Source organism: Hyperoodon ampullatus (assembly GCF_949752795.1).
Source record: "Hyperoodon ampullatus genome assembly, chromosome: 16".
Lineage (NCBI taxonomy): Eukaryota > Metazoa > Chordata > Mammalia > Artiodactyla > Ziphiidae > Hyperoodon > Hyperoodon ampullatus.
This window is the reverse complement of record NC_136929.1, coordinates 27,261,542-27,549,899: the sequence shown is the minus strand read 5'-3', so window position 1 is coordinate 27,549,899 and position 288,358 is coordinate 27,261,542. Positions and strand designations below refer to the sequence as shown.

At 39.2% G+C, this 288,358-nt stretch overlaps 2 protein-coding genes across 4 annotated transcripts; both read left to right on the top strand.

The window, feature by feature from the left end:
- The first annotated feature begins 64,265 nt into the window (after positions 1-64,265).
- SCEL (sciellin) lies at positions 64,266-196,531 on the top strand. The gene is made up of 29 exons (XM_079721556.1): positions 64,266-64,378; positions 79,331-79,392; positions 80,068-80,185; positions 88,955-89,014; positions 92,547-92,615; positions 98,094-98,162; positions 98,766-98,804; positions 99,828-99,908; positions 109,397-109,462; positions 125,897-125,977; positions 128,603-128,668; positions 130,510-130,569; positions 141,622-141,666; positions 143,311-143,370; positions 151,790-151,849; positions 153,020-153,079; positions 157,180-157,239; positions 158,282-158,341; positions 160,883-160,933; positions 161,879-161,941; positions 165,667-165,726; positions 165,873-165,932; positions 180,860-180,922; positions 186,052-186,144; positions 187,110-187,181; positions 189,000-189,074; positions 192,788-192,896; positions 194,922-195,024; positions 196,483-196,531. Exons 2-29 carry the CDS (start codon positions 79,350-79,352, stop codon positions 196,497-196,499), a joined length of 1,863 nt encoding a protein of 620 aa, XP_079577682.1. The 5' UTR covers positions 64,266-64,378; positions 79,331-79,349; the 3' UTR covers positions 196,500-196,531.
- Positions 196,532-221,829: 25,298 nt separating this feature from the next.
- Positions 221,830-274,874, top strand: SLAIN1 (SLAIN motif family member 1; the record flags this gene model as incomplete). Of its 3 annotated transcripts, XM_079721575.1 has the most annotated exons (8): positions 221,830-222,443; positions 236,669-236,808; positions 259,372-259,521; positions 260,758-260,907; positions 263,796-264,137; positions 268,317-268,472; positions 273,204-273,486; positions 274,799-274,874. In XM_079721575.1, the coding sequence occupies 8 exons, from the start codon at positions 221,830-221,832 to the stop codon at positions 274,872-274,874; spliced, it is 1,911 nt and encodes a 636-aa protein (XP_079577701.1). The 3 variants fall into 3 exon arrangements, with proteins under 3 accessions (XP_079577701.1, XP_079577702.1, XP_079577703.1); XM_079721576.1 differs by lacking the exon at positions 259,372-259,521; XM_079721577.1 differs by lacking the exons at positions 221,830-222,443; positions 236,669-236,808; positions 259,372-259,521; positions 263,796-264,137 and having other exon boundaries at positions 260,847-260,907.
- Positions 274,875-288,358: the final 13,484 nt, after the last annotated feature.

Below are 288,358 nucleotides of genomic sequence, written 5' to 3'. Positions count from 1 at the left end.
TGAATTTAAAGGTGAAAGCATTTATAATGCAAGCACAAACTCACTTGGAAGTTTTAGGAAAGTTATTAACATAGAAGGTGAATAAGCCATGAGCGGGGGGCAAGGGCAGGGATGGGTGAGGCAGGACTTTTACTGTTTTTTTAATTAAAAAATTTTTTAATTTGTTTTTTTAATTTTTATTGGAGTATAGTTGATTTACAATGTTGTGTTAGTTTCAGGTGTACAGCCATTACTCGGCCATAAAAAAGAATGAAATAACACCATCTGCAGCAACATGGATGGACCTGAAGATTATCATACTGAGTGAAATAGGTCAGACAGAGAAAGACAAATAGCGTATGATATCACTTATATGTGGAATCTAAAAAAGGGGAACAAATGAACTTATTTACAAAACAGAAATAGAGTTACAGATGTAGAAAATAAATTTATGGTTACCAAGGGGTAAAGGGAGGGAGGGATAAATTGGGAGATTGGGATTGACATATACACACTACTATATATAAAATAGATAACTAGTAAGGACCTACTGCATAGCACAGGGAACTCTACTGAATACTCTGTAATGGCCTATATGAGAAAAGAATCTAAAAAAGAATGGTTATATGTATATGCAGAACTTTTATTGTTAAATGCTTCTCAGGCAGCGTTGATCCTGGCTTTGGACAGATTCCTTAATTATTTTTTCCTCCCAAATCATCTGTTGCAAAATGGAGAGTTTCAAGTGCTCCCAGGAGGTGGTTAGTTCAGTGAGAGTGAATTTCATGGTGGAAAGTCCATGTAACTGGAGTCCACTGAGAGTTATTTCCTTGTGAGTGGTTTGAATTTATTTTGGGTTGGTCTGAGTAAATGTCAAGTGTTTTATCACATGGGTAAAGTGAGCTCTTCTGTGGCACCTCTTATGAAAGCCAGAAATCATGGCAGGGATGGGGCAACTCCTCAATCCTTTATGGGCAATTCACAAGTCCAAACTCTGCTGAAAACTCAAAGACTTTGTTTTCATAGCTTCACTGGTGATAAATTTGGACCTGACTTGATGGGGGACTATTCGTAGTTTTAACTGGTTCTACTTATTATAAATATTTGTACATTTAGCTGTGGAAATAAATATTAGTGTTTGATTACAGTTGCTACCCCAGATCCTGCTGGGATTCTTCCATAATGTAGTATGTGCAACATGTTACTCTAAAAATCAGAACATTTCTGAATTCCCAGACACTTCTGGTTCAAAGGCTTTCAAAAAAGGGATTTAGGTCTATACTACTATAAACATTTTATTACTACTACTAAGTAATGATAATCTTTTATGAAATAAATATTTATTGTATGCACATTATGTGCCAAGCACTGTGCTAAGTGCAGGATATATAATAGCAAGGAAAACATATATAGTCCCTGTTGTCTAGTTGAGGAGACAATCACATGTACAGCCATATAATTACAGATACATATATATGTATGTGTATATTTATATATAATTATATCAGATATATAATTACATATTTGTAATTTTACATATATAAAATATAAATAAATATATAATCACATATATTATATATATTAATATTAAATATATTAATTTATATTATAGGTAACTATTATAGATAATCACATGTACAGCTAAATAATTACTAAATGTGCTAAATAGAGTTCAGGAAAAACTGGGGGAAGTTCTAGTTTAGATTGGTGAATCAAGAAAATATTTGAATGGAAATCTGCACGGTTACTCAGAGGAGGCAGGTAAAGGGGATGGGAAAAACATTCTATCCAGAAGAAACAGGTTGTGCAAAGTTGCAGGGGTAGGAAACATCTTGGCCAGTGTAAAGGGTGGACGAATACCATGTACTTGGTGCATGGCAAGGGATGAGAAACTGAGATGAGATGAAGCTTTAGAAGTAGGCAGAGGCTGGATTATTTGAATGGGCCATGGAAAAGACAAATTTTATTCTATTTGCTGGTGAGTGATATGATCAAATTTAATTTTAAAATTATCATTCTAGGATATCATAGGAATTCTCAGAATGAATTGAAGATGCACAAAATTTTAAGGAAAAAAATTCAGATGACAGATGTTGGAGGTAAGACCAGCATAAAGGAAGTAGAGGTGAAGAGAAAAAGAGTCAAAATTTCATTTGGAGAGAAGCTTGGCAGGGCTTAGTAGTGAATTGGCCATTACTTGGTTGAGGAAGAGACTTGCTGTTTTCTGAGTGAATGGAGGTCTCATTTGCCAAGATGGAGAAGACCGGAAGAGGAATGTGTTGGCTACGACTGGGGTGAGGGGAGGGCAAGAGATCTGTTTTGGACAAGTTAAGTTCGTGATGTTTGGAGGATATCCAAGTGGACATGTCAAGGGGACGTTTAGCTACACAGACCTGGAGCTGAGATCTGCATTTGGAGGCTATTCGTTTGGAAGTTGGAATATAGATGGATTTAAAGCATGGGAATGGATAAAAATATTTAAAGAATGAAGATAGAGAAGAAGGTCAAAGGCTGATCTTCTGCACTGTTGAAGAATTTCCACATTTAAAAATCAGGTAGAAGAGGAAAAGCGAGCAATGGGGAGTGAGAAGGAGTGGCCTAACCATTGGGAGAGGAGCTTGGTGAGTGTGACGTCAAAAAAGCTGGGAGAAAAGAGGTTTCAAGAAGCAAACGCTTAAGAATTGTGAATGCTGCAAAGCGGTAGTAGGGAAGGGTCTAAACAATCTCCTTGTTTGTGACAGCAAGGGGCTATTGGTGGTCTCAGCAAGAGCACTTATGTAACTGGATTGTGGTAGGCCAACCAGTGATGGGGTGGGGAGTTCTTTTCAGAAAAAGAAACAAAATGACAGAGATAGAGGCAGGGACAGAGATGATTTAGAAGATGGAGCTATGGGAGCTTGAGATGGTAGATCTTAATCGGGAATTTATGATGACCGCTTAAGCAAATAGTAAAAAAGGGTTTGGCTTGAGCTGGAGAGTCTGGAGATGGTGATGGCTTCAGACATGGAATGACCTGCATCAGGGGTCTGCAAACTCTGGGCCTCAGGACAAATCTGTTCTTGTAAATGCATGTTACTGGAACACAACCACAGACATTAAAAAAAAAAAAAGAAGAAGAAGAAGAAGATGGAGCTATGAGTGCACGTTTGAAGAAGTAAAGCAGATGCAGAAGATGCCTGGGAGAGGAGAAATCCAAGAAATTGAGGCTTCTACTTATTCCGTATAAGGGTACTAAGGGTTTTATACACTTCAATCCATTTTAATTCTCACAACACCACAAGGAATAAGGATCACAATTGTAACAACTTGTTATATTCCAAATGGCTAGAAAGTCTAATAAGAATGGTCCCAGGCTATATTCCAAATGGCTAGGAAGTCTAATAAGAATGGTCCCAGGGCTTCCCTGGTGGCGCAGTGGTTGAGAGTCCGCCTGCTGATGCAGGGGACGCGGGTTCGTGCCCCGGTCCGGGAGGATCCCACATGCCGCGGAGCGGCTGGGCCCGTGAGCCATGGCCGCTGAGCCTGCGCATCCGGAGCCTGTGCTCTGCAACGGGAGAGGCCACAACAGTGAGAGGCCCGCGTACCGCAAAAAAAAAAAAAAAAGAATGGTCCCAGGCTTAGTCATATCTGTTAGAAATATCCTCGAGTACGAAGTAAAGTGAGATGCTCCTCTGCTGCTCCCTTTGCTTGCCTTCCAGTCACTGCCAAGTTTGCTCTCAGCAGGGCTCACACAGTCTCATCCTCATTTCCCCCTGGTCCTCTGCCCTGTCCCTCAGTCCTGACTTTATGTCACTGTGCTACTTTACTTACCTTAGTTAAGTTCTCTTTGTATTGTATTTTCCCATTCTTGGGAAGCACCCATAAGACCAACAAAAGCTAATATTGATCACTTCTCACAGCACATCTTGGATTTATTCACTTCATTATTAAGTGACTACTGTGTGCTAGGTACTATACTATTGATATATAGTGGTGAACAAGCAGACATGGAGATTACATTCTAATATATATGTATGGATGGGCGGTGCAAATGGCTGGCAAGTGAACCAATACTTTTTTTAAAAAAAGATAATTTCGGGTAATGATGAATTCTATGAAAAAAAATAAATCAGGGCATTGTAATAGAGAACTGAATGTTTCCTTTAGATTGGAAAGTCAGGAAAGTTCTCAATATTATGCTAAAAAGCCCCTCTCTACTGAAGGTGAGGATGGAAGCAGAGAGCCCACCTTGCCCCACGGGATGAAACGAGAAGAGTCTAAGTGAAACAGTGCACCTCAGACTGGAACTTGAACCGACGTGCGGGGACTCAACCCAGCTAAAACCCAGATTGGGACTTGAACCCAGGGTCTTTTCATTAGAATCATTCACCTGGTGTCTGGATTACTGAGGTTCAGAACCTTTGTGTCTCAGCACAGAAGGAATTCAGCGAGAGGCAAAATGGTAGGCAAGAAGTAGGTTTATTAATATAGGACGCTTGTGAGGAATACAGGCGGGCAGGCGAGGGACCTCTGTCCCGAGAACTAGCGGGCTCTGTTCTTATAATCAGAGGAAAGTGGGGAGTGGGGGAAAGACCACCTTCTTCCTCACTCTTTGAGTTGACATCAGGCTTGTATCACTAGCTCCTCCTTCGCATCATGCGGGTGCGTGTTTGACCCTACGAAGTCAAACTAAGACTGTCATGATGCTTATTCAAATCAGCAGAAGGGTGGTAACATGTACTAAAATATGTTAAATCATCTCAGGTTTCAGTATCATGAGGATCTCCTACTTTGGAATGTCACCTTTCCCTTATGTTCCTGTCCTTGGTTCTAAGGATCATTATCTTGCTGGACTTGACCAGCAGGATGCAGGCCTCATTTTTTTCACTTAATGACCTGGGGCATATCTCATGCTTTTATTGATGGCTTTATAGTTAAGTAAGCCTGCTTCCTTCCATGATGTTCCAATAGCTTTCTTGAGCGATCATTAACTTACAGTGGTCTCCACAAGTTCCCTAAGTTTCCTTCTCTATCTATAATCCCCTAGTGGGACTTCTGAAACCACCTGTGCAACTATCCTACTCTATTCCTAGCAAAAGGAGTGAAGGGGAAAGGAACCTGGTCCAGGTACTTCTCCCATTTCAGAGATAAAGATCCAGAGGGCAGAGTTACCTAGGCTACGCAAGCACATTTGACTCAAAAGGGATGACATTAAGATTCCAGCCTCTTTCTAGTTATTCTTTGAACAAAAGCACTAGTTCTAGGCCTACAGTAGTCTCTTGGAAGCCTTGTACAAAGTAACCTACCTGGCTCTGCAAGTGAGGCTATTACTAGCCCTATTATCTTAGAACTAAGTGATGTATGTACAAAGGCACTGTGAATGGTTTGAAGACAGTGGGCAATATCAAATCAAAATTTTCATGACCCTACCATGTCATCATTGTGAAATGTCATTTTTTTAGATAGTTAGGTTTAAAAGTCTGCCAAAGTTCACATAGTCCCTCCCTTCTTTTCTAGGAAGGAATGTGCCTAAATTTTCCCAGGAAAATGGGAGCTCCCTTCAGAGAAATAGGTTGCTCAACCTTGTTTGGTGGCAGCCAGCTCCAGAGAATCACAAAAATTAGGGCAGGATTTTTTTTCATGTCTTACCAAAAGTACTGCATAGAAATTCAAGGCTCTGCACAATGGTCTGTGCTTCACTGTGGCAGAAAAGGATCCAGAAATTGCTATTGCTTGATTGGTGTGACAGTCCCCTCAAGATTCTGACAAGATACCTGAGGTGTACCTTGACCTGTAACTATGGAGCATGGCTTGGGAAAGCATGGGGAGGTACTTCTCCTGATTAGTCTTTCAGCTTGTATCCAGTTTAGGGGACTATAATTGACATTGTCTATACAAAACCAGGAAATAGACTATCTATTTTAAAAGAGAGCTAAGGGAACGAAATGACAATTAAATGGTTAGAAAATAAGATTTATGAGGGAAAATTGAAGAAGATGGGGAGTGATGATGAGAAGGCTGAAGGGATCAGATCCAAGGCTGGTGCTTGTTCCTATTTTCTCCTCATTCCTGAGCAGGACCTCAAGGTCCCTTTGAAAATCCTCTGGCATGTCTCAAGGAATCTCTCCAAGCCCTGCTTCCTACTCCCATCCTGAGCCTCCTTCTTCTCGTCTTCCTCCTCCCTTTCTCCCCCATTTCTTCATACCTGGTTTGTTTCTTCCTACCCAAGCCTTTAGTTAATTGTTTTATTAAGCTGTGCATTTTCTGGGCCTCCACCCTTTTTGTTAAGAACTATTTACCACTCCCATCTAGTGATTAACCAAAGGAAGACTTCCTGTTGGTTTCTGGCACATAGCTTTGCTTACCAAATGTTTTTTTGAATTGAGTATTCACAGTAACTTTGCCAGGGCTATCTTACGTTAGTCTGGAGCTTTGTGAATGAGTGACAGAAAAAGGGAGAAAACAGTAGGTCTCTGTATTCACACCAGTTCCTAGCAGCTTGGTATCCCATTTCAGCTCACGCTGATGAAAATCTATAGAAGAACATTAACTTTCTCAGACTGGTGTATTCGTTGGGACAGGCCAACTGCTCTAATACAGAACTTTAAAGTTTCAAAGTTTCAAATATGGATTAGAAATCCAAAATAAAGTTTACTTGTCACACATATTACAGCCTTCACCTGGTTGGCTGGCTCTACTGGGCAGCTTTACTCCAAGCAGCAGTGTAGGCTCTAGATCCTTTTCGTTATTCTTAGACTTCTCCATTCAATGGGTGCAAGGGGGGAAAAGAGAGAGTATTGTGTGTGTGAGCCCTGGAATACATATATATTACTACTCATACACTGTTCGTTCTATTCATATTACATTGACCAACACCCAGTCGCAGGGCTACATCCAGTGGCGAAGCCGGCTATGACGTGTTGCCCAAAAGTGTGCTTGGGAAGAAAGAAAAATTCATTTGGTGAACAACTAACTAGTTGTTGGCACAGATGCTGTGAGTGAGTCTGTTTCTATTAATTACAAACAGCTCTAACTAAAAGCTAAGAAAAAATACTGCAGCCTCAAAGGGTATATACAAAGTCCTCAAAGATTCTTTCAGTTGGGAAACCATTATACTTTGACATATTGAGTTATGGAAATGGAGTTAAATATATGAAAGTATATTGAAGGTTATAATATACATGGTTGACATAACAGAATTGTAACTCTGCCAATATATTCCATTTTCCCATGGCAAAACAATGATCAGTATTTTAGTGTACACTGAAGACAGTTCAGTCACACTTTGCCATGTTTGCAGGGTGTTTGACCCCTTCGCATTTGTCTCATTTTTCATGTTTTTAAAAGATGAAAAGCTCCTGTGTTTTATCTGCTTACGTGTGTGATCGTGAAAGAACGAATGAACAAATGAAAGAGCAAGGAAGAGGGAAGAGAGAATTTTCCTTATATGCTAAATGGGAAAATCAGGCTTAGTGTATAAACATCCCTGCACTTATTTCGTATGACCATTTCCTGTGCCGTTTTGTTAAACAATTGATCCCATTAAATTTTGAGGGTTTCCTGCCAACTGTGAAAAGCAGGCAGAATTTTATTTCAGTGTTTGTTTTCACACTGGTTTAATAATTTTTCTTTTCTTTTAGTTATACCAGATTATCCCTATGGCTATCAGCATTCAGTCCTAATACAGGAGTGCTATGAGTTCCTGGGTAGAGTACATATTAAAAATAATGAAAGTGCAAGCAACTTCACAAACACAATAACCTGGAGGAGGTTTGGGAAGAAAAGCAGAGCCTGGAGAGAATAAGTAGAAATATAGCTACAAACCAAATAAAAGATCAAAGAGTCCAACTTTTTCCTAAAACATCCAACTTTATAAAACTATCCTCATGGGAGCTACATGGCCCATTCCAGTGGCATTACTGAGTGTGAAGATGGAAGAGACAGGAAGGGCTTCAGAGTAGAACAACAAGTGGTCTGCACTAGCTCCAGCAGATTAGGTTTTGAAAATTCTGTATATATTCAAGAAACTAGAGCTCACTGTCTTTCCATGTAGTCATTCTTTGCTTCCTTCCTCTTGTAGAGAGTACCTCCAATATGAGAGATGCCGTGCTAGACATGACCCAGGCCATACATCCTGTGGAGGAGTATCAGTTCATATTGTCCAGCAGCTCAAGAACCAAGAGGTTGACTATCATTGGTGCAGAGGTTGAATAAGTCATGCTTCAAGACGCCATAGCCTGAGGCAGCACCAACACCTGTGAACAAGGTGGAGACCATCTCTGGAAGCTTTGGGTCTTACCTCTGGATGGAGGTTTAAATTGCACTAGAAGCGAAGTGCCCAGGGAATTGTGTTGGGTGAGTCCCATCCCTTGCTTACCTTCTGTCTTTGCAATCTCATTCATCGGGTCAACATTCATTGAATTACAAATGTGCAAGACAGTCCGGACAATTGAGCAGTGCGTGAGACGCCACTTGGCGTTTTAAGACGTTACAGTAACCATAAGATGCACGGGGCCATCTGAAACATACAGTTAGAAACTACAGGGTTGCATATCTCTCCTGGTGAGATTAAAGAAGCTTCAGAGAGGAATCTCTAGAATCTATTCCACTGCATTTTAACTGGGTGCCCCAAGTCTCAAACTTGCAGGCACTTTAGGATCCGAACTTTCACCCTTACATATGACTAATTTACTTTACAGCCTGCCCTGAAATTTACATAGTGTAGGCTATATTCTTTGCCTGCAGTAGAACCTGATATACAAAACCCCTTTGGTGCTCAGAACCCATGTAGCTTATGAAGGCCTCTTCAGTAATCTTAGGAATCACTACTAAAGATTACCCTGTCTCTTAGGGTAAGTAGAATGACTCCAGTGATTCCAAGTGGCCAAATATTTAAGGCATGCCTGATTCTACTGCTCCCTTGCAAATCTGCTCTGAAGAAGGAAAAGGAAAGGCAAAACCAAGGTCACATAGATAGAGAGGAGTTTAGAATAAAATATAGTCAGAAGAACCATTGTAAGATGGTTTACGTTAGACCAAATGATTTGCTTTTCTTTGCATTCATATGAAAAATACATATTTCCTGACAAAAATATAAGTAAATATGTTCAATATATGAATTGCAGCTATGTTTTAGACAAATAGTTAGAGAAACTGTCTTAGACCTAACTATCACACTTATTCCTTTTTACTGCCAACAAGTTAGGATTAGTCATCTCACCCTGAAGTAACAAGGATGAGGTTATTTCCCATTGTCTCAGCTTGAAGTGCCTAAAATTTTTTCCCCCTAGGAGCCAGGGTGCTGTCCAGGGAAGTCCCAACACCGGCTGGCTGAGCTCTGCTTGAGGAAATCAAATGTGTTCTGTCCTTATTCATTACATTCATGCCTAGAATCCCTAAAGATAGTTTAGTTACTTTTAACCTTTGCAAACTATATTTATAACCACAGTTCCATGGTCAATTGAACAGAAGCTGATTTGGGAAAAGCCTCTTGCATGAGATATCGTGGTATACAGATTTTTTTTCTACTTTAAAATGGCTAAGAGAAAAATTATAGACTGGAAGTAAAGGAAAATATTCTATGCTGAGGACCTTAAAATACTTTTTATCTGTAACATCTAGGATTCTACATAATGCTTAGAATTAATTCCTGTTCATACCCTCCCCACTTCTAGCCCAATTCTCCTTTTGGAAAGATTTTTAAAGAATAAGAACTGAGTGCTTCAGTGTCTGTCACCATTTTATCTGCATTTTCACAAGCATTTTAGCAATTTTGTGAGTCATTTTTTCCTCACCTCCCACAAACAGTGTGGGCTAAATGGAGCTATAGGAATTTTTTTTTTAAGTAATAATTCTGACTTCGGAATCTAAAAAGACATCACTTACATTAAAAACACACGTAGATAGCAAATGATCCACCAGTACAGCTGCCTCTGATTGTTCCATAAGGCTGATGCCAGTGACTTCTGTTTTGGTGTGTTATCCTTGATCTCTTGCTGTTTTGGAAGCAGTGTTAAATCAGAGGGTATTGGGGGACTGACCTCATTGCATCATATATGCTGATTCACTGTCCTACAACTGTTGTCCCTGAGGCACAGGGCAGACTTCGAACTGTTGTCACACTGCCGTGGAAATGTGTGCCAGTAAAAAATCCTTGCAGGCTTGTGTGATATTTTGACTGCTGTTTCCCATTAATGTTACATTAATGCAATCAAGGAGACACTTTGTTCTCTCCCCCACCCCCGCTAAACAATCAAATGCTTTTAAAATCCTGCAAAACAGCTTTCATTTTAAGGTTCTGATCCAGGGACTTGCCTTGCTACATTACCCAGTGTTTTTACTGTCCCCTAGTGGCTGTTTTGAATATCTTTCAAAAAGAGAAATTGTCTTGCCTCTTTACAGTGTCTCAGATAAAAACCTGTGTGCTGGGAGCTGTCCTTAAAAAATGCGATGCTTTCCTCTTTGAAAAGAACAAAAGAATAAAGGATGAATTTTAATCTTTATTTTGCCTTACCTTTGCTGCAGTTTGAAAACCCCAAACCTCTGAAGTGTTAAGTAAATTAACCCATGTCTGTGCAGCTTCCATCACTGAATGCGGTAGTTTAAGAATAGTCATTCTTTGAGGAACAAACTGCTTTTGTCTGTGCCACTCAGTTTAAGGGGAAACTACTTTTGGAATCCTATCCAAGCTCTTCATACTCTAAATGATTTCTGCTGTCCCTTTAATTATCAGCCAGGATGCTTATTTGTAATCACCAGCTTTCAATAATTTAAATAGGTAGTTTTTCAGCCAACTATTTTTATTCAAAATGGGACAAAAGCTAAAATTGCATGTTGAATTTTATCCAGAAGCTGTCTTCTTTTAGTTCGTGCCAACTGACGCAGAGTAATTGTTCATTTTCTTATGACATGTCAGAAGCACATTTTTACTTTATGAATCTAACCAATAATCCAATGCGAAGTCTACAATTTATGTATCAGTTCAGTTGCTTACCAGAACCAACAGGCAGGGCATTTTAAGATTTAATTCAACATACCGAATCGTCCAACATAACCACACCCAAGCTCTGTTATTTTTCAGAGACTTTAAATATTAGCTTTTTACTGTGCATTTGAATTTCAATGAGAATCATCTTGGTAGTTACGTTTTTCACCAATTATAATAAAGATCATTTTTAATAATTTGTCAACATGAATAACACTACTACTTATTATTTCTGTAAGGACCCTAAAAGTCTTTGGTCTAAATTTTCTTTTATACTTTTGTGTACAAAGTGGACTCATTTCTTAATCTCAAAAAGAACTGAATCAGACAGAATCCAGATGCCTTAAGAAAAAAAATTCTCTTGTTTCAAACTTTCTTTTTTGGTCCAATAATGTTTGCCCTCTGGGCCAGCAAAAGAGGTCATTCTGAAAAGTCCCGAAGCTGCAAAATTGCAAAATTGAGAAGCTAGGTTAAAGGTCTTCTGTTCTGTGAAATTCGCTAGATTTTGCCAAGTCCCTGGTTTTGTATTGAAAAAGTTTCAGAGAAAGCTGTGTGTTCCTTTGTCTGGGTCCTTGTTCAGAACACGTCTATGAAGTGGGTAATTGCTATTAGCAAATGCAAATAGAAACAGTTGCCTCAGTGCAGCTCAGCGGTCCTTTTGCCAGTTCCCAGGAGGCCCCTCTACCCACTTTCCTACCGTGGTTTTTCCAAGTCTTCATCCCTCTCTTCAAATCCTCCCCCGAACTCCCTACTCACCATCAGCAGGTTACCTTGGCTGTTACCTCACAGAGGAAATAGATTCTATTTACAGTAACTCCTTCAAGTCCCTTCCACTGAACAAAGACGCCTACCTCTGCAGTCTCAGGAGTGAGGCTGGGGAGAAGGGCAAGGAGACTCCCCTGGTTTTCCAAGACCGATCCCTCCACCTCACTCCTGTCTCCTCGGGGCTCTTGCTCCAACCCGGTCTCTTCTCTCTCATGTATCTTCACTCTCCGACTCGTCACTGACTCGATTCTCTCAGCATATAAACCTGACACGATCTCTTCCAAGTATTGACTTAGGGTCCATGAGAGTCCAAGCGACAGCTCCCAGCTCCCTCCTGAACACAGAGGCTACAGGTGGCTCCTGTGACAGAAGCTGCCATGCTTTCAGTTCTGTGACCCTGCCACCCTGGCCTCAGGGGTCACTGTCACCTACTTAAGAATAGGACCACTATTCTTAAACAATCCCATTCACTGATGGAAGCTCCAGAGACATGGGTTAACTTACTTAACACTTCAGAGGTTTAGGGTTTTCAAACTGCAGCAAAGGTAAGACAAAATAGAGATTAAAATTCATCCTTTATTCTTTTGTTCTTTTCAAAGAGGAAAGCATCGCATTTTTCAAGGACACCTGCCACCCTGGCCTCAGCATTATGATGGGGGCTTTAGCCAAAGGCGGCTCTGATGTGAGAGCCAAAACTACATGGTGTCTGAGTCCTGTTTGAATTCCTGTTTGCACGCAATAGAACATGATTCTGCCTGATTTAACCTCAGCAGGATGCTCACTGGAAGGATGTCCATGGCTCACATATCTATAGGGGCCTAGAGGACCTGGGTTAGAAAAGAGGCAAAAGCCAAGGTGCTCTGAAGAGCTCTGCTGTGCAGAGGACAGCAAGTTATCCAGGAAGAGCAGCGTGTTCACTCAGCAGCTTCTGCTGCTGCTCCTTTGCGGGGGTGGTCTGCAGCTGTGCCTACATTTTTCTGACTGGTTTAGGCCAAGGACAGGCTTGCTCCTGGCCTGGCCTAACTGGGCTGGGTGGGGAGAGAGTGCATTGGCTCATTGGCTACTGTGTGGGAAGTGGGTTCCATCCCTACAGCTACATGCAGTAGGAGATTTCCCCCAAAAGGAGATTGGATTGCTCCCAGGAGTCTGGTGCTGGACAGCCAAAACCAACAACTGGGGGCTATGGATGGTTCTCCAACACAATTGTTACCGAGTCCAAGCTTGAACTGCTCACTGCATAACAGGCCAATAAACTGAGCGACGATGTCATTGGGGCAAGGACTAGGACTTTATTCCAGAAATAAAGACTGAGAAGATGGTGGACTAGTGTCCCAAAGAACCGTCTTACTTGAGTTGGGATTCAGGCTTCTTTTATACTAAAAGGGGTGGGAGTGTGGCTGTTTGCTGCAAACTTCTTGGTGCCAGAATCCTTTGTTCTTGCAGCTGTCCACGTAGGTCTGGTCACAGTGTTTCTATAAACCTCCAGCAAGGCAAATGCTATTCTCTGTTCTGCGATTTTTTTCTCTGTCTATGAATGGAAAAGTGTTATACCTTTAAGGGTCAGAGCCCTGAAAATGGGCTATGCTGTATATTTCAGGATAGAGGCAACATTCTTTTACAAAGGTGCAGAGCCAGCGTGACTAAGCACAGGCAACAGAGCACAGAGGTTACAGCTAAAGGAATAGATCCAATATGGAGTCAGGTTTGTTCTTTTCTGTTACACAATGAGATGCTCTCCTGAAGAGCATGAATAGGAGACGCACATAACAGAGAAGCAGAAAGCAGTAGAAAGAGAGAAGCAATAGCAGAGAGAAGCAAAGATGAGATAGACTCAAAGAGCTGGTGGGGCATAGAGAAGTCGTATCATGAAAATGGTAGACTCATGAGAGTAGATGGGATAGATTGGTGCCCACTCTCAGGAGGTGGTGAGACAACTGGTGACCATAGGTCCTGGGTTGCTTGGGACACTGGAACTGGCTCGATTCTGGAAAAGCATGTAGTATTTCCTAGCTCTTAGGCTTTGGAGTCAGAGAATCATGAGTGTCCCTGAGATTCAAATCCCAGCTTCACCACTGGGTGACCTTGGACATGTTTTTTAACCACTGTATCCTCACTTTCCTCATTGGTAAAAATTGTACCTACGTCATTTAGTAGGGATAACAATAAAATGACAATTCATATAATGACAACGCATAGGCTTAGCATAGTTCATGGTACATTATATGTTAGCTGTTGTTATTACTATTTTATATCTCCCATGATTTTTCAAATGCAATTCTATTCCTATATCTTCATAGGAAATTCTAACTTACCTTTCAAGATCCAGCTAAGATGTTACCTTCTCTGCAAATCCGTCCATGAATTTTCCCCTTGCCCCACGTGGAACTAATAATTCAGGTCAACACTTATTGTATGACTATTATATGCAAGATATAGTGTTTTTCTAGATGCTAGAAATACCAAAGATGTCAAAGACATAGTCTGGTTGCTCAACATCCTATAATCTAAAGGGAGAAATGAAGAAGTAAACACACAATTTTAATATTGATATATTCCAGTAAAAACCATGATAGCACTTTGCTTTGCATTTTCTTCCACCTAAATCATATGTCTATTGCAGCAATTTTGCCATTGTAATCTAGTTATTTGCATGTCTACCTCTCTTAGTAGGCTATGTACTTTTTAAGCTCAAGAATATATCTTTTTCAGCTTTTTATCCCTAGAATATTAGGCACTCAATATGTGTGTTGAATAAAGTATGATTCCATTATGTTTTCACCAAAAAACTTAATTATTGATTTTCAGAGATGTCATTCCCAATGAGTAATTACTATTTAAGAGTAAAAGTTTTATTCTGAAATTCCACAAGTTACTTCCTTACCAAAAACGAAGGTTCAGTCACTATTCAATGTATCACTTCTAATCCGGTTGAAATTTGAATGAGGGGAGGGAAATGTGTCTGGGGATTACTAGGTTGAAGCTTGGGATAAAGCACACATTCCAAGATAAAGCTCCGGGTTCGGGGAGCCATGAGGGGGAGAAGTAGGGCCAGAGGAGCAGTTGAGACAGAGATGGAGCTGGAGAGATATATGATGGGTGGGAGTAGTCCAGGGAGGAGGAGGGAGGAAGGGGAGGACACTCGGAGGTGTCCGCCATGTGTGAGGGGGAAGAGAGTCCAGTGTGACTGGAGCAGAACAAGGGACAGAGCAGAGGCTAGAAAGGCAATGAGGATGAGGGAGAAAGATTTTGATAATTTATTGATTTGGGGAGTTTGTGAAACATTGGTATGTCTAACAAATGCTTGGCGAAGGTTGGATGAATTATGTAATTGTAACAAGGAGGGATGAATGGGAGTGTCAGAATAGTGGTCGCTGGTGTCAGGTGGGAGAGTCATCATCCCAGCTCCAGGTGAGGCAGGATGAGTGCAATAGACAAGGGACAAGGACCCAAGAAGTAGGGCTCAATCTGAATTGTGTCATCCCTTGCCTATGTGAGACCCATACCAAAAATACGTGTGGCTCATCCAGTCACTCATGGGATCATTCATTCACCCATTTAAAATGTCACTTTCTCTGCTTTTGACTTGTTGGATCCATTTTGTCAATGACAATTTCTTTCATCTCTGGGTCTCTGGGTCTTTTTAAGTACAATTTGTGTTTATGGCCAAACATTGTTTGAAAACATAATAAAGCATTATGAGAATGCCAAATAACCAGATTACTTTTTGCTTATGTGACTTAGACTTGGCAATTTTACAATTTTGTTTTATCATCTTTGGCTGATTACCTTGATTAATCAAGCCAAACGGAAACAGAGCCCATTTTAGGTGGGAGCGGAGCATGGGCAAGTGGACTTTGCCAAGGAGAGCTGACAACCTTTTAGGGCTGGAAAGAACATTGCTCAATTTCTTCATTTTGCAAATGTGGAAACTGAACTTAAAGAGGCCACATGACTTGCCAAGGCCATGATGTGGGAATAGCAATAGGAGGCCATATTTCCTCCCCTTAGTTAAATCATTATAGAATCATTGATATCTGGTAGAGACAGTTGAAAAACTCTATTCTCTAGCACTGGGTAAGTGGAGGAGGAATTTTTTAAAAGTTTAAATCAGATTTTATTTACCTGTTCTTCATGTATAATCTCCATTCCAAGAGATGTAGGGCCTATTTTGAGGATCAGTGAGGAATTTGAGGAGGACAATGAAATGATCAGATTTATACTTTAGGAAGTTATTCTAGCAGGAGTATTCTTCAGTACTATAAGTGACTTAAAACACTGTATCTATAAAAACCTTTTCACTGTTTTTTTAAAAAATTAATTCAAGCCAGTTCTTTTACCATGATTCACATTTTGGATGTGTACAAGAAATATATTACCTTTTCTACTATCATATTATTTCCAGATATGGCCATATGTTTCTCCTTGAGTTGACTTGATTTAGATAGTTGAAACTTTTGAGTTGCTTATTATAGTGATGACCTGTTTGGTATAATTCATGCTCAGTGCTCTTTTAGAGCCCTATTTAATATGTACTAATTAATGTACCTGTCACTTTGTAGTCATCAGAGGAGGCTCTCTAGGAATCTCCTTCAAAGTTAGAGTGTGATATACCCTGTACTTACATAGTTTTTGACTTACTGCTATAGGATGAAACATTGCTATTTTGATTTATGAGGTCTGGGATATTAGTTCATTTAATAACTGTGTATGTGGGGGTAAAGCTGTGGGAATAACAGTGGGACAGTGTAATAACAGTGTGGGACAGTTTGGTAGCAAAAAATCACAAACTCACAGTTTTTCATTCTCAGCTCAAGGCACCACTGAAAACCAGTCACTTTCTAAAGTAGCGCTAAATGACAGTTGAAATGTGCACTCAAAGATTTAGCCTCCCAGTTGCTTACATCAATTTTATAACCTTCCCTTGTCTCTTATGTAGAAATTCCACCTTCAACTAACATAGGAGACTAAGCAGAGGTCCCAGCATTGGGTGGAGACCTGTGAGAGGAGCTGGGTTGCTCAGCATTCAAACCGTTAATGCCACTGCAAATCCATTCTGACCCCACCAGTGTGAGCAAGCCCCAGGGGCTTTTACAAAGACAACCTAAAAGAATTGCAAGATTTTATTCACTTATAGTTGCCAAAAACTGGCCGATACACATAGGACTGAATTCCGAGGACTGTTAACCAAGGATGGAGGCACGCGATTTCAATGAAGCAGAATGTTTCACAGTTCGTGCATGCACCTATGTGCAATTCTATATTCAGCTGGCAGTGATTAAAGTTACTTTAGTGATGAAATTTGGGCTCAAAGGTAGCCTAGACATTCCTGGTATAATACAAAGAATAAGAAATTAAGACTTAGAGATGGGAGTGAGTTTCCTGTGTGCAATCCATTCCCATAACTCCCAACTGTGGCCCCGAGTCCTTTCCACAGAGCCATGCGTTGAGAAATTCATCCAAGCCTTTAAGAAAATCTCTATAGAGGCTCTTCTTTTTGGACCTAGAATGCAGTGAAAGGAGACACAGTTGAAATGAGCTCTCTGGTTTTACTTTGATACTAGAATCCCAGAGTGGCAGAAGCCATGTAGCAGCCATGGAGGCAGCTAGGGTTTGCATAGCTGGGGGAGGAAGGAGAGGCTGAGTCAGTGTGATAATCAGGGTGGTCCTATCCCTAGAGATCTCGTATTTGCTAAACACTCATGGGCATTCTAGAAATGAACTATTGGTACAGCACACCGAGAGAGTATTTGATTTGTAAAATAATACCTACATCAACTAAATCCCCAACACTCTAGGTACAGTAATCAGAGGTTCAACTTGAACTACCACATAAGAAAGTGTCAGCCTTTTTACCCAATTTCCAAACATAAATGCTCGGTACTAAAAGAAAGGCTACGTAGTCTTGAAAAAGAATTCACTTTTTCAAGTGTATTATCTCTTCCAGCGTCTTCTGCAAAGGGACCTTCAGCTATTGGGATGACTGGACATTGGGAAAGGGAAATGCCTAGACCTTTCAGGTTTAGTACAACAGTTGCTCTGAGCAACTAGCTCCTGAGGGTCCAGAACCCTGCTGTGACCTATCGGTCAGTGTGAGGGTTTATGGGGATCAGGTAATAAATGGAGTTTTGAGCTGAATCTACATCAGTAGAACCTGGACTCATCTCTGTTACTTTGCTCTGTTCCTGATTTTATGATTGGAATGAAAACCCTCAGCAACTACAAAATCCTTTTGTTGACCCTGACACATGGAAAAAAGGTTATTATGATAAAAAGAGGCCAGTGGAAGCCCCTGGAATTCTTCCTAATGGTTTTCAAAAAATACTTAATTCACTCATTAAACAATTTGTACTGATTGCCTACTCTATGCAGTGGTCATTTATTAGTGAACAAAACAAACAAAAATTTCTGCCTTGATGCAGTAAAAGTCCTGGAGGAAGAACACAAATTAATAAGTGAAATATATGGTATGTCAGGTAGTGCCATGGAAAAAATAAATTGGGTTTGGGGTCGGGGGGAGGGATTGCTTCATTTCTCACAGAGCCAATTAGGGTTAGAATTGAGGGATTGGGGGCTATTGTGGAGGTCCTGGACCTCTTGAGGTGACCAGTGTAAACACAGATTGAGAGAATAATGAAATAATACATGATACAAAATGCAAAAAATAATAAATAAAAAAAACAATTTCACACGGTGGAAGGAATCACAAAATCACCAGCAGGGACTTGAAAGATGCAAGGGTGATGATTCCCTATCCCATCTTCATGTTAAATGTGTCATTGTGGCAGATGCAGGTGGCAGATTGGTGTTGGAGGAAAAAGTATGTTTCTCTAACAAGATTTAAGCTAAGAATGCAACATAGCGAATCCAGCTCATCGTAGGTGATCAGTCAATACCATGTTATGTCTTTGAGTTATCAGCCTACTTGATACTGTGAACGTTTGCATTGATACATTTGATATTAATCTTTTTTTTAACATCTTTATTGGAATATAATTGCTTTACAGTGGTGTGTTAGTTTCTGCTTTATAAGAGTTAAAGTGTTTGGCAGCTCAGCTTGTCTCCATGGAGTGGTGCTAGAGAGTCAAGTGTAATATTTGACAGTGTTTGAATACTATCAGCCATAGCTTGATTGATTGTTATATTGTTTCATGAATGGCTTCCTTTTCTACTGTTTTATCGTCATTAATCAGTGGAGTAACCTGCTGGGTGTTGCTGTCTAAACTGAAATTAAAATCTGTTTGTTCAGGATGGTTTCATGGAAGCTTAGTACAGTAAGAGAAGAATGATTTATGCAGAGGTTTATCTTTCAGCACATTCGTTTTCAGAACCCCCTCAGTTTGATTACATAGAGTGAAGCTTTTGTCCTTGAGCTGGGTAACTTTGGAGTTGATCACAAACATTAAAGTACAAAGAGAAGATTTCCTCCTCTTTAATATAGTTCTTTGCTAACAACATTAAGAAAAATAATGTCAGTTCACTTTTCTGCAGAGTATGACTTGGCTGACTTAAATTATCTATGCTAGTTTTATTTTTGTTATAAAAAGTTTTTTCTTCTGTTATAAAATAAATATATTTATTATAAAAAATCTGGAAAATTCAGAAAAGTGGGAAGGAAATGTACTCATTTTCTGTCAAAAATTTAATTGCATGACAATTTACCACAGGCTTAGTAGCTTGAAACAACATACATTTATTATCTCACAGTTTCTGTGGGTCAAGAGTCTGGGCACAGCTCAGCTGGGTCCTCAGCTCAGAGGCTGCCTTCATGGTGTCACTAGGGACTGTAGTCTCATCTGAGGTTTATGGTATGATTCCAAACCCAAGTGGTTGTTGGCAAAAATTCATTTCCTGCAGCTGTAGAACTCATTGTAGCTTACTTCTTTAAGCCCCAGGAGTTTCTCCTTTCAGGGAAGATCTAGGCCAGCTTTCAAAGGGCTAACCTGATTAGGCCAGGCCCACCCAGGCTCATCTTCCTTTTGATGAACTCAGCTCACTGGTAAGGGGCTTTGATTATCACTGCAAAATCTCTTCACCTTTGCCATATGATGTAACTTAATCATGAGTGAGGTATCCCATCATATTCACAGGTCCAGCTAAGACTCAAGGGGAGACGACTAAAATCATGGGTCATCTTAGAATTCTGCCAGCCACAGCAAAAATATTCAAACAATCTGTAATAACAAACTCAAAATTTTAAGGTATTTCTTTCCTGTGTTTTGTATGTGTGTGTGTGTGTAGAGTATTCTTTACATAAGTGGTATTAAATTTTGCATAACATTTTTCTAAGCTTTATATTATTGAAAGTTTCAAATATACACAAAAGTATAATAAAAAGAAGACTAAATTCCTATGAACCCATCACCCAGCTTCAACATTACCATCATTCTGCAGTGCATAACATCTTGAAGTTTACTCCTTTATCATTAGTATTATCGTTATAGCAATTTTCTCGATTTAGTGAAAAATCTTCAAAACATCATTCATCTATTTATGGAGTTAGCATATTTATTGAATGTTGACTGTATACTAGGGTAGACTACTAAACAAAAGAGATAAGGCCCTGCCTTCAAAGAGCTCATTGTCAAAAAGTGTCTTGCTGGGAAAAAGGCAATTTCAATATAGCATGATGTATATAACTTGTAGTATGAACTGAGATTGCTAAGGGAGGGATAGATACCAAGCCCAGTATTGAGGAGTCATAGGAGGTTTCCTAAAGGGGAAATATATGGCATATCATATGCCATATATATTACTCTAAAATTTTTTTGTTGGCTGTTTCCTTATCTAGAACTTAAGCTTCATGGATCCATGGATTTTTGTCTGTTTCTTTCTTTTTTTTTTTTTTTTGCTGCTGTACATGCAGTGTCTAGATGGTTGTCTGGCACATGGTAGGCAATCAATCAATATTTGAAGGAGAAGTAAGAAACACAGTAATTAGACAAAGGAGAGGAAGCCATAGGGACAGGGGACTGGAGTGCCAGAGATGGTGTTTTCTGAAAAGTACAGAGTATGAGCAAAATTCTAGAGACAACAGAGCAGAGCTATTATTATTATTATTAGCATTAGCATTTTTCTTCCATACAGAATGAATGTCCTATAATTAATTAGTCCCCATTGTTGATTATTTAGTTTAAAATTTCTATTATACAACTATGCATACTTTTGCTTATAAATCTTCTACTTCTTAAGTATTATTTAAATAGACTGGAGTCCAGAAGTGGAATGATTGGGACAATAATATGAGCATTTTAGAGACTTTTGATGAGTGTGTCTGAACCAGGGTTCAGTCAGAGAACAGAACCACAGAGAATAGTAAAAAAGATTTTTAATAAGAAATTAAAAGGCTTACAGAATTTGCGGGGAGAGTCTATGTTGAGCTTCCAGGAATAATTCTCAATTCCACACTCAGAACCAGGCTAGCAAGGGGACTGATGCCTCTTCCAGGAATGGCCAGGAAGCTACCACAGTTGCCATATGCAAAAGCACACTGCGCCAGCTGAAACCCAAGCCAGCAAATGGATGCCCCATATTTGACACCCGCAAAAGAAGTGAAGGAACACTAGCAATTCTCTTCATGCTGTCACTGTAAACCCAAATGCCTCCACATCTATGCTTGCCAAAAGAAATGCGGAAGCAACCTAAATGTCCATTGAAAGATGAATGGATAAAGATGATGTGGTGTATATTTACAATGGAATATTACTCAGCCATAAAAAAGCATGAAATAACGCCATCTACAGCAACATGGATGGGCCTTGTGATTATCATACCAAGCAAAAGAAAGACAAATACCATATGCTATCACTTGTACATGGAATCTAAAAAAAAAAAATAAGATACAAAAGAACTTATTTACAAAAGAGAAATAGACCCAGAGACATAGAAAACAAACTTATGGTTACCAAAGGGAAAGCAGGGGGAGGGATAAACTAGGAGGTTGGGATTAACATATACACACTGCTATATACAAAATAGATAACCAACAAGGACCTACTGTATAGCACAAGGAATTATACTCAATATTTTGTAATAACCTATAAGGGAAAAGAATCTGAAAAAGAATATATATATATGTATAACTGAATCACTGTGCTGTACACCTGAAACTAACACAACATTGTAAGTCATTATACTTAAATCAAAAAAAACAAAAATGCCGAAGCAGCCAAGGATGGCCACTGCCTCATGTCTGCTTTCCAACTCTTACCAAGGGCATAGACTTGTACCAACTTAAATCATATTAGAATCACAGCTATAAGGGAATATGCAAAATGAATTTTCAGTTTTCCGGCTTTGGCAGTTCAGCAGGTTACGAAGCCATTTTAGTGAAGGAGGTAGGAGTGGCTGCTGAGCACCTATCCACCACACCCACCAAAGTAGAGGTCATCAAATTGCTTCTAAAAGAATTATACAGGTCATGGTCCTGTCAGAGAGGGACCCGATATGGGAAAGTGCTGGTTTCATAGCACTGTACCCATAGTTGTGTATGGTTTCCTAAAAACCTCTGTATGAGGTAAAGTTTTGGATGAACTATAGTAGTACCATACTGCTTTTGGCATCGTTTGATTACTCATGAGGTTGATCACTTTCCCAAATATTTGATAACGAGTACTGTTTTGTTTTCTGAAGTGCCTAGTCATCTCTTTGCCATGAATCTATTAGGTTCTCAAAATATTTTTCCTAGTGAATTTGCATATGTACAGGCATACCTCAGAGATATTGTGGGTTTGGTTCTAGACCATTATTGCTTTATTTGTTCACAATAAAGTGAATATCACAATAAAGCAAATCACATGTATTTTGGGGTTCCCAGCGCATATAAAAGTTATAAAAGTCTACACTCTACTGTAGTCTATTAAGTGTGCAATAGCATTGTCTAAAGGAACTCATGTATATACCTTAACTTAAAAATACTTTATTGCTAAAAATTGCTAAACATCGTCTGAGCCTTCAGCAAGTTGTAATCTTTTTGCTGGTAGAGGATCTTGCCTCGATGCTGATGGCTACGGATGATCAGGGTGGTGGTTACTGAAGGTTGGGATGTCTGTGGCAATTTCTTGAAATAAGACAGCAATGAACTATACACATCGATTCACTCTTTCATGAACAATCTCTCTGTCACATGCAATGCTGTTTGATAGCAGTTTACCCACAGTAGAACTTCTTTCAATATTGGAGTCAATCCTCTCAAACCCTGCCACTGCTTTATCAGCTAAGTTTATGTAATATTCTAAATCCTTTGTTGTCATTTCAACAGTCTTCACAGCATCTTCACCAGAAGTAGATTCATCACAAGAAACCACTTTCTTTGCTCATCCATAGGAAATTCTCCTCAGCCATTAAAGTTTTATCCGCAAATAATATCATCTATACACATTTTTCAGATTCCATATATATGTGTTAATAGTGACCTAAATGGGAAGGAAATCCAAAAAAGAGGGGATATATGTATACGTATGGCTGATTCAGTTTGCTGTACAGTAGAAACTAACAGAACATTGTAAAGCAACTATACTCAAATTTAAAAATTTTTTTAAAGTAAAAGGAAATTTTAAAAAAAGTTTTATCAGCGATGGCAGCAATTCAGTCCCATCTTCAGGCTCCACTTCTAATTCTAGTTCTCTTGCTATTTCCACCACATCTGCAGCTACTTCCTCCACTGAAGTCTTGAGCCCCTCAAAGTCATCCATGAGGATTGGACTCAATTTCTTCCAAACTCCCGTAAATGTGGATATTTTGACCTCTTTCCATGAATCATGAAATGTTCTTCATGGCATCTAGAATGGTGAATCCTTTCCAGGAGCTTTTCAATTTATTTTGCCTAGATCCATCAGAGAAATCACTATATATTGCAGCCGTGGCCTTATGAAATGTATTTCTTAAATAATAAGACTTGAAAGTAAAAATTACTGCTTGATCCTTGGGCTACAGAATGGATGTTGTGTTAGCAGACATGAAAACAACATTAATCTCATTGTACATCTCCATCAGAGCTCTTGGGTGACCAGGTGCCTTGTCAACGAGCAGTAGTATTTTGAAAGGAATCTTTTCTTCTGAGTAGTCGTTCTCAACAGTGGGCTTAAAATATTCAATAAACCATGTTGAAAACAGATGTGCTGTCATCCAGACTTTATTGTTCCATTTATAGAGCACAAGCAGAGTAGATTTAGCATAAATCTAAGGGCCCTAAGATTTTTGGAATGGGAAATGAGCACTGGCTTCAACTTCAAGTCATCAGCTGCATTAGTCCCTAACAAGAGACTCAGCCTGTCCTTGGAAGCTTTGAAGCCAGGCACTGACTTCTCCCCTCTAGCTGTGAAAGTCCTAGATGGCATCTTCTTCCGATAGAAGGGTATTTCATCTACATTGAAAATCTGTCATTAATTATCTTCATTAGTTATCTTAGCTAGCACTTCTGGATAACTTGCTTCAGCTTCTACACCAGCCCTTACTGCTTCATCTTGCAGTTTGATGTTATGAAGATGGCTTCTTTCCTTAAACCTCATGAACCAACCTTTGCTGGCTTCAAATTTCCTCCTGCAGCTTCCTCATCTCTCTCAGTCTACATAGATCTGAACACTTAGGGCCTTGCGCTGGATTAGGCTTTGGCTTAAGGGAATGTTGTGGCTGGTTTGACCTTCTACCCAGGCCATTAAAACTCTCTCTGTATCAGCAATAGGCTGTTTCTTATCATTTGTGTGTTCACTGGAGTAGCACATTTAATTTCCTTCAAGAACTTTTCCTTTGCTTTCACAACTTGGCTAACTGACATAAAAGGCCTAGCTTTTGTCCTGTTTTGGCTTCTGACATGCCTTCCTCACTAAGCTTAATCAATCTAGCTTTTTTTCTTTTTAATTTTTTAAAAATAAATTTATTTATTTTATTTATTTACTTTTGGCTGCCTTGGGTCTTTGTTGCTGAATGCAGCCCTTCTCTAGTTGCGTCGAGCGGGGGCTACTCTTTGTTGTGGTGCGTGGGCTTCTCATTGCAGTGGCTTCTCTTGTTGCAGAGCATGGACTCTAGGCACGCGGGCTTCAGTAGTTGCGGCACGAGGGCTCAGTAGTTGTGGCTCACAGGCTCTAGAGCGCAGGCTCAGCAGTTGTGGCGCACGGGCTTAGTTGCTCTGCGGCATGTGGGATCTTCCCAGACCAGGGCTCGAACCCGTGTCCCCTGCATTGGCAGGTGGATTCTTAACCACTGCGCCACCAGGGAAGCCCAATCATCTAGCTTTTGATTTAAAGTGAGTGACATGCAACTCTTTCTTTCACTTGAACAGTTAGAGGCCACTGTAGGGTTATCAATTGCCCTCATTTCAATGTTGTTTTGTCTCAGGGAAAAGGGATGCCTGAGCAGAGGGAGAGAGATGGGGAATGGCTGGTCGATGGAGCAGTCAGAACACACATTTATCAATGAAGTTTGCTGTCTTATGTGGGTGCAGTTCGTGGTGCCCTCCAAACAGTTAGAATGGTAACATCAAAGATCACTGATCACAGATCACCACACAAAATAATAATAATAAAAAAAGTTTGAAATATTGCAAGAATTACCAAAGAGTGAGCAAATGCTGTTGGAAAAATGGCACCAATATACTTGCTCTACACGGGTTCTCTTTACCTCAAACAAGAAATACACAGTAGTATAAATTTTAGTACCTTTAGGTACTACATTTACAAAGTACCGAAATGAGTCCTATTATTTTATTTAGGAATGTCTCATTTACAAGGAACAGATGCACTAAGCTGTCCTATTTAGGACATAATCAGGGATTTCATGGGAATCTGAGAAGAGGAGTAAAATATAGCTGGGAGCTGGATGCCTCTTGTGCATCACATGCTCTCTCTCCACCCCTGTTTCTGAGTCTTTGTCTCTTGTGACTTTCTGCTTCTCTTTGCATGTGTGTTGCCATTTATTATCCTCTCTATGTCTGTACACTAAGCTGCCTTTACGTGAAATCAAATTTGGCTGCAAGGCCACATGGCCTGGGTTTCAGTCTTGCGCTCCCAGCTAGTAGTCTCACTAGTATGTGATCTTTGACAAGTTTCTTAATTCCTGTGAGCCTTGGTATTCTCATCAGTAGATGGTGGGGGGGGGGGGGGGAATTGTTAACCACAGTAATAACTTCATAGGGTAAATAAACTAAGAGTATGCAACACATAGTTAGTACCATATAAATGGTGGCTCTTATTATTTATACATTTGATTTTCATTTCCTCAGAACTTCAGCTTGCCAGTGAACCGTCATGGCTGTCCTGATACTTTCTACAAGATAGCTCTGACCCTGCTGCTAACTCAGTCCCACATTCTCAAGGGAGGAATCTCTTTGGCTCAGTTCATCTTTTTAAGCGGGCCCCCATTGGCATTGGTTCCTAGCAGGCCAGTGGATTGGCTGCCTTTCAGACAAATGCCTTGCTCTGGTCCAATCCCATGTACAGGGGATGGGGGTGGAATCCATGTACACAATATGGCTGCTGTCTCTCACCAGGTATGGTCAATCAGTTTTCCAGTTTCCAACAGAAGAGAGGGTGGGCAATGGACACCATAAAACTTGCACTGGCGAAAGATGTAAGTGAATGTGTTTATGGAAATATTGCTTGAATTTTTAGTGAGTTTTTAGAAATTGAATCATGATTTTCATTGACTGCATAATCTTAAAGATATAACTCATGGACTTCATCTTACCATTATAACATAGACCCTTTAATTCTAGTAAAGGCATGACACCACAGTGTTATAGAAGGAGCACAAAATTTGGAGTCAGGAGATCTGAATGAGTTCTGGTTCCTGCCCTCACCCACTGGTTAGTCCTGGGAAATGCATGATATCTCCCTGAGCATCACTTTCTTCATCTGCAAACAGGGACCAAAAAATCCACCTCACAGAATGTAAAATATCAATTATCGTTATAAATATACCACTTTACAAGGAGTAGCTTCTGTTGATAATGCCTTTCTGAAAGACTCAGCATCAGAACTCAGAAATATAAAGTATGTCATGATTACAATAGATAAAAAATCTTTTTTAATGTCTGTATTTGTCAGATTCAAAAGTCTAGAAGCACAGAGAAAAAAAATCAGTGGTAGAGTGAAGAAAATAATGAAATATAAATGATATGGAAGAATAGCAGCTCAATACTAAGCAGGAAATAATAAATTCCAGAAGTTTCCTTAGATCAAAAACTTGGGCCTCATAAAAAGAAAAGGAAACCATTTCAAAAGTTTTCAATATATTATTGGCTCGGGTATAGCAGGGCTCTCTCTTACCAATCTCATTTTTTAAATTGCAAAATTAACTTACTTTCTCATGTTCATATTGTATGTTAGTAGCTCAAGCATAGTCACACATAGGATTCTGATGGAAGACCAGCTTGTATGAACTGGTTGAGTGTACAAAGAGAGTGATTTCGGTGATACAAATAGCCCCCTTCCCAAAATACTCTTCCAATAGACTGATCAGTTCTGTATTATTGATTTTCCTTGAGAAGACACATTTTAGCTAGGCTAAGGAGTGGCATTTTGTGGAAGATGTAATTATCTGAGAAATGCCAACAATTTTCATTTCACAAATATTCCTGAGGAAATGGGATATATTTGTAGCACAAATTCACATTGAGCCAGACTGCCTGTGTTTGAATTCCAGCTCCAAAATTTACTAGGTCAGCAACTCACACTTTCATCTTTAAAATGGGGATAATAAGGGTACCTTGTAACCACATGCTTCATGGGTTTGAATGAGCAAATATATAAAAAAACTGTATAAGTATCAACTCCTATTATGTTAATGAGATGAGAGAAAAGGTGTGGAAAATGGAATCATATCTTAGTAAGGATGTGTGTGTGTGTAGGTAGCATCCAAAAGACATCATAACATTGCACTGAAAATAGTGCAAGTGTTAGAAAATAATATGAAGAGACAACCCAGAAGGGGGCTGAGTGTCAATTATTAATTTTCCTTCTCTCACAACTTTTCAGAGTATCATCCAGTCACTGATTAAAGCACCTTTACGTTAGCACCTTTGTGGCTGCCAAAGAGAGATTAGTATAAACTTTCTCTCTCGTATAAACTTTCTCTCTCATCTTATGGTCCGGTAACGCTTTTGTTTGTCAGTAGAGGAGTTTTCTGGTTCCTAGTTATTTATTTTCTTCTTTCAGTTCCACTAACATAACAAAACTTTTTGCACTAAGCAATAGGAGTATGCAGGTTGTTCAATGTCTATCTTATGTCTATGTAAGAAAATCTTGTGACTGTGGAAGTTTCGCAAAGAAATAGTGACGGAAGTAATCTGAGAATGTTAATTTCACCACTCAACTTGTATATTCCGTGAGGCAGAATATTAAATGGCTGAAACAGATCATCTGGCAACTGATTTCCCACAGGTTTCCCCTCATTTCTACCATTTTATATGTTGATGGTCACTGTAACCACTTAGCATTAGTACTTTTTTCTTGATGTGACTTTTACAGAGATGACAGCAACAAAGCGAATTACTTAGAGTTGGGTTTGATTTCTACTGTCAATCAAACTCAAGTGCTTTAATAAAGAAAGTTCATTTCTCTCTCTCATTAACGCCTGGATGTAGGCATTCCATGGCTGTGATGGCAGGCTCTCTGCTTCTTGAAGTGCTCAAGGACCCAGGCTTCTATCTTGATGCTCCTCCATCCAGTGTCTCCATTTCTCAAGTCATGCCACCATGTCCCCACCCAGACACTGGGGATGAGGAATTGGAGAAGGGCATGTTCCCATCATTTAAGGACACTTCCTGGTGCTTCATAAAGTATTCTGCTCACATCCCATTGGCCAGACTTAGTCACAGGGCTACGCCTGTCTGTATGGGAAACTGAACTACACTCTTTATTCTGTACAGTGATGTGCCCAGGAAGAAGGGAGACCAGTTATTTTGGGACAAATAGCAGCCTTTGCCATCCTTGGTCTAGGCTGACTATGAGTCAACCTGTAAAATGAGATACAATGTAACATGCACTTAAATGTTCATCTGAGTATTTCAGAGGCATCTCCAATTGCTCAGTTTCTTAAAATATAGTATTTAATTAATTATCGTGAAAGAAGCTCTTCTATTTCAATCAGTGAATAGAAATTCAAGCAGAGAAGATATAATTTTAATGATCTGCTTGGTGTCCTAAACCCATATTTGTTAAATTCCCATAGTGGATTCCCCACAGGATCAGGCGTGTGCCTGACTGAGGATTAATTTCATTCTGAGCTAGAAGAAAATTAGGGAAGAAAATTAGGGAAATGGCATGGACGCTCAGTATCAGGTCACATGCTGTGACTTACCCTCTTAGACCTTTACTTGATTCTAAACTTTGACTTTTTTTAAAAAGAAACAAGCCCTTGCCTTGAACTTCACTAAGTGGGTCCTGTAGGGCCAAAGTTCTCATCATTCCTTTGGGGGGCAGGTGCCCTAAGCCTTTCTCTGAGGTCATATCAGCATCTGTCCCCAGTGTCAACCACATCCAACTCTGTGTTCACTAGAGTTCCCAATACTGTGGGCCTGGTGCTGAGACACTCACTGCCGAACCATTATGCCACTTTGGGCTTCAGGGCACTGCCTAGAGCTTTCTGGACTGCTTTTCCCACTGGGGTGTCTTTATCCTATAGGTTTCTGCTTCCTTATTCTAGCCACTTCCAGAAAGGCTGTGTCTTCATATGCCTAATGATCCAGATGGAAAGTGAAAGGCTTCATGACTCGTTCTAAAGTCCTATTTGCATGATGTAAAAACAAAACAAAACTAAGTACTTATATACTTGTCATTGTAGAGACACAGGCCAAGATGGAAGAGTTAGCAGTGAGAGGACACTGCTTAGGGTAGCTGCAGCTACACATTAAATTTGGAGCTGAGAGATGCACAGTGTAAAAGAATTCCCCACAGGAGCAAACATGCACACTGCCAGAATCCATCATCATGTAAATGAAAATCAGGTACACTTAAGATTATTGGTGATCCAGACCAGGACGAGCAGCATCACTTCCCCCAACAAGCCAGAAATGCCTTCTTGGCTTGACAATGGCTTATGAAAAGAATCCTCTAACTTGCTCTTTACAAATATTCAAAAGAAAATGTACTCCTTTCTTTCAGAAAATGATCTCTCAGGGCATAGTGAATAAGAGCTTTGGCTTTGCATTCTGGCAGATCTCAGGGAATCCTGACTCTCTCAGTAGCCAGCTATGTTACTTTGGGAAACCAGCATTATCTCCTCAAAGCTCAGTTTTCTCATCTCTAAAAATGGGTATAGTAGTAGTACTTATGCAATTATTGTGTAGAGAAAGGAAATAATTCATTTAAATATTTAGTATAATATCTAGGCATTGTATGCCCTTAATAAATATCAGCTTAAAAAAACAGGAGGGCTTCCCTGGTGGCGCAGTGGTTGAGAGTCCGCCTGCCGATGCAGGGGACGCGGGTTCGTGCCCCGATCCCGGAAGATCCCACATGCCGCGGAGCGTCTGGGCCCGCGAGCCATGGCCGCGGAGCCTGTGTGTCCGGAGCCTGTGCTCCGCAACGGGAGAGGCCACGGCAGTGAGAGGCCCGCGTACAGCAAAAAAAAAAAAAAAAAAAAAAAACAGGAAAGATCCCACTGTAACTTCATCGCTGTCTTTAAAATGAGCAGGTGGGGAACCACACATTAAATTTAAAAAAATAGTATGATCCTTCATTGCACTCTAATAAGATGACATGGAAAATCATAATTCTCCCCCCTCCAAGTTTTATCGAGATATAATTGACATACACCTCTGTATAAGTTTAAAGTGTACAGCATAATGGTTTGACTTATATATATCATGAAACCATTACCACAATAAGTTTAGTTAACATCCATAATCTCATATAGATACAAAGAAATAAAAGAAAAAGAAAAAACATTTTTTTCTTGTGGTGAGAACTCTTAGGATCTACGCTCTTAACTTTCATATGTAACGTTAAGCAGTGTTAACTATAGTTATCATGTTGTACATGACATCACTGGTACTAATTTATCTTGTAACTGGAACTTCGTACATTTTGACCACCTTCCTCCAATTCCTTCTCCTCTGAACCCCTGCCTCTGGTAACCACAAATCTGATCCCTTGGAAATATCATGATTCTTAGCATGTTCTACCATTATACTGTACTAAACTCCAATACTGTGGTGTTTATATTCTAGTTTTATGAGTGGTGAGAAGTTGAGGGAATACACCAGGTTCAATAAAGAAACTGGAGGGAGGTGTTCTGGAATATTTGCATGGTTATTATTCCACCTAAACCCCAATTCTAATCTCCAAAATCTTGCTTTAAGCCTGTTGTGATTGCTTTGATTTCTGGTACAACTGGCTGTTACCATACCTGTTTCAAGCTGGTGAAACCTGAAAAGGTCTTGCTTCATTTGACAAAGCAGAGAGATATAGCTCTTACCTGGTATTTCAAACAGGAATCAGGTAAAGCTTTGCCATGCATAGAGCAATCTGTGGACCCATAGATCTGCATTCTCCAAGACTTTAGAAATGCTGAGTCTTCAGCCCCACCCCAAGCCAGCTGACTTAGAATCTGCTTTCTTTCTTTTTTCTTTTTTTAAATTGAAGTATAGTTGATTCACAGTATTGTGTTAGTTTCAAGTATACAGCAAAGTGATTCAGTTATATATATATATATATATATATATATATATTTCAGATTATTTTCCATTCCAGGTTATTACAAGATACTGAATACAATTCCCTGTTCTATATAGTAAATCCTTGTTGCTTATCTATTTTATGTATAGTAGTTTGTATTTGTTAATCCCATAGTCCTAATTTATCCCTCTCCCCTCTTTTCCCCTTTGGTAACCAACCATAAGTTTTTCTTCTATGTCTGTGAGTCTGTTTCTGTTTTTTATGTAGATTCATTTGTATTATTTTTTAGATTCCACACATAAATGATATATAATATTTTTCTTTCTCTGTCTGACTTCCTTCACTTAGTATGATATTCTCTAGGTCCACCCATGCTGCTGCAAAATCCCCAGAGGCATTGTGGTGAAGAATAATTATCATCATGCATTTCGTTTACATTTTAGAAATAGTTATACCAGAGTGATGGACTTCACTATCTGTTTCAACCAATTTGTTAAAAATTGTGTGTTCCCTAATTCTGCCTTCTCTCCCATTCATTAGTCATGACCTTTTGTCTTGGCTTTAGTGAGAAAGTAAAATCACTGTTTAAATTACTATTCCCCATACTTTGCCCCTCATCTTGGCTTGAGCTGGAATAGAAGTAAAGCCTACAAACCTTGGGTTCAGAGAGATGGAGATTAAGTTCCATCTCCACCAACTTACCTCTGTGGAAACTAGAGTAAATCAGTTTTCTCATCTATAATGGGCATAATATTAAATGGTTCTTTCCCCATTTCATCTGTCAATGACTGTCACAGCTTTGGTGTCAGATACAAGGCTCTGTGTGATCAGTACATTTCCTAAGGAACCCTGAGCGGCTAGCTCAGGTTAGCCTATACGTGAGTGAGAATATTTAGAATTTATGCAATTTAAACCTCCTGTTGATTTCAGTCTTTAAGATGAAGATAAAATTTTCAATTTTCATTGCTCAAACCCAAGTTATATTGATTCAACCAAGATTGAGTGCCCTGCATGTACTCAGCACTGCCCTAGTGACAGGGACACCATACTGGGCAAGGCAATGGCAGCCACTACTCTCATGGAGCTTACATTCTAGAAATAACTGCAAACTGTAAATGTGTTTGCAAGATTTTATTATGACATTCCCTTTCTGTTTCAGGCAAATTTCCATAAGGCATGGCTCGCTGCATTTCTACAACTTTTATCTGAGCATCACAAAACACTAAACTTGAAGATAAAAAGATTTTAAAATGCTGCCATTGTTATTATTATCATCATCATCCATAGGATTTATGAGAGCTGTTAAGTTTTGAAACTCAGGGATAAATAAAACACAAGTGTAATATTACTTTTTCAAGGTCATTCTATTACTATATGGAACAATTTAGAGACGTCAAACACTATTGAACTGATACACCCTCAGATTTTAAGGACCCAGAAAAGACTGACTAAATTTATACTCATTCAGCCCTGCAAATAAAAACCAAATGTGCACCAGCACTTAAAGTACATATATTTGGTTTTCACAAAGATTATTCAAATACGTAAAAAAATTGGCATTTATCACTTTGTTTTTTCTATTCTAACAATGGCTGGCTCTTAACTATAATAGACACAAATTACATGTATACATTTAAAAATCAAGTATTACTTCACCAATTACTTTGAGTATATTTACTGGTACCCAATGTTTAAAGTTTGTTTGGAAGAGGCCAGTTACAAGTTCAAGTTCAAACATTATCATTATATCTCAATATCAAACTAACTCTAAAATTATTCCATATGTAAAACATGATTATAACTGGTCACTGGGGTAGCACTTAGAAGATGAGGCTTCCTTCACCTGAAATTTTGCTCCATTTGAAGATGGAGGTGGACAGCAGATGGAAGGGTTCAAGCCTGGGAACTCCCAAAAGGGCTTAATGACACTTGTTATTATCAACAATGAAAATCCCAGACACATTTTCTTTATGGGAAGGTGGTGATGAAGTGTATGCCCTAAATGGTAATACTTCTTTCTCTTTTGTTTCTGAAAGCCTTGACCTTCCTATTGGTGTACTTGAAAGCCAAAGTCAGAAATGGGTTGTTGCCTCCTGTTCTTAATAACAGTGGAAAATGTGCTACTACATGTAATTTGGAAAGTAATTTCCTGAAAAGAATTTAAGTAGGTCTTTAATAATAAGCTTGTTATTCTCAAACCTTCTCGAACCTGACTTACAGCTTCACTTTTTTTTTCTGCCTTCATGGGAGTTAATGGATCTTCTGAGGTTCAGCTGTAGATTTATTCCTGAGAAGTAGGATTGGAATAATTGTGAAATAAAACCCAAACCAGTATATTTTGAAGCCAGGCCACTATATGCAAACTTTTTTTTCTCCTAAAGTAGCGGAAGAATGCATTAATAAAACGAAGTGTTTTTAATTGCTTAATTAGACATCATAATTTTTCTTACTTCGTCTCTCTCTAGTGCCCAAAGTGAAAAGTGCAGGGCGATTTTTCTAGGAAGATATCCAACTCAAAGGAATTTGTTCAATTAAAAAGGAATTGGTACAGGACTGGGGGAAACAGAGACTCCACTCTTGGAGGGCACACACAAAGTGCTGTTCACATAGGAACCCAGGGGAAGGAGCAGTGACCCCAGGGGAGACTGAACCAGACCTACCTGCTAGTGTTGGAGGGTCTCCTGCAGAGGCGGGCGGTGGCTGTGGCTCACCGTGGGGACAAGGACACTAGCAGCATAAGTTCTGGGAAGTACTCCTTGGCGTGAGCCCTCCCAGAGTCTGCTATTAGCCCCACCAAAGAGAGCAGGTAGGCTGCAGTGTTGGGTTCCCTCAGGCCAAACAACCAACAGGGAGGGAACCCAGCCCCACCCATCAGCACTCAAGCGGATTAAAGTTTTACTGAGCTCTGCCCACCAGAGCAGCAGTCAGCTCTACCCACCACCAGTCCCTCCCATTAGGGAACTTGCACAAGCCTCTTAGATAGCCTCATCCACCAGAGGGCAGACAGAAGAAGCAAGAAGAACTACAATCCTGCAGCCTGTGGAACAAAAACCACATTCACAGAAAGATAGACAAGATGAAAAGGCAGAGGGCTATGTACCAGATGAAGGAACAAGATAAAACCCCAGAAAAACAGCTAAATGAAGTGAAGATAGGCATCCTTCCAGAAAAATAATTCAGAATAATGATAGTGAAGATGATCCAGGACCTCGGAAAAAGAATGGAAGCAAAGATCAAGAAGATACATGAAATGTTTAACAAACACCTAGAAGAATTAAAGAACAAACAAACAGAGATGGACAACACAATAACTGAAATGAAAACTACACTAGAAGGAATCAGTAGCAGAATAACTGAGATAGAAGAACGGATAAGTGACCTGGAAGACAGAATGGTGGAATTCACTACTGTGGAACAGAATAAAGAAAAAAGAATGAAAAGAACTGAAGACAGCCTAAGAGAACTCTGGGACAACATTAAATGCAACAACATTCGCATTATAGGGGTCCCAGAGGGAGAAGAGAGAGAGAAAGGATCCAAGAAAATATTTGAATAGATTATAGTCGAAAACTTCCCTAACAAGGGAAAGGAAATAGCCACCCAAGTCCAGGAAGCACAGAGAGTCCCATACAGGATAAACCCAAGGAGAAACACGCCAAGACACGTAGTAATCAAATTGGCAAAAATTAAAGACAAAGAAAAATTATTGAAAGCAGCAAGGGAAAAATGACAAATAACACACAAGGGAACTCCCATAAGGTTAACAGCTGATTTCTCAGCAGAAACTCTACAAGCCAGAAGGGAGTGGCATGATATACTTAAAATGATGAAAGGGAAGAATGTACAACCAAGATTACTCTACCTGGCAAGGATCTCATTCAGATTTGATGGAGAAATCAAAAGCTTTACAGACAAGCAAAAGCTAAGAAAATTCAGCACTACCAAACCAGCTCTACAACAAATGCTAAAGGAACTTCTCTAAGTGGGAAACACAAGAGAAGAAAAGGACCTACAAAAACAGACCCAAAACAATTAAGAAAATGGTCATAGGAACACACATATTGGTAATTACCCTAAACGTGAATGGATTAAATGCTCCAACCAAAAGACACAAGCTTGCTGAATGGATACAAAAACAAGACAAATCTATATGCTGTCTACAAGAGACTCACTTAAGACCTAGGGACACATACAGACAAAGTGAGGGGATGGAAAAAGATATTCCATACAAATGGAAATCAAAAGAAAGCTGGAGTAGCAGTACTCATATCAGATAAAATAGACTTTAAAAAAAAATGTTACAAGAGACAAGGAAGAACACTACATAATGATCAAGGGATCAATCCAAGAAGAAGCTATAACAAAGAAGATATATATAAATATATATGCATCCAACATAGGAGCACTGCAATACATAAGGCTACTGCTAACAACTATAAAAGAGGAAATCAACAGTAACACAATAATAGTGGGGGACTTTAACACCTCACTTACACCAATGGACAGATCATCCAAAATGAAAATAAATAAGGGAACAGAAGCTTTAAATGACACAATAGACCAGGTAGATTTAATTGATATTTATAAGACATTCCATCCAGAAAAAGCAGGTTACACTTTCTTCTCAAGTGTGCATGGAACATTCTCCAGCATACATCACATCTTAGGTCACAAATCAAGCCACAGTAACTTTAAGAAAATTGAAATCACATCAAGCATCTTTTCTGACCACAACGGTATGAGATTAGAAATGAATTATGGGGAAAAAAAGAGGAACAAACACATGGAGGCTAAACAATACGTTACTAAATAACCAAGAGATCACTGAAGAAATCAAAGAGGAAATCAGAAAATACCCAGGTCAAATGACAATGAAAACAAGACAATCCAAAACCTATGGGATGCAGCAAAACAAGTTCTAAGAGGGAATTTTATAGCTATACAAGCCTACCTCAAGAAACAAGAAAAATCTCAAATAAACAATCTAAACTTACACCTAAAGGAACTAGAGAAAGAAGAACAAACAAAACCCAAAGTTAGCAGAAGGAAAGAAATCTTAAAGTTTAGAGCAGAAATAAATGAAATAGGAACAAAGAAAACAATAGGAAGGATCAATAAAACTAAAAGCTGGTTCCTTGAGAAGATAAACAAAGTTGATAAACCATTAGCCAGACTCATCAAGAAAAAGAGGGAGAGGACTCAAATAAATAAAATTAAAAATTAAAAAGGAGAAGTTACAACAGACACCACAGAAATACAAAGGATCCTAAGAGACTTCTACAAGCAACTCTATGCCAACAAAATGGGCAACCTGGAAGAAATGGACAAATTCTTAGAAAGGTATAACCTTCCAAGACTGAACCAGGAAGAAATAAAAAAATGCACAGACCAATCACAAGTAATGAAATTGAAACTGTGATTAAAAATTTCCAACAAACAAAAGTCCAGGACCAGATGGCTTCACAGGTGAATTCTATCAAACATTTAGAGAAGAGCTAACACCCATCCTTCTCAAACTCTTCCAAAAAATTGTGGAGGAAGGAACACTCCCAAACTCATTCTATGAGGCCACCGTCACCCTGATACCAAAACCAGACAAAGATACTACAAAAAAAGAAAATTACAGACCAATATCACTGATGAATATAGATGCAAAAATCCTCAACAAAATACTAGCAAAAAGAATCCAACAGCACACTAAAAGGATCATACACCGTGATCAAGTGGGATTTATCCCAGGGATGCAAGGATTCTTCAATATATGTAAATCAAAAATTGTGATAAACCATATTAACAAATTGAAGAATAAAAACCATATGATCACCTCAATAGATGCAGAAAAAGCTTCTCACAAAACTCAACACTCATTTATGATAAAAACTCTCCAGAAAGTGAGCAGAGGGGGAACCTACCTCAACATAATAAAGGCCATATACGACAAACCCACAGCACACATCATTCTCAATGGTGAAAAATTGAAAACATTTCCTCTAAGATTAGGAACAAGACAAGGATGTCCACTCTCACCACTATTATTCAACATAGTTTTGGAAGTCCTAGCCATGGCAATCAGAGAAGAAAAAGAAATAAAAGGAATACAAATTGGAAAAGAAGAAGTAAAACTGTCACTGTTTGCAGATGACATGATACTATACGTAGAGAATCCTAAAGATGCCACCAGAAAACTACTAGAGCTAATCAATGAATTTGGTAAACTTGCAGGATACAAAATTAATGCACAGAAATCTCTTACATTCCTGTATACTAATGATGAAAAATCTGAAAGAGAAATTAAGGAAACACTCCCATTTACCACTGCAACAAAAAGAATGAAATACCTAGGAATAAACCTACCTAGGGAGACAAAAGACCTGTATGCAGAAAACTATAAGACACTGATGAAAGAAATTAAAGATGATACCAACAGATGGAGAGATATACCATGTTCTTGGATTGGAAGAATCAATATTGTGAAAATGACTATACCACCCAAAGTAATCTATAGATTCAATGCAATCCCTATCAAACGACCAATGGCATTTTTTACAGAACTAAAACAAAAAATCTTAAAATTTGTTTGGAGACACAAAAGACCCGAATAGCCAATGCAGTCTTGAGGGAAGAAAACTGAGTGGGGGGAATCAGGCTCCCTGACTTCAGACTATACTACAAAGCTACAGTAATCAAGACAATATGGTACTGGTACAAAAACAGAAACATAGATCAAGGGGACAAGATAGAAAGCCCAGAGATAAACCCACACGCATATGGTCACCTTATCTTTGATAAAGGAGGCAAGAATATACATGGAGAAAAGACAGCCTCTTCAATAAGTGGTGCTGGGAAAACTGGACAGCTACATGTAAAAGAATGAAATTAGAATACTCCCTAACACCATACACAAAAATAAACTCAAAATGGATTAAAGACCTAAATGTAACGCCAGACACTATCAAACTCTTAGAGGAAAACATAGGCAGACACTCTATGACATAAATCACAGCAAGTTTCTTTTTGACCCACCTCCTAGAGAAATGGAAATAAAAACAAAAATAAACCAATGGGACCTAATGAAACTTAAAATCTTTTGCACAACAAAGGAAACCATAAACAAGACGAAAAGACAACCCTCAGAATGGGAGAAAGTATTTGCAAATGAAGCAACTGACAAAGGATTAATCTCCAAAATTTACAAGCAGATCATGCAGCTCAATATCAAAAAAACAAACAACCCAATCCAAAAATGGGCAGAAGAGCTAAATAAATATTTCTCCAAAGAAGATATACACATGGCCAACAAACACATGAAAGAATGCGCAACATCATTAATAATTAGAGAAATGCAAATCAAAACCACAATGAGATATCACCTCACACCAGTCAGAATGGGCATCATCACAAAATCTAGAAACAATAAATGCTGGAGAGGGTGTGTAGAAAAGGGACCCCTCTTGCACTGTTGGTGGGAATGTAAATTGATACAGCTACTATGGAGAACAGTATGGAGGTTCCTTAAAAAACTACAAATAGAACTACCATATGACCCAGCAATCCCACTACTGGATATATACCCTGAGAAAACCATAATTCAAAAAGAGTCATGTACCACAATGTTCATTGCAGCTCCATTTACAATAGCCAGGACATGGAAGCAACCTAAGTGTCCATCGACAGATGAATGGATAAAGAAGATGTGGCACATATATACAATGGAATATTACTCAGCCATAAAAAAGAAACGAAATTGAGTTATTTGTAGTGAGGTGGATGGACATAGAGTCTGTCATGCAGAGTGAAGTAAGTCAGAAAGAGAAAAACAAATACCATATGCTAACACATATATATGGAATCTTAAAAAAAAAAAAATGGTCATGAAGAACCTAGGGGCAAGATGGGAATAAAGATGCAGACCTAATAAGAGAATGGACTTGAGGACATGAGGAGGGGGAAGGGTAAGCTGGGACAAATTGAGAGAGTGGCATGGACGTATATATACTTCCAAATGTAAAATAGATAGCTAGTGGGAAGCAGCTGCATAGCACAGGGAGATCAGCAACGTGCTTTGTGACCACCTAGAGGGGTGGGATAGGGAGGGTGGGAGGGAGGGAGACGCAATAGGGAAGAGATATGGGGATATATGTATATGGATAACTGATTCACTTTGTTATAAAGCAGAAACTAACACACCATTGTAAAGCAATTATACTCCAATAAGGATGTTTAAAAAAAAATAAAGGGATTGGGAAGATGGACTTTCATGGTTTCTTTTAAAAGTTAGGTGCTGTTGCCACTTTTAGGTTGATGTGTGTACCATAGTCTTTGTTTTTGAAAGTTACTTTGTTTCTCCTCTTGGTATTTTACTTATTTAATTATTTTTAAATGTAATTTTATTTTTGGCTGTGTTAGGTCTTTGTTGCTGCCCATGGGCTTTTTATTTTATTTTATTTTATTTTATTTTTTATTAGTTTCTGCTTTATAACAAAGTGAATCAGTCATACATATACATCTGTTCCCACATCCCTTCCCTCTTGCGTCTCCCTCCCTCCCACCCTCCGTATCCCACCCCTCCAGGCGGTCACAAAGCACCGAGCTGATCTCCCTGTGCTATGCGGCTGCTTCATGGGCTTTTTCTAGTTGTGGCGAGCAGAGGCTACTCTTCGTTGCGGTGCACCGTTGCGGTGCGGGCTTCTCATTGTGGTGGCTTCTCTTGTGGAGCACAGGCTCTAGGTGCGCGGGCTTCAATAGTTGCAGCACAAGGGCTCAGTAGTTGCAGCCTGCCGGCTAGTGTGCAGGCTCAGTAGCTGTGGCTTACAGGCCTAGTTGCTCCACGGCATGTGGGATCTTCCCAGATGTGTGACTGAGCCCCCGTCCCCTGCATTGGCAGGCAGATTCTTAACTACTGTGCCACCAGGGAAGTCCCTGGACCATAGTCTTGAATTCCCTCTATTTCCCTAACTCACCAACTACTGAGCACCTGTTGTCCTGCTAATACTCACGTTTCAAGAGATCAAACATGGGATTATGTTTGTTTCTACATCTTCTACTTGGTGCTGGTAATTTGTCTGAATTTGGTAATGCTACAAATTATAATGATGTGCAGGTATTAAGCTCAAGTTGGAACAATTTTTATCTTATAGGTTAATAAAATCAAATTACTTTATAGCCTTAATACAGTCAGATTTTCACTTTATAATGCTATAACATTATAGTAATTTTTTAAACAGTGAATTGGATTAATATTTGGATTCCAGACATCAAGTACTCCATTTTTGACCCAAAGACAACTATCCTTGTCTTATTTCTGATCATTCTTGAGCATCTGAGGTAATAGATGTCTGTCTTTCCCCCGTCTTAAAAAAAGAAAAATGATCAGTACCATAGCAAGAGCTAGTACTTTGGGGGAGAATTACTAACCGGTTGGTATTCTAAATGAGGAAGACTATGCTTTGTGGTTACTCTGGGCTGGTGCTCTGTAACTGTGATTCAGAGCCACTTAATGTTCCTTTTGGCAGGAGGCCAAATGATATTTTTGTAGTTTTTCTAGGGTTTGGTGATTTCACAGTTTAGACTGGACAACTTCCCACAATGACAGGTCCATTAATCAGAGAATCTAGGCGTGACAACCAGTCAGGGATACATTTGTCCTCTTCTCGGTAAAGAAGGTACTGGACAGGCCAGCAGGGAAACACACAGACGCACTGCGAGCTTGTCAAACCCTCACCTTTTGTGGTCTCACATATATGGCCAGATGCCTCAACTTCATTCTCCTTGCCTCTTCTCCAGCAGATGATAAAATCAGGTGAAACAATAAAATGGCATCGCTCAGATTTCAGCCAATCAGTCCACTAATATGTTTTTAAAGGTCAAGGTAGAACTGTGGTGCTGTAAGCAACATCCTGGGTATTTAGAGTTAGAACAGGGGAGACTAAGATGAAGTAAACCTGGATGAGAAGTTTTCATTGGCCTTATCTTAAAGACACTTGGCAATAATCTTCAAGGAGGGTGTGTGTTTATCTGTTTTGGCATGGCTTTTATTCTAGTGCTTCTGGAGCCCCACATTTTATTCTGGGTAATATTTAATCTGATATCCCTGACAGCTATGCTGAGGCTTCTCAGAGTTCCAAATTATCTAGGCAATTCAGGGAAAAAATTGGGTAATTTGAATTTTTGGCATCAGTTAGAAAAATAATATCCAAACTATTACCTTGCCGTTGAAAATGTTGGTTGTTATGTTGAGACAACCATAAAACAATCTGAACACTGCAAAATTTTGGTTAACTCATTTGTGCAGAACTCAGTGAAGTGAGACTTTAAAAATAAAATCAAATAACAATGAATATTTTATTTGACATAAAAATATTTCAATTCTCTTACCCATTACCACCAACTTCACTTTTTACATGAAAGAACAAGTATGAAAGGCAATAATTTAGTATCTTCAACTATCACTTGAGTATAAACCCAAAATTTAAGATGCAAGTATTCAAGATAAGCTAATTCTTAATATAAAAATATAGCAACCAAGTGCATGAGGTTTGTTTTTTTTAATATTTAGTTGTTTATTTGGCTGCGCAGGGTCTTAGTTGTGGCACGTGGGATCTTTTAGTTGCAGTCCAGTGGCTGAGTCCACACTTCCAATACAGGGGGTCCCGGTTCGATCCCTGGTCAGGGAACTAGATCCCACATGCTGCAACTAAGAGTTTGCATGCCACAACTAAAAATCCCGCATGCTGCAACTAAAGACCCCGCATGCCATGACTAAGGTGCATGAGTTTTGGAAGTACACAAGACTGAAGCTGAAATGCTCTACCACTTACTAGCTGAGAGAACTCTCTGAGGCTAAAAACTATGAAATTAAGTTTTTATTTCTTTCATGCCATTCTGCCTTTCATGTCTAGCAAATGGCCTGACACATAGTAAAAGTTCAAATATACTTTGTGACTGCTTGGGTGTTAAGGTTTTTAAATTTTTTTTTCTGTGCATGAAAATTCTTTCCAACTTAGTGGTCCTTTGCTCTTTTCTGAAGATCAGTTGGGTTCTGCAATGTATTGTATGCTTGAGAAGATGAAGCATCGCTCAGAAATCCGACATCCCTTGCTTCCTGTTTCCTGTGCTCATGCTCGTTGAATGTGCCAATGAAATTTCTTCTGAACCTACTTTCTTACTGATTGGTTAAACGGGGTCAGAAATATATTTAATATTAAAAGTTCTATAACATTTAATAAATGAAGGCACTCTCAGCATTCAGAGCCTATAAAGGGAAGAGTCATTGAAGCTAAGGACCGGTGTGTGTGTGTGTGTGTGTGTGTGTGTGTGTGTGTGTGTGTGTGTGAGACAGAGGGAGAGAGAGAGAGAATTATTGGCAAAGCACTAGTATTTCTTTTAAAATTGACTGTGTTCTCTTTATTCTTTTCATTTTTTCACCACCCCATGAAGAAAAATAGGCAGTTGCACCTTAAATGCATATTGCTAAGTGAAAGAAGCCTGTTTGAAAAGGCCATATACTATGATTCCAACTATATGCCACTCTGAAAGAGGCAAAACTGTAGGGAAAGTAAAAAAATCAATGGTTGCCAGGGGTTTGGCCAGGAGAGGGAGAGTAAAGAGGTGGTGCACGGGGGATTTTTAGGAGAGTGAAACTATTCTTTCTGATGTGTAATGGTAGATGTAAGACATTATGCATTTGTCCAAATCCATAGAGTGGTACAACACAGAGTGTACCCTAATGTAAACTATGGATTTTAGTTAATAATAATCAATATTAGCTCGTCAACTGTAGCAAATGTACCACACTAATGCAAGAGGTTAGTAATAGAGGAGACCCGGGAGGAGGAAAAGGGGGTATATAGGAACTCTGTATTTTCTGCCTAATTTTTCTGTAAAAGTAAAACCTCTCTAAAAAATAAAATCTATTAATTAAAAAATAGCAAGTTTCAAATCTAGAAAAACTCAACTAAAGAAACAGAGAACCTATATTATTTTGGGCTTTAAAACACACCCAGCACAGTCAATTAATTTATCACCCAAGAAGCTGACCTAAATATTGGCAAAGGTTTTTTGTTGTTTTTGATCATTTGCTTTTGTTTTTTAGGAGTTGTAATAAATTTGGAGATCTCTAAAGGTAGAAATTATATTTTATTTTGGCTTTCAAAGAGTGATCTTTTTGCAGTACGTGGGCCTCTCACTGCTATGGCCTCTCCCGTTGTGGAGCACAGGCTCCGTACGCACGGGCTCAGCGGCCATGGCTCACAGGCCCAGACGCTCCGCGGCATATGGGATCCTCCCGGACTGGGGCATGAACCCGTGTCCCCTGCATCGGCAGGCGGACTCTCAACCACTGCGCCACCAGGGAAGCCCTCAATGAGTGATCTTTGAGCCAACTTTAAGATAAACTCTCATAGTTGTGCTAATGCAGACCCTACTGGAATTACCTAGTTTCCTTCTGCATTGTGCAACCCCCTTGCAGTTACAAGGCTGAGAAGATTTTCTGGACTGTTCTCAGTGGCCAGCCCACTGAAACTGAGTTCTGTCTAGCCAGCTCCTAAGTTGTGCTTTCATGGTGGAAACTGCTCTTCCTGAGCCTCCTGGTTTTCTAACTATGGAGTAGCGGCCATGCTCCTGGGCCTGACAACTGGGAAGACACAGAAAATACTGTTCAGGGAGCAAACTTGTGTTGCTCTGACACATGGATCATGTTTTCTATCAGGGCAAAGGATTCACTTTCTCTGCCTCTTTAGGACACTGATCTTGATCCCCTACATTAAGTTGAAGTCCATTTGCTCTAAGGTCCTCAGCCAAATTCTTGTGCCAGTTACTCATTACTTGGAGAATGACCTCTCTCATTCTGAGTACAGCCATGCACCTGTGCTCTGGGGCTGCCTGTCCCTTTTGCTTAGCTGCCTCGATGTTCTGCTCTTAGTTTCTCTCAGCTTTGAATGGAAGAGAGTAGCAGCCTAGATGGACTGGCTTTGATGGGAAGGATGGTTTCCAGGTTGGTCCTCTTGTAGTCCTATGATTTGCAGCATTTCCCTGGCAACCATTTCTGGTAACAGCAGCATAACCTTTTCATGTTGGCCATTTTATAGATTTCATGAAACTAAAGGAATATTATTTAGCTAATAATAATGGCAGGCGTGTGGAATGTTGTCAATAAAATAAACGCTAATATGTGATAATCCCCCAAAAGAGCAAAACGCAGGATTGAGTCACACATTTGTGGCAATCATGTGACACTTAATCTTGTAATCATAAGTTCAGAAGAGTATTTGCTGAGAGAGTTTAGAATTGAATAATGTTTATCAGTTTTCTTTTTTCTGTAAAGATGCCGAAGTAGCTACACGGAAGTCATTCTGTTGAAGGTGCTAGCGTGTTTCGGGCTGTACTGTGCTCTCATGCAAACCTGGAAATATGGAGGAGAGGGGCAAAGTAGAGAGTCTGGTCTGTAGACTGTATTAGTTAGCTGGGCCGCCATAAAAAAGGACCACGGATTGGGTGGCTTAATACATACAACTCTGTTGTATATCAAAGTTAAACATTTGTGTGGGTTTCCTTCTTTGGTATTTGTCCAGTTAATCAATTAATCAATTTATCTATTCCTATACAACACTGGATTAATCACTTCAGCTCTGTAATAAGTTCTTATATCTGGTGAGGCAAGTTATGTACCCCACCACAGCCTTCTTTTTCAGAAAGTTCTTGGGTAGTCTCCTTCATCTATGGATTGATAAGTTCTAGAATCAACTCACTGACTTCCATGGAGAGCTCTGTTGATGTTTTGATTGGAACTACTTGAAATCTATAGCCTATTTGGGGGTAAATTGCTGTCTTTATAATATTAAATTTTCCTACCAGAGAACACAAGATCTGTCTCCATTTTATTCAGGTATTATTTAACATCCTTTCAGAAAGTTTTGTAATTTTCTGCATATCATAATTTTCTTGCATATCACAATGTAGTAAGTGTGGCTCATCAGGTGCATCTTCCTTACTAACCTATATATTTTTGTGAGCTATCATTTTTTTAGCTCTTATAGCTATTAAAACTAAATATTGAAATAAAATAAGTGTAGATCCAGACATTCAAATTATATGCCAATTAATTGAAAAGAATTACAGACTAATATTTTTATTGAAAAAAGTTTTATTTATAAAATAAAATAATTAAAATAGTATTTCTGTTACTCTTTTTTTGTTTCTATTATGTATGTTATGCTTTATAAGGCATATGTGTCAGTTAAATTTCAGCTAAGGAAACAGAAAGGCTGGGAGGATTAAGCTTAAGCAAAGCTGCTAATGGCTTTCAGGAAATCAGGAATTACAGGAAATGGCTGACCATGATTCAGCTACCTGTTCACTGAAATGAAATAATTCACAGGAGGAATACCAGAAGCTTCTGGAAACATCTTTCTTTAAATATATATATTTATTTATTTATTTATTTTTGGCTACGTTGTGTCTTTTGTTGCTGCTCGTAGGCTTTCTCTAGTTGCCGCGAGCGGGGGCTGCTCTTTGTTGCTGTGCCCAGGCTTCTCATTGCAGTGGCTTCTCTTGTTGTAGAGCACAGGCTCTAGGCGCGAGGGCTTCAGTAGTTGTGACACATGGGCTCAGTAGTTGTGGCTCACGGGCTCTAGAGCACAGGCTCAGTAGTTGTGGTGCATGGGCTTAGTTGCTCCGCAGCATGTGGGATCTTCCTGGACCCGGGCTCGAACCCGTGTCCTCTGCATTGGCAGGCAGATTCTTAACCACTGCACCACCAGGGAAGTCCACTTCTGGAAACATCTTTAATCAACCGTCTGCCAACCAGCAGACATGCCTGCTGGTGGCACAGGAACAATAGATTTGTTTCTGCTTCTCTCCCACCTTCCAAGGCTCATGTGAGTATCTCTCACAGGCTAATACAATGCAAAACCCTGCTAACAAGGATTCTGAGAAATGTAGCTCCTAGTCTTCTAGCCCTTGTGAATAAGAGATCTTGGAAGGTGAATAGTGCTGGGTTACCCACAGATAATCCGCACAACACAAGATACACAAAAGTTAAAAAAAGAAGTCAATATAGGTGGTATGTGCTCAAAATACATATTTCCTGGTAGGGATATGAGATCAATTTTTTTGGATGGTACTTCTCTAGTGCCCATCAATTCTAGCGAGTCTTTCACTCTTTTTTTTTTTTTTTTTTTTTTTTTTTGCTATACGTGGGCCTCTCACTGTTCTGGCCTCTCCCGTTGTGGAGCACAGGCTCCGGACACGCAGGCTCAGCGGCCATGGCTCACAGGCCCAGCCGCTCCGCAGCACGTGGGATCCTCCCGGACCGGGGCACAAACCCGTGTCCCCTGCATCGGCAGGCGGACTCTCAATCACTGCGCCACCGGGGAAGCCCGAGTGTCTCACTCTTATCTTCCAATTACTGTCTCTCTAATTCACAGTTCTTCTCCCCGCCATCTTGCTTTTTGGTCACCACCTTCCTCACCATCCAGTAGACTTTTAAGACACACCAATTTCCTTCTCTTCCATCTTGTGAAGGTCCTATGATGTATAGGTTTTCTTTGACTATGAGTACTTTCCTCCTTAAGACTGACCTAGAAAACATGGGCCGTAGATGGTACGGCTGAATGGGCAAAGTTCAAATGTTCTAATAGGGGCTGGGGAGAGGGAAAGGCTATAAACCATTATTCATTAATAATTCTTGCTCTAGCACACACAAGAATAAATGACCACAGACAGCACAGCTTTCTGTCCTGAGGTAACTCTGGTTTAGTCCCAAAGGGCTGATAACATCCCACAGACATTTGGTATGATGTTTTTCTCCCAGCATCCTTCTTGTTTTTTAGTTTGTCTTTCTGGCCTCTGGGAACTGGCCTATTATTTCATCTACCCTTTCCCATGGACAAGTCAGAGAGTCTTCCTTATTGCAAAAAACTAAGTAACAACAACAAAAAACCCTTCAGTGCTCCACCCACTCAATGCTGGCATTCAGGAGGTTCATGCCTAGTTCACAAATGATTCACAGGGCCGTGAAAATTGACTGTCATTGAGAATCAACAAGAGACTCAGCCCTCAGCCCAGGGTGACAGCTCAGCTCACCTCTTCAGTCTCCCCTGATTCTCCCACTCAGCATAAGATTCCTCCCCTCCAACAGAGAAGTAGTTTTACCCCTTTGCAAGCCAACAGAATAACAAAACCTTTACCACCGAATATTGTATTCTGTCCAAAGCAAGCAGAGCCACACATAAAAAATAGGAAGATGCTGACCTCAGGTTGGGTCTAGTAGGAATCCTTGAGATAAAAAGGTGGGAGCTGGAACCTCATTCCTCTCAAGCCTTTGACTTTTCCCATGATGGATGTGGCCTGTGGAAACAAGGTTATAGTAAAAAGGATATTAGTGTTTCTCTGCATGTGCAGTGCCCTTTGGGACTGAAAAAGAACCCTATGCAGGGCTGGTTCTGGGTCTGAGGCCTGTCATCCCTCCTGGGATGTATGAGATATTAGAGTCTCCCTTACTGGGTTCCCAGAATCTACCATGGATGTCAGGAGCTGTTTCAGTGGTATTCCATGGAAGGAAGGAGGGGATAAAATAGAAAAGTAGAAATGGTATTTGTGCATAGCATCCTGTATTAGTTCCATTCTTCACTTGGTTCAGTGCAAGTAATATTTGCCAGGGTAAGTTTTGTTTTGTTATGTTTTAATATTTTAAAAGTATCAGTAGCAGAAGAAGGCTACAGGCATTGTAATGTCAATGTGGACTTCTAGATAAAGACAATATAGTAGTAGGATTTCTTCTAGAGAGGCTGTAGCTAACCCCATGCCCCTGGCTGAGGAACTTGTTCTTTATGCCGTGCCTCATGAGGAAGACACAGCTGCCAAATTCCTCTACACAATCCCCAAAGAATGTCCTTGCTTCTGAGAGTGTATTTACTGGGACCTTGTCAGATTTGGCGGTGAAGGGTGGGTCAGCACACGGGCAGGCTGCATACCTTTCCTGGGAGATCCAGGAAGCTGCTCAGCCACTCACATGGCAGTGGGAACTTGACGTGCAACATTAGAATTTTCTGTGGTTAGGCGTTTGCCCAGAAATATCTGAAGTGCCTCAGTGAGATCCTCTCCATGGTAATTTTTTGTTGTTATTTTTAAGTAACTCTGGTTACCTTCACTAAATGACATCAATGACATAACTCTTAACATTTCTTGATGTGCCTCTGCCATGCTGGCAAATCACACAGTTATGTGAAATATGTTGGCTTTCTTTCCTTCTAATCTTTGTAGCCAACTCAGGAGGTCCCTGAAAGAAGAAACCCTCCCCCATCCCCCCACACTGTTTCTCTGGGCCATGGGCTCTGCAGAGTGAGTGAAAGGGAGAGGAGAGTGTTTAATGCTGCTCTTTTAAACTATGACGCATTGCTTTACTACACCAGTCTTTTACTTCACTGGAGACTCCTACGGGCTGCCTTACCAACTTAACCCCAGTGCTCTGTTTTGTTTTGCTTTCCCTTACTGTTGGAGCAATAAGGATTTGGATGAAAGAGTAAAGGACAGTAGACTATCAAGTAGCTTCATCAGAAACCCACTGGGAATTACTCTTGCTGCAAGACAGAAGTTCGCTCCCATTTAGTTTTTTCATTTGAACCTACCTATTTTAGCAGGGGCAAAATGGGGCTTGATTGGGAGGAAAGGCAGAGAGGGAGTATATGCTTATAGGATTCAGTCATCAGAGGATAATGCATTTTATATGTGCCCCTTTCTAGAGTCTGGGATGAAAATAAAAGTACATAGACCACATAACTTCTCCTTAAGTAACTGGATAAGTAACAGTGGCCTCCATTCATGCAGAGGACACGTGAAGAATATTTGATTCTGTAACATGAACACATCAACTCATAAAACCTTTTCTTTTCAGCTCCTATCTTGCCATTTAGCTTGTGATGGCTTTTATTTGGTGGAGGCTTTAGATGTGACACTTGCCAAATGTTCATAAGGAAATCCATTTATTCCGAAAAGAACTGTGCACTGAATGTCTCTTTATTCCCTCCTACATTTTCAGTACCTACTTGTTTGACAAGGCTTTTGGAAAAACAAAATAGGCAAAGTGGGCGATGCTTAGGGTGATGTTAGGGTGCCAGGAAAGCCCAACTTCCCAAGAGATTCACACATTTTCGCTGTGAAATGAAAGGAAACCCCAGTCTGGGTTTTCAGGGGGCCTTCCGTGGACTCCCAGTGGCTGTGAACAGGGAAATGAGCCCCAGAGCTGCTCCAGGCTTCTAACAGAGTAGGAGGGATACTTATGTGGGTTTTCTCAAGTTGGGATTGTGCAAACAAAGATCAAACACTGACCTTCTCAGCCTTCCTACATGGGGTTGGCCACGGGCCTGTAAACTTCAGGCCCACTCCCTGTTTCTGTGCTGCAGAATTACAGTTATACTGGATAGGCAAGTCTGGTTGTGTGAGTGTTTCTGAGGGGAAAAAATCCTAACCAGCTTGAGTCAGAGGCGATGGTGGAAAGTCTGGTGTTGGCTTCCAAGGACAGAAAATACATGCACTCAAACGGCTTCTTCTCGAGAGCATCATGGAACAGTATGCAGTGGAAAATGGAGTGGGGGACATGTTGCAGCAGCAGGAGTCACAGCAGCAAGGAGCAGAGGGTTAAAAACCCTGGCTCTTCCCCGTACCATTGACTGCTGTGAAACTCCAAGCATGTTGCTTAACGTCTCTGAATCTCAGTTTCTTCATCTGTGAGATGAAGATGATAATAGTACTTTAGAAAGTTGTTCCGAGGGTGAAGTCGGATAAGGTGTAAGTGCTTCGAAGCTTACCTGACATAGTAGGTTGTCAGGAAGTGTTCCATTATTTTGAATAGGCCCTGGTCTCACTTCCACGTAAATGAAGTTGTTGGATCTTTGGCAAGTCATCTGACCATTCAGAACCTCAGTATTCTTGTGTTGAAAATGAGGCTTTGACTAAGCGTTTATGATCTTTTTTCTCGTTTAGCATTTGCCCTCCACAGGGAGAGGACGAAAAAGAAAAAGGATGCTTTTACCATAGCGCTGGCTAGCAGGGAACAGAGGGGGGGCCCAGCACTGACATTTCTGGCTGCTACAGACCATTCTCCCCACGCCTGTTCCTTGGCCATATTGTCTACAGCTGCCTTCTGCTGCCACAGCAGAGCTGAGGTTTGGGATGTGGCCCACGAAGCCTAGAATAAAAGATTTACTCTCTGGCTCTTTAAGAAAAAGATGGCTGACCTCTGGCCATAGACCAAGAGCAATAAGGAGGGCTGATTCTGAGTTGTGTCAGTTACCTTAAGAGTGAAAGCTGTCATAAAATTTTTATTTTGTGTGATGACTTCATACCAGACTTTGTCTCTATCTGTGCTTAAAGCCAAGAAGTATCATATTTTATTTGCTAATGCAAGGTTTGTGAACAAGAATCTGATGGTTTCTTGGAAATTTCCCCAATTGAGAAGAAATGTTTCATAAGATGTACTTTTTTTTGGTAAGTGTCATAATTTAAACAGATAATAACTTTGGAATCATAGATCAGTATTGTGCCTTTTCCATATAAAAATGCATTTAATCAAGTCTTTAGATTACTTTTTAGCCTGCCTTGGGAATTTGATTGGTTTGTTAGTTTAAAATTCCCTCACTTTCTTTACTCTTCTTTGGCTATTAGTAGTAGAACTGACAAAGTCTAGATTTGTTTTTATGGAAGACATCTGAATGAATACACATATATAAGTTCTTTCTTCCTAAAAGAACTGAATACTAAGTAGAGAAAATGGAAAATAAAAAGCAAACCAACAGGAAAAAATATTTAAAAGAGCATGAAATGCATGAAATAAAAAAGCACCTAGAGGTGACCACCTGGAGGGGTGGGATGGGGGGTGGGAGGGAGAAGCAAGAAGGAGGGGATATGGGGATATATATATACTTATAGCTGATTCACTTTGTTATAAAGCGGACACTAACACACCATGGTAAAGCAATTATACTCCAATAAAGATGTTTTTTAAAAAGTAAGAAATGCGAACCTTATTAAAAATAAAAAAAACTAAAATAATCAAATCACAACTATCAAACTTATTGGTCTCTCCCAGTCCTAAGATTCAATTAACCCAAGCATTTGAGAAATTTTCACTTTTGGAACTAACTAATGTAGGAGGATTCGAATCAGTTTTCAATCTAAAGAAAATATATGTTTTCTCAACTTCAATTCAATTAACATTTCTTGAGGACTGAGGTGTATAAGTGACAGTAGTAAGAACTGAAGGAGATACAGACCATCATGAGGAGCATATAGTTCAATGGGAGAGGCAGGAACGTGTCTCAACAACTTCTATCTAAAGCAGAAATGGGAGGATTAGAATAGGGTAACCAAGAAAGAACTCTGGAAATATCCGAGAAACTATAACAGTTCCATTTCCTTGTTTGCTTACAACAGAAACCTTAATAAGATGGAAAATTTATTGAGGGAAATTGGATGGTTCTCAGAATGGAAGGAAGAGTTGATAATGACAAGGTCTTGGAAAGATAGAAATAGAATATCTTTAAGATTCTGCTTCTGGAATAACTGAAGACTCAACAGCTCACAACTGAACAGCCTTCTGCCCTATGACTCAAATTTGCATTCTCAGCAGAGAGCCTTTTTGCTTGGCTTGGATCACATGTCCAACTTTGGTGCTTGTGTGTAGTGCTGATATAGAGCTGGGGAGGGCATAGAGAGGGAAAAGTGGCATTGCATTTTATTTTCCCACTAAAACCATTCGGCAAAGTTTATTGATACCATAAGAAGAAAGAAAGGATACTAAACAGGTAAAAGTTACTGTTGTCCTCTGTAGACATTTGCTAAAAGGAACTGGGGAGGATTTTGGAAGGGAAAGGGCTCAAGTTAGGCGTTGATGAATGAATAGGACTTTTAAAAGTAGATTTGGGGGACTAGGAGAAAGAGGGCATTCCAATCAGAGGGAACAGCTTGAGCAAAGGTATGGAACAAGAAAGAGTCCAAGTATAAATCGTGATCTGAGAATGGGGAGAGGTCCAGTATGTTTGGTGTGTAAGGACATATAGTGAGTAAAATGTGGAGGATGATGGAGAAGGCATGAAATCAGAGTTCCAACTTATGTACAGGGTTGCAAAGATGATTGGTTGAGATAATGGATATGAAAGTGTTTTGTAAACTACAAAGTGCCTTGAAAACTATAAGGATTTTCACATCTATGAATTGTTTCAATTAAAAAAAATTCCTTAGTAAATAGAGTTTTTCAAACTAAAAAAAAAAAAGCAAATTACCTCATGGTATTCTCAGTCACCTAAAACCTCAAGTCTTCTCTCTGTCTCTCCCTCACACACACACACACACATTCCCAAATTATTAAGACCAACTATTTTTAATAAATTTTAATTTAAATGACTTGGGGTTAGGAGAAGAACAGGGTGTTGGCAGGGGGTACTGTAAAATCAAAGCAATAAGAAGATGCACCAATTCCAAAATATTTGAGAATCACTGTTTTCTAGGGACATCATTTACACTATCAGAAATTTTGTTTCAGTGATAGGTAACCCACTAGTTTACAAAAATATTTGGAAATTAAATTTTTTCTAGGATTCTCTGCTCTTTTCTGCAGGATTTATCCTTTGGTTGTGTAGAGTCAAGGAAGTGGGAGATAATTTAAAGCTGAATTGTGAGGAGGAAGGAGAGGAGGAGGACGTGAATAGGAGAGGCTGAAGTATGGTAAGTGGGAGTCTTTCAGATATTGTGTGTAGGGAGGGAACAAGGAAACGATTTGGGAAAACCACGTGGTTTGAGAGACTCAGTAAATCAGAATGTGTAACAGGAAAATAGCAACAGAAACATAAGCATGACTGAGGAAAACAGTTTGGACCACATTTCTCTAGTCTAGTCTATTGAAGGCTGAGTTACTGAGAAGGAAGACCCAGGAGAAAAGAGGGTCTGGGGATTTCATTTTTTTCTCAGGCAGCTTCTATTCCATTTTACCAGGTGTCACATAGCAATGCAAATATATTCAGTTAAGAAACAATCACTGAGAACTGTCTAGGTCAGGCTCATTGTGGACACTAAGGATTCAAAGATAAATAAGCTTGGGCTCCTACCCTCAAGATCCTTCGTTCTAATAGGAAAGACAAACACAGGTAGAGTTATTGACGTGTATGTGTGTGTGTGTAAATATGCATAAACCTAATATATAAGTGCTATACATTTATAAATCTAATATATATGAGCTACATGTACAGCTATAATATATGAATCATATGTGTGTAAATATGAATATATGGAGGTATGTATGTGTGTTTGCATAGGTAATATATACAGCTTACACATGTTTTTCTCAAAGATTCAGCTGGGAACAGATTTCACATGATCATTGCAGCCAATACTCAAGCATCTAGTGATCATTTGAAAACATGCCTAAGTTAACATTGTTTATGTTACTCATGAGTGGAACATAGAAAATGTTTAAAAAATTGCATGTGTTTCTGGCATTTGTTTACAAAATTTTTAAATATAAAATTTTCGATGCAATCCTAAAGATGTCACCTATTTTTAAGAGTATAGATGTTTGGGTATTTATTTACTAAATCAAATAACTATGCATTTGAACTTTTGTTTGCTGAATAAAATTTTTAGTTTTTTAAAGGTGTAAAAATATATGAAATTATAGAGAACTTTGAGAAATTGCAAAAATATGATAGTTGTGGTAGACTGAATAATGTTCCTGCAAAGACATCCATGTTCTAATCCCCGGAGCCTGTGAATATGTTACCTTGCATGGCAAAAGGAACTTTGCCGATATGATTAAATTAAGAGTCTTGAGATGGGGAGATTATCCTAGATTATCTGGGTGGGATCAATGTAATCATGGGTCCTTATGAAATAGAGACAGAGGATCAGAGTCAGACATAGGAGATGGAATGACAGAGCAAGAGGTTAGAATGATGCAAGGAAGGAGTCGTGAACCAAGGGGTGCAGGCAGCCTCTAGAATCTGAAAAAGGTGGACATAGATTCTTCCCTTTCATACTCCAAAAGGAACCAACCCTGCTAACACACTGACTTTAGACTTCTGATCTCCAGAACTGGAAAGTAATAAATTGTGTTGTTTTTAAGCCACTAAATTTGTGGTAATTTGTTATAGCAGCAATAGGAAACTAATACAATAGTAAATGATTAGAGGAAAGATAAAATAGATTTCAAAAAAGAAATGAAACTCTGTCATGATGGATATGGGATACTGAGGGAAGAGAACAATGAGGACAAAGAGAGCGAAATGCCAGCCAATCAAATACAAGAGCAAGTAATGTCATCTAAGAGAAGGGAATTACGGAGTGCTACACTGAACACTGCACAAATGAGGAAACTGAGACAAGAGGAGCTAAATGACTAGCACCAGGTTACACAAGTAGTCGTTGGCAGAGTCTATCTGACACCTAAGACTGTGCTCTTAAGCACTAGCCATACTGCCTCTGCTACTGAGGTCTCCTAGGGGTGTATGTGGTATGCTGGCTACACGTAGTTTATCATATAATGTGTTTCAGTATTGTAATGAAGGCATATACGGAGTTCCTTTGGAGCAGAGAGAAAGAGGGAGGCTGCCTGTGTTTAGGGAGTGGGATGGTAGGAAAATCTTCACAGAGCAAGTTAGGTATTTGCTGGGCCTTTAAAGGTGAATAATCTTTACCAGATACACAAGAAGCAAGGATATTTCTGGTCACAGGAATGGAATTAGGACAAATGTTAAAGGCCTGAACTATACAGTATGTTTGGGCAAAAGCAAGGATTTTGATGAGGTTAGAGCTTAGGGTGCATGGAGGCAAGTGTTGGGAGAGGAGCCTGGAATAGTTGAAAGTCACTTTAAAAAGGCATCTAGACCAACTTTCTGCTTGTGCTATCTGCCCGGGCCAATATGGTACTTCAGATGTGGCTAGTGCAACTGAAGAAACTAATTTTAAATTTTACTTAATTTTATTAATTTAAATTTAAATAACCACACATGGCTAGTGGCTGCTGCATTGAACAACACCGTCTTATATGAATCTAAGGTATTAATTCAAATGATGGGACATGGGGAACTTATGATGGGTTTGAAGCTGGAGAGTGACATGATTGCCTCTGTTCTGGAAAAATAATGTTAAGAGATGATGTATCTTTACTGGGGAGAAAGTTCTGACTTGCTGCGTGCTCTGCCTGTAGCCCACTTCCGAGCAGTTACAAGGCCTAGGGTAGCAGTGCCTTGTTCCGTGCAGTGATACTGCTTTGGTCACAGCTGATTGAGACGGGGTAGGTGTCTGTACAAAGCTGTCCTCGTCTGGCTTACCAGAAGCCACAGGATGGCCTGGTGCAAGAGCTCTACCTGTAGGAACACAGCATGACATGGTGGCTGACAAACTCAAGCAGATGTCTCCCAGAGGATTTAAACTGATACATGCAGGGACTGTGATAAATTGGTAACGTGGTAGAATGAAGAAGCAGGAAGAGAATCAGAGGAAGCGGGACTGAGTCATGGAAGAGAGACTCATAGAGTTGCTATTGGGTGCCCAGAGTTGCACTGGACAAACTAGTGTTGTTTTGCAAAGTTAACCAGTAGGGAATATCATTTAATTTCTAAGAAAGGGTGCTGGCACTCTATCCTGTCTTCCTTACAGCCCCCTGAAACTTTATACTAAACCTCCTGTGCTGTGAGGACTAGTTCCAGCAGGCCTGGAATTAGCCTGATTATTCTACTAAAATAAGAAATAAACATGCACAGCACTGATCTGAAACATACTGATTAATAGCATTGCTTTATAACCCTGTGCCCTAAGAATTTCAGGGTGGTTTGAACCAGCTAATCAACATTGTTTATTGATAACAGTGAGACTGATGATTTGTACCTGGTGAGACCCCAGAACCCCAGGTCACATAGCAGGAATACCTTATGTGACCAGCAAGGTATAAGAAATTCCAGCTGAGATTCCATTTGGGTGACCTATTCACATGTCAGTCATTCTTGATATATAAGAGAAAGTATATCCTGCAAACACCCTTGCAGAGGGAGGACAACTGAGCTTACAAGTGGCTTTGCTGACCCTTTACTGAGACAGCCTTTAGCTGTGATGATCAGCTTTACTTTAATGTGGTTTCTACCAGTGCATCTTTTTCCTGTAATGAACTGTAGATTTATTATTTTTAAAAAATTTTATTGGAGTATAGTTGATTTACAATGTTGTGTTCATTTCTGCTATACAGCAAAGTGAATCAGTTATGCATACACATATATCCACTCTTTTTTAGATTCTTTTCCCGTATAGGTCATTACAGAGTATTGAGTAGAGTTTTAAGCTCCGGAAACCTCAGTCGATGGGAGCGTACTAACAGTTAAAGAGGGGAGAGCCACAGTACCCAAAATGATGATACTTAGAAATCTACATAAATTTGTTTTGTGTAGATTTCTAAATATCGTCATTTTGGGTACTGTGGCTCTTCCCTGTTTAAGTGTTAGTATGCTCCCATCAACTGAGGTTTCCGGAGCTTATCTCTGATCTTTACAACCTGAAAGAGGCTGACTGACTCAGAGGGGACATATTTGAACAATGAAGAGGCCAGTTATCAGGTGCTGGAAATAGTTTTCCCTCAAGATGATGAGGTTCCCAGTCAAATCAGGGGCGATGGGAGTCCAGTGGAAGGGGAAGGTTGGACTGAATTAGGAGGTAGACTTGAGGGTGATGGTCCAGTCACCATTTAATTGGATGAGGATGTGGAATGGAGAGAGGAAAGGAGGAGGCATGGACAATGAAGGTTTCAACCTTGGGTAATAAGTGCAGCTATGGTAATTATGATTTGAGCAATCTCTATAAGATGCGGAGAAATCTTCTCTTGTTTTAAGAGAACAGTGCATGCTGTAGCCTGTAGGTGAATTGAAGAGCCAGTAATATAGCCTTTAGTTCAGCCTATTATATAGTCTATAGTCCAGCTAGAGATTGAAAAATCAGATAAGAAAATCAGATTTATAAAATGGATAAAACAGATTTTTGGCAAACAGTGAATACACCTTGTATAGGAACTGTTATTGTTTATGATTATTATTCCAACGTGCAATCAACAATACTGAGTGCTACTGTGAGTCAGAACTGTGCTACATGTTTAGAATAAAGCTAAATATACAGGCCCCTGATTGCAAGGGGTTGCTTGAGATGTAATACCATGAAATATTTGGCTATGGAGAGACTGATGTAAAATGGAAAGATCGACAGTGAATTGAAGAAAATCAGAAATGATGATCACAAAATTATGAAATAACAATCTGGGTTTTAAAGTAAGGCTGTTTCCATAAAGATATTCACATAAGTATATGAGAAGCTTGATAAAGTATTGGGAGATTTTGGGGCAGTTAAAATATCCAGTGATCATTCTATGCTGATCTCTGATAGTTTGGTAAAGTGATCATAGAAAGTCTGCTCCAAATCTCACTCTTGGCCCTGAGGAACTGATATTGCTGGGCTGCAAAATGGCTGGTTCTGGTGGGTACAGCAACGAGGAGGAAAGTAGCAAAACCTTCAATCGAGGTTTCTCAACTTTTGCACTACTGAGGAGAGTTTGGCGACAAGTCCTACTTACCCAATTACATCGCTGCTCCATCTCTCATTAATTGAACCAGCCATGCCTCAGATTGCCAAACTCTAAATTATATTCATAAGCAGAAATCTGAAAGATGTTAAGAAGAAAATTTAGGAAGGAAGAGTGGTTGGATGACTCATCTCCCTCTTGACCACATAATCATTGTCCTCTGGAACTTCAAAATTCAGTGTCTTGTTTGTAGGTTTTTCTCCTTCATCACTTTAAATATGTCCTGCCACACCCTTCTGGCTTGCAGAGTTTCTACTGAAAGATCAGCTGTTAACGTTATGGGGATTCCCTTGTGTGTTATTTGCTGTTTTTCCCTTGCTGCTTTTAATATGTTTTCTTTGTATTTAATTTTTGACAGTTTGATTAATATGTGTCTTGGCGTGTTTCTCCTTGGATTTATCCTGTATGGGACTCTCTGTGCTACCTGGACTTGATTAACTATTTCCTTTCCCATATTGGGGAAGTTTTCAACTATAATCTCTTCAAATATTTTCTCAGTCCCTTTCTTTTTCTCTTCTTCTTCTGGAACCCCTATAATTCGAATGTTTGTGCGTTTAATGTTGTCCCAGAGGTCTCTAAGACTGTCCTCTGTTCTTTTCATTCTTTTTTCTTTATTCTGCTCTGCGGTAGTTAGATAAATAGTTAGTTCCACTATTTTATCTTCCAGGTCACTTATCCGTTCTTCTGCCTCAGTTATTCTGCTATTGATCCCTTGTAGAGTATTTTTAATTTCATTTATTGTGTTGTTCATCTCTGTTTGTTTGCTCTTTAATTCTTCTATGTCCTTGTTAAATGTTTCTTGTATTTCCTCCATTCTATTTTCAAGATTTTGGATCTTTACTGTCATTATTCTGAATTCTTTTTCAGGTAGACTGCCTATTTCCTCTTCATCTGTTTGGTCTGGTGGGTTTTTGCCTTGCTCCTTCATCTGCTGTGTGTTTCTCTGTCTTCTCATTTTGCTTAACTTACTGTGTTTGGGGTCTCCTTTTCACAGGCTGCAGGTTCATAGTTCCCATTGTTTTTGGTGTCTGTCCCCAGTGGGTAAGGTTGTTTCAGTGGGTTGTGTAGGCTTCCTGGTGGAGGGGACTGGTGCCTGTGTTCTGGTGGATGAGGTTGAATCTTGTCTTTCTGGTGGGAAGGTCCACATCTGGTGGTGTGTTTTGGGGTGTCTATGGACTTATTATGATCGTAGGCAGCCTCTCTGCTAATGGGTGGTGTTGTGTTCCTGTCTTGCTAGTTGTTTGGCGTAGGGTGTCCAGCACTGTAGCTTGCTGGTCATTGAGTGAAGCTGGGTCTTAGTGTTGAGATGGAGATCTATGGGAGATTTTCGCCATTTGGTATTACGTGGAGCTGGGAGGTCTCTTGTGGACCAGTGTCCTGAACTTGGCTCTCCCACCTCAGAGGCACAGCACTGACTCCTGGCTGCAGCACCAAGAGCCTTTCATCCACACGGCCAGGAAGGCAAACAGAAAGTACACAGGGAGGAAGATGAACTGCAGCAAAGCCTTTGTCATATGACAGTGACTTCGTGGGCTCGCCGGGCGCGAGGGCGTGTGTGTGTGGCTTGCCCTCAGCGCCAGTCAGGGGTACTCTATAGGAAAGTGGAGAGAGAGGAGCTCGCGGAGCCGCTCTGCCTCCGCTTCACTGTACACTGCTCCACATACAGTACATGCAGCCTGATGTGGACCATTTTTAAGGTCTTTATTGAATTTTGTTACAATATTGCTTCTGTTTTCTGTTTTGGGTTTTTGCCGTGAGGCATGTGGGATCTTAGCTCCCCGACCAGGGACCGAACCTGCACCCCCTGCATTGGAAGGTGAAGTCTTAACCGCTGGACCACTGGACTGCTAGGGAAGCCCCTATATGACATTTTTAAAAAGGCAAAACCACGTAGACCAGGAGTCCCCAACCTCTGGTACCGCTCCGCGGCCCATTAGGAACCTGGCTGCGCAGCCAGAGGCAGGCGGCAGGTGAGCGAGCAAAGCTTCCTCTGCCGCTCCCCCATCGCTGGCATTACTGCCTGAGCTGCCCCCCATCCTGGTCCGTGGAAAAATTGTCTTCCACCAAACCGGTCCCTGGTGCCAAAGAGATTGGGGACCACTGACATAGATGGCAAAAGGGTCAGTGGTTTCCAGGGGTTGTGGGGAAGGAGGGGTGATTAGGTTGAGAAGAGAGCGTTTTTAGGGCAGTGAAACTATTCTGTATGATAGTAATGGTGGCTACATGTTATTTTACATTCATCAAAACCCATAACATGTTCAGCACCAAGAGTGATGTGCTAATGTAAATTACAGACTTTGAGTGATGATGATGTGTCAGTATAGGTTCATCGATTATAAAAAAGGTACCACACTGGTGAGGGATGTTGATAAATAGGGGAAGCTATGTATCTGGGGGGAGGGGGTATATGTTTTTTTTCTGTACCTTCCTCTCAATTTTTCTATGACCCTAAAACTGCTCTAAAAGTAGTCTATTTGAAAGGAAAAAAGAAAAGAAAACTGGTGAGTTAGATTTACACCATCAGTAAAGGACCTAGATTCTGTAGCAACTGCTGGCCATTCTCCTGTCTGATATTTTGATCTAACACATGTGGGCTGTGGTTTATTATTTTTGATGCTATGAGTGATATAAGCACCTACATACATGCATATATATACACATTTCCTGCTAAAAGCCATTGTACGTTTCTGTCACCTGTTATTCAGGGCTCAGACCTGCTGTAAATTTAGCTCACCCTGTAATCCAGCCATGGTCTCTTGGATAAAGTGCCTATCTCCTTTCTGGCACTTTGGAGAGGCAGTGGACCTTCATATCCAAGAAAGTGAGCTCTGCAGTCAGCCTGCCTATATTGGAATTCTGGACATGTCTAATTCTCAACTGTGTGATCTTAGGCTTTTGTTTTCTGCTCTCTATCATGACCTAACAGCAGTTTCTGTGGTTCCTATAGTGTAAGGTTTTTGTGAGGATTAAATGAAATAACATACGTAAAGCACTAAGCAATGACTGGCCCACACTTAAACTACTGTCGTTGTTGCTTTTATCAGCATCATTATAATCATCATCAGCCTTGCCTAATCTCTTCTGGTTTTTCTGGGCAAGGGTAGTTGCCTGTTAGAGCATGAAGAAGAGTCAGAAAGCCTCAGGAACTCAGGGCTGAGCCCTCCTGGTTCCTCATGAAATTGTCTATAGAGTGCAGGTATGGAGTCCTGATCTCTTCACTGTGACCTGTCCAGGTGGTAAAGAGCCTGATCTCATCCATCTCCCTGCAGCAAGAGAGACGTGGACCTGAGGATGAAGTGATTGCCCATAGTGAATAGTGGATCTGCAGAGATGATGGAATACAGGCTCTCGTGGGGTTTCTCATGGGCTCTCTGTGGGTCTGCATCATGCTGGCACCATCAGTGCGTATTAAGCAACGCACCCGCTCTTGCAGCACTGGCAGTAAGGCAGTAATTCATTAATTCTGGCATCTGTCTACTCCCAGACAAAGAGAAATTGGCTCTGTAATTATCACTCTACTGTTACCGCTTTTGTTGCAACATGTGCATAACATTTATTTTCTCCATCTGGGAGGAAAGTGGGGAGCCCTCTATCTTTCAACCTCTCAAAGTCCCTGCATGACAGATTAGAGAGCTTTGAGATGCTGATTTGTCCTGTTTGTATTTTTTTGCATTTTCAGCATCACTTTTTGAATCTCTCTGGGGTGAGGAGGTATCTTAGTCTGTTTAGGCTGCTATAACAAAATTACACAGACCAGGCAGTTTATAAACAACAGGAATTTGATTCTCCCAGTTCTGGAGGCTGGGAAGTCTGAGATGAGGCTGCCAGCGTGGTTGGATGAGGCTCCGCTTCCTGGTTCATAGCAGCCTGCGTCTTCTCACTTTGTCCTTACGTGGTGGAAGGAGCTAGAAAGCTCGGGGGGGGGGGGGGGGGGCTCTTTTATAAGAACAATAATCCCATTTATGAAGGCTCCACTCTCATGACCTAAGCACTTCCCAAAGGCTCCACTTTCCAACACCATCATCTTTCTTTGCAGGTTAGGATTTCACATAACAGTCTTGAGGGAACACAAACATTCAGACTGTATAACAGGAAGTAACAGTCTTTTAATAGCAATTCTTAAATGAATGTATGACAAGTTCTTAGAACAATGCCTGGCACATGAACAGTGCTATATAAGTATTTGCTATTTTCATTATTATGTGGTAGTAAGTGCTCGTTTCTGGCTGGTTGTTTCATTGGATACATCACAGAGAAAAAGTACTGTCCTGTTTGGGGAGATAGGTTCAGCAAACCCTCCCCCCATCTGAGACCTGTGGCAGACATTGCTAATCAATCGTGTCTCTCTCCTGTGCAAGTTCAAAGTTGCCTTACAAACCTCATCATGTCCCCCCAGGCAGCCAACGTCAAGCAGTCCGCATTGGCACCCACGATAAAACATTTGCCATCACAGCCTAGTAGCTTACATTCTAAAGAGACCTCAAGAACTCCGCCACTCCCAGTGAAATAGGCGTGGTAAAGCCAAGTTATTCTAAGCATGCTCAAGGCTCCCCAGCTCAAGGCCTGAGTGAAACTAAGGCCAAACCTATTTGGCCACCTCCACCCCCCCCCCGTGCACATTCTTGACTGACATCTTTGAACTTTGAGATTCTTAATTTTCAGCAGCCTTTTTGCTGAATGTCTGTTCAGCAATGAGGAGGTCTGAATTTTGCCAAAGTGTTTAGAATTAGCCCTTTTTTGAATCAAAGATTTAGTTCTAAATGGAAAGACACTGACGTGGCTTAGTGGTATGGGTTCCAGTATATAAAATAAAAGAAACCCTCAATTCCATGCAGAAATAATTGTTTGGAAGCTCAAAAGGTTTAAATGTATTTTGGACAGTATATTTTTCTTCATTGCAAAGTAGAAAATTATTTTCTGGTTCTATATTTTATGAAGGATGAAAACATGCATTTAAGCCTTCTATAATATGTTTAATATAACTTACTACTTGTCCCTACAAGCTAGCTCTGAAACTGTTTCAGCCCTTCATTCAGCTAAATGAATGCTGAATGATCGTGAATATAATACTTCTAATTTACTTATTTTTTGAGATGAGACAAGTCACATCTTGGTTTTTCAACTTTCTCATCTGTGATATTGATATCCAACCTCAGTCCAACTGACATTTATGGGCATCACAGAAGTTTAAAACATATTTCTAAAATATCTTGCACACATATAATTCTATGAAAGCACTGAATAAACATATATATATATATATATATATATATATATATATATATATATATATATATATACACACTACTTTTAGAGAACATTTTCCATTTTAGATTTTCAAATTCCTCAGCCCAGAATAAGGGCACATTAAGAAAGGGATGTCCCAGTCCATGACTGCATCCTGCAATTGCCTGAACCTTCTAATCTGAATGTTTCTACATCTTCTTATAGTCCCTTCTGTGACTATAGCTCAGCTGGACTGTGGTTTTTCAGGAGCTGTCTTGAAATGGGGAGGATTTGGTTAATTATTGGTGTGACAGATGAATAAAAATGACCCAGGAAATTCTAATGACTCACTCCTCTCAGCAATGTTCCAGATTCACTAAGCTTCTTTAAAGCCTCCCTGGCTGCTACGGAAGGTACATTTCAGAACCTGTAATAGGAACCTGCACCTAGCGTGGCTCTTCTGCACTGTTCCTTCCTCATCAGAAGCAGATGTCGACCCTGGAGTCTACTGCTGCCCTCAGATGTGAAAGAAGTTTCCAGCATCCTTTTCACATTTTTATAGATGATGAAATCACAAAAAGCTCAAAATTCTTATATTTCAGGATGTACTTTTCCTTTGATAGTTTTACCAGAATTCCATGTGTAGAATTTGTGTAATAGATTCCTTTCATATTTCCTGATCTCAGGGCTCCAAAGGACTTTCCTCTCCTAAGGATCTTGATTCCTACCAGCAGTACATTTCCTGTGTATGTATCTGGGCCCCAGCCTTCCAGTACCATGGGCAGATAGAGATTCCTCCTACCTTAAGTTTTGTGTTTTGTTTTTTAAAAGAGAATCCAAAATAGGTTGGATACTGTGGCACCTCGTGAGGGATAGAATTGTGGGTATTGTTGATGTCAGTTAAAAGGGTGATAACAGGAGTACGTATTTTTGGTCTACCAAGGCCATAAATTACACAAAGAATTCACCAAAGACAGCAGGTCCATGAGTGAGCTGTTTTAATTGAATTGGTATTTGTACAAGGTGACACCCTCTTTCACACCACCCATCTCCTCCCTGTGTGACTCAGCCACTGAGGGAGAAGCCTCTGATCTGTTCATTAACACAGGCAGGTGGAGGTGGAAACTGCACTCAGTAAACTCCAGGTACCCATTAGTTTCAGCTGGATCCACCTGGGGAATCACTGCAGGCTGTTTAGACAAAGAGTCCCGGTTTATCTGCTCAAGAAAGGTAAGTTGAATTATATTTGCAAATGTAAATATCTCTGCTTTATTGCATAACTTTCCCTGTTTTCTTTGCAAGTGATTAAAATTAGAACTTACTCTCTGTCTTTTTTCCAGTGAAATTTTAACAGCTTCCAATGGGCTGTTCTACTTGTCAACAGTTCTGCTGCTCCTTGTTGTGATTTTAGATGGCATTGCTTTTATTTTATTTATTTATTTATTTATTTATTTTGCGGTACGCGGGCCTCTTACTGTTGTGGTCTCTCCCATTGCGGAGCACAGGCTCCGGACGCACAGGCTCAGCGGCCATGGCTCACGGGCCCAGCCGCTCCGCGGCATGTGGGATCTTCCCAGACCGGGGCACGAACCCGTGTCCCCTGCATCGGCAGGCGGACTCTCAACCACTGCGCCACCAGGGAAGCCCTGCTTTTAAATTCTCCACAATTTTACACATTTCCGGGCAACAGAGAAATGAAAGCCTATTTGAGTTTCCATGTAGGAGCTGTCAGCTGGTGAATCTGGTCACACATAAGGATAGCAAATTCTTTAAGTCGAGAGACCAGCACTCACCGGTCTACTTTCTCAAGTGACTGTAAAAACATTTTTTAAAAGGAGCTCCCTGTCTTCACAGATGGTGCTTTTACTGAAATGGTGAACTCCACTCTTTTATAGATAAGAAGTCTTTGCTTTTCTTGACTGCTGAAAGCATTGCAAGTCACTGAGCTGTGAGAGAGAGATGCCCAGTCCTCCACCCTATCTTCCCCAAATAAGAAAATCACATTTCTTGAGTGAATATACCAAGGAATAAGGCAGGGCAGGGCTAACTGAGGGTGCGCAGTTTCCCACAGGGATTCGTGTGCATTTGGCCAACTTTGCTATGTTACATCCTGAGTTCTAACCTACATATTGATTAATGTACATGGGGGCAATTTTCAACCTCTATTCATATCCTAGTCCTGAAAAGCCAGTTTTGGAAGCCCTTTGATAAGAACAGAAAAGTTATTTTAAGCAGGCTTTCCTTTATGATTAATAGCTAAGCTGACTTGTCTGACCTGTGTTTTTTCTCTACCATTTGCATCTGAGATGCAGAGCTGTGGGACTCGAACCCAGGATCTACTCACACTTGCACCCAGCGCTCTCTGTCTTCAGAAAGGCACTTCCCACAGTGTACCTGGCTCTGCTTTCAATTCTAGAGTTTTCATTGCTTCCCATTGCTGAGCAGGTCATGTGCTGTCTCGGAGGCTTTTAGAGCTCAGTTCCCAAAGGTTACTGAGGAATTTTTTAATAATTTGGCTTTCAAACGTGTATAGTAATCAGAAAACTAAATTATACCATTTGTGGATTATAATTTTACTTGTCATAAAATGTGATCAAGTTGAAAACCAGCTTTCTCTTCCACAGTTTATAATGTAGAAATGGTCTTTCTGATATTTGCTGTATTCCAGAATTAAAGTATTGGGAAAATCAATTTGAGAAATCTGTGATATTACATCAGTACAATTTTTAGTAAAACATTTGCTTGATTCTAAATGTCAGGTAGACAGAGAATGCAGATAAAAGGCCAGGATTTTTATTAAACTTTTAGCTTCATGTAGATTAAAAGGGTTAAAATTTAGGTTAGATTCAGCTGACCTAAATTTTCAATTAGAATGGAGCATAGACTTATCTAGTCTAACTCACTAATTTTCTAGGTGAGGACAACAAAACATATACATGTTAAGCAACTTGCCAGGATGATAGTTAGAACCAGATGAGGAGCTTGATCACCTGATTTTGGTCTTACTGAATTTTCTCAATGATTTTTCAAATTTCTTTCACATAAAATATGTGGTAACAATAAATGAGGTTCCCTCTGGCTTTACAAAAGAACTAGAAATGATCCGGAAATAAGAATTTCCTTATCCACTCATACTTGAGAATGTTATTACAGTGCATATAGAATGACTATGACATGAAGAGATACATTTTAAATTTGTAGTTTGTGGAGTCAGTCTTGTTATTTATTATATTCCTAGTTTTTAACCTCAGGAGCGGTCAGCCCCTTTGTAGGAAGGTGAGGTGGTGTGTGTGTAAGTTGTAGATTGTAGGGTGTGAGACATTCAATCGGAGACAGCCTCACCTCGGCTACCAGTCCATAGGGGCTGCTTGCTGGCTGTCTCCTCTATCCACTGGAATCTTGACTGAAACAGCTAGTGATTCATTTTCCTGGAGACTGTGCAAACAAAGCAAAGAGGAGATGTTTTGTTTTGTTTTGTTTTGTTTTTTTTGCGGTACACGGGCCTCTCACTGTTGTGGCCTCTCCTGTTGCGAAGCACAGGCTCCGGATGCGCAGGCTCAGCGGCCATGGCTCACGGGCCCAGCTGCTCCATGCCACGTGGGATCTTCCCAGACCGGGGCACGAACCCGTGTTCCCTGCATCGGCAGGCGGACTCTCAACCACTGCGCCACCAGGGAAGCCCAGAGGAGATGTTTTGAACAATGAAACTCAGACTGTGGAATGAGCCGCATATAATTCACTAAGCAGTCAACTTAAGCAAACATGATTTAACTGATAGTGTCCCTATGATTCGGGCGTTAACTCTAAGCATTCTTTAAGAGTGATGTGATAGAATTCTTGGCCAGCCAGTGGTCCAGGGGAAAGCTTTGTTGGTCCCACACAGTTTGTCTTCTGACATTATCCTGTTCCTAGGCTATTTGTTGATCATGTTTCCTTTTCTCTTGCTGAGAACTTTGAAATAAGGGTTTTATGTATGAATTACTGGATATTTGTCTGCAGTTGCTTGAACTTTACTTTTTAATCAAAAGTCTTTATCAAATATATTTCTTAAGGGTTTCTAGATTACCATTGTAAAAATCCATGTGATTTTAGAATTTGGGAAAGGCCCTTCCTCAAATGCATGCTTTGTCAAATGACAGCTACATTTATTAGATTTGCATTTTATGTTAGTTGCTAAATTTTTAAGGATATGAATCATCCTTTTATTGTGATGATTAATTGGAAGAGTGCTTTTTATAGGTATCCATTAAACAACAACTGGCTTACTTCTAGTTCTGAATACTCATTGTAATTGTATACTTGAGAGCTCTAAGCATCTAAATAATTCATTCTGTATTTCTAGACCCAAGTTTCCCTGACCTAAAATGTGATTGTCTCCTTTGTATGGAACCTTCTGGGAGAAAGTAATGAACTATATAGACCATGCTTTTTTAACTAAAATACACACATCCCAGGAGACTGTGGCAGTATTCCAGAGAATGCTCAGAAGCCACAGGATATGCATGGTACCTCTACACTGAGAGTTAATTTTAAATATTTCAGAGAAAACTGCCCCCCTACAACCTACCCTCCTCTGCCCTCCTTCCCAGTGTTCTCCCTTTTGTCATTAGGTAAATATTTGAAAGGAATCCATACAGAAAAAACCATAGGAGGCTGGAATCCAGATAGACTTGGATATAATTATGACCCCCAATTTGACCAAATGTCACTTGTATGATCATACTTATCTCACAGAACCAGCAAATAAAAAGAAAATTTAGGATTCCTACTGAATTATACATATATATATAATAACATAATATGACATATATTACCATTTCTTTTACACTAGTGCAAAGAGATGTAAAACATCAAGAAAAAAATTTCCATAAGAAAAATGTGGGACCTAGATTAAGAAAATCACAGACGTTTACTATAAGACCTAAAGACTTTCTTGAGTAAAAGCTTCTTTGAGTACTATTCCTAGATGGACAGATTGAATATCATCAATGTCAGCTCTTCCCAAACTATTTTATAGTATTCATGCAATTCCAATCAAAAGTTCTTGTAGAATATTTGTTTTGAAACCAGAGAAAATAATTTTAAAATTTATCTTAAAGAAATGAATAAGTTAGAATAGCTGATAGAATTTCTACAAGAGAAATTAATGAAGGGTGCTTTCATTAGATATTAAAATGTATTAGAAAAAGACAATAACTAAAATAGTTTGTTTCTATTGCAAGAAACTAAAGGCAGATCTATGGAATAGAAGAGACAGCCACGAAGCACATTCTAGAATATATAAGTTTTCTTTATGTGACAAAGGAAAAATCATATATCAATGGGAAAGGGATTCCACCATTACTAAAGTAAATCCATATGGATTAGAGTTTCCATGTAACAATAAAATACATGTTTTAAACTTAGAATAAAACATGTAAATATTTATTAATCTCATTTGTCCAACAAATGTTCCTCTAGAGCTTATTATGTGCCAGATATAATACTAATATTTGGAAATACAACTGTAGAGAAGACGGTCTTGGTTACAACCCTCAAGATTTACAGTGTGTCTGTGTCTGTGTGTGTGTGTTGGGGATGGAAAAAAACTTCAGCCACACAAAAGGCAGTTTGTATTGTACCGTTGTTATAGAGAGGTACTCTTTGCTATCTGAACACTTCCTAGGGCTCAGCCTGGGGAGATGGAGGTGAAGACAGGTTGTGATGGTATCACTGAATGCATCCAGGAGGATATGTAATGAGTGACCTGAAAAATGCATGTGAGTCTTTCCTGAAAGGAGAGTAAGGGTGAGAGGAGGCTCAGAAAGAAGAATGCTTTAGGCATAAAGCATAGAGTGAGCAACAGCCTAAAGGTTATGAAAAGGATGGAGCCCTCAGGAATTGGAATGACTTAGTCCAGCTGAAGCTAGAGTTTGAGTGAGGCGTGGGGAGAAAGGAGGCAGGTGGGTATGGACTTGTAAGTTTTGATAACAATTTGGATTTTATCCTGACAGAAATGAAGGGCCATTGAAGAGTTTTAAGCAAGGTGGTGACTACTTTGGCACTCTTGAGAATGGATTGGGAGAGTAAGTGTAGAGCTTGGTAATATAGGTAGGAAGCTGATAAAATAGTAAGCAGATTATGGCAGCTTGAATTGGTAGTTTGAATATGGACAGAAAGACAATCAAGAGTGATGTAAGAGCAGAGTTGTAGGGCTTGGTGATTGCTTGGATTTTGAGGTCAGAAAGAAGTTTCATGGATGGTCTACATGGATTTCTAAGGAGTGAAAGAATTAATAAGGGGAAAGAAAGGGAATTACAAAATTGGAAGCTGCTGATCAAAAAAAAAAATCAGAGTCAGACGCTAAGTGAAAACTGGGAAAGTAAAAATAAATATTTCTGATATATAAAGAAAGTAAGAAAACAATAAGAAATCCATAATATTAATCAATGGATAATTCACAAAATAAGAAATAAAATAACCAATAAAATTATAAAAATATGCATTTGAGCCAAAATGATTCCACTTTCATCTATTAAATCATTAAAGAGACTAATAAATGATAATTCTAAATGCTGGCCGATGTGTGGACATTCGTAAGCTGCTGGTGTACTATAAACTGGTGTAAGGTTTATGGAAAGAGATTTGACGATAGGGACCGAGAACATTTTAGAAGTTACACCCCTTGGCAAGTAATTTCACTCCTAAGGATCCATCAGAGATGGATGAAAATAATTAGGATGTGGTTTTGTTGGAAAAAACCAAGGAATTATGTTATACTGATAGATAGGCCCATAGGATGAAATATTTTGTAGTTGCAAAGGAAATAATTATTTAAATATTTTTAAATGGCATTGAAAAATGTGTATCAGTAGGCTCTAATAGGCATAATAATAATGATAATAATAATAATAAACAACCCTGGAAGAAAATAACAGTGATTGATGAAAGGTGTCTGAGTTTTTCCTTCTTTGTGCTTTCTATATTTTTCACATTTTCTATTGAGCATAATATAAGGAGAAAGATTTTACCGTGTAAAATTGAGACAAAGAGTGACATGACATGAGCTGCAGCGAATATGAAATATGATAAAGAACATAAGGTAACAGAGTTTTGGTTCATAATCCGTGGTCAAAATTTGGGCTTTTACTCATTTAACAAATGTTTTCAGCTAGAACTAAAAATAGTCCATAAGAGGTTCAAGCAATAGATAATTTTTATTACATAGTATTTTTATTAATGAATATTAGACCATTGTCTTTTATAAAATGAAATTGATCATTGTCCCAGAGAGTACAACTCTTCATGCTAAAACTTGACATTATCTGTTATTCTGCAGAAAAGATTGGTGGTGGAAATAAGGGCAAGTGAGGGCTCATGCTAAAACCGAGAACAAACAGTAAGAGCATTTTATAGTCGATGGTTATCAGACTCAAAATTCATAGCATATAGACAACTGTCTGGCTACAGATTTTATTTGTGCTACATTCTAAACTGTTTCACCATCAGTGAGCAAGTTTTCTAATGCTAAGTGGAGACTGGGAGGCTGTGTGACTAAAGAAATAGCAAATTTCCAACCATCACAGCAGGATAAGTGAGTCGTTCCCAGCCCAATAAGTATTGGATTTCCTTATACACTGTGTATGAAGGCTAAAAATAGTCCATTAATTTAAATGCATTTGTTAACGTTTACACTTTGTGAAGCCCTGTTTATTTTATCCTTACATAATATTTCATGTTCTTTTAGGCGATAATTAATTGTTTGGTGGTTTGTTGTATTTACCTTACAGAAGATAATGCTGCTGTTCATTGACTTGTGATTATAGAGCCTCTCTTATTCTTCTGTTGAAAATGGTTTAATAGCATTTGTCCTTTTTCAGGTTCTAGAATTTTTCCCTGTTACCAGTGATTTCTGGGAAACAAGTACTAGTAGGTATTATCGAACCATGAAGACTTCTTCATATACGAAAGTGAATACCACCAAGCTACATATGTCGTTCTAGACATTTTTGCTGTATTTATTTCCTTATTCTATGTTTGCTTTTTTATACTTTCTATCACTATAGAGGTTTATCTTAGGTAACTATTCATATTTGGTCTTTTCCATAAAAATATCAATTTAGATAAGTCTATTAGAAGCTTGATAAATTAACTGGGAGATTTTGGAGCCATTAAAGTATCCACCTATCACTCTGGGCTGATCTCATGATACTTTGGTAAAATGATCAGAGAAAGTCTGCTCAAATCTCACTCTTGGTTGAGGTCCATCACAGATTTCTATTGCAAAGGAAATGTCATTCTTCTCACCCTTTCTTTTAACCTGGTAACTTTCTACTTGTTGAACCCTTTTTGTTTCCTGGGCTTCTGGGACAGGAACTTTGATGTCAGGTTGATTTGGGCTGGAATCCCAACTGTGCACTGGCTGTGTAGCCTTAGGCAAACTACTCATCCTAAAACCTCTTTCCAGAAAGAACTAATTTTACCCACTGTCCACATTTCCAACTCCTGCCCTACCTTCTGAAAAAGGACTCTGACTTCATTGAAGTCATTCATTATAAAGTTTCACTTAGGTATAGAAGAAGGGTAATCATAGTATCAGCCTTAAGGCATTCTGTGGGTCTTAAATGTGACAATACGTGTAAAATCTAAGCTCAATATGGCTTAACACTATCACACGACCAAATACCAGCAGTGAATTCTTTTCTCTCTTTTTTTCTCTTTTTTTCTCTCATCCTCTTTTTTTTTTTTTTTTTTTTTTTTGCGGTACGCGGGCCTCTCACTGTTGTGGCCTCTCCCATTGCGGAGCACAGGCTCCGGACGCGCAGGCTCAGTGGCCGTGGCTCACGGGCCCAGCCAGTCTGCGGCATGTGGGATCCCCCCGGACCGGGTCACGAACCCGTGTCCCCTGCATCAGCAGGCAGACTCTCAACCACTGCGCCACCAGGGAAGCCCTCATCCTCTATTTTGTTATCCTATTTTCTGCTCTGCATTTTCTTCTCTTCTGTCTTACTCTTCCTATTCTCTTTCATCTCTGCACCACCTCATTCCAGTTTCTTTGCTCACACAATCTTTCTTAAGGAGAGTTAGCAGGGAGTGGTAATATGTAGCAATTAGGTAAGTCGAGAGGCATTTTGTCCTTGGGTGGGAAGGGGAAGAGTGAGACCCACAAAGTCCTTTTTTTTAAAAAATTTTTATTGAAGTATAGTTGATTTACAATGTTGTGTTAGTTTCTGGTATACAGCAAAGTGATTCAGTTATACACACACACACACACACACATATACATATTCTTTTTCATATTCTTTTCCATTATGGTTTATTACAGCATATTGAATATAGTTCCATGTGCTAAACATAGGACCTTGTAAAAAATAAAATAGATAAACAAGGTCCACAAAGCCTTTTTGTCAAGAGGACCCAAAAGATGGAGAAGACTGCAGCTTAGTTGGGACAGGAAGAGCTGGGGCTGACTGGCTAGGGGAGCAGAAGATTACCTAATGGACCTAAACGCTCTTGGGGAAGTGCTGTTATTCAAAATAGAAATTGAGAAGGACATAGGGAGATGAAGAGGATCTGAACGGGGATACATTTAAGAAACAGGAGATGTTTGATAGTTTCAAATGCATCCAAAGAAAACCATGAAACTTGACTGGTTTTGTGATTCAGAATTTAAGGAGAGTAATTTCATCTAAAACCTAAAGACATGTCTTTGGGCAGAGGCTGTAGGCATTGGGTAAAAACCAGCACTTTCTGGTGTTTGGCCACAAAGAGGAAATGAAAGAGGGGCCAGAAGTTGAAAAGGTTTTTTTTTTTCCTGTTTCCATACTGACTTCTGACATCATGATTTCACATCAGAGTTTTCAACTTATGAATTTGGTGCTTTAAAAGGGAAAGGTTTTTGTAGTTCACAGCATAATAGGGACACATCTTTTAATACATCTTTCCTTACAGTATTATACATTTAAAATATAATTGCTAGAAAAAAACACAGTTGCTGGTGTCTGCCATTATTTGGTATATGTACCAGCAACAGCAATTTGAAACCAGATGAGAGTTTCATCTTTCTTGTGAGAAGTTTAAAACTTGATTGGAAGGAAACTGAAGGACAGCACTTAGAAATAAATCTAATTGGCTGAACAGAAGCTATTAAAGTGTCATTATTTGGGTGTTGAGTAGATATGAAACTGAGGATAACCTCAGTCCCTGAAATAAGTAATTTCTTTAAAAAATAATATAAAACTGAGATTTTGCTGCATGTATTTTGTGACATTACCAGTTTGAAAGGTTTCTAATCTCTCATCCACTCTACAGAAGGGTATTTTTTTTTAATGAGAGCATTATTCACAGGGACATATATTGTTGATCCATTTTTATTAACAGTATAGAAAATATCCATATATAAAAAAAGTTGGTTTATATTCTGGTTGGGATGGCAAGTGTTCCACTGCAGTGAAATTTCAGTGGAATTACAGGTTGATGAGAGTGGGGCTTGCACCTTAAATGTTTTAGATTGGAGTTTCTAGAAATGGTTCTGGGGCCACCAAATGGGCTGACATATGGAGATGGTTAGGGTGACATAGCCAATGGGTCCTAAGAAAAACAAAGGAGCAGGTGGTGCTGAGGGAGGTTGCGCACGAGATGGAAGTGAAACCTGTAGATTTGGTGAAAAAATTTTATTTTCCCACACTATTAGTCATTTTCATTAAAAAAAACTCCTGCATACTTATTAAAATATTATCATTTGAAAATAGAATACATTATATTTTGCTGTCTCATTTACCTCGTGCCAGTGGACAGCATGGAGCTAGGAAAGAGTATAAAACATTATCAAGCCATCTAGTAGGGAGATAGATCCAGAGGAGTCCAGTAGGAATAGTACCAGGCCACTCATGGCTTCAGTGTGGCCACGGGAGGGGTGAGGCTCGAGGCTGAGCTGCCCAGGGGTGATGGAGCAGCTGTTTATTACTGCAGCTCCTTCCAGCTCCTCTCCCATTATCTTCCATCTCTCGGAACTCCCGGGCTTTTCCCTGTGTGTCTGGAGTTGGCTATATCACAGGGTACTTTGACCAACATGTAGCACCGTTTACTGAAAAGACCCTGGCATTGCAGTCATATAGACCTAATTGCAGTTCCTGACTGTCACTCCCTGTGTGACGTTAGCCAGTTTATTTAACCTGAGTTTTGTGTTCCTGTAATTAGAGGTAATAATACTCATCTGGAAGGATTAAATAAGCTAATGAGCACTAATCTGTGGCATGATGTGAAACAATAGTAGGAACTAAACATATGATCCTTCTTGCTAGGAACATTGAACACACAGACATGTCACAAGAAATAGTGTTTTACTAATAAAAAAGTCACTAGTATCTTATATTTTGTAGACCACCATGGGCTTTTAGACCTTCTGTTTGTTCCACGATGATCTTGTAACAGGTAGGAAGAGCATTTAGCTTGAGTAACAAAAATATGAAAGAGTAATCTCATGAAGAAACTAGGTTTATTTTCCTCTTGCCAAAAATTAAGAGATGGATCATCTCAACTCTTTGGCGGCTATTTGGCAGCTCCATGAGGAACCAGGCTCCTTCTAACTTCCTGCTCTGCCATTCTTAGTGTGTGACTTTAGTCCCGAGGTTAGTTCATGGTCCAAAGATGGCTGATCTTACCTTCTGCCTAGCAGCCTACTTTCAGAGATGGAAAGGGTGAAGCACAAAAAGCCTGGTCCTTCCCAGGGGCTTTCATGAAAGAGGCAACAAGATAAAACTTGGGTGTCCCAGAGAAAGCAAGTGAGTTCACTGGCAACTATCCCTAGAAAGTATCCCAGAGACACTGGGGTGGAGCCAGTGAGGTGTTTATATGATACCTGAGGCTAGTTATTGGCAGGGAGAAAGTGGTAAGGGCCCTGAGCTTGTTTGGATGTCTTATCTTATGACTCCTTCTGGAGAATACCTGCTACCAAAGGCATGAAAATATTGGACCCTTTAGCAGGGTGCTGGATCTGATTAGAGCCAACCCTAAATATAAGGTGAAGAAGAGATACCTGCTTTTCTCTCTACAACTGCAGGAAGTGCTATCAATCTGGGAGTCCCTGGCAGAGAGGAAAAGACAATGAGCTTTGAGCTAGAAAGCCTCAGATGGAGTCCCAACTTTCCACTCAGCAGCTTCTCGAGCCATGTCTCTGCTAAGTAGGGATTATACTCTTAGAACATAGCCTTGGAAATGAAATGAGATATATTATAATTACTATAAAATCATCTAAGGTATTATTATTGTCTGAGCTCTCCTCCTTACCCAACAGAGCCTAAGGGGGCAGCAGAAGCCTGGCTTGGGAGGAGTACTGAGGATACCAAGGAAAATCTAAAAGACAGCATCCATATAGAATCCTAAATATGTCATCTTTTATGTCTGGCTTCTTTCACTTAGCATGTTTCAAGCTTCATCCATGTTGTAATATGTATCAATGCTTCATTCTTATTTATTGCCAAGTAATATTCCATTGTATGGATCTGCCACATGTTGTGTATCCATTCATCCACTGATGGACATTTGGGTTGTTTCCACTTTTTGGCTATTTTGAATAATGCTGCTATAACCATTCGTGTATACCTTTTTGTATGGACATATGTTTATAAGCAGGGAAATATCAGGACACACACAGAGAAGGCTGCTCTGTGAGGGTTTGTCTGCTGCAATGATTCCTTGAGAAGTTGTCCTGGTTCTCCTGCTGCCAGGCAGTGGGGGCAGAGCTCATGGGACTTCCAGAGATGTCGAGTCAGGCAGGCCCTGCTGTGTACCTTCCCTCTTTCACTCTAATGCCAGGTTACCGGTCCCGTCTTGCAGTGACTCATGACAAATACTACTGCTGGTTGTTGAGGAACGAGTTGGCTTTGGTTTAGAAGCCAGATTCTGCTTGTTGCCACTTGGGCAGGTTACAGCCTCTCCCTGAGCTTCAGTCATGTGTCTTATCTGGGAGATGGAGGTAATAGCTGCTGTGCAGGGTTTATGTGAGAATGAGATAATGCCTGTGAGGTATCCAGTTGAGAACAGGTACTATGGCTATTGGCAATTGCCCCGGGCAGTAGGGCAATTAAAGACACAAAGGGCACAGGTCAGAGACAGGGTAACACAAAGCCCTTTGAATCACTTAGCTATTTTAGAAATCTTTAAACCACTTTTCCCATAAGCACTCTATTAGTTTGCTAGGGCTGATGGACTTCAATAACAGAAATTTGTCGCCTCATAGGTCTGGAGGCTGGAAGTCTAAGATCAAGGTGTCATGAGTTTTGTTTTCTCCTGAGGCCTCTCCCCTCAGTTAGCAGATGGCCACCTTCTTTCTCTCTGTGTCCTCTCATGTCCTTTCGTCTATGCAGACATATCCCTGGTGTCTCTGTGTGTCCAAATTCCTCTTCTTATAAGGTCATGGGACAGATTGGATTAGACCTCACCCTAATGGCCTCATTTTAACTTAATCACTTCTTTAAAAGCCTCACCTCCAACTATAGTCACATTCTGAGGTACTGGGGTGTTAGGAATTTTGAGAGGGACCAAATTCAGCACCTAGTAAGCACCTAGGGAGCATCCACTCTGTCCCACACACTGGAAATAGAGAAGGGACAGTCTTAAGTCTGGCTCACAGGACACTCGGTCTTTTGTGAGAGACAAATAAGCAGATAATTGCAAAATGACTTTTCTCCATTGACCCTTCCCTGTATTTCACGACTGAGTTTGCAATCTCTGCAAGTGTATCACCAGATATACACTCAGCATTCTGCCCACCTCAGAATCCCAGTTCAATCAGCTACGAACCTTCCAGGTCTTTACCAGTTCAGGAAAAGAGTTTATCAGAGCCATTTAGAAACAGGAAGTAGGTTAGCCAAGAACCCAGAGAATCAAGGCCAGACTGAGGTGAAGTGAACAAGTAGTTCAGACTGAAGTTTGCATGCCTCTTTTCCTCCCATTTCTGCCAGAGTTTTAGGGACCTCCAAATACAGTGAGACAGTGGCCACCCCACAATCCCTGGGTGCCCAGGGCCCAAATGCAAGGCCGTTGCATCTCCTTCCCACACCTGACCACATCTCATCTTTACGCTTAACGCTTTCCAAGGTGATAGAAGCATGAAGTTAAGAATTATTGAGCACTTACTCTGTGTTGGCCAGTAATCAGGCACTTTACATATGTCATCGAACCTGATCCTCAAAACAGTCCCAATTCACCTCATTTTACAGATAAAGGAGCTGAACTGCAGCATCCCCAAGGTGACACAGTCAGTAAATAGCACACTGTACATGCAGGTCTTTCTAATTTCACTAAGACCTTCAGACTCTCAGCGGAGCGAACAGCGGCTGGTCTTAGGCTGGTTGTTAGTCTTAGGTTGGGTCCCCTAGAAGCAGTGCCTGGGAGGACTTTGGGTGCCTGTGACGTATGTAGGGTATTCACTCAGAAGAAAGGAGAAAGGGAAGCGGTGGGGGGGCGGGGCGGGAAGAGAAGGAGCTGAGCGACGATGAGCCCCCTGCTAGCCTAGCTTCTGCCATGGTGAGTGCTAAAGCACCAGTCACCTGCAGGACTGGCTCTACATTCCAGGTCACTCAGTCGCTGGCTGCAGGTTCAGTGGATGAGGAGGGTGTGTAACTGGCAGCCCCAGCAAGTAAGGGCAGTTCCCCAGATGAGATGCAGCCGTGAGCCCGTACCGCCGAGCACCAGGCTGGTAAAGTCACCAGCAGCTGCCACCTCTCACCGACTCTAGGAGCACTGATATTCTAAATAAAGGTACTAGGGAAACCATGCCTTGATCCAGAGGAATGCATCTTTACCACTTCAAGTCCTATGGCAAGTTACTGTAGGAGATACGTTTGGACCAGAGGGTGGGAGATGAGGGCTGTAGAATCTCCACGTTATACCTAGAAACTGCTGTCGGGTGATACAGCTGTAAGTCCCAACAGCATTTATAGTTTAACAAAGTGATGTTTGTGTACATTATTCGTTTGATCATCACAACCTTATGAAGTAGACGGCAGGTTTCATTAGCACAGTTTACAGGGAGATTCAGTGGTTCGATCGCAGAACTTTGATGTCATGAAGCTGGATGTAGGATTTGCTTCTGACTTGAGATGGAGGGCCCCTCCAACAGTCCTACACTGTCTGGTGGGATGAAACCTGCAAAAAACATAATGTCCCACCTAGGGTGACCAGCCCAGTCCTGTTTGCCCAGGACTTTTCCAGTTTAAAAACTGAAAGTCCCACATTCAGGGAAACTCAGGGCTGACTTATCCGTTAAGCAGAAAAGGCCACACCTGGGACCCCTTTTAGGGGCCCACAAAAGGGTCCTAATTTTAATTCCTTTTAACAGCAGAAGAAAAAATGAATACGATAACAATAATGAATACGTATTAACAAAGCCAGCCTGGATTGTTATTCATCGTTATACTAACACAGTCATAAAATATTTTTAATTTTGTATGTGTATGCATGTGTGTGCATGTGCTTGTGTGTGAAGGAAAAGGCCATCAAAAGCAAAAGTGCCTAAGACTCAGTGTCGTAATGCAGCTCTCAACGCACCATCATCCCAGGCAAACTGGGAATGAGAATCACCTCAGTCCCTTAGCAGCTTGGCAGTAGCAGTTCGTCACAGCTGAGAATCTTAGGGCTTTCCCACACAAGGCTTACCTAAAACCACCAGTGCTTCCCAAGATCTGTGATTTCCACGCTCTGGCTGCTTCCCTTCTAAACACATGTCAGTTGCCTGGGTTCACTTTGGCTTCCGCAAAGAAGGAGCTGATGAGCCCTCCTGCACATTGTGCTGTAAACTCCATGTCTCCGTCTCCCTGTTGACCTGGCCCAATACTCGTCTTACTTATCTTTTTGTGTCTCCAGCTCCTGGCTCAGTGTCAAGCATTCAATGCATATTTTTTCATTGAATAAATGAGTTAATGACGGCCTGACTCAGCCAACTGCTTGTCCTGTAACACAGGGGACACTAAACACTCCTGGCTTCAGTTTCCTCATCTGTAAAATAAATGCATTGGAATAGATGAACTCTCAGGTTCTTAGGGGTCACTTCATGTATTCATACATATCATGTATTCATTATACCAGATTATGTGACCGCCAATGTCATTGGAAAATGTGTCTCATTAGCAATGAATGAGTCCCTTGTTGATTCTTTGTCGAGTCATTACTGTGTTTTCCCCATCCCCATTTTTCTTTTAGATCCTTACTGGAAGGCAGCATGTCCAATTTTACCTTGAGAAAAACACCTCCCACAGGAAATGGTAATGTAGATGATGTTTCCCTTACTCAGAGAACTTAAAAATCTGGGAAAAACAACTCACAGTTCTTTTTTTTTTTTCATGTAGCTGTGAAATTCTTAGAAGCAACCGTCTAATTTAATTAACATGGCCAAAGTTAGGCTTAAGAAAAAAGTAAGAGTGCTGTAGATTTTACTCATCTAATTGCAATTCAAAGATTTCTTTTAAAAATCAAGTGTGTGTGACCTTCTGTGCTTTTGGCTCCCATGAGATCAAAGAATTAAGTTATTTACAATCAGAAGCACCAGGACTTACTATTGTTCACTAGATACTTCTAAAACAGTCTCGTGTGTCCTTCTGAGGCACATTTCTTTTTGAGCAAAATGGCCAACCCACTAAACCCGGTATTGGTTTTTCCCAGGCCTGTGGTTCTACACTCCCAGGTGTGGGGCAGGGCTTCATGGTGTGCACGAGCAATTTCAGTTGGCACCTGAGCAGTTTTATAAGTTATCTTTGATGATGGGCTGTGGGACTTGTTCTTTCTTGCCAGTGCATCCTACTTTGAAACAGTACTGGATTTGCCAGCCTAGGAGAGTGATGCTGGCCAATCAGATGCTCCTCTCAAGATTTCCAAGTTAATAAACACACACTCAACTCCATGCAACTACATCTCTTGATGTTTCATTTTTCTGTTGATAGATATGAAGAGTACCACTCAGGGGACTATACTGAAGCAACAGGGTTTTCACGATGTGAACAAAAGAAGGACTGTCTTACAGGATAACAGCTGGATAAAGGAACGTCCTAAAGAAGAAAAGTAAGAGTGTGGGTGGGTGGGTGAGTAGAAAGAGCCATTCTCCATTTGGGAAACTAATGGCCATGTGGAAATTGGATACTTTCCTTCTAAAACACTTTGTTGCTTGGCCTCATGTTTGGTAAGATTTAGTAAGCATAAATTCGTTACATCAGATTTTTAAGAATATCTCTACCATTTTTAATATTCACATACCTAAAAGAATATGAATTATTAGTGAGAAAAAAGTAGGATTTTGCTGTTATAAATAGCATAGACATTGGTGCCTACTTGATAATCTGAAAAAAAAAAAGATATTCCAATTTCCAAAAAGGTAATATTTAATTCATGGTAACGTGATTCTGGTGCCTGATGTCAGTTGAAACAAACACAAGTATGATTCCAAGTTTACAAATTTAATAATAATTTATGTAAAATTTCCTTATGTGCAACTAAAGCCGATCAATTCTCAACTCATTTTAGTCCGCACTGGTCGTATACCTCTAGGTATGGAAAGGTGGTAAATGCAGTATCACTTTGTAAGAGAAAACAGTTAACCATCACAAAAGTATTGTCTGCTTTAAGCATTGTTTCTATTAGCTATATGTTTAAAGATCTGAAGACTATTACCCTAAGCATATCACCTCATTGCCAACATAGATTTATAATAGGCATTTGTCCAGCCCAGATATATTTATTATAAATTGTGTATATATATGTATATACAGACATACACATATGCATATGTCTTTGATTCCCTCTTATGTATCCGGCTAGATACTAGGTACTTTACGTATGAAGCATCACTAAATCTCATAACAATCACATGAGGTAGGTATTACATCCTCATTTTTACAGAGGAGTAATCTGAGGCTCAGAGAAGTTAGGTAACTTGTTCAAGAGCACACAGCTATTAAGAGGTGGAGCTGAAAGTAACATGACCCATTATCTTCCCATTACACCAATGGTTCTCCGTCAGGGACAATTTTCTTCCCAGAAATTGTTTGGCAAGGTCAGGAGACATTTTTAAATATCAAAATTGGGGGGGGGGGGGTTGGGTACTCCTGACATCTAGTCAGTAGAAACCAGGAATGCCGCTAAACAACCTACAAGGCAGAGGACACTCCTCACAATGAAAACTTATCAAACCCATAATGTCAACAGCACTGAAGTTGGGAATCCCTGCATTACAGTATACTTTCTCTAAGCTTTCTACTAAACTGTCCATACATGGTTGTTTGAGGAGTGTACTTGTAGCTGTTAAACAAAAATGTCTATTAAATTCTGTTATTAAATCTTATTATTTTAAGGAACTATAGGGTTATTTGGAGACTCACACTAAGTTTTGGAGTTAGCATTCTTAGAAAACAATCACTTCCTTCTATAAAGCAACATTTACTGCTTCTGTTGGAAGCTAATATGGCATTTCTATTTTTCCATGGTGGTAGAATGATATCAAAGGTAGATCACAAATTTTGGGTTGCACAGATTTGCACAGATGTGGGGCGATAGAGATGGCTAAGATAATTTATAGTCAGTAGAAGTGATGGCTTTACGCCAGACGTGCTTCCTTAAAAAGGCCCAGGGAAGCCAGCTTGGCTGGCATGACAGCTGCTGAGTGAAGGGGAAATTGGCTCTGATGCTTTCCCCACGCCCACTGGCCCAGTAGTGGGCTACGTGCTATGTATTTTTCTTCAGGCAAAAATGTGTCTGGTGTCTGCTACTCTCCCACAAGTTTAGGGAGGGGATCCCAAGGAGATGGAGAAGTTCTCTTGGCATCTTCGAGGGTATATATTCGCTGGAATTGTTTCAGTTTCACTGCTCATCTTTCTTTAATTATCTACTGCAGTTCTTTTATAGCTTTATTGTAAGTGGTTCCAGAGTGTTGAGTAATCAGAACCAGGAGAAATGTGCTGTTTCAGGTTTGGTAGGGTTGACATGGAAAGGTTCTGATACTTACTCTCTGCTTTGGCCCAAGGCCAAAGTCTCTACTACATGTTTTGACATTTCCTAAAATTGCCTGCACTTTCAGGTCCACTATACAAAGTAAGGAAGACATAGCTTCGGGATCTTGTGTGAAGTTCTATTGCAGGGTTGACCAGTAGGAAAAGGAAAAGTTTGGAATAAAAAGATCACCCTTGTCACTTGCTAAGTTTTTAGCCTTAGGACAGCCACAGAATCCCTGATCAATTTTCTCATCTGTGAACTGGATATAAGTGTATCCCCTGCCTAATTTATAGGGTTATTTTAAGGACCAAACAGAGCAAACTATATAATCTCATGGTTCAAAAATAGGCTAAATCAAGGGGGCTTCCCTGGTGGCACAGTGCTTCAGAGTCCCCCTGCCGATGCAGGGGACACGGGTTCGTGCCCCGGTCCGGGAAGATCCCACATGCCATGGAGCGGCTGGGCCCGTGAGCCATGGCTGCTGAGCCTGCGCGTCCGGAGCCTGTGCTCCGCAACGGGAGAGGCCACAACAGTGAGAGGCCCACGCCCACGTACCGCAAAAAAAAAAAAAAAAAAAAAATATATATAGGCTAAATCTGAAAAATCAACCTTCTTAACCACAAATATTGGTACTTACTTTCCTACATTTTGTCAAGGGAAACTGTCAAGACCAACAAGTGGAAAAATTTCAGATATAATGGGCTTAATTAAATTGAATAACTTTATTGGAGTATAATTGCTTTACAATGGTGTGTTAGTTTCTGCTGTATCACAAAGTGAATCAGCTATAAGTATACATATATCCCCATATCCCCTCCCTCTTGCATCTCCCTCCCACCCTCCCTATCCCGCCCCTCTAAGTGGTCACATAGCACCGCACTAATCTCCCTGTGCTATGTGGCTGCTTCCCACTAGCTATCTATTTTACATTTGGTACTGTATATATGTCCATGCCACTCTCTCACTTCGTACCAGCTTACCCTTCCCCATCCCCATGTCCTCAAGTCCATTCTCTAGTAGGTCTATGTCTTTATTCCTGTCCTGTCCATAGGTTCTTCATGACCATTTTTTTTTTTTTAGATTCCATATGTATGTGTTAGCAAACGGTATTTGTTTTTCTCTTCCTGATTTACTTCACTCTGTTTGACTGACTCGAGGTCCATCCACCTTACTACGAATAACTCAATTTTGTTCCTTTTTATGGCAGAGTAATATTCCATTGTGTATATGTGCCACTCTTCTTTATCCATTCATCTGTCGATGGACACTTAGGTTGCTTCCATGTCCTTGCTATTGTAAATAGAGCTGCAATGAACATTGTGGTACATGACTCTTTTTGAATTATGGTTTTCTCAGGGTATATGCCCAGTATGGGATTGCTGGGTCGGATGGTAGTTCTATTTTTAGTTTTTTAAGGAACCTCCATACTGTTTTCCAGAGTGGCTGTATCAATTTATATTCCCACCAACAGTTCATGAGGGTTCCCTTTTCTCCACACCCTCTCCAGCATTTATTGTTTGTAGATTTTGTGATGATGCCCATTCTGACGGGTTTGAGGTGATACCACATTGTAGTTTTGATTTGCATTTCTCTAATGATTAGTGATGGTGAGCATCCTTTCATGTGTTTGTTGGCAATTTGTATATCTTCTTTGGAGAAATGTCTATTTAGGTCTTCTGTCCATTTTTGGATTAGGTTGTTTGTTTTTTTGATATTGAGCTTCATGAGCTGCTTGTAAATTTCGGAGATTAATCCTTTGTCAGTTGCTTTGTTTGCAAATATTTTCTCCTATTCTGAGGGTCGTCTTTTCGTCTTGTTTATGGTTCCCTTTGCTGTGCGAAAGCTTCTCAGTCTCATTAGGTCCCATTTGTTTGTTTTTATTTCCCTCTCTCTAACAGGTGTGTCAAAAAGGATCTTGCTCTGATTTATGTCATAGAGTGTTCTGCCTATGTTTTCTTCTAAGAATTTTATAATTTCTGGCCTTACATTTAGGTCTTTAATCCATTTTGAGTGTATTTTTGTGTATGGTGTTAGGGAGTGTTCTAATTTGATTCTTTTACATGTAGCTGTCCAGTTTTCCCAGCACCACTTATTGAAGAGGCTGTCTTTTCTCCATTGTATACTCTTGCCTCCTTTATCAAGATAACGTGACCATATGTGCATGGGTTTATCTCTGGGCTTTCTATCCTGTTCCATTGATCTATCTTTCTGTTTTTGTGCCAGTACCATACTGTCTTGACTTCTGTAGCTTTGTAGTATAGTCTGAAATCAGGGAGCTTGATTCCTCCAGCTCCGTTTTTCTTTCTCAAGATTGCTTTGACTTTTCACGGTCTTTTGTGTTTCCATATAAATTGTGAAATTTTTTGTTCTAGTTCTGTGAAAAATGCCATTGGTAGTTTGATAGGGATTGCATTGAATCTTTAGACTGCTTTGGGTAGTTTAGTCATTTTCACAATGTTGGTTCTTCCAGTCCAGGAACATGGTATATCTCTCCATCTGTTTGTATCATCTTTAATTTCTTTCATCAGTGTCTTATAGTTTTCTGCATACAGGTCTTTTTTCTCCTTAGATAGGTTTATTCCTAGGTATTTTATTCTTTTTGTTGCAAGGGTAAATGGGATTGTTTCCTTAATTTCTCTTTCAGATTTTCATCATTAGTGTATAGGAATGCAAAAGATTTCTTTGCATTAATTTCGTGTCCTGCTACTTTACCAAATTCATTGATTAGCTCTAGTAGTTTTCTTGTAACATCTTTAGGATTCTCTATGTATATTATATAATCTGCAAACAGTGACAGTTTTACTTCTTTTCCAATTTGGATTCCTTTTATTTCTTTTTCTTCTCTGAGTGCTGTGGCTAGGACTTCCAAAACTATGTTGAATAATAGTGGTGAGAGTGGGCAACCTTGTCTTTTTCCTGATCTTAGTGGAAATGGTTTCAGTTTTTCACCACTGAGAATGATGTTGGCTGTGGGTTTGTCATATATGGCATTTATTATGTTTAGGTTAGTTCCCTCTATGCCTACTTTCTGGATGGCTTTTATCATAAATGGGTGTTGAATTTTGTCAAAAGCTTTTTCTGCATCTATTGAGATTATCATATGGTTTTTATCCTTTAATTTGTTAATATTGTTTATCACATTGATTGATTTGCCTATATTGAAGAATCCTTGCATTCCTGGGATAAACCCCACTTGATCGTGGTGTATGATCCTTTTAATGTGCTATTGCATTCTGTTTGCCAGTATTTTGTTGAGGATTTTTGAATCTATATTCATCAGTGATATTGGCCTGTAGTTTTCTTTTTCTTGTGACATCTTTGTCTGGTCTTGGTGTCAGGGTTATGGTGGCCTCATAGAATGAGTTTGGTAGTGTTCCTCCCTCTGCTCTATTTTGGAAGAGTTTGAGAAGGATAGGTGTTAGCTCTTCTCTAAATGTTTGATAGAATTCACCTGTGAAGACATCTGGTCCTGGGCTTTTGTTTGTTGGAAGATTTTTTATCACAGTTTCAACATCAGTGCTTGTGATTGGTCTGTTTATATATTCTTTTTATTCCTGGTTCAGTCTTGGAAGGTTGTCCTTTTCCAAGAATGTGTCCATTTCTTCCAGTTTGTCCATTTTATTTGCATATATTTGCTTGTAGTAATCTCTCATGATCCTTTGTATTTCTGCAGTGTCAGTTGTTCTCATTTTTCATTTCTAATTCAGTTGATTTGAATCTTCTCCCTTTTTTTTCTTGATGAGTCTGGTTAATGGCTTATCAATTTTGTTTATCTTCTCAAAGAACCAGCTTTTAGTTTTATTGATCTTTGCTATTGTTTTCTTCATTTCTTTTTCATTTATTTCTGATCTGCTCTCTATGATTTCTTTCCTTCTGCTAACTTTGGGTTTGTTTTGTTCTTCTTTCTCTAATTGTTTTAGGTGTAAGGTTAGGTTGTTTATTTGAGATGTTTCTTGTTTCTCGAGTTAAGATTGTATTGCTATAAAATCCCTCTTACAACTCCTTTTGCTGCATCCCATAAATTTTGGTTCGTTGTGTTTTTGTTGTCATTTGTTTCAAGGTATTTTTTGATTTCCTATTTGATTTCTTCAGTGATCTCTTGGTTATTTAGTAGTGTAGTGTTTAGCCTCCATGTGTTTGTGGTTTTTACAGTTTTTTTCCTGTAAGTGATCTCTAGTGTTATAGCATTGTGGTCAGAACTGATTCTTGATAGGATTTCAATTTTCTTAAATTTACCAAGGCTTGATTTGTGACCCGAGATATGATCTATCCTGGAGCATGATCCATGAGCACTTGAGAAGAAAGGGTATTCTGTTGTTTTTGGATGAAATGTCCTAAAAATATCAATTAAGTCCATCTTGTCTAATGTGTCATTTAAAGCTTGTGTTTTCTTATTTATTTTCATTTTGGATGATCTGTCCATTGGTGGAAGTGGGGTGTTAAAGTCCCCTACTATGATTGTGTTGCTGTCGATTTCCCCTTTTATGGCTGTTAGCATTTGCCTTATGTACTGAGGTGTTCCTATGTTGGGTGCATAAATATTTACAATTGTTATTTCTTCTTCTTGGATTGATCCCTTGATCGTTATGTAGTGTCCTTCTTTGTCTCTTGTAATAGATTTTATTTTAAAATCTATTTTGACTACTCTGAGTATTGCTACTCCAGCTTTCTTTTGATTTCCATTTGCATGGAATATCTTTTTCCATGCCCTCACTTTCAGTCTGTATGTGTCCCTAGGTCTGAAGTGGGTCTCTTGTAGACAGCATATATACAGGTCTTGTTTTTGTATCCATTCAGCCAGTCTATGTCTCTTGGTTGGAGCATTTTATCCATTTATATTTAAGGTAATTATCGATATGTATGTTCCTATTACCATTTTCATAATTCTTTTGGGTTTGTTATTGTAGGTCTTTTCCTTGTGTTTCATGCCTAGAGAAGTTCCTTTAGTGTTTGTTTTAAAGCTGGTTTGGTAGTGCTGAATTCTCTTAGCTTTTGCTTGTCTGTGAAGATTTTAATTTCTCCATCGAATCTGAATGAGATTTTGTTGGGTAGAGTAATCTTGGTTGTAGGTTTTTCCCTTTCATCACTTTAAATATGTCCTGCCACACTCTTCTGGGTTGCAGAGTTTCTGCTGAAAGATCAGCTGTTTACCTTATAGGGATTCCCTGTATGTTATTTGTTGCTTTACCCTTTCTGCCTTTAATATTTTTTCTTTGTATTTAATTTTTGATAGTTTGATTAATATGTGTCTTGGTGGCTTTCTCTTAGGATTTATCCTGTATGGGACTCTGCACTTCCTGGACTTGATTAACTGTTTCCTTTCCCATATTAGAGAAGTTTTCAAGTATAATCTCTTCAAATATTTTCTCAGTCCCTTTCTTTTTCTCTTCTTCTTCTGGGACCCCTATAATTCAAATGTTGGTGTGTTTAATGTTGTCCCAGAGGTCTCTGAGACTGTCCTCAATTCTTTTCATTCTTTTTTCTTTATTCTGCTCTGCAGTAATTATTTCCACTATTTTATCTTCCATGTCACTTATCCATTCTTCTGCCTCATTTATTCTGCTATTGATTCCTTCCAGAGAATTTTTAATTTCATTTATTGTGTTGTTTGTCATTTTTTGTTTGCTCTTTAGTTCTTCTAGTCCTTGTTAAACATTTGTTGTATTTTGTCCATTCTATTTCCAAGATTTTGGATCATCTTTACTATCATTACTCTGAATTCTTTTTCAGGTAGGCTGTCTATTTCCTTTTCATTTGTTTGGTCTGATGGGTTTTTACCTTTCTCCTTCATCTGCTGCATATTTCTCTGTCTTCTCATTTTGCTTAACTTACTATGTTTTGGAGTCTCCTTTTCACAGGCTGCAGGTTCGTAGTTCCTGTTGTTTTTGGTGTCTGACCCCAGTGGGTAAGGTTGGTTCAATGTGTTTTGTAGGCTTCGTGGTGAAGGGGATGGGTGCCTGTATTCTGATGGATGAGGCTGGATCTTTTCTTTCTGGTGGACAGGACCACATCTGGTGGTATGTTTTGTGGTGTCTGTGAACTTATGATTTAGGCAGCCTCTCTGCTAATAGGTGAGGTTGTGTTCCTGTCTTGCTAGTTGTTTGGCATGGGATGTCCAGCACTGGAGCTTGGTGGTCGTCGAGTGGAGCTGAGTCTTAGCATTGAGATGGAGATCTCAGGGAGAACTCTCGTCAATTGATATTACGAGAGGCCGGGAGGTCTCTGGTGTACCAAAGTCCTGACGTCAGCTCTCCACTTCAGAGGCTCAGGCTGACCCCTGACCAGAACATCCAGACCCTGCTAGTGTTGGTCTCCTGCAGAGGTGGGGGGCAGCTGTGGCTCACCATGGGGACAAGGACAGTGACAGCAGAAGGTCTGGGAAGCAGTCTTTGTCATGAGGCCTCCAGAGTCCTCCAATAGCCCCACCAAAGAACCTGTAGCCTGGGCCTAATTAAATTTAAAACACGTTTGAAAAAACGTTTGCCTTCCTGCAGAAAAGGACTTTTCTAATATATGCAAAGTAGATGGCCGCATGTTCCCACACTGCTGGAGAAAACCCAAAACCAAAAAGCCAAACAACAAACACTCATGCCATTGCTGAATCACATGGAAATCTCATGGGGTAAATTGGAATAATGTTTATTTGTACTGACAACCTTTTTTCTTTTCACCATGCTCTTTCAAGTGGTGGCTGGTTAAAATAAATGCGTCGTTGTGTTTTTACACTCAAAGTAAAATGAATTAACCTTGCCAAACATTGTGAGCTCCTTCATGTCTGCCTTATTTAATGCTTACTAAATACTGTGATAACTTCTCATGTGACTTGATTTTGTTCTTTCTCTGCAGAGATGAAAATCATGGTAGGGTGGTACTCCATGGACGTAACCCCCATGATGCCTCAGACAGGTGGGTGTTCCAGATGAGTTATTCATTAACAGAAACACAAAGACAGTCATTTTTGAGAGTAGACTTGTTCAAGACAGGCTGAATATTTGTGGCTAGCCTCAGGCTTTCCCTGACATTCTGTGCACGTGAAGGAGAATCTGTGATATCATCAGGGGTCTTTACAGGGCAAACTGTGATTTTCCAGCTTCATGCTTCCAGAATACAGCTTGGAGGTGTAGAATAATCAATCCACTGCCTACCCTACCAAGGTGGCCCTCCTGACAGGAAAGGGAAGGGGCTGCCACAGAAACATAGGATGTTTCTGAGCCTTAGAGAAAGGAACCATAAAAGCAAAACAACAGCTAGGTTCACTTGCTTTATGGGACAGTACATTTCTTTTCAAAAACTCCTAGGCTTGTGGAAAACCAGTAAATGATACTCAATGGCAAATAGAGTGACAAATGCAAATTAGTAGGAAAATTCAAACAAAACTCATAAGCGCAATGATGTAAATAATCTAATATTGATGAAATAAATACATAATATTCTTACTAAAGTACATTTACAGTGACACACATACAAACAACCACACCCATCAGAAGAACTTAACTATTTCTCAGACACAAGTTTTATCTGGTCCAGTAGCCAGTGTCTTCCACCAAGACATACTTAGTGATTGTCTTTCATGGTGGGGACTTTAAAAAGTTAAGTAGACACTTGGAATATGTCTATTTTGGAATTTTTATCTGTGAATTTTTCTGAACCATTTAAAAATTGTTCATAATTTTGATGTGTTCTCGGGGTCCTGAGTTTACCCCCCTCTACACAAGTATCTGATTGGTTTTTGGGTTTCCAGCCTTAGCTCATCCAATTGACTGTTCTGTGATTTGGCAGGCTCTCTCCATGCCCTCTCCTTGGTCTTCATGATTTTGAAGCTTACATCCTTGTTCTCTGTTGGCCCTCAACTCACCAAACAAAGGGAACCTAATCATCTGAATCCAGGCACCAGTGAAAAATGCCCCCTTCATTTTATTTGCCTTTCTCTGCAACTATTAAAGAACAAACATTCTTGTTGTAAAGTGTGACCAGGCAAACTAAGCTTCATGCTCTTAGTGTGTTTCAGAATAATGGGACCTTAATGCCGTCTATGCTTACTTTATATTTTAAACTCTATTGGTTACCTGAACCCTTCCTGTTACTGGACAGCATTTTCGCTAAAGCACATCGAGCTTTTATCCTAAGTAACAAAAATCTGCAAGCCTGAGACGTTTCCCCTTTGACCCCTTGACTTGCGTCTCAAACGACATCTTCCTAAAAGGTAGTGTAGGTTATTTATCTCCTTGCATTTGCTCAAATGGATGCCCATGTGACACTTTTCCACCCTTTTGCAGAGGCTGTGTCCACTTTGATGTTCACCCAGTACCACGTTGGAGCACCTACTGTGTGCTGACATTGTGCCAGGTGCTGGGAACACAAAGATGCATAAGACACCGGCCTTGACCTTAAGGAACTCTCACATTTCATGGAAAAAGATGAATACATAAGCACAAATACTCAAATTTACCATGGAAAGTGCTTGTGGAAGTGTGTGCCGGTGCTATGGGAAGGAGGAGAGGGAGTGGCTAACTTTGCCTGAATGAGTGGGAGACCCCACTGAGGATGTGGTCGTTAAGAGGCGCTTCCAGCAGAAGCAATGATATGTCCAAGAGTGCCACACGAGCAGAGACTGAAAACAAAGGAAAAGGAAAATAAATAATAAGTCTCATCACCCTAGAAAACAAGCTTCATAGTGCACACAAACTAGGACATTTTACTGTCCTTCCTCTGCCTGATCATTAAAACATGTCACATGAAGCAGAAGGCAAAAATAGTACCTGTGGAGATGCCCTATGTGAGCCAGTCACTATTCTAAAGTCTGGGGACAAAACAAAATCCCTGCTTTCATATAACTTGCTTCCTAGTTGAAGGTGGTGGAGGGAGAGACTGAAAATAAACAAACACAATATAATATGTCATGTGGTGATAAGTGCCTGGAAGAATAAAGCTGCTAATGAGACATAAAACATTAGCATCTGCAAAAGGGGCTGTTTTCTGGAAGGGAGTCAGGTGGCCCTGCAGCACCTATCTGCACTCATGTATTACACCTGCTGGTGAACCACACTATGATTTCACTCTGAGTTTCTTTAAACATGTGGGGAATTGCATTAGGCTTTTTTTAACCTTATTCTTGCTTTAACTGACACTATTCCTTATACCTCTGTTTGTTCATGTCTATTTATCCTCCAAGATCCAGCTCCACCTGCACCTCATCCTGAAAGCCTTCTGTGATCCCCACCTCTACAAATAAGCTTTCTCAGCTTCAAACTTCCTTGCACTTGACCTGAACCTTTTCTACGACACTGACCACTTGTTGCACTTGGACGTATGTCTGATTTGTCCCTCTAGCTCTATGTGTGTAGGGGTTACAGATAATTCATTCTCGACTTCCTCACAGTCATCAGCACAGTATATCGTTTACCTTCAAATATTTGCTTAATAAAGATATACTACATCAAGTTAAAAATTACATGTTAAATTGTATAGTTTTAGTACTTTTTCTGATTCAATATGTTTGATCTGTCAGCTTCAAGTGATGCTTTGAAATGCAAACTGTGAATCATGGTATAATTCTCCAAAGAGCTTGCTTTCCCTGTATCACATAAAGCTTGCTTTCCCTGTATCACATAAAGCATTAAACAGGCTTTTTTTTTTTTTTTTTTTTTTTTTTTTGCTGATTGATCTGTCTGATCAAGTTATCTCCACTGCTTTGATGATCATCGTTCCTACTCTTGGGCCTTCTATCTTCTTTTCCCTTATTTTCTCGTCTTCTCCCCACTCCTTTTTTTTCCTACTAATCTGTCCACCTTAACTCTCTGCCTCTGTCTCTCCTCTCCCTTCTTCTCCTGGTCTCCCCTCTCTTCTCCTATCCTTCCCATCCATCCTTTCTCTATTCACCCACTGTCTTCTTTTCATTTCTTTCCAGTGTCTCCTGTTTCTCTCTTTTCCTTTTTTTCTTCTCTCTCCCTCCCTCTTTTCTGCCAGCAAGGTCTCTTCTCTCAACCCTGTCCACGGTGCTGAACTTATAATGAAGCAACTTGTATGTAGCTGTTGTGCTGGCTTATGGCTCTGCTGAAACTGCAAACAAAATATAGCTGATTATAAGGGACTGAGTTCCTATTATGTAAAAATCAACAACATTGAAAACACTACATATTAGTTATTAACCATTTTGCATGTTGTGTTACTTGTTTTACATATCCTTATCACCAATTTGAATTTGTTACATTGTATTAGAATAATTGGACCTAGAGAAGAATTATTTTATTAGCATGGGGAATAGGGTTTGCTATATTTTATCCTATCCAAGTCAAAGCCTGGGAAGATTTCGGTACACCAAAACTGTGACGTGTAAATCTCCTACCCGAATAGGACAAAATTTTACCAAATCCATGATAAGTTTTATAACTATTTTTTGTAATTTATTTGATCTTTCTATAATTATTTTTTGCTACAGGAAAACAAATGAGAGGGATGATCCAAAAGCCACAATCAGTTTGTACAGATCTGATGACACTTTGGACAGGTAAGGTGTTTTGAACCACGCAAGCGGAATGCATAACATATGTTAAATCCAGTTTCTTATAAAGCATGAGACATTTAAATGTTTACCAAAGTAAGTTTTGAACCATGATATTTTATCTCCAGGGACAGAAGGACTATAAAGGTTGAATTATCTTCTTCTTCAAAACTCACAAAATCTTGACTTGATATGCCATTTTCCTAAAATCTTGCTAGTAGTAGATCAATAGGAAGAATTCTGAAGAAACTGGTTTGAATATAGGTGGGGTGAGCACTGCATGTGGTCGGTTCAACTTTAAATGGAGAATATAGTTTTTGTGTGTGTGAGTAGCCAGTTCTTGTTCTAACTTTGGTCTTTCCATCCCAGAGGCAGAGAAACAGCAGTTTCTGTATAATTACCTTATGGAGAGACTGTACATTTTTTTTTTTTTATGTTGGGGGTAGGAGTTTAATTAATTTATTTATTTTTGCTGTGTTGGGTCTTCGTTTCTGTGCGAGGGCTTTCTCCAGCTGTGGCAAGCGGGGGCCACTCTTCATCGCGGTGCGCGGGCCTCCCACCATCGCGGCCTCCCCCGTTGCGGAGCACAGGCTCCAGACACGCAGGCTCAGTAGCTGTGGCTCACGGGTGTAGCCGCTCCGCGGCACGTAGGATCCTCCCAGACCAGGGCTCGAACCTGTGTCCCCTGCATTAGCAGGCAGACTCTCAACCACTGCGCCACCAGGGAAGCCCCAAGACTGTACATTTTAATAATACAGTAGTTTTGATCTGCTCTAGGATAAAGACATTAGCTCTTTACTTTAGAAAGTGCAACTACTCTTTCGGCAGTGGAGTCACCATATGGCTGTGGAATGAGTCATTGGCTGAGCCTGTTATTGGCTCAGTCTTAGACAGAGGGAAAAGAAGGGCTCATCCCTATATAGAAAATTGAGGACTATCCATTCAAGTTGAAGTGTAAATGCTAAAAGTCACATTTTAATTTTATATTTGGTAGAGGTGCTTATTAGGCATAAGTAAAGAACAAAGTTAACATGTTATTTGGAATCTAGACATAGTGAGTACCTGAAGCCATTTATAGTTGAAGCCACTCCCTATAGCTAAAGATGTGCTGCTTTTGGAGACAAACATGCCACCCGCTACAATTGAAGCACATATGTTGAAACTTATGGCATCTAATAGATTCTATATTCACACCATGCCTGTGCCAATTAATACAGCAAATGCATGCACTTCTGCACTCTTCATAGCTTTTTTAAAAAATAATTTAATTGATTTATTGAAATCCATCAAAATTAATAGTCTCTACTTTTTGAAAGATACTGTTAAGAGATAAAAATCAAACCAAAGACAAGGAGAAAATATTTGCAAATCATATATCTGATTTTAAAAAAACACACTTGTATCCAGAGTTTATAAAGAACTCTGCAAATAAGAGAGAAGTACTTCCAAACGGCAGAGTAAGGACCTCCAAAAATCCACTCCTCCAGAAAAGTATTAACACTGGAAAAAACTGTCAAAATCAACTTTTTCAGAACTCTGGAAATTAACCAAAGGCTTGAAACAATTAGCTAAGTGTTTATTCAAGAAAAAGAGTTGGCTGTCAGTAAGAACGGCACGAATTGCCACATTTTAAAGCTTCCTGTTCACCTATTCCTCTCCCCAGCTCCATGGTAGCCTTGAAAACCAGCAGTCTTGGAACAACAGTAGTTTCTTCATAGCTTTTTAAGTCAATCTCCGGAATAGCAGACAATCAGCCCTGGTATCCCTAAGGAGGCGACTTCTCTCTTGTAATTAACAACCGTGACAGAAATCAGTTTGTGAGAGGAGTCCTAATACCTCTGCCCGTTCACCTCGGCCTCACAGGCTGTCCTATTACACTGCTAGTTGAGGACGGAAACCCTACTTCTAGGAATGTAATTGCAAGTGAGATAATTATGTCTCAAGAAAGGTAAACATGTGGGAGACCTAAGCCTTTGTAGGCTGTGTGTCTGAAAGCTTTTATCAGGCCAGTCAAGATAGAGCCTTGGAACTTAGAGATACACTAGACCAGGCCTCACAGGCAAGCTAATTGAGTCATTCTCAGCCTCAGCGACAAATTAGAATTACCTAGAGAGCTTTTTAACTCTGCTGATAACTTGGTCCCACCAGCTGTCATCCCCCAAATTCTAATTTAATTAGTCTGAGGTAGGACTCGGACATTTTTTAAAGCTTAGGAAGGGATGCTGATGTGCAGCCAAAATTCAGAGCCACCAACCTAGCCCAAACCTTCATTTTGTAAACTAGAAAATGAGGCCAGAGATTCCCTGCTTTATTTACACAGAGGTTTAGGGGCTCATGTTTGGAAGAAGTATCCTGGTCAGGTCCTTCCGCAGGTCATGTCTGTCTCCCATGAGTGAGCTCCATCTCTGTAAGTGTGGGAACAGATGTGAGGGAGAGAACACAGGAGTCTGTAAAGAAAGGCAAGCCCTCATAACAGGAGTCAGACTCCTATCATGCAGGCCACTCCAAGTGCAAGAGGTGAAATAATTTTGGGAGGTAGATGATCAAATGTATCATGTGTGTGAGTATGTGTGCCATTTCAATACTAACACATATAATAAATGAGTAGGAGAAAAGTACTGACTTTACATTCGGAGAGTTCCCTTTTAACGTATACATCTGTTGGTAAAAATATGAAGTGTTCTAAAGAAATATAAGTAAATAATTGTGTACATGCATACACTATGGCGCAAACCCTGAAGGTGGTTTCTTGACTAATTTGGAAAACCTAGGTTAAGGAGCCCTCTAGCGTTCGGTTATGGAAGTGTTACTTTTCCTTTGGTTGTTTGGATCCTGCTGCTAGTTATATTGTTTAGGTATTTCCTGTCTCTAAGACTGACTCCTATTAATCTCATATCACAACTTGGCAGAAAATTAGTTTCTAAGAGAAGTACAAAGTTAATCTCCCTAAGTAATAAGAAATTGATGAATGCATTGGAATGATGGTTTAGAGTTCTCTCCAATATTGTTTAGACACTGATTCCCCTAGTGGAGTGAAAGAGGTAGTGGAGGTGAAAAATAACAACTGAAGAAAGACATGTTGATTATGAGTGTTGGAACAATTACACTACAGAACCAGGTGTACGACATTGGGGCCTACTGGGAAGACTTTGGAGACAGACTACTTCCCGGCTGTGTGGCCAAGAGAAAGCCACCCACCTTCTCTGAGACTCCATTTCTTCATCTATAAAGCGAAAATAATTACACCTACCTTGTAGGGATGTTCTGAAGAGTAGAGGAAATTGTATAAGTTAAGTGGCAAAGAGTAGTAGGTAGCTATTTTTATTATTATGTGCAGTATTGCCCACATAGATCAACACAGTAGAATTTTGATTAACTTCATTTAACTGTAACCTCAGAACTCTCCTTTATTTAAACCTTGAAGGTGTTTGAAATTAACGCTCTGTTTTCTTTAGATAGATTGTCATTTTCCCTGTACCCGAGTAGCAATTTCCCAAGATTATCTTATATGAGGACCTCACAGACAGCTATAAACGCTCAGTAGTTTCCGCAGAACATTTAAGATTTAAGATTTAGGATTACCTGACATCTTATGGTATTCACAGTGGTTTCCTGCAGAGCTCTTTAAATATAAACACATCAGAGGCTCAGTAGCAATTAGTACAGGGAATTTACTTATAGTCTTTGGCCTAATGATCACCTGAGAGATCATCATGGGTTTTTAATACTTGGATTCATTCTGTACAAGATAATACCTGTATTGTGAACAGTCTATTGAGAATACGGAGCTCTGGAGGATTCCAACCTTTCTTCCTTTTTACATTCAAGAGTTATCAGTTTGTGGCATTACGTACCATAAACAGAAACTATTTGGGGTTGACTCGTAGAATTTTAACGATTAGGGTTATTTACCCAATGTCAAAGTGACATCTAGGAGTTGAAATCATTTTAAAGCTATGACAATTAAGCCATATTATTCTATCATGAATTGTTTTTTTAGAACAAGGCAAGGTTAGTGTCCTTCCCAGGAACAGTTTATAAAGCCCTGTACTAAAGTGGATGATAAAAGTGAAAGTTTAGAGAAAGTTATAGTAGACCCATAGTATGGGATCAACAGAAGAAGCTTGCTGATCTTTTGTTTTCTGGAGCCTAATTTTGCCACATCCTAGCTTTGTGCAAGCCTGCAGAATGCTCCAGAAGACAGCCCCCCGTCTCAGGAAAAGCTTTCCTATCCGGTGTGTGCTTCCTGGCAGGAAGGGACAGAACAGGGCTGTGGTTGTGAGACCCATCTCTGGCCTGCAGACTACAGGACTCCTAGCTTGTCTTAGGACCCGAAGGACAGACAAACACACCTTTTCCAGAACTACCCTCCTGGTGGAGACCTGAGTTTAGAGGGTTTAAAACCTCTGATGGGGCTTCCCTGGTGGCGCAGTGGTTGGGAGTCCGCCTGCCGATGCAGGGGACAAGGGTTCGTGCCCCGGTCTGGGAAGATCCCACATGCTGCAGAGCGGCTGGGCCCGTGAGCCATGGCACTGAGCCTGCGCGTCTGGAGCCTGTGCTCCGCAAGGGGAGAGGCCACAACAGTGAGAGGCCCGCGTACCGCAAAAAAAAAAAAAAAAAACAACCTCTGATGGTCCACAGGGCCTATTAACAAAATGTGTTAGTCAGTGTAAGCAAATTTGCCAGGGTAGAGCAACTCTTGTAACAAGTTCCTTCTCCTGCCTCCGAATCTTGGTCGGTTAGCCCGATAGAAGATGACTGCTCACTCCCCTCAGAGTCCAAAGTGATTGGCTGGAAAATTAGGGGACGACCCTGTTCCATGGAAGGACTCAGGGACCTAGGTTCTTTCCTAGGTTTTAATGCTGCCATCTTCAACCCATGGGCGTCAAAGCCATAGCAGAAGGGGAAGAAAGAGCATGGAGGATCACACAAGAGGTTTTATGATGGGTTTGGGAGTCATGAATAGTATTTCTGCCCACACTCTTTAGTTTAGAATGCAATCATATGGTCCCACCTTAATTGTAATGAAGATTGCAAAATATGGTCTTCCTGTGTGCCCAGGAGGAAAAAAAGAGTTTGACAAGCATATAGCATTGTCTATGCCACAAAACATTTTTTAAAAATTGCTTAAGTCTTCCATTGATTCCTTTTAGTGACATAGAAAGTACTGTCATTGGCTAGATATATTATTAAACAACAATGAATATGAAATAGTTAATGAGTTAAATGCTCAAATGAGTCAGAAAGGCTAGTTGAAAAACATAAACTTTAAAAGTTGCGAACTGTATCAAAATAGCCTCATAAATAGATTTTGTTGTAGCTTTTCTTTTTAATTGCAAAATTTTCTAACATGTAACACCTGAAAAGCAATTGTTTTTACCAGAGAAAGTTTCTGTTCTGAAGTGATTATAGCAAGAACGAGGTCTGAAGGGAGTTTAATAATCTAAATGTTCATCCAGACTTTTGTCTTATTTCTTTATAAAGGATCTCAGACAGAAATGATGCTGCTAAAACATATAAGGCCAATACCCTGGATAACCGACAAACCAATAGGTACTAACTTTGGGAAAGGCTCAAGTAATACAATATTTTTCTAAGTGTTACTTATTTACTTGATATTAAGTAGGATTCTTCAGTCCTGCCTAATATCTTTCTGTAAATTCTCATCCTCTATTTTTTTTTCTCACAAATAATTCTGGCATAAAAACTTTACTCCTGCTCATGGTTAAAGGAAAATAAAGTCTTACTTCTGGCTTCAAAATCAAGAGAGTTCATTGCTTCAGGCAATCATTCTTACCACATTTATGTTTCTGTTTAAGTTATCCTGGTGGCAAGATTATGAAATACATGTAAACGTCAATTTACATTCCTACTGTTAAAGAAAATTACTGAACCCAGCAAACAAAAACACGGGGCTTAAAAGATAATGAATTTTCTAAAGAAAAAAAATTTCTTTTGGAATCTAATACACAAAAGGTAAAAAAATCATGAGATCAACTTTTCAAATTTGTTCAAATGCTGATGCTTTCTTTTTCTTTCTCGCAAATAATGTTAACTTTTAATAATAATAACTCTAAATTCATGGACAATTGCAAATTGATGCAAGAATTCATTCTTTGTTGCTGCTCAAACTTTGCCTTCTTTTTTTCTTACCAGAAACATGTCCACGTTTCGGTCACCAGAAGAGACAAAGATGTATGTACTTTTCTAACTGACATTACATTTTAAGAATAAAGTGTATTTCTTCCTATGTGTCCAAGAAAAATCAGGATATACCGCCCTCAGACCAAAGTTTCATTGTAGTTCAGCCAAGCCCTCATAGCTTTGGCAGAGTTGAATAGTAGAAATATTGAAATGCTCCACAAAATTTCAAGTGTTTTCTGTCTGGACTTTTACACAGAAGGACTTCTCCTCTAACCAAACACCAAAACTTAAGTCATTCTTTTTTTCTTTTCTTTTTTTAAAATCTAGAACCTTTTAATTTTTTCCCTATTCCTATGGCAACTCTTTCTTCTTGCACATTTCACTTGCTCCCAAAACACCCATCGTATCTACAATACAACTTAGTCATGAAATCATGGCTTTGCTAACCATCTATGTAGACAAAATACATTTTCCCTGTACTAACAGTGGTTATAAACAATCAAACTAGGTAGATTTTTGAAAACTTAGTTGGTTTTTAAATTTATATTTACAAATAAAGTAATCTTCACACTGGACTGCACCTCCAGTAGTTGAAAAAGGCCTGAGTGAGTTCCATTTTTTTTTTGAGGGTCTGCATATATTAATAAACGCTAAATAGAGATTTAAAATGGTGTGATTTTTAAATATTTTCTTAAACAAACTAATGCTTTTAATGCAAAAAATTTCAATATGATTCTGTTAGTCACAACATGTACAGGATCAAAAAATATATGTAGGAATCCATAGGACATTGGAATTGATTGGTCTGGGTTTCAGACACACCATGTCATATAATGAATGACTTCTTCATTCAATTCCTACGGTTTTAATTATTTGGATGATAGCCTGGCAGTTTGTAAAATGGTAAACTAAGGAAGAACTTTTTCTGTTGTTGCTCTTTCATGCTCAAGTGAAATATTTTGTGATGGATTCAGAGCAGGTGGGAATATGAGTAGATTATAAGACCTTTCAAAGGTGGGGTAGAGTGGACAAGTTTCAGGAATGTGATCATTGTTTGTTCTTGTGATGAAACAGGCAACCTGGAGGTTTGATCAGTGCAAATGCCACCAACACCCCAGCTTCCAACTCTGCTACTACTCCTGTAAAGAAAAAGAGGTATGATGGGCTCGTTGGGACTACCTCTTGCTGCAGTTCCGTAAGGGATTATTCTTTATTAATTTCTGAACCAAAACATCCACCAAGGCCCCCAGGCAGCGTCCAGAAGTTGCTCTGCCCTTCCTCATTATTCCCTCCTCCCTTCCCAGGGATCCAGTGCCTACTGGCTACTCCTGTCCTCAAACCTCCGTCCTTTCCCTTCCACCCACAATCTCCCTTTCAAATATGCCAGCTTTTTCCCCCCAATTTTATTGAGAAATAACTGACATACAACACTGTGTATGTTTAAGGTGTACAGTGTGATGGTTTGATTTACATATAGTGTGATCACTCCAATAGGTTTAATTGATATCCACCTATCATCTCATATAACATCCTCATGTCAATAAAAAGAAAAGAAAATAATTCTCCTTTTGATGAGAACTCTTAGGATCTATTCTCTTAACAACTTTCCTATATATCATACAGGAGTGTTAACTATAGTCATCATGTTATACTTTACATCCCTAGAACTTAGTTATCTTATAACTCCATTGTCCTTTGTTGAATGATATTTTACATGGATATAAAATAAATTGGTCTAAAGGGCAAAAAACCCAAAAAGGCAAGTTTGTACCTTTTGCCCACCTTCCTCCAATCCACCTGATTCCCCTGCCTCTGGTAACCACAAATCTGATCTCTTTTTCAAGTATGCTGTCTTAGGGTCTTGAATAACCAGGTAATGTTTTGATGACGGAGCTCAGATATTAAAGGGCAAGCTACTTCAGGTAATACATTTTAACAGAGTCCTACTACAGGGAATTCCTGCCCTGTGTGTAATAACTGCAGTGTGGCCAAGTGTCACCATGCTCCTGAAACCAGCCTGCATCTTGGATGCCTCCTCTGCTCTGTGCATTGTGCTACTTCCAAGTACAGAGTCAAAGGTCACGTCTTGAGGCCTCAGTCTGTGTTCTTGTGGTCATTCTTCTTTCAGCTTCCCCTGCGTGGCCTCGCATTTTTGCCTGTGCTAAGTTCCATTTATCTAGTAGGCATGGAAGAGGAGCTAGACTTTGGTGGTGCAATATTCTCCATGTGACAAAATATGAGGGTGGAAGTGATTTTTGCATGTTGAAGAGAACACTGTGCCGGTGAATCATGATGCAAATGGAAAACAAGCATTCGTGAACCTCAGTGCTTTTGAAATTTTCTTATTTTCTTTGCCTGCTCCTAGGACTATGCCTGGTATAGGGTAGCTGCTCAGTGTTTGTTGATGGGCTGTCTGATGGTCATGGTGCTGCTATAGTCCTCCTGGAGAGAAATGGCTGATTCTATTTTCTCCTGCAGTCGGAATTTTGGTTGTATCTACAGTCTCAGAAAATACAATCACCTTTCTTTTAGACCCAAATTTCACATCCCCCCCACTGATTCTTTGTCTGTTAAGAAAGGTTGGAAGGGAAATTTAAGGTCAATTAGTTCAATCTCCTACCCAGTGCAAGAATCTTTCCTCTGACAGGTTAGGCATAATTCAGGACCACTGAAGCCAGCAATACGACTCTCACTTTTGTGATATGCCTTGACTAGCTCTCAGGGATTGCAATGAGCTGAAATCTGCTTTGATTTCCTCCCATCCCACCTTAGTTCAGTCCTGTGATGCCTCAGAGAATAGATCAGCTCCAAGAATTTAAAGGAGTCTCCTGTCCTTATCCCTTACTTTCCTTCTCTAGGCTATATTACTCTCCTCTGAATAGCTTCATTTTTGATCCTTAACGTATTCTTTTTGACAGAGTCCTTAGCTATCTCTACCAATTAAAATTATGTCCTGGTAATGTGAAGACACCTAATTGGATATATATGCATCTATATAAAATTGAGGTTAGCATTGCTGTGGTGTTCATTTATATTTTCAATATTCTTACTTGTCAGAGTTTCCTATTATACAGTATTTCTTTAAAACCGTATTTTGAGTAGAGCACAAGATTGTTGTTATTTTTATTATGAAATGTTTCAGAAATGCAGAAAAATAAAGACAAAGAGAGGTGTTTTGATGATAAGCAACCATGAGCTTACCATCTAGATTCAACAAAAGTTATTATTTTCCAGATTTCCTTCAGACTTTTTTTTTTAACATTTTCATTGGAGTATAATTGCTTTACAATGGTGTGTTTGTTTCTGCTTTATAACAAAGTGAATCAGCTATACATATACATATATCCCCATAACTCTTCCCTCTTGCGTCTCCCTCCCTCCCACCATACCTATCCCACCCCTCTAGGTGGTCACAAGGCACCAGGCTGATCTCCCTGTGCTATGCAGCTGCTTCCCACAAGCTATCAGATTTACACTGGGTAGTGTATACATGTCCATGCCACTCTCTCAAATTGTCCCAGCTTACCCTTCCCCCTGCCCATGTTCTCAAGTCCATTCTCTAGTAGGTCTGTGTCTTTATTCCCGTCCTGCCCATAGGTTCTTCATGACCATTTTTTTTTATTCCATATATATGTGTTAGTATACGGTATATGTTTTGCTCTTTCTGACTTACTTCACTCTGTATGACTGACTCTAGGTCCATCCACCTCACTACAAATAACACAATTTCGTTTCTTTTTTATGGCTGCGTAATATTTCATTGTATATATGTGCCACATCTTCTTTATCCATTCATCTGTCGATGGACACTTAGGTTGCTTCCATGTCCTGGCTATTGTAAATAGAGCTGCAATGAACATTGTGATACGTGACTCTTTTATTTATTTATTTTTTTTTTGCGTTATGTGGGCCTCTCACTGTTGTGGCCTCTCCCGTTGCGGATCACAGGCTCCGGACGCGCAGGCTCAGCAGCCATGGCTCACGGGCCCAGCCGCTCCGCGGCATGTGGGATCTTCCCAGACCGGGGCACGAACCTGTGTCCCCTGCATCGGCAGGCGGACTCTCAACCACTGCGCCACCAGGGAAGCCCTCGTGACTCTTTTTGAATTATGGTTTTCTCAGGGTATATGCCCAGTAGTGGGATTGCTGGGTCATATGGTGGTTCTATTTTTAGTTTTTTAAGGAACGTCCGTACTGTTCTCACAGTGGCTGTATCAATTTACATTCCCACCAAAAGTGCAAGAGGGTTTTCTCCACACCCTCTCCAGCATGTACTGTTTGTACATTTTTTTGATGATGGCCATTCTGACTGGTGTGAGATGATATCTCATTGTAGTTTTGATTTGCATTTCTCTAATGATTAATGATGTTGAGCATTCTTTCATGTGTTTGTTGGCAATCTGTATATCATCTTTGGAGAAATGTCTATGTATGTCTTCTGCCCATTTTTGGATTGGGTTGTTTGTTTTTTTGATGTTGAGTTGCATGAGCAGGTTGTAAATTTTGGAGATTAATCCTTTGTCAGTTGCTTCATTTGCAAATATTTTCTCCCATTCTGAGGGTTGTCTTTTTGTCTTGTTTATGGTTTCCTTTGCTGTGCGAAAGCTTTTAAGTTTCATTAGGTCCCATTTGTTTATTTTTGTTTTAATTTCCATTTCTCTAGGAGGTGGGTCAAAAAGGATCTTGCTGTGATTTATGTCATAAAGTGTTCTGCCTATGTTTTGCTCTAAGAGTTTGATAGTGTCTGGCCTTACATTTACGTCTTTAATCCATTTTGAGTTTATTTTTGTGTATGGTGTTAGGGAGTGTTCTAGTTTCATTCTTTTACATGTAGCTGTCCAGTTTTCCCAGCACCACTTATTGAAGAGGCTTTCTTTTCTCCATTGTATATTCTTGCTTCCTTTATCAAAAATTAGGTGACCATAGGTGCGTGGGTTTATCTCTGGGCTGTCTCTCCTGTTCCATTGATTTACATTTCTGTTTTTGTGCCAGTACCATACTGTCTTGATTACTGTAGCTTTGTAGTATAGTCTGAAATCAGGGAGCCTGATTCCTCCAGGTGCGTTTTTCTTTCTCAAGGTTGCTTTGACTATTCGCAGTCTTTTGTGTTTCCATACAAATTGTGAAGTTTTTTGTTCTAGGTTTGTTCTAGGTCTGAAAAATGCCATTGGTAGTTTGATAGGGATTGCATTGAATCTGTACATTGCTTTGGGTAGTATAGTCATTTTCACAATGTTCATTCTTCCAGTCCAGGAACATGGTATATCTGTCCATCTGTTTGTATCATCTGTAATTCCTTTCATCAGTGTCTTATAGTTTTCTGCAGACCAGTCTTTTGTCTCCTTAGGTAGGTTTATTCCTAGGTATTTTATTCTTTTTTTTGCAATGGTAAATGGGAGTGTTTCCTTAATTTCACTTACAGATTTTTCATCATTAGTGTATAGGAATGAAAGAGATTTGTGTGCATTAATTTTGTATCCTGCTACTTTACCAAATTCATTGATTAGCTCTAGTAGTTTTCTGGTAGCATCTTTAGGATTCTCTATGTATAGTATCATGTCATCTGCAAACAGTGGCTGCTTTACTTCTTCTTTGGATTCCTTTTATTTCTTTTTCTTCTCTGATCGCTGTGGCTAAAGCTTCCAAAAATATGTTGAATAATAGTGGTGAGAGTGGGCAACCTTGTCTTGTTCCTGATCTTAGTGGAAATGGTTTCAGTTGTTCACCACTGAGGAGATGTTGTCTGTGAGTTTGTCATATATGGCCTTTATTATGTTGAGGTAAGTTCCCTCAATGCCTACTTTCTGGAGGGTTTTTATCATAAATGGGTGTTGAATTTTGTCAAAAGATTTTTATGCCTCTATTGAGATGATCATATGGTTTTTATTCTTCAGTTTATTAATGTGGTGTATCACACTGATTGATTTGCATGTATTGAAGAATCCTTGCTTCCTGGGATAAACCCCACTTGATCATGGTGTATTATCCTTTTAATGTGCTATTGCATTCTGTTTGCGAGTATTTTGTTGAGGATATTTTCATCTATGTTCCTCTATGATACTGACCTGTAGTTTGCTTTCTTTGTGACATCTTTGTGTTGTTTTGGTATCAGGGTGATGGTGGCCTCATAGAATGACTTTGGGAGTGTTCCTCCCTCTGCTCTATTTTGGAAGAGTTTGAGAAGGATAGGTGTTAGCTCTTCTGTAAATGTTTGATAGAATTCGCCTGTGAAGCCATCTGGTCCTGGGCTTTTGTTTGTTGGAAGATTTTTAATCACAGTTTCAATTTCAGTGCTTGTGACTGGTCTGTTTATATATTCTATTTCTTCCTGGTTCAGTCTCGGAAGGCTGTGCTTTTCTAAGAATTTGTCCATTTGTCCATTTCTTCCAGGTTGTCCATTTTATTGGTATATAGTTGCTTATATTAATGTCTCACGATCCTTTGTATTTCTGCAGTGTCAGTTGTTACTTCTCCTTTTTCATTTCTAATTCTGTTGGTTTGAGTCTTCTCCCTTGTTTTCTTGATGAGTCTGGCTAATTGGTTATCAATTTTGTTTATCTTCTCAAAGAACCAGCTTTTAGTTTTATTGATCTTTGCTACTGTTTCCTTCATTTCTTTTTCATTTATTTCTCATCTGATCTTTATGATTTCTTTCCTTCTGCTAACTTTGGGGTTCTTTTGTTCTTCTTTCTCTAATTGCTTTAAGTGTATGGTTAGGTTGTTTATTTGAGATGTTTCTTGTTTCTTAAGGTAGGATTGTATTGCTATAAACTTCCTTCTTAGAACTGCTTTTGCTGCATCGTATAGGTTTTGGGTCACTGTGTTTTCATTGTCATTTGTTTCTAGGTATTTTTTGGTATCCTCTTTGATTTCTTTAGTGATCTCTTGGTTATTTACTAGTGTATTGTTTATCCTCCATGTGTTTGTATTTTTTACAAGTTTGTTCCTGTAATTGATATCTAGTCTCATAGTGTTGTGGTTGGAAAAGATATTTGATATGATTTCAATTTTCTTAAATTTACCAAAGCTTGATTTGTGACCCAAGATATGATCTATCCTGGAGAATGTTCCATGAGCACTTGAGAAGAAATTGTATTCTGTTGTTTTTGGATGGAATGTCCTATAAATAACAATTAAGCCCATCTTGTTTAATGTATCATTTAAACCTTGTGTTTGCTTATTTATTTTCATTTTGGATGATCTCTCCATTGGTGAAAGTGGGGTGTTAAGTCCCCTACTATGATTGTGTTACTGTCGATTTCTCCTTTTATGGCTGTTAGCATTTGCCTTATGTATTGAGGTGCTCCTATGTTGGTGCATAAATATTTACAATTGTTATATCTTCTTCTTGGATTGATCCCTTGATCATTATGTAGTGTCCTTCTTTGTCTCTTCTAATAGTCTTCATTTTAAAGTCTGTTTGTCTGCTATGAGAAATGCTACTCCAGCTTTCTTTTGATTGCCATTTGCATGGAATGGCATTTTCCATCCCCTCACTTTAAATCTGTATGTGTCCCTAAGTTTGAAGTGGGTCTATTGTAGACAGAATATATACCGGTCTTGTTTTTGTATCCATTCAGCCAGTCTATGTCTTTTGGTTGGAGCATTTAAACCATTTACATTCAAGGTAATTATTGATATGTATGTTCCTATTAACATTTTCTTAATTGTTTTTGGGGTTTTTTGTAGGTAAAATTTTTCCTTCTCTTGTGTTTCCTGCCTAGGGAAGTTCCTTTAGCTTTTGTTGTAAAGCTGGTTTGGTGGTGCTGAATTCTCTTAGCTTTTGCTTGTCTATAAGGGTTTTAATTTCTCCGTCGGATCTGAATGAGATCCTTGCTGTGTAGGGTAATCTTGGTTTTTCCCTTTCATCACTTTATATATGTCCTGCCATCCCTTCTGTCTTGCAGATTTTCTGCTGAAAGATCAGCTGTTAACCTTATGGGGATTCTCTTGTATGTTATTTGTTGTTTTTCCCTTGCTGCTTTTAATATTTTTTCTTTGTATTTAATTTTTGAAAATTTGATTAATATGTGTCTTGACATGTTTCTCCTTGGATTTATCCTGTGTGGGACTCTCTGTGCTTCCTGGACTTGATTAACTCTTTCCTTTCCCATACTACGGAAGTTTTCAACTATAATCTCTTCAAATATTTTCTCAGTCCCTTTCTTTTTCTCTTCTTCTTCTGGGACCCCTATAATTCGAATGTTGGTGCATTTAATGTTGTCCCAGAGGTCTCTGAGACTGTCCTCAATTCTTTTCATTCTTTTTTCTTTATTCTTCTCTGCAGTAGTTATTTCCACTAGTTTATCTTCCAGGTCACTTATCCATTCTTCTGCCTCAGTTATTCTGCTATTGATTCCTTCTAGAGAATTTTTAATTTCATTTATTATGCTGTTCATCATTGTTTGTTTGCCCTTTGGTTCTTCTAGGTCCTTGTTAAACGTTTCTGGTATTTTCTCCATTCTATTTCCAAGATTTTGGATCATCTTTACTATCATCATTCTGAATTCTTTTTCAGGTGGACTGCCTATTTCCTGTTCATTTGTTTGGTCTGGTGGATTTTTACCTTACTCCTTCATCTGCTGTGTGCTTCTCTGTCTTCTCATTTTGCTTAACTTACTGTGTTTGGGGTCTCCTTTTCCCAGGCTGCAGGTTCGTAGTTCCCACTGTTTTTCACGTCTGCCCCAAGTGGCTAAGGTTGGTTTAGTGGTGGGTGTGTAGGCTTCCTGGTGGAAGGGACTAGTGCCTGTGTTCTGGTGGATGAGGCTGGATCTTGTCTTTCTGGTGGGCAGGTCTGCATCTGGTGTTGTGTTTTGGGGTGTCTGTGACCTTAGTATGATTTTAGGCAGCCTCTGTGCTAATAGATGGTGTTGTGTTCATGTCTTGCTAGTTGTTTGGCAATGGGTTTCCAGCACTGGACCTTGCTGGTCGTTGAGTGGAGCTGGGTCTTGGTGTTGAGATGGAAATTTCTAGGAGATTTTCGCTTTTTGATGTTACGTGGAGCTGGGGGTTCTCTGGTGGACCAGTGTCCTGAACTTGGCTCTCCCACCTCAGAGGCACAGACCTGACGCCCAGTCAGAGCACCAAGACCCTGTCATCCACATGGAAAAAGAGAAAAAGGGAAAAAAATATATATATATATATATATATATATATCGTTGCTCCCAAAGTCCACCTCTTCAATTTGGGATGATTCGTTGTCTATTCAGGTATTCCACAGTTGCAGGGTACATCAAGTTGATTGTGGAGCTTTAATCTTCTGGTCCTGAGGCTTCTGGGAGAGATTTCCCTTTCTCTTCTTTGTTTGCACAGCTCCTAGGGTTCAGCTTTGGATTTTGGCCCGCCCCTGCCTGTAGGTCGCCTGAAGGTGCCTGCTCCCTACTCAGAGAGGATGGGGTTAAGGTAGCATCTGATTAGGGGGCTCTGGCTCACTCAGGCTGCGGGGAGGGAGAGGTACCGAATACGGGGAGAGCCTGCGTGGCAAAGGCCGGCGTGACGTTGCACCAGCCTGAGGCGCACCGTGTGTTCTCCTGGGGAAGTTGTCCCTGGATCACAGGACGCTGGCAGTGGCGGGCTGCACAGGCTCCCGGGAGGGCAGGTGTGGATAGTGACCTGTGCTTGCACACAGGCTTCTCGGTGGCAGCAGCAGCAGCCTTAGCGTCTCATGCCCGTCTCCGGGGTCCGCGTTGATAGCCCCGCCCATCTCTGGAGCTCCTTTAAGCAGCGCTCTTAATCCCCTCTGCTCGCGCACCAGGAAACAAAGAGGCAAGAAAAAGTCTCTTGCCTCTTCGGCAGCTCCAGACTTTTCCCGGACTCCCTCCCGGCCAGCTGTGGTGCACTAACCCCTTCAGGCTGTGTTCACGCAGCCAACCCCAGTCCTCTCCCTGCGCTCCGACCGAAGCCTGAGCCTCAGTTCCCAGCCCCGCCCGCCCCGGCGGGTGAGCAGACAAGCCTCTCGGGCTGGTGAGTGCCGGTCGGCACCGATCCTCTGTGCGGGAATCTCTCCGCTTTGCCCTCCGCTCCCCTGTTGCTGCGCTCTCCTCCGCAGCTCCGAAGCTTCCCCCACCCTCACGCCACCCGCAGTCTCTGCCCGCGAAGGGGCTTCCTAGTGTGTGGAAACCTTTCCTCCTTCACGGCTCCCTCCCACTGGTGCAGGTCCCGTCCCTATTCTTTTGTTTCTGTTTATTCTGTTTTCTTTTGCCCTACCCAGGTACGTGGGGAGTTTCTTGCCTTTTGGGAGGTCTGAGGTCTTCTGCCAGCGTTCAGTAGGTGTTCTGTAGGAGTTCTTCCACGTGTAGATGTATTTCTGATGTAGTTGTGAGGAGGAAGGTGATCTCCATGTCTTACTCTTCCGCCATCTTGAAGCTCTTCCCCCAGATTTGTTTTTAAAGAAATGTCTACATTGTTTGGTGTCAAAGGAAATGGGAAAAGGGGTTTACTATATTCCAAATAGCCTGAAATATAGACAGTTACTTCCTATGGCAGGAAGTAAATAGTTTTCATTTTATTTCCAAGACCTTGTAGGAAAGTCATCTTATTGCCTTTTTAACTGTCAATTTATTTTTAGATTTTCCTGGTAGACATGTGGGTGGGGGTCAAGCCTTTCAAGCACCATGTTTATAATTGATGTCATTTCTTAACAGACAGTCCTGGTTTCCACCGCCCCCTCCAGGTTATAAGGCCGCCCCAAGCACAGGAGCCAGCAGAAGGTAAGGGAAATGTGTCAGAGGTAACTGATATGTCATGTGATGGAAGAATCTGTTAGATATTGACAACGTATAATTGTGGATGCTTTGGAATAAACTGGAGGCAATTTTGTGAACTCTGAGCACTGAATAAGACAGTGCCCAGTGAAAGTGAGGTCAGGATGCAAGTGGCCCTGGTAGGAAATCTGACAAGCTTTGAGGAGTAAGTGCCTGTATTTTTAGTTTGCTAAGCATTGCTGTAACAAAGTACCATAAAGTGGGTAGCTTAAAAGAAATTTATTGTCTTAAAGTTCTGGAGGCTAGAAGTCCAAGATCAAGGTGTCAGCAGGGTTCCTTCTGAGGGTTGTGAGAGGGGATCTGTTCCACCCTTTCTCCTGGCTTCTGGTGTTTTCCTAGCAATCTTTGGCGTTCCCTAGTTTGTGTAGGCACCATCCCAATCTCTGCCTTCATCTTTACATGGTGTTCTCCCTGTGCACGTGTCTGTGTCCAAATTTCCCTTTCTTACAATGACACCAGTCATATCGGATATGGGGCCCAACCACCTCTGGTATGATCTCATCCTAACTTAACTACTTACGTCTGCAATGACCCTATTTCCAAATTAGGTCACATTCTGAGGCACTGAGGGTTAGGACTCCAACACATGAATTTGGAGAGGACATAAGTCAATCCATAAGGGTAGCAGAGGAGAGAACAAACACCAGGTGGTGGCGCTCCAGTGTGCGCTCCTGGTGCACAGCGATTTTGGGCTCTGACGAGCCCAGATGTCTGGATGGGAATAGGTATGGCAAGTTCTTTGTAAACTTTAAGTGACAGATGAGTGGGGGATTTTTGTTTGTTTGTTTGTTTGTTTTTTACTTTTTTGTTGTTGAGAGCAATAGTTACAGGTAAAATTACAGAGCATGAGGAGGACACCTTGTTCTACAATTTCCATGCTGGGAATGTCAACAACTATTTAACTTAATAAATATTTAATAAGTGATTACTGTATGCCAGATATTGTTCTAGGATCTTGGGAGATATCAGTGAACAAAACACGGAGCCTGCATTTGAGCCTTCAAAGAAGTAGACACAAGTGTAGGACTCCCATAATCTATGTCATCACCAACACTCGAAGGAAAATAGGTCTCCAAGCTGGTTTTGCTTTAGGGTATCCAAAATTGTTTTTATGTCATCTACCCCTAGAGTATCTTCACCAAATATTTCCATGTTTAAATGGGCTTTATTGTCCCAGTTCAACAATTGGAAAAGAGTTATGAAACAGTGTGCTTGTTTCATACGAGACTTTTATTTCCAAAAGTTTTCATCTGTTGCACAGGCTTTTAATGTCTCTTTTATTTCCAAATAATAGGAATATTTGGAATAGGAATATTCCAAATAATAGGAATATTTGGAAATAAATGTCTTATAATTTAAGTTGAATCTGTAAGGACATAAATAAATTTTAGTTGACTAAGACACAAAGAGCTCAAGTTGTCTTGTTCATACTTCTGGCTGCATCTGCATGTATGTGTGTGTACATATGTATTTATTATATGTGTATAACATATATATAAAATTATTGAACATGTTGAACAATCACAATTTGGAATTACATTCACCTTTTAAAATATTTTCTTTTAAAACCTGTTCATCTATGGGTGATTTACAATTATATGAATTGCCAAATATGGATTATATTTCTAGTTTAAAACCTGCTTTCTCCTCAGGCTGTGTTTAGCTATTTCTCCATGAGTGATACCTTTCATGGAGCTACCTAAGTGGGAAAATATTAACTACTGGTTTTGCTAGTTACTATTGTAAGATAATACTTTAAGATCCATCCAGTTTTTTCTTGATAGACAGTAACTGACACTTAGAAATATTTATCACTTATTTCCAAAAAATATTTATCACTTATTTCCAAAATAACTTGTTATTTTTATCTTCTATTTATTATTCCATTATTAATGTAAATCATCACCATAATAAGCAATTGTTTATATAACTTTGTAAAGATACAAAAGGATTATTCATGAGCTAACATCTCATGTGTTCAATGCCCATTCAGCTGTGGATCTCTGTTTGCACAGAACTGATAGTGCTTGGCTATATGCCCTTCCGATTTATTCATAGCTGGATGTGATTTACATGGAAGATAAAATAAGTTACAATGCTCCTATTTCTGATTCTTGGATCAGATCCCTAACACCGGAACTAAGGGAGAGGGAAGATTATTGGATAAGGTTGATGAATTTAGATATCCATTCCTTTTTAAGAGTCACAGATTATTAATATAATGGCTAGACTGAAATATGTCTCTTCAAGGATCAGAGCTAATGTCATGCCAAGCTTTCAGGGGAAGGAGAGAATAGTAACAATATAGCAATGCCTTTGATTTCTAAAGTGCTTTTCTTTGGAAGAGCTCAAAGTACAATTTCTGTTTCTCACCTTTAATGTCAGTGCATTCTCAGGGCTGAGAAATAGTCTTTTTAGTAAAAGCTGAAAAATAGAAGCAATTATTAAATGATGAAAGGAAGCACAGTCTTCAAAAAGAGATCTTTGTCCCCAGAAGAACAAAAAGAAAATGAAAATAGGTCAAAAACAGAAATAATGGAGGACTACGATTTTTAATACTCACTAATAGCTCAATGCTAAGCTTATTTCCCTTCAACCTTTGCTTATTCACTGGTCTACTTCTCCCTTCCTCTCCCCTTCTATCTTATGCAAAAGAATTTCCCCTTAATACCAACACTCTCACTCTCATTCCTGTTCTTTGTTTTGTGAACCTTCATTTTTTCCATCACCTAATCTTCCCCAGAGATTTCATTTTCTCCTACACACCCATTCCCAATCATTACAGGAATGGGTCATTTTCCCGAACTTTGTTCCCCCTTGACCTCTCCATGATCTTTGATACCATGGACCATCTCATCCATCCCTCAGTTGTTCCTTTCTTGACTTACGTAGTGTGGAAGAACCAAACTTAGTTGTGTTTGGATTAAAATCTACTACAGGCATGATATAAGCTGTACCCAAAGGGTCTTAAGCTTTTTTATCAACAGAAGAACCCATGATATCACACTGTTATCTATATTTATATGTACATCTATACCTATGACTCTGTAAGTCTGTGTTTATGTCTATATGTATTTCTACATCTACATCTAGAACTATATCTATGTGTAATTCTCTCTATATAATTAACATAAGGTTGGTGAGTTCAACTAGAGCTTAAATGAGCATATTTAATTTTCTAAAATAACCATATCTATAGCTAAAGAAAAAAAAACAATTGTTTTTAATGATTGAGCAAATAAAATGAATATTTACTTCATTGAGTTGGTAGTAAACTTATAAAATTCACAACTAGAAAGGAAACATAATTGAATTATAAGAAGGTCAAAATAAGTATTATGAAATTATATTATACAAACTACATAAAAACTTGGAAAATTATGAAAAAAACATAAAAGAAAAAAGAGAATTAAAATTAAATGCATATCACAAATACAGTAATATAAAAATATGGAAGCTTGGGACAAAAGATAGAGGGATTTATAAAAATGAAAATAATTGTGGTTAAGATTTTTTTTTCACATTTTTAAATTGGATATTTTTTATTAGTTATCTATTTTATACAAATAAGTGTATATATGTCAATCCCAATCTCCCAATTTATACCCCCCCAAAAAAAGCAATTTCTTAAAACAAGTATCATTTTATGTATGAAATACATTAGTCTTGCAATAAGATGGTTAAGATCTGGGAGATCAAACAAAATTTTGGAGTTAAAAGTCAAATATCTTTGAAAGCCTCTTGCTCCCTTTTTGATAAAACAAGATTAAAGAGAGAAGCTGTAATTCATGATAATAAGACATAGCAGGTAAAGTTCTGAGCTTAAATAAAACTTTTTCTAGCTGATTTCATGCTCCTTGGTCATTGGATGTAAATGTTCTCTGATCGTCTCTTCCTTCTCTTATTGAGAAGGGAAACCATCAACATAGTGTTTTGAATGACCAACCTGTGTCAACAAGATTATTTCCTCTGAAATCTTCTTCTCAAATGCCATCAGAACCTGTAATTTCTTTTCATTTTAATCAGGACTGGATCAATCTTTAACGTTATAATTTTTGTTTCTCATTACATTGATCTGTCTCTCCTGCCTATATGATCAAACCCCTGCTTCACTGTTTCCCCCCTCTTCCATGTTCAAATCCCTTTCATCTTAAAAAACAGCCTCTAAAAATTAATAGCCTAAACTTATAAATCTGTTTAGCTGGCACCTTGTGTCTCCATCACAGCCAAATTTCTCAGAAGAGTTGATGACACTGGCCACCTTCATTTTCTGGTTCCTACCATTATTCATGGAAACAACTCTCCTCAAGGTCACTAATGACCTTGCTGATACATTCTTGTTGATATATCCATCCCTATGACTAACTGACCTTTCAAAAGGTGCCACTGGCTATTCATGCCTTTAAAAATCTTGTCTCTCATTGTCTTTTGAAACCATCCTCCTCCCACCAACCCCAATACACTCTTGGGGTATTTTTTGTTGTTTGTTGTTGTTGTTTACAGGTATACCTTGTTTAATTTCACTTTGCTTTATTGTGCTTTGCAGATACTATGTTTTTTACAAATTGAAGTTTTGTGGGGACCCTGTGCATTAGTGCCGTTTTTCCAAAAGCATTTGCTCACTTCATGTCTCTGTGTCACATTTTGATAATTCTCACAATATTTCAAACTTTTTTCTTATTATTATATTTATTATGGTGATCCATGATCAATGATCTTTGATGTTGCTGTTACAAAAAGATTGTGACATGCTGAAGGCTCAGATGATGGTTAGCATTTTTTAGCAATACAGTATTTTTAATTAAGGTGTGTACATCATTTTTTTAGACATAATGCTATATTGCACACTTAATAGACTACAGTATAGTGTAAACATACCTTTGACATGTGTTGGGAAATCAAAAAACTAGTTGTGACTTGCTTTATTGTGATATTCACTTTATTGAAGTGATCTGGAATTGAACCCACAATATCTCTGAGGTGTGCCTACATTTCTCTAGCCATTTTATCTCAGCTGCCTTTGCTACCTCACCATCCTCTACCAAGCCCTTAAATGTTGATGTTCCTAAAGACTTAATATCCCTCTTCTCTTCTTGTTCAGTGCTCTGCCTTCTGACAAGTCATCCATGCCCATGGCTTCAGCGGCCACTTGTATGCTCCTGACTCCTTCGTTTATATCCACTCCACACCTTGTCTCTGAGTTACCTTTGGTTAGTCAACTGCCTATTTGACACCTTCACTTAAATATCCCAAAAGTGTTGCAGACTCAACAGGTTCAAAATGAAATTCATAATTCTCTTCACTAACCTTGTCCTCTATCTCAATAACACTATCCTCCAGTCAACTGATGTCCTTGAAATCTTGAAATCTTTTTTATACCTTTCTTTCCTTAACCACCAATATCCAATCCATCAGCAAATCATGTCAGTTTACCTCCCAAATGCCTCTTGAATCTACATACCTCTCTCCATTTATATCATCATATCTCCCGGGAACTACAACAATAGCTACCTAAATATTCTCCTTTTATTCACCCTGATATCCACTCCCCTAAGCTCTTGCCTACATAGTTGCCAGACTGATATTTTTAGAAGGATAATTGGAACATATCACCCTACTAAATAAAAATATGACTCTTCATTGTTCTTAGAATAAAGACCCAAATCCTTAGCATTAACTACCTGTCCTTACTTCCCTTCCATCCCTCGTCAGTCCCCCTTGCCTTCTGTTCCAGTCACTTAATTTGTGTTAAATGTCCTATACTCCCACCTTCTACAGACCCTTAGCATATAAGGTTTCCTCTGCCCGGTATGCTGTCTTCTCCCCCATCCAGGGCACTATGTTCTTGGGGCCATGTTTTGATCTGATCTCTCTTCAAATTGGCACTTCTGACTGATCTCTGTTCTGTTCTCTCTTCTCCACATTAACTCAGACATTGAGGATGGCAGCTTCTTTTCCTTGATTTGTCCAAATACTATTTGCATTAACGTTTAAATAAAGATATGGGATGATGGGAGTAGCAATACATTGTAAAAGCCCAGACCAAACGATGTAAAATGTAGTTTTAGAAATTCCTGTTTGTAAGTTCTTTGGCCACTCCTGTAATTGACCATTTCTCATTGGTTGACATTTCTCTACAAGCCTGACCCTGTTGCTATTTTGCTCAGCAGCCCCCCTTTTTCTTTCTTCCATCTCTCTTTTTCTCTTTTTCACCTTCCTTTCTTCTTCTCTCCCCTCTAACCCCCACCCCCTAAATTCTTATTAATTACTTATGCCTGGTTGTTTGGTTGTCTTTTGCTGTCCCAGGCTATCCTCAGAGAATCTCCTCCTCACAACCATACACAATGACATATCCACTCTTTGGGAGGTATTATATGCTACCTTTTAAAATAAAATTATTTTCTTTTGTCAAAATAAAATAAACATTCAATCATCCACACTTAAAACAAAACTGTCTCCCTTACTCCCCTTATTCAGTAGTCATTGTAGTGAATTCCAGGGACTTCACGGTGCTGATCAAAGAAAAAGATATGACCACTTGGGGGTGGGCAGTAGCAAACTAAGTGCTTTGACAGGTTTGCATGGAGAGGGAGTCATTCCCAGCATGAAACCTCCCAAAGATAACATCACAGGGGCCATAACCCAAAAGGGGAGGAGGGCAAGGGAACTCCTGAGAGAGAGAAGGATCACAGAGGGAGCCTACATGTCTAGGTGTCCATGCTCAGCAGCGTGGTAGGCCGTTCCTGAGTCAGAGAACTCTGAGGGGAAGCAGCAGCTCGGAGGGTTTTATAGCTCCAAGAGTTGATAATACGGATGCACAGGTAACCATAACACACGATCAGCTGTGTGATCATGAGAAAAGCATCAACATTTTCTGGGAGCTCTGATGTGGTAGGGAGAGCTTCTAACAGAGGATTCAGGGGAAAGATCTGGAAAAAGATGTGGGATTTGGGGGAAGCACAGGAGTTACACAATGCCAGGTTTTCAAGCCCAGGGTGATTTTAAGCGTAATGATGCCACCAACTGAGGTAGGAAGAAATGGGAGTGGAATCGGGAGTACACAATTGGTCGTAAGAAGCTGAATGTGCATTGGTTTGAGCAAGCGGCCTGGGATACTGAAAGGATGTATTTGTGGAGATTAATTTCCAAGCAGTGAAAAACGGGAGAGGTGTTTAGGGGAGAGGTTGGTGCCTGAGATCCAGATTTGGGAATGATTCCAAAGATTTTAAATGTAGTATATTCAAAGAGAGGTTACCTATGGAGAAAATACTAAATGAGAAGAAAATGAAAGTTGAAGCATGATGTTTCTACAAATGCAATGGTAGAGGAGAAACCGGAAAATAACTAGTGCAATTACGTGGTTGAGGTGAGGTGTGATGAGAGGTAGGCAGGGTGAAGGTAGAGGAGGTGGGCGCATTCTACCATCCAAAACCAGCCCAGCCTTCAGAGTCTGGCCTGAATCTTAATTCCTCCACACAGCTTTCTCAGGCCAAAAGGTTGTTTTTAATCCTTTGAACTCAGAATGTTAGTTTATTGTCTGCAACCCTCACTTGGCAATTAATTGTGCATTATCTTGCAACATTACTTTTTGGGGGCATACTCATCAACTAGATGGTATCATCTTATAACCCTTCGACTCATCAATAAATTTAACCATAGTAATTTATCAATAAGTACATATTGGCCTTCCCTGGTGACGCAGTGGTTGAGAGTCTGCCTGCCGATGCAGGGGACATGGGTTTGTGCCCCGATCTGGGAGGATCCCACATGCCGCGGAGCGGCTGGGCCCGTGAGCCATGGCCGCTGAGCCTGCGTGTCCGGAGCTTGTGCTCCGCAACGGGAGAGGCCACAGCAGTGAGAGGCCCGCGTACAGCAAAATAAATAAATAAATAAATAAATAAGTACATATTGATTGATTAATTTTAATACATCTTAATAGGTTCTTTTTAAAAAATCTATTTATTTATTTTCAGCTGTGTTGGGTCTTCGTTGCTGCGCGCGTGCTTTCTCTAGTTGCGGTGAGTGGGGGCTACTCTTCATTGAGGTGTGCCAGCTTCTCACTGCAGTGGCTACTCTTGTTGTAGAGCACGGGCCCTAGGTGCATGGCCTCCAGTAGTTGTGTTGCACGGGCTTAGTTGTTCCACGGCATGTGGGATCTTCCCGGACCAGGGCTCAAACCCGTGTCGCCTGCATTAGCAGGCGGATTCTTAACCACTGCACCACCAGGGAAGCCCAGTACATCTTAGTATTTACAAGATAAGGAGTTTCCCTCGACCCGTTATTGTCTCTCTGTCATTAGGCTTTATTCTCTGTGTTTAAGATATGATGACTGTTTAAACATCCCTCTTTCTCTCTCTTTCCAAAACATTTGTTGAGCACTGACTATGTGCTAACAAAGGACTTTCCTAGAGGCCAGGAATACAAAAATGAGTAAGATCCAGTCCCTATTTCAAGAAACTCAGAGTCTGTCAGGGAGTCATTTTGAGAGAGGAGTGCCACCCATGAAGGCAGGCCCTGACTGAGAGTGGGTCCTGGGGGGTGATAAACACTGAGGTTGACATAGCCACAGAATATGGAGCATGGAGAGGGAGGTAATAGAGGATGTGTTTGGGGTACAGTGGGGTCAAAAGGGGACATGCCTGAGGTACACCTTAAAGAATGAAATAAGAGTAAGCCAGGTGCAGAGGCGAGGTGGGGATGGAGCCACTCCAAGCAGAAAGGAGAGAAGGAACAAAGGTTCTAAGGCCAGAGAGCATGGGCTCTGAGCGTGTGCGCACATGCGAGCTCACACATGCTTGCATCTATTCATGTGTGTAGAACTATGGGATTCCTACCTAAGAGGCATTCTCTGCACTCATCCATGATCAGTTATGTTTAGTGATAGCAGTAAATCCAGTAATTACAAATTCAATGCCATGTAGAAAATGACTTTTTGTGTAAGACATTATGGATAGATATTTGTAATTTGTGATAAGCTTAGGTACCTTTTCAGAAGATTGCTTCTATTTTAAGAGTTAATGCTTTGCTTTTATGTAACTTGAGCTCTGTGTACTAAAGATTCTGAAATATGTATAAAAGAAAATATACATGTCATCAGTACAGAAATTTAGAAGGTCAGAGCCAGTGAAAGTTTTTCCTTTCCCACTTTTCTCATTTTAAGATTTATCAGAAAGCCTGACACAAAGCAGTTTGTCAGCAAGCACTAGTGTGTGTCTTAATTTTCAAGTTCTTAAACTTTTTCTCATCTTTGAGTCTTTCAAAAGAGTGATAACATTTTCCAGGGCTTGAGCCAATGGCGTGGATGATAGGTGCCATTCATGAGAGATGCTCAGTCAAATCACAATAAAATATAGACACAGTATTTCTAGGAAGTTGATATTAAAGTTGCTTCTGATTTCAGAACCCACCTTTCAATATCGGTATTCTGTTTATGGTAAATTCAAGTGCTTCTGATTCTGTATTTAGGTGACTTAGAGATGCAGTGCTTAAATGGCATATGAAGCTCATTTAAGAAACTCACTGAAGCCCAGTTTAGGTAGTTGTTTAACAGACAATATGAATGTTTATGATGTTACCCATTCTAATGATTCAGGAGCAACAGTGAAGCCATCACCACCACCAAAAAACCAATGTGTTTTTTTCTGCAGTCATTTCCAATGACAGAAAAGAAACTATATAATATGTGATAAAATTAAAATAGTGGAAACACACATAGGAAATTATCATATTGTTAAATGTTTGCTACATACTTTCGTAATTTCCCATCCATATTTGTTTCAACCTCTTCTCTTTCAGTGGTTTTCACTTCCACTTAGCTGATTGGTAGATTTGAAGGAGGAAAAGAAATCCTGATTGAGAAGTGGGTTGCCATGGCAACCTTGCACTACAATTATATTTTTCTGTCTGTAGCTATAAACGGTAAAATGTAGCCTTTGTAATTATGCTGCAACATTTTTAACTCTATTGGTACCAAACCTTTTACAAAGTTTGCTGTCACCCTAAATTAAATCATACTATATTAAATTAAATCATACTATATATTTATTTCTATCTCAACAAAACCTATCTAAACAAAAACCTTCTTGTATTAACTAGAATCTGTCATGTAAAAATTAGGAGTCTAATACTCTCAATAAAATGTCAAAGAATAGTGATTTAAAAATCTAATCTGAATCCCTAGAATACACATTATAGACATTCAAAGTAATTAGAACATTAACCTGAGTCAAGGTTTATTATTTTTGAGAAGTCTTGTTTGAATAGAATGAGGAGAAAGCTAATTCAGAATGTGCTGCTATGAATTCTGCAATACTTGAAAATTTCTGTCCCTCTGTGTCTATTGGCAGCTAAAGTTTATTTGAGCTCTTATAGATCCAACCTAAATTATACTAATTTACATTTTATTAACCACAACTGAATCTACACACATTTAGAAAGTGCAGTATATGAATGTTCAAGGTACTTAATCCATAGCAAGTCCTCAGGGCTCTGTGGAACTGAGGATTCCTTGCAATCACTCTGCCTTCCCATGGTCATGCAGTGGTTTACCAGCCACAGATCTGGACCAGTTTCATCCTTTCGTAAATGAAGAAGCAGATTCTTCAGAGAGAATCAGTGTTCTTTCCTGGATCAAATCAAAGTTAGTGGCAAAACTAGTCTAAAACCTAGGTCTCTGGAATTTTAGTCCAGTGCATGCTCAATTGTTGTGGTGTGGCTCATTGAAATGGTCCTTGGCCACTGAAAGTAAGACATTGTTACAGCAATCATTCTTTTGAGTGAAGAATCTAAAGATTCTTTTGAATCTTTAGAATGCCTTGCATTCTGTAAGCTCTTTGAGACCATGGACCACACCACACCTTTTCTAGTCTTTGAATACCCAACTTTGCCTCATATGTTGTTATGTGTCCTAACATTATAACTAGGGCAATTGTGGAACAAGTGCTTTTTGAACTGATGCTTTCTTGGGCAAGGAAATAATACAGGACAACCTATTGGTCTTAGATTTTCACTGGTCATACCTGGAAGAGTATTGGTTTGATACAGTGTGATAGAGGAAAAAACATGGGATTTGACATGAGAAAGACTAGGTTAAAACCTTGGCTGAGTCACTAGCAGTGTGATCCAGGGCAAATTACTCACCTTTTTTTAGACTCAGTGAAAAAAAAAAAACATATACACTCCACAGGATAGATGTGTGCATTGAATAAAATCAAGTATGTGAGAACTTGGCCAAGTTGGCATGTTACTCAAAAAAATATAATTTCCCTCTCCTTTGCCATTGTTGGAATAAAAATTCTATTTGTGGGACACAAAACCTAAGCATGATGGAAAGTGAAAAGAAAACTCACCATCAACTCTTAGAGTCAATTATTCTTTCAACCTTGACCTGTGCTGAGTAATAGAAATGTTCTTCTCAAAGTCAGCCTGGAACAGAAGTCACAGAGCCAAGCATATTTTCCAAAAAAGCCGTAATGCAAAAAAGTGATCTTTGCAGCAGCATATTAAAATGAGGAAATATAAACAAGTTGACAGTGTTATTTCTAGTAGCTCTGGCCTTTGGGCTGCAATCTGCAAGTTTTCACATGTTGCCGGGGAAAGCTGCCTTTTGATTCCTGAAAATTATTCTTTACAACTATAGCCACTAGTGTGGTGTCATTGACCCTGCAAATGTCTTATGGGGTTGAGGGAAAGACAGAGGGGAGAACCAGGGTCGACTCATCCAAGCTTAAACAGTGTGTCTCAAAGTGGTGTTCAAACAGGATCATTCCACATGAATGTCTCTCGTTTTTGTCTCTTCAAAACATTCCGGGCCACAGCTTCCTGCCTCGCTCTCACATTCTAATGCCCCTGCTTGGCATGGCCTCAAGCTCCTGGCACAGCATGAATGACTCCTCTCATTGTCCCCAGGGCCGGGGTTCTGTCATCTGTGGCTGTCACTGCAGAGATGCAAATGAAAGCTCCTTTGAGGTGGATTGCCTTCAGTGTGGACTTGCCCTGGCCCAGGCCAACAGGCATGTAAATGCATCACCCTCAGAAATAAATAAGCTACTCTGCTTTTCCTGGCCTTCACAGCTGCACGCCTACCTTTTCTTTCCCCAAGCCATCTCTTTCCTGTGCACCCAGATCTTCTCTACTCATCTTTGACTCTCAGACACACCCACTCAATATTTACCCACCTCTTTGAGGGCTTAGCCACTTTACATGGAAGAAATTTAGCTTTTTATCAATGTGATTCTGGCATAAGCAAAGTTGGGCACCATCCCTTGTCTCCTTTTTTGTAATCCTCCCTTCCTTCTTGTTGCTGCTCTCCTGCCTGTTTTCAGATATCCAGTGCCTTGTCATTAATAGCGGGCACTGACCACCTTCTTACCCTTTCCTCTATCCCTGGAAGAGAAGCGTATAATCAGCTAATCGACACAGATACATGAAACACACATTATCACTTGAGTGACATTACATTATTCCCAACGCAGGGATATGTTTTGAGAAGGGAAGATGATGGTAATCAATATAAATAAAATAACATCTAATTGTAAAATCTAACATTAGGTTAGAATGGGGCGACTATTTTCCTATAAATTATTTTTTCCAGGCATATCATGTTACTCAATAACTCATCTGAGCGCCCAGCACCTACTAGGTATTAGGTAGTGGAATCAACAATGGACTTCTGTGGGACAGCTAAACTTGAACAGATTTTAAAAGTTTTAGGCCGCTCTTCAGTACCCATTTTCCTCCTTACCAAATAGAATTTCAGCCAATCCCTCCACCTTTCAACACATCTTTCTTGGGCACCAACATCATATATAATCCTAGTACTTGGGATACAACTATCCTTTTAGGGCTTTCAGTCCAGCCAGGGTGGAAACAAAAAAATTCTGTGTAATTCAGAACAGCATGGTATGGGTTGTGAAGAAGGTGTGCTATGGGAAGACGTAGAAATGTATTCACCACAGCGTTGGGTACCACGACAGACAGTAATCCCCAAGATAGAGTCTGAAGGGTAAGGTGAGGATCCAGGTGAAAGGGAGAAGGAGGTATGCCCGAGAGAAGAGAGAATGTGCTGTTGTGGTGACATGGGTTTAGGAAGTGCAAGTGGTTTGGCCCAGCTACAGCTCTGGGTTTGCATGGGACGAGCACAACAGCCACAGCACTTAAACTGAGCCGGGAGGTGCTCTAATGCTTTGCATGCCCTCCTGCTAGCTTCAAAGCCACCATCAACACAAGAACCAGAAGACCCACCAGGCTCTGTGTCCGCTTCTCCACTGCCCATCACCCAGGAACTCACTACCACCCTGCCAGAAAGCTTCAGGACTAATTCCTTCATGTCCCCCATCCCTGTGGCCATGGATCCCCATGGGAACCCCGATCAGATCATTTCTTGTCACCTGGACTATCCCCACAGAGCTCTGTGCATCGCTGAACATGACCCAACCTAACAGCATCCCAACCCCTCAAACCCATCCACTGAACCTTCCTGGATGCATCATTCAGTGTCATCAAAACTCACTCCTCTTCAGGCTCGTCTCTCAGTGAGGGCTGCTTTTCTTCTAATCCCATGTATCACAGGGTCTGGAGGAAGAGGCGGAATCCCGTTTGCTCCATATTGCTCGTTCCTATCAATTTTAACTCCCTCCTCCCTAAAACTCCTCATCCTCTTTGAAGCCATGCCATCATGAGCTTCTCTTCCTCACTGGAGTCATCCGAAGGTCTCTGAGCCACTCACCCTCACTCTGTGGAGACTTTGGCACTGGGTTCATCGTCTCCCACAAACACCCCTCCTGTCATAATGCCTGCTGATTTCCAAATCCATGTAGTGGATCCTTCCCCATCCTGGCCTTTCACTTTCTTGATCTTCTCTCTAGTGATCTTGTCCATTGTCCTACCCCAGCCCCCCCGTAGATCTTGCCCTTGTAAGTAACCACACACACTACAAAACTTCAATTTCAAAGCTTTCCCTTTCTGGCTTCCATTTTCTATCTCCTCACTTTTTATCTACTCTATCCAGCTCAGTCCCTCTAGTCCTCTGATTCCAGTTCTCCAGCCCCACCACAACCACCAATCCATTGACTCCACCGTCTTTCCACAGCTCCTCTCCCCTCATATCCTCAGTTCCCTCCATGTCCGTCTCAGACCCCACGGTCCCTCGCTGGAATCACTTCCTTGTGTACCCCTTCCCTTATCATCATTCTTTGTTTCACTTTCTTGGCTGAATTAGAAACTTCGTTAAATCCAACTCTCTGTTTAGTCCGTTCCTGCTCCTAAAGCCGCTGAACATGGCAAAAGAAAACAACGGCTACTAGCCTTATTTTAATTCCATGAGCCTTAACCTCAACTAAGCCATTGGAGTTGCCCAAAGAGTCCTTGGAAGGCAGCACCGCTGGGGGAGGGCTTATGGAGCCAGACTTCCTGGTTTGGATTTCTCACTCTGCCCCTTACCAGCTGTATCATCATGGGTTATTTATATTCACTTTCCGTGCCTCAGTCTTTTCATCTGTAAAATAGGGAGAAAGAGTACGTATCTCTGGGATTGAAGTGAGGAGCAAATGAGTGAGCTCTCTGTGCTTCCATCCAAGACCAACCTCCCCCCTTGTGCCCTAGGTCTCCTGGTTTCCCAAGTCTAGCAATTTTCTGCTCATTCTCCTGCACCATCAAATTTACTGTCTTAACTGGATCATTCCCATCAACATATCTACATACTCTAGTAACCTTCCTTGACCTATCAACCTTCAGGTAGCGTCCCATTTTTCTCTTCCCTCTTCACTGCAAAATGCCTCAAAAGAAGTATCTACGTCAATGCCTCTGCCTCCCATTTTGCCTTAAATCCACTCCTAGAAGGTTTTTTCACCACTGCTCCATCAAAACTGCTCTTATCAGGGTTAACAATGACCACCATATTGCCAACACCATGGTAACTCCCCACTCTTGTTTTATTTGCTCTGTCCGTAGCATTTGGCATGGCCAAATGCAACTTGACAGATCAAGTGCTTCTTGAAACACTTGTCTCACTTGACTTCCTGGAACCACACCCTCATATTTCTCTTCTTTTATCCTTGGCTACTTCTTTTCAGACTCTTTTACTGTTTCCTTCTCATATTCTTGATGTCCGGACATTGCAGCGGTCAGGGGTCAATGCTTGGCCCTCTTTTCGTCTCTATCTGCACTGACTTCCTTGGTGATCTCACCCAGTTTCAAGGGTTAGATGCCATCTCGAACCTGATGATGCCCATATTTATATGCTCTTCCTCCGATATCCTCATGGCTCATTTTATCACTTCCTTCAGATCTTGGCTCAAATTTCACCTCACAGACAGGTGTTCCCACACCATCACTCTATATTCTCTTACTCTGTTTTATTTTCTTCTTAGTACTTTTCTTCATCTGTCATATATTTGTGTATTGAAAGCCTTTTGAGAACAGGGGAATTATCCACTTTGTAGAGTGCCGTGTGCATAGAAGGCTACCAATAAATGTGTTAAATAAAATCATGATGTCATTCAGTCCTGACAACACCCCAACAATCCTAGTGGAAGAGTTATTACAAATGAAGAAATGGAATCAGTTTAGGCCATTGTCACACAGTTGGCAATTTAGGCAGCCTGACCCCAGAGCCTGCCTGCTCCCTAAGGTGCTGCAGAAGCCAGAGGGGTACAGAGAGTCTAGATCACAGGGGTACTTTTATGGAATTTATCTTGAGGATAATGGGGAACCACTGAGGTGGGAGTTTCAGGGTGGGGGAGTGACGTGCCCTAGGTAAAGTTCTGACTCCATCCCATATATGCCCATAACTGCCTGCTCTAGTTCCTGGGTGATCAAATTATGCCAGCTCAGAGGCTGCCTTCGCATTTTGTTGGAAAGTTTAGGCTGACAGTGTATGTAAGCTTTGCCAGCATCAAACTGGCCTGTGCTGACAATATTTAAGTCAGATTTAGTTAAGAGCTTCAAATCAACTTCACCTTGAGGTCTGTGGAATTAAAAACCTTTCTTGCTGTTTCCATAGCAGCTTGATAGTTGACATAATTCCTAAAGAAGCTTATATGTTAATGCCCAAGAACCACTTACTATGCTATGCACTGCTGCCCCAAAATGTCACAACTTGAGTGAGACAGTCTAGTAAAATATTAAGCTGTTTAAAGAACACATTATGTTTCAAACTATAGTTGGGGAGGACAGGGTTTCCAAAAATCTGATTAAATGAACTTTTAATTTGACTTATTTAAAGTTTAGAGCTCCAAAGATCCTGGCCTTTCAGGTAGCTCATGCACAGGGGTTGTAAGATGCATGAGCTATTTCCATATAGACAATAAATGCGTTTGGTGAATAGATGCTAAAATTTACTGTGTTTCCATGGTGAAATGAACTGCTGTTTCTGTTCTAAAGGGAACCAACTGTTCACCCTCCAATACCTCCAAAGCCCAGTTCTCCTGTTTCATCTCCTAACCAGCTGAGGCGGGATAACAGGTAAGACCTAGCACTCCAGAATTTCTTGCAAAATGAAATTCAAGGGAAATGAAAGCAAATGAATTGTGACTTGTTTTATGCAAAGCATGGGTATGTTTTGTGTGCATATTCACTGAAGAAGCACTTGGAAAGATTTTCTAATTCTATTTGCCCACACAAACGTGTATTTATGTTTGTCTTTGGATACTTATGGCCATTACTTGTCTTATGGAAGTACACTTTCAATATAGAAACTAAACAGTAGTCATGTCCAGGAAGTGGGTAGTTCTTTAGTCTTATTTTAATTGAGACATTTGTAATTTATTTCAAAACTATCACAGATTTTGAAAAAATGTTCTAATTAACTTGTCTCTGAACCAAGAAAAAAGACAGACTTGCTTTTCTACTTTGAATCTCCAGTGCTCTATAATTAATACTTAAAAACAAATTCAGAGATCTGAACATCTTCCCATGTGTTCCTGTTAAACAGTTTAATCGTATCGTATTGAACTGTTTTTCAAGACCTACATGGCACATTTCCATTATTATTGAGAGATTTTAAAAATGGTATCTCAATGAAGACTGAATACATTAGATTTGCTTAATGGCCTGCCTTTGATTCTTTTGTATTTTTACTTTTTTTTTTTTTTTTTTTTTTTTTTTTTTTTTTTTTTTTGTGGTACGCGGGCCTCTCACTGTTGTGGCCTCTCCCGTTGCGGAGCACAGGCTCCGGATGCGCAGGCTCAGCAGCCATGGCTCACAGGCCCAGCCGCTCCGCGGCATATGGGATCCTCCCAGACCGGGGCACGAACCCGTATCCCCTGCATCGGCAGGCGGACTCTCAACCACTGCGCCACCAGGGAGGCCCCTTGTATTTTTACTTTTTGATGGTGATTCTTTTGACAACATGTAAGACAATTTGAGAACTATTCTTTATTAAGAGGGTAACTTCAGCCAGAAAATGCTGATTGGGTGGCAGGGCTATGTAGCTTTAGGCATTCAACCTAATGAGTTAAAAACTCAGGTCTCGGGGGCTTCCCTGTTGGCGCAGTGGTTGAGAGTCCGCCTGCTGATGCAGGGTACACGTGTTCGTGCCCCGGTCCGAGAGGATCCCACATGCCACGGAGCGGTTGGGCCCGTGAGCCATGGCCGCTGAGCCTGCGCGTCTGGAGCCTGTGCTCCGCAACGGGAGAGGCCACAACAGTGAGAGGCCCGTGTACCACAAAAAACAAAACCAAAACCAAAATCCAGGTCTGAATTTCTATTCAGTGAAATTTCACAGTACCTTTGAGATTTTGTCCTTGGGAGGAGAGGATACTTTTTTTTAATGTTAAGAGAATACTTCTTCATTGAATTAATTAAAATATAGGCCAGATTTATAATTTTTAATTTGTGCAATGGTTATAATTATACTCTTAAATATAACTTCTTCTCAGACTTTCTATCTTACATTATTTTTCCTTTTACTTTGATATTACTGAACAATTAAATCTTAATTTGAATAGGATTTTTTAGGGGGCTAAAAAAAGTTGGTGTTAGTACCACCTAAATTCTAAACTAAAACTCGGGACTCTAGAGCAGTGACCTTGTACAGATTCAAAAGAAGCTAGATTCCATGGGAATTGGTCTAATCCATTTTTACTACTCTAATTTATTTCTTCCACAAATGGTCTTAAATATAAAATGAGGACAACTTGCATGTTAAAACCCTGATTACTTTAATCACAGCAAGATGACTTTAATGAAAGAATATGAAAGGGAAGTGTTTCCTATGTAATTAACACATGTCCTCAGGAGTACAAAAAAATAGTTGACTATAATTTCTTGAGAACAAGCAAGAATGTATAAGTAGGCCAAACAGATACTTAGAAAAAGAGCAGAGAAAAGTCTTATATCATAAATTGTAACAGAACCTAGCACTGTAAAATTTAATTCTAACAACTCAATGTGGTCTTTCTCAATGTGGTGGGTGTACTGGAAATATGAAAGTGTTTACCATCTTATCTGAGCAAACATATTTCTTGATAGTATTCAAATGGGATAAACCTTTGAGAAAAAAATCCCTCTGATACCTAACAAAAAATGATTCTTCTTATTGTTTTTTATATTTATTTTATTTATTTATTTTTGGCTGCATTGGGTCTTTGTTGCAGTGTGCAGGCTTCTTACTGAGGTGGCCTCTCCCGTTGCAGAGCACGGGCTCTAGGCACGCGGGCCTCAACAGTTGTGGCATACGGGCTCAGCATTTGTGGCTCACGGCCTCCAGAGTGTGGGCTTCAGTAGCTGTGGCACAGGAGCTCAGCTGCTCCGTGGCATGTGGGATCTTCCCGGACCAGGGCTCGAACCCGTGTCCCCTGCATTGGCAGGCGGACTCTTAACCACTGAGCCACCAGGGAAGCCCCGATTCTTATTATTTAAAAATATTGTATCATTATCTAATAGAGATAAGTGTAAAAATTCTTTATTGATGACTGGAAACTAAACTAAAATGAACATGAACATATTTAGAAGATTTTTATCTCCAGTAGTGCTATTGTTCAAACACACTTTCATCTCTTTGAATGTAAATGTTTTCTCATAAATTTAAATCTAACAGAGAAGTGTTTTCTTACCTAACAGACATTATCTTTAACTTGAAAAATATAGGCAGATATGTCCACCTAAACCAAGTGCATATACAGAAACCAACAGATCTGCTGAAAGAAATACAAGGTACAGTGATCTATATCTATATCTATATATCTATATCTGTGTAATTGTAGATATGATAAAGTATACTTTATTGGAACACAAACATACCTAAAATTAATAATAAAATAGACAAATCAGTTTTCCAGCTGACTTCAATAGTGGGTAATAAATGTTTTTATATGTACCTACAGAATTTTATTCCTTTTGTTTCTATTCTAAGCATTACATTATGAGCAACCAAAATTGTCTGAACATGAAAACAGAATAAACCCCTTAAGACAGGAAAACATCTCTTTATTCCTAGCACTTGTCCCAAGGTTTATGATACAGCTGTTGTTGACGTGTAAGTGAATAGGTGGAAATATAGTTATTTGGCTGAACATCTGCAAAAGCTTTGCTAGAATTGGCTGTATAACAAGATCATATTCAGCTTCACCTGCACCATCAGAAAAAGACTTACAAATTGTGTTGATGCTTTTGAGCAAGGCTTCCTCCTGACAGTGCTAGTTTACGCCTGTTGTCTTGAACATCCCATCCAATTTAGTATTTGTTTTGGATATTTATTTATTTATTTGAAAAACACTATTTTTAAAATTAGTTTTTGAACAATGTTATTTTATAGGTCTATCAATATGATAAACCAATTTTTTATTATGGCTAAAAACCTAACATTAATTTACCATCTTAACCATTATAATAAGCCAATTTTCTTAGACAATTTTTTTTGACTGAAACACATTTTTCAAAGTGCCAAACTTACTTACTTTTTATTTTCTTTATTATCTCCCTTGACTCTCAGGCATGCATCACACACATATCTTACCTTTGGGGAGAGTACCTTGTACCTAGTACCTTAAGGTACAGATCTATCTCAGCGTTTCCCAAACTATGTTCCATGTGCCACAAGATGTCAATGAATGTTTTGTGAAAGAAGCATTTAATTGCCCACATGTTTAGGAAACACAATGGAATAGAGCTCTCTATCATGAACTTCCCAGAACCTTGAGTGTGCTTATACATATTCCAAATCTCTAAAAGTCGGTTATGTTTCCCAAATTTACTTGACTACAAAATTCTATCTTCATGGAACCCTATTAACTTTCTAAGATATCGTTTATGAAGCACAGGTCTTAATTACAGGTAAAGCTATAAGGATTTCCCTTATTATTCCTTTTCATGACCTAGGGAGACCAGAGGGGATTCAAGCTCAGCTACAGTTTTAAATGTACTTTCTTTCCCTTTGGAAACGTAAGAAGACAGATACTTTCACCTCATATAAGGGACTAACTGATCATCTGAATATGTTGCTTAATGCTCCTTGGTTGGTAGAAAAACTTCGGAACATGTTTCTGTGTTTACTTTTGCAGTTAATTGAATTTTCTTTTTCATATCGTTTTTTTTTTTTTTAAATATCCACCCTTTTTTTTTAGATTCTTTTCCCATATAGGCCATTACAGAGTATTGAGTAGAGTTCTCTGTGCTATACAGCAGGTTCTTATTAGTTATCTATTTTATATATAGTAGTGTGTATGTGTCAATCCCAATCTCCCAATTTATCCATATCCTTTTAAGTATATAAATTGTGTACAACCAGTATAAGTCTTTAGGAGAAACTGTAGTTATTTCAGTGAGCAGTAGATGGCAGAGCCAATGCCCAGGTGGAGTGACTGGTGTGTGTGTGTGTGTGTGTGTGTGTGTGTGAATGCCGTGAGCTGACATGACAGACTATTTTGTTATTCAGTTAAACTCAGTAACTCCTGATAACACTTGGAGTTTTGCTTTCTTCACTGAACACAGATAAGACATTTTAGCTCCTTCTAAGGTAGCTCTACTGTCATTGACTTGAGTTTGTTTGTTTGAAGGAGTCAGGATCTTGAAAACATCGTCAAAGAGGCCACTTCATTTCAGAAAGCTGACAAGGGGTGAGAGCTCAAGAGCTTTTGAACTTGCATTTTTCTTCTCTTTTTGTTTCAAATGTTGTTTATCACATATAATTTCAAAGAAGAAAGACTCAGGCTCTCTAGATTCGCGTGGTAATTAGAAATGGGTGGTACTAACATTTATGGACACTCTTCATCCTCTGCTTTCTCTTCTGGTGAGTAATGCTCATCCCGGTCACCATAGTTGTCCATGGTGGTGACCTTACTCCAAACCCTGAGTCCTGTATTTATGTTGCTGACCCAGATCCTTATTTATCTGTCTCCCCAGCACGCCCATTTAGAATATCCTAAGCTATTTTCAACTTCCTCCCCAAATGTGCTATTTCCCGCCTTCTCCCGTTTCTTTCATTTAGGCAAGATCACCTTTCTGGAACCTTTTTTTTTTTTTTTTAACATGCTTATTGGAGTATAATTACTTTACAATGGTGTGTTAGTTTCTGCTTTATAACAAAGTGAATCAGCTATATGTATACATATATCCCCATATCTCTTCCCTCTTGCATCATCCTCCCTCCCACCCTCCCCATCCCACCCCTCTAGGAGGTCACAAAGCACCAAGCTGATCTCCCTGTGCTATAAGGCTACTTCCCACTAGCTATCTATTTTACATTTCGTAGTGTATATATGTCAATGACACTCTCTCACTTTGTGACAGCTTACCCTTCCCCCGCCCCATGTCCTCAAGTCCGTTCTCTACGTATACGTCTCTATTACTGTTCTGCCCCTAGGTACTTCAGTACCATTTTTTTTTTTTATATTCCTTATATATGTGTTAGCATACAGTATTTGTTTTTCTCTTTCTGACTTACTTCACTCTGTATGACAGTCTCTAGGTCCATCCACCTCACTACAAATAACTCAATTTTGTTTCTTTTTAAGGCTGAGTAATATTCCATTGTATATATGTGACACATCTTCTTTATCCATTCATCCAATGATGGACACTTAGGTTGTTTCCATCTCCTGGCTATTGTAAATGGAGCTGCAATGAACATTGTGGTACATGTCTCTTTTTGAATTATGGTTTTCTCAGGCTATATGCCTAGTAGCGGGATTGCTGGGTCATATGGTAGTTCTATTTTAAGTTTTTTAAGGAACCTCCATACTGTTCTCCATAGCGGCTGTACCAATTCACATTCCCACCAGCAGTGCAAGAGTGTTCCCTTTTCTCCACACCTGCTCCAGCATTTATTGTTTCTAGATTTCTTGATGATGGCCATTCTGACCGGTGTGAGATGATATCTCATTGTACTTTTGATTTGCATTTCTCTAATGATTAATGATGTTGAGCATTCTTTCATGTGTTTGTTGGCAGTCTGTATATCTTCTTTGGAGAAATGTCTATTTAGGTCTTCTGCGCATTTTTGGATTGGGTTGTTTGTTTTTTTGCTATTGAGCTGCATGAGCTGCTTATAAATTTTGGAGATTAATCCTTTGTCCATTGCTTCATTTGCAAATATTTTCTCCCATTCTGAGGGTTGTCTTTTCATCTTGTTTATGGTTTCCTTTGCTGTGCAACAGCTTTTAAGTTTCATTAGGTCCCATTTGTTTATTTTTGTTTTTATTTCCATTTCTCTAAGAGGTGGGTCAAAAAGGATCTTGCTGTGATTTATGTCATAGAGTGTTCTGCCTATGTTTTCCTCTAAGAGTTTGATAGTTTCTGGCCTTACATTTAGGTCTTTAATCCATTTTGAGCTTATTTTTGTGTATGGTGTCAGGGAGTGATCTAATCTCATACTTTTACATGTCCCTGTCCAGTTTTCCCAGCACCACTTATTGAAGAGGCTGTCCTTTCTCCACTGTACATTCCTGCCTCCTTTATCAAGATAAGGTGACCATATCTGTGTGGGTTTATCTCTGGGCTTTCTATCCTGTTCCATTGATCTATCTTTCTGTTTTTGTGCCAGTGCCATACTGTCTTGATTACTGTAGCTTTGTAGTATAGTCTGAAGTCAGGGAGCCTGATTCCTCCAGTTCCGTTTTTCGTTATCAACATTGCTTTGGCTATTCGGGGTCTTTTGTTTTTCCAAACAAATTTTGAATTTTTTGCTCTAGTTCTGTGAAAAATGCCAGTGGTAGTTTGATAGGGATGCATTGAATCTGTAGATTGCTTTGGGTAGTATAGTCATTTTCACAATATTGATTCTTCCAATCCAGGAGCATGGTATATCTCTCCATCTATTTGTATCATCTTTAATTTCTTTCATCAGTGTCTTATAATTTTCTGCATACAGGTCTTTTGTCTCCTTAGGTAGGTTTATTCCTAGATATTTTATTCTTTTTGTTGCAATGGTAAATGGGAGTGTTTCCTTAATTTCACTTACAGATTTTTCATCATTAGTGTATAGGAATGCCAGAGATTTCTGTGCATTAATTTTGTATCCTGCTACTTTACCAAATTCATTGATTAGCTCTAGTAGTTTTCTGGTAGCATCTTTAGGATTCTCTATGTATAGTATCATGTCATCTGCAAACAGTGACAGCTTTACTTCTTCCTTTCCAATTTGGATTCCTTTTATTTCCTTTTCTTCTCTGATTGCTGTGGCTAAAACTTCCAAAACTATGTTGAATAAGAGTGGTGAGAGTGGGCAACCTTGTCTTGTTCCTGAGCTTAGTGGAAATGGTTTCAGTTTTTCACCATTGAGGACGATGTTGGCTGTGGGTTTGTCATATATGGCCTTTATTATGTTGAGGAAAGTTCCCTCTATGCCTACTTTCTGCAGGGTTTTTATCATAAATCGGTGTTGAATTTTGTCAAAAGCTTTCTCTGCATCTATTGAGATGATCATATGGCTTTTCTCCTTCAATTTGTTAATATGGTGTATCACGTTGTTTGATTTGCATACATTGAAGAATCCTTGCATTCCTGGAATAAACCCGACTTGATCATGGTGTATGATCCTTTTAATGTGCTGTTGGATTCTGTTTGCTAGTATTTTGTTGAGGATTTTTGCATCTATGTTCTTCAGTGATATTGGTCTGTAGTTTTCTTTCTTTGTGACATCCTTGTCTGGTTTTGGTATCAAGGTGATGGGGGCCTCGTAGAATGAGTTTGGGAGTGTTCCTCCCTCTGCTCTATTTTGGAAGAGTTTGAGAAGGATAGGTGTTAGCTCTTCTGTAAATGTTTGATAGAATTCACCTGTGAAGCCATCTGGTCCTGGGCTTTTGTTTGTTGGAAGATTTTTAATCACAGTCTCAATTTCAGTGCTTGTGATTGGTCTATTCATATTTTCTATTTCTTCCTGGTTCAGTCTTGGAAGTTTGTGCTTTTCTAAGAATTTGTTGATTTCTTCCAGGTTGTCCATTTTATTGGCATATAGTTGCTTGTAGTAATCTTTCATGATCCTTTGTATTTCTGCAGTGTCAGTTGTTATGTCTCCTTTTTCATTTCTAATTCTGTTGATTTGAGTCTTCTCCCTTTTTTTCTTGATGCATATGGCTGATGGTTTATCAATTTTGTTTATCTTCTCAAAGAACCAGCTTTTTAGTTTTATTGATCTTTGCTATCATTTCCTTCATTTCTTTTTCATTTATTTCTGATCTGATCTTTATGATTTCTTTCCTTCTGCTAGCTTTGGATTTGTTTTGTTCTTCTTTCTCTAATTGCTTTAGGTGTAAGTTTAGGTTATTTATTTGAGATGTTTCTTGTTTTTTGAGGTAGGATTGTATTGCCGTAAACTTCCCTCATAGAACTGCTTTTGCTGCATCCCATAGGTTTTGGGTTGTTGTGTTTTCATTGTCATTTGTCTCTAGGTACTTTCTGATTTCCTCTTTCATTCCTTCAGTGATCTCTTGCTTATTTAGTAACGTATTGTTTAGCCTTCATGTGTTTGTGTTTTCTACTTTTTTCCCCCCTGTAACTGATTTCTATTCTCACAGCATTTTGGTCAGAAAGGATACTTGATACGATTTCAGTTTTTTTTAATTTACCAAGGCTTGATTGTGACCCAAGATATGATCTATCCTCGAGAATGTTCCCTGAGCACTTGAGAATAAAGAGTGTTCTGTTGTTTTTGGATGCAATGTGGTATAAATATCAATTAAGTCCATCTTGTTTAATGTATCATTTAAAGCTTGTTTTTCCTTATTTATTTTCATTTTGGGTGATCTGTACATTGGTGAAAGTGGAGTGTTAAAGTCCCCTACTATTATTGCATTACTGGCAATTTCCCCTTTTGTGGCTGTTAGTATTTGCCTTATGTGTTGAGGTGCTCCTATGTTGGGTGCATAAATATTTACAACTGTTATATCTTCTTCTTGGATTGATCCCTTGATCATTATGTAGTATCCTTCTTTGTCTCTTGTAATAGTATAGTCTATATTTTAAAGTTTTTTTTGTCTGATATGAGAATTGCTACTCCAGCTTTCTTTTGATTTCCATTTTCATGGAATATCTTTTTCCATCCCCTCACTTTCAGTCTGTATGTGTCACTACGTCTGAAGTGGGTGTCTTGTAAACAGCATATATATGGGTCTTGTTTTTGCATCCATTCAGCCAGTCTATGTCTTTTGGTTGGAGCATTTATTCCATTTACCTTTAAGGAATTATTGATATGTATGTTCCTATTACCATTTTCTTAATTGTGTTGGGTTTGTTATTTTAGGTCTTTTCCTTCTCTTGTGTTTCCTGCCTAGAGAAGTTCCTTTAGTATTTGTTGTAAAGCTGGTTTGGTGGTGCTGAATTCTCTTAGCTTTTTCTTGTCTATAAATGTTTTAATTTCTCATTCGAATCTGAATCCTTGCTGGGTAGAGTAATCTTGACTGTAGGTTTTTCCCTTTCATCACTTTAAATATGTCCTGCCACACCCTTCTGTGTTGCAGAGTTTCTGCTGAAAGATCAGCTGTTTACCTTTTGGGGATTCCCTTGTATAATATTTGTTGTTTTGCCCTTGCTGTGTTTAATATTTTTTCTTTGTATTTAATTTTTGATAATTTGATTAATATGTACCTTGGTGTGTTTCTCCTTGGATTTATCCTGTGTGGGACTCTCTGCTCCTCCTGGACTTACTGACTATTTCGTTTCACATATTACAGAAGTTGTCAACTATAATCTCTTCAAATATTTTCTCAGTCCCTTTCTTTTCCTCTTCTTCTTCTGGGACCCCTATAATTCGAATGTCAGTGCATTTAATGTTTTTCCAGAACTCTCTCAGACTGTCCTCAATTCTTTTCATGCTTTTTTCTTTATTCTGCTCTGCTGTAGTTATTTCCACTATTTTATCTTCCAGGTCACTTATCCGTTCCTCAGCCCCAGTTATTCTGCTATTGACTCCTTCCAGAGAATTTTTAATTTCATTTATTTTGTTGTTCCTCATTGTTTGTTTGCTCTTTAGTTCTTCTAGGTCCTTGTTAAATGTTTCTTATATTTTCTCCCTCTGTTTCCAAGATTTTGGATCATCTTTACTATCATTACTCTGAATTATTTTTCAGGTAGACTGCCTATTTCCTCTTCATTTGTTTGGTCTGGTGGGTTTTTACCTTGCTCCTTCATCTGTTGTGTATTTCTCTGTCTTCTCATTTTGCTTAACTTACTGTGTTTGGGGTCTCCTTTTCACAGGCTGCAAGTTTGTAGTTCCCGTTGTTTTTGGTGTCTGCCCCCAGTGGGTAACGTTGGTTCAGTGGGTTGTGTAGGATTCCTGGTGAAGGGGACTGGTGCCTGTTTTCTGGTGGATGAGGCTGGATCTTGTCTTTCTGGTGGGCAGGAACGTGTCCGGTGGTGTGTTTTGGGGTGTCTGTGAACTTAGTATCATTTTAGGCAGCCTCTCTGCTAATGGGCGGGGTTATTTTCCTGTCTTGATAGTCATTTGGCATGGGGCATCCAGCAGTGGTTGTTGAGTGGAGCTGGGTCTTAGCATTGAGATGGAGATCTCTGGGAGAGCTCTCCCTTATTGATATTATGTGGGGTCAAGAGGTCACTGTTTGACCAATGTCCTGAACTCGGCTCTCCCACCTCGGAGGCTCAGGCCTGACACCCGGCCGGAGCATCAAGACCCTGTCAGCCACACAGCTCAGAAGAAAAGGGAGAAAAAAAAGGAAAAAAGAAAATAATTAAAATAAAACATTTTTTAATTATTAAAATAAAAAAATTAAAAAGTAATAAAAAAAGGAAAAGAAATGAGCAACCAAACCAATAAACAATTCCACCAATGATAACAAGCACTAAAAACTATTAAAAAAAAAAAAGGACAAATGGAACCCTAGGACAAATGGTAAAAGAAAACCTATACAGAGAAAATCACACAAAGAAGCATACAGATACACACTCACAAAAAGAGAAAAAGGAAAAAAAATATATATATATATAAAATAAAGGAAGAGAGCAACCAAATCAATAAACATATCTACCAATTATAGTAAGCTCTTAATACTAAACTGAGATAAACATAAAACCAGAAAAAAATTAGATGCAGAAAGCAAACCCCAAGTCTACAGTTGCTCCCAAAGTCCACCTCCTCAATTTGGGATGATTCGTTGTCTGTTCAGGTATTCCACAGATGCAACATACATCAGGTTGACTGTGGAGATTTAATCCGCTGCTCCTGAGGCTGCTAGGAGAGATTTCCCTTTCTCTTCTTTGCTCGCACAGCTCCTGGGGTTCAGCCTTGGATTTGGCCCCACCTCTGCGTGTAGGTCGCCTGAGGGCATCTGTTCTTCGCTCAGACAGGACGGGGTTAAAGGAGCAGCTGATTCAGCGGCTCTGGCTCGCTCAGCCTGGGGGGAGGGAGGGGTACGGAGTGCGGGGCGAGCCTGTGGCGGCAGAGGCCGGCATGACGTTGCACCAGCCCGAGGCGCGCCGTGCGTTGTCCCGTGGAAGTTGTCCCTGGATCCCGGGACCCTGGCAGTGGTGGGCTGCACGGGCTCCCGGGAGGGAGGTGTGGAGAGTGACCTGTGCTCGCAGACAGGCTTCTTGGTGGCGGCAGCAGCAGCTTTAGTGTCTCATGCCCATCTCTGGGGTCCGCACTGTTAGCCGCGGCTCGAGCCCGTCTCTGGAGCTCCTTTAAGCGGCGCTCTTAATCCCCTCTCCTCACGCTCCAGGAAACAAAGAGGCAAGAAAAAGTCTCTTGTCTCTTCGGCAGCTCCAGACTTTTTCCCAGACTCCCTCCCAGCTAGCTGTGGCGCACTAACCCCTTCAGGCTGTATTCACACCGCCAACCCCAGTCCTCTCCCTGGGATCCGACCTCTGAAGCCCGAGCCTCTGCTCCCAGCCCCTCCCGCCCCGGCGGGTGAGCACAGAAGCCTCTCAGGCTGGTGGGTGCTGGTCGGCACCGATCCTCTGTGCGGGAGTCTCTCCGCTTTGCCCTCTGCATCCCTGTTGCTGCGCTCTCCTCCGCGGCTCCGAAGCTTCCCCCCCTCTGCCACCCACAGTCTCCGTCTGTGAAGGGGCTTCCTAGTGTGTGGAAACCTTTCCTCCTTCACAGCTCCCTCCCACTGGTGCGGGTCCCGTTCCTATTCTTTTGTCTCTGTTTTTTCTTTTTTCTTTTGCCCTACCCAGGTACGTGGGGAGTTTCTTGCCTTTTGGGAGGTCTGAGGTCTTCTGCCAGCGTTCAGTAGGTGTTCTGTAGGAGTTGTTCCACGTGTAGATGTATTTGTGGGGAGGAAGGTGATCTCCACGTCTTACTCCTCCGCCATCTTGAAGGTCCCCCCAGAATCATTTTTGATTCTTTCACGTCTTGACCCCTTTGTGTAGTATTAGGCACATATGGATTAAATGTCTAAAATGCCCTGCACACCCCCAGAACCTCACCCCAGTTCAAACAGTCATTGGTTCCATCACAGGTAATCAGAATAGGTATCCAGATTGACTTACACTCCTCATCTCTCCCCCCAGTAGACGATTACTACCCATCACTGCCAGAGTTTTCTTTCTATGATTCTGCTGGAAAAGTCACTCCACCTGGCTCCCCATTGCCTGTTCAGTTACGTATAGCCTCATTCAATGCTTTTGTTAACCTGTCTCCAACCTAACATTCCTTAGCAATTTCTGAATTCACCCTTACATTTATCCTACATGCAGTACCAAATCTAATCACTTCCTTTCTGTAGTTTCCGGAGCCTCTGCCTTTGTTTATACCATTCCATCCACATGGTGGCCTTTTCCAACCTCATGGCCACCATATCCATCCATCCAAGTGCTACCCATTTTTCAAGATCCAGATCACATACCATCTCCTCTGTGAAGTCTTCTCTGAGTGATCCAGTGAGATGTGACTTCTGCCTCTCTAAGCTATTAGAGCCCTATTATCCATATTATATAACAACTAATCATATTTGGTATAGTTTCATGGTATTTATGTAAATGTCTCATCTTTGTTATCTCTTTAATCTCTTAGAGCAGATATTTTGTCTTACTCACCATCTATCATCTGCAAAGTCTGACACAATGTTTTGTGCAAAGTAGAAGTGTTTATATAGTAGATAATGGTAAAACAATGATGAGCAGTGAGAAAACCTTGAGTATAAACATTCCATAGTTTAAATCCTGTGCCTACAAAATTTTTCCTTGTTTAATGGAATTTAGCAGTGCTAAGAATGTTATTAGGAGTGCAGTCTCAGTCAAAGAACTGAAGAAAAGAAACAGAAGTGACACTTAGCTCTTTGCTGCAAACTCATGGACAAAGTAGTAGCTCTAGATCCAGACAGAGATAGTCGAAAGTATCCTGAATGTTTTCATTTCTTTGTTGTCTAAGTGCCTAGATCTCTAATTTTATTTAATTATTTTTGTTTGAGGTAATATTTTATTTTTAATAGGGATTGGACAGTTTTTTGGACTGGATAGATTTTTGGTGGGTGTTTAAGGGAGAGATAGCTGAGCGATGCTGAAGGGCACTTATGGTTTGGCGCAAGTCAAGCAAAAACAGTGAGAGCTGCATTTAGTTTAACTTTCCTGTCCCCTCTCCCTCACCAGGATGCACGAATTCCACAGGCAGATACGTTCTTCATGGGGAGAAGCTGTTGCTTTGACGTGGGCCAGGGGAAATGTCTTTTGCATCGATAGCTGAGAATCGTTACTGTGGACTGTCTAGAGGGATGAGATATAGCTTTATTTATCTTATTGCTTTGTAATACTCCTTTGAAAAATGAACTCTTACTTCTATCTGACTAAGAGCATTTAATTTATTGTAAATGCAATGGTGAAATTTAATATCCGAAGCTTTCATCAATTTAAGGCCTTTTTGAAAGCTCAACTCCTTTGTTCAGAATGCAGCCCCCATTTCACTTAATTTCCCACAGAGTGTCTTCTCATGATTTATGTTAATTTTCTCATGGAGGCCCAAATCCTGATCTCATCATTGTGACTCACCAGTCAGAAAGGTCTAGGGCTAAAATTTAGAGTTTGCGCTTTCCCTTGGGGACATGGAACAGATTTGTAGCCTCAGTGTTGGAAGGTAGAATTTCAAATAAGAAATGAACACAGCATTGTGTCAGGGCACTGGGTAGTGTTTGTCCCACACAAGGATAGAACGTTAATCCATTTTTTGTCAGGGTCAGCAACTTTCATATTTCTATATTTATTCTCAGACTTCAATTCTTCCATTGAATATGCAATATTACTTGAAACGATTCATCTCTGTGATGGCTGTTGATTGAATGAGTTTTTCAGATCCCTGAGAGAACTGTTCCAATAGTTATTCTGGTGATCTGCTATGCCAGACATCTTCTAAGCACATTACTGACTCAATGACCGTAGCTCTCTAAGGCTGAGCCAAAGTCTTGGTGCCTCTAAATTCAGTTTAAAAAATAAATATAATGAGCATTTTTAAATGAAAAAATTAATATTGACTGGAAACTGTTTACTATAATTACCAAAATTAATTGAGAGTTTATGACATGCCAGGTATAATCCTAATCACTTTCTATTCATTAACTTATTGGTTCTTTTCTGAGGTAGGTACAATTAGTATTCTTATTTTACAGATGAAAAAAATTGAGAGAGCAAGAGGTTAGGTAACTCACCCAGAGTCATCAACTAATAAGTGGTGAATCCCTGACTAGAATCCAGGTACCCCTGACTTGGGAACCTGAATGTCTAACCACCAAGTTACTTGGCCTCATGGCCTCCTGGTCAACATCAGTGATGACTTGAGAAGAAAGAGGAACATTCAGGAAGTGTGGAAAATGTGTGAGGCTAGAGCAGGAAGAAGGGAAAACCAAGACTTGTGAACTGGAAAACTGGGTGGGGAAGGCAAGAGAAATGGGAGTGAAGTGGGTGGATAGAAGGGTTGAGGAGAGGATATGTTGTGAGGAGCAAACAGGAACGAAAAACCACTGTGGCTGCCTTCCTTGGGGAGAGGGCTGAGCTCCTGTGGTTCTAAGGAATATTCCAGAACCCAGGGGGTTAGCTTAAACAAGTAGCTCCTGAAGAAGCAGTCAGTAGAGTCTTTACAGTTCACAAGTATGGAAACAGGAGAGCAAGTGTAGCTGAACTGGAATAAGGGAGAGTAGAATTCAAGAAAAAAGCCAGACTTATTGATAAATGAGTGTTTTCCAATAGCTGCTTTGTGCAAGTACATTATGCAAAGATAGAATCTATAATTAGTCAACATACCTGTATTTGTTGATTCAAGTAAAACCTGTATTAAGCATCTACTGTGTGAAAAACCCTGTATTAAACACTGAAGAGGATCCAATATAAAATACATTTTGAAATTTTAAGTGGTGTGTGTGTGTGTCTGTGTGTGTGTGTGTATGTGTCTCTATGTACACTAGTATTGGTAGAAGCAAGGACATTAACATGAGACAAGTGTATGATTACTATATTACAAAGTATAGCAATATAGGTACCGTAAAGGAGATACAAAAATCCGCAACGCTGCAAGGCTTCCAAAAATGTAGGGGACTCTATTCAGTTAAAGGACTGGGAAAGATTTCTTGGCGAAAGGGGTGTTTGAGGAGAGCTTTGAAAGATAGAGAGGATTTTCGTGGATGATAAATGTGGGACATACGTTGAACTTCAGAGAATTCAGAAATAGTTGTTTTAAGCTGAATCTGCCCCCGGATTTTACTAATGTAAGATATTCTTTTCTCTCCCCAAAGTGAAGAATTAGATAATCTCATCAAAATGAACAAAAGCTTGAACAGGAAAGATTTAAAAACATCTATTTTTTTTGCTTTATTACTGAATTTGCTTTGTTATTTTTCAGTATTTGAGCATGAGGACCCATATACTGGGCTAGTCAAAAGTGTCCTACAGGGCTTCCCTGGTGGCGCAGTGGTTGAGAGTCCGCCTGCCGATGCAGGGGAAATGGGTTCGTGCCCCGGTCCGGGAAGATCCCACATTCTGCGGAGCGGCTGGGCCCGTGGGCCATGGCCTCTGAGCCTGCGCGTCCGGAGCCTGTGCTCCGCAACGGGAGAGGCCACGGCAGTGAGAGGCCCGCGTACCGCAAAAAAAAAAAAAAGTGTCCTACAAATCTTGAATAAAAAGCTTGCAGAAATCGTTTCATCATTATTATAAATGGTTATTACAATTTAAAGACACTAATATTGAAGTGTCTTTGATTTTCACACACCAGTGTTTAGTAAGGCAGTTATAAAAATAACCACATTTCTCTTCCTGAAATACTAATATATTAGTATGTAAACAGTTTGGTTTGGTCACTGAATACTTGTAGTTGAACCACTACAAAAACCACTCATTTTCTTAGTTAACATTATCTCCTTATTATGAGCCATTTGTAATTGCATAACTTAAAGATCATATTAATTGAGGTTTGTGTTAGAGGTCTGTGCAATTTTAGTTCTCTCTCTGTTACTTGGCACACTAACATACAAAACGGGCGGGGACCAAAGTGAAGAAGAAACAAAGCAAATGTCAGTTTTCTTATCTATAAAGAGAGGAGGCATTAGATTAAGAATCAGACTTCAGGACGTACTGGGACCAGGCAGGGATAGATGAGTGAAGGGAGCTGGCTCTGTAACGTAGAGGGAGCGCCCTGTCCAGGAGAGCCCAGCTGTTTCTCAGCTCCAGCTGATGTTGCCACGTGAGAATTTGAGCCTAAAGTTGCAGGACACTTTCAGGAGATCCTGAAACTCCAGGTGTCTACATGTCATGGCCAGCTTTGTAAATATTGGTCCACATAAAAAACAAAAACACTCCATGAACCCAAACAACACATCCATGAACCTATTACAGCTTGTAGATCCCCAGTCTGTATCTTGTCTTGTCTTTTCTTTAAGGTCCACTGCAATTTAAATTTTGGGTCTAGGAAGATACCTGTTTGGAATAAAGTGATTTCAAGAATTGTAGCTCATCTTTCCTAACCACCTTTTTTTCCTGTCTTAGATGTAAACTGGTCTATGTTTTTATGAGTTAAGTATCCATTATTAGCACTGATGAGACTTTTTGTTCAGTACACTTAAAGAAATCAGGGTATTGATGGTCTCTTTAGAGCAAATCTTAAGGCAGAGCCAACAGAGAAAATGTAAGTGCATCTGTCTCTAACCTGAAAATATGATCTCCCAGATTGCTTGTTTTATTCTTTCAGACATTATTAGCTGGAAAGGAGTTATGTCCTCTGGCATAAAAATGTACTTGCAGATGGGGCAGTGTACTCAGTATTGTACATTTAGTTCGGACATGATTGCCCGGAAGGATTTCTGCTGCTCTATTCAGTAAGAGTAAATGAGCAATTCATGAAGAATTTTTACTGTATCTGACCTTTCAAGATAGCACACAATTTTATTTCAATATGCAGTCTTTTATTTGAATTTCTTTGTGTTTTATAGACCCAAAAGCCCTGAAAATCTCATTGTTGTGAATACACGGACAGACAAAGATGGCAAAGGGTAAGATGTGATTGAGACTCATACAGCCTTCTTTGATTGAGTCCTAAACTGTATGCCATTTCCTGGGGGAGACCCCCTGCTCAAGACAAAAGTCAGACAGGCTGGTGGAAGAGGCACTTTATCAGGGTCAAGAGATGGGTGGGTGTCTTGGTACTGGCTCTGCCACCAACATCAATCTGGGCGACCCTGGACAAATGGCTTAACCTCTGGAGACCTCTGTTTCTTCAGTCCATAAAATGAAGGGTATGATCTAGATGGTCTCTTAAGTTCCCTTTTACATCTAAAAGTGAAAGAAATCAAACTGACCATTATAAGTAGTGAACAGTAGGCTGGCTTATGAACTAAATATGTTCACTATAGGACATTTTGATGCTGGGAGCATAGCCCCTCACCACTGAAGTCTTTCTAAGGGACTAAGGCATTTTTCAGTTGGAATCTTGATTGAGTCACTTCATATGTATATCACTCAGATACACTTGTAAACATCTCAAGGTCAAAAGCAATGCTTTTATTTATTTTGTATCATAAAAAAGATTAATTAATGATCAGTAACCATTAATTTAAAGAGCATTTAAAGAGGTTAACTTATAGTTCTAGACTGACACTGATATACTAGAAAATGAATTACTACTGACATTATTTTTCATGTTGAAAGAAATCAAACTTTTGACAGTTTCATTAAAGAACATCCCAGAACAGTCAAGAATGACAAAGGATAAAGATTTCTGAGGTCCCTACTGCTTTTTCTCCAGATTGGCTGTTTACCTTGTATTCAGTGTCTCAATAGATTTGCCTTTTCCTAACATGATGATTATTTCTATTGTCCTGGTTGTCTTTAAAAACCATTGATCTGTGCCAAGCTGTGCACAGATGGGTATTCTAGCATTCCAAGTCAAACTCAGCAGTATGCCTTCTTAACCCTCTCTGATGTAGAACACAACAAAGTCTATATAACGAAAAGTGTGGGCAATCACAAACTCCATTCAGACACTGAACACTTATTAACAACATATTACTATAATGTGAATGTGCATACATTATTACAGGTGATTTTTTTTTTTTCCAAATGGGGAACAGATGAAGAGGGAAAGCAGTCAGTTCTCTGAAAGTGGTTGTATGAGCTTTACAGGACAAGATGAGATTTCAGATTTTTTAAGAAATGAACTTCAGAAAATGAAACTAAACATCCTCTAAGAAGGAATCAATAGCAGAATAACTGGGGCAGAGGAACAGATAAGTGACCTGGAAGATAAAATAGTGGAAATAACTACCACAGAGCAGAATAAAGAAAAAGAATGAAAAGAATTGAGGACAGCCTCAGAGATCTCTGGGACAACATTAAACACAACAACATTCGGGCTTCGCTGGTGGTGCAGTGGTTGAGAGTCCGCCTGCCGATGCAGGGGATGCGGGTTCATGCCCCAGTCCAGGAAGATCCCACATGCCGTGGAGCGGCTGGGTCTGTGAGCCATGGCCGCTGAGCCTGTGCGTCCGGAGCCTGTGCTCCGCAACGGGAGAGACCACAACAGTGAGAGGCCCGTGTACCGCAAAAAAAAAAAAAAAACCCACAAGAACATTCAAATTATAGGGATCCCAGAAGAAGAAAAAAAGAGAGGGACTGAGAAAATATTTAAAGACATTATAGTTGAAAACTTCCCTAATATGGGAAAGGAAATAGTCAATCAAATCCAGGAAGCACAGAGAGTCCCATACTGGATAAATCCAAAGAGAAACACACCAAGATACATATTAATCAAACTATTAAAAATTAAATACAAAGAACAAATATTAAAAGCAGCAAGGCAAAAACAAAAATAACATACAAGGGAATCCCCATAAAGTTAACAGCTGATCTTTCAGCAGAAACTCTGCAACCCCGAAGGGATTGGCAGGACATATTTAAAGTGATGAAAGGGAAAAACCTACAACCAAGATTACTCTACACAGCAAGGATCTCATTCAGATTCAATGGAGAAATTAAAACCTTCACAGACAAGCAAAAACTAAGAGAATTCAGCACTACCAAACCAGCTTTACAACAAATACTAAAGTAACTTCTCTAGGCAGGAAACATAAGAGAAGGAAAAGACCTACAATAAAAAACCCAAAACAATTAAGAAAATGGTAATAGGAACATACATATTGATAATTACCTAAAATGTAAATGGAATAAATGCTCCAACCAAAAGACATAGACTGGCTGAATGGATACAAAAACAAGACCCATATATATGCTGTCTACAAGAGACCCACTTCAGACCTAGGGACACAAACAGACTAAAGTGAGGGGATGAAAATGATACTTCATGCAAATGGAAATAAAAAGAAAGCTGGAGTAGTAATTCTCATAGCAGGCAAAATAGACTTTAAAATAAAGACTATTACAAGAGACAAAGATGAACACTACATAATGATCAAGGGATCAATCCAAGAAGAACATATAACAATTGTAAATATTTATGCACCCAACATAGGAGCACCAAAATACATAAGGCAAATGCTAACAACCATAAAAGGGGAAATCAACACTAACACAATCATAGTAGGGGACTTAACACACCACTTTCACCAATGGACAGGTCATCCAAAATGAAAATAAATAAGGAAACACAAGCTTTAAATGATGCATTAAACAAGATGGACTTAATTGATATTTACAGGACATTCCATCCAAAAACAACTGAATACACTTTCTTCTCAAGTGCTCATGGAACATTCTCCAGGATAGATCAAGCCTTGGTAAATTTTCAAAAACTGATATCGTATCAAGTATCTTTTCTGACAACAATGCTATGAGACAAGATATCAATTAAAGGAAAAAAACTGTAAAAAATACAAACACGTGGAGGCTAAACAATACACTACTTAATAACCAAGAGATCACTGAAGAAATCAAAGATGAAATCAAAAAATACCTAGAAACAAATGACAATGAAAAGACTATGACCCAAAACCTATGGGATGCAGCAAAAGCAGTTCTATGAGGGAAGTTTATAGCAATACAATCCTACCTCAAGAAGCAAGAAACATCTCAAATAAAAAACTACACCTAAAGCAATTAGAGAGAGAAGAGCTAAAGAAAACCCAGAGTTAGCAGAAGGAAGGAAATCATAAAGATCAGATGAGAAATAAATGAAAAACAAATGAAGGAAACGATAACAAAGATCAATAAAACTAAAAGCTGGTTCTTTGAGAAGATAAACAAAATTGATAAACCATTAGCCAGACTCATCAAGAGTAAAAGAGAGAAGACTTAAGTCAACAGAGTTAGAAATGAAAAAGGAGACTTAACAACTGACACTGCAGAAATACAAAGGATCATGAAAGATTACTACAAGCAACTATATGCCAATAAAATGGACAACCTGGAAGAAATCAACAAATTCTTAGAAAAGCACAAACTTCCAAGACTGAACCAGGAAGAAATAGAAAATATAAACAGACCAATCACAGCACTGAAATTGAGACTGTGATTAAAAATCTTCCAACAAACAAAAGCCTAGGACCAGATGGCTTCACAGGTGAATTCTATCAAACATTTACAGAAGAGCTAACACCTATCCTTCTCAAATTCTTCCAAAATATAGCAGAGGGAGGAACACTCCCAAACTCATTCTACGAGGACACTGTCACCTTGATACCAAGACCAGACAAAGATGTTACCAAAAAAAGAAAACTACAGGCCCATATCACTGAAGAACATAGATGCTAAAATCCTCAACAAAATACTAGCAAACAGAATCCAACAGCACATTAAAAGGATCATATACCATGATCAAGTGGGGTCTATCTCAGGAATGCAATAATTCTTCAACACACGCAAATCAATCAATGTGATAAGCCATATTAACAAATTGAAGGAGAAAAGCCATATGACCATCTCAATAGATGCAGAGAAAGCTTTCGACAAAATTCAACACCCATTTATGATAAAAAACCCTCCAGAAAGCAGGCATAGAGGGAACTTACCTCAACATAATAAAGGCCATATGTGACAAACCCACAGCCAACATTGTTTGCAATGGTAAAAAACTGAAACCATTTCCACTAAGATCGGGAACAAGACAAGGTTGCCCACTCTCACCACTATTATTCAACATAGTTTTGGAAGTCCTAGCCACAGCACTCAGAGAAGAAAAAGAAATAAAAGTAATCCAAATTAGAAAAGAAGAAGTAAAACTGTCGCTGTTTGCAGATAACATGATACTTTAGATAATCATAAAGATGCTACCAGAAAAACTACAGGAGCTAATCAATGAATTTGGTAAAGTAGCAGGATACAAAATTAATGCACAAAAATCTCTTTCATTCCTATACACTAATGATGAAAAATCTGAAAGTGAAATTAAGGAAACACTCCCATTCACCATTGCAACAAAAAGAATAAAATACCTAGGAATAAACCTACCTAAGGAGACAAAAGACCTGTATGTAGAAAACTATAAGACTCTGATGAAAGAAATTAAAGATGATACAAACAGATGGAGAGATATACCATGTTCTTGGATTGGAAGAATCAAAATTGTGAAAATGACTATACTACCCAAAGCAATGTACAGATTCAATGCAATCCCTATCAAGCTACCAATGGCATTTTTCACAGAACTAGAACAAAAAATTTCACAATGTGTATGGAAACACAAAAGACCTTGAATAGCCAAAGCAATCTTGAGAAAGAAAAACAGAGCTGGAGGAATCAAGCTCCCTATCTTCAGACTATACTGCAAAGCTACAGTAATCAAGACAGTATAGTACTGGCACAAAAACAGAAATATAGATCAATGGAACAGGCTAGAAGGCCCAGAGATAAACCCACACACATATGGTCACCTTATCTTTGATAAAGGAGGCAAGAGTATGCAATGGAGAAAGGACAGCCTCTTCAATAAGTGGTGCTGGGAAAACTGGACAACTACATGTAAAAGAATGAAATAAGAACACTCCCTAACACCATACACAAAAATAAATTCAAAATGGATTAAAGACCTAAATTTAAGGCCAGACACAATCAACCCCTCATAGGAAAACATAGGCAGAACACTCTATGACATAAACCACAAAAAGATCCTTTTTGACCCACCTCCTAGAGAAATGGAAATGAAAACAAAAATAAACAAATGGGACTTAATGAAACTTAAAAGCTTTTGCAAAGCAAAGGAAACCATAAACAAGATGAAAAGACAACCCTCAGAATGGGAGAAAATATTTGCAAATGAAGCAACTGACAAAGGATTAATCTCCAAAATATACAAGCAGCTCTTGCAGCTCAATATCAAAAAAACAAACAACCCAATCCAAAAACGGACAGAAGGCTTAAATAGACATTTCTCCAAAGAAGATATACAGATTACCAACAAACACATGAAAGAATGCTCAGCATCACTAATCATTAGAGAAATGCAAATCAAAACTATAATGAGGTATCACCTCACACCAGTCAGAATGGGCATCATCACAAAATCTACAAACAATAAATGCTGGAGAGGGTGTGGAGAAAAGGGACCCCTCTTGCATTGTTGGTGGGAATGTGAATTGGTACAGCCACTATGGAGAACAGTATGGAGGTTCCTTAAAAAACTAAAAATAGAACTACCATATGACCCAGCAATCCCACTACTGGGCATATACCCTGAGAAAACCATAATTCAAAAAGAGTCATGTACCACAATGTTCATTGCAGCTCTGTTTACAATAGCCAGGACATGGAAGCAACCTAAGTGTCCATCGACAGATAAATGGATAGAGAAGATGTGGCACGTATATACAATGGAATATTACTCAGCCATAAAAAGAAACAAAATTGAGTTATTTGTAGTGAGGTGGATGGACCTAGAGACTGTCATACAGAGTGAAGTTAAGTCAGGAGAAAAATAAATATCGTATGCTAACACATATATATGGAATCTAAAAAAAAACAATAAAATGATTCTGAAGAACCTAGGGACAGGACAGGAATAAAGACACAGCCGTAGAGAATGGACTTGAGGACATGGGGAGGGGGAAGGGTAAGCTGGGACAAAGTGAGAGAGTGGCATGGATTTATATATACTAACAAATGTGAAATAGATAGTTAGTGGGAAGCAGACGCATAGCACAGGGAGATTAGCTCTGTGCTTTGTGACCACCTAGAGGGGTGGGATAGGGAGGGTGGGAGGGAGATGCAAGAGGGAGGAGATATGGGGATATATGTATATGTATAGGATTCACTTTGTTATAAAGCAGAAACTAACACACCATTGTAAAGCAATTATACTCCAATAAAGATGTTAAAAATAATATTAATTAATTAAAAGATAAATAAATGAAGTTTGGAAAGTTCCATACAAGTGGTGGAAATTAGGAAAAGTGGGATGAACACCCCAAGTCAATCGTGTGGGCTAGGAAGGAGGAGAAAAGTGACGGGGGTTGTAAGCTGGTATAACTTGGTAGCAGCTGGGCTTTGATGCAGAAATGATGGGTCTCTTTGGTATGGTAGGGAGAACCCACAGTTTCTTTTCCTTCTTCCCTACCTGTCTCCCTTCCTTCTTCCTTACACAGAAAGAACCTCAAATGTCAGCAGTCTTATCACAGTGAAAGACAGAGACAGATGAAAATGGCATTGAACAACTGGGGGATTTAGAGAGATTAGCTTTCATATTCCCTAATTGTTTTAAGCTATTGGCGTGTGAATGTTTTATTGGTTGTGGTCAACTCATATAAAGTACTGGGGTCATCAAAGAGTTATTTCTACCTTTCCCAGGTTACTTTTTATTAAAAATGACTTGTCTAAATCTTCAAAATGTTTAGATTTAAAATGTTGATCATCTGATTTCCACCCTTGATGTGAATGATTTTCATGTTTAAGGAAGGCAATATCTCAACACATGTATTAAAGTTAGTTTCTCATCAACCCACCCTCAAAGGACAAAGAAAGCAAAAGCTGAGATGTGGGGGGAACTTCTACGTTTAAATTGATTTAATCATAACTGAGTAATGGTTGGGTCCTCACTGTAGGATAGTTAGCATATCAGCATTTGGCATGAGAAGAGCCACTTGAATTAAATATTTCTAAAGACTTCTGATGTTTCAGGTACTGATAATGTCTTACTAATGTTGTGAAAAATCTACTGTTGAATCTCTCTCTCTCTTTCTCTCTCCGTTGCTGTGCTCTCCCTGCCCCCTCCAATGTTATAAAGAAACCAAGGCCTTGGAAGTCTTATTAAAGTTAATCAAAGGACTGACAAAAACGAGAAAGGGTAAGTAAAACTCCTAACATAACGGGGCTCTCTTTTTTCATGTTAGATTTTTACACCTTGTTGGAAACGGGAGTGTTATGCTTTCCTCTGTCACAGTTGAACTGTTGCACTTTGGGGCCTATCAGAGATAGTAGTCAAAGAATATGATGAGGGGCTTCCCTGGTGGCGCAGTGGTTGAGAGTCCGCCTGCCGATGCAGGGGACACAGGTTCATGCCCCGGTCCAGGAAGATCCCACATGCCACGGAGGGGCTGGGCCCGTGAGCCATGGCCGCTGAGCCTGCACGTCCGGAGCCTGTGCTACGCAACGGGAGAGGCCGCAGCAGTGAGAGGCCCGTGTACCACACACACACACACACACACAAAAAAAATATATATATATATACATTATGAATCCTGTTTCCATAAGACCACATGCTTGAGTTGAACTGAAGTAAGTGCAGGAAAACTTACTGCATAATCTCTTATTCTATATTTTCTTAAATAATTTTAAAATGAGACAAATTTTCTATTTAAATTAAGAAATAGAAAGGACAAAATTGCAAAGTGAGAGGCGTGTTGGCGAAGATTTTTTAAACTGATTTAAACCAAGTACTACTGTGGAAATTAAAAAAGATAAGCTAAGGGATAATTATATTGAAATTTCTCTGGTCAGTTGGCCCTGGAGACATCTGACATCCTTTCAGGGACATTCTTATTTATACGGTTTTCAGAAAAAATTGAATGCAAGTTAATTGGCATAAGGTCTCCATGTTTTTTCCAAAGAATCCAAGATCTCAAAATGGTTATCAAAGCAAATGCTAGGACAGATCAGACTAGCAGAGGGTGAGAACTGCTTTGATGTTTCTAAATCTTGCTTATTTTCTACTGGGTTAATTGTGTGATCTTCTCAGTATACTGAAGGGGGTCACATCTTTGAGTTTGGCTTCTCTCTTCTGTGTCTGAACTCTACTGCCCTGAGCTTTACTTTGAAGAGTCTATCTAAATTTAAATTTACCTAGAGCCCAATATAATCCTAGAGATTAACTTAACTATATTATTGATAGGTAACTTTCGTAACAAAAATGAGTTTAATACCAGTATAATAATCTTCTCCAAAAGCTTGAATTAATCATCAATAATATGGAATGTGTATATAAAAAAATACTGTGGGAATACTTTGAAACTGATCTAAATTTTTTTTAAGAGGTGAACACCTTGATAATGTTATCAAAGTGAATCCCAAAGAAAGTGAAAACACCACTGGGTAAGACTGATTAGTATCTTTAAATCTGATTTCTGTAAGTGACAATAAGATAAAATGATTTGGCATTTTAACTTTAGAAATATGTTTTACTGGCATGGAATTGGATAATAATGATAGGCCACATGACCTTTCCTCTTTGCTCCCCCAAAAATTGCTTATTTTTGAAGAATTGCCCCAATGTTTAATAGTAAGTTGCCTTTTCTCCCAGATTTTGATTTGGTTTTAGGGGTGAGTTACTGAATTGAATTTCTTTGCATCTAAAGAAAGCACAATCTTGACAATATTTTAAAAGTGGATCTCCAAAATGACAGATAGCCAAGAGTGAGTCTTGACTAAAACTACTGAAAATCAACTTCTTTGAGGACGGTGGTCTCAGAAGGCAGCCCAGGGGAGGGGCTGGGCAGATACACACACTGGGAGGAAGAACATCCCACCACTTCTCTTCTTCAGGGCTATGTTGACAAGGCAGTAGTACTCAATCACGATACCTCTGCCATCCTCTACTGCCCCCTTTGGGTTTGGGCTATGCCCCTTTTGATATTACTCAGTGCATTTTAATGGAGGTGACATGTGTCTCCCCAAGAAGTGTCATTAATTTTCCTACCATGTAAGGTATTTTTTCTTGCTCTTATAATTCACCATAATCTAATTATATTTTAAAAGGGGGAATGGTTGTGTTTATATGAAGACATATATTTTTTAAATTATTTTTCATATTGTTAAACTATTATCATCTTCTACATTATTCTTATTATTTAAAAACAGAATAGACAATTATATCTGATTTGTTAGATGGAAATTTACATTCTATCTGGTTCCAGTATAGAACTTTATCTAACTCAACATTACTTCAGTGCCACCCATCTGGGGTGTTCTAACAAGATGTATCTGAGGGCAAAGCTGATTTTGTTAAATAACAAGTTTCACGTATACTTAAGCATTTTGAGAACAAAACAAAAACATCATATGTTTCTTGTTGGTAAATTAGGAAACTTAAATGGTCTTCAGCTCAAGATGTAAGAGAAGAATTTTCATTTGCATTTAGAGCTTTAAAAATTACATTGATAGAAAACATGTATACTTACCACTTCTTAATTTTGCCAGTCATTGTTCACTTGATTAGTGTTTTATTTTAATGACATTCATTAAAACTCATTTCCTTATTCAAAGGAAACAAGACCTCAATGGGCTTATTAAAGAGAATCCTGAAACAAATAAAAATATCAAGAGGTAAGTAATTTAAAGCTTTTTATTTCTCCTTTGGCATTTATAAATGCATTGGAATTCTGAGTGCTTGCACTCAGGAGAGCAAATTGAAATTCAAACCGAACTGAACTCTTTTTTTCCAAATACATCATATTAAGCAATTCTATATGAGTGATACACAGAAGTAACCTCTTGCATTTTATTCTCAGGTGACATTTGCTATAAGGTAGATTTTGAGAAATTAAATGAGAATTTGACTACCCTTCTCTACTATTTATTTCTTTGTGTGTAAGTGTATGTATGTGTGTGTGTGTGTGAGTCTGTATGTGTATGTGCATGTGTAAATAGTGTGTTACATATAAATGTGTGTATATATTAGTGTATATGTATAAGTGTGTTGGTATAAGTGTATGTGTGTGTATTAGTCAGGGTTCTCCAGAGAAACAGAACAATAGAATATATAGAGAGAGCGAAAGAGAGATTTATTATAAGGAATTGGCACATGCCCTTCTGGAGGCTGAGAAGTCTCAAGACCTATCGTTGGCAAGCTGGAGACCCAAGAGAGACAAAAGTAGTTCCAGTTCAAGTTTGAGGACAAAGAGAGCCCGTGGTTAAGTTCCAGTCCAAGGGCAAGAGAACAAGGTCTTAGGTCAAGCAGTCAGGCAGGCAAAGTCTCTTCTTAACTCAGCATTTGGTTCTATTCAGTCTTTCAGCTGCTTGGCTATGGGCCACCCATGTTAGGGACGGCCATCTGCTTTACTCAGTCTACAGATTCACATGTTAATCTCATCCCAAAACACTCACAGACACACCTGGAATAATATTTAACCAAATATCTGGGCACTCTGTGGCCCAGTCAAACTGACACATGAAATTAACCATCACAATGCATATATATATATAAATGTATGTGTGTATGTATAAGTAGTGTGTGTGTGTGTGTATGTGTATATATGCATAAATAGCATATATAAACAAGTGTATGTCTGTGGGAGTGTAAGTAGTGTTTGTGGATGTGTTTATGTACAAACTGTGTGTATACATGTGTACTATGTTTGTGTGTAGTGTGGGTATGTGTATATAGTGCAGTGTATGTTTAAAGATGAGGAGCTTAACAAAGTGTACCTTATAAACAAATTACCCTACCCATGAATTGTCAAGCAAATCTGGAAAGCTTATGTCCTCTTGCTTCTTTTTTTATTTTTTAAAAAACAGATGGAACATATCTGAAACTGAGCTTGTTGGCGTGTTGCTGAAAAGTATACCAAATAATTCCATGTGGTTTCTTTTGAACTCCTTTCCATTCCATTCACTCAGTACATGTTATTATGCATTGATTCTAAAATGTGTCACTGATGCCTGCAGGCCCTGTCAGCAGAGCCTGGCTGGCTGAAAGCTGGTGTGTGCTGTCAGGCCGTCCTGTTCTCAGCAGCAGTGTGGTTGCAGGCCCAGTGACTCTATGAGTTGCAGACGTGTACAATTTTGCAACCGACAGACTGAGAAGAGAACACTGACTTCCTTGGCTACCTGGGTATTTCAGGGAGGTAACTTGAGGTTGGGAGCAGGGAGTCTAAAAGACCCGGGTTCAAATTCTGGCTCTGTCACTTGCTAGCTGTGTCCCCATGCTTCAGTTTACTCACCTACAAAATAGGGAACATAATACTGTCATGCCTGGCACATAGTAGACATGAATAGTTTTAACAATAATAAAGATTCACATGAATTATGTTTGCTTAATAATTTAGATACTGTTCAAATATTTAATTTACTTTGACTCTCCAAGAAAAATTCATGTTTTTCCTTTCTAATTTTTATTAAAAAGAGTATTTCAAATCATCACCTATTGTTTTTCATAGGTTGGGGTGTGCGTGTGTGTGTGCCTATGTGTACACGTGTATACACACATGCAAATGTGTGCATTCATGTGTGTATGCTTGTGTGTGCATTCATGTGTGTATGCCTACATGTGTGATTGCATACGGGTATGTGTGCACACAAGTGAAAATGTGTGTTTGATTGCATACATGTGTACACATGCTTGTGTGTGCCTAAATATATGTGTGAGTATATCCGTGTGCTTTTGTGTGTATATGAGTACCTATGTTCATGGTTGTGTATGTGTGTGCTTCCTGGGACCTTTTAGGGACAGTAGTCATCTTTTTTTTTCCTTTACCAAGCATAATTAAATTCTGTAGATCTCTTAAAAGAAAAATAAGATCATCTCCCTCCCTTATTAAAAACTTTCAATGTTCTCTTATTTCAGGTAGAATAAAGTTCTAAACTTTAGCGATGGCCTTTCACATGTTCAATAAAGTCCAGCCAAACTGATCTTTTTTCTATTCCAGGCTCACTTCTGCCTTAACACTTCTGTGTATGCTATTCCCACTTTGGGAAGCTCTATTCCCATATTGTCACCTTCTCAAAGAGATCGTTTCTGACCACTGAATATAATTAAATCACCACCTCCTCCTTCAACGCCAGCATTGCAGGCACCAGGCACTCTTTTTTACTTTCTTCATAGCATATATTATTATCTGGAAATGTGGCATTCATTTATACATTTGATTGCATATTGCCTGCCTCTCATCAAGTTAGAATGGAAGCTTCTTGAGGGCTAAGCCCGTCTGTATTGTTCACAGCTATCCCATAACTTGGGACCCATAGTAGGCTTTCCATAGCTATTTGCGGATTGAAAGAATGCATAAATATTGAAGACATATACCCTATGAGGCATTGCTTCCCACAGTTGAGCTCAAAATATTATTTTACATTACTACATTAAATAGCACACTCTTCTTTATTGACTATATGAACTTTAAAATTTAGGAAACCTTATACTGATATGTGCTCTATTTAATATATTTAAAGAGATCAAAGTCTTGACAACACAACCAACACAAATATTACAAGGGAGGACTTGCAGTGCTTAATGTTATGGGGTTTCTTTTTGAGTACTCAAATCTAGAAGCAGAATCCTGGGAATTTTTTTTCTCAGTCACTGGCACTCAAATTCCATATATTTCATTCAGGCAACAAGGGGTTAAAAAAATCAGCAAAGGGTATTGGTGTAGAATGGTTGTCTCTTTCAGGGTTAATAATTTCATTATTTGCATGAAAAAGGATCCAATTTTTTATTGCTGCTTTTAGCAGGGATGTACACATTCTCAGACATCTGCATACAAGTAAAAACTTGAGTCAACGTCTAGCTGCTTCCAAATATCTATACCTTTGATGTTGCATTGACGCAACCTCAGAGATTTCATGATCAATCTTAGCAGGGCCACAGGGCATGGGGATCCAGGGTGTAAAAGTGCCTTCTGTGGACGTTCTTTACCCATGTGGTATCCTCTGTAGATCAGAGGCACTTTGGCTGGCACTGTGAATGTGGAAAACACATGTAGAAGCAATAGGAAAAGCAAAATTCCATTAAAATCAGAAGCAGATATACTAAAGGGTAATCATAAATTACTGACGTGTTTTCACTGACTACACAGAGTTTTATATTATAGTAAATATAGCTTACATTTCAGAACTTTATCGATTTAATCTTCCTATTGTTTGTTGCCAACACAACTAGTCAAAATTTGTAGTTTTAACACACAGTTATAAGTACCAGCAGCAGATACCAGATTTGTGTATCACGGACTTTAACAAATTGGTATACTTATCTAAATCCAGTGTTTAAATAGAAAATCTGCTAATGAATGTCAATTTTACAAAATATGTGTTCTCCAAAGTTCAGAAGTCCCACAGCATGTTGGAAGTTGATGGGTAGAGTTGTGTTTTGTGGAATGTTCCATGAAATGTGTATACAGACTATTACAAAATATGTTTAGTGCACTTGGAAAAGGCTAAAAGCATAGCATTCAATGAATCAAAATAGAGTCCTAGTTCAGTATTTGCTAATGGCCCTAATGGCTCCAAGATTAAAATATTGTCTCACTGAGTCTCAATGTGTTTCAGAGATATATAAATCCCTGCATACTTCTGCGTACCTTTAACAATCTTCAGCTCTTTGGCATGATCTCAGTGAGTGTGTATACTGTTCCTGAGTTTTAATGAATAGTTTTATCAACTTGGTTCTAGTCTATCATTAACCTCATCACGTTTTCTATGCTTTAAAGGGGCCAGAGCCTTGACAATCTCATCAAAGTGACCCCTGAAGTAAACAGAAGTAACCCAGGGTGAGGATTATATCATATCTTTCTTCCTTCCCATCAGTTTGTGCATCAAATTCTGCATCAATTTGTGGCTCTCATTAGAGAAGCTATGCTGAAAAATCTGTGGAGTCAGAAAGTCTGAGCTCCATTACTTACTGGCTGGGTGCCGTGGAGCAAGTCCCTCGAACACTGAGCTGAGGCTTCTTTAGTTATAAAATGAGGATCATGTCTGTTCCACCTTTGTCATTTGATTATTAAGGATCAAGTGCAATAATGGGTATAAAATCCCTTTAAAGCAAAAAGGCACTACAAATGGAAATTATTAACAAAATATAGTTTAATTATAGTTATAGCATTATGTAGAATACTGAAAGGGGCTGGCCAGGTGAGAGTTTTTGGCAAATAGTTCTAGAATTGATCTTTTTAACTCAATCTTGCCCTAATTTTATGGTTTTATTTTTATTGTAAATGGGAAACTGAGCTAGTATACCAATGATTTTTATGGAGGTCAAAATTTTTACTCCTTTCTTTTTTTTTTTTTTTTTTGCGGTACGCGGGCCTCTCACTGTTGCAGCCTCTCCCGTTGCGGAGCACAGGCTCTGGACGCGCAGGCCCAGCGGCCACGGCTCACGGGCCCAGCCGCTCCGCGGCATGTGGGATCTTCCCGGACCGGGGCACAAACCCGTGTCGCCTGTATCGGCAGGCGGACTCTCAACCACTGCGCCACCAGAGAAGCCCTGCTTATTAATTTTTTAACACTATTTCATTGGACTGATGTGAGGATTAAATCATATAAATCACATAAATCACTTAGAACAGTGCCTGGCACATCATGAATTTTCTGAAACCATTAATTATTGTTTATTATTTCTATGCAGTTATAGTTAGGTCCAAATGTATATTTTTCAGAGTCAACACTGAAAAACTCCAACCCCTTGAGATGATCTCTGTTTTAATAAATATTTTATAGTAAAATATTTTTATAATAAAAATGTTTATCCATTTTAATAAATATTTGAAACCACTTGTTGACCATTTCTCTGATCATTTCTTCCATGTTTTAAAGGGGCCAAAGTCTTGACAATCTCATCAAAGTGGCTCCAGAAACAAACAGAACTAACCAAGGGTGAGGTTTATGGAACTTATTTCTACATTTTCTTCTATTCAACCTCGAAAATATGATAAGACTCATTGTGCCATCACAGAGACAGCCAATAATGGGACCCAAAATCAATACCTCTATGTCGGAAACCTAGTCTTCAAGTCCTTATTCAGGGCTCCCTGGTTGTGGATATTTGTGGAGGAATTCCTTAAAATATGGGAATAATCTCTTATCAGTGTGGGATTTGTGTTCCATGCTTGGGATTTCCTCAGAATGAATCGAGTTTCCTCCTGGGATGAAATATCTTCCCCAAACAATTTCTTAGACATAAGCAGCCTAAGAGAAGGTCTTCATGTGAAGAAATGCTTAAAATTTTAAGCATTTCTCCTTCCTTTATCCTTCATCATTTTTTCCCCTCTTCTCTTATGTTTACACTCAAACAATTTCTAAAGTTGGGAGGTTGTTTTTTAAAATTATACTTAGTTTATTGAAATAATAAAGAATGACATTTGTCTTTTATAGAGAGAATTTTCTTTAAGGTACATCGTGTTGAGTAAACAAAGAGATGTAAAAAAACCACGAATCTATAAATATATATTGTTATGCCAGTTTGAATGCGAGTTAAATATAAAAGATACCAAGGTATATATTTTCTTTCTGACAGATATTCTATCTTACTTGGTGTATAGGAATTCTATTTTTACAGTAGGTAGATGTCATATAAAGTTTATTAGACTAGATCAGGAGTCAGAAACTTTTGTTTAAAGGGCTAGGTAGTAAATATTTCAGGTTTGGGGGACCAAAACAGTCTCTATTTTAACTAGTCAACTAGCAACCATTGATAATACATCGTAAAGGAATGGGCATGGCTGTGTTCCAATAAAACTTTACTTATATAACAAGGCTACAGGCTGAATTTAGCCTGAGGACCATAGTTTGCTGACTCCTGGACTAAACAGTATTTCATGTGGGTGAGTGAAGAGGATCAACTCTGAATGTACTTGGAACAGCTTCTGAAACAAAGCCTCCCTTGCATATCTTGTTTTATTCACTTTATGGTTGGACCAAAGATTTTATCATTCTTTTATCTGATTATTTAGTGCTAAATTGTCCTTAGATTTTGTTCACTAAATAAGAGCATAACGCATTGCCACTGTCTGAGGGTCAGGTACTGAATCCAGAGACCATGTAATACTTCATGTTACAGATAAAAGAGTCAATGAAAGACAGCTATCCCTTGTCCCTCTTCCAAGATGACTTAGTTTGTAAAGTGAAGATGGCCTTAATGATATGACCTTTCCCGTGCAGTGTGTGAGCCTCGTTTCAGTACCCACCCTCTGCCATGTATTGCATTAGGTCATGTGTCCATCTCTTCTACTTGGTAGTGAAATTTTTGAGTTCAGAGAATACTTATTAGCTGTATAATCTTGGACACTTCGTTTAAACTCCTTTAAACCTCATCTTCTTTATCTGTAAAGTGGGGATTGTAAGAATTACCTTCTTCATGAATTACCAGAAAAATTATATGCTAGCAAGCTTATGAAGCACTTATTCCTCAAGTACTTATTAGATATTATCTATTGGTATTATTATTACTGTTACTGTTTTTATTCATTGTTGGATCCCCATTGCACCACTCAATGTTTAGTTCAAAGAAGATACCAAAGAAATTATCTGTTAGGTTGAATTTTATGAAATTGTGACATTCAATAATTTTTGATCCACAAGAGGACAATTTCATATAGTTCAATATAATAGAATGCAATAATTTACATGGAAGGCTATGTACATGATAAAATTAGTTTATAGGTTAATCCTAAAGATTAGTTCAGTGATATAAGCCTTTCCAGTCTTTTTTCTTTTCAGGATGTATAACAAATTGTCCAATAATAAGGTATATCAAATTAGGCATCTTGTTCAGGCCTTCTGGTGTTAGCGTTGGTATGAAGGCCCAGTACGATAACAGAAATGTCTCTTTAGAGCTATTATTGCCTATTTGTTTAGAATAAAAGCAAGTTATATAATCTGAAGTCTTCCTTGTTCTGACTTAGCATTGCATGAAGCATGATTCTGAACTGATTAATATCTTGGAGTAGCCTGAATGTTACATATTAATATTATGTATATTACCTCCATACCTTAGAATCAGGAAATAGCCTCTTTTTTAAAGAATTCCAGGTTTTTGTTTTGTTTTGTTTTGTTTTGAGGGGAGGGAAGCAAGGAACACATGCAAATGATGAACAATTTAAATTTTTCTCTTGTTCATTACAATCTTAAAAAATATTCTTGGAAAACAAGGAGTTTAAGAGCAATTTAAATTTGAGGTTGTCTTAAAAGAAATAAGAATAAAACTAAATTAAATTTTCATATATATGTAGTTGTGTAAGAAATGAATTGATAATAGCCACCTGCTTTTACAGAGGCCTAAAAAAAGAACTCAAGTAAGATGAAGTTTTGAATTAACAACAATCACTTGATTCAATATTAAGATTGAAAAAAAAAGTACAAATTGTAATTGATTTGACTTGATTTTACCCCCTTATTGAAATTTACAACATTTTTTAGGAACCAGGATCTGAACAATCTTATCGAAGTGACTCCCTCAGCAAAAAAAAGGTAAGCTTATTAAGATTATTGAAGACTCATGAGCAAGTCTTCAATTTATGCCCCAGAATAAGATTATTTGGCTAAGGACATTTGAAAGGGGACATAAAAAAATGAGAACAAATTGATTTGTTGTGTGTAATATGGTAGATAGATTTTTTCTTTTATTGTGTTGCTTCGATTTATTACATTATAATATTGTTCAAATTGTAATATTGAAGCTAATTCTGTTCAATGACTATTTGAGAAATTCACTGGACACAACAGTAGCCTAAGTAGGTTATTACTGCAAGTTTATAGTAAATAAATTATAAGTTCATAAAACTGAATAAACCAAAGAATATTGGCTTTCTTCTCTTTCACAAACCCAAGGATTAATAAAAATTAAATGACTCTTCAGAAATTGGTGACATAACATTCTAATACTTGATTAGAATATTTCTACATGATTTTGATTATATTCCTGTCTTCTTGAAAAGTTAAGACCCATCATTCACTGGAGCAAAAGTTAAGAAAAGCGTGACAGAGTAGCTCCAAGCTACCTCTCAAGATTATTGTGATGATAATGTTGGTGAAAAGCATTGTGCAGATGTAAGGAATTATTGTGAATAGAGAAAGAAGGATGTTAGCAGAAGCAAGCATGTGGTTTGGGGTCCAGCTATGGTTTCAGTCCTAGTTCACCCTCAGTCATTTCTTAGGTATCTGGCCCAAAGAGGGTCTTAATTTCTATGAAACTCAATTTATTTATAAAGAGAGAATGGTAATATTTAACTCAGTTGTTTTGAGGATTTAAAAAAGATAACTAATATAACTAATATATATAAAGTAGAAACTCGGTAAATTTATCACTTTTTGTCTAGGATCCCATGGAATGATTCACAAGCACCAGAAGAAACAATGCCAGCCATTGTTTCTGATTTCCAACTGAATTTGACCTTTTATTTTATTTTGTTTTAGCAGTGAACAAGATCTTGATGAACTTATTAATGTAAGCCCCAAAGCTGTCAGAAACACAGCCGGGTAAGAGAAGGATGTGATTTATTTACTTTGCTTTGTTTCTCCTTAACTAAGTACAATTTGAATATAAATGACTTGTAATCATTCTATGGGCAAACTGAATATAAATCTTGAAAAGTCATCACAATTTTTATATGTCCCTGAAAACTTAGATATCTATTTGCTAATGAAAAGAAAGGCAGCTCAAGTAAAGCAATTGAAGGGAGTGATTGGGGTAGAAACATAGCTAGTCTATGCCCTGTTTATGTTTTGTAGTATTGATATTAATACCTTTGTCAAGTAAAGCAATTGAAGGGAGGGATTGGGGTAGAAACATAGCTAGTCTATACCCTGTTTATGTTTTGTAGTATTGCTATTAATACCTTTGTCTCTGGATTTGGTTAAATTTATTAATAATAGTTAATTTTTTGAAAAGAGCTGGACACCTCATTAATTATAAGCAATACCATTCACCTCATTTTCAGAGGGTGTTTTCTGGTAGTCAGTGGAAATTTTATGAGGTTCATTATTTCTTAGATGGTTTGCTGCTCCCAGCAAAGTAATGGATCTAAAATTTGATAATTCTTTAAGTAGTATCTATAATGATGAAAATGAAATTCACTTTTTGTCTCTGGTTATATGAGGATTTTTATATCATTATACACTACTATTATATATATGTACGTATATATTTATATATATATATTTAAGAATTTTTTATGATTTCACCTTTTTGAGTTTAGCTGGTACGTACAAAAATTGCAGAATTTTGGAGATGGAAGGAAGGAACCTCAGAAAACTCATAGCCCAGTTACTATGAACACTTGCAAACCACTGTTCCAGTCAAACCTATTGTATTTATAGAAGAGGAAATTAAGATTCAGAAAGGTTAAGTGATGTGACCAGTGTCACAAAGAAAACTAGTGCAAGACGAATAGTAGTTCTGTGATCGGTTAGGTGGTGAATAATTACTGAGCACCTACTGAGTTTGAAGCTTACAACTAGGTATCATTAGGTGCACATTAGGTATAATTATAGGCCGTGGATGCCAAAAAGAGAATTCAGTAGACATACTCAATCTTATTAACAGCAAGCAATTATCATAGATTAAAGCTAATTATGTACTGGGGGCAAAGAGATGGGACTCCAAGACAATAGTAGGTTGTCAATTTAATATATTACATTTTGGGACGCTTATGTACTGCTTGCTGAATATAGAATGTATTGTCAGTGAGTTGCATTTAAAAAGAAAAGGAGACATGAAGTAGCTAATTTAATAAACACGACAGGCAGTAAAATTCACATTCATAGGTTCCTAGGAGTAGAAGATGTTAGAGATGGGCAGAGGCTTAGAGATGAACAAATCCAATCTCCCAATTCTACAAATGAGAACACTGAAGTATTCGGGGCAAAAGTCTCATAATCTTCTGTGAGTTCTTCCAACTCCCAGCCCCACTCCTGGTCTTTAAATCACAGCATGGAGACTTTGATCTTAAAATAGGTGAAAGTTGATTCCGTACTTCAGGAAATAGTGGAAACTATAAAGCTAGGACTTTTGCTCTTGCCATGGGACAGCCTGGAGATGTTCTCTACTACTTTCACAGGGTCACTTGAAATATTACTTCACAGTCTTTGAAGTGACAATGGCACAAATTTGTGCCAATGACCGCAAAACACTTTACAACTTTTGAACTACATGAAAATAATAATAGCTAAATATTTCAATGTATCCCTATATCCTTAAAGCAAAATAAATGAAAGCAGTAACTTGAGTAGGGAAAATGTTACAGTTTTCCTGGATAAAATTTAGATATAAGATTCCTGTGTTTGTAGGATCCAGGGTCTGAAAAAAGTGTCTATAAGTTTTCAATTCATTAAGTTGCATGATGCTATCAGTCAAGGCAATTCAGGACTATTACTGAGATCCTTGCTTTATTGACACAAGGTGTCATCTTTTTAAGAGAAGTGGTAAAACATAGCACGTGTTTATATATATGTTTTCTAAGCTAGTGTTTCTCAAATTGTGGGTCACATCCCATTAAATGGTCTTGTAATTAATTTAGTGAGCGGCAGTCAGCATTTTTTCCCAGTTAACTAGAGTGAAATAGAGTAGAAAACATGAGAGTTCTTACGTAGTGGGTGTCTTATTTTGTGAAATTTATGTTTTATTATGTGTGTGTGTCTGTCTGTCTGAGTGAAAACAGAAAGTATTGGGCTGTGATGTAAATTGTATTTTTTAATGAGCTCTATGATGTAGTAGTTTGAATAGCACAGTTCTAAGATTTGGAATGAACCAAGTTTTCTGTACTGAGCAGAACAGTAAAAACGGGAGTTCTCATGTTTGTGTTTGCATTTTTTTATGCAGCTTACTCTTAATTATGCTGGTTGGTGAATATTATATGTAGTTACACTAAAATATTGTGATTGATTTTATGTATTAAAAGGTTGTGGCTTTTGACATATATTTCCTCTACAAAGTTTTATTTTTTGTACTTTTTATTCTTTTAATGTATGAAATTATCCTCATTTTAAAGATCGTCTTTCAGGCACAATTTAACTTTATAACAGGTTTTTGTAATCAATTTATACAAGAAAATTTTATTTTGGATAGTTCTCATATGTTTATCATTTCTTTGATAGTGTTTGTAGATACCAGTTGATTATCTTTAACTGAGAATATTACTACTGAAGATAATTCAAAACAGTAAACATTCATTTAGGGGCTTTCTGTCTACCATGGAGATCTGAGAACAAGGATGAAGAGATCAAACTCAGTGAAGCCATGAGCTGGGAACAAATTCTATGGAAAGGCTTAGGGGTTGGGGAAAGAAATGCAGACCTTTTTCTCAGACTTTGATGACTAACCTCTAAGTGGCTCTCCTTCAGTTCCTAGCCTTGTATCAGTCTTTTTGAAGAGTAAACCATACTTTATTTTTATATAAGGGAAAAGGACTTTTGGGGGGAAGGAGGTACAGGCAGGTAGCTGCCAAAATTTACTGAAAGCAGGTGTTATCAATCCCAAGATTTCTTGCTATTGTGGGCTCTTCTTTGAATAAATATTATAAAGCGGTTTAGAGGAACACGTTGAAAAATCACTACTTTCCAGCCCTTAGAAGCAAAGTATTATACAGAGGCAATGAGTGATAGCAAACCAGGTGGGAGGAAATACTGTTCTCTGACCGGGGAAAGAAACTGATAGGGTTTCAACTAGGAAGTGGACAGTTATCAGATTATGTCCCTAATTTACCATGATTTCAGCTTTTTAAGTCATGGTAGAGGAAAGAAAAGTCACAATTTTGATGGACTACTGGAACTCTCTTTGCCAAGACTTATGTTAAGTATAATCCTAGTTTGGGAGTTTCTTATTTTTTTTTTAAATGGTATATTTAGCTGGTGAATATGATTTTTAAAATATCAAGGACCTTAGAATCAGTTTGTATCTTCATACTGTTAAAACATTCCAGAGTAAAAGTGGTCAATCATGAGATATTTGCTGTGAACTCTGAGTTAGCGTGCCCTTGTAGATCGGCTCTGACAATAAGTGTGTGAAGTCAGAGTAATTCTTCCCCTGATCCAACATAATTAGTCCTCCCTGGATTGGTTTGAAAATTTATTTCAAGGGGGTTCTATGCCAAACCAATATGTCTTATACTAAATGATAAACTAGCTAATCCCTTCTTCCAATTCCAGCCAACTTAAACCTGTATTATCTCTAACAAAAGCCACTTTAATTTTTTTTCCATTTGAAGAAATCAAGATCTTGATAAGCTCATCAAAGTGAATCCTGAAACTGTCTCCAACAACCAAAGGTAATAGAACTGTATTAATTTTTGTGCTTTGGGTAGGAAGAATGTTTTGTTTTACAATTATTTCAAGCACATTTATAACCTTAATGATCTTACCAAAAGAATTTATTTATAATTAACCTGCTCGCTTTTTATTTTTCTTTTTAAAGAAACCAGGATCTCAACAACCTCATCAAAGTGAATCCTGAAGTAATCAGAAGCAATCAAAGGTAATCAAATAAAAATAGTCATTTCACATTCTCATGTCTGTTGCCCCTGAGTGGAGTAGATTTATTATATTACTTTATAGACCTAGCACAAACAAAACAACCTATCACTAATTGGAGTTTATTTTTTTCTCTTTTGAATAGTCAAGCTTTGGACAATCTTATTAAAGTGAAACCTTTACCTCTCAGAAATACTAAGCGGTGAATGACTTTGCCTAACTATCTTGACATGTTCCCAAGGTTCTAGGTTAGGAATTTCCTTTCTTGTTCGCTTTCTTGCTTTCTTTCTTCTCTTTTTTTAAAAGACGGTTTTCGTTTTTCTTGAGTGTTCAAATGAGCACACATTTATAACCCGTGTGTTTCCTGTCAACCGAGAACATGCTACACTCTTCTGGAATCAGTTGCACTCTTTTGGACTCAGTTTTGTATTTCTAATTTTCACGAAGACAAGTTAGGGTTTGTTGCCTATAGGAGATAGAGTATCAGGACTGATATGAAAAATGAGTGAAATTAAATAAGAGGAAAACATATTTTGGAGAAGCTGGACCAAATCGGTGGTTTACACAGATGCCTACAGAGCATTGGAGCATTGGAAAGGATGCTCAGTCTTCAAAATTACAGATCCACAGCTCATGTGGGCTCACAAAATATTCCAGCAGATTTTAACCTTGAACTTCCATTTTGAGTTTTGTAAATATCTTATAATTCACTATCTTTATGTCATATCTTTCACCAAAAGAGCTGATTGATAATGCACCAGAGTGCGTTGTATGAGAAGCCCAGATTGCTCTGCTGACCTGAAATTTTGCCATAATAAATATATAGCTGGGAATTAAAGTCTCAATATTCTGGGATGAAGAAAGCAAATTAACATATGGAAAAGTGCTTTGAAGCCACGGGGAGAAAGAGGATCGTGTGACATGCTCATCAGCCTTTTTGTTTTCTACATTAGTGGTTCTTTTTTTTTTTTGAATATAATTGCTTTACAATGTTGTGTTAGTTTCTGCTGTACAATGAAGTAAGTCAGCTATATGTATACCTATATTCCTTCCCTCTTGGACCTCCCTCCCACCCCTCCCCCCCCATCCCACCCATGTAGGTTGTCACAGAGGACCGAGCTGAGCTTCCTGTGCTTTATAGCATGCTCCCACTAGCTATCTGTTTTACACATGGGAGTGTATATATGTCAATCCTAGTGTTTTAATTTGCCTTTTCTGTTTGTGTGTTTTTTTCACAAGGTGTTGGGGTGTCTGAGGTAGGAAGGTACCAAGGCAATTGAAGAGCAATTGCTAATTAGAGAGCAGTATTTATTGAACACCTCTGGTGTGCCTGGCAATTTATATACATTTAATCCTCACAAAAACCAACCCCGTGAGAAATATATTCATGCATGCTATTTTATAGAAGAAGAAACTATAGTTCAAAGATATAAAATAAACTTCTCAAGAAAGAAAACACATCCTGGATCTAAATCCAAGTCCTTCTGATGTCACTACAGGAAGAAGAACAAAAGATCGGGAGCAAAAAATCCTCAGATTTACCCCTTCTTTCTGTCCTTTATTCTCCCAACAGTCCCTTCCTTTCTAATTCCCCTCCCACCCCTGCAGTTAAAGGACTACAATTAGATACACTTTTTTTCTAGAGAATTATTGTGGAAATGACAGAGAGGAGAGGAAGATTTGTCTTATATTTTCTAATAACTGAAATAATAGCGGACCTTTGGTGCCGACCCTGCCACTGGTAAGCGTATGGACATATCTTTTTTTTTTTTTTTTTTTTTTTTTTGCGGTACGCGGGCCTCTCACTGTTGTGGCCTCTCCCATTGCGGAGCACAGGCTCTGGACGCGCAGGCTCAGCGGCCACGGCTCACGGGCCCAGCCACTCCACAGCATGTGGGATTTTCCCGGACCGGGGCACGAACCCGTGTCCCCTGCATCGGCAGGCGGACTCTCAACCACTGTGCCACCAGGGAATCCCTGGACATATTTTTGATAAGTAGAACCATTTCTTCAGAGTGGTACTGGTAGGGGCAGATTTTTATTTTTATTAGTAACAGTTTTAGGAGGTTCCCAACCCGTGTTGGAAGTGGTTAGGTTTAACAAGTACGTATGGAATAACTAACAGTGGCTACTGTAGCCAACTTCTCCCTTAGTGGCTGTTTCCATAAACTGTAGCGCCCTCTGTCTCTCTCTCTCCCCCACCCCACCCCGCTCCCGTTCCCGCCTTCCTCCACTCCCTCCCTCCCTTTCCCCTTCTTCTGACTTTTGCCTCCTTCCCTTCCTCCTTCTGCAAATGCACTATGTTGACAGATAATGGTAACTTTCTCATAAGAGTTTTGCCTTTTGTTTATTAGAAGAGGCTAATTTCATAAAAAGTAATTTGTATTTCAGCAACTCCTAACAAAGTATCTATAAGAAGAGGACATTTTCCTTTTACAGATAGGATTACTATAAAAAAGAAATTTAAAAATATTGACCATCAGTTGTTTCCAGATGGCAACCTTATTTTAAGGATTTATTTTTAAACTTTTTATTGAGGTATAGTGGATGTATAATATGATATAAATTACAGGTATATGATATAGTGATTCACAATTTTTAAGGTTATACTCCACTTACAGTTATTGTAAACTATTTGCCATATTCTCCATATCATAGAATATATCCTTGTAGCTTATTTCATACCTAATGGTTTGTACCTCTCGATTACCTACCCCTAGGTTGTCCCTCTCCCCCTTGCCTCTCCCCACTGGTAACCACTAGTTTGTTCTGTATATCAGATGGCAGCTTGATCCACAAATCTAACCTAAGTGATGTCTGACTATTCTTTAGTAGTTACACCAGATTTGATGATAATCAGCCAGGATATTCAAGAATTACTGCAGAACGAACAGGAAAGACTAAGCTGCCTATTTGAAAAAAGTGACTTCATTTGATATGTTCAGTCACCTGTATCTGCAATGTATTTATGTGGCCCACTTGATTTTAATGGCTAAAGAGAGGGGGCATTTTAACATGACTCCCAGCAGGAATAACAGCCACAAGGCACTTTTACATGCAATTCCATGTGACAGGAGCGCTGATTATTTAATAGTATAACAGCAGTGAATCAGAGTTCCTTTTATGTGACTCTGCTGACATTTCCAGCAGCTGTATATTTAATTTACAGTTAGGGGTGGAATAAATTTCAGTCATGGATCAAAATGTAAGCAGGTGTCCCTGCGCTCTTTCTAGGAACACAACAACTTGAAAAAACGCAGATGTGTACAGAATTTTCATTTATTCAGGGAGAAACTGTGAATTTTAGCAATGACATTCACATTTTCATGAACCAACATTAAAGGGGGATATTCAATTATCGGTAGCCTATAAACTGCTGCTCCCACATAAAAGATTGAAAAACATCTAGTGATACAGGTCTTTACAGTTAGAAAAGGCAACCTTCATCTGAAGCAGAAAAAATATTCTGAACTATTTGTAGTATTATACGTCCATCTTTATAAGGGCTTCCTATTTGCTAAGACATACCTTGTTATATCCCAATAAGAGGAGGTTTCCTTCCTATCTTCCTATCACATATTTCTCATACTTCTGCTCAAGACAGAAAGCTGGAGGTGGGAGGTAACCTTGACCCTTTCCATTGCTTCATTCCCCATAACCAGTAGGTCACTCTGGATGCTTCTGCTAGTTATCTCAGGAACCGAGACATTTCATCATCCCAACTGCTACTATAACCCAGCTTACTGTTAAGTCTCCTCACTGGTCCCTCTGCTGTCTCTGGTGCCTTCTGCCCTTCAGTCTGTCTGCCACACTGTAGAGTGATCTTCTTAAAACACAAATCTGATCCTGTCCTTCCTCTGATGAAATCCTCCAGTGGCTTCACATTGCCACTGGACAACAGTGTACCCCTTAACCTGGTTTCCAAAGCTCACCATGAAGTTGCCTCCACAGGCCTCCCCAGCCCCATTCCCTATGCTCCACCCACAAGCGAAGCCCACCCACACACCCCCTGACATGAACACGCCTCGCTCCTATGTCATCGCTGCTGCATGGATAACTGCTACTTATCCTTTAGGTGTCAGCTTAGGTGTCTTTTACTCAGGCTCTGGGAAGCCCAACCTGACCCATCACTTCTGCATCAGGTCCTTCTGGATGTTCTCAAGCTCTCTGTTCTTCTGTCCTATGATATTTGTCTCTTGGAATTATTATTTAATAATCTCTCATCAACTATTGGATTTTTTAAGGGCAAAGATTGGATCTGTCTTGTTCATGTCTTTACCTACAATTCATGGCACAATGCTTGGCATGTATTAGGTGCTTAATAAATATTCTCTGAGTTACAAAGCTAAATTTCAAAACTAATCAAGACCTGTGATCATCCAACTAGACAAAGCCCATTGCCTTATAACTCTAACACTCTGAGCCCCATGAGTGAAACTAGACTGGAGGGATCTGATACCCTACGACTGGTCTCCTTGCTTAAGCCAAAGACTCTATTTTGAAACGTAATCTCAATGAACCATGGTGAATTAGAGCCACTGAAATTCTTGGTCACATCTTATATTTAAAATACCTAAATTGATCATTTTCTCTATGGACCTGTTAATTTCTTTAATAGAAAATCTTTAAGACTCCCTCATTGAAACAAATTATAAAAATATGTAAAGCTGGGACCATTTTGCAAATTCAATAGAGTTGAAGAATTATAGCAGTTATCTCACTGTATTCTACACTTCCTTCAGAGAGATAAATATTCCTTTGAACTAAAGCTTAAAGCCTTAGTTTTAGTTCTTGGCATAAAAGAAGTACCATAGTAAATTTTCTATGTGGAGGTTTTTAATTTTGCAAATGTGTTTGATACTCTGCAAAAACGATGTAAGTGAGCTGGGGAGAGAGAAACATATTGCAGCATTTGATAAATACCTCCCACACCTTCGTAAGAGAGGAAGAGCAGTTGAGAGTGAGCTGATCACTCTCTCTCATGTAGAGCATATCCTAGGAAAAGTTGTGTTATAAGAGACATAATAAGCCTTGGTCCCCAGAATCTCTATTTTTGTTTCTTTAATCTGCTCTGTAAGGGAGTATTATATTCCTTAATGGGGCAGTAGAAAGTAATTTACATAATTATAACATTGATAAATGCTTATATTCAAAATGTGTGCTATGACTCTACATAACAGAGAACTCATATCTTCTCCCAAACATTGTGTAGTCTATGTAAAGAAAAGCATTTTCAGTTGCTATGGTTAACAAAATTTCTTTTTAGCATTTCTCTCTGTATCCACAGAGAACTGCTGGTTCTTCTTGAAGTTAATTCCAACTGCTCATAAAATCACAAAATTATAAGGTCTTCCACTGAACTGCCACAGAAAAGGTTTGGAATCAAGCCTTTGTTTGACCCTGCAGCATTTGGCTGGGCTTCTATAAAAATCTATTTTTCACACTTTGACTCACAGCTCTTCATCTTCTACCACAGTGTAAAAGACACGATAAGATAGATGTAGTCTTAATTAAAGAACGAAAATTTATTTTAACATTCTTCAACTTGGGAAGTTTATGGGCAATCTGAACTTCTTTTATTGGATCTCCAAATATAGCTGATGACCTCAATCAGGGTGAACAACCAGAGCAAATCCACATTTTGTACTTTTCATGACCTGGAACTTTTAATTTTGCTTTAAATATTAGTATAAAATATTCAGAATAAAATCTTATAATCCACTCTACCAAACTTGATATGTGGCACTGTTTAATAGAAACAGCAAAAATTCTATGAAACCCCTAATAACATGGTTTACTCAATGATTCACAATTATATCCCTTTGGGAGTGTGCTTCTTTGAAGGCAAGCATACGTTCCAATTTTGAGTTATCTACCTACAGTGGTTGGATTTGCAGGATTCTGGTTTCTCCTCCCTGCTTAGATCTAAATCCATTTCCGCTCTCCCTCACGATAGCTAGGGTCCAAAAGACTTGAGTACTGGGGGTGAGGAGGTGAGGTGGTATAGGCAGATCAAAGATGCAGTATCTGCAGCAGCCAGGAGTGGAAAGTGCCAGAGCAAGTGAGGGCATCCAGCATCAGGCTGAGATACTAAACATAATCATGTCATGAGGGCAGAAGCAAATGTGTATTTGGTTACTAGGGCTGCCATAACAAGAACCACAGCCTGGGTGGCTTAAAAGAGAAATTAATTTTCTCACCGTCTGGAAGCTAGAAATCCAAGATCAGTATGTCAGTAGGGTTGGCTCCTTCTGAAGGTCCAGAGGGAAGGATCTATTCCAGGCCTCTCTCCTTGGCTGGTAGAGGGCTGTCTTTACCCTCTGTCTTCACATTGTTATCCATCTGTGTGTGTATCTGAGCCTAAATTTCCTCTTATAAAGATACCAATCATATTGGATTAGGGCCCACCCTAATGACCTCATTTGAACTCGATTTTTTCTGGCGTTAGGACTTCAACATAGAAATTTGGTGGGAGGGCAAAATTCAACCCCTAAGGAAATGTCCCAAAATAAGGAAACAAAGCCCTGGTTGGGAGCTGTGTGAAAAAAAGGAAAGAAATATGTGCAATTCAGGGTTGAAATAGGCAGGTTCTAGGTGATTGACGCAAATGGAGATGAAATGTCCATCACCGTCTCTTCTGAACTTTTTCTAAGAGGTTATTGTGCACACTCTGTACCTAGATGTGGCCGAAGCTGATTGCCATAAAGGTTCAGGGTCTAATATCTTTCCCTTGGGGTTCCTTTCAGGTCTTTTCCCAGAGCTGGGTAAGGTAGCATAGATTTCTACCAGAGAAGGAGAAAAAAGAGAATTTAAATTAATTTAATGCCACAAGTATTTTTGGAGAAGCTACTGTGTGCAAGGCCATGTTAGCCATGGTAATGTGATTTTACTCTCAAGTCATAATGAAAAACACCAGCTTCCTTAAAAAATGTCACTCAGTTCATCCAAGGTTAGCTTTGGAGGGAGAATCACTTCCTGGGACAGAATTCTAATTCCCCCAAATTCACATTTCCTGGTGATCTCTCACTGTTTGCCATTGCCAACCGTCCCTGTTTGGCATTCCTGGGAAACTGGATTATGGAAAATCATGATAATCCACTTAATTTTTATTCCATTATCCCCAAGTATTTAGTAAAGTACTATTGTATTTTAAAATGTTAAGGGGAGGATCATTTAATGCTCAGGCTATTAAGATAGTATGGTAACCCCTGAGGTCAAGAAGGTGACTCTAGTAATAGGGAAGGACCATCACGGGTTAGGTGAATGCAAAGCCTGCTGTCTCTATTTCTAGATTTGAAAGATGCGATCTGGGAGGTCTCCTCACACAGTTCTAGTAGTTATGTTGAAGAAGTCAGTTTTGAATTTTACATCATTCAGACTGCAGAATCAAATGATTTTGATACTTCTGAGCTACTTCTGAAATCCTGTACTGTTTACATATATTAATAGGCATATTTTCTACTATAACTCACATTAAAAAATAATTTAACTAATTTCTACATTTTCAAAGAGGTGCAGCTAGTATTTTGTTTTTTTTTAAATAGATCTTTATTGGAGTACAATTGCTTCACAATACCGTGTTAGTTTCTGTTGCACAACAAAGCGAGTCAGCCATATGCATACACATGTCCCCATATCCCCTCCCTCTTGAGCCTCCCTCCCACCCTCCCTATCCCACCCTTCTAGGTGGTCACAAAGCACCGAGCCGATCTCCCTGTGCTATGCTGCTGCTTCCCACCACCCAACTATTTTACATCCGGTAGTGTATATATGTCGATGCTACTCTCACTTCACCCCAGCTTCACCCTCCCACCCCATGTCCTCAAGTCCATTCTCTATGTCTACCTCTTTATTCCTGCCCTGCAACTAGGTTCATCAATACCAATTTTTTTTTTTTAGATTCCATATACATGTGTTAGCATACAGTATTTCTTTTTCTCTTTCTGACTTACTTCACTCTGTATGACAGACTCTAGGTCCACCCACCTCACTACAAATAACTCAATTTTGTTTCTTTTTATGGTTGAGTAATATTCCAATGTATATATGTGCCACATCTTCTTTACCCATTCATCTGTTGATGGACACTTAGGTTGCTTCCATGTCTTGGCTATTGTAAATAGTGCTGCAATGAATACTGTGGCACATGACTCTTTTTGAATTATGGTTTTCTCAAGGTATATGCCTAGTAGTGGGATTGCTGGGTCATATGGTAGTTTTATTTTTAGTTTTCTAAGGAACCTCCATACTGCTTTCCATAGTGGTTGTATCAATTTACATTCCCACCAACAGTGCAGAAGAGTTCCCTTTCCACCGCACCCTCTCTAGCCTTTACTGTTTCTAGATTTTTTGATAATGGCCATTCTGACAGGTAGAGGTGATACCTCATTGTACTTTTGATTTGCATTTCTCTAATAATTAGTGATGTTGAGCATCTTTTCATATGCCTCTTGGCCATCTGTATGTCTTCCTGTTGAAATGTCTATTTAGGTCTTCTGCCCATTTTTTAACTGGATTGTTTGGGTTTTTGATAATGAGATCCATGAGCTGTTTGTATATTTTAGAGATTAATCCTTTGTCGTTTCATTTGCAAATCTTTTCTCCCATCCTGTGGGTTGTCTTTTTGTCTTATTTATGGTTTCCTTTGCTGTGCAAAAGCTTTTAAGTTTAATTAAGTCCCATTTGTTTATTTTTGTTTTTATTTCCATTACTCTAGGAGGTGGGTCAAAAAAGATCTTGCTGTGGTTTATGTCAAAGAGTGTTTTTCCTATGTTTTCCTCTAAGAGTTTTATAGTGTCTGGTCTTACATTTAAGTCTTTAATCCATTTGGAGTTTATTTTTGTGTATGGTGTTAGGTACTGTTCTAATTTCATTCTTTTACATGTAACTGTCCTGTTTTCCCAACACCACTATTGAAGAGGCTGTCTTTTCTCCATCGTATGTTCGTGCCTCCTTTGTCGTAAAGTAGGTGACCATATGTGCGTGGGTTTATCTCTGGGCTTTTATCCTGTTCCATTGATCTATATTTCTCTTTTTGTGCCAGTACCATATTGTCTTGATTACTGTAGGTTTGTGGTATAGTTTGAAGTCGGGGACCCTGATTCCTCCAACTCTGTTTTTCTTTCTCAAGATTGCTTTGGCTATTCAAGGTCTTTTGTGTTTCCATACAAATTGTGAAAATTTTAGTTCTAGTTCTGTGAAGAATGCCATTGGTCATTTGATAGGGATTGCACTGAATCTGTAGATTGCTTTGAGTAGTATAGTCATTTTCTCATTGTTGATTCTTCCAATCTAAGAACATGGTATATCTCTCCATCTGTTTGTATCATCTTTAATTTCTTTCATCAGTGTCTTTGAGTTTTCTGCATACAGGTCTTTTGTCTCCTTAGGCAGGTTTATTCCTAGGTATTTTATTCTTTTTGTTGCAATGGTAAATGGGAGTGTTTCCTTAAATTCTCTTTCTGATTTTTTGTTGTTGGTATATAGGAATGCCTGAGATGTCTGTGCATTAATTTTGTATCCTGCAACCTTACCAAATTCATTGATTAGTTCTAGTAGTTTTCTGGTGGCATCTTTAGGATTTTCTACATAGAGTATCATACCATCGACAAACAGTGACAGTTTTACTTCTTCTTTTCCAATTTGTATTCCTTTTATTTCTTTTTCTTCTCTGATTGCTGTGGCTAGGACTTCCAAAACTATGTTGAGTAAGAGTGGCGAGAATGGACATCCTTGTCTTTTTCCTGATCTTATGGAAATGCTTTCAGTTTTTCACCATTGAGTATGATGCTTGCTGTGGCTTTGTCATATATGGCCTTTATTATGTTTAGGTAAGTTCCCTCTATACCCATTTTCTGGAGAGTTTTTATCATAAATGGGTGTTGAATTTTGTCAAAAGCTTTTTCTGCATCTGTTGAGATGATCATATGGATTTTATTCCTTAATTTGTTAATGTGGTGTATCACATTGATTGATTTGCGTATACTGAAGAATCCTTGCATCCCTGGGATAAATCCCACTTGATCATGGTGTATGATCCTTTTAATGTGCTATTGGATTATGTTTGCTAGTATTTTGTTCAGGATTTTTGCATCTATGTTCATCAGTGATATTGGTGTATAATTTTCCTTTTTTGTGATATCTTTTTCTGGTTTGGGTATCAGGGTGATTGTGGCTTCGTAGAATGAATTTGGGAGTGTTTCTCCCTCTGCAATTTTTTGGAAGAGTTTGAGAAGGATGGGTGTTAGCGCTTCTCTAAGTGTTTGATAGAATTCACCTGTGAAGCCATCTGGTCCTGAACTTCTGTTTGTTGTAAGATTTTTAATTATGGTTTCAATTTCATTACTTGTGATAAGTCTGTTTATATTTTCTAATTCTTCCTGGTTCAGTCTTGGAAAATTGTACCTTTCCAAGAATTTGTCCATTTCTTCCAGGTTGTCCATTTTATCAGCATATAGTTGTTTGTAGTAATCTCTCATGATCCTTTGTATTTCTGCAGTGTCAGTTGATACTTCTTTTTCATTTCTAATTCTGTTGATTTGAATCTTCTCCCTTTTTTTCTTGATGAGTCTGGCTAAGGGTTTATCAATTTTGTTTATCTTCTCAAAGAACCAGCTTTTAGTTTTATTGATCTTTGCTATTGTTTTCTTCATTTCTATTTCATTTATTTCTGCTCTGATCTTTATGATTTCTTTCCTTGTACTGACTTTGGGTTTTCTTTGTTCTTCTTTCTCTTTTAAGTGTAGGCTTACATGGTTTATCTGAGTTTTTTCTTGTTTCTTGAGGTGAGATTGTATTGCTATAAACTTCCCTCTTAGAACTGCTTTTGCTGTGTCCCATAGGTTTTGGGTCATTGTGTTTTCGCTGTCATTTGTTTCTATGTATTATTTTATTTCTTCTTTGATTTCTTCAGTGATCTCTTGGTTATTTAGTAACACAGTGTTTAGCCTCCATGCATTTGTGTTTTTTACAGTTTTTTTCTTGTAATTGATTTCCAGTCTCAAAGCATTGTGGTCAGAAAAAATGCTTGATACGATTTCAATTTTCTTAAATTTTCTAAGGCTTGATTTGTGACCCAAGATGTGATCTATCCTGGAGAATCTTCCATGAGCAATTGAGAGAAAGTGTAATCTGCCACTTCTGGGTGAACTGTTCTATAAATATCAATTAGATCTATCTGGTCTATTGTGTCATTTAAAGCTTGTGTTTCCTTCTTTATTTTCTGTTTGGATGATCTGTCCATTGGCATAAGTGGAGTGTTAAAGTCCCCTACTATTTTTGTGTTAGTGTCAATTTCTCCTTTCATGGTTGTTAGAATTTGCCTTATGTATTCAGGTGCTCCTATTTTGTGTTCATAAACATTTATAATTGTTATGTCTTCTTCTTGGATTGATCCCTTGATCATTATGTAGTGTCCTTCTTTGTCTCTAGTAACAGTCTTTATTTTAAAGTCTATTTTATCTGATACGAGTATTGCTGCCCCAGTTTTCTTTTGATTTCCATTTGCATGGAATATCTTTTTCCATCCCCTCACTTTCAGTCTGTATGTGTCCCTAGGTCTGAAGTGGGTCTATTGTAGACAGCATATATATGGGTCTTGTTTTTGTATCCATTCAGCCAGTCTCTCTCCTTTGGTTGGGGCATTTAATCCATTTACATTCAAGGTTATTATCAATATGTATGTTCCTATTACCATTTTCTTAATTGTTTTGAGTTTGTTTTTGTGGGTCTTTTTCTTCTGCTGTGTTTCCCACCTAGAGAAGTTCCTTTAGCATTTGTTGTAAAGCTTGTCTGGTGGTGCCAAATTCTTAGCTTTTGCTTGTCGGAAAAGCTTTTGATTTCTCCATCGAATCTGAATGTGATCCTTGCTGGGTAGAGTAATCTTGGCTGTAGGTTTTTCTCTTTCATCACTTTAAGTATACCTGCCACTCCCTTCTGGCCTGCAGAGTTTCTGCTGAAAAATCAGCTGATAACTTTATGGGGATTCCTTTGTATGTTATTTGTTGCTTTTCCCTTGCTGCTTTTAATATTTTTTCTTTGAATTTAATTTTTGTTAGTTTGATTAATATGTGTCTTGGTGTGTTTTTCCTAGGGTTTATCCTGTATGGGACTCTGTGCTTCCTGGACTTGGGTGACTATTTCCTTTCCCATGTTAGGGAAGTTTTCAACTATAATCTCTTCAAATATTTTCTCAGACCCTTTCTTTTTCTCTTCTTTTTCTGGGACCCCTATAATTTGAATGTTGGTGCATTTAGTCTTGTCCCAGAGGTCTCTGAGATTGTCTTCAATTCTTTTCATTCTTTTATATTTGTATTCTGCTCCTCAGCAGTTATTTCCACCATTTTGTCTTCCAGCTCACTTATTCATTCTTCTGCCTCAGTTATTCTGTTATTGATTCCTTCTAGTGTATTTTTCATTGCAGTTATTGTGTTGTTCATCTCTGTTTGTTTGTTCTTTAGTTATCTAGATCTTTGTTAAACATTTCTTGTATTTTCTCAATCCATGCCTCCATTCTATTTCTGAGATTCTGGATCATCTTTAATATCATTACTCTGAATTCTTTTTCAGGTAGATTGCTTATTTCCTCTTCATTTATTTGGTCATGTAGGTTTATACCTTGTTCTTTCATCTGTGGCATATTTTTTTACCATCTCTTTTTTTTTTTTTTTTTTGAGTGGGATTGTGTTCCTATCTTACTGGTTGTTTAGCCTGAGGCTTCCAACACTGGAGTTTGTAGGCTATTGGGTAGAACTGGGTTTTGGTGCTGAGATGTGGAACTCCGTGAGACCTCACTCCAATGAATATTCCCTGGCATCTTTCTCTGTTAGTCCAGTGGTTTGGACTCAGAGCTCCCACTGCAGGAGCTTTGGCCCTGGGCTTGTGAACCAAGACCCCACAAGCCACCTGGGGCAGCAAAAAAAAAAAAAAGAAATAAACAAAGTAAAAAATAACATTAGCCTAGGAAACTAACAGATACGTTAGGAAGAATATAAAATAAAAATATAGATGAATCAACAACTGAAAGGTACATCAGTACCACAATAGTAAAAAAGAGGAGGAGGGAAAAGAAAAAAAGAAGGGCCTTGGCTGTGGAGGGCAGGGCCTAAGCAAGGGCAAGGTTTGGTTGGTGGGCAGGGCCAATGCTCAGGACCTACAGGGCTGGAAAAGGCCCTGGGGGCTATGGTGGGTGGGGCTTAGGCTCAAGGAACAGAAGGGGCCCAGACGTGCCCCCCACCCCTGGTCTCAGATGGCAGGGGACCTCACCTGGGAGCCCAGCAGGCTTCCTGGGCTTGAGTAAGCGGGGCAAACACCCTCCTCTCCTCACCTCCTCCTCCAGCCTCAGAGGGCCCCTCCCTCCTGCCTCTCTTGATCTCCCCAGCCTCCGTCCTATGCCCCCAAAGACCCACACAGCCTGGAGGGGGCTTTGGAGGGCAGGGGATGGCCTAGGAGCTCAGCAGGCTCCCCAGGACTGAGTGGACATGGCAATCAACCTCCACTCCTCTCCCGCTCCTCCTGGAGGGCCCATCCTGCCTGCCTACTGATCTCCCAGGCCCGCAGCTAGTATTTTAAATGTGAGGTTTAAGTGTAGCTATGGAATGCTGCTTAATTAGCATATTTATCACTTATTGATGGCTTGGATGTTATATAAAAGGAGTATTAAATCTCATCCCACATAAATATGAGGACTTTTATGTTATTTTTCATCCTTATCAATATTAATTTTGTGAGTCAGAGTCCCTACACTGATTCCATGTAAAAGAACCTTACTTGAAATCTGCTATTCAGGACTGGAGAAGGGAGATTTATGAAAACTGGAGTTAACTCTAAAGATGTGAAAAGTTAGGGCAGAAATAAAAATGAAAATATAGTCCCTCAGAATTCTGGAATCCATAGTGCCTAGTGCTGTGTCACTACACTTCTGTTAATTATCACTTATTTATTCTTACTCAGTTCAGTCACAACTATAGTCATTGTGCCTACAAAGTTTATTTACATTAACTAATTTATTCTCACTGCAACCTTATAAAATTAGATATTATTATCCTAGTTTACAAAAGGAAACTTAGAAAGGTTGACTAACTTGCCCAAGAAAGTAGGAGAAGAAATGGCCTTGCTCTGACTCCTAAACCATCCTGCTAACCAATAGCGTTGGTGACAAGGCTTTTCCAAACTCATGGAAAAAAATTAAGAACTACCAGTGTTATAGAAAATATATAAATAATTAATATATACATAACATACCAGAGAACATTGTATCTCATGAAGGTGTGTCAAATCATTATTGTAGCCCAAGATTTAAGAATGTAATTGTCCCATTTATCCTCCACATTATGAATTGTTTATTCAAATTTGGGGTTGACTTCTCATATTTCTGTCATGCAAAAAGCTGGAATAAAGGCTCTAATTAAATATTTAAGAGTTGATTTCAGATGGGCAGGTGGCTCAGCCTCAAGCCTTGACTCTTTTACAAATTAGTCAATTGACCTTGGAAAATTCACTTAGACTTTCTGAGCCCCATATGCTGTCCTGCAAGATTTTGTGAGATCTGAATGAGATAATCCACATGGAAATACACAAGTTAGTACTTTGTGATGCAAAGTAAGTATTCATTCAAAGTTAGCTGAATGTGAATATCAATCAGTTGTTTCTTTTCAGACCAGATTTCTCAAACCTTCCAAAAACTTAGTTCTTTATTTCTCTCTCATAACGTAATCCATGCTCATACTTGAGTTGCATAGGACAAATAGTTCGATGTCAGATTTTCGATGTCCATATCCTTAAAGACCACAAATGACTATGTTTAAATTTTTGTACTGATCTAAAAATTTTTTATTCTAATGTTTATTTCCTAAAACTGTATGTAATTACATCATATATATATATATATATATATATATATATATATGTAAAAATATATTTTTTTTTCTATAGAGACCAGGACCCAGAAAATTTAATTGAAGTAAATTCCAATATGTCTAAGAGTAAAAACGAAAGGTAAGGCTTATTATAATTTACGTTTTTCTTATGAATTCCATATGAGCCTTCATAAATTATATAACCTTGAAAGATTTTCTGAGAAGTTGAACTGTACTGTGATATTTAAATATAAACACTATCTGAATATGAAAAACAATGTACAGGGTGCTTAATAACTGATTTGGAAAAAAGTTAGCAAACTTTGAATTCTGTTGGAATTTCTGACTAAGGACCTGCTGTTCAATGGCTTTACTGTAAAAGGCATCATGGAAATTCAGTGCTCTGCACTTGGGCTGTGAAGATTTATTTTTACTTACTGTCGCTTGGTAGGTTTTCAGCAGTGCAGAAAGCACTCTGGGAATCTCTTCCTTGGATACGTAGTGCTAAAAGAATGCACAAATTCATCACAGCCACAAAACAGGACCTAATTTTGGAATTTCTTTACACCACAGAGAATACCAGCTTTAAAACTGTTGTACTTTGTTTCTTTTACAACGAAGGTTAGGATAGAAGCTATGCTTCATTGTTGTTACAGATTGTTTAAATTAGGAAAGAATTTTAAAAGTCTTCCATGTTTAGCAATTCTTCTCCCAACACATGGGAGGACCCTAGAAGCAATAAGTTTCTATTTTTAACCTTCCTAAGATACAGCTGCCTTTTCTGTTTAAAAAAAAAAAAAGTTTATGTAAAGAAATGATATTGTTGATATCAAGTGAAGAGAGTAGAAAAGTAGGAAAAGAGCTGGCTCACTGTTTTGTCTGTTTTTCATATCTCTTAAAGGCTCTTGCATATAAGAGGTAGGTAGTTTCTTTCTGTTTCCTTAATTCTCCAAATCATCCTCTGCCTTCTCTTTTTGTGATCCCAAGCAAGCCTCTGATAGAATGAGGGAGGCTACATTTTCAATAGGATCCACTATTTTGGGAACAGTATTGGGCTTACAATTAACCAAGCTTATTCAAATATTATTTGGAAATGATCCAGATTAAAAAATGACAAGTAAATGAGGAGGTATAATTAAGGAACTTTTCCCTGAATATGACTTGAGAGGTGTTTCAGTTTGAGTTAGGCTTGCTCATGAAACAGGTTTTATTGGAAAGATTAATGAGGAAATGGAAATTCAAGGGCAGGAATGGTAGCATGGCCGGGCTTCACGGAGGCCTGCACTGGAAGGTTGTTCATTCTTGACCAGAGGACATACCATCAGGAATCCCCAGACATTAACCTTAGTTCTTGGTCATTGTCAGTTCTTTGTTGGCTTCTGCCTATTTTTCTCCTGCTCTTCCCTCTACCTATTGGCTTCCTTATTCTCTGCTCTGTAGCTGTTTGATAACCACGAGCTTTAGCTGCCTCTCCTTCCTCGTAACTTCACCTTCCTCTAGCTTTCCAAGGTCTGTCTGGCCTCCTTCAGCAAGGCGGTGTGGTTGTGGCCATCTGTGTAGAAGAGGGTGTGGGATGGAAAACACCGTGGCTGGCTGTAATGTACACACACTCTCCTTTACTTTTCTGCAGTTTCATCTGTGCCTCTTACCTAACATAACCCAACAATCACATGTACATTCACAAATGCACCCCGTCTCTCCAGTGGGATGGTGATCATCACAGTCAGTTACTATGTCTGGACGCCTTAACCACCACTACAAAATCATCTGCTCATCCCTGAGTTCTGTGTTCAGATGTTATTCATTCTTCTTCAGTTCTCTCCGAATCCTGTACAGGATCTGTCTCCAAATTAAATGGAAAATGTAGATACTGCCCCAGCCCTGAAAGAACAATAAACAATAAACAATAAACAATAATAAAATTCTCACGTGAAAAAAAAAAGTGGAAAAAAGAAATCTCTGGGCCAAATTTTGCACCCATATATTCTGGCTACAGAAAAGAAAGTTTACTTGACTCTGGGTAAAAATTTAACAGAAAGAAAATTGAGGGTCAGAGAGTAAGAGACTGGATCAGGTGCAGAAAGTTAGTAAATTAGAGAGGTGTCCTGGCCTCAAGTCCTCTCTTTATTTTTCCACAGGAGAATTCTGCTTTTTTAAATTTTTATTTATTTTTATTGAAGTATAGTTATTGTACAATGCTGTATTAGTTTCAAGTGTACAGAAAAGTGACTCAGTTATATGTATATATATATGTATATATATATATATATATATATATATATATATATATATATATATATAATATACTCTTTTTCAGATTCTTTTCCATTATAGGTATTACAGGATATTGAGTAGAGTTCCCTGTGCTATATAGTAGGTCCTTTTTGATTGTCTATTTTATATATAGTAGTGTGTATGTGTTAATCCCAAAGTCCTAATTTATCTCCTGCCCCCTCCTCCTCCACTATCCCCTTTGGTACCAATAAGACTTCTTTTTATATATTTAAAACCTGTAATTTTGACAAGAGCTCAAAACCTTGATAGTTTTATAGAAGTAAACCCTAACACATACAACAGTTCAAAATGGTAAGCTCTTACTAAGCTTTTAGTCTTCATGCAAAAGAGATTTATAAAGTTTGCAGTGACATGGGTATTTATCAGTTGAAATTATTTTATGCCGTTTAAAGTCAAGTTGCCAAGGTTAAGTCAAATAGAACAATGGAAATCTAAATAAGAGTCATAGGCCAATCTGTTAAACTGACACTTGGTTTACTTTATGAATGTATTCACTTTGTATAGTGATTGGATGTCCACATAGATATATGCTTTCTGATTAGTATATTCACAGAGTTAGTTGTACAACCATCATTACAATCACTTTTACAAAATTTTCATCACCTCAAAATGAAACCCAATGCCCAGTAGCAGTCACACATCATTTTCCCCCAACCCCTTAGCTCTGGACGACTACTAAGCTACTTTCTGGCTCTTTAAATTTCCTATTCCGGACATTTCATATAAATGGAATAATAAAATATGTGGTCCTTTGTGACTGGCTTTTTTCACTTAGAATAATGTTTTCAAGGTTCACCCATGTTGTAGCATGTCTCAGTATTTCATTTCTTTTTATTGCCAAATGATATTCTACTGTGTGAATGTACTACATTTTGTTTATCTATTTATCAATTGATGGGCATTTGGATTGTTTCCACTGTTGGATTGTAATTCACTCTTATGAACAATGCTGCTATAAGCATTCATATATACGTTTTTGTGTAGAGTGTGTTTATTTCTCTTGGGTAAATACCTAGGGAGTGAAATTGTTGAATCCTACAGTAACTCCATTTGAGGAACTGCCAGACTGTTTTTTAAATCAGCTGTACCATTTGATGTTCTCACTAGCAGTGTATGAAGGTTCTAGATAGTTAAATTTTCAAGGTGAACTTCCACTGCAGAAGACATTTTCTCAAGTATAATTCCATTTGGAATTTTGTAAGTTCCAACACAATATTTGGTTTTATAGTTTATGGAGTTATTTAATTAAGAAACAAAATTGTGGGGCCTCCCTGGTGGCGCAGTGGTTGAGAGTCCGCCTGCCGATGCGGGGGACGCGGGTTCGTGCCCCGGTCCGGGAGGATCCCACATGCCGTGGAGCGGCTGGGCCTGCGTTGGCTGGGCCCAAGTTGTTGAGCCTGCACATACGGAGCCTGTGCTCAGCAACGGGAGAGGCCACAACGGTGAGAGGCCCGCGTATCACCAAAAAAAAAAGAAACAAAATTGTGAACGTTGATTGCAAGTTACAATTCAGCAATTTGTTTCAATGAAGGGTAACGTCTTAACAATAAAGCCATCAAGCAAAAAACATTGTCAGTCATAAGTTCTTCTTTAGGAATATTATTCAAGGCATCTAAGGAATAGTTTGGTGGAGAGTCCTCTATTGCACTGGTTCCCACATTTTATTTACATCAGACTCACCTGCTAATCCAGGGCCCACACTTTGAGAACCAGTGCTCTTTTGGGTAAGATGTCAGGCTGCCTCTAAGGTAGTGGTTCTCAGTCTTGACTTGCACGTGAGACTTACTGGAGAGGTTTAAAAGACTGCAAATGCCCAAGCCGTACGCCAAACCAATTAAACCAAATTCAGCATAAGAATTTTGGCAGGACACAGTTCAATCCTTATCAAAACTGTTTACAAATTATTTCACTTTCCTATCTGCAGATTTTGCAGATTGGTGATATTTGATTTTATCTTTCTGAGGACAATACAGACACATTTCACACTCATTGACAACCTTTGTCCTTTGAAACTATTTGCTAAAATTGGGTTTTGTATTATGTACTATATGATTTGAATATTTCCAAACAATTCACAACTAGGTTCATTTTTCTGGAATGACATATTCTAATGATTGTATTAGAAAATCTTCTAATAATAATAATTCTACTTTATTACTTAGTGTCATTTTAACTCAGCTGTAAAACATCTGTTTTGTGAAATATCTGTCTTAAAACTAGAAGATGGTTTTCTGTATGCCAGAGTTGATACTATGTGAACAGATGTTTTCTTCTTTTTTAAGAGCTACCTGGAAATGGAAGGAACAGGCCAGTTAAGAATGATAAATCATGATCAAGATCTAAATCCTCCTCTTGGTCTTTATGTCTCTCCTATATCAGAGTTTACTAACACAGGGGAGGAAAAAGAGCTAAAGCTTTCACTACTCCTGCATTAGAATTTTCCTCTGTCTCATAGGAAAAAGCAAATATGCCTGCACTTTGTTAAGCATAGTGACATTTTTAGATTAGCAGAAATCTAGGTCAAAGTTCTTTTGCAATCTTCAAAATACTGCTTTCCATTAAAAACAAAATGGAAACTGGAATTTCTCAAAGGAACCCCTGGATAACTTTCATTAAACTGATAAACTGTCAGATATGTTGTACACGAAAAACTTTCTAAAATGGCACTGCTGCTGTGAAAATGTTACTGGAACCAATTTCAGATGGTTCCTGCCCTTGGTAAAAAAATATTCTGTCTTAGTGTTAGATAATGTGACACATACCTGTAGATGATTCCTAAAGGTAAGATAGTGGTCTCTGTGGAGGAGTAAAGTCGTACATGTATTCTATTTGTGTATCTGTGCAGAAACCAGGCAAACAAGAAAGAGGTTCACTGTATATTTTAAAAAGTTCATTGAACAGAATTTTAATAAAACAAAAACCTTGTAGGTGGCCTTGATTTTAAGTGCCAAATATTTGCATTTGCTTTCTCAGGCAAGATGGCCAAGTTAGTGGGTCTACTGAGGCTTTAATCAGCCCATCTTCTAGAACCACTGCCTACTCTTATGAAGCACAGAAGACGCTCAGGTACTGTGGTCAATTATAAAACAGCTGACAGGACTATTCTCCTTCTGTTGTATTTTTTTATTCTCCTTCTGTTTTTTAAACTAAACATCCACATACAACCTGATCCTTCCTTTGAAATGCAGGAATTTTTAATTTTACCAGTGGCTAAGCGGGCTTATACAAAGGTGTTGAGTAAACAACTTGGTCACTGGTAAGTTGTCAATTATGAATAATGAGTGTAAACTGTGATTTTTTCCTTAAAAAGTCTATATTTTTTTTTTTGCGGTACACAGGCCTCTCACTGTTGTGGCCTCTCCCATTGCGGAGCACAGGCTCCGGACGTGCAGGCTCAGCGGCCATGGCTCACGGGCCCAGCCGCTCCGCGGCATGTGGGATCTTCCCGGACCGGGGCACGAACCCGTGTCCCCTGCATCGGCAGGCGGACTCTCAACCACTGCGCCACCAGGGAAGCCCTATAATTTTTTTTAAAAAAGCATGATTGAGACATTGGCATTGACGTTCTTTAAGTAGATTTAAAGGTTTCATTAAATCAGATGTTATGTTCATTATGTTTCATTAAATCAGATGTTATGTTCATTAATTAAGGTCCACTTTTTGCTTGAGATTTGTGGGGAAAGCAATGGTTTGGAAATATGAATGGGACATCAGGGAAAGAGACACTAAAACATGTTACAGGAATATTCAAAATAATCATCGTGCTCTACAACAGACTTATTGAGTGACCGATTTTCATAATAGTATTCTGGAAGTAGGCCAAGGCACTTCTGGAAGTTAAGACAAAATGGGAGACATAAATAAATTTTGCAGAAATGGATTGATACCACTTTAACATTCGTATTTCAAAGATAATAGTTTAGAAGGACTATATGAGCATTATTTTTTTCATTGGATTGGATAATTGCCTTGTTAATTTGATTATCCTGTAAACAAACTTTATACATGAAGTAAAATGGTTTGTATTGCAGCTCCAATGCTGAAACCAGGCATGCAGGACCACAGGATACTGTTGTGTACACAAGGACGTATGTGGAGAATAGGTACTGGAAATTTATTTGAAGTATTTTGCTATATATTTTTTATAATTTTGAAATAATCTGTGTTTAAGAAGGAATGCCATTTTTTTAGGGTATGCTTGCTTTTTTCAAATAGCAGAACGTTTAAGAGTATATCGAGTTCTTTATATAAATAAGTATATAATTCTTTATAATCTTTCCACTATTAAGTATTTGTCAAATAATCATACAATTTCATTGAATGGACTAAAAATATTTTAATATAACACATGTATACATAATAGGATAGTTATTTGAGAGTTGTCACATAAACATACATGCCCAAAATAAGCTTTATAAAATTACACAAGTATTCCTATGCTAATTTGGAGTCACACTTTAATTAAATGGTTCTATCGACTATTGTTTACCTCTAATCTGAAATAAGGGGTATAACTTTTAGTAAATAAGCTCTGGCCCACAAAATCCGCTGCTTGATGTGATGGATGTTGAGGAAAATGTCAAACAAGGTCAGGGATTCACAAGTCATTCGATTTCGCGGAGTATAAAAACAAGAATTGGCCTAATTGTGGGGTAGGGTAACGGTGGGGCATTCAGATGTGGATATACGCATGCATGTGTTAATCATCGCCCATTTCAAAGAGTCCAGAGAGCAGAGTATGGGGGCGGGGGTCCCAGAAACTCGAGGTGCATTCAATTTGAGCAACCTTCCCCCCAAAAGGGATTCCTCAGACCCCAAAGTAAGTTACCTTGTAAAATGCAACCTCAACTTTGATTTTGCTGCTTAATCCAGTTCTCCCTAAAATCTACACCGGCAGTGCAGTATATATTAGACCAGAGGCCCTAGAATCAGAGTTGGGATTGAATCTTAGTTTGTCATTTACTGACTATGTGGCCTCAGCAAAACTACTTAACTTCAGTTTTCTGTCTCAATTCAAGTCTCAATTTTCTGACCAATAAAATGGGAACAATTTTATATGTATCAGGCATAAATATGTGCAAACTTTTATTCAGCATTGTGGGCTATGTGTTCCGTAAAGTAGATTCTATTTCTGACAGCAGTCTGCCTACGGGCAGTTTGGAGGGAGGGAAGGATTTCTCATTAAAAAATCCCAAGTGAGGGCTATGGAGTTATCCTTCACTGTATGAAATAATAGGAACATATTGCTTCTGGTCCTAATGTGCTCCCAGGTAGTGTAAGTACTGGGGAAGCAGTTATGGACAGCCAGCTGGTTAGTGCACTGCACACTTCATTTGTCTCCAGGAGAGAGTGACGTTTAAAAACTGGAGCAGAAAGGGAACAAAGAGGACTTTTAAAAGTTACAATATTTTTGCTTTCATTCTAAATGATTCCTGGATGTTTTCAAGCAAATATAAAAACTTCCAAAGCTTTCTCTAAAAGTTCAGGAGTGTTTCTCTACGTGAATGGTGTCTGTCTATATTTGCCTGCACTGGCTCGTGCTTTGTGTATATTCTTTATGTGAGGCTACAGATAGCTTTCTTTTAGTAAAAATAAGGGAGGTGCAAGTATAAACTTCATGAAAAACAATAACTGCTTTTCCTGCTTACACTTGTTTTTGCACTCTCCTTGCCCCATTCTTTATTTATCTTGGTGAATATGTCAACTTATGTCAACTTGGAGGTTTCTTGCATATCAATACTTCTCCAGATTAAAAAAAAAAAAAAGTCAGTACATTGTCCTGGCTTGTAACATCACAAAGAATAATAATAATGAGGCTGTGTGAGTGGGTGTGTGTGTGCTTCCTTGCCTGCATAGGGGTATATACTTCAATACTAGGGAAATAGCCCAATTCTCACATGTCCATATGTGTTTGTTTCTAGTAAATCACCAAAGGATAGATATCAGGAGAGTATCTCTGGAAAATACATACAAACCGTTTATTCGACTTCCGATAGGTGAGTATGTCTGTATTTCCATACATAAAAGTATATACACACACACATATAAACATATGTATTTTTATATATTATAGATAATATATATGTGTGTACATACTTTATAAATATACATTTTATTATATATGTGTATATTATTTATATATAATATATATTTACATATCTTCATTATGTATAAGCACTGAAATATATATGTACACATTCTTGTAGTCCATTGAACTTGGAGATGACATTCCTGACAGTGGTTATATTGGTGACTGTATGAGTGGAACAAAGTACAGCAACCTCTGCATCTAGGAATTTGCTCCTTGGCTTCCTGGCTGTTGTTCTTTGATTTTGATGTACTTTATTCCAGTAGAGCTTTCTGTGCCTTACAGCTGCCTCCCAGGCAAGTGTCTCTGCTGTTGGTGATCCCAGGAGTCCCCAGTACTGCCACATTATTAGCATCTAGGCTTCATTGCATCCCTAGACTGTGCCCTCAGCCCTCCCTCCTTGCGGTTTTCCAAAGCCAGCTCACCTTACAAACAGCTGCGTGGATGTGCCTCTGTGACCCACTAGGGCCCGTGCTCAGTTCCCAGGAAGCGGGCTAGGATGAGCATCAATTTAGTGCCGGTAAACTGACCTCAGGCTTTTGCTCTTGATTACTCTCTTTTACCATTTTATGCTCAGTCGGGTAAATAGGTGACACTCCTGAGACTGTGGCCTGCAGACTTCCAGCGGAGGAAATAAAAATAATTAGCATTTCAATCCAACCACTGGAAACCAAACCAGCTGTAATGCAAATGTCCGGTATTCTATGGATGGTATTTCTCTATTGCAGGGGGTGGAAATATGGTTCACTGAGGGTCACGACATATCTTTTTTTTTTTTTTTTTTCTGTACGCGGGCCTCTCACTGTTGTGGCCTCTCCCGTTGCGGAGCACAGGCTCCGGACGCGCAGGCTCAGCGGCCGTGGCTCACGGGCCCAGCCGCTCCGCGGCATGTGGGATCTTCCCGGACCGGGGCACGAACCCGTGTCCCCTGCATCGGCAGGCGAACTCTCAACCACTGAGCCACCAGGGAAGCCCCCATATCTTATTTTTATGTACAGCCTCAGCTTGTAACGCAGTCCTTGGCACCTAACAGATACTCAATAAATTATTCCTGAATAAACAAACCTATGTTTCATTTACTAAGGGAAACAGGTGGGCCAGGCATCAAAATTATTTCCTCTTTTTGTCACTTTTGTAAGATCTTCTATTACCAAGGCTCTTCTTAGTGTCTTGCCTTTAAGTCACACCTCTTTGATGTGACTACAGGAGCACCACAAGTACTGTTTAGATAACCAAAACACCAGAGCTAGGTTTTTCATAATGCTCTGAAAAGATCTTTGACTAAGTATGATCTTTTTTTTTTGGTCACAAGGCACAGCTTTGTTCCCTGACCAGGGATCAAACCCAGGTCCCTGGCAGTAAGAGCGTGGAGTCCTAGCCACCGAAACACCAGAGAATTCCTGACTAAGTATGATCTTAATAAGGATAACACCAACACCAGAGCTTTCCCTGGGCTCATATTTTTATTGTTAAGGAGGAAAAGCATTCTACATTAAAGTATTGCTCTCAAAGTGAAGAATTTCACTTCTATTCCTCAAGTGATCCTTGAAATTTTTTTAGTCATCAGAGCAAAAGTCAATTCTCTCTTAAAACCGGTTAGTCCAGCAAACTTTTTCTGTTGATCATTGTGTGAAATTAGCTGCATCCCCACAGTTCTTACCTAAGAACATCAGTCCCATAAAGTGGCCAGTGCCCCTCTACAGGGTAAATACCAAATTCCTCTGTACATGATTTATGGGCCTTCAGAATCTGATCCTGCTGAATATTGTCTGATGTTCAATCACTCCAGCCACCCTCATTGTGTGGCACCTTGGTACATCCTGTTCACTCTACTTGGAACCCCTCCATCACGCCCCTCCCCAACTCACTGAGCTCCCTTTGAGAGCTCCTTCACCCTCAGGCTTTAACTCAGATGGCACTTATGCTGACAAGCCTTTCCTGCTTCACCCCAGGGATAAGTTGCTCCACTGGCTGTGTTCTCCTAACTCTTTTCACACATCCATAAATATGTGGTGACCATCCAATCACACACCTGGCTACCCTAGTGGAAAGAAGGCTTCTCATTAGAGGAGACTCTCTCACTCTTCTTTATATTCCCAGCTCCTGTCTCAGTGTGTCTCTGGAATGGAAGAATGCTAGAGAGTGGCAGTTTTTACTCTGGAAGTGCTTACAGTCTAACATGGGAAATTTAAGTGTGTGGGTACCTACATATGCATATACGTGAAAAATGCATAGGAAACTCTTTGCCCAGAATATGTAAGCAAGTACCTAGAGAGATCATTGAAAGAGGGAAATCTTTATTTATATACATAAGGGAAGAAGAGATTACTAGAATGGCTGAGAGTATAAAATGAAAAAAGGTTTATCGACTCCAATCCCTTTCCTCTCTTACCCCCTCCTCCCCTCAACTTTCCCTCCTCTCTGCTTCTAGTCCTGCGCTTGATGACAGGATCCATTGTGGTTTCTGGGCATGACTAGTTCTTTCTAACCCAGCGAGCCCAGTCAGTCTCACAAAGCAGGCCCAGAGGTAGCAAAGGGCTCTGTGGCTGCTCTGCCTTCATTCAAATCCTGCCTCTGCCACTCACTGGCTACATGACTTACCCTTCTGTGCCTCAGCTTTCTCTTCTGTAAAATAATGATAAAAATAAGAGTACCTGCTTCTCAGAGATGTTATGAAGAATAAACGAGTTGATATAAGCAAAGTGCGTGGAAAATGCACTGCACATATTAAACATATTAGCACTATTAAGTATTAGCTATTTTTATTTCACCACCCCGGTACGTATCCTACTTTGGAAATTTCAGGCTTGTTTGCTAACACCTTGAGACTAGTAAACTCTGCAAGGTGCTATTTAAGACTGTCCTAAGACCTTTCAAAAGGAAAAGAATCAAGTAGTTATTGGCCTTTCTTAAGACTCTGGCGTGATCCAAGGTCTTTTGGACTTGCTGATCATTTATTTATTATTGAACATTATTTTTCCAAAGTAAATAGCAAAGCTCTTTTTTCCCCATCAAATTTGTGGTGAGATTATATCATATTGGAGAATTTTTGTCATGAAAGGGCCCCCAACATTCTGAGTCTTACAGTGTGACACCAAGAGAAGTGGCATAGGGGAGCATTTTAGTGACTCTAGACCCTAGAATCTAGGTTATCCATCATTTGTGAATTCACCAACACATTCTTGAATGGATTTCTATTTTTGTCCTATTGAATGTTTTGAGAGTTAAATTTTTATATTAATCTGCAGCATAAATTTTCTATGATATAAGTACATTAATAATTCAAAACCCTCTTCTATCTTCAAGGGGTACTTATGATCTAGTTCAGTTAGAAAACTGTGAACATCTTTGTCCTGCCCAGATGCACTTTTGATTGCTAATGAATTAATAATCTGAGACTTTCCTTCATGTTAATTCTTTGATATCATTTTGAAATAACTAGAAGAATCAATCACTTATCCTGCTATCCTAGGATAAGTAAATCCTCAGCTTTCCTTGATTTTTACATAATTTACTACAGTATCAACAAAATTAGTATATCATTTCCATATGACTTTATGGGGAATACATCTGTCTTTTGCATGACGACAAATTTATTTTTAATTGCTTACATCTCTATAGGTCTGTCATTGAAATGGATATGTGCACTTACTGTCGAAAACCCTTGGGCACAGAAGCTAAGATGATTTTAAATGAATTACAAATTTGCTGCCATTCCACTTGCTTCAAGGTAAGGCTATGTTTATTGCATTTAACTCAATATAAAATTGCATAACGATTGGAATAAAAATAATTATTTAATGAAATATATGAGATGAAGTTAAAGCTTTCAGAAACACTGTCATGCACATTAATAATGCACTATTTAAACATTTCTCAGAGTTCTACAGCCTAAACCTCCAAGGTTTATAATTATTCTCTTGGCTTTAGGCTTAAAAGTTGATTATTGGCACATTTATAACTCTTGCCCTACAGATTGAAATCTGTAAAAAGATAAACACTGGTTCTCTTTAGAAAAGTTTTTGCAGCATTTTCATAAATCATGCATTACATAAAATATATAATGAAATCTGAAAAGGCAAAGAAATTGTTGAGAAGAAAGCTAGCAGCTCCTTACGTCATGAAATTAGGACCAATGGACTTAACAATAGTTGAAACTCAGTCTGCTTTTGAGAGCATGATTAATTCTAATTAAATGTGGCTTAGTATAATAATAAAGCGTACGTAGTAAAATGCTTCACAGTTTGTGTTTTTATATGCTATTTCTTTTACTTTTCACAAAAACATTGCGTAGGTCAACAATATAGTTTTTGGTGTAACTGGGTGAGCACTTAACTGGGAACCTGAAGACCTGAGCTGGAATTCTGACTGACACTAACTGAGGCCATGTGACTTTGGACGATCATCTAAATTAGCTTAGCTTCAGTATCCTCATCTGTAAAATGAAGTAGCTGATTAGACCAGTGGTTTTCAACCCTGGATGCATATTATAATTGTTTTAGGAGATTAGGGGAAAAATAGAATGCTTGGGACCAGCCCCAATTAAATCAAGAATCTTAGAGATGATTGCTGGGCATTGGTATTTTTATAATCTCCTTAGATAGATCTAACAGGCAGCCAGTTTAAGAACCACAGCCTAAATCTATGGGTCCTTTCTAGTGCTGATATTCTATGACTGAAACAAATTATCTAATTCAGTCAAGTAGATGTAATACTTTGACAATTGATTGCTTCTCCTTAAATTAGCTTCAGAAAGTGACACAAAGCAAGAAGAAATATGATGCCTCATTTTGAGCAAATAAAATCCAAAAGGCCATCATATATAGAATTCTATATAAAATGTAATCTGAAAATTTCATAATTATTTAATTATGACAGTAAAATTTTATTTTAATTATTAAGTTTACTCAACGAAAGAAAAGTTAGTCTATAGCTCCTTATTTTAAATTATTATGCAGAAAAATTTTTTAAAGAAGAAAATTCTCCTGATTATTGCTTTTGGTAAATAGGAATAAGTTCCATTTATTATATTTTGGATGATTTATGTCCATTTTCAATTTAATTATAAAATACTACTGAGAATAAAAATGTCCCCACACTCCTAGGAAAAGACAGATTATTCTATAGCCATAATAATAGAGAACCATCTGAACTGGCTTAAACATGTCAAACTGATCTATGACAATTTGCGTCAGTGAACTTGAAAGTCAGCCAGTTGGCAGTGAACTTGCTCCAGTGAGCACAGGTCTAAGGCAGATGTCAACCCTTTCCTTCCTCTTTAACCAACACAACTTGAAACAAACTTCCCCCTAAACCCTGCACAGGATCAGAAGTTTGCTTTGCTCAATGACCCTATACCCGGACAGCATAGCTCTCCCTTAGTAAGCAAACAATAAATGCACTTTGTGTTTTTGTTTGCGATATCCAGTGGTGATCTTGTCTTTGGCATAACCAATTTCTGAAAATGTATGTCTACTCTGTTGTGAGTTACATAGAAACTTCAGTGGTATATATGCCCTGAAATGCACACCTCCATAGTAGAGGGATTTATGAGAGGATTTATTTGAAAAGTTCGGTGTGTGGATCACAGACAATAAGTATACCCTTATTTTCCCTCTGGATTCTCTTGAGGCTTCTTCATCTGAGTGTTGCTATGAAGGATGGTACTGAAAAAAGTAAAAGTGTTTTTTTTTAATCCTGTTACGCCAAGAATCTAAACTTCATATATAATGTAAAGTTTATACATTCTGTTTAGTGTGAAATATGCAAACAACCTTTGGGAAACCTACAAGCTGGTGACAGTGTTTGGATTTATAGACAGACAATACATTGTGAACCTTGCTACTCTCAAGTTGTAGGTAAGTGTTAAGCTCTTAAGGAACCATCACTAACATTAATGAATTTTTGATTTTGAAAGATTTCAAAACTAAAAAGTATTTTCTTAATTATATTAAAAATTCAGCTGCAGATACCATGGTGGCATTTCACTTATGGTGTAAAAATCAGTCAACATTTATATTTTCTTCTGATATCAGATCAGACATAGGTACAACTAAGCAAAAGTCATTTATTTTAGGAAATTTTCCATTTTTTCCAAACAAAAACAGATTTTCTTTGCTCTACTGTTTGGTGGAATTGAAGTGCATTTCTGTGAATGACCTTTACATTTGCACTGGAATAAACTTTTTTTAAACGTAATTTGGTTATTATACTAAATGCCTTTTAATGTTATTTTTAAACAGAAAATTTAGAGTTAATGGTGTACAATTCTATATTAATGTTATTTTTAAATGGAAAATTTAGAGTTAATGGTGTACAATTCTATATTGCATATAACATTTGAATATTTTTTTTTACCTTTAAGACCAACTTTACTATAATTTGGACACCTGATTAGCATAAATGTTGTGAGAAGAAACATTAAGGGTCTGCATTTTTAACTCATATTTTCAATAAGCTTAGCATGAAAGCTGTAAAAGTTGATTTAAAAGATGTGTACAGTGTACAGTAAGCTAGCAATATAAAATCCTATGAAACTTCATTGTAAAGCTAGTATCAACATTTAATTTTTGCTTCAATAGTAAGTAGAGAGAATAACCATGATGATATTGGGGAGCTGGTCAACAGCACTGTGTGAAAGGCAAGTTGCCTGCTGGTGGTAAATGAAAAAGGAGCATTTGCGATTTTTACACAGGATCCAAAATATGGAATTTAATGACAAATGTGTGATAGTAATGAGGTACTGAGAGGCTACATCTGGAAAATACTCTGAAAAATATTCAGAAAGCCATGTTCCATCAGGCTGCAGAATCAATGACAAGAACAAAGCTAATTATATTCATACTTTGCCTTCTATTTTCTGCTTTCCCCAGCCAGTTCTCATATTTCTTTTTTTTTTTCTTAATCGAGCAGCCTTATCAGGATCCATTGTTACATCAAGGGGCCTTGATGTGCATGGTGCAGCTCTAAAACTTTCAGTCCCGGGAGTCCATGATACGGTTTAGGAGATGTGGTTACCAAAACACTCAGAAGTCTTTGTGTGTTCTTCCCTGTGTGCATTTTCATAGTATATTTAAGTTGTCAAGACATGACTCTCAGGCATGTCATAAATATGAGTACAGGGCATTGGTATTTTGTATTCATGGTATGACGAAAAGCCATGCCACAGTGATGACTGCAGTAGGAGGTGAAAGTAAAATGCTTAACCCACCACTACCCCCTTGATGAGTAATTATTTATTTTTTTTTAAACTTTAGTTATAGGCTTATTTTTGTACTGAATTTGTATATCTAACTTATTTTCTTTAAATTTTTCAGCAAAGTGGATTCAGTAATCCTGGCACATGAAAATCAAGATGAAAGCATTCACTAAGGAATTAAAATTTTTATTGTAAGAACATATAATCTAGGAAAGCTTTTACACCAAAGATTGACTCTGGTATAGAATTAACAACTCTGCTCTTGCATGAATAATCTACTTGCCTCCACTAAGGTCACATACATAAAGGGAACCATCTGGTATCTGGTTAGATTTAGAGATCAAAAATTCAAGTGGTTCTAGTTCCCAGTGTCAAAGGAAGCACGCTTCTGATGGCATTGAGCATTGTCAGCCTTGACCAGGTCCGTCTCTGCTCAATATTAGGCTGTGTGTCACGGTTTCCATTATAGACAAATTTACCATTTTCTCACCTTTGTTTCCCTAAGAATTTGGATTTACAGATGTTATTGAAGTCTTGGTAAAACTGTCATGGGAGCAAGATATGTTTACTTTATGTACAAAAGTAATGTTGATAGAAATTTTGGCAGAAAGATAAAGTTTGGCAGAAAGATGTTAACGTATAAAGTTGTATGGACCTCAGAAAATCACTTAAACTTTTCAGATTTCTGTGCTATTATCTGTAACATGAGGGGCAATGGACAAAATGATTTCTAAGGTTGCTTTCTGCTCCAACATTATCAGATTCTAAAGCAAGTTTTTGTTTGCTCTTTAGAAACATACCTGAATCTGTGTTTGTTAGGCATATTGAACTAGATAGGATATCTAAACAATTTAACCTTGGTATCATCCTTCAGTTTATCACCGATACAAGTTTTATAGAATGTGTTTTAAAAACAGAAAGACCTGCATTTATGGGTAATGGGTAAAATCATATGACATAGTGTTTACGTAATTTGTCAGGTTTTCTTTGCATGCATTTCAAAATCTGGATTCATAAATGATCTGTGAGAAATAATGAAAGTTATGGACTACAAAGACATGTTCTTTCGCATGCTATATCTATTCCTATTACATAGCACTTTATATTTACAGATGGCTTATAAAAATAAATGAACTGTCAGTTATACAGAATCTTCTTGTACAGTGTCTATAAATATAACTCACTGGCATTGATATGTCAATTATAGTGATCATAATGTATTATATTCTGTGCCATGCTGCTTAAATTAATTTTTTAACTGCTCAATCTATAACTTTGATTTTTAAAGAGCTTTTTCTTAAGGAATTGAAAATTCAGTAATCTTGTGAGGAACTATTATTATTATTAAAATTGAGACATTGCACTTATAAACTACTTTATATGCACATAGCAATTGCTTCTCAAAGGAAAGCATATGGAACATTGAGAGAGGGTGGAATTCTAAGGGAGTTTAAGGCAGTTGTAAAAAACTGACAAACTAGGGAGATTAAAAGATAATCATGTATTTTCTAAATGTTGATAAATGTAAAGAGTTATTCTTCTGTATAATGATTTCAAGCATCTGTTCCTCTTAGACACTGGCCCACAAAGTGTTAAACACTAATGCTTATTAAAATACAGAAATGTGTAATCGTTGTCCTATGGAGAGGGAGCCAGAAAAAACAATTAATAATAATTTGATATTCATTAATTCATGCTTGATGAGAAGCGGTGGTAATTGAGCCATATGTTTTATTGTTCTCTTATTACATGCTATCAGAGTGGATCAAAAGAAATAATTTTCTTAGAGTTGGAATTTGTGGCAGGAAAGGACGAATGAAATAGTATCCCTCTCTTTTATATAAAGTGTATTAACATCTCAATGCCTTTGTGGTAATTAAAAATCATTTGAATATCATTTTTAAAGGATTCTACTGTTGAATGCTTAATTAAAAAAAAAATCTAAAAGGAACGTAATTCTCACTTTTCTGTAGCTGTTTAATGGACCCTTTCTTCTACAATAATGTATTAAATTAAACCAAAAGCTGTTGTAAAAATGGAATAAATACAGAGTGGAGAGAGAAGGGCTTCTGATTTACCAAGTCCGCTTCATCATGTCTGGGATTACTTGCACCATAGGAATGACAGATTCCTAAAACAGTTTGTAAGATCCCTTTTTTTTTTTTTTTTGCAGCTAACTAATTATGCTATGATTGGCATACTTTTCCTGGACACAACTGCCTAAATCTCAGAATACCAGGCCCTGAATTCTATTACAAATGAAGAGATGTCTCTAAAAAATAATTAATGGCTCCACTATGAGAGTATCCTTCCAAAAAGCAAAACAAAAATATATCTAGTAATCTTGGAAATAGAATTTGTTAAAAACCTTCTTTGTTCTTTTACTAAGGCCAAGAAATAAAAATTTATTCAAGAAGTAATCTATGCATCCTTAATTGTTTGATTGCAATCACCCCTATAATTAGATAGGAGTGATGAGACGGTCCAGTTCTCACTGCTGGGGCACTCTCTGACTTGTTTACTATGATAGAAGATCATGAGTGTTTGGAACATTTTCTTATTCATCTTGATTCAGAGCTCTACCAAAACAAGTGACCGTTTGGTCTACATAGAGGCAAACTTACCATGATGATGTTGATTTTTTGTTGTTGTAGTTGTTACTACTGAATATACTGGTTATTTGGTACAATGTAAATAAATTGTTTTTAGCATTCCACCTATACCATAGCACTCAACAGTTCCCAGAGGCGCCCATAAATACCTGTATTAACTTGGATAGGCCACTTCCCTCATGGGTCAATTTCCTGCTACTTAAAATGTGAGATTGAGAACATTGGCTTGCTGTTGTACCCACCAGCGCAAACACTGCAAGAATCTATGAATCTATTCCTGCTGCTTACCCCATTCTTAGATTATCTCTTTTGTTAGATGCCTAAGAGTTGGTGGATGTTTTGAATGTGCTGCAGAATTGCATGTTAACTTTGTCACAACACAAAGTGAATTCTGGATCATGTCTACTGGATCTCTGTCCTGCCATTTGAGAAGTATGGCTTCTGAGATAGTCCTGAAATGTTCAAATGTCTCCTGAGTTAGGTAATGGTTTCCATTTTTTCACTAGAAGAGAGGAAACTGATCATTATCATTGCCTTATAAATCCATCTGGGAAAGATTTTTTAACTTCATTGCCTCTTTGAAACATTCTTCTCATTAATACATTGAAATGCCCAATCATTCTAGACTCTGTAGGAAAAAATGCATTGTTTATAATCTATTGTCACTCATTCATTCACTCATTCATTTGTTCTGTTATCCAATAATTTAAAAATCTTCGTTTAGAAACTGTGTTCCAGATCTGAGTGATAACAAAAATAACCAAGGCTCCTGCCCTCATGGAACTTAAATTCTAAAGGAAGGGTGGAGGCACAGTTTGAAAGACAAAAAATAAATAAACACAATAATTTCTGAAAGCAAATAAGACCAGGAAGGAAATAAAATGCAGCGACTAGGTCAAAGGGTAGTATTTAAAAATAATGTTGTCAGATGATATTTCAAATAAGAGCTGAATGATGAGAAGGAACCAGGCTGGGGAAAAGCACTCCAGGAGGAGATGTTTTAGGATCAGCCAAAATCAGACCACTTTCTGGGCTAAATGTGTCCGTGCTTCTCTTAAACATGAGATAGAAGTTCACAGATGCCAAGAGACAGAGAATAGTCAAAGCATTTTTAAGCTTCCTCTATTCCTCACGCAAAACAATATTCAGATATTACTTAGATAGCTTTCAGCTCTCTGCCAACGGGTGGGTTACAGCAAATGGCTACTTTGTCCTGGTCCTCAGGCTGAAGTTGCTCACTTGGATAAAGGAGTGACTTTGTCTAAGGTGGTTCTGAACCAGCATTCACCTGAAGTGGAAACAATGGGCCAGGCATGACGTTTCCTCACCTCATTTGAGGCAGCACTCAGGATCAGATTCCTTTCTGTTTTCCAAATAGAAACAGTAAACAATTAGCATAATTTCAGATCTAGAAGAGACTTCCCACGGGAATTTTATGAATGTTACATGTTCTCGTCCTTTGTTGCAATATGAATAATGTATCTGGTGGAAAGGAACATTTAGATATTGATATAACTTTCTTGACAGGCACAACTTGTTAATTTTATCTCCTTTCCCAAGAGAAAAGGAAAGATCATGAACTTCAAGGACACTTCAGGCCCATAAAGGCAAACTGGATTGAAAGTCTCCCACAAGAAAGTGTTTAGTCCTAAGGCAACTGCAGCTTTGATGTGATTTAAAGAAATCACAGAAAGATTGCCAGGAGGCTGGAATTAGTGAACACAAAGAGATGAGGTTGAAGAAGCAGGCAAGATACAGGCCGTGGTTGTTTCATAATGGATTATCAAAAATATATAGATTATCAAATGAATGGTGGCATTTCATAAAATTCATTTATGCCTTTTAAATTTGTGTCATTAAAATATTATTGACTACTATTGGTTTCATGAACAGATCAAAATTATTTTGAGACAAATACAGTCTACTGATTTTTGACAAAAGCACGAAGACAATTCAATCAAGAAAGAATAGTCTTTTCAACAAATGGTGCTGAAATAATTGGACACCCATATGCAAAAAAGAAAAAAAAAAGTACCTAGACCCAGACTTTACATCTTTTACAAAAATTAACTCAAAATGGATCATAGACTTAAATGTAAAATGCAAAACCATAAACCTTCCAGAAGAAAATGTAGGAGAAAAACAATGTGACCTTAAACTTGGTGAAGAGTTTTTGGATATAACATCAAAAGCACAATCTATAAAAGAAATTTCAGTCAGCTTTATTAAAATTAAAAACTTGTGCTCTGTGAAAAGCACTGTTAAGAGAATGAAAAGATAAGCCACAGACTGGGAGAAAATATTTGCAATGTAGATATCTGATAAAGAATTTGTCCTCCATACCAAAGAACTCTTAAAACTAAACAATAAGGAAACAAAAAACTTATTTTAAAAAATGGGCAAAAGATCTAAACAGACACCTAACCAAAGAAGATGGCAAATAAACATATGAAAGATACTCAACATCATTTTTCATTAAGGAAATGCAAATTAAAACACAGATAAGGTACTACTTTATGCCTATTAGAATGGCTAAAAACTAAAAACTGAGAATGCCAGTTGCTGGCAAGGATGCAGAGCATCAGGAACTCTCATTCATTGATGATGGGAATGCAAAATGGTACAGCCACTTTGGAAGACAGTTTGGCAGTTTCTTACAATGCTAAACATTCTTTCACATAATTTAGCAATTGTGCTCCTAGGTTTCTACCCAACTAATTTGAAAACTTATGTCCATACAAAAAGCTGCATGTAAATGTTTATAGCAGTTCTATTTATAATCATCAAAAACTGGAAGAAACCAAGATGCCCTTCAGTAAACAAATGTCTTGACAAAACTGTGGTACATCCATACAATGGAGTAATACTCAGCAATGAAAATGAATGAACTATCAAATCTGCAGAAACATGGATACTTCTTAAATGCATATTGCTAAATGAAAAAAGCCAGTCTGAAAAAGGCTCCATACTATATGATTCCACTTATGTGACATTCTGGAAAAGGCAAAACCATGGAGACAGTAAGTAGATTAGTGATTGCTGGGGCTTCAGGAGGAGTGCACCTGGGGAGATGGAGAGCTGAATAGGTGAAGCATGGGGAAATTTTTAGTGCACTCGAACTATACTGTATATTGCAATGGTGAATACATGACACTATGCACTTGTCAAAACCCACAGAACTCAGCAGTACAAAGAATGAACCTTAATATATGCAAATTTTAAATCTCATTTAGGTGTTCAGGGGCAAGGGATCCCAGGATGGAATGCAGAGTGTTGCAAAAGGATCCAGTGGTATTGCAAATGTATGAAACAGTCTCAGTAAAGGGAGTGAGGGGAAAAGGGGCTGACCTTAGTAGCTCTGAAAATGAGTGAACAGTAACTTTGGAAATGAGTGGAGTGTGTAAGACTAAAGACACAGCAACTGTACAGATCACTGTACTCTAGTTGACCGAGTTGTTTTTCATGGAGTACAGGTTAACAATTCTGAAACCACTATACATACGTATACACTGGAATTGAATAATTCAGTAAATAGACAGTGGTTGGTGAGAGCCACATTTCTCACCATTGGAGTGGGAGGTTACAGATAAGGAGGGGAAGAGACAGGAATGGTCCCTGTGGTAATGAGTGAGTTAGAGACATCAGTATGATTTCATGTTTAGTTTAATATAGATACGGATGGTTACACACAGAAATATCTAAAGGTATGTGCATTTACATGTGTTAGTATACACACATATATTTTCTTGCTCTGTCAGCTGACAGAGCCTAGAAGCAATGAATCCAGATCTTGATTTTTTAATACCATTCACCAATAAAAGTGACCAAGACTCCTTGGAGAAATGGCTGGTTCTAGGGCTGGGGCAGGATGTAGAGAAGATGAACCCGGAGCATCTTATAGTGCCAGGAAATAAGGAAGTGCTCAAACATATACATGCACACACATATGTATGCACAAATGATGTGGATATGTCAAAGGGATATAGGCATCAATTGAAAGTGCTCCCAATGGCCAAAGCTGGTATTTGAGCAACTAAATAAATAATGTAGCATTGAATTATAACCCAAAGTATAAAATAAAGATTTGCAAGTCTGTGCTGGCATCAATAAACATTTGAATAAATAAATAATGGAGGAGACACAAATCTCCCATGCAGAATTCCAAATAATTTATAAAGCTACTCCATCCTCAAGGAGGTAGAATATAACTCTTCACTTCCTGTGTGTGGGCTGCATAGTGCATATCTTCCAGACCACAGTATGGGATGGGGAAAAAAAGAGTAACTTTATGGAGGAGGGACCTGACAAACACTACCTCAGAAAGGTAATCAAGATTAATGTCAGTAATAATTAATGGTATTACTAGCATGTACTTGATAGGATGTGATCAAAATAGCACAATATCTCTGTAACCTTCTTCCCCAAAACCCAGAACTCCAGTCTAATCATGAGAAAAACACACATCTTCATTGAGGAGACAATACTCCTCAAAACTAACAAAGGCATCAAAAATTTAAAAGTCCGAGACACCATCACAGCAAAAAAAGAGCCTGAGACATGACAACTAAATGTAATATGGTTCCTGGATGAGATCCTGGAACAAAAAAAGGACCTTAAGTCAAAGCTAAAGAATTCTGAATAAAATATAGGCTCTAGTGTTGCTTTTTCTTTCTTTCTTTTCTTTTTTTTTTTTTTTTTTTTTTTTTAAAGAAAGGCAGACTGCCACATGCAGACTCATTAGGATGTGTCTGGAGTCCTGGAAGTTTGGCTACCCTACGTTCTCCTACAAATGGACCTTGAGATCTTGTGTGCAGATTCTAGCAGGGAAGCACAGCAATTAATAGACCCTTGACCCAAGAACGGTCCTCCTCTATTGGGGAAGGCCAACCAAGTGGGCAGTTTTGGGAGGGACACATATGGAGCAATGAGAGATGGAGGTCACCTTCCTAGCCAGCAAGATCAGCCACATCAATCCTGGCGATCAATAGCGTGACAGATGTCACAGCCAGATCACCCTCATATCTAAGGCTTTAGTTTATAATTGATTCATGAATTGTGACAAAGCTACCATGCTAATGTAGGATGTTAATAATAGGTGAAACTCTGTGTGAGATGTATGGGAACTCTGTATTATCTTCACAGTTTTACAGTAAGTCTAAAACAATTCTAAAGTACACTATTTTTTAATAAATTAAGTTATTATTAAAACCCTACTATAGCTCACTAATGCTGGGCATGTAAACATCATCAAATGATAGATATGGGGTTAGAATACAGACTAAGCTTCAAAACAATGAAATCCAGAAAGACAAGGGTTCCAAACACATGGAAATTTCTTTCTCTTCCACATGACAGCCCTGGGTTAGGTTGTGGTCCGGAAAAGGTGAGCGGAGCAGCTCTAATCCAGGGTTGCTGACTCCTTTTGTCCTGTTACTCTGCCATGCCCTAGGGGGCTGCTTTTACTCCAGAATCAAAGCAGGCTCACCAGCATTGTTTCCGCCTTCCAGCTCCATGGAAGGGAGAGTGGAGACAATCACCTTCCTTTTTAAAGATGTGGCACAAAACCTTCACAAAACACTCCTACTTGCATCCCTTTTGAAATAAATTGGGACTCCTGGCTAGGTGGATTGCACAGAAGGATGAACTGTAATCTCTAGCCATGAGTGCCAATTAAATCTGAAGGGTTTCTATTACTAAAGGAAGAAGGCAGAATAAAACTAGTATCCATTACAAATCTCTCTTTCTGGCTTCCTGCTCAATTATCCAAGTGCACCTTTGTTCCCATACACAGAGCACACCCCTCAAAGGGATACATCCTAAAATCCCATTTGATCACTCATCCAGCTCAGAGGCCAGGAATTCTGGTTGACTCTCAGTGTCCTCTGTCAGGTCCCGATACAACCCCCTCCAGTGCAGGGACCCGTAAACAGAAAGGGCATGATCTAGCCCCCAACCAGCCAATACACAATTGTGGAGTAGGAACGAGGTAATCACAGGTAAAACTCTCATTCAGAAAAGGGAAGAATGGGACCAGTGAGTGGTCCATGGCAGTGAACAACATTGGCTGGGCATCAGTTATGGAAAGTCCCCTCTGGTATTAAGGTGCTTGGTTTCATGCTGTCTGTTCTCTGGGAGGCACCCTCTTGTTCACTGTCCACCATGCTCACATCTGAAGTGGACATTGGAGGTATGGATTTGGAGACCCAGGGTTGCTTCAGGGTGGGAAGGGGCATGGCAAACTGTCATAGACTTCTGTAAGCCTGGTTTATGTTTTGTTTTTCAGCAGAACAATTTGCTCAAAAACTTAATATGCTTCAGTCTATTAGCTTCTAGTTAGTTCCATATGAAACTAACATTAGCAAAGGCCTCGGGTGGTCATAGTTCTTTCATCTGCCGCTTCCCCTCTTTTATTTACTGGCCTCTGTGCTTGGCTGTCCCTTTCTCCTTCAACTAAATGATCTTTGCAGTTGAGTTGATTCCCATTGTCTGAGGAAGAGCTTTCAATGGAAGGCCTGGTACAGCTTCTGAGAAACATTACTATCTCCTGCTCTTCATCATAAAGCTGCAGTTGGCTTTTCTAGCTTGATTAAGCCCTCAATCACTGGACTCCCAGGCAACTTAGATTGCAGGTCTCAGTCAGGACAGAAGTGCAATGCCTAAGCATTTATGCTTGCAGGCTGGCTAATGGACTCCTGGCTTCATCTCTCTCATCGTATCTTGTTCACTGCAGTAAGAAGCAGCAAACACGTACTAACATCCTGAGTCTTCTCAATCTCTCCTCCTAGAATCATGGGCTCCAGAGCTAAAATAAGCAAGAACTTTGCCAAATGTTTGGCCATGGCATAACAAGGGTCATCAGATTTCCTGCCTGCAACATTTCCTCATTTCTTATACTTGTTTTAGGCTTTTATTTGATAACATCCTATTTCCAGTACCAGTTTCTAAATAAGTTAGGACACAATGAGGTGGCTGTAACAAAGCATCTATAAAATACAGTGGCTCAAATAGGACAGATTCTTTTTCTTTTTCTCATAGCACAACAGAAGGAGGCTCTGTCCACGAAATTATCTAAAGCGTATTGTACTGCCATCCTCTAGCATCTCATGATCAAAGTTGGCTGTCATAACTGTGCCCCTGCCTGAAGGAAGAGTAAAAGAAACGATGTGATGAAGAATCTGCCTCCACTCCTGTCGCTCATATTCAACTGGCCACACAACTGCAGGGAGGTTGTGACATGTATCTCCTAGCCAGACACCTGCTAACCCATGTCGAGGTTTCTGTTCTAAAGAAAGATAGAGAAATGGATTGTGGGAGCAGATTGTAGTCTTGGCATCTGTAGAGCCCTGTGAACTCAGTCTCCTGACTTGTCCCCTGTGAGAGCTTATCAGTGGATGATGGTACCTCAGGGTCTCCTATATGTCTTTGTATACAAAGACATTGCGATTTAGACCTCCCAACACACACCCCTTTTAATAACGTCTTTTCTTGATGAACTAAGGATTTTAGATCTATGTGGCCATTTAAGTGTGTTTCTGACCCAATACTCTCAATTAACAGGATATGGAATTGAGGAGAACAGGGGACCTCAGTTCCTGAACAGTTCCATTATAGAGCCAGTCTGTCAGTGGCAAAGCTAGGATTGGAACCCAAAATGCTGAAGTCTCTTTCACTAAACATGGGGTTTAAAAATGAATGCAATAATCTAAAAATGATCTCACCAGAATAGAACACAGTGACAGACTAAGCTTCATATGCCATTCTCTTATTTAGATAATTCAGTATTTTATTAACTTTTAGAATTACAATGACACACTGCTAACTCCTACTTAACTTGTGGTTTTTATGATTCTGCCATACATTTTTTATGGCAGAATCATAATCATACAATTTATGCCATACATTTGCAAAACAAATTCTGTCCTAGCTTGCATTTGTATAGCTTTCCGCTTTCATGAGTTACTTTTTTGTACTGTGCACAGGTCACTATTGAATTAGATGAGTTTAACAGCCCTTTTGGATCCCATTTAACATGAGATGCTTTAAAGATTCAAACCTTGAGACCAAATAACAATTTTACTAAAGTTGATATGTATTATACCCATTATATGCCCCCAATTTACTAGATTTATCACTATTGTAAATAAAAGCTAGATTAAGATTTACTCCTTTAAAAGCTTTATTTTCTATAGTTTGCTGTTTTGAATATGTATTTTTTTCTTTCTTTTTTTTTTTTTTTTTTGTGGTACGTGGGCCTCTCACTGTTGCGGCCTCTCCCGTTGCGGAGCACAGGCTCAGGACACGCAGGCTCAGCGGCCATGGCTCACGTGCCCAGCTGCTCCGCGGCATGTGGGATCCTCCTGGACCGGGGCACGAACCCGTGTCCCCTGCATTGGCAGGTGGACTCTCAACCACTGCACCACCAGGGAAGCCCTGAATATGTATTTTAATATTTGTTCTGGAAGTATAGCTTATTGGTCTACAGTTTTAGACTTGTTCCCTTCTAAGTGTAGTTCCCTTTTTCACTTTTAGGATTTTCCGTAAATTCTTTCACTTTGCATTTGTGTGTAGAAATATTATCTCGCCATGCACTTCTGCAAAGTTTGTGAGTCCCCAAGACTCCTGATGCCAGTCATAAGTTCAAGAGGTCTTTAAGACAACCGTCCAGCTTGATAATTCACTAGAAGGACTCCCAGGGCTGTCCTACTCATGGTTATGGTTTATTATTGTGAAAGGATACAGAATAGTACCAGCCAAGGGAGGAAGCACATAGGACAGTGTCCAGGAAATGCCAAGCACCCGTCTTCAACTATCCTCTCCCAATGAATTTGTGTGGACCATGCCTGTTTCTCCCAGCAATTAGGTGTGACAAGACACACTGAGCTGTGACAACCAGAGAAGCTCATCTCATCCTTGGTGTCGAGAGTTTTTATGGGGGTTCAGTCAGGTAAGACTTGGTTGACTGCTCACAGAGTTGACCTTAGTCTATAGCCCCCAGCCCCACCTCTCCCCCGTTAGAGATGATACTGTGTGGCCCAAAGCCTTCACCATAAATCACAGAGTTCGAATAGAATATCTGGAGTGGCCCAAGGCCCCCAGGTAAACAAAGACCCACTTAGCAGGCAGGACATTCCAGAGATCTCCCAGGAGTTGAAGGCAAAGGACAAACTTCTCTTTGGGCACTGGTAATCCTTTACTACGCATCTTTCAAGTAAATAATATTGTAAACCTTGTAAATCCAGAGATACTCAGGGTTCAGTCCTGTAACAGTGCTACATTTATTCAAGAAGTGTAGTTCAACTATTGAAATGTAATTAAGAAGAATTCCATCATTTACTAGTGACTCTTAAAGGACATTCAAGAGGATCCAAATACATACACCACATTCGCTTTTATTAAATTCCTCTTCCCTCATCCCAAACCCTACCTCCCCCCCCCAAAAAAAAACCCTCTTAAACTCCCAGCCTACCTAATATTGCCCTCCTCCTTTTCTCTCTCCTCTTTCTTATCACATTGTTTAGTAGATTAATTTAGGCTTAAATTCAGCACAAAATTATCCATCCTTTTTTAGGATGTGGGAAGAGGTAGAAAACTGGGCTCACCAATGCAGATTTTCTTTGACAAGGCAGGGAAATGGGGAAAATCAACTCGTATGCTAATATTATTTTTTTCTGACACAATAATTATAACTTCCAGGCATCAACTGTGTTTCAGGCATTTCACATATATGTATTTCTGGATCAAATATGTTACCTTCTCAGAGATCTCACAACCTAGGAAAACTTTCAACAATTTTAAGTGGAGGCAAAGTCATTCAAGAAATACTATAGGAATTACTGCTGAAGTGCATCACTCCATGATACTTTGTTATGGCAAAGGAAATATGTACCATAGGGGAAAAATTGTTTATGTAAGTATCAAAATATTCAGCTTCAACATTTCCTTTTTCTTTCTTTATTATTTTTTACTCTTATGGTTGTCTTCTAGCTCAATATTGGATAATTAATTTAGGGAGGAAAAGGGAAAAACTCTTAGGATTCTACCAAATTTTAACAAACACAAAATACTAAAATGCAAGCATATATATATTTTAACTCTTTCATTAGGTAGTGAGACTTCTATTCTGTCAACTCTAATATATATGGAGATGCTTGAATCTGTTATGAAGTTTCTATACACTTTCTTTCTAAATAGTAGAGAAAAATGAGCTAGAGAGAAACTTTTTCCACTATCTATGTACCTTAAGAGTATCATCGACTCATTTGTTAAACGGCTCATACACATGCTTCAGGGTGAGTTAAAACCAAATTTGAAATACAAGTTACAGTTTATTCTTTTGGCAAAAGGAGGCAACAGACTTTCCTTTCCCACCTCCACGACCCCTCCACCCCTCCATCCCCACCCGACTCCCGCTTACCTCCTGCCTCAGCAGACTGGTTCAATACAGCAATTTACTATGTTTACATTTTTAAAACATGACGCAATATTATCAATGTATCTCCCTAATCAGCTGCAATTCTTGAATCTACTCAAATATCCAGTCAGTGCTCCCATTTCCCAAATTATACTATAAATGTTCTCTAAGTTTGTTTGAATCACGATTACAGAAGCTCTGTCCCTTGCATTGGATTAATATGCTCTTGGCTCTTAATCTATAGGATTTTTTCTCCATCTCTTTTTTCCTCTTGCAGTTTTGTTGTTGTCGAAGAAGGAGGAGGAAGAGGATGGGGAGAAAGAGAAGCTGAGTCACTTGTCTCATAAAGTTTCCTACAGTTCATATTTTTGTTTTGTCTTGTTTTAGACATGTTTTTGGCCCTCGTATTTCTCTGTCTTCACATGTGGTTAAATTCAGGTTTGGTGGTGGTGGTGGTGATGGTATGTGTATGTGTGTATATATGAAGACTACTTAATAAGTGATATTGGATACTTTCATCAGAAGCACATACAGTCTTTCATTCGGTGGTATTAACAATTATTTGGGGATTTCAAAATGTGATGTTTTCCTTCTACTTTCCCTTTTTCATTTATTAACCTGAATACATGTATAAGAAACACTTTCTCTCATCCCTAATTTGGTTACTCTGAATATTTAGAGAAAAGGCAGGATAAAGATTTTATCCTTTATTTACCAGTTTCCAAAATAATAACTCAAAGCCCTAGTATTCTCCAAAGATGATCTATGTATTTAAATATCATTTTGAACTCATGGATTTAAACATATTTGATGTGTTTCAATCCATGGGAATTATTGTCCTTATTGACACTTAGGTCATCTAACCTTCAGACAGTGGGAGCTTATTCAAGTTGGCTCCTGAGTCTTTTTCACACAATCCTACTAGCCTTGGATAAAAAGTTTCAAACTTATCTAGTACATTTCCTACCTTAGACCTACCATCAGCCTCCTTTTTCAAGGACCCAGATCTCTTTTTCTGGAAAATGGTATTTAAAGACCAAATTCTAGGAACTCGGTTAACTCATTGCTATTGGGTCGGTCAGTATCTCTAGGCAATTTCAGTGCATAGTGCTCAAGAAAAATATTTTTTTCACTAAAAAATATAAATAAGTCTTCACTGATATTCTAATTGAATTCAGGGTTATAAGGTTAAACTCATTCATCTTAGTGAATATCTCCTTTCTCCCATATACCATGTCATAGCACACACATCACAGTCTCCAGATAGCTATATCAACACTGCTATAAGCAATATATTTCTAGTAATTTCTTCAACTCAAATAAAAGTATCTCTAGGAAAGGGATGGCAACTGAAAACTGACAGTATGAATCATTCTTTCTTAGCAAAGACTAACTGCATGCCTTAAGCATATTTACTTGGTGTTATTTAAGATCTGTGTAAAAATGTTGATGTACTGGTGTATGTATAGAAGTTTCTCTCAGGAGAATGACAGAATTTTCTTCACAGAATTAGCACCTTGTAGTTCAAATGACTCACAAGAAAGTCTATAACTAATTCTTATCTTTGCTGTGCATTAACCAGAAGGCTAACACATTTGCAAAGAAACTCTCTTGTAATGTGACAAGACTCACAATAAGTTGGTCTCCCTCCACGAGAAAGGCCCAGTAGGGGTCAAGCCATACCGGATTATACCATGGTTCAGTCTGGTAGCCCCGAACACTTACCATAGCCACTTGCAAGCACTGAAGTAACAGATGGTAAATTTAAAAGAACAGCTTTTTAAAATTTAAAACAAATCTAAATGAAACCTCCCTCATCATCTCCATTCCACTCTTTCCCAAAAAGGGGGTGAAAAACATCACAAGTATGATTCTGAGATGTTTACTTTAAAAGTATCATTTATCCTAGTTTTCAAAATCTATTACAACCCATAGTAAACAATGGTTTGTTTTTGTTGTTGGTGGTGGGTTTTTCTGTCTGTTTTGTTTTTGTTTTTGTTTTTGTTTTTTTAGTAAGACAATGCCTCATTTTATCAGCTTTCCCTGGCTGATGACCAGGATGTGGAAAATAGAGTTAGGAGACTAAAGACTTCTAGGAGGCAGTAGCAGAGAGATGAGCCGCAACCACTGCCCAGTTGAAACAAGAAAGCCTATCACTATACCTGAATGAATATGAACATTTTTCATCTTTATTTTTACGAGAAAATGGTTTAGGTAATTTACCTTTCAGTCCTTGCATAAGAGAGAGAAGTTTAAAATCACTGCAGCTTCTGCTCATTTTTTGCTCAGGGATGGGCTGCGCTGGTTGAATGGGGTGCCGTGCACCGCGCCCGCGGCTGATGGGAGCGGGAACGCGCAAAGAGAGGAAGTCCGCGGCCACACGTCTACCCCACGCAGCCAGAGTGGGGTTAGGATGCGCTGTTGAGTTGGGGGATTTTTTTTAAAGCAGATAATAAAAGAGTGTAGCCCTCTTATCAAAATGACATTCAAAGTTCACACTTCGAGCCACCGACAAAGTCCACATCCAAGCAAACAACAGTGGGAGAAAAAATATTATAAAAAATGTATAGGGCTTCCCTGGTGGCACACTCGTTAAAAATCCACCTGCCAATGCAGGGGACACGGGTTTGAGCCCTGGTCCAGGAAGATCCCACATGCTGCGGAGCAACTAAGCCCGTGCACCACAACTACCGAGCCTGCACGCCGCAACTACTGAAGCCTGCGCGCCTAGAGCCCGTGCTCCGCAACGAGAGAAGCCACAGTAATGAAGAGTAGCCCGGCTCACCGCAACTAGAGAAAGCCCGCGCGCAGCAACAGACCCAGCGCAGCCAAAAGTAAATAAATTAAAATAAAAGAATAAGTCTTGGGACTTCCCTGGTGGTGTAGTGGTTAAGACTCAGTGCTCCCAATGCAGGGGGCCCAGTTCGATCCCTCGTCGGGGAACTAGATCCCACATGCGTGCTGCAACTAAAGAGCCTGCCTGCCGCAACTAAGATCCGGTGCAACCAAATAAATAAATAAATCTTTTAAAAAAATGTATAAACCAGGAACTGAAGGGAAATGTGGGTCTGAAGTCACAGGACTGCCATTCTCACCAGCAAGTGTGCAGAGACAGCGGGGATACAACTCCCCAGGACCACAGAGAAGTAGGGTGCAGTGTCAAGACACTTTCCTCCCTCTTTCCATCCTGGGAAGAATAAAATAAAATGTGCTGCTGTTTGCTGCCCAGAGCTATAGCTTGTAACAGTCTGAGTGCCAAGGCAGACACCAGGACAGATTCAACCTTTGTGACCAAGTCTAGCCAGTATATCATCTGACCTTAAACTCTTCCCAATATCATGGTCAAATAAGAACCCTAAGCATCAAGAGAAGACCAGGTTTTGAACCACAGGTCCTAGGGGCTGAGCTGAGGCAATCACAAAACCTCTTAATAGAAAGGAGGAAGAGAGAGAAAAAGAAAAGTAGCACCAACTCAAGGTGGACCTCAAAACCAAAAAAGAAAATTAACAAAATAAAGACACCAAGTAAAATCAAATATTGGGAAATGATATCATTCTAGACAAAACAAAAATAAATGTGCCACCTTCAAAAAAACTTTAAGATAAGTATATCTAGAGTTATCAAAGAGATGCAAAAAGGAATAGCATCATTCCAAAGAAGTGAGAAATTATGTAAAAAGATGCTTTTTAAAACTTAGTAAACTGGATGAACTCTAAACTGGAATGATCAAAGTAACATGAATGAAATGGGAGGTAATACTAAGGCATTCACCCAGAATATAGCAGAAAGGCAAAGAGAAAAAAATTTTTGTAAGAACAGTTAAGAGATAGATTGATAAGGAGATAATTAAAAATCAATGAACGAGTGAATAAATGAATGAACACACACACACACACACACGGAATCCCAGAAGAGAAGAGGAGAAAAGGCAAAAGCAACAAGCGGAAAGATAAAACCTGAGAATTTTTAGAGTTGATGACGTAGGCTGTCAGATTGAAAATATACTCCAGATAATTAAAGGTAAATGCACAACTAGACACATTAAAAAAAAAAGAGCAAAACACAAAGATATTCTTAAAATCTACTCATAGAGAAAAGACCAGATGGCCTACAATTAGACTTATTACCAGTAGGTACCAGAAGAAATAAAATTTTATCTTCAAAGCTCTTAGAGAAAATCTATCTATCCAGAATTTTATATCAAGTTAAAGCTCATTCAAGGATGAAGGAATACATTTTCCCACGGACTCTTATTGAAAAATAAAGCAAAACAGGCAAAATTCCATATTTAAGAAGAAGGAAACAGATTCAGAGGTAAGGGAAAGATAAAAGAAAAAAAATGAGGGGATAAACATTTTTTTTGAGAAGTGAGTAATTCAGCTATCCACTGTTAAAATGACGTTTGTATGTGCATGAGTATGTGCTAGGAAAAAAGATGAAAGTAAAACTCTAGGCTCCAGTAACAAGGATTCTAAGGAAGCAGTGCCAGATAGATTCTAAGGTCTTTGTCCTATTCACACAAGGAAATAAATTGAAATTTTGTTAGAAAAATTTATAGTTGAACATTAATTTTAAAAACTGAAGGGTAACTGCAAAATAATAGAAGTAAAATCCATAATCTCTAGACCAGCAGAAGGAAAAAAATGAAATTGTAGAAATGTATAAATCTGAGGAAAAGTAGAACAGAAAACAAAACAGGAGAAAAGTATGGTGAACAGAAAACACAAAATATTATAATAGTTCAGTCCAAAGTCTAAATAAATCTAGAAATATCAATAATCATAATAAATGAATTCTCAATAAATAATAAAGACCATCAGATTGGATGATAAAACAAAATCCAACTATACGTACCTCATTTAAATCACTTCTAAAACAAAACAACATAGTAAGATCAGAAGATTAAAAATACTACCTAAGCTGGGCTTCCCTGGTTGCTTAGTGGTTGAGAGTCCGCCTGCCCATGCAGGGGACACGGGTTCGTGCCCCGGTCCTGGAAGATCCCACATGCCGCGGAGCGGCTGGGCCCCTGAGCCATGGCCGCTGAGCCAGCGCGTCCGGAGCCTGTGCTCCGCAACGGGAGAGGCCACAACAGTGAGAGGCCCGCGTACGGCAAAAAAAAAAAAAAAAAAAAGACATAATCTCAATCAATTTCTAGCCAAACAACCACAAAAGCAGGAGATTCCAAAATTTAAGGGAATCAGCCAAGATATTTAAGGTAAATCTTAGCCTTCAGTTTATTTAGTAGAGGAAACATTTACATAAAGTATATTGTAGTAGGCAGTGCTGTACTTCCAGTTCTCCACTGCATACTCCTACTGCTTTGAAGTTATGTGTAACCATGTGACTTGCTTTGGTCAATGAAATGTGAGTAGAAGGAATTTTTGCCACTTTCACGCAGGAGCTTTATGAGCTAGTATGCAGTTGTCCAGGTCATTTGTTCTTACCTTGGCAATGATAGAAGCATGGAGACGGAGCCTACCTTAGCCCAGGTACCTGAGTAAGGATGACAGTCTTCTGACTCCCGCCCTGGCTCTCTTCCTGTGTGTCCACATGTGCAATGCAACAGCATCCTAGGGACAGATTGCCACCATCTCAAGTTAGGTTTCCACAGTTATTCTCTGGATTTCTGTCTTCTACAAGCTGAATTAGTTTAGATCTTTCTTCTTTGAAGCTGCATTTGTAATCTGTTGGTCTCATCACCTACTGAACCTGATCTTTTAAAATTATGTTTTATTGTTTGTTGTTTTCTCTGTTCCCAGGTTTTTAGTAGCATGTGGGAGCTTTCAGACAAGTGTTTTCCATGGACTAATGAAAAGTGCTTACAGTGCTCGTTTCGGCAGCACATATACTAAAAAGAAAAGTGCTTACAAGTACTGTCAAATAAAGCCTGGAGTCTGAAAACAGAGGCTTTAAACTGGTTATAAAGCTGGAAAACTGTCCAGTAGTTAATTTCCCCCAACCTACCCATTTGCTATTCTTCAGTTCTCAGAGTAAATTCACCTCTGAGATTTTTTACATTTTGTTTTGATGAAGGCAACCATGCCTTTAATAAAGTATTTTCTGTTAATCCACACTTCCTTTCTGAAACTAAACAAACAAAAAATATTCCTGAAGATAAGAAGTAAGGACATATCTGTAATCTTGATGACACAATCCTTCAGTGACATGATTATAATCATTATCTCTGTGCAGGATCTAGGATGAGCAAAATATTATAGTTGAAACACAGATAACCCCGTTATGATATAATCATTACTATTTTCTGAAAGCTCATTATGTGCACAGACCATGGTTAGGCACTCACTGGAGGTTTGTTGTGAGTAAACTTGCTGTGACTTCTTTGAGGCTGGCTTATAATTTCTAGAATGTGATGATTTGCCCGAGAGAATGTTGAACTATTTTCTGTGAGCTACCTTCCACTGCCTTTTACTTAGATTCCCATCATGTCCTTGCAGCTATGCGAGTAAGTCGAAGGAGAACTAAAATGACCCACTGTGATGGGAGGACTTCTAACCCTGCTGTGTCACTTTCAAATGATTTCTGACTTTGGTTTGTAACACTTCAGTGTGATCGCAATTTTTTGCAAGGAAGTTTTTTGTAAGAGCTCTGGAAATTATCAAAGAAAAAAGAGCTCTTTTGAATTAAAGAAAGAAAACTCTACCACACTGACTTATATGATGAGAGAAATATTTGAGGAAAACAAGAAAATAGATTGTTCAAAATCCAAAGTCTTTCAAAAGCTCTAGAGTAGACATCCAGTGTGATGGTAATATAAAGTACCAATTTTTGCCAGCAAGACTCAAGTCATACCAGATTCATTTTTCTCTTATAAAGTTAAAAAATTGGGGGAAAATTATAAAGATGCTTATTTTTCAAGGTTTAAGTATGTTATTTTTTTCAATGTTTAAGTAATCTTACATACTTTCTTTCAAAAAGAGCAACTTGTTCAAAAATGTCTATTTGTTTTAGTTTAAAAAGTTTCAGATTTTGAAATAAGTTTCTGAACTTCAAAAAGAATTATTTTTATACTTTTGAAATTTTAAATACATCCAAGATCATCATGGGATCTGTTTAGGTCCAACATAGGCTGTGACTTGGTTCCTTCTGGGTATTCTTAAGAGTGATATTGACATTTGAAGAATCCAAATGGCTAGAAATACAAAACAAAGCAGTGATAGTTTATGCTGTTTTGTCATCTGTGCAGAAATAAGCATTGAATGAATAGCCTTTGTACTGTCAGAAATGTTGTACCAGCACCAGCAACTTTGTTGATCTTGGAAACCTACTGTTTTCTGATCTATGCTTGGTGACTTTTTAACTTCCAGTAATATTTGCTTGTTAATGAATCAGACTTTGTTCAAGACATTCTTGGCTATTGATTTTGCATAAGTCAATAGTTTCTATTGATAAACCGTTAAGACCAGAGCAGGATATTTTGCTAGGTGCTGCCCAAGATCAGAAAAGAGATACTGCAATGAATGAGCTGGGGCTGCCTAGCTTTCAATTCCTGGTTCTGCCACTTCCTGGCTAGGTAACTTTGGGCAGATTGTGTGACTTCCCGTGCCTCAGTTTCCTCATTTATAAAACAGGAGTAATTATAGAAACTACTCAAAGGGCTGTTTGATGATTAAATGAGTTAATACAAGTAAAGGGCATAGAACAGTTGCTGGCATTTAATAAGCACCAATAGCTATTATTAAGGTAAATTTTTAAAGTTTCATTTTAATGAGCGTGGTACATGTGTGACCGATTCATAAAACAAAACAAATTGACCACAGGAGTAAACAGTATTGACTAGGAATTAGAGCTGGGTGCGGTATCCTAGTTCTATTGTTGCTTTGAGACATCCTATATTCTGTCTGATAAATGAATATCACAATACTCGCCCCAATGCCTCACAGCTTGATAAGGAAAACCAAATGAAATAATGTACACTTTTTTTAAAATTTACTATTTGAACCATTTTTTAAAATTAATTAATTTATTTATTTTTGGCTGCATTGGGTCTTCATTGCTGTGCACGGGCTTTCTCTAGTTGCAGCGAGCGGGGGCTACTCTTCGTTGCGCTGTGCGGCTTCTCATTGCGGTGGCTTCTCTTGTTGAGGAGCACGGGCTCTAGGCACATGGGCTTCAGTAGTTATGGCATGCAGGCTCAGCAGTTGTGGCTCATGGGCTCTAGAGCACAGGCTCAGTTGTTGTGGTGCACAGGCTTAGTTGCTCTGTGCCATGTGGGATCTTCCCAGACCAGGGCTCGAACCCGTGTCCCCTGCATTGGCAGGTGGATTCTTAACCACTGCACTACCAGGGAAGCCCCTAATGTACACTTTGTACATGAAGTCCTCTGAAAATTTTTAGCCAGAATTGATTGTTCCTTCTTGGGCACTCCCTAAGCTGTTGACTTGTATTTTCGTCATGACACTTAGCACAATGTCTCGAATGATAATCAACTGCTTATATGCTTTTTTCTCCAACTAGATAAGGTCTTGGTGGTGGAGACATTGTCTTACTCACTTTTAAAAAGTCATCTAGCATTGTGACGAGCATAATAGACATGTAATAAGTGCTTATTAAAAAGGGTTCTGACAAGGATACCTTGTCAAGTCAGCAGAATTATTATTATTATTATAACTACTCCTATATGTGCCTTTACAGGGCATAATTACATGGGTTGTTGGCATGAATTTGAGTAGAGCTGGGTGGGGTTTGAATGGAGCAACCCACACAGGGAATTATTTACATAAATTCTGGCTTCATATATTTTTGTTTTCTCTTTGCATTATTCCCTTACACTAAAATCCACACATTAATGCAGCAAGTATTCTTATAGCTTTTAATTGGGTCAGATGTGAATTATTATGGAGTCTGCAAAAAGCTTTCTAATCCTCCCATGTTGTTACCATATGACAAATGAGGCTTATAGAAGTAACTGATTAGGTTCTTGTCTAAATTTCAGCTAGAACTTGGGATTTATTTATCCATGTATTCTTAAAAAAAATTTCAATGTGTTTTTGCTATGTGCTAGACACTTGCTAGGCACTGGACAAAGGTAGCGGGGAGCCACAATATTCAAGGCAAGTATTTTGTATGGATAAACAGGAATCTCAACTAAGAGGCCAAAAAAAAAACCAAACCCCAAACAAAACAAAAACAAAACAAAACAAACAAAAACAAATGCTGTGGTTTCTCTGAATGAATTTGGAAACAAAGCTGGGGATCTTTGATCCTAGTTTAACACACTAGTGATTTTTTCTTTTTGTGGTAAGTGGATCTATCAACTTGAATGAAGGTAGTGGTCGTATTAGGGTATGTCTGTTGCAGCGATGGAAAAATCTGCATTTAAAACATATGGGGCTTAGTCTTAAGAGGAATTTCACTCTAAGACAAAGGGATAAAGAGAAGAGTGGTTGGGCCACTAGAAACTGTGCTAAGAATTATTGTCATTTTCAAGACTGAACCTGGGCAAGTAACCTAACCTTGTTAGCTTAACTGTAAAACTGGGATAATAACAGACTGTTCCTAGATTTCCTTGGAGAATTAGATTTACAAACTCAGGAAGAAACTATGCTGTCTTTCCAATTTTGTGGATGGATCAATCTGACGTCCATAGATACTATTAGAGGTATATGTGAAAAATACAAATCAATTATTTTCTCTCTTGAAATTCACTAGAGTGACCCAGCGACCATAGTTCTGGAGTGTAAGGAATGAGGGGCACCAGAGAAATATGTAATTTCTTTATCTGATTTTGAATGTGTGATATATGGATATTTCTCATCGATTTATGGTGTTTCAAATGTATCCTTAAAGCATAAATTTTTTAATGAGACATACATTTTTATTTTCCATATCTTCTTTGTAAACCTCTGAAATCACCTCACGTATTTCATTTAAAACAAAAATATTTTAAAATTGAGAAGATATGCATGCCGTTTCTTTCAAAACCCAAAGCTTACAAATTTGCATCAAAATAAAAAATCAAGACTGCTTAATTGAAACCTTGACACCATCAACCTCTTTAATTATGTGTTAAAGAGACAGGCATCTTGGGGATACCAACTTAAAATCAGGGTACATTTTGAGTGTTTCTGTTGTGTGTACATATGTAATTCACAGAAGGGGAAAAAAGAGGTGCTGACATAGAAAAGAAAGAGGTGATTTAAAATTTCTCTAGACATGAATCCTTTCACAGGTTAAAAAACAGTTAGGAAGAGGGCAAATTTGTCTTTTCAGAAGAAGAGCACAGAATAGAAATTTAGGACAAAATGTTTCACCTCTTTGCTAGGTCTAAATTTCAGTGAATGCTCTCTTTTGAAACAACAAAGATGTTTTACAATACTAATTGTTACTTAGAAAACACAGTTCTAAGGCTTGACTACTGGTTGCTTGGATGTATTCTATAGACCACACTGAGTAAATGGAGGAGAAGCAGGATGTTTATTATAAATTTTGCAGTAAAATGACTGCTTTTCTTTACATCTTAATTCTTGTTGTCTTCGCTCTTTTGTGCCTATTCCCGATTTCTTTTGCTAATGTGGAACCCAGCAGCTCTTTGTTCTCATTGTGTCTGTTGTCTCCCTTTCTTTGTGTTGCAGGGATACTGCTACCCACATCTGCCACTGAGCATGCGGAAAATCCTTCAATAGATTCTTTACTTAGGACTTTCAGTAGTATTACTCCACTTCTCCAGGTTTTAGTAATAACCAGAATATCTAGAAGATAGACTGAAACTTGGAAAGGTGATGGGTGATACAGGTGGTTAGGTGGTGGTCTAGCAAGCTGGGACACCAGATAAGAAGGCTCAGGGTAGTTATCACACATATTTATCTAATTTACAGAAGATCTCACCAAGCAAGTTAAATGCAGATCACCCACCCTACACACAGAAGTTGGAGATACAGATTGACAACTGACAAGACACAAGTGTTTCTGAGCAGGAAGGCACAGAGCTGTATCTAAAAGCAATGGATACAATAACCAGTTCCAGAGGGATGTGGTACATTGACACAAAGATTGGTATGTAAAGTCCCAGAGCAGGGACCTTCACTAGATAGTATATCATCTGAGGATGAGAACCAGTTGTGTGGAAGTTTCTCATAATAAAATCTCAGACTTTTCTCTGTGTTAAACACCCCAAAATGCTACATCAATATCAATTGAATGAAAAGACTTAATTCTTCTGCTTAAGCCACCCCTCACCCCGCTTTTACAAGCAGATCTACCAATAATTTCCAGAAGGTGTAAGAAAAGGCAAGTTTGCAGGTGAGATTGGGGGTATTGGGGTCGAGCTCTGAGGTTTTCTCTTTTTCTTCCCCAACCTCACGCCAGCAAGTCTGACCTAATAGCTTGTAAATTATTTAACAGATGGAACACCATTCAACTTTACTCATGTTTCTCCCATAATGATTTTTGCCTGTTTTGTTCACTTGAATGCATGGCCAGCTCTTCGAATGGTATCTGGCACAGAGTTAGGTGCTCAAAGATCTTTTGTTTAATGAATGTATATAGTATAAAAATGCTTTTCTTTTATTGCGGCAAACATTGGTGGTAATACAAGAGTTCAAACCGGACAGTTTTAGAATAAACTGAACACTTGGCTCTTTAGTGGGGGGAGGCCACTCTCCCTCCTCTTAGTGAGAGGGAGATTTTCTTTCTCCTCGGCCTCTTCTCTCCCACCATTTTGTTTTTGTATTACCAATCAAGGGATTAATAGCATCACCTCAAAGCCTTTCCGTTCCACGTTTTTACTTTGGTTTGGTTCTTAAGATACCGTTTCCCGGCCTTTTGGTTTTCTATAGGTTTAACTAGCTAGTGGCTGGTAGACGATACGGTTAAGCCCAAGCGCTCTTGGAAGGTAACAAACCGGCGGGCAAACGCTGCCCTCCTGCAGGGCAGGCACCTGCTGCGGCTGCTTTTTCTAGAACCCCGCCCCGGGCTCCAAAGTCAGCTCAGTTTGCTCCCTCCCCCGCGGCGGGAGGAAGTGCCGGTGGCGGGAAAGTTCAGGCCAGGTCCAATCAGGCACCTGGGATTGGGTAGCGCGGCCGGGGGCGGTGGCCCCAGGACCCCAGCCCGCGCTCTCGGCCCCGCCCCTCGGGAACGCCTCGCCCCCCGGCTGGTCCGATACCCCAGCCCCGCCCACCCGGCTCCCGCGCCCCGCCCCGCCCGGGGGCCGCGGCTAAAACCCGGAGCCGCCGCGGCGCCCAAGGGACTGGAGGGAGGCTCTGAGCATGTGCAGAGCAACGCGGCGGCGGCTGCCTCGGCGAGAGGCAGCGGCCCGGTGCTGATGCGAACAGCCGCCTCGGCCTCTGCCCCAGCGTAGTCGGCCCCCGGGCCGGGGCGGCAAGGAAGGAACCGTAGCCTCCCCGCGGCCCGAGGAGCCGGCGCGTCGGCGCGCGCCCCGCCCCCCCCCCCCCCGGCGGCCGCGGGGCCCTCGGGGACCACGATGATGGCGGAGCAGGTGAAGTGCGCCTCGGCGGGGGGCGGCTCCGGAGCGGGCTCCGGGCCGGTGGTGAACGCGGAGCTGGAGGTGAAGAAGCTGCAGGAGCTGGTGCGCAAGCTGGAGAAGCAGAACGAGCAGCTGCGGAGCCGGGCGGCCAGCGCGGCCGCCGCACCGCACCTGCTGCTGCTGCCGCCGCCGCCCCCCGCCGCGCCGCCCCCCGCCGGGGCCTGCAGCCCGTTGGCTCCGCGGAGCCCCCCGGCCGCCGCTGCCGCCGCCTCGGGGGGACTGGGGCTGGGGCTGGCGTTGGGCGCTGGGGGCGGAGGCGGGGGCGGCAGCGGCGGTTCTGGCCCCGCGTTCCCGGGGACCTACTGCCTACCCGGCCCGGCGCCCTCCCTGCTCTGCAGCCTGGCGCAGCCCGCCGAGGCGCCCTTCGTCTACTTCAAGCCGGCGGCGGGCTTCTTCGGCGCGGGCGGCTGCGGCCCGGAGCCGGGGGGCGCGGGGACACCTCCCGGGGCCGCCGCCGCGCCGCCCTCGCCGCCCCCCACGCTGCTGGACGAGGTGGAGCCGCTGGACCTGGAGAGCGTGGCCGCCTGGCGGGACGAGGACGACTGCACCTGGTATTGCCGAGCTCCGCTCCCTCCCTCGGGGCCCTCGCCTGCGACGCCCGGGGAGGGCGAGGGCTGGAAGGAAGAGGGGGACCTCAGCCACTGCCCCCAGACGGGGTGACCTGGCAGGTGCCGAGCCGGGCGATGAGCGGAGGCTGTTCACCAGGGTGGAAACCTATTTTGTTACAGCTCAGGCCGACCTATCTGGGGATGAACTGGTCCTTTTCCTCTCCTTGTGTTGTCGTCTTTGCTGATGATTGGGTGCCAAGCTCCTCGTTAGCATTAACTGCAAAATCCATGCTATCTTGTCTTTTTGTCACTCAGTCGTGCTCTTTTTCGTCAGTCTTTTTTGGGAGTGACGGGGGATGGGTAGGGGTTGACCTCCATTTGCGACTGTTACTGTTTTGTCCTCCCAAACCAAGGCCGGACAGGGTACCTCCTCGGCACCCCAAGCCGCCTAGTGATGCATCTCTCCTTAAGAGATTCGTTCTTACTGTTTGAGTTGTGCAGTGGTTTGTCCTCATTCGCTGCATCTTCTTTGATAGCTTCTCACTTCAGAAACAGGCTCGCTTTTTGCAGTGTGCTGACCTCACTGGCTTTCCCATCAGTAACGGCGTAAAAAAAAAAAAATGAAGGCTTTTCGGGAAATGGAGTGAGCAGCTTGAAGGCACTCTGTTACCTAGGACCCAAGGAACTTGCTTTAATTTAAAAAATTAAACTGATGATTGAAGAAAAGTGAGATTAGAGAAACATTTTTTTTTTTATTTTTTAGAAACTTGAAGTTGGTTATCAGAAAACTTGAGGCTGGCAGCATTTATTCAGTTGAAATCTGGTTAGCTCTGTCTGCTTTCCATCAATGAGTACCTTGCGGGGTGGGGAGGGGAGAGGGGTGTTCTGATTCCTTTATTTGTTTTTAATGGTGCTTGCTCCCGGGGTAGCAGTCACTTCATGACTTCTTTTGGTTGGCTCACATGTTTTCCTCAGTCGTTAGAGGTAGTGTGATGTGGTCAGATAAATAGAAGCTTCAGATCAGGTGAGACTTAGGTTCACGCAGGGAAAATGAACAGCATTCACCTCTACCTAGCAGTAGCATGAAGAGTAATTGTAGTTCTTTTAATCTTAGGTCCTCTTCCTGTTTTCCAAGCTGGTTCTTCCTCACTTTTTTTGTGTTTATGTTGAGTGATTGCTCAGGAGGGAATGGGAGATGGAGAACCTTGCTGGTTTCCCATTGGGAACTGTGGTGGTCCTTTTCTCTTGCACTTTTTTATGTTGAGAACTCTAACTGTAAAGTACACTTATTGGTTTGAGTCTGAGAATCAAAAGAAAGGGAGCTGTAATAAGGCATAGTCATCCTTCTCCTTAGTACTTTTCGGCAACTGGGCAGGTAACTCAGCTTGTAAAAATCAAAACAACTCGCCACTTTCTGGAACTTTAAGCCATTCTTTAGAAGCTGCACCTTTATTTTTGTAAAGTCCAGGCTGTGTTGTAATCTCAGATTCAGCCTGAATATGGTACCAGAAAATGCTCTCATGATGGTGCTTAGGTTGTTACTAATAACTGTAAGCCCTTAGGCCACTTTCAAATTATTTTAGATTGATTTAGTCCCCACTTGGCCTTTTCTGGAGATACGTACTTAAATAATAGAAGGAAGCTTGTTGTATTTTGGCTGAGGATCAATCCTGTGCTTTAAAACTATTAGCACTTTAAAATTTATCATGATACACTTACTATTTTATAGGTGTATTAGTTTTGTGCTAGTACATACACAGTGAATAGAATTGCAATATTTTCTTTTATTAAATGGACTTCTACCATATTTAGTTATCCCCCAAATATTGCTAGTATTTTGATATCTTAGGCTTTCCTTTTGTAGTTATTTTTTGTTAAAACACCATTAAAATAACTAAAAAAATCACCTACTTGGTGAGATTAGCCTAGTAGCACTTCAGATGGTTTGAAGCAAATCTAACCAGGTTTGATTTGCAGCAGGTTCTACTAATTTAACTCATCAAGTATATCTGTAAATGACTAAATCAATGCCATGACACCTTACAGGTGTTTCTATAGACAAATGGCACACTGTTTATACAGTATCTTCCTCAAAACCAACCCAGGGTTAGAATCCCAGGTGGAAAAACAGGGAGGGATCATTAATCTTAGTGGGGTGGACTTAAAATTTTTGTAAGGTCACCTGATTTATAGAAAATTTTCTATCAGAGCATTTTGGGATTTTTTTTTTTTTTTTGCGGTATGCGGGCCTCTCACTGTTGTGGTCTCTCCCGTTGCGGAGCACAGGCTCCAGACGCGCAGGCTCAGCGGCCATGGCTCACGGGCCCAGCCACTCCGCGGCATGTGGGATCCTCCCGGACCGGGGCACGAGCCCGTGTCCCCTGCATCGGCAGGTGGACTCTCAAGCACTGCGCCACCAGGGAAGCCCTATCAGAGCATTTTTTTATATTGAAATATATTTGTATTGCAGTACTTGGCCTGTTTGTTCATCAGCAGTCAACAGGGTTTAATTTTCAAAGCTAAACCCACTTGTTGTTAATGCTTGCAGAGCCTTCTGATGTTCCTTCATCACTGCAAACCGCGTGTTCCCTGCCTGATGCCGTCATCAATAGAGTGTTTTTCATTTGGCTTCCCTGATACGTTTGCAGGAAGGCTACTTATTTTTATCTTCCATGTTTATTAAGAAACAACTGAAGTGGATAATATGTACCTGATTATTTTAAATTATTTTAAAATATTTTACAATAAGTTACACATTTTCATTGTAAAAGACAAAACATAAGTGAATATAAAGTCAAGTCTTCCCTCTTGTCCTCAATTTGCTACTATGACTCAGAGTGAACCCTGTTAACCTTCTGTAGATCCTTCAAGGTAAAAACATAGCTATACAAATCAATATGCAAATGTATCCACATCAGTTTTTTTTACACTTACCTTTCATTGGACACATCTTGGACATCTTTGTTTCCCTGTAACAGTTGCATCATCGTTAACAGTAACTTGGTCCTTAATATTGTTACTTTAACTGTATCACGTACAATTTTTCATACATTTTTCTCATGATTTCATCCTAGTGGGTTAAACAAAATTAATAATTTATTTAGAATAGCACTTCCTGCTAAAATGTCAGATCCTTAGGAAAGGAAGTTTACAAATGTAGGTTAATATTGAATATTTTAGAAGTTCTTTCATGTAAGTCTGTTTTTTCTAATACAATCTTAGAATGTACAGCCTGGACAGCACTTGGCTCAAGAGTTATGTGTGAAAGAAAAAAGTGAATAATAGAAGAGTATTTTCTTGATGATAGTTCATTAGTTAATGAATGATCAGTCAGGTCTCATAGGCCTTTTTTCCAAACAGTTATTTAACCTGTAAGTTTCTTCTGTTTATTGAAAAAAAACTTTGATGCAAGAAGAATGATGTATTCTTTTTGTTTTGATGAAAAGCTTTGAAACAAAACAATTGTCTTATTTCTTCAAATATTTATCTTAGTTGAATTTAAAGTATGTAATTTTGCCTTAACACAATCTGGTTATATTAGCACAGTGCTGCTAAAATTCAGTGTCTCAGAAAATTCAAGTTGACTGTGGTTGCAGAACCTTCATTCTTAAGTCCAATTATTATAATCCCATAGTAAACTTCACATCCTGCTGGATCAGTTCTTCCATTATCTTGCTACTAATTGGACAGCCTTAGCTCTCCAGGAGACCATAGGCCAGAAAGTACAGGGGAGAAACCGAGTACCAGGAGCAAATTTAAAAAGTTCAGAAGCGCTAAAGTCCTGATGCATATGTGCCACATGGTGTGACTGGATGATTTGCCAGTCTGTACAGAAGGATGTTTTAAAGGTCTCGGTCCCAGTGTTACCAGGCTGAGAAGCACTAGGCTAAGAAGAGCCAGGGTACAAGGAGAGGGAACCAGATTGGCATGAAGTGGCAATGGGAACAGTAAACCATTAACTGCATACTGGACCTTCCTGGGACCTACTTCAGCTCCCTAATTTCAGTGTAAAGCGCCAAGGAGAAATAACTTATGTAAACTTGTTCAGTTATTTACTGAAAGAATTGACTAAAATGTAGACCTATTTATATGGATTCAGAAGTGTTTGCACCATTGATGTTTTTTCCTCCAAGCATGGTTGTGACCCATTAATAGGTTATGAAGTCAATTTAGTGGACTGACTCAGTATTATTTTTTATGAAGTTCAGTGGAATATAAAATGAGGATCAGAGTACATTGTATCTTATAATACAAACGTGTCTTGATTAAACTTATTTCAGTTTTATGTGTATATGTCCTGGGTTGAAATAGTTAATGCATTTGTGCCTTATGGCTAAAGTTAGAATAACTCCAATTTGTACTGTTCAAAGCAAAACGGACTTGGAGAAGACAGGTAGAAGGGCACGGCTCCCTGAAGATAGTGTAGTGCTGGGGTAAATCAGGACCTGCTCACCTCAACCAGAAGACGAGTCTGTATTCAGACAATGCCAAGATTAAAACATGCCAACTGGTATAAAATACAGCTATAAAAGGAGGCATTAATTTTTAAAAGAGATGTGGCAGGGACTTTAACTTGCCCAACTGGAAAGGACAGGAGAAGAGTTCTTTTTTTTTTTTTTTTTTTAACATCTTTATTGGAGTATAATTGCTTTACAATGGTGTGTTAGTTTCTGCTCTATAACAAAGTGAATCAGCTAGATGTATACATATATCCCCATATTGCCTCCCTCCCACCCTCCCTATCCCACCCCTCTAGGTGGTCACAAAGCACCGAGCTGATCTCCCTGTGCCATGCGGCTGCTTCCCACTAGCTATCTATTTTCCATTTGGTAGTATATATTAGTCCATGCCACTCTAGGAGAAAAGTTCTTAACGATACAAGGGGAAAATGGTGATATCTACAAATTAAGGAAAATTTAATGAATGAGATATTCATCTTCCATGTGTAACACCAAGACCCTGGACAGCTGGCTAAAGTCATTGCCAATTTTTCATCAAAGCTGTTGAACACCTTGTACTATACATATGGCACAGCTAAATTAGACCACCTAAGCTGTTTTTTTGCATAATTGATTTTCAGTGGAAAGACCAGAGGGTGCTTCACTTTCTGACAGTGCTGATCGAAAATGTGCAGTGTTTTCTAGGAGCAAGTGGAGTTGACTGAAGTCTGTGCTGATGTGTCTTTCAAATGAGTAAATCTGAAACACTGCAGTGGGACACTGAAATAGAGTTTAGATATAAATGTGGAGGGAGGGGGAAGAGTCTGCTATGGGACCTTCAGTAACTAAAATTTAGACTTAATGTATCCTTTTAAAATAGCTTATTGGGGGTAAGTTTCTTTTGCAGTGGCTAACCAGCTTGACCCTAGCAGATGCTAGTGAATCTAAGCTGACCAAGATTGACTGATTGTGCTAATCAGTGCTGGTGTTTTACCTTCCCTTAAAATAAAACTTATGGTGATTTAAGACTCTTAAAATGGCTTGTTTGAAAATTGACACATATTACTTTTCAGTGACGGGTCTATGATATACATGTACAGTAAGTACCCTACAAACGAAACTTCAAGTTGTAAACTTTCAAAGATGCGAATGTGTGTTCACATGTCCAATCGCGTAAGTTAGTTCACGTGTCTGGTGTACCTTGTCATGTGCATGCATGCTCTACAAGTGGTTGTGCTTTTGTGTACTTTACTGTACAGTACAGTATAGAGTCCAATAGTATAGCATCTTTATTTCAATCAATCCCAGGATGTCCAGAAGGAAGCGTAAAAGCAGCAGTGATGTAGCTGGTACTGTACGGTACTTTTCAAATGTTTTCTTTATTTTTTGTTTTTTATGTATTATTTGTGTGAAAAGTATTATAAAGCTAGTACAGTACAGTACTATATAGCCGATTGTGTTAGTTGGGAACCGAGGCTAACTTTGTTGGACTTATGAACAAATTGGACCTATGAACGCGCTCTTGGAATGGAACTCATTCGTATGTAGGGGACTTATTGTAATTATTTTTGTTGTACCATTTATTTTTGTATTATCTGCAGAAGGATGACTTTAGAACCAGACATTGATAATAACCAAGATATTTTTCTAGACATTTTGTAATACTTCATTTGAAGCATTCAGGGTTATTATGATGGACTTTGTGTTATTTCCATCCTCCCAGTGTTAGTGCATGTATGCAGTCAGGGGGTCCAGAAAATGAAGTGTATGAAAAAGAAAAGATTCTGTGAGAAGGACGATAGTTTCTAGTCATGTGCTTTTGGAAGTTTTGAAGAGAAGTGAAGGAAAATTAGAGTGTGACATTTTAAATGATAGCTTTTCTACTATTTGAAGGATTCTCAAGGTTTAGACTAAGGCTTTTCAAATATTCTTGCCATATTCTAATATACTGTCAACGAAAGGTAGAAGTTGAAAGAGCAGTTAGTAGGAGGTACGTGTATTAACAATGGCAAACTAGGATATTGTAAATGTTGCTGGCATTGTAATGACAATGAAAGAGGTGATTTTTATGACTTTTTAGAAGATAAGAGCCATTTAGGAGAAATACAGGTCTTACCTTGCTTAACTAATTTTAGAGACATGGTATACTCAGGGAGTTTGTAGCTACGTGATCTTCATAACTAACTGCCCTTTTTCTCTCTTTAAATCCAGTTCTAGGCCTAGCCAGAGAAACAGTAGGCTCAAAACTATCCTGGGAACATTGTTTGGAGACTGACTTTAAAAATGATCCCTTCTATCTTAATTCCACATATTTGCGTAGTACTTCTAACGTTCTATCAAGGTAATACAATAAGTAGGATGTAAATGGTTCAGAAGCTCTTCTGTACCAAGGCTTACTACAGAAAGCAACAGTTCTCCCAACTCTTTGCTACCTCTGAGTCCTCCACATAGATATTACTTTATACTCCTTTGGCAGTTTCTTTTGTTCTTTATTTCTAAACAGTCTTTATACTACATGACCTTAAACAGATATAGACTTGTTTTGGAAAATGAGGACTAAGGCCTCTTCCCTTCATCCTCCAGGTACCATAGCTTCTTTCCCTTCTCATAATGGCTTTCATAACTTTTCTCTTAAATCATCGTAATGACCTGTGTTATGGTTATCACTGTTATTAGCTGAGTCCTGTTAATTGTATGTTACATTTGTTTAATCTCTTTGTTCCTCCAAGAGTTAATAATGGCCTCTCTCTCTTCCCCCTTCACTTTCTTTAATCCCTTATTACTAATTATCTCTGTAAGTACTGGAGCTATAACATCTCTCAAGAAGGTCAAACGTATCTGATAATGTCTTAAATCTGTCTTTAAAAATTTGTTTTGTACTGCCATCCGCTCTAGAATGCTTAATCCCATTGCTCCAGTCTTTACTGTTGCTCCTTAGGCTGGATGCACAATGCTGTTACCATGGGAATTCCTTCGGGTTTCTTGCCAGTATTGGATCTCCTATTTCATAAATCCTTTGTCTTGGAATTTCATTTATTCTTGTGGGTGGGATGCAGCCTCAGTAAGGTTTCTGAGAAAGGGGACATGCGTGAGAAGTACACTTTGAAATCCTGTGTATTTGAAAATGTCCTTATTCTATCCTCATACAAGATTCATGGTTGGTCTGGGTATAAAAGTCTAAGTCAGTTATTTTTCCTCATGTTTGAGGGCATTGTTCCATTTTTTTTTCCAGTTTTTATTGTTTTACACCTGTTGAAGTGCACTGTGATTTGGGTATTGAATCCTTTGTGACTTTTTCTTTAGGTTTCTTTCTTTATCCCTAGGGTTCTTAAATGTCACGTTGTACCTTGTATGGGCCTGTCTGTTCATTTGTTGCACTGAGCATTTGTGGGTGCCTCACTCTAGAACCTGGTGGCCTGCCTTCAACTTTGGAAAATTTTTTGCCTTTAAAACAAATAACCTTCTCTTCACTTTCACATGTGTTTTAGAACTTATAATAATGAGATGGAGGCCTGCCTGGTACAGTCATTTAATTTTCTTATCCCTCTCCTCTGGTTGTTAATCTTTATCTATGTTTTGCTCCTGGGAGACCTCTTCAGCTTGATCTTCCAAACTCACTTATTGAATTTTTTGTTTCTTCTATAACAGTTTAATTGTTTCATTTGCCAAGAAAGAAGAAGCTGTTCCATTTTAAATATCCTGTTTTTGTCTTGTGAATACAACATTTTCTCTCAGATGATATCAGTTATAATTGTCTTGGATTTTTCATCTGTTCCCTGCATTGTTTTTCCTCCTCAGTTCTTTTTTTCCCTTCTGTCAATACTTTTAGTCTCAGGGTTTTATTTAAAAGGAATATTCCAGATATCTGGTGTCGTGGGTTGTCTGTTCATACCCAAAGGCGATATCGAAGTTGACCTAAGGCTCTGCATGGCTGGAACTCTTTGGCTGGTAGACTCTACCAGAGATTGGGTGGGTGGCCAGCTCAGGTTTCAGTATCTTTAGGTCTTCTCTTGGGTTCATCTTTGTCTCCAGACATAAACCTTCTGGGAGATAGGAGTTAAGGCAGTCGATTCTAGGAATGTAAAGGGGAAAATGGGGCTAGGGTGCTAACCATTCAGCAAGTAGACTTTTCTGTCAGCCTCTCTGGTTCAGTGGGGGTACTTCATCTGTCTCTCAGCTGAGTTCTATGTGCCTGAAGTCAGAGCTTCTCTGGGTCAGCCTCATGCACGTGTCAATAGTAAGCCTCCGGTCTTAGATTGTGGTGGAGGAGGGGTGGTGGGATGGGCAGTGTGGAGTAGACGAGGGGATCTGGGGTCCCACCTATCCCTCACGCAGGCTTTCAGCCGAATTCCCTGCTTTCAGTCGCATGATCACCCCCATATTCTGTGAACTGCAGGGTCGGGGGAGCCACAGTAGCAGATAGCATGGGTGGACAGCGGAGGAGAAAAGAGAGAAGTCCCTGTACGTGAATATGGCAGAGTGGGTCCCAGAGCCATTACATGTAGCTCTGGGAAGCTGCTTTTGAATGTGCTGTGAGGCTGCGTGGTCAAACGAGAGAACCATATTACGTAGGCCCGAAGAGATTAAGGACATCTTCCTGAGGGGTTCCCTGCAAGCAGAAAGCAAAACACTCTACCAGAAAAAACCCCAAACTGGTGGGAGTGTGTGAAATCCCCAGGCAAGCTGCTTGCTGGAGGTTCCTAGCGGCAGGAGAAAGCAGCGGTGGTCCCGTGGGATGCTGGAGGTGATGGGCAGAGCAGTGCTTCACGTGGGAGCTAGAGAGAGGTTTGCAAACAAGCAGACGCTCAGAGAGTGCATGAACCTGTGTGCGTATTAAACAGTGAGGAAAATGTATTCATTTAAAAGAAGCTGAAAGATAAGGAGGTTGCACAGTTGCCTAGTGTTGTGGCTCCTTTCTGTCAGGGCTGTGGCACCTGCTTCTGTGATCCAGCTGCCTGGTGGATGGCAGCTCCTGGCTCACTGAAGGGCGGGAAGCAGTCAGTTGCTTACTGTCTTGTGACTTCTTCGTAAAGCTTCATTACGGTGTAAGTGCGATATAAATTGCATATATTTAAAATGTACTGTTTGATAGATTTGGGCCCACGTATAACCCATAAAACCATCATCACAGTCAGGATAGTGGAGATGGCCCAATGCTTTAAGCTTCCCTGTGGCCCCTTGTATCTCCTCCTGTCCTGATCCTGCCTCCGTCCAACTCAGGCACCCACTGATCTGTTTTCTGTCAATCTAGATTAGTTTGTGTTTTCCATACTTTTGTATCAGTGAAATCATATAGTAGGTACTCTTTTTCATTTGTTTCATTTGGTCTGGCTTCTTTCAATCAAGATGATTATTTTGAAATCCACCTCTGTTGTTACATGAATCAGTAGTTCATTTCTTTTTATAGTGAAGGGTTTAGATTGTAGGGACACAACGCTCGTTTGTTTTATCCATTCATCTTTTCATGAACATTTGGGTTTTCAGTTTCGGGCTATTACAGATAAGTCTTTGCATAGATACATGGCATTTGTGTCTTTCAGGTAAATACTTCATGACTTTTGAGTGGCTGTAACAGAAAGTAGGTGTACGTTAATTTTTAAAGAAGCTGCCAAAATCGTTTCCAAAGTGGTTGTGCATTTTACATTTCTGCTGGCAGTTTAGGAGTTTCAGTTCCATGATGTCGTCAGGAAGGCTTGCTATGGCTAATCTTATCTTCAGGCATTCTAACAGCTGTGTGATAGTATCTCACTGGTGCATTTCCCTAATGACTAATGATTAGCCTCTTTTCATACACCTGTTTACCATCCATAGCTCATCTTTGGTGAACTATCTGTTTAAATCTTTTACCAGTTTTTAAAAACTGGGTTGCTTATTAAGTTTGCAGAATTTCTTATATATTCCACTTATAAGTTTCTTTATCAGATAAATGATTTGCAAATATTTTCTCCCCATCCGTGGTCTGTCATTTATTCTCTTAACAGTCTCTTTCAAAGAGCAAGGTTTTTAGTTTCGATGAAGTCCAATTGATACATTTTTTTTCTTTTATGGGTCATGCTTTCAGTCTAAAAATATATATCTAAGAAAGACTGCCAACCCAAGGACACAAAGTTTTTCATCTGTAGTTTCTTCTAAAAGTTTTACAGTTTAGGTTTCATATTTTTGTGATCTGTTTTGAGTTAACTTTGGATAGTGTGTAAAGTATGGATCAAGGTTCACTTTTTGGATATGTGTATCCATTTGTTCCAGCACCATTTGTTCAAAAGACTATCTTTTCTTCATTGAATTGTCTCTGTACTTTGTCAAAAAAATCAGTATTCCACCTGTTAGTATTTCTGTATCTGGACCATCTATTTTTTTCATTGATCTATTTATTTTCATGCCATCCTATATTGTCTTTATTACTGTAGCTTTGGAATAAGTCTTAATCAGTTAGCAGTAGCTCTACAACTTCATTGTTTTGGCTATTCTAGGATCTTTGCATTTCCATATGAATTTTAGCTTTTACATTCTACAAAAAGCATGCTGAGATTTTGGTTGGAATTTTGTTAAATAGATCAATTTAGGGATAATTGACATCTTAACAATATTTAGTTTTCTGACCCATGTACATGGTCCGTTTCTCTGTTTCTTTTTAAATTTCTCTCAGAATGTTTTGTAGTTTTCAGTGTACGGGTCTTTGACATCTTTTGTCAGATTTATCCTTAGGCTTCTTATGGTTTTTCTTATACTGTTGTAAATGGGAAGTGAAATTTCAAAAATACTGGTTGTTGCTAATATAGAAATACTCTTGTACTTTGATCTGGTATCCTACAGTCTTGCTGCTAAACTCATTCTAGTATCTTTTTTGTATACTCCTTTATACATAGACGATTTTTTTACATAGACGATCATGTCATCTGTGAATAAAGACAGATTTACTTGTTTCTTTCCAATCCAAATGTTTTTATTGCCTGATTGTGCTAGCTAGAACCTGCAGGCCTTGTGTTGCTCTTGATAGCAGGGGAAAAGTGTTCAGTCTTTCACTGTTAAGGATCCTTTTTTGTAGATGCCTTTAATAAGATCGAGGATGTTTCCTCCCTTTTTTAATTTGCTGAGAGTTTGTATCAGGAATGGATGTCATATTTTTTTTCTTTTTATATTGAGATTATCATATGGTGTTTCTATTTTAGTATATGTGATAAGTTACACTGGTATTTGAATGTTAAGGCAACCTTTCATTCCTGGGATAAACCTCACTTGGTAATGACGAAGTATCCCTTTTATATATGGTTGTACCAAAATTTGCTAAAACATTTAGACCTTTTGCTTCTGTGTTCATGAGAGGTGTTGGTTTTTAGTTTCTTACCTTATGTCTATGTCTGGTTTGGGTATCAGGTTTCATAGCTATGTTGGTCTCATAGACCATGTTGGGATGTGCTCCCTCCTCTTCTATTTTTTTGGAAGAATTCGTGAAGAATTGGTATTCTTCTTTAAATATCTGGTAGAATTTGGTCGTGAAACCTTCTAGGCCTGGGCTTTTCTTTGTGGGTAGGTTTTGTTCATTTGTCTTTGCAGTGGTCTGTCCTTTTACTTTTAACCTGTGTGTTTATATTTAAAGTACCCATGTTGTAGGCAACATATAATTGGGTCTTTCGTGACCCCTTTAAACATGAGGAGAAACTTGCTCACATGCCCATCAGAATATTTCCCCTCAGTTTTTATTGCCTGGGACTGTGTCCAAGGCTTGTGCCTAAACCAGTCATTGGGCAAATGGGATTAATGGAGCTGGCACGATTGGCTCAGCACAGTGCATCCCTCTCAAGGTGTGGCCTCCACATAGCAGTATCAGCATCACCTGGGAACTTGTTAGACATTCACATTGTTTGGTCTTACCCCAAACCTACTGAATCAGGTAGGTTAGAGCTGCCTGCAATCAGGTGTTAGCAATTTGTGTTTTAACAAATCCTCTGAGATTTTAATACGTCAAAGATTGAGAACAATCTTTGGCTTAGACTAACCTTTACTTGGGGGTCTAGAGTGAGCTACCCAGTCCTGGACAGGGGTCTAGAGAGAGCTACACAGTAACAGTGCAGAGGTCCGACAGCAAGGAAGGGCAAAAGGAAAGGCTCTACATAGATTGGTGATAACCTTGACACAGTAGGCCAAGGTGGGACCTAGGAATAAGAATTTTTAACTAACCAACATACTCTCTTAGAGTATGGTCCACACTGTAAGGGAAGAATGACGTATTAGGATTACTGTCAAGTTGATTAAAAGAGAGATTTTAGAATCTTCATCTCCTGACAGGAGTCAGCAAACTGTGTCCTATGGGCATATTGGGCCCACTGCCTGGTTTATGTAGCTGATCAGCTTAGATTTTTACATTTTTAAATGATTGAAAAAATCAAAAGAATACTCTTTGACACGTGAAAATTATGGGAAATTCGACTTTCAGTATCTGTAAATAAAGTTTATAGGAACACAGCCGTACTTATTATTATTTATCGTCGGTGATACTTTGGGGCTGCAGAGGCAGAGTTGAGTAGTTATGACAGAGACTATGTGGCCACGAAGCCTGTGTATTTACTAGCTGGCCCTTATAGAAAAAGCTTGCCAACCCCGAACTATAAGAATAATTTGCTAAATACTACATTCCCCAACCCTCTGGGATAGATTACTCGAATAGTTGGTGGACTGGACGATAACAGTAAAAGTGAATAATGAAGTATGTTAGTTCAAGAATACCTGCCCATTAGAATTACGGTAACTTTGCTTGAAGTAGTATTACTTTAATGAGATTTGTAATTAGAATAAAGCTTTATATAGCAAGGTCAGTTACTAGAGCCTCTGATTATAATTTTCTTTCTTTTTTCTGTCAACTGTCGGTTAATTCTCAAGGTAAACCTTTTTGTATAACCCTATCACTGAAAATATTCTAAAACCTACCTTAAAACAGTACATCAATGAGAGGAGACCTTTGTGATGACTTGTAGTGCCCCAGGGTGGTTATTTTGAATCCTGCCAACTATTGTGCAATGGTGTAGATGCTGAAAGTGAACTCTTCCTAAAACATATCTTTGAAAGCTGTTTGGCTTTAATGAGAAAGAAGCACATATCAAATTTAGTATAGATTTAAGATGGGGAAATATCTGATTATTTAAGGGTTGAGAGAATCAAACAGCTGACTTTTGTTTTTAGACTTACTTTTGTTAAATACAAATAAAACTTGCCTTGGGGCTTCCCTGGTGGCGCAGTGGTTGAGAGTCCGCCTGCCGATGCAGGGGACGCAGGTTCGTGCCCCGGTCCGGGAAGATCCCACATGCCGCGGAGCCTGAGCGTCCGGAGCCTGTGCTCCACAACGGGAGAGGCCACAGCAGTGAGGGGCCCGTGTACCGCAAAAAAAAAAAAAGACTTGCCTTGTTTGCCACATCATGTTTATGTATATTAGCCCAAGTTCACATAAGATTCTGTTGTCAAAGAGAGATGAAAATGTTCACTTCTAGAAATATAAGTGAGCTGATCAGATCATCACGGCACCCCAGGTCAGGTCAGTAGCAAAAGCCACAGATCTCCGACTCCCTGAGACATCGTTCCATAGTTTTCTGAAGTCTTCCTTGCCACCAAGCTACAGAATGTGTCATATTCTACCAGGGGATATTTATCTGTTAAAAATGATTTTGATGTTTGAAGTAATCAAATGTGAGTTCTGTTTGGATAGAAACTGTTAAATACATGTTGTTTTCTCAAGTACAAGAGAGGTAATCTCTATGTAGCTATATAATCCCTATAATGTAGATTTCTTTTTTTAAGGTTATACGTTGGCTCTTCAAAGACATTCCCGTCATCAGAGAAATCCCTGAGCCCTTTGCAGTGGTGTAGACATGTCCTAGATAATCCGACTCCGGAGATGGAAGCAGCAAGGCGTTCCCTGTGCTTTAGACTGGAGCAAGGTAACCGCGAACCCGTACACCTGCATCCTCAAACTCCCGCCACTGTCCACTCTGTTTCGTTACTGGTTTTGGAATAGACACTTAATTGAAAAACCTTACCCTAAGGTGCAGCTGTTGCATGTGATTCACTTCATATGTTTACACATCAGGGTTTCTCGGTATAGAACATACTTAGTTTTGTGCTTGTTTTTACACAGATTTTCAGCTTCTTTTAGTGTTGTAGGAATACATACTATTTTTCTATTTTTTTTCTTTCTGTTTATGAATGTACCAGTACATAAAATGGGCCAGTCTTACATTCTCTGGGGATGGTTACAAGGTTGTGTCACTGAATTCCAAGATAGTAAACTGGGATTCCACTGGGACCTGGACACTGACCTTTTGAGTTCCCTAAATGTTTATTTGGATGTATAACTGGAAGTCCTAACCTTTACAAACTAGGAGATGATCTTCATATTGTATGTAACATTTAATTATGGAGCCCAACATAAGTTTAAGTAAAAAAAATAATTAGGATAAGTTGTAGCAGGGGAAAAAAAAAGCAAAAGGAATGAGTATTACTCAGCTCCTTGCTATTTTGACAAAGTAGACTAGTCCTTAAGGCTGTAATTATTTAGGCTTTTGCTTGTCTCTTAACCTCTCGGTATCTGTTTCATTATCTAGGTACACTTTATTCCATGGATCACTCGCATCCAAATCACACTTGAGCTCGAAAATGGGGTTAAGGGTTAATCTTAACCCTCCAGATTAAAGAATCAGGGTAGCTGAGAGTAGGGCTGAGGGAATCTACATTGGCAAGGTCACCAGTGTGATTCTTATGCACACTGAGGTTTGAGAACACTGCCTATGAAACCCTTCAAGGATAATGAATGCTTATCAAGTATTTGGACATGATAAGACAAAGTATAATCGGTACCATTTCTCGAGCTGTTAATTCTGACAGTCAGAACATTAAGTTTTTGACATTTTTCATTGTGTTCTAACTTCTCATCTGAGGTAGGTACTACACTCACTTTTAGAGGTGAGAAAAGTGAAGTTTAGAGAAGTTGAGAGGATTATGAGGGCAGAGTGGTCCTTGGAAGCAGAGCCAGGGCCTGGGTCTCCCTGACACCAAAGACAGTCCTTAACCAGTATTCCATCCTGCTTTATTGGCACAGTCCACAGTAAATATGAACAGAAATCTGTTTTAAATATGTGGGGAAGGCCAAACTAAAAATCAGCATGTTTTATTAGCATTTTAACTAAAATGAAATAAGTGATGTAGTAATAGAAAGTTGAAGAGTGGAGTAGGAATAGAGCCATGCTAGGATTAAAACTTTGGTGACAGATGCATGTCTAAGAGGACAGCCATCTCAGGGCCAAGACTCTGGTCCCATTTCCCTGAGTGGCCCTAAGCAGACCATTATTTTCTCTTTCAAAGGTTGTATAGGCCATCCCTAAGCTTCCTTATTCAAATACCTCTGATTCAAGGACTTTTTATATGTATACTTTTATATATGAATTTTGCTCAATTTCATTTGAAATAAAATAAAAATAAAATTCAAATGAAATTAAGAATTAGAATCCTTTAGTTCAAGGGTCAACAATATGAAAGGGATCAGATAGTAAATATTTTAGGCTTTGTGGGCCATCCAATCTCTGCCATCACTAGAAAGCAGCCATAGATGCAAACATTAATGAACAAGGCCGTGTTCCAGTAAATCTTTATCTGTGGACAGAGATTTGAATTTCATGTGACTTTTTTTCATGTGTCAAGAAATATATTCCGATTTTTAATTTTGGTTTTTACTTTTTTTTGAAAATGGTTAAAATATTCATAGTTGGTGGGTATTATAAAAACAGGGGCAGGTTGGATTTGGGCCACTCAGGTCATAGGTTTGCTGACCCCTGCTTTATAGTTCATTTGCACACAAGGTAGGTCTACATACAAGGTTGGTTTAAAAAATAGAGGAGAGGCTATGTTAATTTAACACGATGTAACATAATGTAATTCAAAAATAATCATAGTTGGTGGCTATGTTTGAGATTTTACACTAAGTGCCTTATTATCTAATTTTCCTTTCATTGGCAAGGGGCTAAAGCAAAATTGTGAGGTCATGAGGACATGAATTGCAGTTTTATTCATAGTGTAATTTATTTAAATTTCATATAAAAGAGTTTGAGCAGAGAACTAGCTTTTCAAATTCAAAATTAGTCTTTTACTAAATTTGTATATAAATCTAAATCCTCTTTTGCTGTGAGACTAAATGCTTTTGTTCCAAAGATCCATAATCCATAATCCCATTATGATATAAGAAATAATGGATTAGAATAGGTTGTTCAATGGATGAAAAAAAATTTTTGAAACTTAACATGTTTTATAAAGCAGTACCTCTATAGTTTAGCAAGCATTAGTCTTACAGACATTGTAAGGAAAAGGGCAAATTCCTACCCCATTCTCCCATGCCCATTTTATTACCCAGATGCAGTTACTTAACAAAAACTATTTGTTCTGGTTTTGTTTGTCTACCCTCTCTTTTTAAATTCCAGGCTTGTATGGCTATTGCCTGAGTTGTCAATTTTAATCATTACCGGTTGGCTTTCTACTTTGGGTGGTGAAGGTTTCATTTTTAACTCCCTCCCCCCGCTATACTTTTTCTCCGCATATTCCGTCATGTAGCTTTTTACCAATTTTAGGATACATCATTATGGATTATGTTAGCAAGACTCACATCGAAGCCATGCAGTATTTTATCATTATGTTTCTTTATTCATTTAACTCTGCTTTTCCTTGAGTTAATTGTAAAAAGACACTTTTCTTGATCCTTGTCATTAATTTACCCTTAGACTCTCCAAATGAAGCATCCTCAGTATGGTTAGACATAGACACCCACCAAGGGTTTTTATTTAGTTAGTTTAACCATTCCTCCTGGTGGTGCCTTCTGTTCTTACTGCGGTCTTACCTTGTTCTCTGTAGGCCTGTGCGCAGCTGTCATGGTGGGACTTCCTTTTGCTCTCATCCTGGGAATTCCGCATCCTGTCTTCTGCATTGTATCGCTTGTGTCCTAAATGCAGAGACTTCCTTTTCCTTATTCCTTAGTTTAGCAGAATACATTCTCCTGTTGCTTTTTGTGGGGAGTAGAAGTGGAAGGAGGATGTGTGGGAGGTCAGTGGTGAGAACGTCATATGTCTGAAAATGTCTTTATCGTACCTTTGCTCTTAACACTTGATTGTTCTTCGGGCTACATGTAGAATTCTAGTTTAGAAACCATTTCCAGCAGAGTTTAGAATGCAGTGTTGCATTATATTTTAGCTTGAGGATTGCTGTTGAAATCCTGTACCATTCTCATTTTTGATCTTTCTGCTTAAAATACACTGGATATTTTAGGATCTTTTCTTCCTGGTATTTTGAAATTGCATTGTGTGTGTGTGTGTGTGTGTGTGTGTGTGTGTGTGTGTGTGTTAGTGTGTGTTAGACAGTGGGCACTTCCAGCCTGGAAACTTTAGCTCTGCAAAATTTCATGCATTATTTCTTTGTAATCACCCCTCCCCTCCAGTTTTCTCTATTCTTTCTTTCTAGGCTCTCCTTTTAGTCAGATGCTGAATTTCCTGGATTGATGTTCACATTTTATATTTTTCTCTTCTTTTGTTTATTCTTGATTTTTTTTGAACATTCTGCTTTCTTGGAGATTAAAAAACTCATCTGCTAAACTCTTTTGCTGCATATTTATTAAGTACCTGCTATGTGTCAGGAACCATTGTAGTAACGGGGATCCAGCAGTAACCAAAACAGATGTTAAGTCCCTGCCCTCATTGAGTTTACCATGTAGTTTGCAAACTTTCACTTAATCCTTCTGTTTTTTGTAAGATACCCTTGTATGTGTGAGATATCTTAAATCTAGCAGCTTTCTGCTTCAGTTTAAGTGATGAAATCTGTCTTTGATAAAGCAGAAGAGGAGCAGCTGCTTGGGCTGGGGAGGGCGCCCAAGGGTTTTGGTACTCTTCCCATAGACTTTGCAGCAGTCCTCTTGTGTTTGTTTCACCATAGAACTCCCTACCCTCGTACCTGTACCATCAGTTTCAGAGCTTTTCCAGGTCTTTGTTCACTTATCCCCACTGTGGACCCTCAGAGCAGAGAATATCAAAACCCAACTGGGTCCATCACCTAATGTTTATCTGTTTTTTCATTTCTAAATAAAATGACTCTTCTTAGTCTGGTAGTATCTCTTCTCCTATTTGATATTCCATGTAGGTTTAGAAGACCTGAGTTAGCTGTCATTCTAGTGTGGTTTTGTAGAAATGAGAGAAGAAATCATCGTTAGTCCTCCATATCAAAGAATTCTTACTGGATTCCAGTTAAGGGATTCTTTGTCAGTGACAGCTAATTAACTGGTATCAGTTAATTACAGTTTTAACTTAAACTTTACTCATTATATAGCATAAATGTTTAATTGGAATAATGTGTGTCACGTATTTTAGAAGTTTCAAGTAACTCCCTAATAAAGCATTTTCTTTTTGTTTAGACTTCATTTCTCTTCATCTTCAAGTAACAGACGTCACTGAGCATTTTCTTTGAGACCAGGGTTGTATCTTTATTTGAATATAAATTGCCCAAGGACAGGGACTTTGTTTTGTTGATCACACCAGCTACAGAAGGGAACCTGACATGTATTAGACACTGTTGCTAAAATAAATGAGTTTTTGTTTAATTCTTTATGAACCCAGTGTCACAATTACTACCGTTATAATTTCAGTTTTGCTTTTGAATATTTCAAGATGGGGTGAAGTCTTTGCACCACTTTCCTTACCAGCCATCTCTTTCTTTCAGAAGAAAGACTGGCGTCACTTGAAGTATCAACTTGCAGCATTGCTTTTCCATTCACAAGCATGTTTACTTTAAAATAATTGGTTTTTACTGACCTTACTGCATTTTGTTGCAAAATGATTAGTGGTTGTACATGCTTCTCCCAGCCATTCCCCCACCCCAGAACTGTTCAGTAAGACCATCCACTGCCATGAAAAGGAGCAGTTAGAGATGAGCTTTGAAGAAAGGTAAAGTTATCCTCTCTGTCTCTTTCTCTCTCTCTCACTCTTTTACCAAGGGATAGGTAAATGTTCTTTAATGTTAGCCTGCAGCTTCAGATAAGATGCTGCTTATTAGAGAACAAGTATTGTAGATATTTGGTTTTTATTTCCTGACCCTGATGTTTTTGGAAAGAAAATTACTCAACAATTAAAGATGAATTCCCTGAGAACACGTGAAGAGGGGCATAGTTACGAGGAGCCAGAGTCTATCTGGTGGGTGGACCTTATGTCCCCTTGGGTCCCTTGGTCTTACATCTCTTCTTTCTCATTCCCCCTTGTACCCTAGGAACTTAGCCTGTGCCATTTTCTCGGTTGCAAATTAGCTGTCTTCTCTGCTTAAGGCCCACACATCTCCGAGCACATCTGAGTAAGGGTTTGTCAACCTCTGTTTCTGCAGGTACACGGGGTAGCCTTTCTCTTAGAATTGTCTCTCATTGTGTAGCTGCTAACGAGCTCGTTTGGATTATAACTTCTTGAAGGGCCTAACTCTCTTCTCGTCGCCTACCTTCTAGATTTGGGAGGGTCCTCCAATAACCTTCATTCATATCTGACAACTTTGTGACCCTGGTTCTAGATTCCAAAACTTGGTAAATTATGGGAGAATATATGGGAAGTGTTCAAGTGTTGCCTTGAGGTTGTGAGAACAGGCTTATTAAAATCCTGCCCTTTGAAGAAGGTTTGTTTTTCTGAAGAAAATGATGGAAAAGAAATGTTTTATATGATTTCATTTTATAGGGAGTGAGCACCCACATTATGACTGCTTGTAAGATATTGCTAAAAGAAAACCTTTGTTGTCACAGCTATAATTTTGCTAATTGGTTAAGTGCACTCAAAATACAATAGGATAATTATTTTGGGTGTAGGGTATATATTTTTACAGATGATCAGTATGTATCCAATACTCTTAAATTCTCATAGGGAATATAAATTGACTTTAATTAAAATATTAACTAATATTTTAACTGAATATTAATTAAATTAATTGCAACTTTATTGTGGCTCCTGAAACTTATTTTTCCCTTTTCCAAACTGGTCTTAATATTCAAATTGTATAATTTGTAAAGTGTTACATATCAAGTAGTCAGCACAGGCAAGTCACTTAAGCTTTCTCAGCCTCTTCTACATTTATGTTTATTTTATAGAGTTGCTATAAGGGGTTAAATAAAGATGTTTGTGAAGGAGACATAATAAAGGCTTAAATATTCAGTCTCTTTCCTAATATATTGGAATAACATAAATGGCTTTTTTGGATAATGTACAGAAAGTAATGTTAAAAGTAAAATAACTAATTGCTGAAAGTTAAATCTTTCAGTACTTCTAAATCTACAATCTATTGGTATAAAATTAAGAAAGCCTAAACTAATATTTCCTCTTTTTCTTGGTTGGTTTTTTCTAATAATATTTGTTATGTTCCATTTGGAAGCACCCTGTTTTGTGAATGTCTTTTAATTGAATTTTTAACATGTGTATCCCTTTTTTTTCACGTAGATTAAGCATCTGAGGCTAGGGGCACCTGTACCTCAGTTTCCTTTTGAATTGCCAGTGCTTACTAAGTTTTCAAACATGTTTTAAGCTCTGAATGGTTGGTTTCTGTGATGTATTAATTTGAATACATTTAAATTCCTTAGAGCAAAAAATCTAATTGAACATTTGGTGTTGTAAATGGCATCCGGTTAGCCAAAGCCACACATACAAAAATTATGTAGTCATGTTCATTACAATGTTAGCTCTGAGGGTAGAGATTTGAGTCTGTTTCGTTCCCTGCTGTCACCCTCCCAGTGCCTGGAATGTCACCTGGTAGGTGTTAAATGCTGATAGTTGAATGAATGAATTTGGGGGAAGGTTTTTTTTTTTCAGTTAATTAATTATTTTTTTTGGCTGTGTTGGGTCTTCGTTTCTGTGTGAGGGCTTTCTCTAGTTGCGGCGAGCAGGGGCCACTCTTCATCACGGTGCGTGGGCCTCTCACTGTCGCGGCCTCTCTTGTTGCGGAGCACAGGCTCCGGATGCGCAGGCTCAGTAGTTGTGGCTCACGGGCCCAGTTGCTCCGCGGCATGTGGGATCTTCCCAGACCAGGGCTCGAACCCATGTCCCCTGCATTGGCAGGCAGATTCTCAACCACTGCGCCACCAGGGAAGCCCCATGGGGGAAGGGTTTTTGATCTAGTAGTTAGATCTAGTGCCTCAGCCCTACTTGACTCTGGTTAAGAACACGTCACTTGTTTCCAATGTCTTGCTTATAAGTGGGGACGTTTAACAGATTTCACAGGGCTGTTACAAAGATTTCAGGAAATGTTGAATGTGAAATTAGTTTGAAAAATGTGAAGTGCCATGTAAATATATGGACACATTCCTAATATGCAGTTCTTTATTCAGAGACTGAACCAAAAAAAAATACAGGGAATCCTCTTAGTTTGGCTATTTATAGAAAACGAAGAGTATTTTTTTCTTTGGGGGAGTGGGTCTGTTTTCTCTCCCTATAAATAAAGATACTTGGTAGAGTTAGGGATCTCAAATTGAAGTTTTATGAGTGTAGTTTATTCAAGAGGACCTCTGTGGTCTCTTCCTTTTCTCTTGCTTCTCGGATCTATATGTATTAATATTTCATTTCTGACATGCTTTTCTTTCTTCTTCCCCACTTCCTCCACCCCTTTAGAATGTAAATAACAAATACCCATAGAACTTTCATGGGTAGCATTAACTCACATGATATTCTAAATTGGAATAAGGCTAATCTAGACTCTTTTGTTAAGTCCATGTCATGAGGCTGGGATGTTAGATAACCAAATAATGATCCAAAAGCTTATCTAAGTAATTTGAAACACCCAATATGTGGCTCAGTTAATTTGGGGCCAGTTAATAAAACCTTATCTTGCCTTAAGATTCTTGAATGTCCATAACTATTGAATCAGGACAGGTCACATTTGAGGAGTGTGGGTATAGTTTGCACCAATAGTGTAGCTCTGCACACTTAGCTGTCTTGGGTCATGTTTCCCTGGGACCATCTCTCATTTCCTCTGGGATTATATACTAAGCAAATGTGAATAGCTATTACCTCTTAGCTGAGTTTTTCTCTTATCTTCATATGACACCAGTTCCCATTCTTGTCTCAGTTGTTATGATGAAGTGTTTCTCTCTAAATTTAGCCAATGAAGAAGAAAGTTGTCGACTAACCCAGGGCTCTGAAGGTGGCCTTTTTCATTTGCAAAAGCCACACAGATTGAACTGAGACATTAAGAAGCTTATCGAGTGTCTTGTCTCCTGGAGCCTGCCCAGTCTCTCCTTGCGGGGCCCAAGATGCTATCTCCGCCAGCTCGTGTTTCCAGTCTTGAGGTGCTCTATCACACTTGGAACACAAAATTAAAACTTAGTCTGTGCGGTTCATTTTAGGTAAGCTCTGTAAAGGAGTCCCTTTCTCATTGGAAAAGTAATCTGGAATCACACTGAAATTTTTGCACAGAAACAGGGTTTCTTGACATTTGCTATTATCTCTGTGCGCTGGAAGTTGAAGATGCATCACATCTGTGTGCTTCCATCACATCCTTGCTTTGCTCTTAGGCTCCGAATAGCATCAGTGTATTTGCTTCATTATTAGGAACGATGTTGAGTACAGTAAAGTAACAAATAATTAGGGATTGTGTTCCCATGAAATTCACAGTTTCTGTACCATTATATCCAACAACATAGATATGTATTTGCCAGATAATCCTAGGCAATTGTCCTTTCCTTTCTTTTGCCAATTATGCATGTGTTTCTATTTGTTTTTCTGTTCTGCATTTCCACCATGATTAGAAAGGTGTTTATCAAAATAAGCAGTAACTTATGACAGTGCATAATGTTTGTTATAATGAACACATAATTGACATGCTATTTTGTTACCCACCCCAGTGAGAAGAAATGATGGAGATTCTCCCAAAGCAGTAGTTTCCTTCTTTCACACTACTCTGATGATTGATTACACTTGCCTTTATGGCAGTAAAATTTTATTTTGGTAGGTGCTCATACCTGTTTTTTGGGACCTCTACAAAACAGTCAATTTCTGCAAGAATTTGTAGACAACCTTTCCTGAGACGCTGGGCCTTGACCAGAGAGATGATTCAGTTGCTAAACCATGAAGTAAATGTATTGAGCCCTTGCTAGGTGCAGGCACAGTGCTAAGGACTAAGGGTACAGTGGCAAGATGAACTCAGCATCTGGCCTTTGGAGCAAGCAGTCCAGTACAGGGAACAGATGACACAGATGGCAGCTCTTGTTCTTTTTTCTTCCTTTCCCTTAAAACAAGCATGATGATGTTCATGGACCCGAGTCTGAGGGGTATGGCCAGGAGATGCTTTCCTGAGGATGTGACATATTGAAGAGTCAGCAGAAGTTCAGCAGGTAACTGTAGCAGAGGAGGGCAGGGGAGCAGCTCAGAGCAGAGGAGCAGCTCAGAGCAGAGGAGCAGCATGTGGAAAGGCCCTGAGATGGGATGAGACTCGTGCAGTGAGAGGAACTGGCAGACCACTGGCAGGGAGAAAACCTGAGCTGAGTGATGCTAAAGGAAACTAGAGTGAAGGACTCTGGACTTTCTGTTAAGATGGTTGGGAAACCTTTGAATAGTTTTAAGCAAAGGAGTGACATGACTTTGGACAGGAAAGCTGCAGGGTATTATCTGGATTGTCTTACAAGACTGACCCTTTTTTGAACTCTGGCAAAATTTGGAGAGTTGAAATAGTGATTTTAGAAATTCTTTGGGATGTTGCAGTTGGGCTTTAGCATTTTTTAGGATGATTCTTTAACTTAGTTAGACTTGGAAATGTTTTCTCCTGCTTCTCTCATTAATATCCTGAATTTCTTGCGTGACCTCCTATGAGAAGCAGTAGTTTAAAATGTGGCCAAACTTCATGGTGCTTAATTTACTTGGAAAATATAAGGCTTTGATAGTCTCATTTATTTATAATACATGGAGCTTTATACTTTTATATAATGACAAGTTTCATGTGTTTGAATTTTGGAGCTCTTGTCATTTTGTACTTGTGAGTTTAATATTTTTCCACTTGTAAGATTATATTTCAGTGAACGGGGTGTGTGTGTAAAAGTATCAATCTTTTGAAATTCAGGTTTTAGTCATCTTGTGTGTGCCTGTGTATTCATATACATGCGTATATATGCACATGCAATGTAATCGTGTGTGACTTTCCATTTTCATAGCATTTTTAGATAATGAAAGTGGGATCAGGAAAAGGATACTCTAGCAGTAGGAGTTGCTGGCATGTGCTAAAGATGATGCCTGCAAGTGGTGGGGATGTCTAATCTTCAGGGTCAAACCAGATACCTATTTTTAAAGAAGGCAGAGAGATCTGATTGAGAAGCAGACCTCGAGGTGACTTCAGGTGTCCATATGAGACTGAGCAGAGGGTGGGAGGAGTATTAGCTGAACTTCGGAAGCCTTCTACCTTCCACCCCTAAGATAGAGACCTCCTTCCTTTGTGCTGATGGGATCTCAGCCACTCTACTGCTGCATGTCCAGGCACCTATGGAGAACTTGCTTATGAAATAATCCACTTGTTTATGTACCGTCTGTTGTTAGTTTCCTTAGCGACCTGTTGGGGTAATACCTATACTGGTGCAAAAGAAACTCACGCCAGTTACCTGTATTCAGATGAACTTAGCCTTTATTCATAAATACGAACCAGCAACCAAGTCTCACTTGCTTTTTGAGAAAACTAATAGCATGAACAAAATAAACAGGTCAGCTGACTTTGTAGAAAAGAAGTAACTAGGGGACTAGAGAGCTCAGTGTGCTCAGATTCAAGAGAGTAGTAATACAGTTTTAAACCAAGAACAGATTGCCAGGAAGAGCAGTAGTCAAATTATGACTACTCTTAGTCATTTTTAATTTCTTGGAAGTACTGAAATAAAAATGGACAGGGCTAAGAACCAAGCTGCTTATCTGAATTAGACAAAGGAATTGTCCCAAAAGAGAAAATTGAGAGAAGTTAGGGCACTTGAAGGACAGATCTGCAACCTCTAATCTTTAAGTTTTAGAAGCTGGAACAGATAGTTTAGAGGAAGAAAGAATCAGTAAATTACAGAAGAAGATCTCTTTGAGCTGAAAGAGGACACGCCCTCAGCATGAACTGGGATAGATGAAAAGAGACCTATACCTAGACATCCTGGTTTAATTCAGATTTTCCAGGGTTTAGGAGAATATCCTAAAAATGTTCAAAGGAAGAAATAGGTTGTCTACAACAGTAACAGACCTACAACAGTAACAGACCTCAGATATTTCATAAGTAATATTGGATGCTAGATGGGCAATATTGTCTTTAAAGTTTTGAGGGGAAGTTATTTTCAGACTCTGGTTTTGTACCCAGGCAAATAGTAAATTGTGGACACAAGTGGGAGAGGGTTTTGGACCTGCAAAGATTTAGAAAATTTTACTTTATGCACCCTAGTTTAATGGCGAAAAAGTACCAGGAGAGAGATCCATGAGATCTAGAAACCCTAGGTCATCAAGATGACCTAGGAGAGACCAAGAAAGATAAAATAAGAAAATGATTTGACCCTGAAGGCTTACGATGTCCTTCCCCTAGTTGTTGGGGTCTAGTGCCAGTTACTTTTCTTTGCTGCGGTCCTTTCACTGTGCTCAGTTCTCCAGTTAATTGTACTTACTACATCAAAACACTGAAATGCCATGTTTATGTGGTTTGACATCCAGTGATCACCTTAAAGCTTGTCCGAAGCACAGCTATTGCACAGAACGAAAATACAATAAACCTTGACAGTGTCCAGATAGAACCGTCAAACCGAGGTGGAAGGTAAGAGAGGGTGAGCATGCACGAAATGTCTAACCTTTTCACCACGGGGAGTCAGGTCCCACCAAGCTGGTGCTGGTTTGTCTACTTAAAGTTGCACTTATATACGAATTATATAATTGTCCCCAAATTCCAAAGCAAAACTCCTGCCAAATGGATCTGGTTGTTATAACCTTTATGAATATTTGAATGTTCTTCTACGTGCATGTATTTTAATAAAATCATGGAAGTGGTTAGTTCTAGGGCCAAACAAAGTTTTTGCTTTGTCAAAGCTCCATTATTTATATTGATATGTTTACTTTCTACTACCACGCAAGACTAGTAGGTCAGAGGCCTTTTCTGCCCCTGGAATGTAGGCCACACACATTGTGTCCCTTACTGGCAGAAGAGTACCCTAGCCCAGGAGATGCTAAATAGGAAGGATGGTTCAAATTCCATTTCCAGCACTCTTCTATTCAGGAGCTTCTAGTGCTTTCTATTAGCCTACTGGGCTTGGATTCTTACCACACTGTACATGTTCAAGGGCAGGAAGACTCTTATTGGTGATCTAGTCTGTCCTTAGTGTTCGCTGGGGGGAACCCACTATGTTCAAACGTAAGATCATCTAGCCTATTTCTTAACAGAATTAGATTCTGTAGCATCTTCCTTATCTCATTATTGCCGTGTAGAACGTGGAAGTTTTTCCAGCCGGCTGTCACGGCTTGCGTTGTGGCTGTAGTCTAACCTGAGAGCAGCCGTCTGCAATCCGCATGACAGCATCGCATGGTTGACAGATTCTTAGGTCACTCTTTTCCCTTGTTCTTTGCAGGTTCCATTATTACTTTCACATAGGCCCTCTTCTCACATTCTGTGGCCATTTTCACTGTCCTTAAATTTGATGTAAGCCATAGCAGTCAAGCCTAAGGGAGAAATGACTTCTGTACAAGGGAATTTTTAAACATGCCTTTGAAGTCTAATTACTACTGAAGTTAGATTTATTTTTAATCTCCCCTGTTAATTGCAGATGGGAAGTCTGATGACGATGGTGACTTGTGAAGTCATAGAGATCACTCCAGTCCCGGATAACACTGGATTTGGTCCATGTGTGCTTAAAGCTGGCAGCTTATCTTCAGTTTTGACCAGTGATTAAGTGGAAACAAGTGGACAATCCACAGAATTTCCCTTCCCAACTCTCATTTTCCAGCTTTACTTTTAGACCATTGTCCTGGTTAGAGAAGACCTGAGAAGGATCCAGTAGTAGCTGGGAGAGAAGAGCATTCGGCGTGTGGTCCCGGGACTGGTTAGGGTCTGAGAAGTAGAAAAGGTCTAATGCCTTACTCATGATGACGAGATACTTTAACCAGCTAGATTACTTTAACTATGAAATTCAGATCAAGAATAATTATAAAACTATGATCCCTATGGAATAAATGTTATCAAGTAACACTCCTTCGTGGTGTAATTTTGTAACTCTCATTCAACAAATATTAAACATTTATCTGCCAGTCATTGAGGGTATACACCATCTTTTAGTTACTTTCAAACCTAATATATTAAACTTAATCCTAATGTTGAAAGTGACTTTCTTGATGAGCTCTAGGTATTATTTGTATGTGTAAATGAACTGTTTTATTAGATGTTTTTTGAAGGTGGTATGTAAGTCATGTTTTTATAAATTATTACATTTTGAATATAACTGGAAGTTTAAATACTGAGTATCTACAATGTTCCGGGATCATAGGTGTATATGTATCATATATATATAAAACATATAATTTTAAATCATTACATTTGTCATTGTAGGTTGAATGGACTGAACCTGTGGGAAAAGATTCAACTTAATTTAGTAGGTTTTTCTAGCTGTAATTTGAAGACTGAGAGACTTGGGGGTGTTGGCTAACTTACTCTGATTAAATAGCCCCTAAGAATACCAATTACACCAATTAAGGCCCTCATCTTCTAGTTCTTTAGCCTTTCTCCTTATATCAATCCACTGGCATGTACATAATAGTTGAATCCTCTTTACTTTTTGTATGTCTGGGAAAGCACTGTGATCACCTGTTTCAGAGTAGTAGAAGGACCTCCTAGATCCCATATGCTTATTTATCAGGCTGGGGAGAGCTGTGGAGAAATTAATGCTGCTCAAGTTCACCCAGTAAAAATAGTGGATCAGATAAGCTGCAAACCATATGTTACCACTTCACGGGGCTGGCACGGGTTGGAGCCAAGTCAGCAGTGCTTACTTCCTGTGAACTTACTCCAGAAAACCTTTACCTCAGTCTGTGAAGTCAGAGTTTGTAAGAGTGAACCAATAAAATACTCTTTCCTAGGGTTCTTAATTCCCTCGTTTAAGCTTAGACCAAACATTTCTGTAGGCTGTAGGTATGTAAAGCTATAATACAATCACCTAGGAAGTTTATTCTGGAGAGGATGGTTTGTGAAAATGGAGGTCTTCCTGCCCCGGTGGTTTGTGGGCTTAGAGCAAAATGCTGTGGTCCGGATACAGCTTCTTGCCAATATAAGGAGAACAGAAAGTATTAAAAGGGCTGATGTCGCCTGTCCGTCGCTGATCCTAAACCACTCTGTACCTGGTGTTAGTAAAGGGCCATGCAGGTGAATTCCTCTAATTGTTTGGCTTGGAACTGAGGCCCGCCTACCTGTTGTATAAAAGAAAGAATAAAAGCGGAAGGATTGAATGATTGCTAATCTCTCCTTGCTTCCTTTTCCTTTACTTTCCTGGACTCTGTGGTGAAGAACATCATTGTTTAAGACTCAGAGATGTGACTTAGAAGCTTGTGGTTTTGAAGAAACCATATTTCTTAAAAATGTGTCATTTGGGACATTTGTTTCTTCTGAGATAGTCTTTGGGTAAATAAGTGAGAACTGTTGACCTATCCTGGTCAAACTGTTGAAAGTTCAAGGTTCAGTACTTTGCTTCTGAGTTGCTAACAGCTGAGGAAAGGTTAAGCCTGTGAAATGGTCTAGATGAGCTGTAACGTACAAAGCATGCCCATCATTTTGAGAAGGCAGGTTAAACGGCCTGAGTATTAGGAAGAGTGGAAGGGTGGATCATTTCTGCACTCTCCTTTTTCCCACCTAGCTTCCAGAACATTTTCCCTCAGAATTTAGAAGACGTTTTTGCCCCAACTTGCTGTAACTTTTCAGTAGTTTTCCTTAAAAAATGCTTTGTAGTTTGTGAATACGTGGTGTAAACTTTCGTCTTATACCCGCCACAGCCCTGCTTATTACCCTCTGACAAACATACCTTCTCTTCCGATGAGAATGCTGCAACACGAGGATGTTACGTTGATCTGCTCCAGATCTGAGAACTAGCATGTGGCAGGATGGAGACCAGAACTCTGGTGTCCAATGTCTTTTTAGTCTTTTGTTGGTCTTTATTACAGTATGTTATGAAAAATGACAGTAAGGAGAATGCTATTGGCTATCGTTGTTATGTCTGAACCCTTGACATACCCTTGCAATAGAATTCTAATCCTGTGCATTTATCAGAGGGAATATTACAAAACCTGTGTATATAATAGTCCAAGGGTTGGCAAGTTGTGGCCATACCTGGCCTTCTGCCTGTTCTTATATGGCCTCTTTCACATTTTTAAATGGTTGAAAAAAATTAAAAGAACAGTAATAATTCATGACCCCTAATTTCTATGATATTCAGCTCTTGGTATATATAAATAAAGTTTTGTTGGGGCATAGCCATATTCATTCGTGTATGTATTGTCTGCGGTTGCTTTAATGCTGTGATGGCAGAGTTGGCGGAGTTGAGTGGTGGCAGCAGAGACCATATGACAGCAAAACCTAAAATGTTTACTGCCTGGCCCTTTACAGAAAATGTTTGCCAACTCTTGTGTTGGCCTGTTGCTGTGACTTTCATCTCTGACTTTCACAGGCATTGAATACAGCCACCTAGCCTTCCAGGCCCACATCTAACTCTTCTTACCAAGATCTTACCCTCGATCTCTAAAATTCCCCAGTGGCAAATAACCTTCAATCACTAGGGCTTTTTTTTCCTTGTTTATGACAAAGGTGGTGTCACTTTGACATTTCCATGAGTAATATGGCCACCACACTTCAGCTATCTAAACCTAAACCAGTAGGACATAAATGCCCTTTAGAGAATCATAAAAAGGACACTTGCTAACATCTTCAAGTGTTTTGTTTAGGCTTGCCTGTTGAGATTAGTATTATCACGGAGATATGCTCTCCGGACTCCCCTAGGTAATAACCTGTGCTTGTCTCTGTGGTGGGCCGGTCATTACTGTTAATACTTGCCAGGTTCTCTATTCCAGCCTCTGCCTTCTCAGCATGTTTATTGCCTTCTAATCTAGAGGTAAGAGGCCACAAAACCCACCTTCATCTCCCTCCACCTCCACTGATCCTCCCCATACCCACTCTTAAATGCTCCTTCCTTAGGCCTCTTCTCTCTTCCTTCTTTACATTCTGCTTGGGTGATTTCACTAGTGCCTGCAGTTTCATCTAACACTTACTTGTTGATGGACCCTGATCTCTTTGTCTCTTGCCCTCTTTCCTGCATTCTGACTCCTTACTGGACACAAGCACATAGGCATGTCCTACAAGTATCTCGAATTTAATTCATTTTTTTCTTAAGCATGCTTATCTCATGTTTCCCATCTTAGCGGATGGCATCTGTGTCTTAGAATCCATGGTGTTAGCTTTGCCTTACTCCTTTTCTGCACTCCCTGTATTCATTGGCTCCCCAGATATTTCCACTTCAGCTCAGATGTGGCTTCACATGTTCTCACCAAATGTTCTGCCAGTACTTTAGTTTGGTACCTTGTGGTGTCTCACCAGCTGCACTGTGAAGCCTCCTAACTGGTCCCCCAATCATCAATCTCTACCCAATTAGTCCATCATCTATATGTTGTCATAAAATACATATCTGATCATGCCTTTCTCCTTCTCAAAGTCAAGACAGTACTTGAACATTAAAGCCTCTACTATACATGACGGTGCGGAAACGGATCCTCCCAAAGCTCTCCAGCCCTAACTCTTCTCCACGTACACCCTGTGCTTCAGTCCTAACGTCGGCCGTTCCCTGAATAGGCACGGCTTGTTCATGCCTCCATGACTTCACATGTGTTATCCAGGATGAATATGTAGAATGGCATTGTACCCTGGGAGATAAGCTCCCTCAACCTTCAAGGGCCATGTTCAACATCATGTCTTCTGGTGAAGTCTTTGGATTCTCTCAAAGTTGACCATTGTCCTCACTTTGCGTGCACTTCATGGTGCTGTCATGGCGCTTGTACTCTTATTACTTGCCTGTCTTTTGCACTACTGGTCTTTAGAAATTGAAGTGGGAAGGACGGGAGAACAGTAACCATATTTAACACAGCTCAGTATCCGTAGCATCTGGCACTGGAGAGCCACCATGGTGGGTGCCTACTCAAATGAATAGAAAAATGAATTTTAGAAAAGCAGGTGGGAGCATAGGGAGCCAGGTAGATTTCCCAGAATGACTGTGGGAATTGAGCAGGAAAAGAACTATGTGCTGTGTGTACCTATGGAAGAGATCGCTCCAGGAGACTGACCTTTATTTTTTTGGTATCTGTCGGTAAATGTTGAATAAAGGAATGACTGTGGGTGTGGTCTGTAAATGTTGGGTGTCTGAATTATTCTGGACTCCGTTTTTTTTTTTGGCTCAGGAGTACACAGATAGTTGGCCAGTTCCTCAAAGCAGCTCCTGGTTTAGGGAATGATGGAGAATATAAATTTGGGTAGCTGAGAAGAGCCACGAGCAAGGAGATACAAAAATATGACTTATGTAGAAGGCAGTTCTGTGAATTTTAGTAAAACAGAACTCAGATTTGCTGTTAATGGGTTTTCATCAGGCTTATTAAAAACTGCAGAAAAAAAACATTTCTAGGGCTGCTTTAGACTGATTTCTTCACACTGCTGGGATCATTCCAACCTTCTGGAGTGATGCTCCAGATCACCTGCTTTGTGAGAGAGACAAGTAACAAGATGTGGGAAATTAGTGAGCAAAACTGCAGTTTTGACTTTTACAGTCTTATTCTTGGATGAGAAAGAAACAAAAAAGATGGGAGAAGTAGAGTAGGGCTTGTTTTTAGGATAACTTCCCGTGCCTTAGTCTGTTCAGGCTGCTCTATAACAGAATACCACAGACTGGGTGGCTTATACATGGCAGAAATTTATTGCTCACAGTTCTGGTGGCCGGACGTCCGAGATCAGGTGCCAGCACGGTCTGGTGAAGGTCCTCTCCAGGTTGCAGATTTCTCCCTGTATCTTCACGTGGCAGATCTCTCTGGAGCCTCTTTATAAGTAGCACTACTTCCATTCAGGGCTCCACCCTCAGGACTTAAGCACCTCCCAAAGGCCCCACCTACTAATACCGTCATCTTTGGGGTTTAGCATTTCAACGTATGAATGTTAGGGGGGACACAAAAAATCAGACCATAGCACCTGGTTTGAAGTGTGCTTGTGCTGTTTGAAGCCACGAGACAGAGTAAGAGTCCAGCCCTCCAGGACTCAAACCAACTCAGATGCTACACTGAGAGTGGGGTGTACAGAAAGTCCACTAAACACACTTTCAGCTGTTTTGTATATGGTTTCTTTGATTTTAAGAAATGTTGGCATCTCAAGAATTTGAGGAAGCTTTGTAGCCTTCTTGCATGGTTTACTGCCAACTAGTGTTCCTGGCACAATCCTTCACTTTAACTGCATTGTAGGAACTAGCTCATCTAGGCTGAAGCCTATTTAATCCGGATGCATCAGTTACTCCGCACAGGACCTGGCCGTTAGTGACATAAAATCATTTAGCTCGAAACCAGAAGATTCACACACATAGAGTTCAACAATTTAGCGGTTACTGGGAAGTATTAACGAAGTGCTCCTACAGGTATATTTCTTTACTGGGCCTCAAGCTGGGCTGAAATGTCTAGACTCACCTTTGTCTTCAAAGATATACTAAATTATAGTTATATTAAGTTTAAGAAATTTGGCAAAATCATTTAGATGTCAAGGTAGGAATGGTAGAATGGTTTGAAATGGAGTATTAGTGAACCTGCCAAGATTTTGACCACATTCAACATTTATCAATTATATACTGTGTGCCAGATGTTGTATTGGGTACTCAACTGGCTCTGTCTATAACAAGGGGAAAGTGTGAAAATGATTATTTCCAGAATAGAGTGTTGCTTTATTTTGAACTCTTTTAGGTAGATGCAGTACTGTCCTTTTGAGGATTATCACTAAGATTTACATATTAGATCAGTTACTCTTTTTCCTTTTATGTGAATTAAGCCATGCTGCATTCTTAAATTAGATTTTGATTATATGCATGGATATATATATTCAACAAAAATTTGAATATTTACTATATATACTATGAGTGTAGGCAAAGATGATCAAGGCATGGAAGGAGTGTCATGGTTTCTGGGAACTTTTTTTTGTTAGGAATAATTTTTAGTATGGAAAATTTTTTAAATTTAGATTCTTTCTTAAACCTATCCCATCACCTGTCCTTTATGATTTTTCTTGATATTATCATCACTGGAGCATTTATCAAATTGATTTTTGCAGGGGGGGTTATACTTTGCCTAATGATGTACAAAAAATAGCTTCACAGATATCGTGTAATTTATTTTTTAAGTTAGACAACTTTGAAGGTGTACAAAAAAATAACCTAGTAGACCATTGGACACTCAAACTAGTTTCTTGCCGAAAGATGAGGTATCTGTCCACAACTTAGTACTTTGTCACATTTATTTCAAGAAAATGCTTATTAGACAGAAGGTGGCAAAGTCAAAAGTTTAACCAATACCAACTGTATTCTTAACAAGGAAGCTTTAGAAACACTCTAGATGTGGGAAGTGAGGTATAGGGCATTGGATAAGGGTCCTAGTGAGGTGATCTGGAGTACCTGAGGTCTAGTATTGGATGAAAAGCCACGTTAGAAAGGAAGAGAGCAACACAGTTAAAATAATCAATGACCAACACAAGCTTGGTAGCGATGCTCAGAGCAAGCTTTCTGAGGGCAGTGTTGGTGGCTGGAACTTGGCTGGGGAATAGATTGCAATAATCTAGTGAGAGATGGCGAGGTCTTGATGAAGGAAGCAGCAGTAGGACCACAGAGAGTGTGCAGACTGAAGTGTTCTGGGAGAGAGTTCAACTTAGGTATTTGGGAATGAAAGCCTTGCCAAGTATGATACGTTTGATCCAAGTTGGAGAAGCCCTTTACTTACCGATAGAACTTTAGAGTAGGAGGATAGGAAAACTTAGCTGTTCCGAAGTTCATCACCCATTTTCTCCTTTATCAAAAGTTGTCTTGCTCCTTTCTTAGGGTCACTTTGATCATCATCAAGCCTCTCAAAACATTTGACATCCTCGTGTTATACAGAAAATCCATTAAATTAATTCAATGGAAAAAACAAAATGGCCCTATGAAAGTTCTTTTTGTTTTCATCCTCTACGAAAATGCTTCCTGTTACAGTTCTTACGGTTCTTCAGCTCCACACTGGAGAATAACCAGGAGGCGCCGGCTTCCGCTCCCCTCCCCTCCCCTCCTCCACCACAACCTCGGGCACTGACATAACATCGTTATTTTGTTAGCTTGCCTCTGCGATAATTCTCCTCCCTCTTCTTAAAAGCCTCCGTGCCAAAGGACAATGCAGAGCATTCTTTCTTGCAATAGATGCTAATTGTGTTCTTCCTTGGGATCTTGCTGTCATAGCCACAGTCGCTGTGCCATTGTGCTGGGAGGCCCGGGTCACAGCAGTCATTGTGCAGAGTAATGAATGCTGGTTACTTGTGATGCGTTGTCGCCTGCATCTGTGGGTGAGAACACGCAGTCACTGTAATTTGCCTGGCGAGTGATCATATTGGTGTAACATAACATCAACTGTTAAGCAAGTCAGCTGTCACAAAGAACTATTGGGTTTTTTTTTTTAATATAGAATTTTTAATGAGAAACTTTGAGTTATAGAGATTGAAGATGTGAGAAGAGCTACCTAGTGTGTGTTGCATATTAACCCCTACTTCTCACTGTGTTTCGGGATCAGGTTTACATAGCTGGTGGTTTAGGGAAGGGAGTGCCAGCTCTGCACGTCTCTGCTCTGGCACAGATTGGGAATTGCCTGTTGGATAAGTGACGTGACTGGTGTCAACTAGGAACGAGGCTTCTTGGCAGTGACCCCTTCGTGAAACTTGTGGATTCTGAAAGGAGAATCACTGTGAATGTAGTTTCCTCAACTAGTTCTTCCATCTGCATAAGGAAAAGGTTATTTCTTCTGTAGTTGTTTGAATGGGATGGTGCTGTTTCTCAAGAATTCTTGCTGAAGTAACAGGAAGCATTTGCTCTTATAAATAACCGTGGTGCTAGTATGCAAGGACCTTACCAGTCTCAGGATTGGAGCTTGTTACTTTTTTGCCTGCCCACAGCCCACAGTTTCTTCTTCTCCAACCCCACTGCCCATTTTTGAACACTTTTTAGCTATTTGCTCATTAGCATCTCTCATTAAAAGTGTCCTGGGAGTGCATTTCAAAGCAGTTCTTTTTATACTTGTTTCTTCAAGTTTTGTCGAGTTTCCAGCAAATGTAACGAAGTTATTGCTCAAAGTGAAACTTAACCTAACTTATACTTTTCATCTATTCCCTCCTGTCCTGCTTTAGCACATGTCTAAGTGATTGCTTTTTAGAAAAGTGGATTTTGACTAGCACAGTAATTTGTATGTCATGAAGAGAGAGGAAGTGATTTTAGGTGTGACTTAAGTTTTTTTTTTTTACAATTTAGGGTCTTTTTACGATCCCAAGATCCAAGGGGCTGGTAATTTTGGAGGAGGGAAATATGTTAATTAGGACAGGAGAGATAATGTGCAATTAGATCATCTGCCGATGCAGGTAAAATTCCTTTTTGTTCCTTATTTTACAGTATTAATTAATACTGTAAAATTAATAATGAATAATTATTAATAATAGGTATAATCCTACCATTAAAAGTTACCTAAGTGACACATGTTCAATGCAGAAAATTTGGAAAACATTTTTTATAAAGAAAAAATCTAGCAGATTATCAATTACCTCTATGCCTGCCACCTGAAATAACTAACACTAAGGTTTGGTGTATATATACCCTTCTGTGATTTTTGTAGATCATTTTTCCATAAAGCTTGTTTTGGACTCAAGCAGAGGTGCAGTAGATACAGTAGTCATTTTAAGTTTCTTCCATAATCCAAGAACAAGTTTGCATAATAATTCTTGGATCAACATTTATTAATATTAAATGGGTTGAAAATAAACCTTAGGAAAAAAAATAGGACTATGAACAGTTAATATTAAGAACTATTTCCCATAATTCTAAAGATAAGTTTCCTTGAGTTTTTCTTTTGACATTAACATTTTATATTATTAAAACAGTTAAATTTTTGTGCAGAAATAGAAAACATTCGTAATGAGGAAATTAAAAACAACTTTTCGCTGTTATGTAGACACACTGACTGTAATCAAGGTGGCACTGATTGAATGGTTCTTCATGAAGGTAGAAATCGGGCCCTGCTTCACAAATAGCCCGCTTTTACGTATGTTTTCCCTTAGATAAGGGAGAGCCAGTTAAGAATGAAAAGTTGCGTTGTCTCTTCATTTTTTTAACCTCTTCCCTTTCTCCCTCTGACAAGTCAACGTCTGCTTCTGTATAGCTAACCGCTGCTGTTTATTTTCTGCTTCTGTGACAGCTAGCCGATGGCGGAGTCTCTTCCCTTCAAATGTCTCCCTGGCTTTTCCTTATAGCCCTGTGGCAAGACTCAGCCCTTATAGCAATGGCATTAATACTCCCAGCTTCTCTAAAACCTCAAATAAAGCAATACTAACACCTGAAAGAACAGGTAATATTTCAACTTCTCGTCTAGCGGCTTGCTTTGTAAATCAGTCACTAAACACAGCTTAAATATCCACCTTTCATTGAAAAGCTTGAGGGTAATCTTACTTATCACAATGGGGAGTCTGCTGCACACTTACTTTGGGTATGACAAAGGCTAGGGTTAATTTGTACTTTAACGTCATTAATCTGCTCTCAATTGTGTATAGTAGGCAGCCTTCACTCTTTATCAAATGCATATATATATAATTATGTGTTTCCAAATGCATAATGTGCTTTTAAAATTAAATGTTGAACAAAATAAAGGTCTTTATGATTTTCATTATGATTGAAGATTATCAGACTTTTATTATATCTTGCTGTTTAAAAAATTGTTGGTGCTTTTTATTAAGTCAGGGCTGTGTAGAAAGAATAGTCATAGTAGCTTTTTATGAGATGACGGTCTCGTAGTTGTCTCAGCGTTGGTGGTTCCATCCCTATAATTTTCTCCCTTCAGCCCTTTCTTCCTTGGTTCTCCTATCTCAAGCCATTACTTTCTCACTTTCATGAGTGACTACAAGTCTCCTGTGACGATTCTAAATTATGAAGGTTTTGTATGTGCTTCCCTGTATGGATGTGTGCCTTTTATGTGTGATATTCTTATCCATTTATAGCACTGCTGTTTGTACCTGTTTAAAAAATGGACCAGATTAAAATTTAGTTTAAAATATATAATCCATTACTACCAGAGACAAGGATGTCTGATTATTCATTGAAAGTGTACAGGATATGTATTCTTATACCATGCCTTTAGATATATACTTAAGCTAATGGGATGCAGATTTAGCATTATTGATTTTTCTTGTCTTACGGTGGTAAAAAAAAATATATAACATGAAATCTACTGAAATCTACCTTTTTAACAATTTTTTTAGTGTACAGCACAGAGTGGATTTTTGAATTATGAAAACTGAATTTGAGAAAACAAAACAAGTGGTTTTGTATATATGAATTATGAACACGTGAAGATGTGCATACTGTCTTGCCATTCTCCTGTCATAGTGGTGTGTTGGATGTTTTTGGTGACTTAATGAAAACAGGAAAAATGTAGATGGGTCTTGTTTTGTTTTTAATTCATTCAGCCACTCTGTGCCTTTTGATTGGAGAATGCCTTGAAGTGCTGACTGTTGATATGTGAACTGTAAAGCACATGCAGATAGCAGTTCTTTAGACTAAGTAACAAATACGTTTCCCTTGTTTTTAGGTTACACATCCAGGGGCTCCCCTCTCAGTCCCCAGTCATCCATAGACAGTGAGCTGAGTACTTCAGAGCTGGAGGATGATTCTATCTCCATGGGATATAAGTTACAGGACCTCACTGATGTTCAGATCATGGCTCGTCTGCAAGAAGAAAGTAGGTTCCTCTTTTTTTTTTTTTTTTTTTTTAGTTTAAATTAATTAATTATTTTTGGCTGTGTTGGGTCTTCGTTTCTGTGCGAGGGCTTTCTCTAGTTGCGGCAAGTGGGGGCCACTCTTCATCGCGGTACGCGGGCCTCTCACTGTCGCGGCCTCTCTTGTTGTGGAGCACAGGCTCCAGACACGCAGGCTCAGTAGTTGTGGCTCACGGGCCCAGTTGCTCCACGGCATGTGGGATCTTCCCAGACCAGGGCTCGAACCCATGTCCCCTGCATCGGCAGGCAGATCCTCAACCACTGAGCCACCAGGGAAGCCCCGGTTCCTCTTTTTAAACTAGAAAACATTTTAAACTAGAGGCTTCTACTTGAAATCTAAGGGGGTGGGGAGGTTTCAGGCATTTCTCCCCAGGTAATGGGCAAACAATTCTATTCTTTCTCTCATCCCATCCTACTTTGTAGGTGGAGCAATTAAATGCTTCTCACAGTCTCATGACCATTGTAAAATATTAGGACATACTCTGGGCAAAATATATTGATGTAAAACATCACCAGTGTAGCCACTGTGGAAACAGTTTGCCAGTTTCTTAGAGAACTAAACATGCGGTTTCCATAAGGCCCAGCACATTGTATTCTTGGGCATTTATCCCAGGGCAATGGAAACTTGTGTTCAGAAACACAGAAACCTGTATATGAATGTTCATAGCACCTTTATTTATTTATAATAATAGCCAAAAACCAGAAGGAGCTCAGATGTCCTTCAGTAGGTGAGTGGTTAGTCAAGCTTGGGGGTACCTCCATACCGTGGAGTACTACTCAGAAAGAAAAAAGAATAAATTTTGATAGACATTACCATCTTGGATGAATCTCCAGGGAATTATGCTGAGTGAAAAAGATGATCCCAGGAGATTTCATACTGTATAATTCCATTTATATAACATTTTGGAATGACAACATTTTAGAAATGGATGACAGATTAGTGGTTGCCGGGGCTTAGGGATAGGGTGTGGGCTCTCAGGAGGGAGGTAGATGTGGTTATAAAAGCGCAGCACGAGGGATTTAGGGAGCTGCTCTGTTTTTGACGGTGGTGGTAGGTATATGAGCCTACAGGTGATAAAATTGTATAGAATTTAATACTAACACATGTACACATATAAAAGTAATACTGGAGAATCTAAATCAGATGGGTTTATATAAGTGGCGATACCATAGTTGTCCTATTATTCTATGATTTTGCAAAATGATACCATCAGGGGAAACTGGACAGAGTACACAAAAGATCTCTATTATTCCCAGAACTGCATGTGAGTGTGTAGTTATCTTAATAAAAGTTCAATTAAACATGCATTAATGCATTCTCAGATGCGAATTATTACACATAGAATGGTTAAACAACAAGGTCCTACTGTATAGCATAGGGAACTATATTTAGTGTCCTGAGACAAACCATAATGGAAAAGAATATAAAAAATTATGTGTATATACATACGTATAACTGAATAACTGCTGTACAGCAGAAATTAACAAAACATTGTAAGTCAACTATTCTTCATAAAAATTGTACTTCTCAAGATACATAATTATTGAAGGAGAGATATTGGAAATGTTATTTCCAATAACATTGAGTTATTACTGGTTCTGCAATAAGGTTACAACAATCTGAGAGTGAACTACTTCAAGGGTATTAATGGTATCAAAAGGCAACAGAAGATGCAGATCACAGAACTGGGCTAGGCTTTTCTTGGAATTATCTTCTGAGGCCAACGTAAGGAGAAACAGCCAAGTATCATTTAAGCATAACAATTTCCTGCTTTCAGAGTCGGGCAAGGCTACTATGAGAAACATTGCAATGCTTATACAAGATTTAACAAGATACATTTTGAGAGGAAAAACGATTATTTTATATTGTTACTTAGTAACAGTACACTAACAGTAACTCTTTCTAAAAAAATATATGGCTGGGGGCTTCCCTCGTGGCGCAGTGGTTGAGAGTCCGCCTGCCGATGCAGGGGACACGGGTTCGTGCCCCGGTCTGGGAAGATCCCACATGCCGCAGAGCGGCTAGGCCCATGAGCCATGGCCGCTGAGCCTGCACGTCCGGAGTCTGTGCTCCGCAACGGGAGAGGCCACAGCAGTGAGAGGCCCGTGTACCGCAAAAAAAAAAAAAAAAAAAAAAAATTATGGCTGAAAGATTGGATGTCAGTCTCAGAAGTTAAGTAGTCAGTCAGGCATAGACTACTTTAAAAAAAAGTTGTGGGTTGGCAACAAGATAACTAGAAACTTCCAGTTTGACTACTTTTAGTTGGCTATCATTTAGGATGACCCAAAACTATTGAAGTTTTGAAGAGTCAGCATGCTTTGAAAAAGATAATATTAGTAACAAAAAGAACAAGAGAAGTGACCTCGTTAGAAAATACTTGTGCCCCAGGTTTTGAACTTTCCTTTGACTTTGAAAGTTGGGATGGGGAGTGGGAGTTCCTACTTGGGCAGAGATTTGATGTCTGATTGTCTAACTCACAGTTAACTACTCATCATGATGATGAATAGTGTCTCCTAAGTAGCCTTCCTAAGTATCTCTCCAGATTCCAGAAGGAATGGCTTGGGGAAATTGATAGATACTGATTGATGAACTGTAGCGGTATATTTAATCTTCACTGAAATTGGGGTAATCTTTTCCCAGAACAGAATAGTCTAGTATTAGCTGTCTGTTTGGTAGGTAAACGTGTCTGTTTTCTTGGGATTTAATAAACTAAGAACAAGATAGTGGGTCTCCACTTGAATCACTTGCTTGACACAAATTTTCCTCAAATATTTGATGAATTGGAACTTAACAATTAAGCCAGATTGAAATGCCTCATAAGGTAAATAACTATTCCCTGTTGTTCCATAGGTCTCAGGCAAGATTATGCTTCTACTTCAGCATCTGTGTCGAGACCTAGTTCCAGTGTGTCACTGAATTCAGGAAAAAAAGGGACATGCAGTGATCAAGAATACGATCGATTCAGCCTGGAGGACGAGGAGGAATTTGATCATCTGCCACCACCTCAGCCTCGTCTTCCAAGATGCTCACCTTTCCAAAGAGGAATTCCCCATTCACAGACTTTCTCCAGCATACGGGAGTGTAGGAGGAGCCCCGGGTCCCAGTATTTTCCTTCGAATAATTACCAGCAGCAACAGTATTATTCACCTCAAGCCCAAACTCCAGATCAGCAACCAAATAGGACCAACGGAGGTAAGTTGTATGTCCCTTTGGTATTCGATGTGCTTTGATCTTTCATACATGGTCAAGAAATGGTTTTAAGGTCGATATAAATAACTGGTAAATGTTTCCAAGACTGATTAAGTACATCCTCAAGACCTTATCAGTTTGGTTGGTGTACATTTAAATCTATAATTGACCAGCTTCTGATTACGTGTCCCAGATGTATAGCTTCAGGAAAACCATTGTGAGGTACCAGACTGAGTCAGAAATGGGGAGCATCTTCGTGCTGTGGCTGGTAAAGCTGTAGGACAGCAGGGCTGTGGAAGTTGGGGAGTTCCTAGTTCCATGGAGTCAGATGCATGGAGCCGCATCTTCTCTCATCTTTCTCAAAACCCCCCATCTCTTGACGGCCTGCTCCTAGCCCAGAGTGATAGATGGGAAGTGTGGACCCTGGTGCTTGGAGAGGATGCTGCTGTGCACATCGAGATTTAGGGCAAGTCTGGGATGTGTCTTTCCCTCTGGTGTCCTGACATCTAGAATTAAGATCAGTGCAGCAGTGGGGCTATGGAAGCTGATATTTGGCGTGGTAACGGCAAGTTGATTTGTCCTGATGGCAGCACGGTGGGTGGGAATATGTGTCGTTCTTTTTTGTAATTTTTTCTATTTCTCTCTTCATCATTTATCTTCTTTCCCCACTCCCAGGAGTTATAGATCTTGACTTACAAGAACTATAGGGAGAATAATCATGTGATATTCTAAGACTGGTATGTTTTTGCACTGATGATCAGCCTGACCCTCACACACAAATCTTGTAGAGTATGGAGAAACCAACCATATTTATAGAGTTATAGCTTTTAATTATTATACAGCAGTATTTCTCAAATCTGGGCCCAGAAATGATCCAACAAGTTATTTAAAAATATTGCAAGGCCAAATACAAATCATACTAGTCATCACCTGCTATCATGTACTTAGTGTTTACTTTTTCTTGCTCTGTACTTGTATTATTCATGCTTATTGAGAGACCATTTGAAAATATTTAAGGTTTTTTAGTCAGAACTTCTTTTTTAATACCTTCAGATTTCAAATTTAAAAGAAAACAGTGGCAGGTAAAGTGACTGCCACTAGTGAGTAATTTATTACAGCTCATAATATGAAAGACAATATCTTAGGTGCTTAACGAAAATTACAGCATCATTAAAACTGCGGGAGAGAGCACAGAGTTGTTTCTGCAAAGGCTTTTTTTGTCAGCTGTCTTAGAGCATCACGTCCTGCCTGTCAAGCAGATGCTCCCTCTGCATCTTGATTAGTTTTCAGTGGGATCATTGTCCTACCTTAGAAAAGTGGTATTAGCTTAACATTCAATACCATTATGAAAAGGGTTAGGTGTCCCTAAATCTGTGTTATGATGGTTCCTGTTAGGAAAGTGGAAATATTTCTCAGCCTGGTGTCTGACTGTGGTAGTTTTATTTCTCTAAAAGGTCTGGTCTCCACACGCAAAGGAAAATGGAATACCACAGCAGTTCTCTGGACTGGACTTCTGACTAATTAACTTAATGGCTGAGTACACAGGCTCTGAAGGCCAGTATGTGCTGAGTTCCCCCTCCTGGCCTACCACTTATACCTTTCCCAGGCTTCTCATGCCTCTGAGCTCTCACTTATTTGGCTACAAAATGTAGACAAATAATATCCCTTTCTTAGAAAACTTAGGTATAATTGGACATCAAATCATCTGGTACACGTTCTCCTTTATGTAACATGTAATCCTTTAACCTAAGTTTGTCATAAGGAATAAATGAAATAATGACCATTCCATTGCCTGGAGTAAAACCGCTGGAAAAGTTCAAAGTGCTGAAAAAGTAAAGGTGGTCTCCCCAACCCCACTGTTTTTTTAAACTTTTATTAACGTGGCTCAGATATCTGAGCCTTCATTTGTTACCAGAGGATTATTTGAACAAAATTGTGAAATGAGGGTCGTAACTTTGAAACCAATCTCTCAAATATCTTTCTAAATTATTAAAATAATATGGATAGAAGAAAATAATTAAAAATAAAATAGAAGTGCGTGTTAATATTTCCTACTTCCATAGCTCCTACATTGCCTGGTTTGCAAAGGGATGGCTCTTGAAAGTTCTTGGTATATTTCTGGGGATCATAGGATTAAAAGGAGCATAAAGCAGCCCACCCTTACCTGTGACTTCAGTTACCCATGGTCAGCTGCAGTCTGAAAATGTTAAATGGAAAATTACAGAAATAAACAATTCGTAAGTTTTAAACTGTGCATTGTCGTGAGTAGTATGAGGAAATCTGGTGCCTTCCTGCTGTGTCCCACCTGGGACGTGAATCATCCCTTTGTCCTGTGTATCCACGCTGTGGGTGCTTCCTGCCTGTCAGCGCCTGTATGGGAAGAACATCGTATATCGAAGGTTCTGTACTGTGGGCGGCTACCGGCACCCGCTGAGGGTCCTGGAACGTATCCCCTGCCCATAAGGTGGGGCAGGGTACTGTATTCGAATAGTTTGCCAGGTATGATAAGTGAGTAAAGCTTGTAGAACATTTGCTAACTGTGATTTTTAGGGTATGGCAGGGGTTATCAGTGGCATGGTGTAATCAGTGTTAGCCTGAGGACCTCCCCTGAGCCCTGTATTTACTGCAAGTCTAGATTTAGATGTTTGGTGGGTAGCTGGCTGCTGCCTTTATTCCTTAAAGGATTCCTAAAGATTGATAGCAGAAGAAAAGATTGAGAAACAATGGTCTAGACTCTGACCCCACTGAGAGTCGGGAACTCCCTTGTCTAACACACTGTATAGTATATATACACAGGAGATACTCGTCCGTCCATTCATTCATTCATTCCACAAAGTGGGGAAGGGTGTCCAAGTGAAAAGACCAGCACACCCACGGGTACAAGAGAGTGTGAAGGATTTGGAAATTCCGTTCTCCACTGTGGTTGGCAAGTAGGCTGTGTGGCGAGGGCAGCAGGAGGTGAGGCTAGAGATGGCTGCAGAGCCTGTATCTTAGAAGGACCTTGTCTCAGCCCAGGAGCTTGGGCTTTCAGAGGAAGGGGAGGGAGAGTGGTTGGAGGGTTTTAGCAAGTGGCTGGCTAGAAGTCACTGGCTGTTTGGAAGATGGGGAGGAACAAGACAGGGTGTACAGAGACCAATTAAGAGGAAAATTTTGTGAAAATGTGGATGACAAATAATGAGGTCTCAACTAGGTGGTAGTGAGAGATTTGTTAAATATTTATGAGGCAGAATTGACAGGACTTGGGAGTCGAGGGTGAAGAAGGGAGGTGAAACTTGGAAGATTCCGCCGCTTTTTGGATTAGGTGACTTGATGAGTTGGGCTATAATCAAGGGATCTAAGTGATGCAGAAGGAGCTGTGTGTGAAGGGGAGAAAAATGAATCTGGTTTTGTACTTGAATGGGTTTTTACTGAGTATTCAGATGTATCCTTTGTTTTCTGAGCTTGAGTGACCTGATATATGTACTTTAGATTGGCCGGGTGTGTATTAAAGAGAGAACTGTCTACATTGTAGAGTTGCCCTCTTGTGGCTGAATTCAAATCTCAGCAGCACTGAGGTCTGTGCGTGACTGACTCTCTGCTGCCCCTTAGTGGCGGAAGATGTACTCAGCAAGGAAAAAGAAAGGGAAGCGTTTTTTCGAGTCTCCAAAGGTTTGGTGGTGTACTCATGCCCCTTAAAACTTTCCAGAAGTTAATGTGGTCATGTTGATGTGATGAGTGGATATGTCAAAACATCTCAACTTAGAATTTTAAGAATTTCCTCCTTTTTTGATATGCTAGCAAAAGATTCAGTAATTGCTGGTTTGACACTTCTAGGTTTTTTTATTAACATGTAACAATTCCTAGCTTTTTTTTTTTAAACTGTAAGATTATTTTCTATCCTCACTTCGATTCAGTTTTATACACTTATTGTGTAGGAACAAACAGCTAATTGATTACCTAATTCCTCCCTCTTTTTATAGAACAAGTGCTTTCCTTTAGCAGTCTGATGGAACCTTTCTGGAGACATGGAGTGTGTTTGTCCCTACCGGGGGTAGTTAATTAGCTTGCTAGAGTTCATAACACATGATAATTTCTGTTTGTCATTGAACAAAATATGATTTCTATTTGTATTTACTTTTGAAAGCTAGTGTTTTAATTGGCATAAAAGTTGTGATTTTTAACTTAGTTAAAATTCTTTTCTAGATAAGCTCCGAAGAAGTATGCCTAATCTAGCTCGGATGCCAAGTACAACCGCTGTTAGTAGCAATGGTAGTTCTCCAGTCACCGTGCGGAATAGTCAGAGTTTTGACTCAAGCTTGCATGGAGCTGCAAATGGAATTTCAAGAATACAGTCCTGTAGTAAGTATGACAATTTTTTTGTGTGTAATTTTAATTAGTTATAACACCATTAGGAAAATCTTACTATTTCATTTCTTTCTTTCTCTTAAGAACACTACAGGAAACTTTGCTCCTTGTGACACTTTTTTGTCTTTCACCATTACAACTGAGTGGTATTTTCACTGGTGCCTATGTCACCAATTAATAATTAGTAAATTATATGCAATCCTTTATACCCAGGGATAGCAGTAGAAGCACTAAATGGTGATTGATTTGTTTACTCATCATACAAAAATGTTTTCTTTGCAGATCTGCCTCTTTTAAGCTGTGTACTTGATACGTTTACTCTGAGGAAAGCACACTTATTCTGTCTAGCTGTTACTTTGGTCTTGTCTTTCACCAGTCCAGAGCTTTCCCCTGGCAAATGAAGTTCTATTTTAGTGTGTCTAAAGTAGGATTCACCTACTTCATTTCAGTTTGCCCCACAGTGTGCCATTCATCCTCCATACGGTTTACCCAGTGATGAACAGCACGGTGAAAGTAAAATCTGTGTGTGTGTGTGTGTGTGTGTGTGTGTTCGCTTTGTGTGGGGATGTGCTGGCTCCAGGGCACCCCCCCACCTCCTACTCATGCTGTCTGTAGGGGTAGTTGGGGTTAAGTCTGAGGCTGACCCCTGGGTGGCAGATCCAAGGTCACAGTCCCAGTATTGATATGCCCAATCCTGGGAGGCCTGAAGTGTGTTCAGAGTGTGTGGCCAAGTGCCATCAACCAGATGTCTTAAGTCTGCACCCAGAAGACTCCCTGGTGGCCCTAACAGACTAATCTGTGTACCTCCAACACATGTCTAGAATGGGTTAGATTTTTGGTGCCCACCTCTGTCATTCAGCGTGTTACACTTTTCTGTCATTATGTCATCTTCCATACTAGCCTACTGGCCCCCTCTGGGCTTGGACCATAGTTCATCTGATTTTCTGTCCCCAGCACCTGGCATGCTGCCGGGAACACTGAGCTCTCAGTAAATGTTTGAACGAATGTATAAATGAATGCCATAGGGCTGTATCTTAGGGCTTGATCTGTTATATTTGAATTAATGTCTTGTTTATAGACACAGAAGACAACCTGTGAACTAATGGTGGGAAACTGAGAGGACTACTAATTTTATGTCAGGAGGTTAGGACAATTGGCCAAATATATCATGATGAAATTTAACTGAGATAAAAATTCTACACTTGAGTACAAAAGTCAATAGTATAAGCATAGAAGGGAAAATACAGTTGTGATGGTAGCAGATAGGGTAATGATTAGGAGTTTTTGTGAACTCTAATTCAGTGTGGGTTAATAGCATGATCTGAGTGCCAGAAAAATGTACGTAACCCAAAAGAGAATAGAACGCACACTACAAACCATGGCAGGTTTTGATGGAAGCGCTCAAAAAATGATGGGAACATGTCAAAAGGATATGGGAAACAACTTGAAGAAACTCCCAGAGACCAAATCTGGGACAGTTTGAGCCACAGAATAAATATTTATATTAAAGGATTATAACCCATAGGTTATTTAACTGTGGGTCATACTTAATTGAATAAAATAAATGGAGAAGAGGGGAAATTCTTCTTTATAGAAGAATTGCAATTGATACATGAAAGAAATGAAGAAAATAGAAAAACCATTGTAAGTCAAGCATAATAATGAGAGAAAACAAAAAAACCTGAGAACAATGTTCATGTGTAAGAGGAGATCAGTCATGAACTTGTTTCAGATCTCAGGACTCTGCTCTCATTGACTTTTATTCCTAAGCATTGTAAGAGAATGTGCTTTATACATTCTAAGTGTGTATCATGAAGATTCTAGTTCTGGGCCGTTCTGCTTTCTGGAGCGAACAAAGGTGGGATAGAGAAAGTTGGAGAGGCAGCCTGATATAGAAGGAAGACACTGGGTTAGCAGTCAGAAACTTGAGTTGGGGTGTTTTCTTTTTTTTAAAAATTTAATTTTATTTATTTTTGGCTGCTTTGGGTCTTTGTTGCTGCGCGCAGGCTTTCTCTAGCTGCGATGAGCGGAAGCTACTCTTCCTTCTGGTGCGCGGGCTCCTCACTGCGGTGGCTTCTCTTGTTGCAGAGCACGGGCTCTAGGCATGCAGGCTTCAGTAGTTGTGGCACGCAAGCTCAGTAGTTGTGGCTTGCGGGCTCTGGAGTGCAGGCTCAGTAGTTGTGGCGCACGGGCTTAGCTGCTCTGCGGCATGTGGGATCTTTCTGGACTAGGGCTCGAACCCGTGTCCCCTGCATTGGCAGGCTGATTCTTAACCACTGCGCCACCAGGGAAGTCCCTTAATCATAAGTTCATGGAAAAGCTCCATATCCTTTCTGATTCTTGTTTTCTCGTTTGTAAAATTAGGATTGTGTCTATTGATCTTAACTAGTTTCTCTTTGTTATTTTTTTAAACTCAAGGGTGGTTATCTATCTTGTGTGTAGGAGAATTTAATAGGAGTAATAGGAGTATCTTCCTGAATATCTGTTCCGTAATTTCATTTCAAATGATTTTGAAATTTTATTGAATCTGTAGATAAATTTTAGAATTGGTATCTTAACAATACTAGTCTTTTAATGCATTAACATGGAACATTCTTTCATTTATTTAGATCATCTTGTCTCTCAAAGTTTTGTAGCTTTCTATATAGAGGTTAATACATCTATAATTTATTCCTAAGTATTTTATTTTTAAAATGTTTTTTATAAATAGTATCTTTTTCAAATTTTAGTTTCTACTAGTTTGCTGGTATTTAGAAATACAATTGATTTTTGTATTTTGATGTTGTATTCAGCAACTTTGCTAATAACTTTATTTATCCTAATAGTTATAAATTTGGAATATACCCATAACATAATGCATCTGAACACCAACGCATATTCAAGAATGTTCATAAAACCCCAAACTTAGAAATAACCAAGCTTTTTATCATCAGGAGAATGGATTTTGACACTCATTCAATGGAATACCCATAGCAATGCAAATATGGATGAATCTCAAAAACATAATATTGAGTCAAAGAAGCCAAAGAAGAGAACATACTCTATAATTCCATTCACATGAAGTTCAACATAGGAATAACTAGTCTGGGTGATAAAAGTGCAAATAACAGTCACTTTGGGGGAGTACTGACTGGGAGAGGGTATGTGAGAGCCTGCTGAGGTGCTGGCAGTGTTTCACGTCTTGCTGTGGATATGGTTACATGCGTGTGTTCACTTCAAAATTTCGTTCCGCTCTAGGCTTAACATTTAGGTACTTTACGTATATTGTGTTTCAGAAAAAATTGGGCCAAATTCACCTGTTGAGTTTTTTTTAAAAAATTAAGACTTTGTTTTTGAGCAGTTTGAGGTTTACAAAAACACTGAGCGAGAAGTACAGAGTTCCCATTACCCCGCATGTCCCCCCACCCTCCAGTTTCCTCTGTTATTAACATCTCGCATTAGTGGGGTATGTTTGTTACAGTTGATAAGCCAATATGTTGGAACATTCAGTTAGAAGCTCCTAAATTAAGGAGTTGTAGAATTGGTTGGAAAGGATCTTAGAGATGATTTGCCAGCCAACACAAGTTTACTGTGTCCCTAAAGCTTGATGGAAACAGAACTATAGCAGAATCTTACAGAGACCTCATTTTTCATCGAATTTTTTGGCTACTTACTGTACACATACAGCAGCATTCCTCCATATAGATTTCACCTACTGTATACTTGAACAAAGCTAATTGAAGGAAATATTTTCAAGAGATATTAAAACCATAGACGTTTTTTGTCTTTCTCCTCACTTTCTATCAAAGAGATATCTATTGTATATTCTGTGCTTAAGTTCAAAATCAGTTAAACTGTTTTAGAAAACAGGGTCCGTTTGTGTTAACCGCATCACGAGTGTACTAAGCAGCAGAGGCTAGAGTGGTTAGTAAATGACAGGTACTGTTGTGTGTATTAAGTTCATGTTAAATTGGTGATTCAGTTTTTTCCTTGGAGAAAAGGATTTATAAAATTTAAAAATTTCTGCCAAACAGTTGTTTTTTAATGTGAAATAGTGCACAATGATGGGCCAGTATATTGATGAAGTTCTTAAGGGTTCCTGCCCAGAGAGCTCCCTTCGTTTCACAGATTCTGCTGCTGTTATCAAGGTAGTACTTGCTGAGTGGTTACTCAGCCATTGTAAGGCTTTATGTGGATTGACTCATTTAGTCTTCCCACCAACCCTATGACATAAATGTCATGATGAAAATTATGTAAGAAATATGTCTGTAATAAGCTGTTGGTGCCTTCCGATGCCACCTGTCTTCCCTTCTATAATTACTATAATTACTGCTATTAAATTGTCCCCTTGTTTTATCCTCATGAAACCACCCCCAGTGCAACCATCAAGCAATCCTAATGTCTTCAAAGCAAGCAAGCAAGCAAGCAAGGAGGAAATCCTGTGAGAACTCAGAGGTGCTCAAATTTGTTAAAGGAAAGAAGGTGGTTGTTCCAGCTGGCTTCTAAATATAGTCAGGCACTCAGAAATGTTGCTGCTGATTGACAGAGAAGGAGATGCTTGTCAAGAAGTAGAATTTTCCAATACTAAATGCAGTCTGGAACTCGTATCTCATTTATCTACGTGCATATATGTAGATAAATTTCTATATATCTAAAACCCTTTCAGCAGTATCAGCTTCTTTGAACATAACACACGTGTAGATAGTGGTAAGCGTTCTCTCACGTGAGCGTCCTTTGTTCTTCTAGTTCCGTCACCAGGGCAGCTTCAACACAGAATCCACAGCGTGGGACATTTCCCAGTGTCTGTGCGGCAGCCTCTTAAAGCCACAGCCTACGTGAGTCCAACCGTTCAAGGCAGCAGTAACATGCCTTTATCCAACGGCTTACAGTTATACTCCAACACGGGGATCCCTGCCCCCAACAAAGCTGCAGCTTCTGGGATCATGGGCCGCAGCGCACTCCCAAGACCTTCATTGGCACTAAATGGGAGTAACCTGCCTCGAAGCAAAATTGCACAGCCTGTCAGAAGGTAAGAAGCTTTGCTCGTTCGTCTGCACGGCCTCGTTTGCAGGCTGCAGTTAGAAGCTGCTCCGGGGACCATCCTGACTTCCCCTCTGTCTGACCCTGGTAGGCCACTCTGCTGCTTCGGGCCTGACGCGTGACCTCCTGCCTCTGGGCTCAATACCGTTTTAATCAATTTTTAATCAAAATGGGCAAAAATGTCGTTAGGCACATGCACATACACACCCTCCCCCAACAGTCATGATTTTAAAAGCATCTTAGTGATATTTAACTGGGGCTGTATTAGCTTACGTTGGTATAAGTTTGGTATGTTCCAGGTAGAATTTTTGTTTTTTTTTCTTTCAAAATTCCAGCCTGCTTGCAGGGCATGCGTTCGATGATCTTATGGTTGTGACGTGCCCTTCTTGAACTGGATCTCCTGGAGTGTCTTACGGTTAAAAACAATTCCATAAAAGCGAGTTGAGGACAGAGTAGAAGATGAGAAAATGGAGGCAGTAAATCAACTCTGACAGGAAAATTTGGAGGAGGAGAGGGAGGGAGCCATGGTAAAAGTGTGAAGAGGATGTGAGAACAAGTAATTTTTCCTTATGCATCGGGTAGCTATAAATAGTTCTTATTTTCCGATAAATAGGTGCTCAAAAACAAATTCAGAAACTATTGTAAAACAAACACAGAAAAGTAAATAATCCTACTATCCAGATAGAAATCATTTTGGTGCATGTTTGTTCAATGCCGGGCCGTGTTGCGTTTGTGACTGAACAGAATCACATAATTTGATGTATGTAGGTCATTGTGGACAGTCCATTTATCCTCGGATATATGTCTTCAAACTAACCTCTTGGAAGGGCTGTCACTGCCAGACAATGAGAAGGTCTGTTGCCACAGACTTAGGCAAACATTGGATATTATCATTCTTTTTAAATTCTCTGCCAATATAATAGGCAAATCTTTGATTATTTGTAAGACAGAATAACATGAAGAAATTTTCAATTTGTATTCAATGAAGTAACCACTTATGTTTTTAGGCCATTTTTTCTCCTGAGTTTATCTGTTTCTGATTTTAAAATATTCTTTATACACTAAGGGTATTGATCATTTTCCACTTAGGTTGCAAATCTGCTTGTTCACATACAACATGCGTGGCAACGTGCCAAGAACTGGGCTTTCCATTAGGTGAGCATGTTGAAGGCCCAGAAATACAAGGCACACTTGGGAAGGTGCCAGCATGTTGTCACGGCTGGAGTGGCGGAGAGATCAAAGTAAGTGATGGGACTCGTGGGATTACTTACAAGCTGTGTCCTTTTTTCATTCCTTTATAGTTTCCTTCAGCCTCCAAAGCCTCTGTCTTCACTCAGCACTCTGAGGGATGGAAACTGGAGAGATGGTTGCTACTGATGCAGTTCTATGTACGTTAGAAGAGCTGGAAAGAAGTGGAAATGAGGGTCGTGTTACCTAGCTGGCTGGGTAACAGCGGATGTCGGGATATTCTTTCCCTTCTGCATTTTAACATATTTACTGCATTGTTTTTCAATGGACCAATCACCAGAGACTAATTATTGCACTTAAATATTTGCCTGAGATACTGCAGCGTTCACAAATCCATGGTTGCAGTATTGTGACACTTAGAGCTAGGAAGTTTTTGTAGAACTGATATGTACCTGAATCCTTTTTGAGAGAATTGAGATGTATCCATAATGCTTTCTTTGCCATCTGAGTTTCTTAAAGTAACTTGTTCAGTTTACTTACATGTTCTAAACATCTTCCCATTACATGTTCTGTATTTTAATACACTGCATCTTTACAACCAGGTTCTATAATGTATGCTTTGAAATTCTCTTTTTTATAGTTTACAGGAATTTTATTTTTTGTGCCTATTTCTTTTTACACCTACGTGAACCACTATGGAACAACTTAAATTTTGTGCCATAAAAATATTTTTGTGGTAAGGTACTATTTTTTTAGCTCTAGGGATATATCAGCAAAAATCCATCATAACAATTTGAGAGACATAATTTTATGTTGAATGAGCACAATGTAATCTGAAGCATTGAACACTGAGACAGCCAAACAACAGAGTGAAATGGTCTTGTCGTTTCATTGTTAATTTATTGTCATACGTGGGTTTCATATTTATAATGGCATCACAAGCTCATTGCACTTAATACCTGCAATGTTTGCTACTGTACTACAGTTGATTTTCAATACTTTTACAGAAGATGAAACTGTAACATTTTATTAATAATGCTTCTGGAAATGAACGCATTTTAAAGCAAATAAATCTTTTTGATAGACCTTTTACAAAATCCATTTGCACTAATGAATGCTTTCTTATGGTATATGACTTAATATTTGTTACTGTGTACACTGCTGTTTTGGAATGTTCAGAAATAAAGACTATTTCAGCAATACCAGGTCACGCATGAATGCGCAGCATAAACAGTACGAATACCAGGCCTACGTTTCACCACGACTGTGAAAGTATTGTCACTGTTATGCTCTTGTACAGGGCGTTTATACCTGAGGCGGGTAGGCAGGATATTCGCACTTGTAAACAATTCTCTCTAAAATGCTTGGGATAAGAGATGTGAGGCTTTAGTTCTGCAGTGGGGTTTCGGTACCACTGAGGATGGTCACTAGAACCCAAGGAGCCTCTTGCCCAGAAACCCATTTGTGGATGAATACTGTCGTCAGTGGAGATTCCAATATTTTATAGGGGTGGAACTTGAAGTATTTCTTTTCTCAGTGTCAGTGAAATAGCAAAGTATTATCATTAGTCTACACTGTATTTGATGTACATTGGAAAACTTTTCACCTGAAGTTGCTATGGAAAGGTTAGGTAAAAGGTTTCAATGTTAAGTTTTAAAACAGAGTTCTCCCGAAGGTCATTAGAGATTTTTATTTTTAAGAAGTGTGCCTTTCTACATAGTTCCATGGGGAACTAAAAGACTGGCTTTTAATTAGCCTGTCCTTCAAATGAAATGTGGGCTAGAGGAGGTGAGGTATCAAAGGAGAAGTGATATTTATTGAGCACTTTGTTAGTGACAAGGACTGTGCTAGAAATTTTTTATATATTTGTCTAATTTTTAACAATCAGTCAGCTCCTATTACCACCACTTAAAAAATAAAGACCCTGAGCCCAAGGGATGTGACATTAACCTAGTGTAAACATCTAGCTAGTAAATAGTGAAGCTGACTTTTGAATCCAGGTGTATCTGATCTCAAAAGTCTGTTTTTGCCACTACTGTGCTCTTCCTATGAACATATGTAGTTCAGTTAGTACATTTTTTTAAAATGAGTTTATATTCTGCTGAGAAGATGAAAGGATTCAACTCATTTGCAAATCAAGTATTTCATTTATATTCAAAAAAGTCTGTTCAGCCCTTGGAATAAAAACCAAAGATCCCTGTATCTTGGAATTTACATTCTAGTTAGGAGAGAGACAGTAAACCACATACAAGTAAGTAAATCACAGTACGTTAGGTCTTAAGTGCTAAAAGAAAAGGAGATGAAAGTAAGGGAGGAGGTGAGAAAATGGAGAATGGGAGAGATCAAGCATTAAGTAGGGTCATCTGGGTAGATCTCACTAAGAAGGTGACACCTGAACAAAGACAAAATGGTGTTGGTGATTATTTTCACAGTTCTCCCCAGGATGGTATGTAACATTTATTCTAGATGCATAGGAGAGAATTTAATATATTGCATCAATAGATGCCCTAGGGTATGGTCCGCACATCAGCATCTCTTGGAAACTTAGAAAACGCAGATCCTCAGGCTCACCCCACACCTGTTGAATCAGCCCTCTAGGTGATTTACAGAGCCCCCTTTGAGAAAAGCTGCTGGAAAGAAGGGAGCAGCCTGGGCAAAGGCTTAGGGCAGAGCGTGCCTGGGGTGTTTGAGGAAGAGCAAGGAGGCCATTGTGGCTGCAAGCAGAGGGAACAAGGAGGGAGGCAGTAGAGATGAGGTCCGAAGGGAGACAGGGAAAGATCACGTAGGGCATGTGGGCCACTATAAGGCTTTGATTTTACTCTGGAAATGGGAGCTATTCATGGTTTTGAGCAGCAGAGTTTATGATTTGACTTTTTAAAAGCATCACTCACATTTGGTGAGAATAGACTCTTAAGAAATGAAGATGCTGTGAAGGTGAATTAAACTATTTAGTCCAGATAAGAGATGATGTGGAACTGGACCAGCAGGATAGCAATGGAGGAGATAGAAATGGTCAGATTCAGTCTGTCTTCTAAAACTACAGCTATCAGGATTTCTTTATGGATTGGATATACTGTGTTAGAGACCAAAAGAAAAACTCCAGGTGTTTTGGGCTGGCAACTAAAAGGATGGAGTTCCTCCAACAGAGACGGGGAAGCTGTGGGTGGAGTAGGCTGGAAAACCATGATTCTGGCTGAGCTCAGTTATGCTCTCTAGGGAGTTCCCTGGCAGTCCAGTGGCTAGGACTCGGCGCTTTCACTGCCGGGGCCTGGGTTCGATCCCTGGTCAGGGAACTAGGAGCCCATAAGCCATGTGACACATTCCGAAAAAGCAAAAAACAGTTACACCTTCTATCTCATGTGCATTCTTCACTGTAACAAACCAGGACTCATACAGGAAAAGGGATCCTGAGATGCTTAGTTCTGCAACATGCAAGGGAACTATGGTGCTGAGTTAACACAGACAGTCTAGCCTGGCTGACATTTGTATTAGTTAGTTATTGCTGCATAACAAGTTACTACAAAACTAAGTGGCTTAAAACATTATTATCTCAGTTTCTGTGGGTCTGGAACCTGGCCACAGCCTAGCTGGGTCCTCTGGCTCAGGGTTTCTCACAAGGCTGCAGTCATCCTGAGACTCACTAGGGAAGAATCTGTTTCCAAGATCACTCACGTGATTGTTGGGCCAATTCATTTCCTTGTGTGCTATTGACCAGAAGGTACCATTGCTTTCTTGCTACATGGACCTCTCCTTGGGCAGCTTACAACATAGTGGCTTGCTTCATCAGAATGAGCACGTGAGAGAGAGAGAGAGAGAGAGAGAGAGAGAGAGAGAGAGAGAGAGAGAGAGAGAGAGAGAGAGGTTGGAAAAGGGAGAGCATGAGCCAGAAAGCTGGCAAGTTTTCTGTTGTGACTTAATTTTTAGAAGTGACGGCCCATCGTTTTTGCCATGTTTTATTCATTGGAAGCAAGTCACTATGTCCAGCCCTCATTTAAGGGGAGGGGATTACACAAAAATGTTAATACCAGGAGACAAGGGTCATTGGGGCCATCTTAGAAGCTCCCTGCAAAATACTGCCAACCACTTTACTAGATAATGCCAACCTAATTTCCCATTAGTTGTATTACTACTGTACATGTTTGCCAGGAGGCTATGAGAATTCCTGTTACTACACATATTTGGTATTGTTAACTTTTGGTATTAACATCTTTAACTTTTAAGTCTGTGGGTATCTAGTTGTGTTTCATGGTTTTAATTTTCATTTCCTTGGTTGTAGTGAGATAGAATACCTTTGCATTTGTTTATTGAACATTTGCGTATCATCTTTTATGGATTTCCCGTTCAGGTCTTTTGTCCATTTTTCTATTGGGGTTTCCTTACTGATTTGTAGTAGTTATTTATATAGTCTTCTACAAGCCTTTTGTCAGTTATATGTGTTAAAACTATATCTTCACACTGTGTAGCTTACCTTTTAATTCTTTTAATGAGGTATTTTGATAGAATTATTAATTTTAACATAGTACATATTTACCATTTTTTTAAAAAAAGATTAGTCATTTTGTGTCTTGTTTAAAGAGTATTTCCTGACCCTGGAATCGTGAATATAATCTCCTGTATTCTCAACGTTTTATTATTTTGCTTTTCACCTATATTTTATATTGTTCATGTGGATTTATAGTTGTCCTGGTAACACTTACTGAAAACTTTGTCCTTACCTCACTGTTCTTTGTCATAATCAGATGTCTTTGTGTGTGTATGTGTCTATTTCAGAACTGTCTATTCCTGTACCAGAACCATACTGTTTTAATCTCTATAAGCTTATAATTACATTTTGCTAAATAGAGTAGTTTTGCTATCTTTTCCTTCAAGAGTGTCATGGATATTCTTGTCCCTTTGCATTTCCATATGTATTTTTAAACAAACTAGCCAGAAAAACATCCTGTTGGAATTTCCATTGGATTGCATTGAATTTATAATTCAATATGTTGGAAATTGACTGTTTACATACTGAGTCTTAAAAATCCATGAAATGGTCTACCTCTTCTTTTATTGATTGAGGTATTCTTTAATCTCTCTCAATAAAATTGTGCAAGTTCTTCCCAGAGAACTGAAATGCCTTTTGCAAGATTAATTTCTAGGTATGTGATACTTCTTTATGCTATGTGATACTTATGATATTTTTAAAATTTCATTTCAAATGTTTTATTCAACCAACTTAAATTTATGTTAGTTACATTAATTTATATTTAGAATCTTTATATACACAGTCAAAATGTATGAATGTTAGATTTCTTTCTTTCCTATCCTATATCTTTTCTTTCTTTTTCTTGCCTATGGTCTTCAATGAAGTAGTAAACATAAATGATAATAGATACCTGTCTCTTTGCTAATTCAAAAGGAAAGCTTTCTCTTTTCTTACCATTAGGTTTCAAACTTGCTAACAGTATTTTATCATAAAAGAATGTGAAGTTTAAACAAACTTTCTGCATCTATTAAAATCAGACTATCTCATTTAATCTCTTAATATGCTAACTTTATAATGGATTTTTCTAATATTGACTCAACCTTGAATTATTGATAAATCCAACTTGGTCATGATGCATTACTCCTTTTTAAAATAGATTGATTTCATTTACTAATATTTTATTTAGGAGTTTTGTCCAATTTTTGAATAAAATTGGTTTATAATTTTTCTCAAACTGTCCCTATTAGGTTCTGGAATGAAGATAGTATTAGTCTCATAAAATGAATTGGGGAGTACTATGTGTTTTTCTAGCTGGGAGGATTTATATAATATTGGAGTTATTTCTCCCTTACATATGTGATAAATCTCACTGGTAAAGCCACTGGGGCCTGGAGTCCAGTCAAGTCATGTTTTTAAAATCTGATGTTGTGTTTATTCTGCTTCCAAAAGCATGATTAAACCTCCTACTTTATTGGTGGCTTATCTCTACCCTCCTCTACTCTTCATAGTTCTATCAAATTTTGCTTTGTCTTTTTAGGCCACATGATTTGGTGTATACATATTTAAATATCTTTTATCTTCCTGGCAAAGTGAACCTGTTATCATGGAACTAGTCTTCTTTATCTTTCTTTTTAATGTCTTAAAAAGTCTATTTTTCGGATATTAAATAGCTACATATTTCTTTTAGTGTTTATATGATACATATTTTTAAACCTTTGCTTTCAAATTTTATCATTCTTGTGTTAAACAACATACAGTTCAGGGTTTTTTATTTTTTTTTTTTTTTTTTTTTTTTTTTTTTTTTTTTTTTTTTTTTTTTTATTTTTTGCTTTATCACAAATTTAATCAGTTATATGTATACATATGTTCCCATATCCCCTCCCTTTTGCGTCTCCCTCCCACCCTCCCTATCCCACCCCTCCAGGCGGTCACAAAGCACCGAGCTGATCTCCCTGTGCTATGCGGCTGCTTCCCACTAGCTATCTACCTTACGTTTGGTAGTGTATATATGTCCATGCCGCTCTTTCACTTTGTCACAGCTTACCCTTCCCCCTCCCCATATCCTCAAGTCCATTCTCTAGTAGGTCTGTGTCTTTATTCCTGTCTTACCCCTATGTTCTTCATGACCTTTTTTTTTCTTAAATTCCATATATATGTGTCAGCATACAGTATTTGTCTTTCTCTTTCTGACTTACTTCACTCTGTATGACAGACTCTAGGTCCATCCACCTCATTACAAATAGTTCAATTTCATTTCTTTTTATGGCTGAGTAATATTCCATTGTATGTATGTGCCACATCTTCTTTACCCATTCATCCAATGATGGACACTTAGGTTGTTTCCATCTCCGGGCTATTGTAAATAGGGCTGCTATGAACATTTTGGTACATGTCTCTTTTTGAATTATGGTTTTCTCAGGGTATATGCCCAGTAGTGGGATTGCAGGGTCATATGGTAGTTCTATTTGTAGTTTTTTAAGGAACCTCCATACCGTTCTCCATAGTGGCTGTACCAATTCACATTCCCACCAGCAGTGCAAGAGTGTTCCCTTTTTTCCACACCCTCTCCAGCATTTATTGTTTCTAGATTTTTTGATGATGGCCATTCTGACTGGTGTGAGATGATATCTCATTGTAGTTTTGATTTGCATTTCTCTAATTAGTAAAGATGTTGAGCATCCTTTCATGTGTTTGTTAGCAGTCTGTATATCTTCTGTGGAGAAATGTCTATTTAGGTCTTCTGCCCATTTTTGGATTGGGTTGTTTGTTTTTTTGTTATTGAGCTGCATGAGCTGCTTATAAATTTTGGAGATTAATCCTTTGTCAGTTGCTTCATTTGCAAATATTTTCTCCCATTCTGAGGGTTGTCTTTTGGTCTTGTTTATGGTTTCCTTTGCTGTGCAAAAGCTTTTAAGTTTCATTAGGTCCCATGTGTTTATTTTTGTCTTTATTTCAGTTCAGGGTTTTTTAAACCTAGTATGAAAATCTTTGCCCTTGAACTTGATCATTGAAGCCACTGTATATAAAATAATTACTGACATATTTAGATATAAATCTACCACCTTCTTATGAGCTTCGTTTGTTACATCTGTTCCTTTTCCCCCCATTTTTGTCTTCCTTTAGATTGTTTTTTTTTTTATTCTGCTTTTCTCTCCTATTAGTTTGAAAATTATACCCTAATCCTCCTTTGCTATTCTTTTAGTGGTTACCCAGGAAATGACAATTTGCATCCTTAAACTGTCAAAGAATAATCTACCTTTATCATCCTCGTAGGTAACAGAAGGACCCCCAAATCTCCCTACATCTAATCCTTAAATTCATGATTCAGCCAGGGATTAGGGAGAAGAGACCATATATATTTTTTTGGGCTGTCTAAAATTCAGAGAAATCAGAATTAGCCATGTAAACAATGCAACACTATGCTAAAAGCTATTTAGAGAAAGAGTGGTGAGGGGACCAAGGGAATGATCAGCTTTGGCGGGGTCCGCAGTTTGGTCTTAAAGCAGGTCCTGGGTTCACTCATCCAACAAATATTTTTTGAGAGTCTACTATTTGTCAGGCTTTGTGCTAAACGCGGAGGATATCACAGCCAACAAGTCAGATGTGGTTCTACCTTCATGGAAGTGACATTCTTGACTCTAGTAAGAGAGACAGGTTCACATCTAACAAATACCATGTCCTTCCTATAAAGGAAGAAGCAAGGAGCTAAGATACAGAATAACGGGATGGGAACAGGGGGCCAAGGATGCTCCAGAAAGGCCTGTCTGAGAAGAGGACGTTTAAGCTGCGGATGTATGGGAATTCATCAAATGCAGAGAAAGGGAAAGATTATTTCACGTAGAGAGAGGGAAGAATTTGGAGGATAAAAGGGCCAAAAGAAGGCTGGTGGGGCTGGACCTTCGTGTGCTACTGGCTCAGCTGGCTCCATGCTTTGTGGGGTCCAGTACGAAATGAACTTTGAGAACATACTAAGAATTCCAGGATGGCAACAGTCCAGCGTTAAACCAATCACAGGGCCCTTCTGAGCACAGGCCTACGTGCCACTGCACAGGTCCCAGGACCACGGGAGAGGGAGGGGCATGAGCCTGTGGAACGTCAAGGAAGGGCTTTGAATTTTATTCCAAGTTCAATGGGAAGCTATTTATTAATAGTAACACTAACACTCATACTTCTCTTCCTATGTGCCCGACACTCAGCTAAGTTCTTTAGAAGTTTTTACTAATTTAATCCTCACACAATCTTATTGTTCTAAAATTACACCTGTGGGATTTTAATTTGTGGAAGTGACTGGGTGATGACATCAAGAGGTCGATGCCACTGAAAGAAGACTTTTATTACTCATGTTTCCGGAAAGGAAGCGGCAGGTCACAGCACACAGAGGCAGGTTTTGGTCAGGAGGTGGAAGTCTAGGCCAGAGCCTTTGCTGGGGTTTCTGCAGGAAAGGCAAGGCAGGGCAGAGTAAACAGTCTAGGATGGGCTGATCCGAATAATTCCAGGGGGCTTCGAGCTATAGGGGTGGTCTCCAGTTGCCTAGTACTTGGTCCTAGGGTGATTTAGTGCAGGTGGAATATTGCTTTGGTGTGTGAGAACTGGATAAGAAGTGGGTGGGGGACTTGGCCTTGGATCAGCCGGTCTGCACATGCAGGCCGACTCACAGGGAAGAGGTCAACACTTCGGTAGTTAGTTTGGCCCTGTGATGAACAGCTGCCCAACAGACATAACAAATCTAAGAAAGCACAGCTAACACACCCACTGAAGTAAATACTATTATCATTCCCATTTATTTTATTTTTCCTACATCCTCAGGATTTATTTTATACCTGGTAACTTGTACCTTTTGACCCCATTTCACCCACTCCCCACCCCCTGCCCCCCTGGTAACCACCAGTTTGTTCTCTGTATCTGTGAGCTCATTTTTGTGGTTGGTTTTTAGATTCCACATATATGTGAGCTCATATGGTATCTGTCTTTCTATTATCCCCATTTTGAAAATGAGGAAACTCAGGTACAGAGAGGTTAAGCAACTTGCCCATGGTCACAGAGCTATCAGGGGCCAGAGCTGGGATTTGGACCCTGGCTTTGAACCAAAAGATAACTTGAATAAATGTGAAGTTAAAACTCATGGTCTATGGAGAAAGAACTAAAGAGAGCCAAGGGTGGAAGCAAGCACAAAGCTGGGGTGGGCATTCCTGGTAGAGGGGGCAAGACGTGCAAGGAAACGGAGTGTGCAAAGAACAGGTGTTAACTTGCGTGGCCAATCTGGTGAACTTTCATTCAGCTACCTGCAGGGTGCAAGGGAGTGCCAGAGGGAACTAAGCTGAAGGCATGGGCAGGAGCTAATTTGGGGACGGCCTTGTAGCCCATGCAAAGTAAGAACAGGGCGGGGATGCCGGCTCTCTCCAAGGGAAGACAGGAAGGCAAGAATGCCATCTCAGACTGTGTTAGCCCGGGTTCAGTGTGGGGCACGAACTACCCTAGCTATGTTGAAGCAGAAGGGATCTGATGGAAGAAATTAGTGCCTATAAGATAATTGGCAAGACAGGTGGGCCAGCCCAGGATAGGCCTCTGAGAACAGCTCGTCACATAGCATCGCAGACCAAGAGATGGGCCAACGGTGCCAGAGATGGGGCAGACGGGAATGAGAAGCTGCCCCGGAACCCTTAGCTCCACTAACACACTGCCCTTGCAGAGAACAGGACGCTGCATCCAGGCTGTGTCACCATGCCCTCCAGGTCTGTACCAACAAAAGGCAGATGGACCACAGGGGGCCCCATGTGTCCCACACATGAAAGTAGGGACCAGATAAGGGACTTCTGCTAACGCTGCCACAGGATAAAGCCAATGCCTCCACAGCTTGCCCACAAAACGTCAGACGTTCCCGAATTGTCACCCTTCCCTGCAAGAGCATCTGATCAGTGGACCCTTGACTGCATCTGCAATTCTCGCAGCAAGAAAGCCTGAGGTTTGAGGGTTTTAGCTTTCTGTCCTCTGCAGTGTAGGGAGCTTCCCGCAACGGAGCACCATATCCACATCCACTGGGGAGATGACTGTATTTGCCCCGTGGACATTGGACAGACCGGAAGGGAAAGACGTGGGAGACGTGGAGAAGCTAAGATAGGCAGAGCTTGGTCACTTACTAAAAAGACTTTAAACAGAGCTAAGCCAATTTAGCACATGCACTTGGCAGATTCATTTTAGGGAACATCGCATCCAATGATTAGAGGCGAGTGAGGGCTGTGGTCCGCTCTCCACAGCCTCCCAGCCAAGAAGCTATCACAGATGTGTTGCCATAACATGGGCAAGACACGGGTCACCACTTTTCTCACTCCGACGCCATTTCCTCATCTTTCACTGCTTGACTGTTAAGCCAGTGGCACAGAAGCACTACATTCCTGCACTAATAGCTGTGCTACTAAGGATAGATATATTCATTTGACTTTCCCCAGAGGCAGATTCTAGACAAAGGTCAGCCGTTTAACTGGGAGGTACAGGACATGCTGTAGGTGAGTGGAATCAGGGAAGAACTGGGAAAGCAGGCACTAAAGGGGGTTTATTTGACCAGTTGCTGGAACTTAAGCCTATAAGGATATTCTAGGAAATAGTGAGAACGCACTCCTTCGGGTCTCCCACACAGAGCTGAGATATTTATTCACCAGCTCCCTTCAGCCAGTGGGTGTTAAGTCCCCAGACTTCCTGGCCTTCTGTGTTGGGCGACATAGCTGTCTTCCCCAGCTTCAAAGACCCAGCCGATCTGCGGTCGGTACCCACTACAGTCGTCTAGATCAGGGTCTGAAAACTACCAAACCTGGCCCACAGCCCATCTTCGTACAATCTTCATACAGCTTATGAGCTAATAATGATTTTTACTTTTTTAGAGTTGTTTAAAAAAACAAGAGCATATGTAACAGATTATGTGTGGCAACGCCTAAACTATTAACTTTGTGACCCCTTACGGAAAAAGCTTCCTAGCCCCTGACGTAGATTATCTTGCAGTAGCAAAGGATCCCCACATCTCAGGCTACAAACAGCCATTTCTCCCGTGCACGCTAGGGTCCAGTGGAGTCAGGAGGGTTTTGCTACAAAGGTCGTCACTTTGCCCCTTCCTATAACACGGCCATGTCAACAGGGGGCGCCAGAGCTCATCACAGCAGGGAGAGAGAACTGAGACTCAGAGACCAAGACTTCAGTGCTCCACACTGAGAGAGGCACGTGCCATCTCCTCAGAATATGACCAGAGCTGCCCGCACGGCCTCTCTAGCTGCACAGGAAGCATGAAACATGATATTCTCAGTCCAAGAAGTGGAAGAGATTTGGGAACACTGGTGAGCACTGCTCACAGCTACCAGCGCTCTTTCGCATCTTCCCTCCATTTTCCCAATATAATTAAACAAGTTTTTAATCTAAACAATATTTATTGACTTCATATATTATATTTTCCTGGAGTTAAGAACTGCTTCATTTGAAACAAAAATTTCTTAGAGTTCTTCGAACCTGTGGCTAAGTGTTTTATAGTCCACAGAGCTCTGTAAAATACGTTTCTCCCACATAGTCAAATCTATCAGCCATCTATTAATCCCATTTTTTCTTCATTTTCTCTGAAGACATTTTACTTCTGGAGCCTCCTCCACACAAGAAGATGCTCAACATCACTAATCATTAGGGAATGCAAATCAAAGCTATGAGATAGCAGTTCACACCCATTAGGATGGCTTTTATAAACTAAATAAAAACAACACAAAACGAAACAAGTGTTGGCAAGGATGTGGGGAAATTGGAACTCTTATGCACTGCTGATGGGAATGTAAAATGGTGCAGCTGCTATGGAAAACATGAGGTTCCTCCAAAAATTAAAAAAATTAGCATACATCCAGCAATGCCACCTCTAGGTATATTCCCAAAAGAAGTGAAAGCAGGGACTCGATCAGATTCTTTGTATACCCATGTTCATAGCACCTTTATTCACAATAGCCAAAAAGTGAAAGCAACCCAAGTGGTCATCTGGAGATAAATAAAATTCCATACGATGGAATTCAGCCTTAAAAAGGAAGGTAATTCTGACACATTCTACAACATGGATAAACCTTGAGGTCATTATGCTAAGTGAAATAAGCCAGACACAAAAGGACAAATACTGTATGATTCTACTTATATGAGGTACCTAGATTAGTCACATACATGGAGACAGAAAGGAGGATGGTGGTCACCAGTGGCTGGGGAGCTTCTCTCTGAGGAAAAAAAGGTTTGAACCCTACATTGGGCACCCATACTCTTAAGACCTGGACTTCAGAGAAAACCCCCCGAAATACCAGTTTTGAAAACCAATGGGGCTCATGTCCACGAGACCCAAAAGGCTACAGTGCACTGAGAAATGGCTCTTAAAGGGCTCGCGTGCTCAGACTGACTTGCCCCAGGAACCAGTGTGAGAGCAGCTGGCTGAGAGGTGCACAGACCTTATGTGAAAGAGGCTTATTTGCTTATCTTAAATCATCAGCTTGAGGGGCAGGCATCTAATTTAACACACGTGGGGGCCTGCTGGGGTATTCTCTGGGGAAGGAGGCTGTTGGGTACCATCTTCACACTCTTCCCTCTACTGTGCTCCAGAGTGCCAGTATCTTCCAGAGGGAAGATTTTACATGTGCCTCGTGCCCTGGTTTTTACGTCTGGTGCCACAGCTTTTATGGCTGCCACCTAGGGGATGCCCCTTGATCACCTAGCTCTGCTGGCTGGAGGGCTTGCATTCCTGGGTCCCATGGGACTGTAACAATCAGAGACATCGTTCTTGGCCAGCTACCACCTTCAGGGCACTACACAGGCAAGTAAAATACACCCCCAGTCTTTCTGTGAAAGAGGCTTATTTGCTTGTCCTGGAGCTTTGGCATGAGGTGCAGGCACATATCTAGAAGCCTCGTGAGGTTCTCTCAGGAAATAAAGCCTGGTGGAAATCATCTTTGCGCTCCTCCTCTGCCTCACTTCAGCTTGCCAGTATCTCCAGAAAGGAGCTTGTACATTCCTCTGGCACCCTGGTTCTTGTGGCTGCCCCCAGGGGACACTTCTAGGTCACCTGGCTCTGGTGGCCAGCAGGACTTACGCTTGTGATCCCAGAGAACTGTATATATTTCCATACTTCAAAAGCTGCTGCCTGAGAGTCTGGCTTTCAATCAGCCTGAATTGAGGTCCTAACTTAGATCCTCTTTTTTTGGGACACTGA

What these genes read in the sequence shown, in the direction of transcription:
- SCEL (XM_079721556.1), top strand. Translation starts at nt 79,350, where the DNA reads ATGTCCAATTTTACCTTGAGAAAAACACCTCCCACAGGAAATG. An exon ending in ACTGTCTCCAACAACCAAAG is followed by an intron (nt 165,727 to 165,872) that starts GTAATAGAACTG and finishes TTCTTTTTAAAG; the next exon opens with AAACCAGGATCTCAACAACC. An exon ending in GCCATTCCACTTGCTTCAAG is followed by an intron (nt 192,897 to 194,921) that starts GTAAGGCTATGT and finishes CATTCTGTTTAG; the next exon opens with TGTGAAATATGCAAACAACC.